The sequence below is a fragment of the Schistocerca gregaria genome, chromosome 4 (assembly GCF_023897955.1).
Source record: "Schistocerca gregaria isolate iqSchGreg1 chromosome 4, iqSchGreg1.2, whole genome shotgun sequence".
In the NCBI taxonomy this organism is placed as follows: domain Eukaryota; kingdom Metazoa; phylum Arthropoda; class Insecta; order Orthoptera; family Acrididae; genus Schistocerca; species Schistocerca gregaria.
In genome coordinates, this window is record NC_064923.1 from 605779164 (window position 1) to 606067521 (window position 288358).

The window sequence follows — 288358 nt, forward strand, 5'->3', positions numbered from 1 at the left end:
TATAAGGTCATTTACCGTCTGATACCTACTGGTGATCGTCTTTTTCGTATTGGCCTTCGTCCGACTGATCAGTGTGAGGAATGTCATCAAACTGACACCTTACTTCACAGGCTAGTTGCTTGCGGACGGGATCATTGGCTCTGGGTCCGCCGTCAATTAGCTTTTCTTACTAGAGGGCCTGAAACCGCATTCCCAGACGACATCTTCTTACATCCGGACATCTCTTATTTTCCTCAGACGAAAACGAACACGATTGTTTGGCTCTTGGGTTACTATGTCCATTACGTCATTGAAGGCGGTAATGACCCAGATCCCCGCGTTTTTCACCATTATTTGTCAACTGCGCATTGGAAATGGCAGCGGTTACCACAATACCGAACGCTTTTTGCGAATATGCTTTTTCTTGTGTTTAACCGTCAAGGGGTTGGTTAAGTTCCCCTGTGATTCCTGTTTCTTCCCTGAGCTCGAGTCCCCTCCCTTGTTGTATTTTTTCGTAATTTTTTTTTTCTCTCTCTCTTTTGCATGTATATATATACACCCAAAATTCATACGGGTGGGGTAACGGGTTGGTCTTCCCCTTCAGAAGAAATGTTTTATTTGTGTTTCACCTAATTTGTTGATTTTCTTTTTGCAGCTAATATTAAATGATGATTTGACTATGGTTGTCTGAATTCTCGTGAAATATACCAAGTCAATCTGATAATAAAAAAAAAAAGTTGGTAGAGCACTTGCCCTGCTTGGGTGGCTTAGACGGTAGAGAACTTCCCCGCGATAGGCAAACGTCCCGAGTTTGAGTCTCGGTCCTGCACACAGTTTTAATCTGCCAGGAAGTTTCAGTTCATATGTTGTTACTACAATATGGAATTAAGTGGTGTTCTAAAGTATAGATTGGACTCTGGAAGTATTCAAATATTTAAATTTATATGGGTATGTATATTTGTTCTTTTTGCCTGGATTAGCCTCACTTGAGGGCATTCCACAGCAACAAGTGATAATTCAGGGAGCGTACACATAGCCTGACTTTCAGAGTCATAGTCTCCTTATCTGAGCAATCAGTCATTTGGAAACTCTGTTGTAATTACTAGATAGTTTGACTGGCATTGGAATGCACAATACTGCTAGTTGTGTGCTCACAGTGTACCCACAAGATTAGCAGTTGGACCTATGCAAGAAACTGATAACTGAAGAAGCCGTTATTGTCAAAGCAATCAGCATAAATTAGTGGTGGTGCAACAGAGTGACGTATATGTGAAAGACAAAAATGGCAATAATTGAAAATTATGACTGTTACTATTGCAACCCCTTGAATGAACTAATAATTCCAATTCCAGACAATTGAATGACGTAGTTACAAAGTATGGTTGTTCCAACTATTTTATAAATGTATATGATTATGTTATATAGAAGCAAATATTAATCATGCAGGCTAATTAACCACTATAAAATCAATACACATATTTTGACACAGCTATAACTTCGTATATTAAAGCAGTTGCACATATTCATGCGTCTCTTTTGTGTTACTTTGTGTCATATGTAAAAGGCTAAGATGACGCAAAGTGGGGGTATGTACAGGTACAAGCAGTGGATCACATACATATAGACTATCCTTCGGAAGGGACAGTCAATCTGTATCATCATGATGGCCGATGTAACGAAGCGGTTGAAACAGATAAGGGAAACTCGGTAACGGGAGGGCTCCGCCAGACTGCGGAGAGCGCTCGGTCTGTAATTACCTCCGCCGTTAAGTATCGGGTCCGCGTGCCCACTCACAAGTGACACGAGAATTAGTTCCACACCAGCTACAACAATTGTGAATACATCGCTGCACTCATAATAAAAGGCTGGTCCCAACACATTTTTCACATCCCGTTTTTTTCTACCCAAAAAGTCACATGAAATGTTATGAATCTGACGTATTGATCTTGTACCATTTGCACGTAATGTGGTCTGTTTATGTTATAATGCTGGTACTATCTCAGCGTAATTCTTAGGTACCCCACACAAGAGCGACGGATGTCAGCAATCTGTCGCCAGGTCGCAAGTGTGTGGGCAAATCGCAGATCTCGGCCGTCCATCGCTGATAGCTCGGAATTCCAATGCACACTGATGAATCGCACACGGCGTGTGACAGTATGGTTACCTGGCTGCGATTAGTTTGTCTAGGTGTTAAAAGATTTGTGTAGTTTTATTTCATTTTGCTGTGCCCATGTAGAGTAAGAACTTCACGTTCCGGGGAGCACAGCCCATTCTGAAAAGTAAAGTTGAAGCCAGAGCTGCCACTTACATTAAGATGAAATATAAATGCAAAACACTGACGATTGTAGAAGTATTTGCAAAATACAGAGAGTTAAGACGTAGGCTACACAACATGAAATGAAAAAATAATATATTGTGTAAAATGTAAAAAATGTAATGTATTCACAAGAAAATTATTTCAAAACAAGTTTAATAAATTACAATATACCTTTTTAATTTTTATTGTTGCAAGTGTAAATGACAAACGGAGATCATTTGCCACTGTTGATAAACAAAGCAGTTTATTTCACATAGTAGACTTTCACGACAGCGGAGTTCGAAATGCTGGTTGAAACTGTTTGGTTAACCGCTTGCCGACTGCGGATTCGAAGTAAGTGACCAGTTGTAGCCGACATGGTCAGCGATCCGTCGCACGTCTGTGGGGCCCTTAACAGTTGCAGAGTGTAGATTGTTTCTTATTGCCTTGTTACGCAAATGCGTTGTTACTGCCAAGAATTAGCGCAGCAGTCACAGACTTATTTTGGTATGTGCACGCATATAGCTAAAGGCAGACTAAGCGATGTAGCGAGTGCTGAGTTTTACCTGCTCGCCGTGCTTAGTCTGACGCGTTTGCAATTGTAAAGCTCGAAATCTCAGGGAATTATAACCGTGGCTTTAAATCGTCTTCTCCTTTCCCCTTTCTCCTTTCCTCGTGGATCTCGGGACTAAACTTTAAATGCTGGATGGTTCAAATGGCTCTGAGCACTATGGGACTTAACATCTGTGGTCATCAGTCCCCTACAACTTAGAACTACTTAAACCTAACTAACCTAAGGACAGCACACACATCCATGCCCGAGGCAGGATTCGAACCTGCGACCGTAGCAGTCGCGCGGTTCCGGACTGCGCGCCTAGAACCGCCCAACCACCGCGGCCGGCTTTAAATGCTGGAGATTATTACAGTCAGTGTTATCGTTGTCGAGTAAGAATGTTAATACCATCAGCTCAGAACAACTTTATTCAGTCTACAATTCAACAATAACAACAAGGAATTTGCATGCATGTACTCTACCCTCTGACATTGCAAAACATTCTCTGTTTGCACGGTACAGTGCCGTGTAGGGTGCACGGAGGTAAAAAAGACAAGGGAGGCGTCATTACGTCACAAACTTGAAACCTATGTCCGCCACCTTAACTAGCCCAAAGCATTAGGTTCACCGCGTTGGTACCTCCACAGTTCACCGCTATAATACTTCACCGTGACGTCACTCTAACATGCCCATGCCCAGGTTCGACCGTGTTGGGTACATTGATTGTGTGAAGACGTAGTTGTTTCATCAAAAATGCCAGTTTTTATAGGTGTACTAATCGATCCGATCGTAATCTAAAGTTTAAAGGAATCACATTTCATTCGTTAGTGGAGCAATTCAAGAAATATTTTCTTTTGTATACATGTACTATTGTTGCACTGTTTACTTTTATTGTAATGGTTTTATTTCAGTCATTTAACTTTACATATGCCTTACTGTACTCAGCGTCCACACTTTCTCTTCTTTCCTGTATCTTTCATTGCCTTCCAAGTCGTAAACGCTACGACATCCGAGCCGCACTGTTATCAACTGTATCGTACCCGCACAACACACGTTTACCGCACTGGTTGTTGGGCGTCATGCCCTAAATTCCTCTCGCCGATTATTATCATTCATTGTTCACATTTCTTCCTCCTTTAAAAGGATTCTGGTTATAACAGCCGGAGACAGCGATCATTTATGCGTAAGTTTTGTCTGTGTGACTGTACGAACGTGTATGTGTGCTGCGCTTTCTTTCTGCAGCAGGCTTTGGCTGAAAATTGATGTGAACACTCTTTGCATTGTGCCTGCCTTGTGCTCGGAATGTGAGTAGCAATTCATCCGTTTCATAGTATAGCAATGAAGTTTGTTGTAATTAATCCACCACACATCAACGGGAACAATGATGTACTTAATTACAATAACAGAAGAAAAAAAGGATATTTATTGCGCCACATTAAGATTGTCTGTAGCACAAACAGGGATTCATAATGGTGCAGCCAAAAGTTTTGATCACGTACCCGTTGATATAAAATATCTGACACACAGCAAAATAAAATGGGTATCAATTACAGACTACCATCTGTCTGTCTTTAATTAAAAGACGTAAGAACTAATAAATGATCAGCATGATGGCATATTTACAAAAAAATGATGTAGGTACACAATGACTAGTTCCATATCATTAGATTTAAGTAAGTAACTAAATATTGGTATATCACAAAGCAAGGTATAGACTTCCATATTTTGCAAACCTCAAATGAAATTCAAAAGTAAAATGAAGCAGATGATCAAAGCAGACGTAAATTCCAATTGTGCTATCTTTGGTTATTCCTGGAAAGCTGACGAGACTGGCGAGAAATATTCCGGGAAAGGAAGCAAACAGGCTACAGTTGGAGACCTAGGCCTACATCTTACAGGCGTTAGGCTATCCTACATCTTACACGGTTTGGTCTATCATTACTGAAAAGTTACTCACTTACATACTAAAGCAAAATATCCATTTTAAGGAATCTAGCGTTTGAGACCATTCCCTTAATCACGTTCATAGCATTCCACAACGGTGGAAAATGTTTAAAAGTTATATCTTTTTTATCCCCTGTAAGTTGGTATTATTGGCCACACACTGAATAACGCATCGCAGGTAAGATTTCAAAGTGAGGAGAAGAATAAACTGCAGTGAGATAAATGCACTGACTACGTAATAAAACAAAAACTTTCTTCTGCATGGAGGTATACCTCTATGCACTTTTGTTTTTTGACATTTCAGTAATCATCCACTTCGTTGACAGGCGCAAGATACGACAGCATGCCTTGCATCTTTTCTTATTGCACACATTTATGAGCTGGCAAGGAACACGTAGGTAATTTTTTGTAAACTTGTACACTAATAATGTTGTGCATACGAACTGAAAACTGTAAATGTAACGAACAAGAGGCAGTACCGATACCAGTAAGAAAACATGCGTTGGTTTCGGAATTCCAGTTTCATTTGCTATCGATACAGTAAAAGTGGAATTAAATGGATTACGAAAGCATGCTTTTCACATCACTTCCTTCTGTTTTTGGTTATCCTAAATATAGCAGCAAAAAAGCAAGGTAGCTGGCCGTGGTGGCCGTGCGGTTCGAGGCGCTGCAGTCCGGAACCGCAGGACTGCTACGGTCGCAAGTTCGAATCCTGCCTCGGGCATGGATGTGTGTGATGTTCTTAGGTTAGTTAGGTTTAAGTAGGTCTAAGTTCTAGGGAACTGATGTTAAGTCCCATAGTGCTCAGAGCCATCTGAACGATTTTTTTGAAAAAGCAAGTTACGTTAACTAGGCCAAGTATGTCGTATTACTTGAGCAAAGGCGCACTCAAGAACAGCAAAACGTTAGAGATTGCCTTCCTTACATTATGTTGTTCATGTAAGCACTGTAATTTTAGTATTGAAAACAACTGTTGAGCGCACACGGCAGAAATAATGAACAAGAAGCAATCGTAAACAGTAGTCTACTAATGTTTTGGGCTGCTTAAAATGACGCCAGGCCCCGCACACCCTGGCTTCAAAACAACATACGGCGTAAGTCTCTTCTTTAAATATTTTAAGTCTTATTTTTTTACCTCCATGGTAGGGTACCACTCATCTCACAAGACTCTATGCAAACGTCATGTCATTTGGAAGTCACACGCAATATAGACAATCGATGCTGCAGACCTCATGTTCATTTTGGCACATTTTGATGTTTTGTATTATAGCTTCGCAGTACGTCTTTTCAAAGCAGTGACATTGAAAATTTATCACGAACACGTCACCATTATCATTGAATGTCAGTTAATAATGCATCATCGATGTAAGCCTTCAAGAGATACTATAATAACGAAGGCAGGAGAGTTAAATCGCATGACCAAGCGCTAGCATAATGGATAATGTCGTTGTTTACAGAGTCGAAGGATGTACGTCCACACCCCGTACTTGTTAATATTTTTTCATCTGGCGTGTTCACACATTCTGGGACTTTCTTATAAATGTGGCACAAGTATGTTCTGCAGTATTCGATGTTATTTAACTCCCGACTATTTAAGAAGGAAAGTTGAAAGAAATATTTGTCGATTTCCGAGTGCGTGATTTAATAGTAACCTAACAGCACAGCTTAAATTTCTGCGACTGTAACGAGAAGCAATAATGTCCATAATCTTCCTTCTCACAAACATTTGGCTGTTTATTTCTGAATATTTGGCGAACTCTGAGTGTGTGGTTAGGCAGGAACATAAAAGGCCAGATGTAATTAATGCGACTGAAATGAGCAGCAATAAAATTCATACTCTTCCTTCTCACAAATGCTTGCCTTTTTATTTCCGCATACGCAGCGATTTCAGAATGTGTGGTTAGGCAGGAACCTAAACGCAGCTTAAACTACTGAGGAGCAATAACAATCATATTTTACCTTGTCGCAAAGTAGAAAGCAATTGCTGTTGTCACTATTGCGTTATCCTGCAAAAATCGACCAGCTAATCGTAGATGATGTTGAGTACCCTTTCACATTTTCATCTAAAAGAAGCTTCTCAAAGGACGTTTGCATTATTAACAATGCAGTCACACATGATAGGCGACAGCTATCTGTCAAATGTAATCCGTAGAACGGTCACAGGCATAGCCTCAAAAGAAATGTTCACGGATACAGTTCTGAAATCCCTTAAAGTCAATACAGATGTAAGAAGATGATAGTTTATCTCTAGCCCTCTGTAACTGTGCATTAGAAACAAATAGTAAGAATTTCGAATGAAAAATTAAAAAAATGGTTCAAATGGCTCTGAGCACTATGGGACTCAACTGCTGTGGTCATTAGTCCCCTAGAACTTAGAACTACTTAAACCTAACTAACCTAAGGACATCACACACATCCATGCCCGAGGCAGGATTCGAACCTGCGACCGTAGGAGTCGCGCGGTTCCGGACTGCGCGCCTAGAACCGCTAGACCACCGCGGCCGGCCAATGAAAAATTACCTATAACACTGCGAAGAAAGAAACAGTTCACTGAGATAAAGCCTTGTGCTCTATTATGAAGTACACAAACTAGAACTGTTACGGATAAGACTCGTCAAGAAAAATTTCTGTCCATCAAGAAGCATTGATGAAATATATCAAAATCTTGAAAAAATAACCGACGCAATGATGAAAATAAGACTTACATTTTTTTGAACTTTTATACAGGATGAACAACAATAGACTGACAAAACTGATCTTCCAGGACCGCAAGTAACAGAAATTAACATCAAACTGGATCCGAAAAGTTAAAAAAATTACAAACACAAAACATTAAATCACAAGAAGCACCAGAAAGAGATATCTTTCAAAGAAAGTGATATATTTACAAAATTTTAGAGGCAGAACCAAAAAAGAGAACAGATGTGAAGTGGTCTCAAGAAAAAAAAGAGACATAGCGAAATACGAAAGAATATTGCAGGAAAAGGAAAGAGCGAATGAAAAGACAAAATCGTCCCGTGGTCGTAGACGAAGCAAAGTGGGGTGGCTCCACTTGCTGTAATCTCACTCCTTAAATAAGCATTTTTCCTTTCTTATACCATGTTTACATGTTGTTGTTGTTGTAGTCTTCAGTTTTGAGACTGGTTTGATGCAGCTCTCCATGTTAATCTATCCTGTGCAAGCTTCTTCATCTCCCAGTACCTACGGCAGCGCACATCCTTCTGAATCTGCTTACTGTATTCATTTCTTTGCCTCCCTCTACGATTTGTACCCTCCACGCTGCCCTCCAATACTAAATTGGTGATCCCTTGATGCCTCAGAACATGTCCTACCAACCGATCCCTGCTTCTGGTCAAGTTGTGCCACAAACTTCTCTTCTCTCCAATCCTATTCAACACTTCCTCATTAGTTATGTGATCTACCCATCTAATCTTCAACATTCTTCTGTAGCACCACATTTCGAAAGCTTCTATTCTCTTCCTGTCCAAACTATTTATAGTCCATGTTTCACTTCCATACATAGCTACACTCCATACAAATACTTTCAGAAACCACGTCCTGACACTTAAATTTATACTCGATGTTAACAAATTTCTCTTCTTGAGAAACGCTTTCCTTGCCATCATGTTTACACACGATTGCAAAATTCTTATTCACACTGTACTTTGCTGAATCTTATTATTCAACTAACATAGTTTTTTGTTCAGAATCACTAATGCTGTCACCATTCAAAGCATGTACCTTTCTTCCTGATTCAACCTGTAGTTGAAGTCTCAGAAAACTGACTATAAGGGATATGTATGATATACACAAACCCTCCTCATGAATTAGTCTGTCTATTAGTAAAAACCGTATCAAAATTCCCACAACAGTTCGTGAGATTAGCCAGAATATACACACATAAATTGTGGCAGAGAACTTTAATTTGTAATATCTTTCGTGTAGTTGCAAAAGAATATGTAGAATTTTCAAATGGCTCTGGGTACTATGGGACTTAACATCGGAGGTCATCAGTCCCCTAGAACTTAGAACTACTTAAACCTAACTAACCTAAGGACATCACACACATCCTTGACCGAGGCAGGATTCGAAGCTGCGACCTTAGAAGTCGCGTGGTTCCGGACTGAAGCTCCTAGAATCGCTCGACCATAGCGGCTGGCAGAATTTTCAAATCACTGGTGATAACAATATAATTAGTTTTTGAGAAAATATTCTATTTCAAGAAACAGTCAAGATTTAAGGGTAATATATAACATGAGCATTTCAAAAATTCCACCTCACTAATAATTATTTGTTTAGAAATGAGATACATTATTTGTAAGTCCACATTCTTTACTTTCAAACAAACATTTTCTTTTACAAAAACTTACTCTTTGAAAGTTATAGTGTTTCAAAATTATAATATTCTATAATGTTCAGAACTTAAAAAGTAACACTTTCAAAATTTCAGATTTATAGTTCTGAAGTCCTCATTTTACTGATTCCAAAAATGTATAACTTGCCTAGGATAACATGTTAATTTGTGAAATGATGAGCTTAAAAAATTTCACTTTCCAGGAAATTCTGGCAGGCTTTTGTAATTCAAGGTACGTGCCAAAAGCATTTCTATGTAATATCTTTAAGATTTGTTTAATAGTTTTTTGTTTTGTACTTTCTGTCCTTCGGGCGTCCCGCAAAAAACCACCGTCAGTCAGAGGAGAGCATTCAACCAGTGCAAGTGCTATGTTACACAATGCATTTAGTCTGTGGCCGGTGGTCGACGTGTAATCTTACGCGTTAGAATATTTATTCAGCTAACTCGCAACTACAGTCAGTTACGATGATTATTACAGTGAAAACGTGTTATCCAAACACTTGTCTTGTTGTGAATGGTCACTTATTAATTTTGCTAGGCTGCTTACTATTAGACCGCATATGTCTGCCGACCTGTTTGGTAGTGCCTAAGTTAATAACTGAGAGTTGATCATCCCGTGTTTCACAGCAATAAACGTAAATGAAGTGAAAAGTAAATTCGACTGTGTTGTGTTGAATCACTGTTAACTGTTTAAAGTAACCAAGAATTGTCGGAAGAAGGAGGTGAAAAACTACGAAACTTGTTGTTAGCGTGGACTTCAGTCCGAAAACTAGTTCCATGCAGCTCATCACGCTAGTCTATCATGTACAAGCCTCTACATCACCAAATAACTACTACAATTTTTTTTTAATCTTCAGCCTTGTAACTGGTTTGATGCGGTACGCCACGAATTCCTCTCCCGTGCCAACCTTGTCATCTTAGAGTAGCATTTGCAATCTAAGTCCTTAATTATTTGCTGGATCTACGAGGGTTTGAATTTCAATAATGGCAATTGTTTATTTACAGCTGCTACAAAATAAATACGTGTTTAAAAGTTTTACTGACCTTCAAAGTAGTCACCAGCATTGTGTATAGCCCGTTGCCAGCGATGTGAAGTCGTAGGATACTCTTAGCAGTGCCAGTTGTGTTGACAGTTCGAGCGGCGCGGTCTATTGCCGACGAATTTGTAGCAGTTCTGAGCGAATGCCGTGAAGTGTTTCCTTCAGTTTAGAAACAGAGTTGAACGCACTAGAGCTAAAGTCAGGGGAGTGCAGTAGGTAGTATAGCACTTAGCGGCACCATCAGTCAAACAAATCAGTAACAGCTTGCACTGTACGTGCTTGAGCATTGTCCTGCAAAATGATGGTCAGGTCCTGCGGAAAGTGTCATCACTTCTGTCTCTATGCTGTTCATTTTTGGAAAACAACCTACGACCAGCTTAGAGACAGAACTGATGACACTTTCTGCAGGACCTGACCATCATTTAGCAGGACAATGCTCAAGCACGTACAATGCAAGCTATTACTGGTTTGTTTGACTGATGGTGCCGCTAAGTGCTGTACCACCTACTGCACTCCCCTGATTAAAGCTCTCGTAAGTTCAACCCGGTCTCTAAGCTGGAGGAAACACTTCACGGCATTCTCTTCAGAACTCCTACAAATTCGTCGGGCAATAGACCGCACCGCTCGAACTGTCAACGCAACTGGCACTGCTATGAGTACCCTACGACTTCACATCCCTGGCAACGGGCTATACTCAATGCTGGTGACTACTTTGAAGGTCAGTAAACTTTTGAAACACGTGTCTATTTTGTACTAGCTGTAAATAAATAGTTGCCGCTTTCAAAGTTCCAACCCTCGTATTTCATTCTCTGTCTTCCTCTACAGTTTTTACCCTCTCCAACTCCCTTTAGTACCATGGGAGTTATTCCGTGATATCGTAACAGATATCCTACCATCCTGTTCCTTGTCAGTGTTTTCCATATATTCATCTCCCCGCCGATTCTGCAGAGAAACTCGTCACTGCATACCTTACCTGTCCACCAAATTTTCAACATTCTTGTGTAGCACCATTTCTGAAATGCCACTACCACTCATTGCTGTGCCAAACGTACATTGTTAGACGTTTCTTCCTCAAATTAAGGCCTATGTTTGATATTAGTAGTCTTCTTCTGGCCGGAATGTCCTTTTTACCAGTGCTAGTCTGCTTTTTATGCCCTCCTTACTCCGTCCATCATGGGTTATTTTGCTGCCTAGGAAACAGAATTCTTTAACTTCATCTATTTCGTGATCACCAATTCCTATGTTAAGTTTCTCGCTGTTCTCATTTCTGCTACTTTGGATTATTTTCGTCTTTCTTCGGTTTACTTGAGTTCATATTCTGTGCTCATTAGACTCTTCATCCCATTCGGCAGCACCGGTTTAAACTTGCTTACTGTGTTCATACCTTGGCCTCACTTTAGGATTTTGTCACCCCTCCTCTCACACACACACTTTCTCTCAGCATCAAACTGACGATTCCTTGATGTATCAGAATGGGTTCTGTTAACTGACATCTTTTATATTTTATTTGTTCTGTAAACTTCTTTTCTCCCCAGTTCGATTCAGTTCCTCCTCCTTAGTTACGCTATCTACCCAGCTAATCTTCACCATACTTCTATGATACCACATTTCAAAAGCTTCTGTTCTCTTCCTGACCGAACCGCTTTACGCCCACGTTTCACTTCCCCACATGGAAACACTCCAGACAGATACCTTCAGAAACGACTTCCTCAGATTTACATTTGTATTCATTGTCAACAGATTTTTCTTTTTCAGAAGTGCCTTCCTTGCTATAGTCAGTCTGCATTTTATATCCTCTCTACTATCATCAGTTAATTTGCTGCTCAAATAGCAAAACTGTCTACTACTCTCATTATCTCGTTTCCTTTCGTAATTACCTCAGCATTGCCTGATTTTACTGAACTACATTCCACTACCCTCGTTTTACTTCCGCTTACTTATACATCTCATAACCTCTTTTCAAGCCACTATCCATTTCTTTCATCTGTTGTTCCAAGTTATTTGCTGTCTCTGTCAGAATTACATTATCTTCGACAAACCTCAAAGTTTTTATTGCTTCTTCACGAACTTTAAATTTCTTCTTCAAATTTTTCATTAGTTTCCTTTACTGCCTGTACAGGGTAGGCTACAAGCTTGTATCACTTTCTCATGAGGCACAAAATAGGGCCGGTAGGCTTGCAGCCCCTAGTTAGCCAAAACGGAAGGAAAAAAGTCGACTGATGAGCATGATTAATCATCTGCACTGATATGCAGTCAGTACGCGAACGAAACCAATAAGACAGCAATCGTCCCTCGCTCGGCGCCTCGTTTGGCATCGGAGGCTACTATTGTCCGCGCGGCGTCGCAGTTGAAAGAGGCCGATTTTGCGACCGGCGCGAGCTGCAACGCCCGCGAGTGGGAAGGAGTGACTCCCGGCTTCCGAACCGAAATCTTGATTACGGCTGACACCTGAATGGGAGGCCACGCGCGGCGCTGGTTTTGGGCCACTACTCCTCTCGGCGATAAGCTGACAACGGTCCCGTTGTTTCCTGGCGATTTATGAAGGCGAGACAACTCTCCGCTCGCAGTCCCTGCACGGCACAATAAACTTACTTTCGAAGGAATTATTACCGCGATAGCAGAGAGGGAGGCCGCACTTTATGTGCGCCCGAATATTCCTCCCAACGTGAAAAAGCTATGCTCGGTGGGATTGTTTTTGGCTACCAGACTGTACTGAACTCGGCTTCCTCCTCCCTCCAATCTCACGCCACGCACACATGCACACACACACACACACACACACGCACACACACTCACTCACACACACACACGCACACACACACACACACACACACGGGACAATTCTCTTCGGGAGAAATGATGAGGATCAAGATATGCTGTACAGCCGATCTGTATCGTGAATACCAAGCTTCAAACCTTGTCTGAATCCCTGACGGCCATTGGAGCTGTATGCGCGTTACAGGCGCACAAGAAACAGTCCCGTGCAGCTGCTCCATCATACCAATCGGCCCTGTCCAGAACGGAATGCGTGGAATGACGTGGGCGTCTTCCCGCATCGTAACTCACCAGAAACTTTCGCACACTACCGTAGCTCATATACAGATATTGTGTGCACAAGAGCGATTAGATACAGTTACCGCAGATCATGTAAGTTGTATAGCATGTCTCAGGGAGACCATGCGACAGAAATGCCGGTGACCGACAGCAGAGAGAGAAAATATATTTTTTCATCTCAAATCAAAGACGTATGACAGAGACATGAACCTGAATTTCTATTCCTTATAGTTAGTTTTCCGACATTTCAACCATAGGGTGAATCGGGAGGAAAGGTACAGGCTTTGAAGGTTGACAGTATTTGTGATTCTGAACAGACAACTTCAATTCCGAATGGTTTCCGAGACAGAACACATTTAATATCACTTTTGTACGTTTTCCTCGAATAACTCGAAAACCGCAACCTCTGTCAAAAACGAGTCGCAGTACAAAACCATACTACATTCTAACTACCAAAAAAAATTATATATTCATTTTTCCTCTAGGATTAATAGTTTACACGAAGAGAGCGCAAGATTACTGAAAATTTCGCGCGACTCGCATACTCTGAAGCTTAGGTAGTTCTTGTAGGCCAGTTTGAGGCATTTCTCCATCTTGATAGACTACAAGTGTCCTGCACCAAATAGTTCGTGTCAGTGTACTGTACACTGTTGTGATACGATGTAAATAATGGCAATGTTTGAATAATGCAGAAAATAAATAACAATGCACATTAGATGTGTTTTACCTCAGAAACCATTCGGAACAGGACATACGTCCACATGACGTTTTTTGTTCAGATCACTAATACTATCACCCCTCAAAGCATGTACCTTTCCTCCTGACTGACCCTGTACGTTTCCTTCTGAGTCACCTTGTATACTATCGGTCCTTACACAAAGTTTTGTTTCGTTATCAACAATTTCCTACCTTCAAAGTCCGTTGTCTTGCCGCCACTGCTAGACGGAAGTCATGTGACAGGCTATGATAGGTACTTGTGCATATACCATACATATTTCCGAACGGATATCCATTTACATTTTCATTGTTGGAGCTGGTGGTCTAATGGCGCCGGAAAAAACCGTAATTTTTTCAGTCTGCCTTCACTTCTCATTGATGTGAAGACATGCCAGGCTCGACAAGTTGGTCGGAATGCACGTTCAGCTGTAAGTCCTCTTTTCCGGGTAGGATTATTTGGATAATTTAGTGGCGCGTAAATCAGCGAAGTGGCGCCCAATTGAAAGAACTTGCAAACAGGTTGCTTGACGTCACTTTTTAGGGACAGTGATGCCATACAAATTTACCATTTTTACATCCATACTCCGCGAGTTGCCATACGGTGACTGGTGGAGGGTACCTTGTACCACTGTTATTAATTCTCTTTCCTGTTCCACTCGCAAGTGGAATGAGGAAGGAAACAACTTTTTATATGCTTCCGTACGACCCTAGATTTCTGCTGTCTGCCCTGTCCTTACGAGATATTATGTCAGTAGGTTACAAGGATCATCTTGACAAAAAAAAATATTTTATCGAATTTTTCCAGCCTCACACAAATGGTGTCCTCAGCAGTTTTCACTTCTCAGCAAGCCATCATCAGATGAGCTGCTTAAAAGCACAGTAAAAAACGGAAGTGAAATAATACGAAACCAAATTGAGTCACAGCTTGAAAAATAGTGCCCCATTTGACTAAAGACAAATAAAGAGGCTCTGTAAATTGGAGTAGAAAGTAAGCACAGAGATAATGAATATTATGTTCAATACAACATTGTTTTGCAACAGGCGTCATACCTGACTAGGATGAAGCGAACATTAAGCAGCATTCGGCCTTTGCACATAGATTACTAACAAGGGAACCCCCCTCCCCCCATCGCACCCCCCTCAGATTTAGTTATAATTTGGCACAGTGGATAGGCCTTGAGAAACTGAACACAGATCAATTGAGAAAACAGGAAGATGTTGTGTGCAACTATGAACAAATAAGCAAAATATACACTGAGTAGTCCATGGGCAACATAGGCAACATCAAGGATAACATGAGCACCGTGGTCCCGTGGTTGGCGTGAGCAGCTGCGGAGCGAGGGGTCCTTTGTTCAAGTCTTCCCTCGAGCGAAAAGTTTACTTACTTTATTTTTGCAAAGTTATGATCTGTCCGTTCGTTCATTAACGTCTCTGTTCACTGTAATAAGTTTAGGTCTGTGTTTTGCGACCACACCGCAAAACCGTGCGATTAGTAGACGAAAGGACGTGCCTCTCCAATGGGAACCGAAAACATTTGATCCAGGAAAACACGTCTGATATATTCTACACGACACTGGTGACGGCATGTGCGTCACACGACAGAAATATGTTGTCGACCCACGTAACTTGCACACTTGGCGAATAGGTAAAAAAGATTCTTCTACCTTGCCCGATTTAGGTTTTCTTGTGGATGTGATAATCACTCCCAAAAAAGTGATGAAAACATAAGAGTGTGTCACATAAACTGCAACAAATGAATGCAACAGTTTCACAGTAGCACAGTTTTGTCAGTGCTCTGTCAAAACATATGTTTTTAACGTTTTCAAATTTTTCCGTGTGTAGACCGTCAAATACTGCTTAAGTCCAAGCAAATCTGGACAAGTCCTGGAATTCTGGAGAGCGAAGTTGATTATGTGTGAGTGCCTGAACTCTGATAATCATCTGAAAATAAAAAAAATAAACTTTTCACTCGAGGGAAGACTTGAACCATGGACCTCTCGTTCCTCAGTTGCTCACGCTAACGACGGGACAACGGCGCTCCCGATCTCACTGTCCTATATGTTGCCTATATTGCGCATGGACTACTCAGTTTGTATATTTTGCTTATATTTCATAGTTCCACACAACTTCTTCCTGTTTTCTCGATTGATCTGTGTTCAGTTTTTCAAGGCCTATCCACTGTGCCAACTTATAACTAAATGTCGGGGGGTGCGATGGGGAGGTTCCCTTGTAAGAAGAGAAGCTTTTGTATTACATTTTCAACTGAGAAACAAGCTTTCAGATTGTACGGTAAGAAGAGAAGAAAAGTTACAAACTGACCTAATTGAAATGGTAGATAGCTCCGAATTTCTTCTTAAGTAATTTGAAAGTAAATGGCCCAGAATGATGAACACTAAATTTCCTCGATATTGCTCTTAATTTTAAATACAGGAAGTGATAATCCTGTTCGACTAATTGTGAACAACGTGTTACCACCAAGCTATAGACTGAATAAGTTCCTTAACAAAAAACTTAAATCGGTTTATACTTATGAAAAAAATGGTCTTGGTGTGGGTAATAGCCTCTATGGTACTTTAGCAGATATTTTTATGAATGATTATGGACGTAATCCTGTGATTAAAGAGCGAAAGTATGAACTTCAAGGATCACTGTCCTTATTGACGAATATGTTGCAGCACATAAAGTCCCCTTTTTCTTTCTTTTAAAGGAAGTTTAGGGTTTAACGTCCTGTATACGACAAAATAATTATGGACGGAGTACAAATTTGGACTGGGAAAGGATACGTTAGAAAATCGACCATATCCTTTCAAAGGAAATGGGCCGGCATTCAATTAAACTGCATTAGGCACATCATGAGAAATCTAAATCTGGATGAACCACCTTCTACCCGAATACAAGTCCACGGTCTCGCCATTGCGCCATCTCGCTTGCCTTTCATTTTACGCATATCTTCTGATAAAGACTTCCTAAGATGCCGAAACAGATTATGATAACATGTGTGTGACGCGAGGCTGGAGAAATACTTTAAACCGTAGGACAGCTTCCTGTGTGTGTATAACAAGGGTTGGAATTAAGCCGACTTACTATAAATAGAGGTTCTTGTAACACTACAATCCAGTGCCTCACATTTTTTTATGTACTTGATTTCATGACTTTAACAACCATTTTATATAACTATATGTATTATGAATTTTGTCGGTAATTAGTGTTTATGAAAATATAATGTATGCTGAAAATAAGAAAGAAATACTTACGTCGAATGGATATAGTCAACACGCTGGCAAAGTCAGGGAATTTATATTACACGAAAAATAAAGAATATCCTTCATGTAACAATTTCATCGTTGGCGCGCGGTCGCGCAGGGACAAAGGTAACGCCAGCGACGAGTTGCGAAGCGTCCGTGGTCTGGTGCAGATAAGTGTATTGCAGGGCAAATGCTAAATGGAGATTGACCTGCTAATGGTGTTATAATATGTCGCAAGGAAAAATATAAGAGAACGAGGACGTGTATGGACACAGTACATGGCCACAAAAGGATTTTTAAAATAATGAAGAATAATGTGTGCTGCTTGCTAATTAAGAAGAGCCTATTGAAAATATCATCGCGAGGTAAGATATAGTTGGTATTTTTGTAGTTGTGCAATAGGCATGCCAGCGTAATAGTAACTATTTTGGAACATTAGAGTGCGTTTAGTCAAAGCATAAACTTTGCGAGTGAAAATCTATTGAACCAAGTCGCTAATTATCAACAGGGTCCTATCTTCGTCACTATAACTTCCGAGAAAATCATGAGTGAAAGAAATAGTTGAAAGAAAACAGATTCAGTTAAATTTACAAATGATTTTCAGTCACTTAATTATTGTAATAAAAAAGCAGTAGTAACTATAGTTAGTCTTGCGCTACTACTGCAGACAATCAATTCAGACTAAAAATGATTTTAATGCAGTTCATATTTCTATGAGCAACGTATGCTGGCTCCCTTATAGTCAAAATAATTTTAGGGCTTTATGTTGTGTTCTGTAAATGATAATATGCGCATATGCCTACGTAACATTAGTATTAAATAACAGTTGTTCCATGAATGGAAGTTTTTACGACATCACTCGAAAATTAATTAGTAAAGAACGTAATTAAATTTGATCACGATTATGCAAAAATCCAAACAAGACTGTATTGCCGTGATTTACGTAATACTATATAGTTTCTTTGAAGTGTTGGTAGCCGTTGTTATTGGTTGTCATAATTGTAATTAGCATCATTGTATGCCAAATTAACGTCCTTGGTGTTCACGTTACACGCGTTTTTTTGCGTCTAAACTCACCCGAGTGCACTTTGTTTGGTTGGCGCATCACCATTCTTGCCCAGTATGTGCATGGTTCCAGAGTCATTACAGTCATTTGCCAAATTTAGCTTTTGCTCGTTTTGGAGCTGGCGGCCGTTTTTATTCCACAGTCTCAATTCATTAGAACAACGTTTCACGAAATTACGGCTAACTAAAAAGACTCTTCAATTTATTACCTTTTTTTTCGTTTCGATTGTTGTTGTACACACTAAACAATCATGCGCTCAGGTTTTAACTATGTATATTCAACCGGTAAACATTGATCTTCGGATTCGGTGCCTCTTTTCTGTTAATTACGGACCATTAGGTACACATGTTTCACAAAATCTTTTTACTAAAAAAACATGGCTCTGAGCACTATGGGACTTACTTCTGAGGTCATCAGTCCCCTAGAACTTAGAACTACTTAAACCTAACTAGCCTAAGGACATCACACACATCCATGCCCGAGGCAGGATTCGAACCTGCGACCGTAGCAGTCGCACGGTTCCAGACTGCGCGCCTAGAACCGCGAGACCACCGCTGCCGGCCAATGAAAAATTAAGGGTATCGTGTATTACCTATAACACTGCGAAGAAAGAAACTGTTCACTGAGATAAAGCCTTGTGCTCTATTATGAAGTACACAAACTAGAACTGTTACGGATAAGACTCGTCAAGAAAAATTTCTGTCCATCAAGAAGCTATGATGAAATATATCAAAACCTTGAAAAAAATAACCGACGCAATGATAAAAATAAGACTTACATTTTTTTGGACGTTTATATAGAATGAACAACAATAGACTGACAAAACTGATCTTCCAGGACAGCAAGTAACAGAAATTAACATCAAACTGGATCCGAAAAGTTAAAAAAATTACAAACACAAAACATTAAATCACAAGAAGCACCAGAAAGAGATATCTTTCAAAGAAAGTGATATATTTACAAGATTTTAGAGGCAGAACCAACAAGAGAACAGATGTGAAGTGGTCTCAAGAAAAAAAAGAGACATAGCGAAATACGAAAGAATATTGCAAGAAAAGGAAAGAGCGAATGAAAAGACAAAATCGTCCCGTGGTCGTAGACGAAGCAAAGTGGAGTGGCTCCACTTGCTGTAATCTCACTCCTTAAATAAGCATTTTTCCTTTCTTATACCATGTTTACATGTTGTTGTTGTTGTGGTCTTCAGTTCTGAGACTGGTTTGATGCAGCTCTCCATGTTAATCTATCCTGTGCAAGCTTCTTCATCTCCCAGTACCTACGGCAGCGCACATCCTTCTGAATCTGCTTACTGTATTCATTTCTTTGTCTCCCTCTACGATTTGTACCCTCCACGCTGCCCTCCAATACTAAATTGGTGATCCCTTGATGCCTCAGAACATGTCCTACCAACCGATCCCTTCTTCTGGGACGAACACTGCACAGGACAAGACATAAGTAACCCACTTAAATGTGCATGTTGGTTGCTTTGGAGTGTTGTAGGCGGTGTAGAACTGGTACCAGGCAGCGATGTGATCGTTCACCATTTACGTCAAGACAGTAAAGTGGTGTGCATGTGCCAGTCAAATCAATGCAGTGGGATGCGTCGACGTGGAGGAACTATATGGTGTTTGGACATGTTCGTGACCACAACGTGAATGGAGCTGCTTGATTTATTGGAGTGTCAACGTGACCCAACGTGTCTACAAGGAATGGGGCAGCACTCTTAGCTATATAACACTTCATAGCAACAGTGGTCGCTAACAGATCCTTACCTACAGCGATCAGAAACAAATGTCACGTACGAGCCTGACGTAGGTCACAGGGCGTAGATACACAGATACGGCAAAACGTTATGACCACTGCCCACCGTGATATTTAATTCTCCCTGGCGGGGTCGAGGGCAAGTTAAGCTGTAAGCAAAAGCATGTTTACTTATATTAACGGAGGAGAGAATAATGGGGACTTAGTCTAGCAACGATGCGGATGGTAAATGGGTAAATCCTCTTACATGAGCAACTTTGTCTGGCGCCGCCTGCCTCCCTGGTAGCTCCAGAGGCCCAGCGTCCTTTTAGACTTATCAGAGTACCGGAGGAGCTGCACTCCTGCATTTGTTTTTACCTCCTTATTTTACGATATTTTAAACCAGCATCCCGACCATGTACCACTATTTACAGATGGCTTTAAACAGGGGGACTCTGTTGGTTGTGCTGTTGTTTTCCCTGATTGAGTCGTCAAGTTACGGCTTCCTGCGGCGTTTACCATTTTTGATGCCGAATTGTTTGCGATCTTGCGGGCATTGGAGCAGATGAGATGTGTTCCCAGTCTTAAGTTTCTCATCTGTTCTGACTCCCTGAATGCCCTCCAGACCATGCAACACTTGTACCCAGCGGATACGGTCGTCCAGAATATCCATGATGCCCCACTCCACCTGCAACGGCAGGGGAAGGAGGTTTCTTTCTGCTGGGTGCCGGGGCTCGTGGGTATTATGGGAAATGAACTGGCGGATGTGGCTGCCAAAGATGCATGTTCCCTCCCTCACGTTGTTGAATGTGCCGTCCCCCTCCATGCTGTTACCTCCCTTTTGTGTTTTCGTGTTATGCGTCAATGGGAAGAGGAGTGGCTGGCAGTCGGTGAAAATGAGCTGCGTCTGGTCAAGGCCACCACGCGGCCATGGCGTACGTCCTACCAGTAATGCACGCGGGATGAGGCTCTTCTCACTCGCCTCCGCATCGGGCACAGTCCCTTAACGCATGGTTATTTACTCTGGCGGGAGGACCCCCCAATCTGCAGTGCTTGTGGCTTCCAGATTACTGTCCGCCACATTTTACTTGACTGTTATTCTCTGACCTGAGGGCAGTGGTTTACTTGCCACCGGATTTGCCCTTTATTTTGCAAGACGACGCAACGACTGTGGTTAAGATCTTATGGTTTTTTGTCCTGTCCAATTTGTTGCCTCGGATTTTAGGGAGAGGATTTTAATGTGCTGCTGGGTGACTGGCTCACCCAGGTTTTAGATAAGAGGTCCGCCAGTCATGATTACCTACTTGTTTCACTTCGATTTCTGTTCTCTTTTCCTTGTGTTTCTTTTCCTTTTTTAGTGCGTTTCTTCTCCTCTTGTTTTGCCTCTGTATGAGGATTTGGAACTGCGCCACGTCTGTGTCTTTTAGCCGTTCTCCTTTTTCGCTGTCCGTCTTCGTCCCTTCACCGCATGTGTTCCTGTTTCTATGCATTTGGGCGCTGATGATGACCATGCTGTTTAGCGCCCGAAAACCTCAAACCACACACACACACCTGGGAACGAGCATCTCGGAAACGGTGAAGCTAGTCAACTAGTTGCTTGCTACTACCACGAGCATCTACGGAAACCGGTTGAAGGACACTGAAACCACGAGCTGACGACAGGAGGCTTGTCATATCCGTAAAGTATGATAGTCGTCAATGTGTGGTACATTGGTGACAGAGTAGAGACAGTCACTATGACATATGCGGACTATGGGAACATTATTACAGACCAATCAATCCCCTCGTGCCTGATGTCTTCCACAACGATAATGGCATCTTCCACTAGGATAAAAATCCGTGTCACAAGACCAAATTCGTTTTACAGTAGTGTGAGCAGATCATAGTAAAATCACGTTGATGCATTGATCACCAAATTCGCCTGATATGAGCTCTGTGGAACACATCTGGGCCACTGCCGGGCGCCAGCTCTGCACTCACATACCAACACTCTGTAATTTACAGGAATTGAGTGACCAGTTGCCAGGGTCCAAAATTACTGAGAGCAAATTTTACATTCGATTTTGTCGCCTCAACAGCATGGACAGCTAGCTGTGGGTAAAGCAGAGCGTAATAGTTGTGTTATCTCTAAAAACATACATTTTGTGACTTTGTAGGATGGCAAGAACTATGCCCCTTACATGAAGTCATTAAAGATCACCTAACTCACGTTGAGCGAACAGTAGGGCTGAACAAAAATGACTGACAAGGCACAATGCTTTTTGTAGAGGGTATAGTATGGACGTATTGGAATAATTAATGTCAGGTGATGGTTTTAAAGTAATTCACACGACATGAAAACTTTGTGGAAACGCGTCGATTTACTGGAGGCTAGTTTACCCCAGGGAAGTATTGGAGTTGACCTCGGCGTGCGGCTGGGGAGCAGCGAAGGGAAGCGACAATAGGAAGCTTAGGGCCGCTCAAACTCTTGAAAAGTGGTAACGAGGAGCGGCTTCCAGCTGCCTTAAGATTAGTGACAGTGAGGGAGGGTGGCTGACCCTATGCTGGTGTACCGGGAAGCAGACGGAGAACTTGTATGCCTGTTGATAAATGTCCGACGTCCCGTTTTCAGTGAAACATGCGAGAAAGCTGCGTAAAGCTACGGTGGAGCAGTCAACAGAGGTCAAAATATGTGTATTCATGACTATAGCAACTTCACGCTGAATTCACGGTCCACAGAGCCAGAAGTAAATCAGGTCAAGAGCGACAGAATGAAATACGCCAGCCACTGATGGGAACATAGGACCAAGGAATTTGAAGTACTCTCCTGGGACCCAGAATTCCAGAAAACTTGGTTGTTTGTGCAGACGCTAACCTTGATAGGTGGCCTGGGAGAAGCTAAATAGCAGAAGTTGTGAGGAACGGAAATTTTGTGGGAATTTGTTCACTTCCCAGAGCAGGCATTGGTCGGTGCTGGGAAGCAACGCATAATTAATGCGACTTGTGCTGCAATTGGCATAAGCGATTTTGCTGGAGGGGAAACCGAGGCGAAGAGCGGACTGGGAGAAGTCTCCGTAGGGACTTCCATTCCCAGCTTGCCTAGAGTGCGGACATGGCACTCTTTACTCAGCTTGCCTGGGAAGGAGTGAGCATCTCAGCAGTTTAGGACCTAGCAAATGGAACGATTGAGCTTGGAGATAGGAAGTTTTGGTTCAGCTATGTACTGAGCAAAATAGCTAGGAATGAATAGACGACCACAGCCTTGCAGCACCACGAGGTTGGCCGATGTCCACACAATGACGACGCTCTGCCATGCTGTATTCGGTGATATTGCGCCCTCTCCAGCCACTGATTAATTTGGTGGATCACGTCGGCAAAGTTTCCACGAGGGTTTCATGGGCCATGTATTGTAGAATTCTTCTCGCACTTCGCAATACGCCTACAGAAGAGCGAGCAAAGAAACGTGAAAGCTGTAACACCCCACCCGTCACTTATCTGGTTTTGGTGTGTGTTCACCCCAGGTAATTGACTAACAGATCAACAGAGAGTGCAAAACTGCCGCAATGTCGAATAATGCAAAGAAAGTAAAAAGGCCCTGTGACTCCTGATTGAACTGTGGTGGCAGTGTTGACATTAATTGATTCAGAATTGATCCATTTTAATTAAAAGAGATGCACATTGATGTTATATTCAGCTATTGAACATCAGATGCAAATGTTGAACATAAAATTAATTAAGAAAGTTACTTGGGATTTCAACTACTTGATTGAAAACAGATGCAGTCGATTAGCACCTAGCAAAATCGCTTATGCCAATTGCAGCACAAGTCGCATTAATTATGCGTTGCTTCCCAGCACCGACCAATGCCTGCTCTGGGAAGTGAACAAATTCCCACAAAATTTCCGTTCCTCACAACTTCTGCTATTTAGCTTCTCCCAGGCCACCTATCAAGGTTAGCGTCTGCACAAACAACCAAGTTTTCTGGAATTCTGACTCCCAGGAGAGTACTTCAAATTCCTTGGTCCTACGTTCCCATCAGTGGCTGGCGTATTTCATTCTGTCGCTCTTGACCTGATTTACTTCTGGCTCTGCGGACCGTGAATTCAGTGTGAAGTTGCTGTAGTCATGAACACGCATATTTTGACCTCTGTTGACTGCTCCACCGTAGCTTTACGCAGCTTTCTCGCATGTTTCACTGAAAACGGGACATCAGACATTTATCAACAGTCATACAAGTTCTCCGTCTGCTTCCCGGTACACGAGCATAGGGTCAGCCACCCTCCCTCACTGTCACTAATCTTAAGGCAGCTGGAAACCGCTCCTCGTTACCACTTTCTCAAGAGTTTGAGCCGCCCTAAGCTTCCTATTGTCGCTTCCCTTCGCCGCTCCCCAGCCGCACGCCGAGGTCAACTCGAATACTTCCCTGGGGTAAACTTAGTGGAGTAACACACTGGCGAGAAGGCGTTTTGCGGCAAAGCAGAATGCAGAACTGCACAGAGTCAACGAGAGTGCATCCGTCCATTCCAACACCAGCGGTCAGCAGCAAAGAGTAAAAACTTGCTTTTAAGGTCGAGAGGAATGTTGTTCATTTTCTTAGAACATTGTTCTGATTCAAATTAATCCGAAGCGCATAGTCAGTTTAGTTTTGAATCGAGCGAAGAGCAGTTCAGTTTTTACTCAAGCGAACAGCAATACATGTCTCACTTAGAGTCAAACGGTCGTAAGTACACTACTGGCCATTAAAATTGCTACACCACGAAGATGACGTGCTACAGACGCGAAATATAACCGACAGGAAGAAGATGCTGACATGAGGAAAGTTTCCAACCGATTGCTCACACACAAACAGTGGTTGACCGGCGTTACCTGGTGAAACGTTGTTGCGATGCCTGGTGTAAGGAGCAGAAATGCGTACCATCATGTTTCCGACTTTGATAAAGGTCAGATTGTAGCCTATCGCGATTGCGGTTTATCGTATAGCGACATTGCTGCTCGCGTTGGTCGAGATCCAATGACTGTTAGCAGAATATGGAATCGGTCGGTTCAGGAGGGTAATACGGAACGCCGTGCTGGATCCCAATGGCCTCGCACCACTAGCAGTCGAGATGACAGGCATCTTATCTGCATGCCTGTAACGGATCGTGCAGCCACGTCTCGATCCCTGAGTCAACTCTACGATCGTCTCCATGGGAGAATAGCAGCCTGCATTGCTGCGAAAGGTGGATATACACTGTACTAGTGCCGACATTGTGCATGCTCTGTTGCCTGTGGTTCTGTCAGTGTGATCATGTGATGTATCTGACCCCAGGAATGTGTCAATAAAGTTTCCCCTTCCTGGGACAATGAATTCACGGTGTTCTTATTTCAATTTCCAGGAGTGTATATTTCTCACCTTTGTAATGTAGTGAAAAAAACAGTACAACTGTATCTTTCTCAACAATGGAAGGTCTGGAAAAGGATTTATTATTTCTGCTTTTGTTTTACTATCCTCAATTCCTGTCCTGTTTGATGTAACATAACAACTCTAGGTTTTTGAATAGTGCCTGTGAATTTACACTTTTAATGAATAAAATGATAAAATGTAATTTTAACTTTTACCAATCTTTGTTAAACATTTGTAGCAAATATAATTGACAGTAAAAAATACTGTAATGAAATTTACAGCTAGGCCCTGTAAGATGACACTGTTCAGTGCTCAGATTCTGCACATATCTTCAACATCACTTTAAATGATGTTTTCTGTATAAAATGATAAATCTTTAACATTAGAGTCACAGGTATTGTGGAAAGCTTACATACGTAATTGTTGATCATTTTATGACATTTAGCATAGAAAACCTTTGAATTAAAAAAATATTTTAAATATGTTATGAGTTCCTGCTGAATATGTTGTCACATTTAAACGAATTTAAAAAACTAGTTTTCATTGCTTTTCAAATGAAACTTTAAGTACAATAATATTGTAAGAAGTGTCAATGGCCAATAACCTGCTGATGTTGGGCCAAAACAATTGTCACATAGCTGCTATGAGTTGTTAGTAGTCATTAATACTACTCCGAGAGATGGAAGTTGATGTGAGCTGAAGCTGTAACAGTTGTGAGATGTCTTGTCTTGAGTGAAGTCTCCATATATATATAAAGGCAATTCCCTGACTGACTGACTGATCATTGACCACCCAAAATTGCTAGGGACAAAACACTAAAAGTTGGAGAAGGTGTTGATCTTATACTGTGGATGTCATTTACAAAAGGATTTTTTGAAATTCCAACTCTAAGGGGGTGATATAGTGGATGAAGGCTTTTTAAATTTTGGAAATGTCGCTATTAAGGCAACTTTAAAGCTAGATCTATGAAAATTGGTATTTGGTTTCTTTGTCAGGACTAAAGAAATATCTGTTTCAGGATTTTTGGAAATTTAACCCTGTGGGGGTGCAATAGTAGTTGAAAGCTTTTTTTAAAGTATATCATTATTAAAGAACTTCAAAATTATTTTTGAAGCTGAAAATACATCTTCTCCATTACAAACAAAAAAATACTTGTTCAGCCTTTTTGGAAATTGAACCATTAAAGGAGTGAGGGATGAGATTTTTTCATGAAAATATTTAATTATGAAAGCATTTTTAAGGCTAAATGAATGAAAATTTAAATTTGGCTCCTCATGAACAAAACAGATGTGTTTCACTGAAATGACTACTAACGGACTTTTAATGCTACATGTATGACAGTTCGTATTTGACTTCTTGCTGTATTTCTGGGAATTCAATCCATAAGGGACTGCAATAGGAGACAAAAATTTTCAGCAAATATTGCATTAATATTAAAAAATTTTAAAGCTAAATTGATGAAAATTGGTATTTCACTTCTTTGTTAGATATAAAAAAATATTTGTGAGGGGATGAGAGTTGCTATGGACCTCTGCAAGTAAAGGCACAATTATAAGACCATGTGTTGGTTTTAACATATATGTTGTTGTGTACTGTTCTGTACATCAAATGGCATGCATTAAGTGTGTGTACTTGTGCTTTCATTAAACTGTATGATTTGTAGGCATGTACACTTCAAATGACACCACACACTAAAGTGACAACACACCTTATCACAGGCATATTACAGAGTCCTTTTTTTATGGAAATAATATTTGAAGGTTTAATTCCTGCAATATGAAACATGTAAAGAGTGGTGTGTGAAACACCATACTAGCTCATACATTAAAAATATCTTAGGTTCTTTTTGTGTTGCAATTTCATTGAAAGTAATACTGCTTTGATGTCATGGGTTCATGTAGAGAAATATTATTGAGTGGCATATTTATCAATAATAATTTCGGAGTAGGTTAATTTCTGTGAATTTATGTAGCTGAGATAAAAGATAGGTATTATGTGGCATCTACAAGAATTTAATGAAAATTGCTATTAATCTTTGGAAATAAATTAATATGACACTGAAGTGAAATAATACAATTAAAATGCAAACTTTGTAAGTTATTTTCGCAGCTCTGTGCCATTTTGTATTGGCAGTATTCAAATAAGATATTGAGGTTGTGCAAATGACTGACAATAATCAGTCATAGGCTTGTGCTGTATTGCATGTTCTGATACTGTGAAGAAATAATTCAGTAGTTTCTTAACATGGAGGGATGCTACAGATACATAAATAAAGGTTTTAAGAGCAAATAAACAAATTTAACGAAAATGCAAGTAAGTAAAGTTACAATGTATCTCACATCTGTCCTCTTCTAAGGTCAAGACCAGTGTAGATAATTACATAAAATCATTTGACCATTCACAATTATTAATATTTTTAACATAGAACAAAAAATTATATACATAATAAATCATTATTGTTTTTAAATACTGTTACATTGAATGATAAATTATTTTCAGTACATTTTTATGTGTGTCTTTCAAGAATCATAAAACTCTTAATTCATTGTACTATTCGTAAACCCATATCAATAAATGTTGTTCTCCAGAAGGCAACTACTGCAACAGCCTCCTGGGATTATTGTCCCAACAAATGCACATTGTTTTTGTGGACAGTAATTCCACTAGTACTGGTTCTGCACCGTCACAATCGATCACCTCATTCACTCTTGTGAAAGAAACACTATACATTACTTTGAGTTCATTATTACAGTTTGTATCATCTCCTTTTCACAACTCTTATGATTATTTATAATGATTACATTAATCAAGTATTTAAAAAGTTTTTAAAATTCAGATGACATTGGATATTATTGGTTAGGGTATTAGATTCTTGACTTTTGGCCCCCTTATACATTATCGAAAACAGTCTGGCAATTTTATGTTCCATCGGTAAGTTGTTGACTGATTCCGCCCTTTGGGTTACAGGCAATGGGAAAAACTGTGTACTACTAAAAAAACCTGCCCAAAGTCTTCGGACTGTGGATGACTGAACTTCACAGAATAATTACCAAATGCTTTACAGGTTACGTTATTTCAATTCTTGTAGTATTTGTACTGATTCAATCTGCAAAATACTGTCACATGCAGGGCAGCTCACTGCACGATGAGGGGGCTGGGTGCGAGTGCATCTCTAGCCAGGTCTGGGAGGGGCCTGTCAACTAGCAGTGAGCACCAGCTCTCAGTATTCACATCAGTATGTGTCTGATGATATTAGTAAACACATCCCTCATTTAGTTCTCATAATTTATATTTTTTCTTGCTTTGTAATTAACTGTTTATATGTTTTCACAGTTTCAACGCTAACTTGAAAACTATTACAGTTGTCATTATTCTGATTAGAGAAATGGAAAGAGGAGGAAAAATCCATCGAGAAAGTGGTTCTGTATCCATAATTATTGTAAAATTTGATGGCACTGACAGTGTGAACTGATTTTTAGCACTGCAACAGTTTTCTATTTTTTAAATTTTAGGCAAACAATTTCACATACATTTAAGTGTGAAGCATAGGTTTTTAGTGGAATTTTCATGTGCAGCTAGTGACACTATCAGATTTTGTATATCAGTTATGTATAAAAAGTTGTGTATCAGGCTGGTGAAGCTACAAGATCATTAAGTGAGAGAGGAGCAGGCTTTTCTGTGGAATGGAGGTGCCGAGCCTTAAAAAGGGCAGCGGCCATCTTGCAGGTGTCACTGTTAGGTACTGTTTCGTTGAGGCAACATCTGTGCTATCCTTAGTGGGGACAGAGATTTTCTGCATTATCAGGCATGATGACACTTAGATTTATTCTGCACTATTCATAATTCAGATTTATTTCTGCCAGCAATTCAACAGAAGTTTTATTCAGCATATAAAGTGGTTTGGGACTATGAATAGTTTTTGCTACTATTCAACACATGGATTATATCATTATGTGTCAGACTGATCAGCTTTGAGATAGTATGATATTTAGCTTCATTTAACTTTCAGCTCTGACCACAGTGTTTACCAGCTCTTTTTAATTTATTTATTTTTAAATAGCGAGTTCACAGAGCCACGTAGTCTCTTTCACCAGTCTCTGAAATTGATGTGTGATTTTATAAGGACAAAAAACTTCTATTATTTAAAATTTGAACATCGTAACTGCAGTTCATTGATTAATGTGAATTGCACCAATGTACTGCCTAGTAATTATTTATCTGTATGATTAATTTCATTAGAGGTGATTTTTTTTTATTTTTATTTTGAACAGCACACAGTAAGGAGGTGCAGATGAACTGTATCATCCCTAGGAGAGACAGCAAGAGTTGCTGGCATTTATTTTTAACCTCAGTCACAAACAGGATTGTTACACTGCACACTAACTTCAGTGCCATTAACAGTCTTTACACATGACCAGAACGTCTTTGGTTTTTGTGAAGAATCTTTTGATAAGATTCTGGTATGGTACTCATTGAATGTTTCACATTATTCTGCTTCCCTGCAGTGACTGTTTAACAAAGAGTGTCTCTCCTATCCTGAACTGTTCTACTAAATACATTTTTATGTCAATTATAGTCAAGTATTATTTTAAAGTATAAATGCAGTTCTTGCACACGCCTCTGTTCAGAGATATGACATGACTTTCTTGTTATCTAACTCATTGAGCATGTAAATCTTACTATTTCTTTTAGCTGATCTGTAATGGTCAGGTTAGCTTGTTACCTTTAGGCCTAATACACTTCCATCACAAATGGACACCAAAACTATCTTTTCTAGGTATATTTTAGAAAAGGAATTTTATAATATTTTACAGGTTGTCTTGTCATGCACATCACATTCAAAATTACAATTTCCCCAATTGTTTACTGCATGGCTAAAGTCTCCTCTGATGGTGGAAATATTGTCAAGGAACAATCATATTGTGAACTGAGGTTTTTCCTAAAGTTCTCAGTTATATCTTGCAGATGTTTGTGGTGACTGATACAAAGGTCAAATCAAAAGTTTTATCCACCCTTGATACTGTGTCTTGTCCAACCTCTCATGCAGCTTCAATTTATGTCTCAATGGATTTGTTTCTTATTTGCTGTAACCAAGATCTCCATTAGCATAAACTTAAATTTATTCCAAAAAATTTCATTTCCATCAGTTTCAAGTTTTAGCCAGATTTCTATACCTAGGTAGTATATCAGCTCCACTGCTCTTTAGAACTGTTTCAAACTCTGGTACTTTGTTGTTAATACTTTGGCAGGTATCATTACAATTTTATTCATTTCATTCGTGGGGGTCACAGATCTGTCCTAAACTTCGCTGTCTGCTATCATCTTTTAAAATCAACAGAGTATTCTAAGTTTAAAGAAAGACCTTGTGCGCACTTCACATACTATCAGCCATTTGGTACCTACCTCTGTGTAATGCTCTTAACTCAGCCACTGGTGAAAAGTCCATAAAGTCTAGCATAGTTTGTCACAGAAGCTTTCAAGTTTCTTGTTGAAATTTTCTACTCAACTCAGAATCAGATGATCCTGATCAGTTCTGAAGCCAGTGCTATAGATTACAAACTTTGTTGAATTTCTGTGAGCAGGAATGATCTTGTCAACCCCCTGTGTTATAGCAACCACTGTTTGTTGAGTGCCATCTGTTTTCTGGACTGGCTGCTTGAGAATGGAAGCAGAGGAGGCAGTGAACATGGATGGCTGCATGGCCTTCATCTGTTTGATTTCACCGTACAGAATATGCTCCGTTGTTTTCATCTCCTGAATCCTCTGTTCTTCAAGGAAGAACCTATTCCAGTCAGGGTGATCCTTGACACTTTGGAGGAGAGAAACAACCAAAGCCATTGGGGCAGCTTTACCACATTTGCCCCAAGAGGCTTCTATCTAACAACCAAGAGTAATGTGCCCAAAGTGCTGGCATTTAAAATAGCGCATTTTGTTTGGAGAAAAAGGCTACATGCTGACATGAAGGAAGCCATTCTTAATGTGCCCTGAAAGTTTTGTGCTGTTGAAAGTCAGTATAAATGAGTCCGATTTCACCAGATCGCCATCCACCCTTTTCATAATATTTCGCACATCAACAATGCCTCCTCCAGACCACTCAGATTTCAGTAGTTATTGATAAATGTTGAATATATCCCAGCAAGTCACAGCAGCTTTGCTGTAGTCCAAGATGATGTGCAGTTCATCTTCAGTTGCGTACTCCCCAAAGCACTGAGCTTTCTGGTGGTTCTTCGCTTGTTGGTGACTTGATGTTTCGACCAACAGGGTCCCATTTCACAAATGCTTGACAGATTTTAATGCTTAGGCAGAGCCCTCCAAACCTTTTCGTATGCAAAATGGATAAATTTTATCAAAACTGCCCTCTTTTCTGTTAACTATTATAAACACATTCTGAGAAACAGCATTGTTCTGTTACAGTTGACTAAGTCAGGAAGACTGGCTACACGAGACCTCTTGTTAGACTTGTTGTTTGTACTTTCCAATTGTCTACCCTGTCTACTGGTGGGAGGCAAAGAAAATTTCAAAGAAACCATACCGGGCTCACAAGCAGCTAGGAAAATAAAAGTCCACCTAGAGAGAGCCCCACGTGCCTAGGTAAGCCTTATGCAACTGAGGTGGAGCAGGTTTCCCAGAGATTTCCTGCTAACGAATGTTCCACTTCAACTGCCATGCATCTCATCAGCGTGCAGCACACCTGGAGATTGAGCATTTTTTTTATAGAGGTTTTTACTGTCCTCATGATTCTTGATCCCTGTGACACACAATGTTCCAGCAACCTGGTCAATGAAGCGAGCCCAGTGTTTACAGTGACAGAGGACTGGTTTTGCTCATCAGTCCCCAGTTCAGGAACCTTTGGATCACCATGCTTGTACCTAGGAAATGAATGCTGAGCCCCTGAGGCAATATAGTATGTGATACATTCCCAACATCGGAAGTGAGTCTGTTTTCTCCATTGCTGACATGAGGACCTCTTTGATCTTTTGTTTATAAATAGTCTTTACACTGTGATTGCACAATATATCACCAATTCTGTCTATTTATCTAAGAATGTATGGCAGGAAGTCCTTACCCGACATTTCTTTTTCTGGTATATCACATCCCCATGTGAATGATTCTGCGACGCTCCTTATGTAAGTGATGAGGTACCCATTGCTCCTCAGAATGCTTTATAGTTGTTGCATCTTGCATCTTAGGTGTCACAGCTTACATATTCATCTTGGTTGCATTATGAGCATATTAATCACACCTCTTTCCTGGCTTGAGTGTTGATTTAACAGTTTATGTAGGTCCATGTCTGTATTTTCGATATATGCCGTGTTCCAGGTTTTCACTATCCCTCATGACCAGCACGTCTAGAAAGGGTAGCTGTTGGTACTTTTCTACATCCCTGGTAAATTTTATGTTGGCATGGAGACTGTTCCGATGTCTAAGGAAGTCACTCAGCTGTTCCTCAGCAAGGCTCCACAAAACATAGGTCTAGTCGATGTGTGTATACCACACCTTAGGTTTACAATGTGCTAAGTCCAGTGCCTGTGCTTCAAAATGTTCCATGAAGTAGTTGTCCACCACAGGAGTAAATGGACTACCCATGGCAATGCCTTCCAGATAGCAGTACGAGATGTCATTCCACATGACATAGCTCATGATGAGACATGCATGAAATAGCTTTGTGATGTCTTATGGCAAAATGGAACCTATTATACACCATAGAATCACTCAGTGGACCTTTTGTAAACATAGAAACAACATCAGAGCTGATCAAAGTGTTGTCTGGTCCAAGTTTTAATGTTTTCACCATCTCACTGAAATGTCTGGGGTCCTTAATGTATGTGTCAGTCTTTCCCTCTTGCAGCTGGAGCAGAGAGGCCAAATGTTTCACCAATTTATACATTGGTGAGCCAAGAGCATTAACAGTCAGTCTTAATAGACCACTGTTCCTGTAAATCTTTGGTAATCCAGTCAGCTTAGGTGGTAGGGTTTCTGTGCTGTGCAGGTTCCTCTGTATGCCCGCTGAGAGAGAAGACACCTTGATTAGGTGTTTCGTATTCCATGTGATCTGCTGCGTTGGATATTTGCTTGGTTTTCAGTATGTTAGCAGATCTAGTAGGTCCCAGATGATCTGCTTATAATCTTTGGTCTTCATTATGATGGTATCATTTCCCTTATCAGCAGGCAGTACCAATATACTCTTGTAGGCATCAAGACTCTTGATAGCTTTTAACTCTCCTTTCATCAGGTTGCAAGGTGGTGGTTTTGCTTAGTACAGTATCGTAACATGACAATACCTTCAACAGGAGAGATGAAAGCCGTGAAGTGAATGGGTCCTTGTTTCCAGAGCTGCAGTGAACAACCAATACAATTAACAAGGGGAGAACTGCAGCAGCAATGACCACAGGAAAGCCCTTGGATGTTGGTGCACCAGGTACATATAATCTGTGGCCACGAGTTCGACTCCAGTTCACTACCAGCAATGGAGGATGATGCTTTGACAGTGCCAGCTACTCATGGTGGCAAAACATCAAAAAAATCATCAAATAAACATCAGCTGAAAAACCCCAGACAGAAGCCAACAGGCAGTTTGTCAACAAGCGGCAACAAAAGCCTTAATTTCATACTTACTGATATTGTTTTAATTTCAGAATATGTCATACAACAAGTACTGCATGTTCCTTTTAAGATCTGATGATACAACAACACAGAATGTGACTTGTATATATAGAGAAAGGAAAACCTGGGATAAAATTGCTTGAAGATAACTTTAAACTTTTTTCGGAGTTATGCTCACTAAGAAACTTGTGTAAGAATGCCAAAAACAGTGTTAATGGATGAAAAATATCAACAATATTAATTACTGGTAAATGAGAAACCAAATGGAACATGATGCAACAGTACAACATGTGTAAAACAAAATATTACACCAAAGTGGTTGTTCCTATTGTAAAAATTCAAACAGAGACTTAGAACAAAAAGCAGGTCAATTAGCAGAAAAAGTGCAAATATTGCAGTAATCACAAAAGTATCTGTACTGTAATAGGATGGAAATGATTTTCAAAGTGCACATTTTTTTGCCGAAGTTCACGGAAAAAACAACCATATCTCACAACTTACTAAAAAGTACATTATGCACAACACCAGAAAGTATTCAAAAATGGTCAAAAATAATTATTTTTCAATGTAAATGGCCAATGAAACCAGGGATTTTTTTGTTTTGAAAGAGGAGTACTGTTTCCAAAAGTAAAAATTGGTTTATAATTCATGATATAACTGAGTGTGAATTTTACACAGCCCTCACAAATGTTCCAAAATACACAATATGCCATACCATGACCGACACCAGCCTTGACACAATCAATGAAAGATTATGCAAAAACTGCAAGAACAGTAAAATATTATAATCTAGAATTTTGAATCTGACTTTATCTGGTACATTCAGTCTCAGGCAAAAGAATATCAGGAAGTCAAATTATACAATGGGAGTCATGCAAGAAGTAATATCCATTTTATTTCATAAACAGTTCCAGATATGGAAATGAGATTTTCAGCAAATGATAGTACATTAAGGGGCATGTACTTCGGTATGTGATAGTATCTCAACTCCTGCATTGATTAAGATATTGAAACAAGTATGATTTTTTAAGTAGAATAATTTTTTTAACAGCATTTGAAAGTGCCTGGAAAGACGAGTACTGTGATATGATGCTTGTTAATGTTGAGGTTGAAATTCTTTACACAAAAATACAAGAAATTCTCTAACATAGGAGTGTTTGAGAGCTAGACAAACAGATGAAAGAACATTAGATGATATGCTGTTCATTAGATGCTATGGTGATTCTACAACACATATTGTCTAGTGTACTTAGGGCTTCATAGGAGACTGCATCTTTCAGTGCTCCCCATAGAAAGAAATCAAGAGAGTCAAATCAAGAGACCTCGTCAACCCTGTATGTAGCATTCTGTTTTATCCAGTGGTCAGGAAACTTTTCATTCAGTATTTGTGACGCAACACAGGAAGAGTGAGCTGGGCAGCTGTCGTGCTGGAATCACATACACTGTCGTTTAACCAGTAGTACCTCTTCTAGAGCAACAGATGGAATGTTTGTATGAAAGTGTGGATACTTATTTCCAATTAGCATCCCTGGGATGAAATAAGGTCCCACAACAGATGCTTCACGGTCATTGTTGTTGTACCTAACAAAGCAAGCATGGATTTTCAGCTGCACATTTACATTATCATGGTTAGTGAATGTTGCTTTGTTGATCATGAGCACACACTGGAAAAATGCATCATCATCTCCCAAGCAATGCAAAACAAACCAATAAAATTCTATATGCCTTTTGAAATCACATTTTACAAGTGCCTGATGATGTAACAGATCATAAGGGTGGAATTCATGCTGATGCAAAATGCCAATGACAGTCCTCTGGCTGAGTCCACATTCTTTGGCATTATGCCTTGTGTCACCATTCGTCATATAAAAGTAGTTTAACTTTTCTCTTCGTCGGTGTACATCTCTGCATGCCACTAGTGTTGAAGCAGAGATGACTTGTCGATAGACGACACAGTTCCTGCTAGTCCTACGGTACAGACAAGTAAACATTCAAAAAGCTTGATATAACAATGTAGCCAGGCATGAGAATATTTACAATGCAATAGTTGATTCATACTGACTTGCATTTCTATTTTAGAATATTTTTTGAATTTTTTTGCCAAGTGTCTCAATTTCAACATTAACAAGAGTCACTGTACTCATATTTTCAAGAGCTTTCAGATGCCATTAAAAATGCCCCATTGTATTGCTTAAATATCTCAACTGATACAAGAGTTATGGCTCTTTCCCACATAACAAGTACATGCCCCCTTAGGATACTATTGTCTGCCAAAAACCTTGTTGCAGTACCAGGACCATTCATGAAATAAATGTGGTGTTACGTCTTACGAGATTCACCCTGAATATGTAAATCAACATGTGAAATGAAAATGCTACACTCGCATGCCAAAGATACTTCAGTCCCAGATTATCACAACAAAATATCAATCATCTGTTATCATAAATGGAGCAAGGCCCATTTGGGGCAGCTGACAATGCATCCTGTAGGTGAGAGACCTTTTGCTTCTTTGCTGATATTTCCATTTTACACAATGCTGGTGAGTTATTTTAGTTTGCAGTTATAACTCTGTACTTTTTCTGTTCCATTATGTAATTGAATAGTCATCTGCATACCATTTTGCTGCTTCTCTATAATGTCTAGGCATCTTAACATACTAAATCACTGTGTGTCACCATTAAACTTAGTAAATTAACAAATTTTAATTCAGATGTTGAATATAATCCTGAAACATGGTTATTTCTTTATTTGGGCGAGATATGAGACTGTCAAGCATTTATCAATAAACTTTCTATAATTTCGAGAGAGAGAGAGAGAGAGAGAGAGAGAGAGAGAGAGAGAGAGAGAGAGAGAGAGCGCTGGGAACATTTTTCATGGAATATGTATAAACAGAATGATCGAGAGTAAAGAACAACAATTTCAAGGTAGAGGCTTGCTAGAGATCTCTGATGATAAAAATGAACTTTTGCAGCTAGATGATACTCTTCAGCTGCTACAACAACAACAACAACAACAACAAATGCAGTAGCTAGGCACTGATGAGCTGATAGCCAGCAAACCATTAACCCATTAGTCACATAACAACCTTCATATAAGTTTAAAATTGATATGGATTTTTTAAACATTTTTTCTATGTATGCTGCAGCAAGTAGTGATGGCTCCAGTGTCAAATTCAGAATAGATGTAACACTGATATTAGAAAACAGCAGAGTTCAGATGTCATAAAACAAAGGATATTGTACTGTTGCATAAAAATTAATCACAGATGAAACAGAATGTGCATAACAATTTGTTTTATTAAAACTGCAAATACAGGTAAACAACAAGTCAGTCTACAGCAGAGCTGATCAATACTGAATTGGGCACCAACAGCTGAATTATAGATACTGTACAAAAATCACTTCTGGGCAGTACTTCTCAATGAGGCATCCATATAACACAAAAAATTCTTACATGAACGAGCAAATTAAAATTTGGAGGGTAGGGGTATAATATTTTATGCATGTTAACTATTACAGTTCTCCCTATATCTATATACGAGGGCACACTGTAAAGTAATGCCTCTGAATTTTTGTGAAAACTCAAAGCTTTTTAAATAAAATAAATGTTATCAACACACTAAATCTATTTTCCATGTCTCCATATTTTCAGCCCCCTGCAACAGGGCTTTGAATTGCAGTGTGTAACTTAACTATGTTAGTGCATGAGAAACAGCATGCTGTAAAAAAAAAGGAAGGAAGATTGAATTTAATGTTCAATCAGCACTGAGGTCATTAGAGAAGGAACACAAGCTTGGACTGTGTCAAGGATGGGGAGGGAAAAGGGCTGTGCCCTTCTGAAGGAACCATCCTGGCATTTGACTGGAATGATTTAAGGAAATCATTGAAAATTTACATCTGGGTGGCTTGACCTGGGTTTGAACTGCGCTCCTCCTGAATCTGAGTCCAGTGTGCTAACTACTGTCCCACCTCACTTGATAGCATGCTGTAATTAGTTTTCGAATTTGAAGACTTTTCCACACACAGAGTACCTCTGCTTCAGCATGACAATGCTAGATCTCACACAAGCACTGTGACACCAGCAACAATCTGACACTTGGGTTCACTTTCATTGATCATTCTCCATACAGTTCCACCTTGGCCCCATCCGATTTTCACATGTTTCCAAAACTTACAGAACACCTTCAAGGAGTTCACTTTGCTAGTGGAGAAGTGGTGCAAGTACAGGTGGGATTACTGCTCCATCATCTGACATTCTACAGTGACGCTGTCAACAAACTGATCTCATGTTGGAAGAAGTGTTAACTGCTAAGGTGAACATGTTGGGAAATAAATATGTAGACATGAAGAATAAAGATACAGCATGTTAATAAAATTTGTTTCATGTAAAAAGCTGTAATTTTCACAGGCGAAATTTTGAGGCATTACTTTTCAGCACTCCCTCTTAATTTTGTACTGTATAATGAACGAGGAATTAATAGTCATTCATAGAGGTTACGTATGTATCACAATTCATCTTCTAATGAAACATCAAACCTCTTTTTTTTCTTACGTACAGTAATAGGCTCATTAAACATTGGTACAAAAAGAACAACAACTTTTGACAATAATTCTTTGTTACTATTTCTAATATTGCTACTATCTTTACACACACACACTCGCACACGCGCGCACACGCACGCACACACAAGAATTTATATTTAAATAATGCTTTCAAAATTCATGTAATTCCAGTATCTAATTTAGATGTATATAAGTATGGCAAATAAATACTGAAAACAGTAATTACAACAGCAGTAACAACAGCACAATAAATAATAATAATAATAATAATAATGATATTGCAGTAAATACATTCCTGATTATGGCATTTAAATTGATTGTTGGAACAAAATCTGATCATTGTACATGCAAGTTTATACTTTCTCATCTTCTTTGACAAAATAAGAACCAATGGAGGAAACTAAGTCAAACTTCAGTTAACTGGACACAACACACCACACAACACCCTGTAATTGTATACAACATGGGGAACTTCAGAAGGCACTCTCACAGGATAATACAACACTACAAAGTTAATGTAGAAAATGTACAATACATGATTGGACAGTTTTGTAAAATATAATACTTCAAAATAAACAAGATTCCATTGCATAAAAAAGGTACAAATTCTCAGTTGTCAGTCAGTCTACAGTACCCATAAGAAGCTATGTGCAACCACTATCCACACATACTATAAATGAAGTTCATAAACCAGAAGAAATGAAATCAAGACACTTAAATGCAGACAAGAATAATGCCATGCAGAAAGAACATGGATGATGGTGCTTACAACTTTACTCCGTAAAGCCAAGTGACACAGCTAACAACAAAACCATTGTGAACAGGCAAATAGCAAGTAATAACTTCACAGAATAAATGACATAGATGAAGGAAAACCAATGATCTATGGATAGAACAAAGTTACAGCATACAAGGAGAAAAAACAGAAGAGGAAAAAATTTTAAAGACAGGTGAAAATTATTTTTTGTAATACTGCTAATACATTATCTGCACAGACATAATTTTAGAACACCAATTACTATCTCTCCGTTTGGCCTATATGTAGATTCACAATGAGTGAAACAATACATAATAAACTAAATGAGATATTCCTCAAAGAATACATCAGAGATAGGTGGTGACATGAGTTATGAGTTTGTAAAATTTGTGCCCATTGTGAATTGTGAAACTTAATTTCACAGGCATTAACTGGGTTGCCAATTCTTATCCTGCAGCCACAATACTGTAGTGAACTTTCACTCATCTTTAATGTATTTGATACAATACTGGCAGTAGGCTCTTAAACAGAACACTGAAATCAGTATAATAAAATAATGTAATAAATTATAGTAGTATCAGATAACTTCACAATTTTTGAGAAAGTAAGTTAATGAACACAAGAATGACCACATTAAGTTTTCTTAAATCATGAAAACTGGGTCGTAGATTCACCACAGTGCAAGGAGAATGAGAACTACTTTAAGTATATTACACAAAGTTCTTAATCTGAAATGCACTCCAGCTTTTTCTTGCCTATTAATTACTACACACTATTATTTGTGTGCATTACACTTAAAAGAACCTTGTAAGCATACTTGGGTCTTCACAGCATTCATAGGACATGCAGTTCTGTTCCTCTGACTAATATCCTGTAACAGTTAAGCAAGCATAATTAAAAATTACAACAAAAATGTTTAATGTTGGTACTTACATGGTATGATTTCAGTTAAAGAATCATTTTTTGTTTCATTCTGGCCTCTTAGGTATATCACTCAACCAGTACAGGGCAGAGCTCCAGAATGTAATGTACATTTTTAAACACCACTAACTCTATGTTTTTTTTTCTTTTTTTTCCTTTTCAGTGAAAGTTATAGCCATGGACACAACATAAATGAAGTACCTCCATATTAATTTTAGTACAACAGATAGGTTTTTTGGGGTGTGTGGAGGGGGGGGGGGGGGTGGAGACTGGGGTTGATAGAGGTAGAATATTAATATTTTCTTAGTATTAACCAAAAAAAGAATATTTTTACAGCACAATTATTATAACCAAGATGGTAGACTGCTTATAATTAATTATAAATCAAATATAGTGTCCTATATAAGGCACAGAAGATGGGAAGATGCCTTTTTATAATATCCAGGAGGCTATCATAAATTGCTGGGTCTTCATTGTAATTAATGTCTTTGAATAAAAGTTCATTTTTGTTTGTTTCATTGCTTACTACATTCAATAATTTTTTGTACTATAATGCAGCAATTCTTTTGAGGTGTGGTCCAAATTTAACTGAGATATGTTACTTGACAGTCACACATCTGCCGAAGTTGCTTTGCTCCTAATATTTTGCACAACAGTGTATTTTCCATTGAATTTAGCACTGGGCAAATGGACTTTGTACTTCTTGGAAATGTAACTTAACCTGATTAGGGCTTTGACACAAAATGATTACTATAGGACATTTCAGAGGTGGCGGTCAATATTCAGGGACATGCCACGAATACCATTTGGAGCAAAAAATTCAATGTGGGCTCTAAAATGCATCCTTACGAACTATGAGCAATTCTTGATCTTTAATACTGTGAAAAAATTTCTTCTACTGCAAGCTCTTTGCTTTCCATATTTTGGGAAGTGGAAGTATGGACCAAAACAAGCAGAAAATGCATAGTAACCATATGCTCTAAAATGTTTACTGGACTTTTTTTTCTTGTTTTGGTCCATACTACCACTTCCCAAAACATAAAGCAAAGAGCTTGCAGTAGAAGAAATTTGTTTCACAGAAATGAGGATCAATAATTGCTCTCTTAAGGTATGCACTTTTAGAGCCCATGTTTACATGAATTTTTTGTTTCGAATAATCATTCCTGTCATATTCCTAAATATTGACCATCATTTTCGAAACACCCTGTATACATATATATTTGCCATAGCTACTCTGGAATATTCTACTTCTCACCAAATCGCTGGATTTTTGTTTGGTTTCTTTTATATTTTCTCCAACGGGATTGTTTCAAGACCTACATCTATTTTAGTTTGATGAATACTTTATCAAACTAAAATAGATGCAGGTCTTGAAACAATCCCATTAGTTTGATGAATACTTTATCCTCCCCATGAACCACAGACCTTGCCGTTCGTGGGGAGGCTTGCGTGCCTCAACGATACAGATAGCCGTACCATAGGTGTAACCACAACGGAGGGGTATCTGTTGAGAGGCCTGACAAACGTGTGGTTCCTGAAGAGGGGCAACAGTCTGGATGATTGACTGATCTGGCCTTGTAACACTAACCAAAACGGCCTTGCTGTTGTGGTACTGCAAACGGTTGAAAGCAACGGGAAACTACAACCGTAATTTTTCCCGAGGGCATGCAGCTTTACTGTATGGTTAAATACTGATGGCGTCCTCTCAGGTAAAATATTCTGGAGGTAAAATAGTCCCCCATTCGGATCTCTGAGCAGGGACTACTCAACAGGACATCGTTATCAGGAGAAAGAAAGCTGGCATTCTACGGATCGGAGCATGGAATGTCAGATCCCTTAATCGGGCAGGTAGGTTAGAAAATTTAAAAAGGGAAATGGATAGGTTAAAGTTAGATATAGTGGGAATTAGTGAAGTTCGGTGGCAGGAGGAACAAGACTTCTGTTCAGGCGAACGCAGGGTTATAAATACAAAATCAAATAGTGGTAATGCAGGAGTAGGTTTAATAATGAATAAAAAAATAGGAGTGTGGGTAAGCTACTAAAAACAGCATAGTGAACGTATTATAGTGGCCAAGATAGACACGAAGCCCATGCCTACTACAGTATTACAAGTTTATATGCCAACTAGCTCTGCAGATGATGAAGAAATTGATGAAATGTATGATGAGATAAAAGAAATTATTCAGGTAGTGAAGGTAGATGAAAATTTAATAGTCATGGGTGACTGGAATTCGACAGTAGGAAAAGGGAGAGAAGGAAACATAGTAGGTCAATATGGATTGGGGCTAAGAAACGAAAGAAGCAGCCATCTGGTAGAATTTTGCACAGAGCACACTTGGTTCCAGAATCATAAAAGAAGGTTATATACATGGAAGAATCCTGGAGATACTAAAAGGTATCAGATAGATTATATAATGGTAAGACAGAGATTTAGGAACCAGGTTTTAAATTGCAGGACATTTCCAGGGGCAGATGTGGACTCTGGCCACAATCTGTTGGTTATGAACTGTAGATTAAAACTGAAGAAACTGCAAGAAGGTGGGAATTTAAGGAGATGGGACTTGTATAAATTGACTAAACCAGAGGTTGTACAGAGTTTCAGGGACAACATAATGGAACAATTGACAGGAATGGGGGAAAGAAATACAGTAGAACATGAATGGGTAGCTCTGAAGGATGAAGTAGTGAAGGCAGCAGAGGATCAAGTATGTAAAAAGACAAAGGCTAGTAGAAATCCTTCGGTAACAGAAGAAATACTGAATTTAATTGATGAAAGGAGAAAATATAAAAATGCAATAAATGAAGCAGGCAAAAAGGAATACAAACGTCTCAAAAATGAGATTGACAGGAAGTGCAAAACGGCTAAGCAGGCATGGCTAGAGGACAAATGTAAGAATGTAGGGGCTTATCTCACTAGGGGTAAGATAGATACAGCCTACAGTAAAATTAAAGAGACATTTGGAGAAAAGAGAGCCACTTGTATGAATATCAAGAGCTCAGATGGAAACACAGTTCTAAGCAAAGAAGGGAAAGCAGAAAGGTGCAAGGAGCACATAGAGGGTCTATACAAGGGCGATGTACTTGAGGACAATATTATGGAAATGGAAGAGGATGTAGATGAAGATGAAATGGGAGATATGATACCACGTGAAGAGTTTGACAGAGCACTGAAAGACCTGAGTCGAATTAAGGCCTTGGGAGTAGATAACATTCCATTAGAACTACTGACGGCCTTGGGAAAGCCAGTCCTGACAAAGCTCTACCATCTGGTGAGCAAGATGTATGAAACAGGTGAAATATCCTCAGACTTCAAGAAGAATATAATAATTCCAATCCTAAAGAAAGCAGGTGTTAACAGATGTGAAAATCACCGAACTATCAGTTTAATAAGTCACAGCTGCAAAATACTAATGCGAATTATTTACAGACGAATGGTAAAAGTCGACCTCGGGGAAGATCAGTTTGGATTCCGTAGGAATGTTGGAACACGTGAGGCAATACTGACCCAACGACTTATCTTAGAAGCTAGATTAAGGAAGGGCAAACCTACGTTTCTAGCATTTGTAGACTTAGAGAAAGCTTTTGACAATGTTGACTGGAATACTCTCTTTCAAATTCTGAAGGTGGCAGGGGTAAAATACAGGGAGCGAAAGCCTATTTACAATTTGTATAGAAACCAGATGGCAGTCATAAGAATCGAGGGACATGAAAGGGAAGCAGTGGTTGGGAAAGGAGTGAGAGAGGGTTGTAGCCTCTCCCCGATGTTATTCAATCTGTATATTGAGCAAAGCAGTAAAGGAAACAAAAGAAAAATTTGGAGTAGGAATTAAAATCCATGGAGAAGAAATGAAAACTTTGAGGTTCGCCGATGACATTGTAATTCTGTCAGAGACAGCAATGGACTTGGAAGAGCAGTTGAACGGAATGGATTGTGTCTTGAAAGGAGGATATAAGATGAACATCAACAAAAGCAAAACAAGGATAATGGAATGTAGTTGAATTAAGTCGGGTGATTCTGAGGGAATTACATTAGGAAATGAGACACTTGAAGTAGTAAAGGAGTTTTGCTATTTGAGGAGCAAAATAACTGATGATGGTCGAAGTAGATAGGATATAAAATGTAGACTGGCAATGGCAAGGAAAGCGCTTCTGAAGAAGAGAAATTTGTTAACATCGAGTATAGATTTAAGTGTCAGGAAGTCGTTTCTGAAAGTATTTGTATGGTGCGTAGCCATGTATAGAAGTGAAATGTGGACTATATATAGTTTGGACAAGAAGAGAATAGAAGCTTTTCAAATGTAATGCTACAGAATAATGTTGAAAATTAGGTGGGTAGATCACGTAACTAATGAGGAGGTATTGAATAGGATTGGGGAGAAGAGAAGTTTGTGGCACAACTTGACTAGAAGAAGGGATCAGTTGGTAGGACATGTTCTGAGACATCGAGGGATCACCAATTTAGTATTGGAGGGCAGCGTGGAGCGTAAAAATTGTAGAGGGAGACCACGAGATGAATACACTAAGCAGATTCAGAAGGATGTAGGTTGCAGTAGGTAATAGGAGATGAAGGAGCTTGCACAGGATAAATTAGCATGGAGAGCTGCATCAAACCAGTCTCAGGACTGAAGACCACAACAACAACAAATACTTTATAATCGCATTCCATATTGTGGCATGTTCGTAGGCTGCAAATTAGGTACTGAGCCCGTATCTCTTAGTCTTCCTGTTGTGCTTTGTTGTTCCCAGTTTTCCACTTATCTCCTCTTCACTGTCTGATGTAACAGTTATTCCTGGCTTAATATCAGTTAGGAGGTGATATGACCCAACTGTGTCACACTGATCTGTCCATTGGGCTAAAGTAGACAAATTCAGAGAGTATTTGGTGAGGTATACCACTGTTTTTCTTCTATATTGGGTATATACTATAGTAGGTAACAACATAAACAATCAATTGACACCTTTAAGCTCTCAGGTTTTCAAATCTAATCCGGTGCAGTCCCCAATAATTAGTCTTTCCTTTTCACCCCATACGGTAAGTCTCCCGTGATCTGCAGTTTTGGCTCACTTTCCCGAAATCTATCCCTTTTCCTAGGTCTCTCCAGTCCTTTTCCTTCACCCTTCTTCCTTCCCCTTCAGTATTTCTGCCTGAAGAATGAGCTCCAAAAGCTTGCCGATTACAATTGTCTCTCGTGTGTGTTCTGTCGCCGCTTGGCGAGTAGATTCATTATCTATCCAATTAAATAATTTTGTCAATAATTGTCTTCATTGTTGCATTATAATAAACTGTATTCTAGACTTGATAAAATTTGCTGTCTCAGTCACCATGTGGTGGTCTCTCATGGGAGAAGAAAACATTGGTAATGAGTAGGATTGTATCTTCATGTGAGTTTTCATTGTGCAGTTGCTTTTAGCATTTTGCTTGGCATGGAGTCTCTCATTCAAACACTGGTGCAGCAACAGAAAGAACTCTTCACAGTCATGCAATGAACGTTGCTGGCACTGCTCTCCAACAATTTATCTCCGGCTCCATTTCCTGCTCAAGTCCTGCTGTTCGAAAAGGCAGCAAAAGACCATGAGGTGTACGAACACTGTCCGCAGCAGCATTTTCACATCTTCCACATTATAGATAAGAATGTATGTCATGCACTGTTTTTGTCATGGATTTCTGCTGCCTAATATCAGGTGATGTGACAATTGGCTCAATTACAAGGACCTTTCTCATTGTCATTTGACACCTTATGTTCATTGTCTTCCTATTTATTGCTGCTACATGCAAGTTGTCCTATTGTGCTTGGGCTGCAACTGTCCACAGCCTTAGTCGCAAGTGCCATTTAGACATGGATAAGTCATAATAGTAACAGAATCCCTCCATTGAAGAGGTTGTGTCAACTGCCCAGTCGTACAAGGTCTGACAAGCTGCTGGTCAGCAACTGGAAGCATGGTGCAATGGCATAGCAGTGTAGGGTGGTCCAGCTGCATCCACTGCATCTGAGAAAGACCATGAAGGGACAAGCCAGCTGATCCAGCGGCTCCTACACAGGGCATATAAAATGTTTTGACCACCACTCTCTGTGGTCATGTGTACGGTATTATTCCAGGCATGACAGTGTCCCCAGCATTGGGATGTCTGTCGTATGTCAGAAAAAATGCCACACTGTGGAGTCTGCCACTGAACAGCACACAACACAGCATCTGAGACCATGGATATGGATATTTAGGTAGTGTCATTGTCAGGGCTGTTTCCCAGTGATGATTCCAACAAATTTTTTATCCAATTTTTTGTGCTCCCGCAACAGCTGTACCTGCAGGTAGACACTAGTATGGCAGTTTCCTTGATTAATGCCCAGTAATAGTCAGCCCTCGGCCCTCCACAGTTGTCACAGGTGCCTCAGAGGATATAGTAAATCAACTCGACCTATTATCTTTATTGTCATCCATGACACTAGTTGAGCAAACCTTTTTGGGTTTGATGCCTTTCAGTCTTTTGACTTTTCAGTCATGGACTCAATACAACTGGTATATGCTGAGGTCTCATATTAGTCTTGGCAATCTAGAATTTCACGATATTGTTGTGAAGACTAAGAGTGTGCCAATGACTTTCAAACCCACCTTATCTTGAAGTAGTCAGCTCGTCCTAGATTTTTTTGTGGTAGGCAGACTCCCCTTGTCCTCCACTCCCAAGTCAAGGTAGAGTTGGACCAGCTTGCCTCTCTCGGGTTGTGGTTACCATTTCCTCTAGAGAATGGCCCACAGCCCTTACCATTAAGAAACCCTCTGGTACATAGCACTTATGTGGCTATTTCAACACCACAGTGAATTCACAGTCTGTGATCGACACATACCCATTACCACATCCTGACAAACTGTTCACACACTTACTGAGTTCAATTCTTCTCCAGACTTGATCTTTCCAAGGCCTGTCATGACTTGCCCCTGGATGATGAGTTCAAATGTATCATGGTCATTAACATGCCATTCGGCCTTAATCAATACCAACATTTGATATTTGGGGTGACCTCACAGTTTTTTAACACTATCTGGGACAGGTCACATCCAATATCAGCACTACTTCAGGATGTACAATGACCAACCACATCCACAACCTCTAGGACCCCCTTTGAGAAACTCCAGGCCATGAATCTGCAGAAATCCAAATTTTTTCAACCATCTACTGAGTATCTGGGTCACGTTATCTATAGGCAGGATGTCTGACCCTTGGAAGTGCAGGTCTCTCTCTCTCTCTCTCTCTCTCTCTCTCTCTCTTCCGCCTCCTCCATCCCCCCCCCCCCCTTCCCCAGCCACCCCAGGTAAAATTTCATGTCACCAACAGTTCATTCCCGGGGCATATTCCACCATGCACCCAATGCACCACCTCCTATGCAAATGTGTCCACTTTGCCTGGTTTCCAGTGTGGAACCAGGTCTTCACCACACTGAAGGAATGCCTCTGGTCAGCACTGCGTTTAGCTAACTTTTATCCCAACAAACTACTGGTTTTAACTATGGATGCCTCAAAGAATGTCAACGGGGTGACCCTTGCCTATCAGAATGCAGATGGCTCAGAGCAGCCACTGATGTTCACATCCAGAACTTTCAGTCCAGCAAAGGTCCAGTATTCTCCAGGTTGAAAAGAGGCTCTGACCATTGTGTATGCATTCACCAAATTTCACCTTCTCTTGTATAGCACCGAATTCCAACTAATTACAAATGAGAAGCCCTTAATTTCAGTATTTAGTCCATCTGCTCACACTCCCAGTAAGGTGGCTCACACGTTGCAATTGTGCACCTTGTTTCTATTCAAATACAACTATGAAATTCACCCCAAAGGGTGCCAGGCCATTGCAGACACCTTATCCAGACTACCTGTTGGCCCAAGACTGAGTTTAAATGGGAAGAGCTCTTGTGTTTTCATTTGGATGCCTCCACCCACCAAGCAGTAGGCAGTTTTCTAATTACTAGTACGCGAGTAACCACGAAAACACCACCCAATCCTGTCCTCAGACAATTAATCTACCTTGTCCAGCAGGGTTGGTCTCGTCCTCCGAGCAGCTCGTCTGATCTGCTTCACAATTACTTTGTGCTATTGTCTCTCAGTCTTAGATGGGGTCCTCATCACGTATGACAACAGTTCCCCTTGTGTGTCCTTTTACATTGTTTTCCTGTGAATCATGAGACTGATAGAGTACTTTAGTCCCTTTAAACCCAGGATCATTATCACCCCACTGTGTCATTTAGCATTCAAAAATTCATAAAATAACAAATTAATAAATTGTTAAGTAAAGTTTGAAAAAAAAATTTGCAGCAATTGCAAATGTAAATCAGACATTCGAATGGTAAATGCACAACTGAGAAGAGTCGATTGTTCTCAGCTTGTTGAGGATTGTGGTGGGATGCCATACCATTCCCAGGTTTTCAAAGTTTGATGTAACAGTTTATATCTTAAGCCTGTACCCAGCTCTCACGTTCAAGTTTGTCTCCTGTGGTCACTTTTGCAACTAATTTGTCAACGAGTTCAATTCCAAGAATACCCTCATGGCTCAGAGTCCAGATGAATGTTATGAGCTATGGAGTTCAACTAATAGGTCTTGGATTATAGTGAGCAACAGGTTTCTGGGGTATCACCAAGGTATGTCTTTTAAGAAGCTCATCTAGTCTCTACAAATCAGGACAATAAATTTTATGTTGTGCAGAGACTATGACATGGTAACAAACAAACTGCATGCACTTGGCGAAGAATACTTCTCATTGCCCTTGCATGTGCAAAAGCAAAAGCAAAACCTGTAACAGACTTTCAATCCATTGTTGTTCCTGCACGTTGTATTTCAGCAGACATGGAGAACCGACAGAACAGACATATGAAAATGGTGGGGGTCAGCGTATTTCTTAGGTCACAAAAGAGGACCATCCGAATTGTAGGACTGGATACATATCATAGGAAGTGCCGAGAGGGAACTTTTGAAACACGGACGAGAGCACAGTTGAGGTCCTTGCCTGGAACTTCCAATCATATCCCAGCTGGTCTACCCATTTTTGGGTGATTCATTAACAGTCTGGTTGTGAAAGAGTTGAGTAACACAGAAGTGTAGGGACTAAATAGTTCGCTCGCCGAGAGTTTCTAGCGTCTGACCCTCAGTTGTGGGACACCAGCTTTGACCAGGAGACTGTCTACAGGGCTTGAACAGAAGGCTCCAGCTACCAACTGCACACACGTTTGGGGGACTAGGTCTAATAAGTTCAGCACTGATGGTGCTATTGACCTATAGGCAACACACCCATAGCCTGTTGGAATAAAATCAAAAATTCATAAAATCACAGAACTATGCCCTCCATGTGCCAGGAGGTGCTGCTGAGAAATCTGAAGGTATGAAGCTTCCTAACACAATTTGCCTTGAGCTGGCATACATGTTGTAGCTTAATGTCATGAAAGTTTCAAAGCTTCCGTGACTTCAAGAAACTGGTTATCAGGAAATTTCTGAACCAATATGTACAGTCCTGAGTTGAAAATAGTGCAAGATGTGAGATTTCGTGAGAGAAAATTGATATCCAGGATTCATGACCCAATTAGATTCTTTCTGTATGGCCTCCTGATGCTGGTACTTTGCAGTGCACAATGACAGAGCTGTAATACAGGCAAAGGTAACCCACACACAGTCACGATACCAATGACTGCAATGTCAAATAGGATTATGGTCAGAGATGATCCCAGACAAATCTCAGTTTCCTTTATGTATTGGCTGCTGAGGGTCAAACCTATCCAAACCTGAAATTGGAGGGATACAAAATTCTGGATAAAAATGGGCAAGTGCACCAGAAGCTCCTCTCATGTAGTGTGTGAATAATGTGATGTGCTAAGCAGTATTGTACAGCTTCTATAGGCCAAAAAATATAGCAGTCAGTTGCTGGTGATGTGTGAAAGCATGTGTACTTCATATTCCAAATGAAACAGTTGGTCTATGGTAGAGTGGAATGCTTGAAAGCTACTCTGAACCTGCAATATATGTCCTACTGCTTCCAGGCACCAAAACAGTTGTCTTTTGAATAATCTGCAGTCTATTCGTAAGCGAAACTGATCCATAATTAATCACAACTAACCATCTTCTCACAGTTTCAGGATAGGAATGGTAATATCTTTCGACTAGTGGGTCCGAAACTCCCCTTTCCTCCAAATATGATAGGAAAAACCTGAGGATGTGCATTATGCTGTTGTTGCTAAGGTGTATAAGCATTTCATTATGGATTTCAGGTCCAGGCACTGTCTCTTGACAATAGTAGGCAGGACAACTTTAACAGTAGGGACTTAGGTTTCTGAGCATGTGTCTGCTGAAATGCCACAACAACTGCAGAAGTAGACACTAATTGACGGATTTCAGTGGATGGTTATGGTAGCCATTTAATTTCCATTGAAGGAACATCAGATCGGGAACTGAGAAAGAAGTAAAGGAAAAACAAGAGTACAAATTACTTTCCTGCTCAATCAACCTAGGGTGTGGGAGGGGAGGGTTCGACCAGGGCAGAAGAGTTCAATTTATCCTCAACGTCTCTATGAGATTTCAGTTTCTGTGAAGATTTTCTTGGCTTGACTTCTGGGAAATATATGACCTACATCTTGTGGCTCTGTTGGCTACTGGATAGTGATAGACAGCTGGTCTGTTTTGTCCTGGCGGCCTTGGCACCTTGTCAAGTGCCCCCTTCCCTGATGATGCTGGAGGACGAGGCATCTCTGAGATGCCCTATGGAGTGGTTAACACTGTTGCTGTGGAGGGGGGCCGTTTGTTTTGTTTAAAGGCACAAATACAACTAGGGTCATACACACCCATGTCAAAAATGCAAAAATATGAAGGCAAAGAAGAGTAAAAATTATTACACATTAATTATAATCAACGAAAGATGAGACAGCTAAAAACAGGGACATGGTGAAAGGTCTGTAAAATACGCCATAGAGAAACAGGTCCCGAAATAAAAATTAAATGGCCTTTGCCATATTGCTATGCAAATAAAAAGAAAAACGCGGTCAACAGCCTGCGTGTTGTTCACTAATAAGGCCAATAAATCACACAGCAAACACAAATGGGAACATAAATGGATAAAAGAAGGGCATTTTGTCAGGAAGTTAGTGAGTAAATGGTGAGATTCAAGCCAGCACACCAGCCGGGCATGAATCATGCATTCCATCACCTTGCAAATGCAGCTGGTAAGAGAGATGGGGCAGTAGCCGGAAGGAGGGTTTTTATCCTTACTGCGCTTAGATATGGGTATGACTGTGGCTTCACACCAGTGTCCAGGAAATGTGCCCTCTGCCTAGACGCAGTTGTACGTCTTAAGCAGAAAGTGCTTGCCAGCAAGAGAAAGGTGCTGCAACATCTGAATGTGGATCGCGTCTCGCGCTGGGGTGGAGGATCGGTATGAACTGAGAGCATGATCAAGCTCCCTGATGATAAAGGCAGTTGCACTTTAGCACTCATAATTCGGAGAAGAGAAGGTTATTGCCCAAGCCTTCTCTGCTCATTTCCATTGGAGGAAGGCAGGTTGATAGTGGGAAGAACTCGTAAATTCCGCAAAATGGTGGCCCATGGGTTGGAAATAGCAATAGAGTCCATGATGACATCACCTGCTACTGTAAGACTGGAAATTGGGGGATGGATCTTGGTCCCAGAGAGCCATCGCACATTGGCCCACATGACGGAAGAGAGAATGGAACTGTTAAAAGAACTAGTAAATGAAGTACCACTAGCTCTTTTCTATTCCAAAGAACGCGACAGTACTGTGCGCACATTTGCTTATAATGAATGCACTTTGCCAAGGATGACAGTTAAAAAGGCGGAGAGCACGTCTCCACATGTGAATTGCATTGCAGCACACCTCGGTCTACCAAGGGACTGAGACAATGTGGTAAGGAGGAAGTGTAAGGAATGGAACATTCTACAGTGGTGAGGAGAATGTTTGTAAGATATTCCACTGATCATCACAACTGGGGAATCTTGTCTGTCGAAGGTCACCAGGGAGGAGTAAAGCCTCCAGTAGACATTAATAAGCTGCCATTTGGGTGTGTACGTAGGTGGGGTAGGAGTCAGCAAATGGATAACACAGGGGAAATGGTTGCTCGCCTATGTGTCAGAGAGTGTGGACCACTTGAAACAATGGGCAAGCTGGGCAGTGCAGAAGGATAGGTCAAAATGTGAATAGGAGTGCAAGGAGTCTGAAAGGAATGTGGGTGCTCCTGTGTTAAGGCAGATGAGGTTAGTTGATTAAGAAGTCAGCCAAGATGGCACCTTGCGGGCAGATTCTGGGAGAACCCCAAAGGGGATGGTGTGCACTGAAGTCACCGAGCAGCAGAATGGGCTGAGGTAGCTGCCCAATAAGGTGGTAGGGTAGCTGCCTAGTAAGCTGGAGGAAGTCTGCCCTGTTGACATCGAATGATGGCAGGATTTAAATGGTACAAAGGGAAAAGGTCAAATGTGGTAGAAAAAGGCAAACTGCAACAGCTTGGAGAGGGTATTCAGGGAGATGGATTGACTATGAATGTCATCCTGTATGAGCATCATGACTCTCCCATGATATGAAATGCCAACTTTGGGGGGAGGGGGGGAAATCAAAATGAACCGGGAAGGAATGCGAAAGCTCAAAGAGGTCATGAGGATGCAATTTTCTTTCTTGAAGTCATGGAACAAGTGGACGCTGTGAATTTAAAAGCAGCTGTAAATCCTCTTTGTTGGATCAAAGGCCATGAATGTTCCATTGGATGGAGAGTCATGATGAGGAAAAAATGAAGATGTGTCACCGTGGCAGCTGCTGACAAGGGAACCTCCCCATCGCACATCGCACCCCCCCCCCCCCCTGCCACCCCCCTAGATTTAGTTATAAGTTGGCACAGAGGATAGGCCTTGAAAAACCGAACACAGATCAATCAATTAAACAGGAAGAAGTTGTGTGGAACTATGAAAAAAATAAGCAATATATACAAACTGAGTAGTCTATGCCCAAGACAGACAACATCAAGGATACTGTGAGCGTAGAAGCGCCGTGGTCCTGTGGTTAGCGTGAGCAGCTGCGGAACAAGAGATCCTTGGTTCAAGTCTTCCATCAAGTGAAGAGTTTTATTTCTTTATTTTCGCAAAGTTATGATCTGTCCGTCCATTTATTGACATCTCTGTACACTGTAATAAGTTTAGTGTGCGTGTTTTGCGACCGCACCGCAAAACAGTGCGATTAGTAGACGAAAGAATGTGCCTCTCCAATGGGAACCGAAAACATTTGATCGCAAGGTCATAGGTCAACTGATTACTCCACAGGAAAACACGTCTGATATATTCTACACGACACTGGTGACGGCATGTGCGTCACATGACAGGAATATGTTGTCGACCCACCTAACTTGTACACTTAGCGAATGGGTAAAGAGATTCTTCTACCTTGCCCAATTTAGGTTTTCTTGTGGATGTGATAATCACTCCCAAAAAAGTGATGAAAACATAAGAGTTTGTCACATAAACTGCAACAAATGAATGCAACAGATTCACAGTCACACAGTTTTCCCTGTGCTCTGTCAAAACATATGTTTATAACATTTTCAAATTTTTCCGTGTGAAGACCGTCAAATGCCGCATATGTGCAAGCAAATCTGAACATGTCCTGGAATTTTGGAGAGCGAAGTTGATTATGTGTGAGTGCCTGAACTTTGACAATTGACACACTATCGCGTAAACAATACTGCTTTGTGTACCTGTGCAGCTTCGCAAAATCATAGGATCTTTTCACAAAGTATTTCATTTGCCGAAAACCAAACACATCTAACGGTTGCACAGGAGGTGTACAAACTGGAGGAATGGTAATCACGTCTACTCCAACACTAAAATTGTCTGAAAATAAAAAATTAAAATTTTCACCCCAGGGAAGACTTGAACCAGCGTCCTCTCGTTCCACAGCTGCTCACTCTAACCACGGGACTACTGCGCTCCTGAGCTCATGATCTCCTTGATGTTGCTTATCTTCCACATGGACTTCTCAGTTTGTATATTTTGCTTATTTTTTCATAGTTCCACCCAACTTCATCCTGTTTTCCTCGATTTATCTGTGTTCAGTTTTTCAAGGCCTATCCACTGCGCCAACTTGTAACTAAATCTGAGGGGGGTGCGATGGGGATGTTCCCTTGTGAGTGCCAGCCTGCGAAGACTCACTTCAACAGTGCATTGAGGCACAAGTATCCTGCTCTATGAGGTCCACAAAAGCACTGGCTTTCTTTTGCTGTCACTCTGTGGAGTTCAGCACAGAAAAATGTTTGGTGGTACACGGAAGCCGGATGGGCAAGGGTGTCACCATATCACGTGGTGACACAGTCGAATAGGATCTTTGTGCCAGCAAAGGAGAAGACTGTTTGCCTTTGTTTGACTTCCTCGGCCTTTCTGGTTAACAGAGGAAGACTCGGGTGTTGGTTGGCTGTAGAGATGTTGGAAGTCTCCATAGGAGTAATACTTCTGTTCTGTCCGGCCTGCCGGTTGTGTAGCTGGTGACTGCCCCATGAGGCGAGAGTTTGATGGCTTGTTGCACACCTGAACGAGGAGATGGCAATGCTTCCATGCCACTGGGCAATTTCACAACCTCGGAGCTGAATCTGAGGTCACATGTCTGCTTGGCCATGTCAGTCAGGGAGCGAGATGTAGCAAGAACAGTACTGTAAGTGCTAGTTGGTAGAACACAGTGTTTGTAACTAGCCAATAAGTTGTGAGCAACCGGGTAAGGTACTTTTCCCTTTACCCGGATCTCCTGGACAGCCCGCTCATCAAGATACATGGGACAATCTCGAGAGGAGGCAGCATGGTTGTCACTGCAGTTTAGACAGTGAGGAGGAGGAGGAGGAGGAGGAGGAGGAGGAGGCAGAAATCACCCTCATGCACGCATCCCTACCACAGGTTAGACATTTGGCCAGGTGTTGACAAGACATTCGAGTGTGGTTGGAATAATGACACTGGTAGCAGCGCATCATGTTCAGAATGTAGGGTCGTACTATGATAACTTCATAGGCTGCTCTGATCTCGGACTGAAGCACCACTCTATCAAAGGTAAGAGAAAGAGCGCTTGGGGTCACTCAGGAGGCATCTACCTTTTCCATCACCTGATGGATGGCAATGACGTCCTGATCAGAGAGATATATTTGTATTTCAGCCTTGGTCGGATCATTGAGCAGCTTAGTCTATGTAACATCCCGGGAATAATTCAGAGTGCTATGGGCCTTGACACGAACAGGATAGCAGTGGAGAAGCGAAACGGCAAACAGCTGTTGTGCTTGAGCAACAGAGGTAGTCTCCAAAAGGGAAGTGCCACTGCACAAACAAGAGCAGGATTTCACAGGGCCAGCAATTGAATCAGAAGCTTTCTGAATTATAAACGGATTTACTGTTGCAAAGGACTGACTGTCTTTAATACGTGAAAGCATGAGGAACTGAGGTGCAGTTGGGAGGGCCTTTGCATCTGAAGTTTCATTCTGGTTATGTTTGGTAGATGTGGAATGCAAAGATGATGACTGGTTCATTGTGAGAAAATCACCCATGATTGCCAGCATCTCCAATGGCGCACTCCTTCGAACTGGGGGCCCCCTTCACTGGGGGCACACCCACCGTAAGTGACTGTCCACACCTCTGTTCACACCTTCTGAACACCTGACAGAGGGACCAAATTGGGAAGATAGCAGGTCAGGCAGTCACCCCTACTTGGCCCTGGCCTGTACCAGATAGTACGTGCCAACCCTACCTGTCGACCCAGGGCTGGTAATTATGCATTACCCAGTCATTTGTTATGCATCAGAAGCATGGTCCAGCCTTCAGGAGCACACAGAGAGGAAGAAGAAAAAAGAGGAGCCTCAAACACTAAAGCAGAGGATGGATAGGAGAATGTGAACAAAGAACGGAAAAAGGAATGAAAAACGGTGAGACTGTTCTTATTTCAGCTACGAAAAATGCAGAACATTCCCGAAAGCACCGCAGACATGTTCCCCAAGGGAAGGGAAAAAGAACAGCAAGAGGACAGACATGCACAGAAGGGAAATGCAGAGAAGGGAAATATGCTGTTGAGGCTGGGCCCCCATGGTAGCCAAGCAGGAACCCGCCAAAGATCGGCAAGCCCCCTGGTGGAGGGAGGGAGGGCTGGACAGAACTTTGCACATAATCGATGCTTACCTGATAACGCCTATTTCTGACAAGTGGCGCTGTTAAAAGGGTACAGGCAGAGCCATGAACAACCCATCCCTGTGTCTTCAGGGCCCAAAACCCAAATAAAAGCCCATAGTTTCTTATTAGGTTATATCAGCTTGCAGGAGTGTAGATTGAGAGTAAACCCTGTAGTGAGGTGCACTAGCAATGAGATTAGCGTTACACTTGACATCAAAGTTTGTATTATGTACGAGCCGAAATGAAGGAATATTTTTATCTTTGCAGTAAATAATGCATGGTGTATGAAGAAAGAATAACACAGAAAGCTAATGAGCACAGGCAAAGACAGTATTTCTTGCTAAAAGAAGTTTAGTAGAACCAAATGTATGTCTTCATTTGATAAAGAAATTTCCAATATATCTTTGTAGCACTGCATTGTAGTGACTGGGGGCATATGGGAAAGAAAGGAATCCAAGCATTTGAGACATGGTGCTACAGTCAGACATTGCAAATTTAGTGGACTGATAAGGAATAAAGAAGTGAGGAAGATAGGGTTAGAACTGGCGTTACGTGTCCTTGTGTCTCGCCACTCGCCTGGCCTTAATTTATGTTAATTTCTTTGGTCTCAAAATTTCTTTTCAGTAACTACTCCTTTTTTCATTACCATTTAGTTTTCTAAATCTCTTATTTTTAAAATTGTCTATCCTCTCCTCCTCCCCATCTCTACTGCATATGATGCACTTTGCTTTCTGCTCTTATTAACTTGTCCACAATGTTCCGTTAGTGATCTCTGTGATCTCTGTCTTGTGTATTATCCTTTTTTCCACCTTCAAACTATCAAGATTTTTAATCTTGTCCAGTGCGGTCCTCAACAGTCAGTTTCTCCTTCTCATCCCATCAGGTAAGTCTCCCCTGATCTGGTTGACATTTCCAAACACTCCCCATTTCGCAAACCTTACCAGTCCTTTCCCTTCACTCCTCTTTCTCCCCTTTCAAACATTTAATCAGAGGAAGGAGCCACTGGCTCAAAAAGCTTGCATATCTGTTCTCCTGCCACTGCTTGGTGAGTAGTTCTTTATTTATCCAATTACTTGATTTTGCTGGAGAGACACACAACGTCATTGTACCAGTTCTACATTAATCAGTGTGTGCTCTTCAGGGGATTTCTCTTAAGGGGGTAATTAATATTTTGTATGGTAGGCTTAGTTATTACTGCAAGCAATTATGCTAATAGGAAAAGAAATTGGAGTTAAGACAATGACGACTACAAGTAACCATCAAAGGTTTCCAGGTCATACACAATACTTGAAGAAGAAAAAAACTACATTATTATGTCAAATGTTTAATACCTTCCTGAAGATGTGTGTCCATGTTGTTGTAGAAGCAAAACTTTTGTTCAGAGCTGGAGTTTGCAATTAAGCATTGCTCGTCTTCAGTTTCAACCATGGCCACAACAACAAAGTTCCACCCATGATGTACGTAGGTGTCGAACCAATACTCCAATACCCTAAATCAGATAAAAATAAATAAAAACCATGTTAACATAATAGAAACTGATTCTAAATTCAAGTAAACATAAGTTTAGTGCATGAAAATGCGTGTTAAATACAATTATTGTGTCTTAATGCTGCACAGATGCTAGGCAAAACAACTCTCAAGGAAACATTGTTCTTAATAAGAATACAAGGAACCTTTTCTTCAGGGAGAGTAGACTGCAAATATTTCAAACTGGAGGTATCTGCATAGTATATACTATACTTCACTATCATTGTTCTCTTTTAGACTGCTGTATTCCCTGTGCATTTGACATGTATGCTTCTACAGTACTGAAGTTAAATTGTTAACATTAACAGCGTGTATCTCTGGCTTTACATGCCAAATTTTCTAGCAGTAATACTTTACCTATTGATGCAATTATAGGTCCAACAGCTCTGGCTAACGCTCCTAATGATCTGAAGATGCCCATAACAGTCCCTTTCTGGTCATGAGACCCATATTTTGAGGCCAGTGTCATCATGCAAGGGACAACCATTGCTGTGGCTGAAATTAATACGAATGTGTAAACCAAACAGAAATGAAATGATTGATAGTTTAAAGTACTAGGTACATCAGCAGGGTGGTGAAAATTCACTTTTTCCATGTTATTTCTCGGCACTGTAAAACTCATCAATCCTTTGAATGTTTATAGTTTTATATACCAGCATAGAATTTCCTGGCACTTTAGGGAACAAAACTGGGGGGGGGGGGGGGGGGGAGGGGGGGAGACACGTTTCTTAAGACCTTTACATGTTTTTTAAGACCTTTGATGTGCAGCAGCATGTACACTACATATTTTTGTATTACGAATTGTATTTGAATTCCTCCAAAACAACGCATATCACTTTCCGAAGCATTGAAATTGAGTTTATGATGCGCTTTTGTAGACCAGTCATAGCTCATGTCATGTGATCTCACCAGCTGATGACAGCATAGGTCACGTGATATAGTCAGCCAATAGCAAGATTGAACAGTCGTCCTTCCGAATGCGAGTCCAGTGTGCTAACCACTGCGCCACCTCGCTAAGTCATAACTTTTGAGGATGCTTTCAATAATGTGAAATTGAATGAAATATTTTCCGTCCATCAGCAATGTAGCATTAGCTACAGGGAGGGTAATCCAATCTTCATGAGAAGCAAAAGGAAGTAATAGGCACTGACTGAATGGTACAAGAGGTCAAGGTGTAAGACACAGTTGCTTATTGTCACCACTAGTATTCAATTTGTCTATGGAGAGTTGTTTGTCAAAAACAAAAAATAACCACAGTACAACTCAAAGACGACACAGCAGTAGTCAACAAAATTAACAGAAAGTGAGGCAGAAATAGAGCATGTTTATTTATTTACTTTTGGCGAACTAGTCATATGTATCAGCTAGTGCAGTCAAGCTGCATCAGGGTACACTTATGTAAGGTGCAGTATTATGGGCAATGGGTTACAGCAAGCTGAGACATGCGATATTGTCTTGTAGGGTGACAAGTTTTCTTGTCTCCAACTGACAGATTAAGTAACTTGAGTTTACAACACATCACCATGTAAGGAAGATTAGTCCTTTCCTTGCTTCTGATTGGCTGTGGAAGAACGAATCCCCTATTAAAAATACTGACCAAACAGAGCACATATCAAGTTTCGCTGATATGCTAGGCATAGCTGTCCATCTCCAAACAGTGCAGAATAAAGCACATAAGAGGATTCATATTTTGTGTAACAGCACTGTTTAATTTTCTGTGAGTTTGTCAACTACTGATAATGTGAAGTCATTCATGACAATTGTGAATGGTTTTTAAGCATCTCAGATGTTAGGGTTGTTGAACTCAATTCAAAACTGCCAAGGTCCTAAATGGTCAGGCAAGAAATCACTGCCAACAGCCATGTAGCTCATTTCTTTGTAGCAATCAAATGTAGCAGCAAGCGAGTGATTAATGAACAAATATCCATATGCTGCTGCCTTCTGTGACAATGTGACAAAGGACATCATAAAGAACAATAGAATTTAGCAGCATGTGCCTGACTTAAATGTTCACCGGTGACATCCCATTACAACCAATCACACTGTCATGTCCTTCGCTGTAGTACCATATGGCGTTACTTGCGAGGATGTCTCACAGCTTCAAAATATACTTATAGATCTTTGTCAGAGAGAGAGAGAGAGAGAGAGAGAGAGAGAGAGAGAGAGAGAGAGAGAGAGAGAGAAGAAAATCAGCAATCCGAGCCTCCATTTAATATGAGGTGGTTGACGTATTGGATGAATATTGGATGACATCTAAAATACACAGGGAATGGGTGTAATCAGTTGCAAAGATGCACACACATGCATGGTTTACTAATCATGCTCACTTTAGTCACTATTATTATTATTACATCCACTGACAGTCAGCCAGCCAGTGTCTGTTCAGGCTCAGTGTAGTGTTTATTTGTTGTTGGTCATCTTTGTTCTGGGCATTTTTCAGCAATATGAGGTGCCAACAAAGTGTTAGTGATGGAACGGCAACATTAGAATTACCTCTGCACAACAAAGGGCAATTGAATGTTGCGACCTGAGCTGACTTTTTGCTTTTACAAAGATGGCAGGACTCTTCTACCACGAACAGACTTTCTTCACAAAAAAACAAACTACTGATGCTTTTTTCTAAGGATAAAATATGTACAGTAGTAAAAGTTTTGCAGTATTTTATGTAATATGTGTGTGTTTACAGTAAGTGTGAGTTTCTACTAGAACTACAGTAAGTGTGAGTTTCTACTAGAACATGATTTTTAAAAACAAACTACGTAATAGTTGACTCATTAAAGAACTTTCTTTACTGTAATAATACTGCTGACATTAAGCTCTGAATCTCTTTTTAAATGAATGTTCTCTGAAACTGTCATTCTTCTTGTAACTCAAGTTTTCCCAAATTCAAGCTCCAGTCAGTCTCAATTACCTTGTGTTACTGGGATTTTACTGTGTTATATGAAGATACTTGTGTATCTTTGATCACTTTGCATTGCTCATTTGACTACCACTGACAGACAGGAACATTACAGATAGGAAAGCCAATATGAGAAGGAACTTTGGTAAAGAAAACTTGTTAATGTTTAATAATAAACTAGGAGAGAAAATAATAGCCTTTATTATTGTATCTCGAGTAATAAAAAACTTGGAAAAATTCATAAATAATTTTTTAGCTGCAACATTTCCACCTGGAAACTGGGGCAATCAGTAAAAAGTTTATTAGAATGGATCACCAAGGACATAACTTCCAGTGTACGGAAATGGCAACTGCACAGTGAACTAAAAATTCCGATTTCACTGAGAATGTTAGACTTTAAAAAAATATATATTTCAAAAGAGTTTTTCAATGCAGCAAAACTGTTGGGAAATAATAGGATAATTTTAATCAATAAAATAAGACAAATTCTGTGCAGTCTAGTGTTGAAGCATGCAACCAAAGAATTTTGAAAGATTAACCTTGAAGCAAACAAAACCCACCTCAAACACCAATGAATTCTCTACAAATGAAACCAAGTCTGACACCAAATGTAATAGATTATCAGAATGAATTAAGATTCTTATGCCTTGATGAAAATTCTGAATGTGTTACAAAATTTTCAGAGGTTTCTGTGAAGGACATAGAAAATCAATATTGTTAAAAACAAATTCTGCGGGAAGGGCTGGGATCCACTGAAGTTATTAAAGCATAAAGTATGGGTAAGGCAACCACTCACCTACTGCTAACTTGTATGTGGAAACACTACTCACACTTGCTTATGAGCTCTTGCTCTTAAGCAGTAAACAATGTAATTGCATACCAACTAGCTAAAACAATTGATTAATTGTTTGAAGAGGGCTACTTCCCATAGGTACTGAAATATGCTGAAGCTAAACCACTTTTCAAAATGGGACCAAGGAAGGTCACAGTAAGTTATTGTCCTATCTCAGTTTCATTCTCCCCGTCATATCTAAAACGTCTGGAACAGCTGCTGTTAACCAAATCCACAACTTCATTGGAAAATATTCTATTACCTTAAACAATGTTTGGTTTTAAACAATGGAAAAAAGAAGCAGTGAACAGTTTTGTTAAGAAAATAAGCAAGAAGGTGGCAGGGATCTCCTAAAAAAACAATGACTTACTTACACATAAACTTTACTAGTATGGTGTTAGGGGCAGTGCCTTACATTGGCTTAAAACTACTTACAGAATGAAAGGCAAAAGGTTAAATTACCTTAAATTTAGCAAATTATTATTCGGACTGGAAGATAATAATTCAAGAGTGTCTCACAATGCTTCATACTAGTCACAGTCCTATTTCTGTTTTATGTGAATGATTCACCATTAAATGACAACTCTGCCTGAACAGGCTACGAAGGTCCAACAGTACCAGTTTTAAGGCATTGTAGCATTTATTAAATTCAACTTACTATGGTAAATAATACACCAAATGAAAGAGCAACTCAAACAGTTTTGTTTGTGTACCTGTTTGCAATGGGAAGAGTATGGAATGACAGAGAGCGACTGAAAAACATGTTGAATGAGTGCGAGTCCTTCACGCTTAGCTCCAAGAAATATCCCCGTGGAAAGTTTATGGGCCTTTCCTTTTTGGTGAATCAACTGCAACTGATGTTTCTTATCTTCATGTGCTACAGCTATGCCTGTGCCTCAATGGGTAGAAGCTGAACAACACATCTTTATTTGGGAGGAAGATGGTGCGCGCCTCACTGGCATAACTGAGTACGTGACTAGTTAAACTACGTTGTATCCGACTGGTGGATTGGGTGCAAGGGGCCAGTTGATACAGCATTATATGCATGACCTCCACATTCACACACAATCTGACATGATCATGTGTATGTACCTCTGATACCAGCTGATCTATCTGTCTTTAGAAACAGTGTAACAGCAACGGTTACTCCTGACACACTGATCAAGGTTTCGGAACAACTCACTTATTGACTCAATGTGTGATCAGTGTTCACATTGAATAACTGTAAAGAAAACTGTTTGTGTTGCTCTTTCATTTGGTGTATTATTTATAATTATAAAGTGAATTAACATGTTCTACAAAGCCTTAAAACCTGTATATTCATTTTGAAACACCCAGTATTACTGAAATGCACACAAAAAGTAGCATTTACTATTAGGTTGATATTGCTTTCTGGGGAAACTTGGCTAACATATTGGAGGTACTAGAGATATGGGAAAAAATAGTTTGGAATATGTACACTGTATAGCATGAACAACCACATCACCAAATATTTAGAAAACTTCAATTAGTAACTAAGTTTATATATTTAGGAGTTTATTATCTTTTTGCACATCAAACATAAATACAAGAAATAATGAAAACGTTATGCTTCCCACAAACCCATTCAAACGGTATGCCCATGCACCTCATTAAATGAAATGAAAATTTATAATAAACTGAATGAGAGCAAGTTAATGCAGATTTTTATTTTATTTTTCTTTTTTTTTAAAAAAAAAGAGGCAGAAGATGATGAAGAAGAAGAAGACACTATACGAGGCACTGATTCTGAAATGGTAGTACTTATATGACGAATTCATGCAGGATGACCTGTTAATTCAAGCTATAAATGACTTCTTGTGTATTGGTTGGTTGGTTTGGGGTATAAAGGGACCAAACTACAGGGTCATCAGTCCTTTTTTCCTGATGCAAACAAGTCTCAAGGTACAACATCCAACACCACACCTAAAAAAAAGGGGGGGGGGGGGGGGCAAACATACATCACAAGGAAAAGTAGAAGAAGGTATTAAAACCATAGAACAGATGGTCTGGACTGGCTGATCACAATAATAAATGAGGATGAGCCAGCCACTCTGCAACACTTTTGTTCACCCGAAAAAGACAAGGTGAGATGAATACATATAGGGAAAAGATGACCACCAAGATGAACAAATCCAAAGAAAGTGCAACAGAGTTAAAATGGTGACCTCAGAGAGAATGCTAAGCGCCCACCCTTAGATGGTATCATACACGCCCATCCTTAGATGGTATGATACCACCCACCTCTCCCCCCCCCCCCCCCCCCCCATGAATAAAACGTAGAACTAAATCTACTGTTGAGGCACTGTCGCCCAACACCAAAGGCAGGGTGCTGGGAAGGTTAAAATTCTGCCGCAGAGTGGCAAAAAGTGAGCAGTCCAGCAAGATGTGGATGACAGTCATATGTGAGCCATAGTGACACTGAGGTGGGTCATCGCGACAGAGAAGGTAGCCATGTGTTAGCGCTGTTTGGTCAATTGGGAGCCAGCAGAGAACCACAGAGTCCCTGCAAGAGGCCAGTATGGAGGTGTTCCACACATCCATACTTGCCTTATGGGCAAGCAGTTTGTAGTGTGTACTGTGATTACGCCATTCCATCTCCCAAAGCTGAAACACCTTGTGGTATAATAATGATTGCAGGTCAGTTACAGGGATGACGATCTACAGAAGTGGATTCCATGTAGCCTGTTTGGCCTGCCTGTTGGCAAGTTAATTTCCTGGGATTCTGACGTGGCCTGCAGTCCACACAAACACCATGGAATGACTGGACTGTTTCAGGACACAGATGGACCTTCGGATGGGCACTATCACAGGATGGCGGGGGGGTAGCACTGGTCGATAGCTTGTAGGCTGCTCAAGAAGTCAGTACAGAGAAGATGCGCTCAAGGGCACGAGAAACGGCCGCCAGCACTGCAGTGAGAACACTGCCGCCATCTGGCAAGAAGTGCTGTTCAATATGTCCTCCATGAAAATATGCAAAGCCAACGTGACCATCAGCCATCAAGCCATTAATGTAAACCACTCCATGGTCCTGGTACACATCAAGAATTGAGAGGAAGTGACAGCAAAGAGCCGTGGAGTTAACTGAGTCCTTAGGACCATGTGAAAGATCCGGGCGAAACTTCAGCCTAGGTGTACACCATGGAGGTGTACGTGAATGGAACTCAAGTATAGATGGTAAAGGCAAGGACTCCACTTCAGACAGAAGAGATCGGACGCGAACTGCGATCGTAAGCCCTGACCTGGGCCTCCGATGCAGGAGATGAACCACCATGGATGGGAAAAGGAGATGGTAATTTGGATGCTAAGTTGAACTATGAATGTGTCAAACGTAACTAGTGAGCAGTTGTGCACGCCTAACCTTAAATGGAGGGACTCCAGCCTCCATCAGGACACTGGTCACCAGACTCATCCTAAAAGCTCCTGTTGCCAGTCTAACGCCACAGTGGCGCACTGGGTCAAGTATACGCAATGCTGAGGGTGTCGCCAAACCATAAATCAGACTCCCATAGCCAAGGCGAGATTGAACAAGGGCTTGTAGAGCTGCTGCAGCGTAGAGCAATCTGCACCCTAGTTTGTGTTGCTCAGGCAGCGGAGGGCACTGAGTGCTGGAAGCACTTTCGCTTAAGCTGATAAAAGTGATGAAGCCACATCAGTCAGGCATCGAAAAACACTCCTAAGAATTGATATGTCTCCACCACAGTGAGTGGATCATCATTGAGATACAGTTCTTGTTCCAGATGAATGGTAAAATGCCGACATAAGAGCATGACACACGACTTAGCGGCTGACAACTGGAAGCCGTGGGCTAGAGCCCATGGCTGTGCCGTGTGGATGGATCCCAATAGGCACTGCTCAGCAACAGCAGTACTTGAGGAGCAGTACGAAATGCAGAAGTCACCTGCATACAGAGAAGGTGAGACCGAAGGCCTGACAGCTGCTACTAGACCTTAATGGCCACTAAAAATAGAGAGACACTCAATACAGAGCCCTGCGGAACCCCATTCTCCTGGGTATGAGGGAACAGTGGGAGACACTAACTTGGGCACGGAAAGTATGGAGCGATAGGAAATTGTGGATAAAAACTGAGAGTAGGCCCCAGAGACCCCACTCATATAATGTGCCAAGGGTATGATGTCGCTAGGTCGTGTTGTAAGCTTTTCATAAATCAAGAAAGACGGCAATCAGGTGTTGACGGCTGGAAAAGGCTGTTCAGATGGCAGACTCGAGGGAAACTAGATTATCAATGGTAGACTGACCCTGGCGGAAGCCGCCCCGGCATGGAGCCAGAATGTCATGTGCCCCTGCCAACTTGCCATACATTCTCACAGAGGTTACAAAGGGGTTCACTGTGATGTTCAGTAAATGAGAGGGATTTCCTTTCCATCCACTGTTTGAGGGTGCGAAAAGCTGAGGAATAATTCTCTGACATGGAAGCTCGAGACCAGTGCTCAGCAAAGTGCTTGGGCAATTGCGTTTTCATTGGTAGATAACATGCCATTGATGTTAATGCCAGTAACACCTGTCGGGGTCTGGTACCCAAAAACCGTCTGATCTTCGTCCAGACTTGGAAGGTGACGTATGGTGCCCAATGGTCGAGATATACCTCCCCCAACACTCCTGTGTCCGTCTTTTTATAAGATGTTGAATGTGAGATACTTACTTTCTCTGGGTGCACCCTATATAATAAGGGATCATGTTTGCCGCCACAGAAATAATTGCTCTAAGTGGTCACTGCCACACAAGTCATCATGGGCTCTCCAATGGACAGATTGGAGAAGTCCTGGGCTGCAGAGGGATAAATCAGTGGCTGATTAAGTGCCATGAGTCACACTGAAATGTGTGGGGGGGTCCCAGTATTTAAGAGGCAGAGGTCGAGTTGAGATAGTACATTTTCGACATCTCTACCTTGGGCAGTAAGCACAGTGCCACCCTACAAGGGGTTATGGGCATTAAAATCTCCCAAAAGTAGAAAAGGTTTAGGGAGTTGGTGAATCACTGCAGCCAATGCATTCAAGGGTACTGCACCATCTGGAGGAAGATATACATTGCAGACAGTTATTTCTTGTGCCGTCCTTATCCTGATAGCCACAGCTTCAAGAGGGGTTTGAAAGAGCACAGGTTCACTGCATACTGAGTTCAGGACATGGACGCAAACTCCATCTGACACACTATTATATTCGATACGGTTCTTGTAATATCCCCTATAGCCATGAAGGGCAAGGGTCCGCAATGCTGGGAATCAGATTTCCTGGAGGGCAATGCAGAAAGCATGTGTAAAGCTTAACAGTTGCTGTAGCTCAGCCAGATGGTGGAAAAAACCACACCAATTCCACTGGACGATGACATTATCATGAGGCTGGGAGGACATGAAGCATACAAGGAGGCAGGTTGCACCTCAAGGTCACCTGCTGCCACCGACTGAGTATTTATGGGTGAGGCATCAGTGAGATCCAGGTCCTCAGGGGACACAAAGATCTCCACTTCATCCGCAGGCACAGAATTGGTTGGAAGTGGTGGTGCTGGGGCCACCAAAGGGTCCTCCTCCTCCTCAGCAGACTTCTTTGTTTGCTTGCCACCTCGCTTCTCTTTAGGGGCTTGCTGGGAGGACTTCTCCAAAGTATCTTCAGGCACGGAGGAAGACCATGAAGCTCTTCGTCCAGCAGGTTTTGGCTCCTTTAGCCACTGGCAAGTGTCCACTTTGGCATTAGTGGAGACCTTGCGAGAGAGTGTCCCAAGGGACCTCTTCCACATGAGGAGCTGGAGGAGGCTGTTGCTTCTCTGGCTGGAGGGAGGGACCAATGTCTCCTGCATTTGGGGGGTTCTTGCTTCCTACCACCAAGGGGGCAGTTATATTCTGGAGGACCGGAGAGCCCACTGTTCATGGCATAGTGTGTGGTATGAGTGGTACTTGTGATGGCGATGGTAATGTAGCTGCAGCGTATGTGGACGTCAACTGATTGGAGTGTAATCAGTCGAATGTACGCTCAGCCTCTTGCTACTGGTCCAGGGTCTTGTACTCCATGATTTTATGCTCCTTTTGGAGTACTGTGCAGTCTGGTGAGCAAGGGGAGTGCTGCTCTCTGCAGTTGATAGAAGTGGGAGGAGGCGCACAGGGAGTTATCTGGATGCAGTGGATGTCCACAGTCTTGACAGGTTCTTTGGAAATGCAGTGGGTAGACGTGCCCGAATTTCCAGCACTTAAAGCATGCACCTGATGAAATGAACACCCTGACATTCTAAATCGGTGCAGAGTTAGTTGTCAGACTGCAAGGAGGAGGTCACGTTGGAAAATAATCCCCTGGACCATGTTGAGGCTTTTATGGGGAGTGACAGAAGCAGGAATATGACCCAGCCAGTCACAAGTGAGTAACGCCTGGGATTGGGCTGGGGATGCTGTGTGAATTGACTGCAATGCTTCTCATCTTGGACAGCACTGCCACTTCCCCAAACTTATCCTCAAGATGTTCAACAAAAAACTGAGGCTTCATAGGTACAAATGAGTCCCCCATCCATTCTGCTACAGACTAAATACTGAGGCAAATATGGCTCTCTTCTTTCTGTAGCCCTATGTTCCTCCCATGGTGTAGTGGGGGATGGAAATGATTTAGGGTCATATCTGTCAGCACTGTACTCGATCTTGCCCTTCTTAGAGACTGCTGGTGCCATACAGTCAACAGCAAGAGATGACTTAGTCCACTTCATTGCAGGTCATCCACCCTGATACCACCCACTCTGATCAGGGGCTCTACCCACAGTCGCCACCCAGCCACAGCAAAGGCCACCTGGCATGATGACCGTTGCCTGGTGTCCTGATGCCCCAGGAAGACAGGCATCTGCTACTTGGCATACACGGGTTTAAAGCTCAGACATCAGAAGTGCAATCCCTATGTTGTCAGGGGGCTACCCCCAAATGGGATACATGATGGCCCCACCACAACGGACTGGCTACCGTGCTGGATGTTGGACGCAGAGAAATCCAATACTATCATGGGGACGAAAGAGGACAGGGGCAACAGAAGAAGATGACATACCTGAAAAGTATCCTTGCCCAAATAGTTGAATTGCAGGTGGAGATGCAAAGCCATGACAAGAGGTTCATGAGATTGAATCTAAGGGCACTATGGATAACTCGTGTACCACGAAAGGTGTCCTTCCCCATAAAGCCTGCATTTCTGTAGAATTTGGAAAGTGGCAGGTCGAACCATAAAATGGGAACTGAACTTACAGGGCCAAAAAGTGAGACACTCCTTTTAGTCGCCTCTTATGACAGGCAGGGATACCTCGAGCCTATTCTAACCCCCAGACACACGGGGAGGGGATTCTTGTGTATGTATGTATGTATGTATGTGTATATAAAATGGAAAGAAACTTCCACATGGGAAAAATATATTAAAAACAAAGATTCCAAGACCTATCAAGCGGGAAAGCGCCGATAGACAGGCACAATAAAATAACACACAAACACACCCACACACAAAATTTCGAGCTTTCGCAACCGGCAGCTGCTTCATCAGGAAAGAGGGAAGGAAAAGGAAAGATGAAAGGATGTGGGTTTTAAGGGAGAGGGTAAGGAGTCATTCCAATCCCGGGAGTGGAAATACTTACCTTAGGGGGAAAAAAGGATAGGTACATACTCGCGCCCCCCCCCCCCCCCCACACACATATTGAGTTATGTCTGCTTGTGTCTGTGTATGTGCAGATGGATATGTGTGTGTGTGTGTGTGTGTGTGTGTGTGTGTGTGTGTGTGTGTGTGTGTGTGTGTGTGCGAGTGTACACCTGTCCTTTTTTTCCCCTAAGGGAAGTCTTTCCGCTCCCGGGATTGGAATGACTCCTTACCCTCTCCCTTAAAACCCACATCCTTTCATTTTTCCCTCTCCTTCCTTCCTTCCTGACGAAGCAACTGCCAGTTGCGAAAGCTCGTAATTCTGTGTGTGTGTTTGTGTGTTTTGTTCATGTGCCTGTCTGCCGGCGCTTTCCCGCTTGGTAAGTCTTGGAATCTTTGTTTTTAATATATTTTTCCCATGTGGAAGTTTCTTTCTGTTTTATATATATATATATATATATATATATATATATATATATATATATAGCCGTTTGTCAAAATATCATTTTATTGTTTTATTATTATGGATTGCAAATGTACATTGTGCGGTGAATAAACAGTTCACAAAGAGGGCTACCGTATGCACAAACTAAAGTAATGAACTTTGCACAAGCACGTCAGCTAAACGTATAACTTGGACTCCGAGGTGGGCAAATTTTGCTACTTTGGAGAAGAGCACACACAACAGAAAAGTTCACAAAGACAAAGTAGCAAGCAATGCACCAAGTAGAAGAGATTTCTATAAAAATAAACACCCAACATTTAAAAATATAAATCATTGAAAGTTATGTCTGACTGCAAAACATCAACAGTGCAGAAGGGAGAAATGAAACGATTATATGTCTCTGAAAAGTAGTCTTACAGGAGACTAAGATCAAACAGATGGACTGAGTAAGGAATCGAGATGGCCTGAAATCAGTCAAATACAAAATATTCTTAATAAAGAACAAAATGAATCAAAGAGGAGGGCCTACATGTGAGCATACAATATGTATCTTCTGATGCAGCAATTATGCTGAAATCAAGTGGGATAGCTAACAAGTGAGAGGATTAAAGAACCTTTGTGTCAATGAGAGGGGGAAAAAAAAAAAAAAAAAAAAAAAAAAAAAAAAAAAAAAAAAAAAAAAAAAAAAAAAAACAACTATCTTTTCCTGAACTATGAAGCACAGTCCTGTCATCATTTTCAGTCAATTAGCAGTAGAAGATGCTGTCATTAAGTTTCTAGATTGCCAACAGTTATCATCCTCACCTCAGAAAGTGACCTCCAACAACACACAATTTCATCTATACTTTTTATCAAACAAACTGGCTGATGTATAGTCTTTGCCATGACTAATTAGACCGATGCACCAACTCAACAACAGCTACTGCAATTATGAAGATCGGCAGGCTGCACCATTTCCCAACACAGTAGACGGCAGCCATACGTAATCAAGCCCTCTGGTATTCTGAAAGTGAGCTGCTGTAGCTGCTTGTCCATCCTCCTCTGGATTATGGTTGCACCGTGTGGGATTCTTACTGGGTAAAATTAACTGAGGACATTAAGAAAGCTCAAAGAAGGGCAGTTCATTTCGTATTTTGAAACAGAGGATATGGTAAGCAAGTTTGAATGCAATCATTAAATAACAATTTGTCCATTTTATTTGGACTGTTGAGCTCCGTGGCTGTGGATAATGATATTTCACTGAAAAAATACGGCAACCAGCCACTTTTTAATGCGTTTTTATTTATGCCAATATGCATTTTGGGTTTGCACCCGTCTTCAGCTGGCAAATTACAGAGATCTTCAGTTACTACAGTAGTACAATCTCGACAGCAGTTTGGATGCTGCAGCAGGCCTGTGCAAAAGCAACGATTCCAATCATTTACTTCAATTTCGCAAGTTTAAAGTCACACACTATCAGTTGTTCATTTTACTTACATTCTCCTCTCCTTGTTTTTTCTTGGCTTCTTTTTTGCAACAACACAAACACTTTTTATCGCGTATTTTACACAGGCGCACTGCGTTATCCACCATGTTGTCGACTGACTGTTTTTGTTCACATACAAATGGTTTATCTATGGACAGAGTTATATTTTTACAAAAGTTTTGAGGTTCTAAGATAAGCTACTGTTTTCTAAATATTGACTTGGCTGATAGAAGTATTCTAAGTACGATGTATACAATTTTTTTTTGTAGTATTGAAGATAATAAACTAACATAACACATTTATACAAAGCAGTAATTCATACATTTACAATATAACAAAGATAGAATTAAGATTTTATAATTAAGATTTTTATGTTTTATATTATTACATGCACTTGTTGGGTTTGTAATAGATTGTTATTTCTTGATTGTGCTTAGTAAGTGGTTTGATAAGTAGAGTGTGGAAGTTTTTTAGAAATATTTGGTTTGGCAGCTCTGTTTGGTCATTAAGTATGTCAGAAGGGGATGCATGTTTATGTGAATAAATTTCGATTTCTTCTAGGAGGTTCATTCTTTTTCCTTTGTTGGCTAAGTGGAGAACTTGTAGGTTATGGGATATGTCTGTTACTTGATGTTCTTCTTCTGCTACATGTTGGGTGAATGTAAATTTATTTAAGTTTTTTAAACGAAGAGCATCCATGTGTTCTCGAAACCGTATGCTGAAGTTTCTCCCTGTTTGGCCTATGTATGTTTTTGGACATGAGTTGCAGTTAAGATTGTATATTCCTGATTGATTGTACAGTTTGGTATTATTTTTAATGTTATGGATAGCTTTGTCCTTTATTTTGTTATTTGTATAGTAGCTGATTTTGATATCTGTTCCTCGGAACAAGTTTGCTATTTTATGACAGCTTTCCTACAAATGGCAAGCTTACATATTTTTCATTTGGCTATGTTGTGGTATTCTTTAATGTAGTTTTGTTATTGTATTTGTTTATGTGGGGATTTATCTTACAGTCTAGTTCATCTATTAATTTTGGATTGTAACCATTATTGTAAGCAATTGCTTTGATGGTGTTTAGTTCTTCTATTTGGTCAGCTGGTTCTAGTGGTATTTTGTGCATTCTGTTTAGCATTGCTCTGTATGAAGCCGTCTTATGTTTATCCTGGTGGCAGGATGACTTATTAATTGTGTTATCTGTGTATGTTGGTTTCCTGTATACTTGAAATTTGTGTTTGTTGTTGGAGCTACTTATCCAGAGATCCAGAAAATTTAAACCTACTTCTGTTTGGTGTTCTACAGTGAAGATGATGTTCTGATGCATTTTATTCATTTCTTTTGCAAGGTTATCAATTTCTTCTGCTGTGCCATCAAATACGACTATTATATCATCAACATACCTTTTGTAATAAATTATCTTGTTTACCATCTGGGGTTTTTCTTTTAAAAATTTATATTCTAAGTTGTTGATAAAATTATCTACAAGCAAACTGGCAAGGCAGCTACCCGTAGCCAGGCCCTCTTTCTGCTGGTACATTTTGTTATTAAAGGAAAAATAGTTGTGTGATAGTACTAGTGTTAATAGATCAATGAATTCATATATTTCTGGTAATGCAAAATTTTTATGTTTAAGTAAATTGTTTTTAATTATTTCTATTGTTTCTTTGACCGGTATGTTTGTGTAGAGGTTTGTGATGTCAAGTGATGCAAACTTAGCAGTATCAGGAATCTGAATTTCCTTTAGACAATTAATAAGTTCATAACTGTTCTTTACTGAGTATGTCTCTTCAAACTAGAATGTGTTGCTAAGGATCTCATTCAGTTTCTTGCTGATTTTATAAGTTGGGCTGCTCCGTGAATTAACAATTGGACGTATAGGACAGTTAACTTTATGGGTCTTAGATTGTGCTCATAGACGTGGTGCATAAGGGTTCATAACAGTGCATTCATGTATATCTTTTGCATTTAAGAGGAAATCACTTTTTTATCACATTTTTAAGTTTATTCTGTAACTTAAGAGTGGGATCAGACTGAATTTCTACTATATTATTGTTACTGAAAAATTCAATGGTTTTTCCTACATATTCACTTTCATAAATTACAACAATAGCATACTACAAAAAAAATTGTATACATCGTACTTAGAATACTTCTATCAGCCAAGTCAATATTTAGAAAACAGTAGCTTATCTTAGAACCTCAAAACTTTTGTAAAAATATAACTCTGTCCATAGATAAACCATTTGTATGTGAACAAAAACTGTCAGTCGACAACATGGTGGATAACGCAGTGCGCCTGTGTAAAATACGCGATAAAAAGTGTGTGTGTTGTTGCAAAAAAGAATCCAAGAAAAAACAAGGAGAGGAGAATGTAAGTAAAATGAACAACTGATAGTGTGTGACTTTAAACTTGCGAAATTGAAGTAAATGATTGGAATCGCTGCTTTTGCACAGGCCTGCTGCAGCATCCAAACTGCTGTCGAGATTGTACTACTGTAGTAACTGAAGATCCATGTAATTTGCCAGCTGAAGATGGGTGCAAACCCGAAATGCATATTGGCGTAAATAAAAACGCATTAAAAAGTGGCTGGTTGCCGTATTTTTTCAGTGAAATATCAGCAACCATTAAGTCCTCCCCATTGCAGAGAGATCTTTTCACGTAGTTACAATATCAACTTCCTCTTCCCCAAATGCTATTCAAGCATAGAACAGTAGAGAAATAGTCAATGTGATTCTATGACCCTTCTAAAAAATACTTGAGTGCAAATTGCAGAGTAATCATGTACAGATAGATTTAGTGCAATATTAAATGCACTACGTGAGTGTCTGAAACTAATCATCATCTAATATTTTCACAGCCTGCATTTCATTTGTTTGCTGAACTAAACACAGTTACAATTTCCTCCTCTTTCTGGCACAGCTGTTACAATGGTTCCATCCAAAAATATTCTGTAACAGGTGTATTTGCTGGTTATTCAGCTCTAAATACATTGTGTTCCACAACATCCATCAACAAGGGTGTTCTCTTCTGATCGTAACTACTGTGTCCGATTCGCAGTACCTGCTTCTGCTTCCCTCTGGTAAGTATAAAATGCTTTATGGTTGTGCAATTTTCCTTGAAATGTGTCTACTACAAATAGATTGAGTGTCGTGTGAAGCACATTTGATGCAAATAAAGAACCATCATTCACTTAGAAGTATGAATGGATAAACAAAGAACTTCAGCTGATAAAGTAAGCATTAATGTATAATTTACTCAGAACTGCCTTTTTTTTTTTTAAATAACCTAGTGCATGGTGATATGAAAATTTGAAGGCTGCTGATGCCAATTTCAGCAAATTTTGACATACATGTGGAAGCATTACTGCTACTACAATTTATCACAAGATGAGATGGGAGAAATTTTGGAGCATTCACTCAGCCCTCATGATTAGTGTTTCCTTTAAAATCCTAATGAATCACATATTCATCATTAGCTAATACTGGAAGTAGCTGAAAAAACACGTCACAAAATAGTATGGTGATGTGCACATTTGACCTGAGAACAGACTGCGTGAAGTGCAGTTTTGTCTCGTACATAAAGAGGAATTCAGAATAACTACAAAAATACAATTATGCTAACAAGAGAAAGCATACAAAGATACACAATTTTCTGATGACACATAGTACATAAACCAAAGTATTCACTTATAAAAAAAAAAACTGAAAATTTTACTAGCTGAGAGGTGTAAATTTTTAGTTGATTTACTGCAGGGAAATGACACAAATTACACTGTCCACTACATTTGCTTTTTTTCTTCTGTAACTGACACAAATCTAAAATTCCTGTCACTGTTAGCACAGTAAAGTCTTTTCATGCACTACTGCTTACCAAAGTGTCTTGGTGTTACTGAAGAAGATATCTATGACTATTCCTGCAAGGTAGTGAGCCAAGGTTGACAGAAGGCTTATGGACTGTATTGTAAATACAATGTCACAAGAGGAAACTACTTGGTATATCTTTTAACTGTTTTACTGATATCAACATGAAACTAATAACAGTTGTTTGTCCAAACCGTAACAGTGAAGAGTGTTGCACTTGTCAGAATTCAGTTTTAGCAATTCAACAACATTTAGTATAATCAATGACACAGTTAACATTCAGAGCAGAAACTCAGCCACAGTTGACACACTACTTGAGGAACCAGTATTCCCTAAAAATAAAGGCAAACTTGTTCTCACCTTAAAGGTTGGTTGGAAAATCTCAGTGCTGTGCTATTAGACATCATGTGTCCTTTCCTTCCTCAACATTACAAATTGACCGACCCAGTCTCTTATAGGGGGGGTTTCTGCATGGATGTCATACCACAGTGTGACATAGATTTTTCACATTAACAGTCCAATTCAAAATGTATAATACTATATGAATAATTTGGCAGAACAAAATGTGTTCATGCGAAACTATCAGTAGTTGAGTTAGGAACAAACTGCACTAACTGCTGTGAGGTACTGCATGGAAACCATATGCACAGCTCAACTTAGTAAACTACTTTCTCTTTTTTCATGGCATACATTTCCATCACTGTAGCTAAACATTATTCCAAACTGGAAAAGGCAAATTACTGCTGTGAATGGTTTGCACAACATGGCAAAATGTTCAGAATGAAACGTTTCCAGTTGCTTTATACTGGTGGAAAAAAGAAACAAACTGAAACTTTTGTACTTTCATGACAGCAAGATCAAATGAAAGAACATGTAACCAAACACACATTGCAGTGAGCTCAGCGATTCCACAGACAGCAACTAGCTTGACAATTCATTGTAAGTGAAACTGTGTCAGCAGTTTCAAATGTTCTCCTGGTCCATGACAATACACTCTCATTCAAGTAATGTAGATCAGCAGTCATTCTAAGGGGAAGAGATTTCAGAGCAAGTTGGAACCATCCACTTGTTCTTACTTCATTACTAACAGTCATTATATTTTTTATTATCTGATCTCATTTTATGATTGACATATGGCTTTTCAGCAAATTAGCTTCTTTTTTATGCAATCAGTCTGCAGCTTGTCATCTTGCGGTAGTGTTCTTGCTTCCCGAACATGGGGTCCCAGGTTAGATTCCCGGCGGGGTCAGGGATTTTCACTTGGCTCAATATGACTGGGTGGTGTTGTGTCATTGTCACCACCACCACCGCCACCACCGCACCCCATTACAGCCTGAGGAAGGCAACGGCAAACCACCTCCACTATGACCTGGCCTAGTATGGCGGTGCGGGTCTCCCGCATCGTTCCCTATGCTCTCTCAAGAAGCATTGGACTTCATTTCCATTTCCATTTCCATTATGCAGTCAGAGACACTCAAAATCTTATAGTTCAGTGTAATTTCCAGGTAACTAATACTTATAGCCTAACCGGTTTGTACAGAAACCATTTTTATGAACAAATATTCACAATTTAAGACTCAGAGGCAACATGTGGAAACAATACTTGGAGTGACCAGAAACATCCTATTTAAAAAATTATTTGCTATCAAAATTCTCATCTTTCAAAAGTTTCACATTAACTTGTAATTATTTTTAACATTGAACGCAATAGTTTTGTAGCCCTGATGTTTCCAATTTCAAAAACATCCACTTGCACTAGTAAACTAGTTAGTTCACTAATTATTCGAACTAGAAATTCCTAAATTTAGTCAGTTCTGGCAGAGATTGTGAATCCCCATGGTAGTATGCATAGTATTCACAATATAGTCCACATAACATTGTTAATTTTTCAGTTTTTCAACCCATGGTTAAACCACATTACTCTATGACTCTTGATTCCATTTCAGAGTTATTCTGATAGTTTTCCTATTATAAATAAATCATGCTATCAAATTTCAGTTATTAGTCATACATGTGTCTATAAATGCGCATAATGAACAATGCTTTTCTCAGTCCTTTGTAGGTTCTCAACAGGGGACATTTGTGTGGCGATGTTTTTGTGGAGCTGCTTCACGTTGGTGACGGTTAAGTAACAAACCAACATCTTATGATAACTCCAAAATTTTAGTGTATCATCAGTCAGCCAAACAATTCCAGTCAAATGTACTATTAAGATGGGACTCACTCTATTATAAATATTACTGTGCAAGCATTATGAATTGTGCATGTGTGAACATTCAGTACATGCAATGACTATGTGACCATGTTTAATGGTGAAATTGGATCACATTTTGCCACTGTTAATATGTGTGAACTCTAGGTGCCCGTGAAATATGAATTAGGCAAGCTTTCAGTGAGAGCTGCTGATCTGATGTGCCAACTATCAATAAAGTGAAAAGACTTCCAGGTAATATTCACAGTATTGTTACCATTTAACAATCACATTATTAAACCAATTAATTTCAGAAAGAGCAGCTATCAAGGTCAAATATATACAGGTCAGAATGCTTACAACTATTACACAAATTTGGCACCCAATTATTATTTTACTCAGTCAAAACTACAACATTTTAGGATCAATCTGTACGTCCCCTTCTAGTCCTAGTCTCTTTAATCACTGGGAATGAGGAATAATTTGGAAAATTATCTAACCTCAGGCCTGTTTTCCAGACATAATAAGCTAACTATTTAAACCCTTTGCAAATTCCTTTCTGCTGTTGCCCTGCCATGACTTGTCATTTCTAATGATTACAATCATCTAATCATCTTTATTTCCACATAAAACATTGTAACAGGGCATGAATAACCTCTACTTTGCAGAGTTATTATATTACCTCATTGATTATGGTAGCTAATGCACATTGACTTTAGTATTACGAACAAATTTAATTTGCTTCTCATAAGTTATTAATAGTACACAATTTATCAATTAGAAATGAAAAACTGGCTATAATCAAGACTTGGGATAATGTGTGTATTTATTACAATTTTACTTTGCATTTCCTTGTTTTGATTATGCCACAGAAGTCATGTTTTATCAGCTGTCTTGTATTCCATCAACAAAATGGCTACATTTGACAGTCTGCTTTCACCCATACTTTTATCTTAAGTATTTTTGCATTCAAAAGAGGCCACTAGCAGTGGCATTGGCTTAATTATCATCAAAGCTGTTTTAATGAATACCCATTAAATTATATTTTGAAAAAAAATCCAAATGGAAAGCTGTGCCAATGTCTGAAACTCTGACATAGTTATTTGCAACCTATATGAATACTTCTGCAATATATGGTACTAGAACTACCTGAACATTTCTCAAGATAGAGTAACGACCTTTCATTTACGATGTTCCTTGACAGGAAATTATTATAAGATGAAATAGTGTGCTGAAGACACCAGATACTTGAGTAAAGCAGCCAATGAACAGTAGAGCATAATTTGTTTACACAAGTGTTCAACTTAAGATTAACACATTACAGCTGTGAATAGGCACAATGACTAACAACTTTCATAATAATATTAATCACCCACAGAAGCAAGCTTTGGAGGTAGCAGCTGTGTGAACTGAGCGTAATGTTACCAAATCAGCTGTGTTACGTATGTCTGTTCAGTAGTAGCTCTCTTTTTATAATACTACTGTGATAACGTGGCACTATAGATATAAAGCTGACAACGTGTTGTTACAGATATGGGGAAAGGCTTCTTCTTATATGAAGAAGAAAGAAACACAAGGACTATGACAACTGAAGTACTTCACTGACTTCATTCTTAAACTGCCTTTCTTTCTTTCTTTCTTTCTGTTTTTGCACTCCATGTATGCCCATATTTTTGCCAGGAGTCTATCTCACCTCCCTATAACACAGTACGTCTAGGAAGTTTGATGCATTTACTTACAGACAGCAAACAGCAGGAGCCCAATGTACAAGCCTATGACAGATGTAGCTAATCCTGTGACGATGAATGCTGGCACAATTAGTAATAGGCCCTGTAAAGGAAACAAGTTACTATACTTCATTACACATCTGTCGAGTTTTACAAATAAAATCACTACAAATGCAACGAAATTAAATTATATGTACCACATGAAGTCAATGTCTTGCTGATGTAAATATGTTTAAATACAAGTTTCATTTTTCACAAAGTCCTTTGGGTGCTTTCATAGCTCACTAGTACTACAGTTTGGGAAGCTCTGGTGATATACTACTCCCAAATTGATTATGAAACCTTTGTCAGATTACAGAAGTTCTCTAGGAAGACATTACACACATAGGCCACAACTATGTTTTCTTTCTTCTTACTTTCCACATTGTTTTCCATCCACATGCATTTCCTCCCATTCTGTGCTAACATTCACTGCTTATTCAAACATCTCTCTACCCCTCCAATGCCCACACTTGCATCCTTTTTGTTGTTTTATTCATTACATCTCTCAGTCCTAGAACTTACATACATTTTCACATCTTACTTATATCATTGCCCAAAAGCATTGTTGGCATAAATTTTGCAACAATTTTAACAGTGGTACCTTGTTTCACCCCAAACTAAATATTTTCACACTTATTTACTCAGATAAAACAACACTATTAAATGCACCCTTTCTTTCTACTAATGATAATTTTTACAATAACAATGACTGCAAGTGCATATCTATGTTGCATGCAGAACTGGTATTCTTGAGACATTCACTATTATCTTTTGTCTTTCACCACTTGCGCTGACTATCATGTCAAGTTCCTCACAGATGGCACAGATTTTTATTTACCTCTTTTTCAAGTGACTCTTGTCACATTTCACTTTAGCTAAAATTTCTATTTCACTTTTTCCAAAATGAAAGGATCAGAGTTATAAATACAATGACAGTACAAAATTACAATACCTAGAAGGAGTTGTGTGTTTCTAAATCTGGAAGATGATGCCCATTCAAATTTAGTGCCAGTCACATAGGACTGACACCAATAGCAAAACTACGAGGATAGAAATAAGGTTTGCTTTACATAAACACTGAAAAGGTCATGAGCATTAAATACCTCTGGGATTGGACGTGGCGAGTTGATGATAGTCAAGAATGCTTTTAAGGTGGCAGATACCATTATCAATGAGTGAACGAGGTAATGTAACTGGGCTACGAGAGGCTGGATGTTCCTTCTGCAATATTGCAGAAAGATTTGATAGAACTGTTGCCAATGTACATGACTGCTGGCAGCAGTCATCACAAAAATACAGTCACAAGAAGACCATGCTCCGGACGGTCACGTGGCACTATTAAGAGGGAAGATCAGCATGTTCAATATGCGTATCAAGTGCACCGTACCACATCTGCAACAGCAATCTGAGCAGCAGTTGGCACCAGTCACACAACAAACTGCTACAAATTGGTTACTTCAAGGACAGATCTGAGCTGGTCGCTCTCTAGTGTGCAGTCCAATGACACAAAACCACTGCCATATGTGACTTCAGTGGTGTCAAACGAGGGCTCACTGGAGGGGAGGATGGAGGTCTGGACAATTTTTCTGATGAAATCTGGTTCTGCCTCTGTGCCAATGAAGGCTGTTTGGTTACAAGGAGGCTGCCTGAGGGCCTGCCACCAACCTGTCTGCATGCTAGACATGCTGAATCTATACCTTGAGTTACGTGTATGGGACGGTATTTTGTGTAAGGGCAGGAGCACTCGCATGGTTATCCCATGCACCCTGGCTGCAAATCTGTACATCAATCTGGTGATCTGACCTGTTGTGCTGCTATTCATGAACAGCATTTCAAGGGGTGTTTTCCAACATAACAACACACACACATACCACTGTAATAACCCAACATGCTCTTCAGTGTGTCGACATGTTGCTTTCGCCTGGTTAGTAACCAAATATGCCTCCAGTTAAGCATATTTACAGCATTAATCATCCCTGGATTGACTGACCAAGTACAACAGACATCAAGTTCCACACTACAAACTGACATCTGACACCTGTACAATACAATGCATGCGCATACTCATACTTGCATTCAACATTTGGCACTTACACTGGTTATTTATGTACCAGCATCTCACATTTGCAACAGCTTATCTCGCACTTACTTTAATCTGTGATCTTACTATGTTAATCACTTGTTACCTAGACAAATGTATTTCCTACATTTCAGTACACTACATTAATTATTTTTTGGTGTTGTGATTTTTTTCTCCATAGTATACATGAAGTTCAATATTCTTAACATACTTAAAATATTCCAAATCTCAAACGATAAAAGCTGAACCTTTACAGGATCCCTTTGTTGTCTGTCTGTCTGTCAGTCAGTCAGTTAAGACCCCTTAACTAAGAAACAGGTATCAAGCTGAAATTTATGTCAGGTACTAGGGCTATGGTTCCTCGGAAGTGTAAAAAATATAGGCTTGTAAATCAATGCAGCCGAAAGATGTGGCCAATTATGCCAAACTTCGATACTCACCAACACACTCATCAAACCCTATAATGAACTATCTACAGGATGAGAGGCATTTAAAACTGTTTGTCAGAATATTTGGTGAAATACACATCGGATTAAAAAAAAAAAAAGTGGTAATAAACATTGTTCACCTCGAAGAGGGACATCCAGTAACATAACGCTCAATCCCCTGCACAACCCCCTGGGGGTGGGAGGTGACTTTGAAATCTTAAGTAGGTACCCCTATTTTTTTTATTGCAGATTTGGATGCTCTATGGAAAAATATGCAACTTTAGTATGAAACATTTCTTTTGTTTCATGATAGATGGCACTGTAATCAGCAAACTTGGAAATGAGTTGACAACTGTCCTAGAACGGTATTACCTGAAGCAAATACACATCCGATTAAGACAATCTGAGTACTTTGATATTTTTGATAATGCTATCATGTGACACCTCCCACAAACACTGACTGTGATCATGCGCTCAGTCAACAGTCAGACTGAGCATCTGCCTTTAATGATTCGGACTGTACACATCTCATCGCAATTGTTCCTCTATGTTAATGACTGCAGAGACAGCCAATATCATTGTCGCATACTTTGAGGCTCACAGAAATGTTGACAAAGCTCATCAAAGGTATGCTACTCTGTTATCAGATAGGAATAGTCATCTGCAATGACATTTCACAGTGTTGTTTAACTGTTTGTTGAACTGGGAAGCATTTAACTTAGAGAAGAAGTGCAACCGTGGCCTATGGCAAATGAAAATAACACTGGTAATGCTTTAGCTGTGGTAGCTGCAAAATTCTCACATTAGTTCTCTGCAAATTGTGCAAGGTTCAAGAATTTCACAAAGAAGTGTTCTATGCACACTGCATGAATACAAATGGCATCCATTTCATTTATCGCTGCAAAAAGAACTGCAAGGTGATGATTTACACAATCACCTTCATTTCTGCAATTGGATACAGGAACAACTGGCAGTCAATGATAATTACATTGCACAGATATTTTTCTCTAATGAATCACATTTTACGAATTGTGAGCATGTGAATCGATATAATATGCATTATTGTTCAATGGAGAATCCCCACTGAGTAAAGCCAATTTAACATCAATGCCCATGGAGTGTCAACATTTGGTGCGGCATTTTAGGTATGCATGTAATTGCCCCATACTTCATAGAAGGCAATCCGACTGCTCAAATTTACAGAGCCATTGTGGATAATGTTTTACCCATACTAATGGATGATGTTCCGCTTCAAACAAGACTGGATATGTGGTTTTAACACGATGGAGCCCAGTGCATTATTCAGAGCCCAGTGCATTATTCATGACTAGCTCAAGAAGTTTTGAATCTAAGCTATCGAGATTGATGGATTGGATGAGGTGGTTCTCAAATATGGCCTGCTTGTTCATCTTATTTGACTTCTGCTGATTTTTTCCAGTGACTATGGCTAAAAGAGAGCATTTACATGGATGTACCAAAACCCCCCGAAGATACGTGGCAGAAAATTTGCAATGAATGTGCAAACATTAGCGCAGAGATACTAATACATGTCAGATTGTCATTCAGATACAGAGTTGCAATGTGCGTTAGAAACAATGGACAACATTTCATACATTTTCAACCTTGATACACTTGAGAGGCAAGGCTACTCACAGTAATCGAGCACCCCAAAATAATGAGAGGCAAGGGGGCTCACCAAAATCAAGCACCCAGAAGAGAACACATGACTACTATCTCCATGTCGTCATTCCTGGGTAATGCTAAATCTAGCCTAAGAATGCATCCTGGGAGGATAGACTGTGTCACATGATAGCATTATACTGACTGTTTTGCACCGATTGTCAACCCATATTCATGTGTGTCGATTTCAGCACCATTTATCATAGAACGAAGGAAGTGATTCATACAAAAGTTACATATTTTTACATGGAGAATCCCAATCTGCAATAAATAATAGGGGTTCCTATTTAAGATTTCAAAGTTGCCACTCCTCCCACCGAGTGTGGTGCAGAGGAGTTGAGTGTTATGTTAATGGATGTCCCGCTTCAAGGTGAACAACATTCATTGCCACTTTTTTAAATCTAATGTGTATTTTGCCACATGTTTTGGGCCTGGTGGTTTTGTGGTTCAACGCATGCCTGGAAACCAAGAGATCATGGTGTCTTATCTCTTTCGGACAACAGATTTTCCAATCTTCATTTTGATCTGTCAGCAACATCAAGAGTTGCCAGAAACAACACATGGTTCAGATTATACATTAAAATATAGGTTCCTTTTGCCAGTTGGATAACTGGCACAAGAGACATGTGAGTCACCAAAGTGGCATCCAACTGAACAATTGCACCAGGCCATTGAACCACACAAAAAGTCAGCATTATCAATAAACATGATTAAGTTTTTATGGAACCCTCAGAGCTCTAGTCCTACTTCCACTTGTCTGGTTTTTCTTCTTGACCTCACAACAGTCCTGCTATACAAAAATGACTGAAAAATGCAACTGGTCAAGTACCTGAGCACTTACTTTGAGGAGGAGGTGCAGGAAGAATTTAACACATGCAAATTCATACTTTTGTCCCATTTTAAAACAGCCTGTGCATTTCCTCCTCTGTCTTCTTCCCATCACCAATGGGAAGAGTAAACATGGTCATGTTTAGACTGTAACCAGTAAACTAATGTGTCCAATTGGTCATCGGGGTTTGGTAAATGACTTTCTTTTTTAAATAAACTCATTCAACCTTAGAGACACAATGTACACTGACAGTTGTTATATTAATGATAACTTACCAGCACTGCTGTTGGCTTGATTTTATGTTCAGGTAATTTGCGAACATAGCTTCCTTGCATGACAGCCATTGTCAAACCAATGACAAAAAACATCCAACCTTGCTGCATGGAGGTGTAGTTGAACTTGTGATGGGTCAAAAATGTCAGAGTAAACTCCAAACCAGAATACAAAAACAGATATACGAAGTAAATAAGACCCAAGGTTTGTAGCTTTCTTAAATCTGAAATGAAAATTAATCATCATATATTTCAAAACCAAAGCATTATTTTCACAGTGCATATTAACTAACAAAATAAATTTCAATATTATTTGTAATCAGACTAAATGGTATCTCCAAACACATAATAAAGCCAACTGTAAGTGATAACCTTGAAGGCCATCAGTGAGTATGAAATCCTGATTGAGTCAATTTTCCTTACCCCCTTCCTGCATGGGTGCTGTCCTCATCACCAGGAGAAATTTTAGTGTTTTAACACATTTCCCAATGCAACATATTTATGATTTAAAAAGTTTCTTCAAATTTTGGTTCCAGTACAATCAAGGGCATTAGTAGCTAGGTACAACCACAGCAGGAAGTAACATAAGGAGTTATCTTCCCCTATCCATAAGGAGCTACTGACACTTTCCTCAGTTTTGCTGATGTGTGAGCGAAACACAGACAAATGAAACAACTAATGTTAGCAGTTATGGTTTAAGAACACTTGTAATAGATATCAGTATTTATAGTGAAAAATATACTTTTTATTATTCCAGAATGCTTTATGTCCAAGAATGATTACCCTGTATGAAAAACATGAAGAATCTATCAATTGTAAAATGTCAACTTTCTCGGCCAGAAATGTCACAATAAAATTTACTGGGCTATTATGCAGTGACCGAATGGATTTCATATAAACTCAATGTTTCATCCCCATTTGCAGAAGACATTTTCAAGGGGGATTGTAGCTTCTTCGAGTGCCCAATCCACACCCTGGGTTAATACAGAGTCGGGTGTGAATCGGACACTCAAAGAAGATATGCTCCCCTTTGAAAATGTCTTTCACATATGGGGACAAAATATTGGATTTAAATGCGAAATACATTCAAAAATGGCATAACAGCCCAGAACATGTTAATAATTGTGAATCCATCAATTTTGGCAAAAATAGGCACTGGGTCTCCCAATGTATGACATACTGGCATCAGACAAAACATTTATTTCCTTCCAAGAAATCCTCTGGGAGACCACCCTTGTACACACCATAGTATTTGACATACCTCTACCAGTTCCTGAGAAAAAGGGGGCTTCAACAGATGGAAACCAAGTTATCATGTAAGGGTTTCGCTTTTACTGAAAGGCATGGAAGCCTAGACAAAGAGGACACAGTGCTGACAAACAAACACCTTGTAGAGTGAAGAATCAATAGCAGGAAAATTCCAGTTCACAGAGACAATTGCTCATATCAGGTCATTTGTTATCATTCTTCCTGAAGTATTTTTGTAACACCTTAACATCTTGTTATGATACTTTACAGAATAACACACAAAACATTATCCAAATTCAGCAGATCTGTCAAACGACAAATAAACCTGTTGTCAGAAATGAAGATCAGTATCCACATGACATTCAGTATTAATCCCAACCACTATTGCCATATTCCTCAAAATTGAACTGATCTCTAAGAGAGGTACCTACAGTAGGGCAAGTCTTATTGCATGCTGGTAGTGTCAAGCGTGACGTCATTAGGATGTGTACATGCTGTATCGAAGACGACAGAGACTATATATTGACTTTTGTGGTCATCTGAGGTGCTAAACTGCAGTTGCCATTTTTGCAAACAAATTAAAGGAGCAGCTGATTATATCATCAATTGGTATATTCACTGAAATTTTGGAAGCTATTTATGTCTCTATTTTCTTTGAAAATGTGAACCTGCAAGCTTTTGGCAAAAAATGAGTTCACAATATGCTTTGTAAATAGTGAAACCATCCTGGTAACCATTGATGCCACTTCCCTATACACAAATATCCCGCACGTCCAGGGCCTCGCTGCAATGGAGCACTTCCTTTCACGCCGATCACCTGCCACCCTACCTAAAACCTCTTTCCTCGTCACCTTAGCCAGCTTCATCCTGACCCACAACTTCTTCACTTTTGAAGGCCAGACATACCAACAATTAAAGGGAACAGCCATGGGTACCAGGATGGCCCCCTCGTATGCCAACCTATTTATGGGTCGCTTAGAGGGAGCCTTCTTGGTTACCCAAGCCTGCCAACCCAAAGTTTGGTACAGATTTATTGATGACATCTTCATGATCTGGACTCACAGTGAAGAACAACTCCAGAATTTCCTCTCCAACCTCAACTCCTTTGGTTCCATCAGATTCACCTGGTCCTACTCCAAATCCCATGCCACTTTCCTAGATGTTGACCTCCATCTGTCCAATGGCCAGCTGCACACATCCGTCCACATCAAACCCACCAACAAGCAACAGTACCTCCATTATGACAGCTGCCACCCATTCCATATCAAACGGTCCCTTCCCTACAGCCTAGGCCTTCGTGGCAAACGAATCTGCTCCAGTCCTGAATCCCTCGACCATTACACCAACAACCTGAAAACAGCTTTCGCATCCCGCAACTACCCTCCCAACCTGGTACAGAAGCAGATAACCAGAGCCACTTCCTCATCCCCTCAAACCCAGAACCTCTCACAGAAGAACCCCAAAAGTGCCCCACTTGTAACAGAATACTTCCCGGGACTGGATCAGACCTTGAATGTGGCTCTCCAGCAGGGATACGACTTCCTAAAATCCTGCCCCGAAATGAGATCCATCCTTCATGAAATCCTCCCCACTCCACCAAGAGTGTCTTTCCGCCGTCCACCTAACCTTCGTAACCTCTTGGTTCATCCCTATGAAATCCCCAAACCACCTCCCCTACCCTCTGGCTCCTACCCTTGCAACCGCCCCCGGTGTAAAACCTGTCCTATGCACCCTCCCACCACCACCTACTCCAGTCCTGTAACCCGGAAGGTGTACACAATCAAAGGGAGAGCCACATGTGAAAGCACCCATGTGATCTACCAACTGACCTGCCTGCACTGTGATGCTTTCTATGTGGGAATGACCAGCAACAAACTGTCCATTCGCATGAATGGACACAGGCAGACAGTGTTTGTTGGTAATGAGGATCACCCTGTGGCTAAACATGCCTTGATGCACGGCCAGCACATCTTGGCACAGTGTTACACCGTCCGAGTTATCTGGATACTTCCCACCAACACCAACCTATCCGAACTCCGGAGATGGGAACTCGCCCTTCAGTATATCCTCTCTTCTCGATATCCGCCAGGCCTCAACCTCCGCTAATTTCAAGTTGCCGCCGCTCATACCTCACCTGTCTTTCAACAACTTCTTTGCCTCTGTACTTCCGCCTCGACTGACATCTCTGCCCTTAACTCTTTGCCTTTAAATATGTCTGCTTGTGTCTGTGTATGTGCGGATGGATATGTGTGTGTGTGTGTGTGCGAGTGTACACCTGTCCTTTTTTTTTCCCCTAAGGGAAGTCTTTCCGCTCCCGGGATTGGAATGACTCCTTACCCTCTCCCTTAAAACCCACACCCTTTCATTTTTCCCTCTCCTTCCTTCCTTCCTGACGAAGCAACTGCCAGTTGCGAAAGCTCGTAATTTTGTGTGTGTGTTTGTGTGTTTTGTTCATGTGCCTGTCTGCCGGCGCTTTCCCGCTTGGTAAGTCTTGGAATCTTTATTTTTAATATATTTTCCCATGTGGAAGTTTCTTTCTGTTTTATTTACATCGTCATTAATTTGAACCCAACAATTACGTTTGTTATTGTCTCTGTTGCATTTCGAAATCTTCTCTATCGTCTTACTTTCTCTTTTCGTTTGTACAAGAAGTTCCACTTTGTATTCATCTTCCATTTTTCCGTAATCTACCATACATTTTATCCTGCCTAATTATACTCAATAATACGTAATTTACTTCCAAACCATAACCTAAAATTTTCAACGCTTTCAACATAACCGCTGCTATAAAATCCATTGTTCCAAGTTTACAAACATTTCGTGTAAACTCGTGAATACTATTTCACAGCTTCAGTTCCTTTCACCCATTACACAACCATCTCAGTTTTTTTCCAACAACTTTCGTTTTATTTCCATTCCCGTTTTTTCCCACAAAACCGATCATTTTCTAGCAGCTTCCCACAGGTTTACACGTTATTATTTCTTCATCAAACAATTGTTAGCCTCATTATCATAACCTGCCAGTACATAACCAGTCCTTTGAATACATTTACACACATATTCTTCGAGATTTTATTCAAAAAAAAAAAAAAAAAAAAAAATTCGAATTTTATTTTTTCGCAAATTATTTCTTCGAAACTTTTTTCGAAAAAATTTTTTTGTCGAAATTTTCTTGAATTTCTCGAAATTTTCTTGAATTTCCCCACCCTTTAACGTGATCTGGAGACAACATAACTACCCAACCTTTGCACCCATTGTTGTTCACCAACCTAAGTTCAGCACATGATCAACATAGCTCATCTCAAACCAACACTTTTTCGACTTTTTTCACACCTTTATCTCTCCCTATATAAATCTCTCTTTACTTTCACTTTAACCTCATATTACCCTTTCCACCTACCAATACCATGTCAACCTCACAACATCCCTACAACGACCCCATTAAATTTTATTTACATTCCCTCCGCAAACATGCCTTCACCCTAGCCAGATTACGCTCCCATATTTTATTTACTCAGGCTTGTCTGACATTTGGCATTACTCCCAAAGGCCTCACACTTAAAGTTCCCATCTCTGGCTGCAATCCTTCTTTCCATCAGTCCTTATACCAGTTCCAAACAGCACAATCCATAGCCCTCACCCGCCTAATCCTTCACCTATACATCGACTCGGCCAATGAACACACCCGTCAACTCCTATCCCAAATCAAAGTCCTCAATCTTTCCTCTCCCGCATCCACACCGGCTGTACATAGCATCCTCCTACAGGCCAACCGCAAATTAGAACAACATGCCACCCTCCACCTCAAAAAACTATCCAATCTCCTGGTTTCCCACCTCCGGAAAGGCAACTCACTCACCCTCCACAACCTTTCCAACAAACCTCAACCTCCTCTCATTGCACACAGACCCAGTCTCTCCCATCTACTCAATCTCCCACTTCCAGCTCCACTCCCCCCAACACCTCAAAATTCTAGTCAACACAATCTGGAACCACAACACCCCAATTCAGTAGTCAACCTTTCCTCCAAACCCCTCTCCCAATCCGAAACCTCTGTCCTATCCAAAGGCCTCACCTTCAGCCCCACTCCCAGGTTCAACCAAACTGCACTTGTCAAGGATTTACTGTCCTACACTCGTAGTCTCTGCTGGAAATATCACTTTGCCACGAAGAAAAACAATCCTGATCCCACTCCTAATGATCCAACTCCCCAAGACACTATCCAAATTGAACCCTGCCTGCAACAGTTCCGTCCTCCATCACAGCGGGACCCACCTCCTCTTCCCCAAAATCACCCTCTCCAAACCTTCCAGGAGTTTCTCACTTCCAGCCTTGCCTCTCAATCTTTCTTGAAAAACCTTAATCCTACTCCCAACATCACCACAGCCGAATCCCAGGCTATCCGTGATCTGAAAGCTGACCGATCCATCATCATTCTTCCGGCTGACAAGGGTTCCACGACTGTGGTACTTGATCGTCGGGAGTATGTGGCTGAGGGACTGCGTCAGCTTTCAGACAACTCTACGTACAAAGTTTGCCGAAGTAATCCCATTCCTGATGTCCAGGCGGAGCTTCAAGGAATCCTCAGAACCTTAGGCCCCCTACAAAACCTTTCACCTGACTCCATCAAACTCCTCACCCCACCGTCACCTCGCACTCCTACCTTCTACCTACTTCCTAAAATTCACAAACCCAAACATCCTGGCCGCCCCATTGTAGCTGGTTACCAAGCCCCCACAGAACGTATCTCTGCCTACGTAGATCAACACCTTCAACCCATTACATGCAGTCTCCCATCCTTCATCAAAGACACCAACCACTTTCTCGAACGCCTGGAATCCGTACCCAGTCTGTACCCCCAGAAACCATCCTGGTAACCATTGATGCCACTTCCCTATACACAAATATCCCGCACGTCCAGGGCCTCGCTGCAATGGAGCACTTCCTTTCACGCCGATCACCTGCCACCCTACCTAAAACCTCTTTCCTCGTCACCTTAGCCAGCTTCATCCTGACCCACAACTTCTTCACTTTTGAAGGCCAGACATACCAACAATTAAAGGGAACAGCCATGGGTACCAGGATGGCCCCCTCGTATGCCAACCTATTTATGGGTCGCTTAGAGGAAGCCTTCTTGGTTACCCAAGCCTGCCAACCCAAAGTTTGGTACAGATTTATTGATGACATCTTCATGAACTGGACTCACAGTGAAGAACAACTCCAGAATTTCCTCTCCAACCTCAACTCCTTTGGTTCCATCAGATTCACCTGGTCCTACTCCAAATCCCATGCCACTTTCCTAGATGTTGACCTCCATCTGTCCAATGGCCAGCTGCACACATCCGTCCACATCAAACCCACCAACAAGCAACAGTACCTCCATTATGACAGCTGCCACCCATTCCATATCAAACGGTCCCTTCCCTACAGCCTAGGCCTTCGTGGCAAACGAATCTGCTCCAGTCCTGAATCCCTCGACCATTACACCAACAACCTGAAAACAGCTTTCGCATCCCGCAACTACCCTCCCAACCTGGTACAGAAGCAGATAACCAGAGCCACTTCCTCATCCCCTCAAACCCAGAACCTCTCACAGAAGAACCCCAAAAGTGCCCCACTTGTAACAGAATACTTCCCGGGACTGGATCAGACCTTGAATGTGGCTCTCCAGCAGGGATACGACTTCCTAAAATCCTGCCCCGAAATGAGATCCATCCTTCATGAAATCCTCCCCACTCCACCAAGAGTGTCTTTCCGCCGTCCACCTAACCTTCGTAACCTCTTGGTTCATCCCTATGAAATCCCCAAACCACCTCCCCTACCCTCTGGCTCCTACCCTTGCAACCGCCCCCGGTGTAAAACCTGTCCTATGCACCCTCCCACCACCACCTACTCCAGTCCTGTAACCCGGAAGGTGTACACAATCAAAGGGAGAGCCACATGTGAAAGCACCCATGTGATCTACCAACTGACCTGCCTGCACTGTGATGCTTTCTATGTGGGAATGACCAGCAACAAACTGTCCATTCGCATGAATGGACACAGGCAGACAGTGTTTGTTGGTAATGAGGATCACCCTGTGGCTAAACATGCCTTGATGCACGGCCAGCACATCTTGGCACAGTGTTACACCGTCCGAGTTATCTGGATACTTCCCACCAACACCAACCTATCCGAACTCCGGAGATGGGAACTCGCCCTTCAGTATATCCTCTCTTCTCGATATCCGCCAGGCCTCAACCTCCGCTAATTTCAAGTTGCCGCCGCTCATACCTCACCTGTCTTTCAACAACTTCTTTGCCTCTGTACTTCCGCCTCGACTGACATCTCTGCCCTTAACTCTTTGCCTTTAAATATGTCTGCTTGTGTCTGTGTATGTGCGGATGGATATGTGTGTGTGTGTGTGTGCGAGTGTACACCTGTCCTTTTTTTTTCCCCTAAGGGAAGTCTTTCCGCTCCCGGGATTGGAATGACTCCTTACCCTCTCCCTTAAAACCCACACCCTTTCATTTTTCCCTCTCCTTCCTTCCTTCCTGACGAAGCAACTGCCAGTTGCGAAAGCTCGTAATTTTGTGTGTGTGTTTGTGTGTTTTGTTCATGTGCCTGTCTGCCGGCGCTTTCCCGCTTGGTAAGTCTTGGAATCTTTATTTTTAATATATTTTCCCATGTGGAAGTTTCTTTCTGTTTTATTTACATCGTCATTAATTTGAACCCAACAATTACGTTTGTTATTGTCTCTGTTGCATTTCGAAATCTTCTCTATCGTCTTACTTTCTCTTTTCGTTTGTACAAGAAGTTCCACTTTGTATTCATCTTCCATTTTTCCGTAATCTACCATACATTTTATCCTGCCTAATTATACTCAATAATACGTAATTTACTTCCAAACCATAACCTAAAATTTTCAACGCTTTCAACATAACCGCTGCTATAAAATCCATTGTTCCAAGTTTACAAACATTTCGTGTAAACTCGTGAATACTATTTCACAGCTTCAGTTCCTTTCACCCATTACACAACCATCTCAGTTTTTTTCCAACAACTTTCGTTTTATTTCCATTCCCGTTTTTTCCCACAAAACCGATCATTTTCTAGCAGCTTCCCACAGGTTTACACGTTATTATTTCTTCATCAAACAATTGTTAGCCTCATTATCATAACCTGCCAGTACATAACCAGTCCTTTGAATACATTTACACACATATTCTTCGAGATTTTATTCAAAAAAAAAAAAAAAAAAAAAAATTCGAATTTTATTTTTTCGCAAATTATTTCTTCGAAACTTTTTTCGAAAAAATTTTTTTGTCGAAATTTTCTTGAATTTCTCGAAATTTTCTTGAATTTCCCCACCCTTTAACGTGATCTGGAGACAACATAACTACCCAACCTTTGCACCCATTGTTGTTCACCAACCTAAGTTCAGCACATGATCAACATAGCTCATCTCAAACCAACACTTTTTCGACTTTTTTCACACCTTTATCTCTCCCTATATAAATCTCTCTTTACTTTCACTTTAACCTCATATTACCCTTTCCACCTACCAATACCATGTCAACCTCACAACATCCCTACAACGACCCCATTAAATTTTATTTACATTCCCTCCGCAAACATGCCTTCACCCTAGCCAGATTACGCTCCCATATTTTATTTACTCAGGCTTGTCTGACATTTGGCATTACTCCCAAAGGCCTCACACTTAAAGTTCCCATCTCTGGCTGCAATCCTTCTTTCCATCAGTCCTTATACCAGTTCCAAACAGCACAATCCATAGCCCTCACCCGCCTAATCCTTCACCTATACATCGACTCGGCCAATGAACACACCCGTCAACTCCTATCCCAAATCAAAGTCCTCAATCTTTCCTCTCCCGCATCCACACCGGCTGTACATAGCATCCTCCTACAGGCCAACCGCAAATTAGAACAACATGCCACCCTCCACCTCAAAAAACTATCCAATCTCCTGGTTTCCCACCTCCGGAAAGGCAACTCACTCACCCTCCACAACCTTTCCAACAAACCTCAACCTCCTCTCATTGCACACAGACCCAGTCTCTCCCATCTACTCAATCTCCCACTTCCAGCTCCACTCCCCCCAACACCTCAAAATTCTAGTCAACACAATCTGGAACCACAACACCCCAATTCAGTAGTCAACCTTTCCTCCAAACCCCTCTCCCAATCCGAAACCTCTGTCCTATCCAAAGGCCTCACCTTCAGCCCCACTCCCAGGTTCAACCAAACTGCACTTGTCAAGGATTTACTGTCCTACACTCGTAGTCTCTGCTGGAAATATCACTTTGCCACGAAGAAAAACAATCCTGATCCCACTCCTAATGATCCAACTCCCCAAGACACTATCCAAATTGAACCCTGCCTGCAACAGTTCCGTCCTCCATCACAGCGGGACCCACCTCCTCTTCCCCAAAATCACCCTCTCCAAACCTTCCAGGAGTTTCTCACTTCCAGCCTTGCCTCTCAATCTTTCTTGAAAAACCTTAATCCTACTCCCAACATCACCACAGCCGAATCCCAGGCTATCCGTGATCTGAAAGCTGACCGATCCATCATCATTCTTCCGGCTGACAAGGGTTCCACGACTGTGGTACTTGATCGTCGGGAGTATGTGGCTGAGGGACTGCGTCAGCTTTCAGACAACTCTACGTACAAAGTTTGCCGAAGTAATCCCATTCCTGATGTCCAGGCGGAGCTTCAAGGAATCCTCAGAACCTTAGGCCCCCTACAAAACCTTTCACCTGACTCCATCAAACTCCTCACCCCACCGTCACCTCGCACTCCTACCTTCTACCTACTTCCTAAAATTCACAAACCCAAACATCCTGGCCGCCCCATTGTAGCTGGTTACCAAGCCCCCACAGAACGTATCTCTGCCTACGTAGATCAACACCTTCAACCCATTACATGCAGTCTCCCATCCTTCATCAAAGACACCAACCACTTTCTCGAACGCCTGGAATCCGTACCCAGTCTGTACCCCCAGAAACCATCCTGGTAACCATTGATGCCACTTCCCTATACACAAATATCCCGCACGTCCAGGGCCTCGCTGCAATGGAGCACTTCCTTTCACGCCGATCACCTGCCACCCTACCTAAAACCTCTTTCCTCGTCACCTTAGCCAGCTTCATCCTGACCCACAACTTCTTCACTTTTGAAGGCCAGACATACCAACAATTAAAGGGAACAGCCATGGGTACCAGGATGGCCCCCTCGTATGCCAACCTATTTATGGGTCGCTTAGAGGAAGCCTTCTTGGTTACCCAAGCCTGCCAACCCAAAGTTTGGTACAGATTTATTGATGACATCTTCATGAACTGGACTCACAGTGAAGAACAACTCCAGAATTTCCTCTCCAACCTCAACTCCTTTGGTTCCATCAGATTCACCTGGTCCTACTCCAAATCCCATGCCACTTTCCTAGATGTTGACCTCCATCTGTCCAATGGCCAGCTGCACACATCCGTCCACATCAAACCCACCAACAAGCAACAGTACCTCCATTATGACAGCTGCCACCCATTCCATATCAAACGGTCCCTTCCCTACAGCCTAGGCCTTCGTGGCAAACGAATCTGCTCCAGTCCTGAATCCCTCGACCATTACACCAACAACCTGAAAACAGCTTTCGCATCCCGCAACTACCCTCCCAACCTGGTACAGAAGCAGATAACCAGAGCCACTTCCTCATCCCCTCAAACCCAGAACCTCTCACAGAAGAACCCCAAAAGTGCCCCACTTGTAACAGAATACTTCCCGGGACTGGATCAGACCTTGAATGTGGCTCTCCAGCAGGGATACGACTTCCTAAAATCCTGCCCCGAAATGAGATCCATCCTTCATGAAATCCTCCCCACTCCACCAAGAGTGTCTTTCCGCCGTCCACCTAACCTTCGTAACCTCTTGGTTCATCCCTATGAAATCCCCAAACCACCTCCCCTACCCTCTGGCTCCTACCCTTGCAACCGCCCCCGGTGTAAAACCTGTCCTATGCACCCTCCCACCACCACCTACTCCAGTCCTGTAACCCGGAAGGTGTACACAATCAAAGGGAGAGCCACATGTGAAAGCACCCATGTGATCTACCAACTGACCTGCCTGCACTGTGATGCTTTCTATGTGGGAATGACCAGCAACAAACTGTCCATTCGCATGAATGGACACAGGCAGACAGTGTTTGTTGGTAATGAGGATCACCCTGTGGCTAAACATGCCTTGATGCACGGCCAGCACATCTTGGCACAGTGTTACACCGTCCGAGTTATCTGGATACTTCCCACCAACACCAACCTATCCGAACTCCGGAGATGGGAACTCGCCCTTCAGTATATCCTCTCTTCTCGATATCCGCCAGGCCTCAACCTCCGCTAATTTCAAGTTGCCGCCGCTCATACCTCACCTGTCTTTCAACAACTTCTTTGCCTCTGTACTTCCGCCTCGACTGACATCTCTGCCCTTAACTCTTTGCCTTTAAATATGTCTGCTTGTGTCTGTGTATGTGCGGATGGATATGTGTGTGTGTGTGTGTGCGAGTGTACACCTGTCCTTTTTTTTTTTTCCCCTAAGGGAAGTCTTTCCGCTCCCGGGATTGGAATGACTCCTTACTCTCTCCCTTAAAACCCACACCCTTTCATTTTTCCCTCTCCTTCCTTCCTTCCTGACGAAGCAACTGCCAGTTGCGAAAGCTCGTAATTTTGTGTGTGTGTTTGTGTGTTTTGTTCATGTGCCTGTCTGCCGGCGCTTTCCCGCTTGGTAAGTCTTGGAATCTTTATTTTTAATATATTTTCCCATGTGGAAGTTTCTCTCTGTTTTATTTACTTTGTAAATAGTAAATTTGATAGTCCATGTATCAGCATCTCAGTGGCCAGTCTGTCAAGTGAAGGTATATGGTGAAACAAGTCCCATGTTTGGAAATACTGAGGTTTTTTTTCTTGTTTTAATGCAAAAAATTGCTGCCAAGTAGCAGTGTGGAATGGAGTCTACATTAAATTCAACACAAGCAGGGAACTGCCTTTAGAAATGAATCAGTTGTTAAAATTAAAGACAAATGTTTAACACCAAGTTATATATTCTCCCAATTGTTAACCAGTTACGCACATCACATACGTAAATACAAAGTTTTGTTAACATTACCTATCACAATCCTAAAAGCTTACAGCATGACTAATGACAATGTGTTTGAGAAAATTAGTCTGCCCTGACACTAGAAACATGGATGCAGAAGGGCACAACATGCCACAGATTATTTTTCCAGGTAGTTTAATATCTTTACCCAATCTTCCTCAGAAACAGAATAGTTCAATCCAGTACTCATCATCATTTGGCAACTGCAATTAAAGTACTCCTGCAAATTTTAAAATGTGTTTAATGTTAAATGAGTAATCTTAAAAAACTTTGCATTTTACTGACATAAGAATATTGTCAGCTCAGTGATCACTTCAAGCTGGTATTTGAGAAAAAAGAAAAAAAGCTTTTGTCACCTATTTTCTGCAAAAATGCCTACATAGGAACTAAATAAGATGTTACATTTAGCATTAGATTAGACTAATGACTTCTCTGATGTCTCACAGCAAGTAAGTCGGACTAGCATCAGTCTCTCTCCACAGTGAGACTGGAAATCTTTGAAGTGTGAAGTGTGTTTGGAGATCAGATGCAATACCTCTTACTAATAAACTAACAGTACTGGGACAACTTCAGACACACTGAAGCAGTTCTTTAAAGATATTTGTACTTGGTTGACAATATGGAGAATATACTTTGGTGTTAGACATTTCAATCTTTAATTTTGACAACTGAATCTTTTCTCAAAGTAATTCCCTACTTGTGATGAGGTAAGAAAAATCATGGTTTCCATTCCATGCTGCACACTACTACTTGGAGACAAGTTTCGCATTTAAAAGAATTTGACACTCAGTAGCTTTGAACAGAGAACTATCATTGCACAATTGATTTGAGGAACTGCGAAGTACATTGAATTAGCTCTCAAATTTACAAAGTGTATTGTGAGCTCTTTTTTCCAAATGTTGGCAGGTTCATAGTCTCAAAAGGAAATAAAGACATCAATAGCTTCCAAAATTGCAGTGAATATACCAACTGAGGATATAATCAGTTGCTCGTTTAATTGGTCTGCAAAAAATGGCTACCGCAGTTTAGCATCTCCAACAATCATGAAAGTCGATACATGGTCTCCGTCATTCTCGATACAGCGTGTACACATAATGACATCATGGCATGGATCTGCCAATGTGCAGTAAGATTCACCAACCAGAAGTATCACAAAAATTTAAAAACATAGACTCGGGTAGCAGTAGTAAGTGCTGAATGTCTCACTTGCTAGGTTGTCACCAAAGCTGTAAACTATCTTGTGAAAGGCATAACTCATGTAAAGCAACAAATATAATTATTTCTATTGAAACTTCAAATAAAGACTATTGTTAGGGATAGAATAATGTTGCATTTCCCACTTTCCAAGATCTTGACTATAGAAGTACATGGATAAGATGACCTGGGCCTCTTCAAGCCAGGAGCCTACAACATCCTCTGCCAAGAAGGTGTATAGGCACAATATCCATGACTGAGGAGAGGTGCCTTAAAAATTACACAGAACTCTGCAATGATGACTTGGATGAACTGGCAGAGTATTGCTTAAAAACTGACCATATTGTGGACTATGAAAAGCCAAAGATACTTCAACAATCCTCCTCTTTCTGAGACTACGTGTGCCTAAAGAAGCAGAAGAAATTAATCTTGTGCAGTATCAAAAAAAGACAGTCTTCACAAGGCATGATAATCTGTGCTTGAGGGCACAATGTGAAGTGGCATGAGAGAACACGGCGCCATTTTCCCCAGTGCAGCTCATGCCACCTGCTGATATGCACCTTATCTCCACATTTGCTGATGAAAGTGCATAAAAAAATATTTCCCAACACATACCTATCATGAGCAAAATATTTTGCTCAGCAGTAAACATCTGAGGGTGTACGATACATTTGTGGTACTTACATCATTTAGTGGTCGGGGTCAACTGTTGAAATACAATATGGGTGAGGAAGAGAACATTTTGCCAACTGTGGTGAAGAATAGCAAAGTGAGCACCAGGTTCTGGGTGCTGAATTAGGAATGCCCCAAAGACGATAGTACAAATACTGCAAACTACCAGCAGAGCTTTTACTTCTGCAGCTACACTGTATGTCATGAGAAGCAAGGCCATCATTTTTGAACTACAAGAACTAATGGAGTTTGGGGGATACAGAACATTCTCACAATACATACATGTGGTCAGAAGGAAACTCTCACAGCACAAAAGTACAGAAGCACGAACAGAAGTATGGTGTCGGCATCATCGTTCGATACGGCCACATGTGCTACCACCAAGATTGGATAAGTTAGTTTGGCCTAATTTGTGTCGTTCTTGGACAAGAAAGCTTCTGTCCCCTTCTATGGGTCAAGACAGTGCCAACTGAACAAGTCCTTTCCTTTAAAGTGGGGAGGACCTTATGGCATGCCAAAGTACCTGAATTCATTTATTTTCTATAGGGATATTCGAAAAGCCTAATTTATGAACATTACTGACATTGACAGTGTGGGAGTGAGGGGCTGAGGGAGGGGAGGGGCTGAGGGAGGGGAGGGGGGGTTGGCATTATCTGTTGATTATCATAACATGAGGGGAAAAAAAACTAGTACACGAGTTGTGCTTGTAACTGCATCTGTGACACTAGGCATTAAATGTTTCTCCTTAGGACAATAATCACTTCAAGTATCCAGTGGAGAGTGACCTTAGAGATGTAGAAAGATGTCAGACGTATATTACATTTAATTATCTGTTGTATACTACATTTAATTTAACACAATCCGGGATTACTGTACTACAATTCTAATTCAAAATAACCTGAGACACATTTGAAAGTTTCTGTGTAGATATTTTGCAGTATAGTAGAAATTACCAAACAAGAAGTCATTTAATTCAGTTAAAACTTCAATAAATTTCTTACATGACATTTTATATCCTCTGATAAGTTGTTGGTGTTTAATTCACCGTATCATCTTCCTTCATACACAGCTCTTATCTACTATCTAGAATATTACCATACAGTATATCATTCTGAACTTATTGAGTTCTTTACCTTCTTTTGAGATGTTTTTAACAGCTCTGAAGAGAAATAACTCCGGAATGCTGATGTATGCAGCTGCCTGGCTTAAGCTTCCAGCCACAGAACTTGCCCTTTTGTTCTGATGAAAAAATAAAAAATAAAAACACACAATCCTAATGAATTCTCAAATAAGAAAGTAGAATATCTGCAATGCCCTATTTTTTGAAATGAAGACTGATCATTAGTTATCTCATCACTTATCAGTAGTAGCAGCTGATGAAGTAGCATAATCAATACGTATTATAAAAATATACATATACTATGTGATCAAAAGAATCCAACATTTGGCTGAAAAGGACTTAAGTGTTAGTGGCACCCTCCATCAGTAATGCCAGAATTCAATATGGTGTTGGCCCACACTTAGCCTTGATGGCATCTTTCACTCTCATAGGCATGCACTCAATCAGGTACTGTAAGGTTTCTTGGGGAATGGCAGCCCATTCTTCACAGATTGCTCCACTGAGGAGAGGTACCAATGTCTGTCAGTGAGGCCTGACACGAAGTTGGCATTCTGAAACATTCCCGAAGTGTTCTATAGGATTCATGTCAGGACTCTGTGCAGGCCAGTCCATTACAGGGATGTTACTGTTGTATAACCACTCCACCATAGGCCGTGCGTTATGAACAGCTGTTCGATCATGTTGAAAGATGCAATCACCACCCCCGAATTGCTCTTCAACAGTGGGAAGCAAGAAGGTGCTTAAAACATCAATGTAGGCCTGTGCTGTGGTAGTGTCACACAAAACAAGGGGTTCAAGCCCCCTCCATGAAAAACATTACCACACCATAACACCACCACCTCTGAATTCTACTGTCTGCACTACACAAGCTGGCAGATGATGTTCACTGGGCATTCACCATACCTACAGCCTGCCATCGGATCACCACATTGTGATTCGTCACTCCACACAATGTTTTTCCACTATCCAATCGTCCAATGTTTACGCTCCTTACACCAAGTGAGGAGTTGTTTGACATTTACCGGCGTGATGTGTGGTTTATGGGCACCGCTCAACTGCGAAACCCAAGTTTTCTCAACTCCCGCCTAACTGTCATAGTACTTGCAGTGGATTCTGATGCAGTTTGGAATTTCGGGTGTGAATCTGGATAGGCGTCTCCTATTACACATTACGACCCTCTTCAACTTTTGGCGGTCTCTGTCAGTCAACAGATGAGGTCGTCCTGTCCGCTTTTGTGCTGTATGTGTCCCTTCACGTTTCCACTTCACTATCACATCAGAAGCTGTGGACTTAGGGATGTTTATGAGTGTGGAAATCTCACATACAGACATATGATGCAAGCGATACCAAATCATGTGACATGTTCGAAGTCCATGAGTTCTGCAGAGTGCCCCAATCTGCTCTCTCACGATGTCTAATGAGTAATGAGGTTGCTGATATGGAGGGATGCTGGCAGCACAGTGCACCTAATATGAAAAAACATATGTTTTGGGGGGTGTCCAGATACTTCTTATCACATAGTGTGTGTGTGTATGTATGTATGTATGTATGTATGTATGTATGTACTCCTAAACCACTGGACTGATTTGAACCAGACTTTGTACAAGTATCACTTACTGTCCGGAAAGAAATGCTGTGGGGGAAGAACCACCTACTTATCAAAGGGGTGGGTGTGGAAAAGATACTCGCTGATGCCCCCTCCCCCACAACAAAAGGAAAAAGGTTAATAGCCTACTACATTATCACCACAATGCAGTACAAATGCCACATCAGGCATAGTATTGTAATTTATTGCTTCTTTACTACTAACTCTACTCATGACACCTTTTGCATACAGTATTCACATACACCATTGAATGTACATGCAGAATCATAGGATTGAAGACACACAGCTCAGGAGATAAGACATCAAGCATTGAGCTATGTGAAAACTAAACTACACCCCCATCCCGATCCACACACTCTTCTGAAGAAAAACTGACATTTCCAAATAATAGGATTTTTTTTCTACCAGCACTACTTTGAATACCTACACCTCCTGAAATTAAGTACTGGCCAACCATTGCCTCTCTTTGTAATGTTACAGTTTTCTCAAGTGATTGTTTTTGTTTGATACAAATAGCACAACCAACAGAGACATATACATACCAAGACAAACCTCTCAATAGGATGAAGTGACAATTAAAAACTTAGTGGAAACAGAGCATTCAAGCTCAGAATGAGAGAGGAAATTAGCTGCGACATTTTCAGAGGAATCATTCTGAGTTTTGCCTTAAGTCATTCAGAAGAATCTTTAATCTGGATGGCCAGTTAAGGATTTGAAATGTATTCTTCACAAATGTGTCTGATTTTCAGATGTCACAACCACAGTACCGCCTAGCTGTCACAATAGAATAACTATTCGATACAATTTACTTGAGACAATTCTAACAGGCAATAAAGAACTGAAGTATCTACTAATAACTAAAGCTAATTATTTAGGTACAAGGCAAGCAACTTAGCATTCCTGATGTGATTCTTCATGCTTTCCCGGCGATCCAATGTCAACTTAGCACTCTTTTACAAATCAAAAGACTAATACAGAAACAGGGTTGTACCAGATAGAATGTACGTCAATGATAAAATCAACACATTATGGACTACTGAAATGATATGGCATTTTAGAATCCAGTTTATCTAGTTTTAAAATAATAGTAAACATATGGAAAAATAGGAAGCACATTCCATACGCTAAGGCTTACATGGAAACTTCAAGACGAAGTACGAACGCTGAAATGATACAAGCCATACTAGCATATTTATTTACTAAACTGTAGGTTTCATAATGAAATAAATGGAACTGTGGCTGAGCAGTTTTAAATCCATTCTAAGCTCTCCAACACTTACAATGGCTGTCAATCTTCACACCCATCTGAATTCTCTACTCTGTATGATGTCAGTAAATTTAAGACTAATGCCACAAAGACAGTGATACTGGCATCAATATTAATGGTAACGTATTATTGTGATTTACACAAGAATGTGACTCTTTTCACTGCACTATTGGCTGGAGAATAATTTGTATTTACCTTATTCCATGTGATAAAACACAAACACTAGTGTGCTAAGGGCACCAAAATAGATTGCCTTCAGAATCAAGAAGGCTTAACTTCGAAACACTACATTTGAAATAAATGAAAGTAACAAAATTTCTATAGGCTGGCAACAACACATCAAAATATGAAATGAAACAATAAGATTCAACCACAAGTGAAAATAGTAGATAGAACGTGAAATATTTGTGCGATTCATAGTTGAAGTGTCATAACAGAAAAAATAAGGTCATAAGGAGGATGCAGCCACCTTGCATTGTAGCTTGTCAGCAAAGAAGGTGTAGATGTAACATACAACATTAAATTTACTGATGAAGCAGCACCAGGTTAAAAAAATGAAAGGTGTGAAAATGCATCAGCTTTTGAGCCCAGTGGCTCCTCCTCTTGGCAGAAGGGTTGACGGGAATGGAAAAGGAATGAAGGAAAAGGACTGGTGAAGTTTATGAAGAAGCAAAAGTCATGGAAAAATCACCAATAAATCTGGGTCAAGGGTGACTTGCTCAACGAGTGGTCTCCCCTAATCCAGTGTCCTGGGAAACTTTTCTGCAACTGGCCCACTTTCCTAAATCTCACTAGTCCTTTTCCTTCCCTTCAATCCTTCTGCCATAAGGAGAGGTGGTGAAAGTCTGCACCAATGATAGAGGAATAGTTATGTGTATATGTGTATCGTACTGTGATGTTGTTAGTGCTCACTGCCAAGTATGATGGGAAGGGAAGAGGGTACGTCAACTGTTGGCTCCATGCAGCCAATGAAGGAGCAGTTGACAGAGAGAACTGTCACATTTTCACATCAATGTATCACAATCTCCTAAATTGTAACATTCTGAAGAAATGGGCAAATATTTTGACAACCAAGATTACCAATTTAATTTAAGCTTTGTACTAACCTAGATAAAAACCACATAATTTGTGACATTCAGAAGATACAAAAATATGCAACAACAAAGTTCATTAATTTAATTTTTGTGAGTAACACTATCTTATTCAAACTTAGCCTAAAACTTGGGATAAGCTACAAATCAGTCTCAGCACAACCAAGTTTTTTTAGCTTTCACATTCATTGGCTTCACCAACACTCCAATCCTTTTATCACTCCATATTATGATGCAGACATTGATTATTTTTGTTCATAAACAAAATAATTATTTTTTCCACAAGATGATTTTATGTTTAGTCACAATCAAAAACAACTTTTACTGATATTGCTGACTGCAATATACAGGGTGTCCCAGCTATCTTGTCCACCCAAAGTATCTCTGGAACAGTAACAGCTATTGGAAAACGACTTCCACTGGTATCAATGTAGGGCTGGGGCCCCATGAATGTACATATTTGGAAACATTCTAAAATGAAAGCATGTGTGTTTTTTAACACAAACTTACGTTTTTTTTTTTTTTAATGGACCTCCTATATTTTTTCTTCAGCAATCCATAGCATGACAAAGCACATACACAATGGCGTTGATTGCATCGCAATATTCCCATTACATCCCGAGATATTGAGATGCGAAGTTGACGCTTGAAACACCCGACATGTGCTGCTAGCACACGTCCTGAGGCTCAGGCGTGAACCCCATGCTGCCCGTAATCGCAATGTGATTGACATGTGTAATCACACTTCCATACTTATCAAAAGGTCCGAAACGAATAATACGGTCTGCTGCCATCAACTCTCATAAGCACATAATGGTTTCCCTCTTGCATGTTTTACGTATCTACCTACACAATATGAACCAGTACCGATCGGTGTACACCCATCAGATTGTCTTATTTATCCTGCACACCCAAAATAAGGTTTATCTAATGCGTTATATGACCCATTGTACCTGTCGCACAGGGCCTGGCTCTACCTAGTCAAGTGTCCAACGTAGTTCCCACTACTGCCACAGTTACCACTTCGCCTTGTTTATGATTTGTGACCCACACAAACTCCTGTACTCCACCACCCTCTGAGCATCCCATTTGTTGTTGCTTTGGCGTGCAGTACACCGCTTGCCAGTGTAGTCGTGCATCAGAGTAATATAGTGACGGCACGGAGGTAGTACACATTGTGAATAAACGTTGTGTTGTGGAACTTATACTGTGCAGTATAATGTACACACATGAAGATATGGTTGAAATGCTGCTGATCTATGGAGAATGTATGTTGACAGGAAATACGTTATGAGATTGCTTGTTTGTTGACAGTATTGTTAGCAAACATTATGATTATTAAGTTAATATGTCTGTTTTCTACCGTACTCTACATACCTATACTGTACCCTGTTGTAAGTGGACGAAATGCTGTTCAGGCTGAATGACTGTACAGAAGATGATTCCCTGACAAGGCATCGCCTTCGCGCTGGATGTTTGGTCGTCTCACATCTCGTCTACATGGAACGGAAAGCTTAAATCCAAGACCTCGACATCGTCCTAGCACACGCACAGATGAACATGCTGAAGTTGCTGTGCTCGCTACCATAGTTGTGAATTCTCAAATCAGCACATGTCAAATTGAACATGAAGTTGGTGTGTCGAAAACAAGTGCACAGCGTATTCTTAAACGTCATAAAATTCATCCTTACCATGTTCATTTACACCAGGATCTTCATGGAAATGACTTCCGCAATAGGGTAACATTTTGTCGGTGGGCTCAGCAAAAACTTTTGACTAACCCACAATTTTTTGCAGATGTTCTCTTTACCAACGAGGCATCATTCTCCAACAAAGGAATTGTCAATATGAGGAATATGCATTATTGGTCCGCAGACAATCCAAAATGGCTTCGTCAGGTACAGCATCAACGTCTGTGGAGAGTTAATGCTTGGTGTGGGATTACTGGAGATACCATTATCAGACCTTTCTTTATAAATGGCATCCAAATGGCAGACAATACTCCAGATTTATACGACACAATCTTCCTGTTCTCTTGGACACTGTACCTCTGAACTGGAGAATTGTCATGTGGTATCAGCATGACAGATGCCCTGCACATAATGCCTTATGAGCACGACGACTTTTGAACCGTAAGTTCCCTGGTAGGTGGATTGGACGAGGTGGTCCAGTTAGGTGGCCTGCCCTATCTCCAAACCTTACACCGTTGCATTATTTTCTTTGGGGAGCAGTGAAGGATGCTGTTTACCAACATGAACCAACAACACCAGACGACATGAAGCAACACATTATTGATGCTTGTACAGCCATCAAAGAGGAGACAGTAGCACGAAGTAGGGCATCCTTCATTCGCAGCGCGACCCTATGTATGCAAGCCAATGGGCATCACTGAGCACGAGACGTGAATGCTATGTTTAGTATGTAGTGCTGGTATAACAGTGGAAGTTTCTACAAAGGGCCATTTTACCCAGTGATGTTAAGAAACATTTGTTTGCAACAATTTGTCATTTAATGCATTAAATAAACATAACATTGATAATTATATGATAATAAAACTAATTGGTTGTACTTGTTTACATTCAATGTCCTACCTTAACTTCCCAAATCACAACATTTTTACCTAAACAACGGTAAAACTTTTAGTCCAGTTGCTCATTTCACTAAAACCATCAACACGAATTTTACTATTACGAGTGAATGATTAACTGTCACTTGCGCTAGATCTACAGTAACGTAAAGTTTTAACATTGAACGACATTACCTTTTTAGTAACGGATTAACGATAAGCGAAGTTAACTTTGTGACTAACGTTGCGGTACACAGATATGTTACAGAACCGCATCACCCCTAGCCTATGGGATAAATACCTTCTGGAATGTACGATGTTAATGCAGGATGGCAACAGACCATATTATTTGTTTCAGACCTCTTGATGAGTACAGAAGTGTGATTACGCATGTCAATCACCTCATGATTACGGGCAGCATGGGGTTCACGCCTGAGCCTCAGGACGTGCGCTAGCAGCGCATGTCGGGTGTTTCAAGTGTCAACTTCGCGTCTTAATATCTCGGGATGTAATGGGAATATTGCAATGCAATCAACGCCATTGTGTATGTGCTTTGTTACGCTATGGATTGCTGAAGAAAAAATATAGGAGGTCCATTTAAAAAACGTAAGTTTGTGTTAAAAAACACACATGCTTTCGTTTTAGAATGTTTCCAAATATGTACATTCAAGGGCTCCAGCCCTACATTGATACCAGTGGAAGTCGTTTTCCAATAGCTGTTATTGTTCCAGAGATATTTTGGGTGGACAAGTAGCTGGGACACCCTGTATATACTGCCACTCTCTAACAATCTGGGGTGTCTCCTTTAGTACTCTTCCGAAACCTCTGGTCACCTGACCAGCGACTGAAATTTAACTGCAGCAGGCTACCAAAGTAAACGTCCCCAAGCATATAAAGAGCCACAATAGGGCTGATTATCTAATGATGACACGAACTTCAAAACCAGTTAACAGTTGAACAAGTTTATAGTGATTGTGACTAGATATAAAAAGATTTTGTAAAAACTGACAATCACTGACCCCACAGTCATTTGGCTACCTTACAAAAATTGTTTTTCTTTTCTCAGACATAAGTGCCTTACAATTTATTCATATTCAGAGTCACACCACTACTGTATTTGCTCAGAAAAATGAACCCAAGAACCAAAACTCCAATACTAGGCAATTTTACACATAGTTGACTACAAATTTTTGGTATACACTGCCAAACTACATTTATTTTGTAGTTTCAACTTTTTCGTCAAGTGTTTATCATGCAGTATCTCTGTAATCATAACGGCTCTTTTAAAAAGTATTTAATATCTTTAACTAATAAGAGTCACTAAACCTGAAATGGGAACAGAACATGCAAGTACCATTCTCTTTCTACAACCACACTGATTTCTAGGAAGATACTTCAACAGCTTAGTTGCAACATCCAAGCCCCAAAAGTAACAATTCTTACTCTTCACTGGTATCAATGAGCTCCAGTTTGAAGAATTCACTGTAATGCATTGCAGATTCCTACCTCTCATCGAAAAACAATACAAAAAGTACACTGTTTCACAACTTCTAAGGAACAGAAATGATGTTTGACAGGAATAATCACAGGTAATGATGGCTGACATGAAACACAGTAAATATGTAAGAGAGATGTGATGGTATATTTATAACAAAAAATGGTACAGTTTCACTATGAGGGCAAGCAGGATAACAGACGTAAATAACCTTGATATTCGTCACAGGTAAAACCCCTAATGTTAATGACATTTTCAGACTGTGAGGAATGTGTGCTCCTTTGGCACTAATGCACATTTTGCACCTGTTTTTCATACTGGCCACCAAACCATTAACAGGGGGATATTGCCCCACTCTTCAGTTTTCAGTTCCTGCATGGTTCAGGGAGTGGGTGTTCATTGAAAACCATGTCTACCAAGAGCATCCCAGGCATGCTTTATAGGACTTAATTCCGGACAGTATACAGGGCATTTCACACTTTCAATATCTGCACTTTCCTCTGCAACCGACATCAGTGGTCCTGTTGTGGCAAAGCAAGCTAGGATAATTTTACTTCCCCCTTGTTTTGCCATCTGCCTCCTTAAACTCGTTTTTGCAGTTTTAACTAATTTACATTAACATATTTGAGAATAATCTGCATTTTCACAAAAGAGAAAGGTTGGCCCACAGTTTTAAAGAATATAGCGTGAGATCTAATTTTGTACTTAGTTTGTAAATAAAATAGAAAGAAACTTCCACATGGGAAAAATATATTAAAAACAAAGATTCCAAGACTTACCAAGCGGGAAAGCGCTGGTAGATAGGCACAATGAATAAAACACACAAACACACACACAGAACTTGAGCTTTCGCAACCGGCGGCTGCTTCGTCAGGAAAGAGGGAAGGAAAAGGAAAGATGGAAAGATGAAAGGATTTGGGTTTTAAGGGAGAGGGTAAGGAGTCTGTTGTGATAGTGCCACGACATTTAACAGTGCCGCCACGACAGTACACACAAACGGCGATAGAGGCGCTCCGCAAATTGGCTGAGCGCGGGAGCGACACCTAGCTACGAACGGCGCCGGCCGCATGTCACGGCACGGCAGTTGAATACGAAAGACTGAGTTGGAATCATGTGATCAGCTATTGTTTCTAAGACAGATTGTGAATATCCACTCAATTATTGTGATTAAAGGTTATAACACTTTTTGGCGACGAGGTCGGGATATTTTCACTGCGTTGTAGATTTGCGTGTTCGTGACAGGGCAGACATTGAACAGCTTATGCAAGCGCTCATTGAACAACGAACACAGCTGACGGCTACTATTCAGGCTCAACAAACACAGCTGACGGCAGCGATTCAGGCGTTGTCGACGTCGCTTACTCATCGTTTGTCTTCCTCTTCTCCGCCTCCATTCCCTCCTTAATACGAGGCCGCTGAAGACTGGGAGGATTATGAGAAGCGTTTGTGGCAACACTTCTTGGCTTTCGGCGTTGTCAACGCTCCTATGTGTAAGTCATTATTTCTATCTTGGATTTCCCCTCGAGTCTATCAGCTGCTACCTCAGTTAGCCCCTCTGCGGGAACCTGCCTCCCTGTCCTTCCAAGAAATCTGTGACTTATTGTCTGACTATTATCAAAAAAACACCCACGTCGTTGCCGCCCGCGTGGCGTTCTACCGGTGTCGTAAACAGCCCCATCAATCTTACCGGGCTTGGGCGGCGGAACTACACAGTCTGAGTAGGAAATGTCAGTTTGTCACGGACACACATCACGAGTCTTATGCTGACTCAATGGTTAGGGATGCTATTCTACGGCTTGCTCCTGATAAAGAAGTTCGGCAACGTGCCCTCCAACTGCCAAACCCATAGTTGTCGGAAGTTCTAAGCATCGCTCAATCCTTTGAAGTGTCTCATGCTGCTGGCGCGCAAATCGACGCGTGGTGTGATGTAGGGGCTGTACAGTCAACTCTCGACACGGGCAATTTGCCTGTTTCACAGGAGTACGACGATGTGGCGGCGGTTCACTCACATCAACAACGTCACGTTGGGCCGCAACGCTCGCAGCGAAACCAGCAACCACAGAAGCCGGTTCGTTCCGCACTTCCTTCTTGCCCCCGTTGTTTCGTACAGCACGACAGGGCAGCGTGTCCAAAACGTTGGGCCACGTGTAATTCATGTAGGAAAAAAGGCCACATTGCTTCTGTGTGTCAGTCCCATAAAGTTCCTGTCTACGAGGCGTCGGACATGGATGTTAACTGTGTTGTTTGTTACTGTTCGTGTTCTGAATAAAGACATCCTCATGCAAGTGGACACTGGCTCTGCAGTAACTCTCATTAATTCTCGCATGTATTTGGCGTTGGGCTCCCCTCCTTTGTCTCCAGTTACGCGAAATCTGAGGACTTACAATAAACAGAAAATTCCTATCATGGGCCAGTTTGATGCTTCCACTGCCTACAAGTCTGTTGTTTGGCCCCTCATGTTTTATGTGGTGGATCATGCGGGCACTGAAAACCTGTTCGGTTATGATGCTTTCCAGTTGTTCGGGTTCTCCATTGATGATGATGTGCACCTCATATCTGAGGATATTCCGTATCAACAGCTGGATGGATTGTGTTCTGAATTTTTGTCCGTGCTCTCTGCTGGTCTGGGTTGTGCCAAGGATTTTGAAGCCCACATTACTCTTAAACCTACGGCTCGCCCTAAGTTTTTCCGGGCACACCCTATTCCGGTGGCGTTACGTACACCTGTCAAGGCTGAGCTAGACAGGTTAACAGCTTCAGGGATTCTCCTTCCGGTTACCTCCAGCGAATGGGCATCGCCGATCGTGGTGGTTTCTAAACCAAACGGGAGTCTGCGATTGTGTGGTGACTTTAAAGCCACCGTCAACGCTCAGAGCCTCATTGACACTTATCCTCTTCCCCGTCCTGAGGAATTGTTTACCAAGCTCGCTGGGGGCCAGTTCTTTTCCAAACTTGATTTATCGGAGGCGTACCATCAGTTGCAGTTGGACGCTACTTCCAAGGAATTTCTAGTTATCAACACTCCTTGTGGGTTGTATCAGTACCAGCGATTACCATTTGGTGTCACTAGCGCACCGGCCATTTTTCAGTGGTTTTTGGAACAGCTCACGGCTTCCGTTCCCAGCTGCATAAACTATCTGGATGACATAGTTGTCACGGGAGCCTCCACTGAGGAGCACCTACGTCATTTATGTTCACTGTTTCGGGTTTTGCATTCAGTTGGGTTGAGGTGCAATCTGGACAAGTCACAGTTCTTCTAACCCTCCATTGAGTATCTTGGTTTCCACTTGTCCCATGAGGGTATACGTCCTCTCAGTCAGCACGTTGCGGCCATTAACGCTCTACCCCGGCCGTCTACGGTCAAAGAACTTCAGGCGTTTCTAGGCAAGATTGCTTATTATCACAAATTCATTCCATCCGCAGCGGCGGTAGCTTATCCTCTGCATCAGCTGTTACGCAAAAACGTCCCCTTCTGTTGGTCCGACGGGTGTGAGCAGGCTTTTGTTCGCCTGAAGGCTCATTTGCAGTCGGCGCCTTGTCTTGCCACATTCCGTCCGGGTCAGCACTTGGTTCTGGCGACTGATGTTTCACAGTATGGCCTAGGGGCTGTTCTCACCCATCGGTATGAGGATGGGTCGGAACGACCCATCGCCTATGCTTCCAAGACCCTCAACGAGGCGCAACGGCGTTACTCTCAAATCGAAAAGGAGGCGCTCGCTATCATTTATGCTCTAAAAAAGTTCAGCGTTTTTTTGTATGGTTCTAAGTTTCACCTCATCACCGACCACAAACCGCTGGTCTCTCTGTTCAGCCCATTGGTGTCACTTCCGGATAAGGCAGCTCACCGCCTGCAACATTGGGCCATATACTTGTCTCGTTTTCATTATGAGATTCACTATCGCCCCACGGCCCAGCACGCCAACGCTGATGCATTGTCGCGATTGCCGATGGGCCCCGACCCTGTTTTCGATCGTGATGAACTCCTCTGTTTCTACATTGATGAGGAAGAACGTCGTGCGGTCGACGGCTTTCCACTTACAGGTTCGCAAGTCGCGTCGGCTACTGCTCGGGACCCGGTCCTGCGTCGGGTGATGGGTTTTGTTCAACGAGGTTGGCTGGACAGGACCAAGGGCCGGGCATCGTATCCCCTTCGCAACTACCATGCCTTGCGCCTTCGTCTTTCTGTTCATGATGGTGTTGTTCTTCTGACCATCTCCACGGGTCGTGGTGCAAGCCTCTCTTCGCAAAGATGTTCTCAAACTGTTGCACGAAGGCCATTGGGATATTTCTCGGACTAAATCTCTGGCCCGCAGGCACGTTTATTGGCCCGGTATTGATTCGGACATCGCCCATATGGTTGCTGCGTGTGGCCAGTGTGCTCAACAACTGGCGGCACCTCGTACAATGCCCTCTCCGTGGCCTGATCCAGCTCAGCCATGGGAACGGGTGCATGCTGACTTTGCTGGCCCCTTCCTCGGTACTTATTGGCTACTGTTGATTGACGCCTTCTCAAAGTTTCCGTTTGTTGTTAGATGTCCGTCACCCACCACTGCGGCAACGATGCTGGCTTTGTCCAAAATCTTTGCGCTAGAAGGTCTTCCATCCACGATCGTCACGGACAATGGCCCTCAGTTCTCTTCGCAGGCCTTCCATGATTTTTGTACTGGACAAGGGATTCATCATGTTACAGCACCTCCCTTCCATCCGCAATCGAATGGGGAGGTGGAGCGCCTTGTCCGCACTTTCAAATGCCAGATGAAAAAATTCCTTAGTGATTTTTCCACAGATGACGCCCTGCTGCAATTTCTGAGTTCTTATCGCTTCACGCCTCTGGGTGATCGCAGCCCTGCTGAACTCTTGCATGGCTGCCAACCGCGCACTCTACTGCACCTGCTTCACCCTGTCAGGCCTTGTACTGTGTCCCCTAGTGCGGGAAAATACTCGGTGGGCGCCGACGTGTGGGCACGAGGGTATGGATCTTGTCGTAAATGGATTCCAGGGGTGGTCAAGGCTCTTCGCGGCCGCCGGCTTTGTGAAATCCGTACGGGCGATGGCACGGTTGTTCGCCATTACCACCAGATGCGCCCACGAGTGGTGGCCATGCTGGTGCCACTGCCCCATCCTTCACCTCCACCAGCCCTAGATGCCAGTCCTGTCGCTGCTGTCTATCTACCGTCCGTGTTGATGCAGCCGACGTCGCTGCCGCTTCCGAGTATGCCGGAACCGGCCCCAGTCGCGTTGCCGCCTTCTCCGGGACCCATCTTGCTGGAGCACACTCCCAGGTCCATGACCCCTATGGATGCTGCTCCGGAGTTTTCACCCATCATCTCATCCAGGAGGCATGTTCCACGCACGAGCTTCCTTCCTGGACATTTTCGACCATACTCTCGTGTCTCTGCACGGGATCTCCTCGGGGCCTCACAAGAGGCCATGGATGTCTCCGCGCTGTCCATGTCTCCAAGGAAGTGTGTGTTTTTTTTCAAGGGGGGAAAAGTGTTGTGATAGTGCCACAACATTTAACAGTGCCGCCACGACAGTACGCACAAACGGCGATAGAGGCGCTCCGCAAATCGGCTGAGCGCGGGAGCGCCACCTAGCTACAAACGGCCCCGGCCGCATGTCACGGCACGGCAGTCGAATACGAGAGACTGAGTTGGAATCATGTGATCAGCTATTGTTTCTAAGAGAGAGTGTGAATATCCATGCAATTATTGTGATTAAAGGTTATAACAGTCATTCCAATCCCGGGAGCGGAAAGACTTACCTTAGGGGGAAAAAAAGGATAGGTATATAATCGAACACACACACACACACACACACACACACACGCATATCCATACATACATACACAGACACAAGCAGAAATATGTCTGCTTGTGTGTGTGTGTGTGTGTGTGTGTGTGTGTGTGTGTGTGTGTGTGTGTGTGCGCGCGCGCGCGAGTATATACCTAACCTTTTTTCCCCCTAAGGTAAGTCTTTCCGCTCCCGGGATTGGAATGACTCCTTACCCTCTCCCTTAAAACCCACATCCTTTCATCTTTCCTTTTCCTTCCCTCTTTCCTGACGAAGCAGCCGCCGGTTGCGAAAGCTCAAATTCTGTGTGTGTGTTTGTGTGTTTTATTCATTGTGCCTATCTACCGGCACTTTCCCGCTTGGTAAGTCTTGGAATCTTTGTTTTTAATATATTTGTACTTAGTTTGATGTATGTAATTGATTTTCTCATTTATTTTGGTTATGCCTAGTTAATACTTTTGTTATAGAGTGAAATTAGTAATTGTTTCATACCTTAAATTCTATTTTGGGTTACAAACAAATATAAATTCCGTACTGATTATAAACATTTGGAGGAACAACTAATTGTATTGTTAAAGGATCTATTTGGCTCTATTCAAAAACATGTTAGTAAAGCCAGCCCTTAATTAATTCCAAAGTAATTAACAGTTTTGTCAAAAGTATTGTTTGCATAATGATATTTGTTAATTTCATGATTTAAACAAATAATCTGGCCTAAGTCTTGTAGTAGGACAAACTGTTAAAAAGAACCAATTTTTTTATGTGCTCAGTTAATTTAATAAGTTGAGTTTTAATTGTAATTTCAGTTAACTTCAAACATTGTGTAGTTTCAGTACCTTTGATTGTGAGGATATATAAGGGCCTGATTTTTAGTCCTGAGACAGTCAGTCCACAGTCGAGTTTCTGGTGAAAAAACTGTTTTGGTTATAACAACAACAATCCATCAACTTAGCTGTGAAACAAGTTTAACACAATTAGTCCGTGTCTTAAAACAATAACAGTGTCTGTTCCATACATATCCAATTATTCCGAAAGAAGTGTGAATTATGTGCTTATGTTTTTTACTGTTCACAGATATACAACAGTAAACTATTGTATCAGTATGTGGATGTTTGCCTACAACCTATTAATGAGGCTTATCGAAAGTTAAATAGTGCACTGGCCATATAACTGTGTATTATTGGGGGGTTTTGAACTGCGAAAGTAAAGAACTGCGAAAGTAAAGAACTGCGAAAGTAAAGAACTGCGAAAGTAAAGAACTGCGAAAGTAAAGAACTGCGAAAGTAAAGAACTGCGAAAGTAAAGAACTGCGAAAGTAAAGAACTGCGAAAGTAAAGAACTGCGAAAGTAAAGAACTGCGAAAGTAAAGAACTGCGAAAGTAAAGAACTGCGAAAGTAAAGAACTGCGAAAGTAAAGAACTGCGAAAGTAAAGAACTGCGAAAGTAAAGAACTGCGAAAGTAAAGAACTGCGAAAGTAAAGAACTGCGAAAGTAAAGAACTGCGAAAGTAAAGAACTGCGAAAGTAAAGAACTGCGAAAGTAAAGAACTGCGAAAGTAAAGAACTGCGAAATGCAACTGTGCACTTGTCAGCTACATTATTTACAGTAGTGAGTGTCAAAATTACAAACCCCATTTATCAGTCAGTGTAGCATTGCAGTACGTTGACACCGAGGGCAATCAACGAAGAAATAAAGAAGGCAAATGTCACACTGTGTGGTAGGACACTGTCATCCATCAACAAAAGGTCAGGTCCTATTGTACATACAGATAGACAGATATGATCCAGAATAATTTCCCAGCCTTACCGCTATGCTGTAATGATATCTTGCTCAAAGATATGTGATAGTGTTTGCCCACTGTACATATTGCCTGCCCACATCATAACACCTAGACCATACCAACAATGTTCATGAACATTCTATGGTATGGTATGGTATGGTATGGTATGGTATGGTATGGAATGGAATGGAATGTCTCTCTACCCACAGTAACTGGTGACCAGAAACACTTGCAACAGCGAGGCGCGATTCATTGGAGAGCACAACTCTGTACCATTGTCGCTGACCCAAACCAACAAGCTCCCTACACTAACTAACTCTTTCTTGGTGATGGAGTGGTTGAAGTGGGATTCATTTAACAGGCTTCCAAGCAAACAACCAGCCTGATTTAAATGCTGCTAAAAGGTTGTGGCAAATAAGTGTGAACCAGTTGGGGTTGCAAGATCTGCAGCAATTTGCCTATGAGTGAGATGTCTGTTCCTTATTGTGACTAGAACTATGTAATCAATTCTCTTGGGATGTGATGGACAGTTTATAACCATATGCATGTATTTGCATAGCATAGCCATGCATATCCAACTTGAGCACCTTTTTCAATTTCAGGATGACACTTCTTGACACACCCACTACTGTGACCACAGTAGCAGCACTGACTAGCTTCGAGCTGCCCAGCTGCTTGGCCTCAATCATAAGCACTCAAATGATGCCTTGCAGTCGTTTTATCATACCACATGAAATGTTGCAATAATTGGATCCAGAACAAGCACTATCAAACACTATACTGCATGAACTGACTAGTGCATACACAATGTTCATGCACAGGCTTCAGGCATCACTGCAGGTAACACATCCCACTATCTGCATTTCCTTTTACTATCACTGGCCGGGTGGTCTGTAGCAATTATAGGTTGTTCCGTAGCAACTGAGAGTCATTCCTTAGTAACTGGCAAGCAGCATAATAATGTGTGACAAAAAGTCTGCTATATTAGTGCTACCAACTACTACCTTTCCTCTCACCAGACTATTAAGGAATCGCATATCCCAACCACCATTATGCAATCACATAGCATTCAGTATATAAATTTTATAAGGGCAGTAGAAACAAAAGTTTAATCTCTCTCTCTCTCTCTCTCTCTCTCTCTCACACACACACACACACACACACACACACACTCACTCACTCACTGCAATGATGTTTCTTCATTTCAGAAATGGATCACTAGCAGGAAGAAATGTTACACATTTTGAAAGCTATTTTGCAACAGGAAGTTACAAGAAAAATTCAATATGTATACCTTTGGAAGAGTCTCCTTAAAAAACAGTGTAACAAATAACACATCAAGCAGCGATAATCCAAAAGCAAACAGTGCTGGAGTGACAAACCAGTCACCAGACTGGCCTTGTGCCCACCTTGCAAACATGGCTCCAATCACAGGACCAACTATGAAGCCAACAGAAAACGCAATACCAACAAGGGCCTTGAACAGGAAAAATAAGAAAAAAAATCACATACAGATGTCATGAAACATTCTACAATTAAGACAAAGCAATAAAAATTCAATTACCATCCCGCGTCCTCTAGTAGCAGATGATGATATGTCAGTAATGATTGCCATAGACAGACTAACATTTCCCTTGCTTATTCCTCCGATAATTCTTGCAAAAACAAAAAGCAAAAATGAGCTGGATAAGGCCCACAGCACGTAAGAAAATGAAATTCCAATCTAAAACAAAAATTACAGAAGTTGAAAAAGAACACTTGCAGTACCTGAACATTAAGCATTTAAATTTGTTTCTACATCTAATTAAGCAGCATTAATTTCCTGCTCTTCATAATACTTACAATGTCTTGACCACTCTAAATAACTGTTTGTCCAGATGCAAATTACAAAATGTTTCCAGCAAATGTTATTTAGCCGTCAGGGGGACATCAATTGCCTTCATTGTAGCATTGTTTTTTTTACGAAGATATGAACAGCGGTATGACTTTTTTAAATGGCACCCTGTATTTTTTATTTGGTAATTCATTTCCTCTCCTAAAGAGCTATTCAAAAATGTATCACAGTGTACCATTTACTGAAACATCACATTATTAATTAAACAACACAACATTGACGTTCCCAGGGTTTAGTGCAGATACTCAGGGTAATGGAACACATCCACCTGCTGATGACAGAGGACAAATGTAAACATAAGTCGAATGCACACCCACCATTCCATCAATTGTTGTCAGTTCAAGAGTTGTGCGAGTAGAATGTACACCAATGAAGGGAAGACTCATCTACGGGGAATGTAAGTTAGCAGAACAGTAATTGCAATACTGTTTTCTTATGTACAGGTACATTTAGTTCAGTAGTTAGCCCTTTTAAATACTGTTGTGTAGAGTAGGCATACAGTAAAGGCTGTCATTCTTACAAACTGCATCAACATAACATTTCTTTTATTGTTGTTGTTGTTGAAGGCAGGCGAAATGCTACACAGGAAGTGGGACTGCACAGAGAGCGATATCCTGACAAGAACCCACCTCCCTGGTGGATGTTTTCTCTGCTTGTTGCAACGCTTCAGGAAATCTGAAGTTTCAATCCACAACAATGCAATCGTCGTAGCACTCGCACATACAAAGCTGCTGAAGTTACTGTTCTCGCTTCCATTGCTACGAATCCACATGTGAGCACACAGCAGCTTGAACACGAGATTGCCATTCCTAAAATCAGTGTACATCGTATTATTAGATGCCACCAGTTCCATCCTTGCCATGTACATCTACATCAAGAATTGCATGGGAATGGTTTCCAGAATCGTGTACAGTTCTGTCAGTGGGCACAGCAGAAAATACTTGCCAACCTCAGGTTCTTTTCCAATGTTTTATTTACTGATGAAGGTTCCTTCTCAAACAATGGACAGGTAAATACAAGGAACATGTATTAATGGTCCAGTGACAACCCACAATGGCTTAGACAGGTGGAACGTCAGCGCCAATGGAGAGTTAACGTCTGGTGTGGATTGCTTGGTTCTACAATTATTGGCCCTTATTTCATCAACCGTAGTCTAAACGGCACAGTGTATGCCAACTCCATCAGATGAATTCTTCTGCTTCTCGATGAAGTGCCGCTAAGAACCAGAATGCCTATGTGGTATCAACATGATGGATGTCCAGAACATAATGCCTCATGTGTATGTTGTGTTCTGAACCAATGGTATCGTGCCAGATGGATTGGTCTAGGAGGAACAGTTACTTGGCCTGCTAGGTCTCCTGATTTAAATCTTCTGGATTTTTTTTCTTTGGGGAGGCATTAAAGATGTTGTCTATTGCCACATTCCAACAACTCCAGAGGACATGCAGGAATTTATAGTGCCTGCTCGTAAATTTTCTTCAGTAGGCAACACTGGAAACAGTAAATAATTTTTTCAGTCAACAAGTGCACCAGGGTCACCACTCTGAAGGAGTGGTACAGGAGAGTCAAAATCAATTTTGTGTTATGTTTTGACTTGGTTTTCATTTGTTTTCTGACACCTTCAGCAAATGGACGTTTGTGATCCTGGGCTCAAAGTTAGTGCTGTGTTATGTAATTAATAATGTTGTATTTCAGTTAATGGTACCTGTGTTACATTTTTGAATAGGCCTTTAGGAGAGGAAATAAATTACCTAATAAAAATACAGGGTGCCATTTAAAAAAGACATACCGCTGTTCATATCTTTGTAAAACACAAAGCTACAATGAAGGCAATCCTACTGACTGACATCCCTGACGGCTAAAGAACATTTGCTTGAAAACTTCTGTAATTTGCATCTGGACAAACAGTTATTTAGGGTGGTCAACATAAATGGGACACCCTCTATAGCCAAGACGATGAGTTGCAGATAGGCACAACAAAAAGACTGTCACAAATTAGGTTTCAGCCAGTAAGGCCTTCACTAAAACACACACACACACACACACACACACACACACACACACACACACACACACACACACACACACACACACACACGACTGCTGTCTCTTGCAACTGCATCCACACTGTGACCAATAGCACAAGTGCATGATGAGAGAGGCAACTGGATTTTGGGGAGGAGGGGGGGGGGTTATTAGTAGGTGGCTGGGGCAGGGAGAGGGAGGAATGGTATGTTAAGGGTGGGGGACAGTGAAGTGCTGTTGGTGAGCAAGCAGGGACGAGGTGGAGAGAGGGTAGTACAGCTAACTGCAGTCAGGAGCTTAGTCGGAGGGCAGGGGAGAGGTGGGGGTGGGGGGTGATGGGTGAAAAAAGAAGAGAAAAGAAAAGGCTGGGTGCAATAGTGGAATGGGGCCGTGTAGTGCTGGAATGAGAAAAGGGCAGGGGCAGGATGGGTGATGACAATGACTAACAAAGGTTGAGGCCAGAAGGCTTACGGGAACATAGGATATATCGCAGGGAAAGCTCCCACATGTGCAATTCAGTTACCGTAACCCTCCTGGCCTCAATCTTCAGTAGTCATTGTCCTCTCTCATCCAGCCCCTGCCCTATTCTCATTCCAGCACTACACCACCCTCATTCCACTGTCACACTCAGTCTTTTTACTTCTCTCCTTTTCTGTTCCTTCTCCCCCACCTCTCCCCTGCCCCCGTCTAACCTCTCGACTGCACATAGTTGCCCTACCCTCTCTCCACCCCATACCTGGGCACTCCACAGCAGCACTTCACTGTCCCCCACCCCTAACCTACTATTCTCCCCCCTCCCTCCCCCAGCGTCCACCTTACCCCCACCCAGTCACCACTCCCATCACACAGTGGTGCTGCTGCTCGCAGTGTGGCTTCAATTGCCAGAGACTGCAGTTAGGTGTGTGTGTGTGTGTGTGTGTTTTTATGAAGGCCTTACTGGCAAAAGTTAATTTGTGACAGTCTTTGTTGTGCCTGTCTGCAACTCAGCATCTCCACTATATGGTGAGTGGCAACTTTCCTTTTCATAATATTGTTACATTTGATCCTGGAATTTCCATTGTTTGACCATAACACTTTCTACTGTTTAAGAAAACAAATGATGATTAATATGAGTATTTACAGTGATTATTATTAAAGAAATCTATTAACTTTAATGGTAAGAAATATATTTTAGTTTTTAAGCCTCTAAAATAATTTGTCATTTTCTGTTTCAAATGGTAGAAATTTTTTTCGGCAAATCTAATATGAAATATTTTTATTCTATTTTTCAAAATTGTATGTGCAGTCAGGAAATATACACAACTTCTGATGTGTTTTTATTTTGCATTTCCCAAAACTTTAGACAATGAAGGGTGTGGATTACACTCTCCTGTTGCAGAAACTTTGGTCATTTGGTTGGGACCTTCATCACAGCAACTAGCTGTGTTTTTAATCTGTGAGTTAGTGTTTTGAGTCATGAGTTCTGTTTGTGCCCGATTCAGGATTCAGTGTCATTTTTCTTGTCACTTTTAGAGATTATGATGGTGTCTTTATTTATTTTACCATTTGTTTATTACCATTGTGCATCTAATATGGAAGATTAAGGTACAAATGGAGGCATGGAGACTGCAACTGCTATAAAATTTTTTAACAAATCAGGACAGGAATGGAGAGCATTTTAAACCAAATTCCTTAGGGATGGTGACTCCAAGGCTTACAGAAGTGTGATACAATTCATATCATATGTCAATAAGACAATATCTACACTAGAATGTATCTGTCACATTCAATAAAGAATGAGAACCTGTCTAAGGAAACTGAAGCAGAGCTCAAAGGATAAAATTTTGTCAGCTAGTAAAAACATCAGAGGTCACTTGTTAGACTAAACTGTAAGTGAAAATCCAGCAGTACTACAGTATGGCAATAACAGAGTAAATAATCACAGGAAATAAGGAATGCCCTATGGGTAACATATTACATTAATCATTTACTGACAATAACTCTTCATTTTACTTGTCAGTCCTTGGTCATTGCACACATACAGAACAACTCAAGTTACTGGAGTTTCTTATCACAAAAAATCCACCCCAGTGGCTGTTATGGAAGCAATTAACCAATTATACAGGGACTTCGGGCATCGTGACTTTCACAGAAAATATCTTCATGGTTGTAAATACCACAAGTCTTGGATCGCCCATATTTGTTTATTCAGTTACCTGTTTCAGTCATTCTGATCATCTTCAAACGAACAACTTGGTGGTAGTAACTTGTTTGCAGTGAGCGAAGGTTGGCTATCAAACTGGAAAAAACAAAATGGTATTCGGCAGCTGACAGTCACCGGGAAAAGTCCCTCAGCTAATAAGGATCCTGATGAGTTTGTAAGCAAGATATGGAAGATAACAGAAGAAGAAGATTTAACTGCTGATGTCTTGTATAATGCTGATGAAACAGGACTCTTTTACAAGATGCTTCCTTCAAAAACATTAGCTGCCAAGAACAAGAAGGAAGCTTGTGGTTACGGACAATAGAAACATTGTGTAACATTAATGGCATGTTGTAATGCAAATGGGAGTCATAAACTACCACTTATGGTGATTGGAAAATCCCAACATCCACATTGTTTTCAACACACTGACATAAATACTGTATCAGTGCAGTATTGCACGCAGAAGAAAGTGTGGATGGACAGACAAATATTCTCGTGGTGATTCCATGAAATGTTTGTACCAGCAGTGAAGAAAGAGCTATAGAAGAAAAAGCTTCAACTGAAAGCTATCCTTATAACTGACAATGCTCCCAGTCATCCTCCAGTTGTTTCTCTAAAGTCAGATGATATACATGGACCAGGGAAGTTTGGAATCAATCAACTGTCATTATCGACAGTCACTTCTCATCTCCTTGCTGAATGAAAGTGAAAATGACAATTGAGACTATGCTGAAGGCGTGGAAAACAATTAACATACATGATGTTATTTTCCAAGCAACCGAAGCGTGGGATGAAGTGGAGAGTGCTAACATAATGAAGAGCTGGAGACAATTGTGGCCATCCATTGATGTCGAGTTGGATCCAATAGTGAGTGACAGTGATGAGCCAGTCAATTCGGAATTATCAATTACTTTCTACACTGCCATGTCCCACAACCTTCCGGGAGGAGAAGAAATTGCTGATGAAGATGTTACTGAGTGGCTGAATGAGGGAAAACTGTGATATGGACCAAGCTTTAACAGATGAAGAAATAATCAAAAGTGTACAAAAAGTAGTGATGAAGAAGAGGATACAGGAGGAGAGAGCATGAAGATTTCTCACACTGCTGGTGCTGAAGTGGGCGAGGTCTTCCTGGAGTACATTATGGAACAACTAGATACATGCGGTACCGATGTAATACTTGCAAAGCGGTTGTGTGATAAAGCAGGCCACCATCGCGTATCATCACTGTGACAGTTAAAAATTAGGGACATGTTTCACAGTGAGCCATACAACTGTTTAATTGTGTACAGTATACACTCAGGACTAGTTTTCTTTGAAAATTAATGTATTTTTGGATAATAAAGTATATCCCCTATGTTTTAAAATTGATCCCTTCAGTCTAAAAAACTCCAGTACACTATATCCACTATGTTTTCAAAATAAATTAATAAAATAAATTTCAGGCACTCAATAATCTGGCACCCATATGTGCCAGGAATGGCCAGATTAGTGAGAGTCTCTCTCACCAATCACTACACATGACATTCAAATTTTCAGAAATGCTAAAAAAACAGGTAGAGGACACCACTGAACTACAGTAATGGCAAAAACCGGGGAGATTTATATGAAATTTTATCCTAGTAAAAATGGCTTAGTGGTAAAAAAAATTCCTAGATATTATACTGAGAAGAAAGAAACATTGATACTACTTTATAAAGCTAACAATACATTCTGAAAGCAGCTACCAAAATTTCAAAGTTCAGTTCCCGAGAAGACGATACACAAAGTTTGCAAATTTAACACTGGCAAGATGGGCAATCTCACGCCCCTTAATAGCCTAAATAGTGGTGTCAACATTGACCCCAAACACTAATTTGATGTTTATTCCTAGCTTCCCCCCCCCCCCCCCCCCCCCCCCCCTGTGTGGCCTGCAGTCAAAATTAATACTGACATCAAAGTGTATATTGCACAGTGAAATGTAGTTGGTATTAACTTCTTCACCAACTGAAAATTAAACGACTATACGTCAGTCCCAATTGACAAAGAGAAGATAGCTAAAAACAGGCACGTGGAAAAAGGGCTAAAAAAGACACAATACAGAAACGGATGTGCAAAACTAAAAATTAAATGGCCTTCACCATATTGCTTTGGCAGATAAGAAGTAAAATGCGATTGACAGCCCGTGCATCATTCGCTAAAACAGCTGATAAATCAAACGGCAAACCCAAGCTGGAATGCAAATGGCTAAAACAAAAAAAAAGGGAGGGGGGGCAGTCCATCAGGAAGTGGCGGACAGTCAAAATTTGGGTTCAATATGTACAAAGTGGTGGGGTAGTGCCACTTAGCCAACGACAATGGCTAAAAAGGCAGTGCCCAATACGCAGCAGAGTTAAAACAATCTCCTCCCAGCAGAAGGGCCGACAGGAGGTCATCCAAGGTGCTGGAAAGGCTTAATAAGCCGAAGCTTATTCCCGTGAAGGGAGGACCATTGGCATTGCCAAAAGGACACCAGCTCCAGACAGACAGCAACGCAGAGATCATTGGAGGGAATATAGGTACTCGCGGGCTGAAGTACGAGGACTGCAAACTTGGCAGCAGAATCAGTAGCCTCGTTTTCTGGCAGCCCGACATGACCAGGAACCCACAGAAACACATCACTGGCTCTACCAAGAGTGAACAAGTGATACTTTTCCTGGACCCGCTGTATTAAGGAACTGGCAGTGTATAGCACACAGTCTTTGAAGGGCACTGAGCAAGTCTGAGCAGAGGACACAATTGAAAAGCCTCTGTCTCTGGATGTACTCCGTGGCCTGATACACAGCGAAGAGCTCAGTTGTAAATACTGAGGAATGTGCTGGAAGCCAGTATCGAAAGACATGGGTTCCAATGAGGAATGCACACCCGACCCCACAGTCAGTCCGAAAGCTATCAGTGTATACACAGGTAGTATTGTGAAGTTCCATGTGAAGGTCGTGAAACAAAAGGGAATAGACTGAGGCTGGAAGCGAATGAAGGCCTAGGTTAACATGGCCCGCTTCACGAAGATAAGGTGGTGACGGGGTTCACACCCACCAGGGAGGTCACAGGTAGTGTGAAGTTAAGCTGCCGTAAGAAGTGCTGAAAGCAGACTCCAGAGGTAATAGTGAAGAGGGACGAGCCCCATACTCACGATCAAAGGAGGAGGCATAGGATGGGTGGCCAAGTATGGCAGACAAATGGCATGCATAGCTTCTGAAGAGAAAGTCACGGAGGTAGGGCAGTTGTAGTTCAGCAGCTTCAGCATACAGACTCAACCAGGCTAGAGTAAAAGGCACCCATGGCCAAATATACACCATGATGGTGGATAGTGTTGAGACGGCATAAGAGGGATGGGCGTGCAGATGCATAAACAAAGCAACCATGATCAAGTTTCGAATGGTCAAGGGACCAGTGCAAACTGAGGAAGGTGGTTCGATCGGCACCCCAGGGAGTACCATTGAGGACACGTAGGATGTTGAGGGACCGCATATAGCAGACTGCCGGGTAAGATACATGGGAGGACCAAGAGAACTTCCTCTCATGAATTTTATAGTTTCAACGAATGGAAGGGGAACAAGCCTAAGATGGAGAGATGGTGGGAGAAACCATCTGCATCACCAGGAATTCATACACATGGTTTTGTCAGTGAAAAAGCAAAAGCCATTGTCGATGCTCTAGGAGTAAAGACAATCAAGACAGCACCGAAGACATTACTTAGTGAGACATGTCTGTGGAGAACTGCAACAGATGGGAAAATCATCAACAGAAAGGGAGCCGGAGATACCTGGTGCGAGACAGGCCATTATAGGGTTAATGGCGATAGCAAAGAGGATGACAATCAGGATGGAACCCTGAGGCACACCATTTTCCTTGATGAAGATGTCCGACAAGGCAGAACCCACACACACCTTGAAAACTCGAACTTGTAAAAATGCCCAAACAAAACAGGGCAGGCGCCCACGGAAGCCCCACGTATAAAGAGTATGAGGATACCAGTTGTCCAGCAGGTGTCGTAGGCCTTCTCCAAATCAAAAAACATTGCCACAGTCTGGGATTTCCACAGAAAACCATTCATGACATAGGTGGACAAAGTAACGAGATGGTCAACTGCAGAACGCCACGCTCGAAATCCACATAGTGCATTCACACCAGCTGGGCATGAATCATACATTCCATCACCTTGCAGATGCAGCTGGTAAGAGAGATGGGGCAGTAGCTAGAAAAAAGGTTATCGTCTTTAACGGATTAGGTATGGTTATGATGGTGGATCCATGTCAGCGTCCAGGAAATGTGCCCTCTGCCCAGATGTGGTTGTACCTGTTAAGCAGAAAGTGTGCTTGCCCACAAGAGAAAGATGCTGCAGCACCTGAATGTTGATGGCATCTGGGCCTGGGGCAGAGGATTGGGATGAACTGAGAGCACTCACAATTTGGAGAAGAGAAGGGGATTGTCTGAGCCGCCTCCGCTTGTTTCCGATGGAGGAAGGCAGGGTGAGAGTGGGAAGAGCTCGAAACTTCCACAAAATGGCAGCCCAATGTGTTGGAGATTGGAATACGGTCCACGATGGTATCGTCAGGTACTGTCAGGCCAGAAATTTGGGCATGCATCTTTGTTCCAGAGAGGCATTGGAAGTTGGTCAACATGACTGAGGAAGTTGCGGAACTGTTAAAAGAACTAGCGAATGAAATCTGTCTAGCTCTTTTGCTATCCTGAAGAGTGCAACAACACTTTGCAAGCATCTGTTTATAATGAATGCAGTTTGCCTGCGTAGGGTGGCAGTTAAAAACACGGAGAGCAAGTATCTGTGCGCAAACTGCGCCGTGGCATGCCTCGGTCCAACAATGAACTGGGACACAACATGCTGAAGAGGAAGTGCGGGGATGGAACATTCTTCAGCAGTAAGGATAATGTTTTTGAGATATTCTACTTGGTCATCGCAACTGGGGAAATCTCGTTCTTCGAAGGTCACCAGGGAGAAGCGAAGCTGCCAGTCAGCCTTCAGAAGCTGCCACTTAGGTGTTCACGAGGATGCGGTAGGAGTCAGCAAACTGATAGCACATGGGAAATGGTCACTGGAGTAGGTGTCAGGAAGAATGGACCACTCAAGATGAGGGGCAAGCTGGCCAGTGCACAAGGAGAGGTCCAAATGGGAATAGGTGTGCGAGGAGTTGGAAAGGAAAGTGGGTGCTCCAGTGTTAAGGCAGAAGAGGGTAAGTTGGTTAAGGTCAGCCAAGAGGGCACCTCTCTGGCAGGTCCTGGGAGATTTCCAAAGGGGATGATGTGCATTAAAGTCACCGAGTAGCAAAAAGGGTGGAGGTAACTGCCCAATAAATTGAAGGAATCTACCCTGGTGACAGCAAATGATGGAGGGACATATACGGTAGAGAGGGAAAAAGTCAGGTGGGGAAGCAAAAGGCGAACTACAACAGCCTGAAGATTGGTAGTCATCCCGTACGAGCACCATGACACTCCCATGAGATGCAATCCCAACCTCAGGAAGAAGATCAAAACGGATCAGTAAGAAATGTGAAATCTCTAAGCAGTCGTAAGGGCGCTATTTCATTTCCTGAAGGCAGAGTACAAAGAGACACTACGACACTAAAAGCAACAGTAAATCCTCTTTATGAGACCGAAGGTCGCGAATGTTCCACTGAAATGATGATGAAGAGATGTAGGGGTGTCACCTCGGATGCTGCCAAGTGACAGCTGGGGAAGAGGCACTGCTACAGGACACGGGAGCATGAGGTTCCTGCTCCATGGGGTCCATAGAAGCATCAGCTTGCTTGTGCAGTCGGTCTGTGGAGTCCAACACTGAAAAATAGTTGCTGGTGCGCTCCAGTCACATGGAGGCTGGTCAGGCTAAGGTACCACATAGCGACACCATCGAAGAGGATCTTTGAGGTGGCAAAGGAGAAAGCCTTTGGTGGACTTCTTCGAGCCTTTCCGGTTAGATGGAGACTGGGGTGTTATTTGCCTGGAGGGACAGAGGAAATCTTCACAGAAATACTCTTTTTGTTCTTTCCGGCCTACAGGTTGTGCAGCTGGTGGCTTCGTCCCTCGAGGCGAGTGTTTGATGGCTTCTTGCACAGCTGGATGGGGGGATGGCGACACTACCTCGACACTAGGCGATTTCACAACCTCAAAGCTGAATTTGAGGTCACATGTCTGCGTGGCCATGTCCTTCATGGAGCGAGGGGTAACAAGAACTGAACTATAGGTACCAGACGGGAGAACCCGGGGTTTGCAACCAGCCAGTAACTTTTGAGCAACTGGAAAAGGCACCTTTTCCTTTATCCTGACCTCTTTAACAGCTCACTGATCAAGATACACTGGACAAATCCAAGAGGCGGCGGCACGGCCGCTATTGCAACTGATACAGTGGGGAAAAGGAGGTGGACAATCACCCTCATGCACATCCCTACCACAGGAAGACATGTAGCTGGGCGTTGACAAAACATTCTAGTGTGATTGAAATGATGACACTGGTGGCATCGTATCGGGTTCGGAATGTACGGCTGTACAGTGTTAATTTTATAGCCTAATCTGAGCTTAGACGGTAGCACCACTCTATCAAAAGTGAGAAAGAACGAATGGGTGGACACTAAGGAGGAATCTACCTTTTTCATTACACGATGGACGGCAATGACACACTGATCAGAGAGGTAAGATTGTATTTCTGTCTCAGATTGTTGAGAAGCCTGGTGTAAATTACACCACAGGAAGAAGGTTCTATGGGCCTCAACATGAACAGAGTAACTGCGGAGAAGTGAGGCAGCAAGCAGTAGTTGTGCTTGAGAATCGGAAGTGGTCTCCAACAGGAAAGTGCCAATCCTCAAACGAGAGCTGGATTTCACAGGGCCACCAATTGCATCTACACCTTTGTGAATAATAAATGGATTTACCATGGCGAAGGACTGACCATCTGCAGTACACGAGACCATGAGGAACTGTGGTGCAGCAGGAAGGGTCTCTGAATCATTAGCCTCATTATGTTTGCATTTTGTAGATGCTGAGTGGGAGGAAATCCCCATACGATTGCCAGCTTCTCCGATGGCACGCTCCTTCCAACGGGGGGGTTCCCTTCACAAGGGACGCACCCGCCTTAAGTGATTGTTAACACCTCCCAAACACCTGACAGAGGGACCAATTGGCAGTTTGGGAAGGTTACAGCTCAGGCAATCACCTTTCCCTGGGCCTGGCCTGTATCAGGGGGCATGTCCGAACCCTATCTCTCGACTGGGGCTGGGAATTACGCGTTACCCTGTCACGCATCATACATGTGGGCCGGCCTTCAGGAGTGCACAGGGAGGAAGAAGAAAGAAAAAGAGGATCCTCAAATGCCGAAATGGAGGGAGAGGAGAAGGGAAAAAAGAAAGGAAATGGGAGTGAAAAACAAAGGTGTGACTGCTCGTCAGCGACAGAATGCAGAACATTCCCCAAGCGAGGGTAAAAAGAATAACAAGAGTATAGACATGCAGCACAGAAAGGAAAAAATGCTGCAAAGTCTGGGTCGCCATGGTAGCCACCAAAGAGTGGTGAGCTCCCAGGGGGGATGTGTATCTTTGTTAAATGTTTTTGTATAGCCATTTTAGGATGAAGACAAGATTTATGCCTCAAAACAATGTTGCTTCAGTCAATATACATGCCATTTGCATATTTTTTGAAACAAGCATGGTCAATAAACAGCCAATGTTGCTTTAAATTGAGTATGAAGCAATTCCAAAGAATCTGTGTGTGATTATACAACTAACTTAGGATGTTCAACATACCATTACAATTAAGTGAAAAGTAGTTATGAGTGCTTTATAATACAAACATTTCATATTTGATAGCAAGCCCAAAAATAATAAAAGGGAACAAAACAGTTACGTTGACTAATAGTGTAATTTTTTCGTTTCTTAAAAAATTGAAGTTTTAATGAAATTGTGATTACTTACAAGGCAGACAAGCATTACTGGCTTACGGCCATAAACATCAGATACTCCACCAACAAGTGGAGATGCTAGGAACTGGAGGAATGAATACATTGAACCTAAAAATCCTGGAACACATATAAAATAAAATATTGTAGATAATATTTGTTTGCAGCATTAACATATTTACAACACTCAATAACTCTTTTCTTTTTAAGTTTTCAGCTAACTCTGCTGGAGAAATTATTTTCTGTGGGCTAATTTGAATGTGAAAGCAAAGTAAAGCTAAGGGGCTATCACAACAATATGTTAGCGCAATCAATCGCTGTGTTTTGCTGACGGAGAAGAGGTAGCCTACCTGAATGAGTCTCAGGCCAGCCAAATGTGCAATTACTTCATGGTGGTGTGGTGTGTCTGTCATGTCATGTTTGCAGACAATGTGACTCATTACTTTGTGACATTCTTATGTTGGATATTTATCTTTCAACACTATTTTTTGCTCTGTTAGTGAGTCATCTGATGTTGTTTCGGAGTTTTTCTTGTTAGTGTTTGGTAACTGTGTTTAACTGTGGCTGGCAAGAATTGGTGATATTGGTTTTCTTTTGCTGGTTAGGTTACACTTTTGACAGTAGTTATGTGACTAAATTTTGGTTTGTTGTACTGTGGACTTTGTTTAAACTGATACAGTAAGTAAAGGTTTGGATAATAAAAAGCAAAGTTGCTACTTGTCATATAGCAGAGATGCTGAGTCGCAGATAGGCACAAGAAAAAGACTGTCACAAATAAAGCTTTTGGCCAAAAAGACCATCAAAAATAAACACACACACACACACACACACACACACACACACACACACACACACACACACACACACAGACACAGAGAGAGAGAGAGAGAGAGAGAGAGAGAGAGAGAGAGAGAGATAAACACTGTAAGAAAACAACCAAGTAACTGTAGCAATCCACAGCTATCTACCTGGGTAATACACATTCACATGCTAATCATATCATCTAATGGTGGATGGAAGATGGTAGACTAGCAAGAAGAACCATTCAGTACTGACAGTTACTAGTGATCACTAGTGATCAGTAAATGATTCTTGTTAACAAAGCTAGATCAGAGGTATTCTTTATAACAGTTGCCTCCCTATGTTATTCTCTTCTTCATTTTGCCCACAACCCTCAAAGAGTTTCCTTTAGTGCGAGAACTACAGAACTGAATACCAGCTAGAGTTACTCACAGTTCTACGAATTACGTAATCTGAGTCGGATAGGGAGAGAAAAATGCTTCTTCTTCTATTAAATAACTTTGTGACTGCTATTTGAATGAGTCAAGTGGCAGTTGTCACCCCATATGTTGCTTTTTTGTAAGCTACTGTACATGCAAAACTTTAAGGGTGACCAGCTGCATGCTGGCAACAATGCTCCCATCTACTGCAGCTCGTTAGTCACAGTATTCTTTTATTTGAGTTATAATACATAAAATAATTTCACATCATGAGATCCAATGTGTATATATAACTTCTGTTAGTGGTACAAATGACATAAAATATGTGGGGTATAATGTGCTGCCATTAGTACGCATATTTGATTTGCACTCACTGTCTTGTAACATTCGAGTTGAATATTCAATTCTATAGATGCACTAATGACTCTGTTCTGTCCATGGTATCCACAGCTCAAAATTCCTTAAACATAGCGAGTGCTTTCCTCATACCATTGCTGACATAGCATTTCGTAGGCCAGTATTTTTTAATCCATTTTCAATCAATGAAATAGGGTAATACTTTAAATAAAATCTAAAAACTGCATATCTTTACTTTCCTCTAACAAAACTTACAGTACAGATATTCTATTCTGGGTGAAATAATCCAAGTTAACTGCAACAGTGTTTGTGTACATGCAAAATTATTGACTTTCTTGGAGGCTGTGTGCTTCAAAACATTCAAATATATTAGACTGATGATTCTAATATCTGCCGTGTATGGTCGTAAGTACATTGAGCTTAATTCAAAGAACAGAGTTGACACAAGAACATATAGTTGACACAAGGCTTTTAGTGCAACACAGTGAGCATATTTTAATGACCAAAACATATCCATACATATTAGAATCATATGGTATGTTACAGGTACTATTATTGTAAAACAAGAAAGGGTAGAGTACTTACCACCAAATAAGACAGAGTTAAATCTGTCTGGAGCACCCACAATCTGTTGAAAATAACGTATTTTGCTGAGTAGCCAAGGATACAACCCATCAGGCTTGTCATTTTGTCGATAATGATCAAGTAGTGATGGTAACAGTGGGAGTATCATTGTAAAAGCTAATAAATCAAGAAGCAGAGACACAAAAATAATGTAAACGGATGGGTGGGATTTTAAACTGGTGGCAGCCAATGAAGTACTTTTAACTTCTTCAGAGTTTACAGATTTTTCATGTTTTGTCCTTTCCCTTGTCTCCATCGTGAGGCAGGTGAGAAAGCAGTTTTCTGCGCCTCTTTAACGAAACCTGGAACAATTTCAATGTTGATTAGCCCTGTTTTGTGATTAACTATGCTGAACTTCAGTTAGTTATGCCTCTCTCCTTGTAACGTGCACCATATTTGTGTGAGTAGGCTATACATTTGCAGTAATTTATAACTGAGTAATGAAATTAAACTATACTAAGACATGGCTGTACTAACAGTAGACCTGCACTCTAATAACAAAAGTGTATCTAATAGCATACCAATACAACTCGTACAGAGTCTGAACATGAACAGATACGTGAAAATATTCACAATATACTGAAACATTTGAAGGTCCACTGAAACACACTTGCTTTCTGGGGTCGTTAAGTAATTTTTCCGAGGAGTGTAAGACGCAAGCAAAAAATGTATAAATTTATATATTCGATCAGTCACCACCGTCTTTTCATGAATAAAAGAAGAACTGTAATATAGCTGGATCTGTCTGAATGTTCAAGTCAGGTGGAATACGAAACTTAACACGTCTATGTGTGCGGATCGCTGCAAGAGGAATAAATCACTTCAGTGCTATACTTACAAACGTGAATGTTTAAGAGGAAGCGCCGTGGGTTCCACAAAACTACTGCCGAAAATTAAAACCGGTTTCTGCACCTATGGCTCACTGAAACATTTCTCCGGATTCACTACTTGTTGAAAAAGATATCTATAACGCCGATGGTGCAAGAATACAATTCAGGCACTTCGCTCACTGTCACGTTAAAACATTTTTTGAACTACCACACAAACCATCACCATACTGTCTTGACACGATGAGACACGCACTGAACATGAATATAGGACACCCCCACTCTCCATCTGACAATCATTTTCTCCGCTATCACTTGCATTCACTTTTCCACTTTCTACACCACGCCCACCACCTACCTTTCCCCTGCGCTTTCTTAAAATGCCGCTAACCATAGATATACATACTCTATACCCGTATCAACAAATCATATTAATTCCAAAGATGTACCAAATCCAGAAAACAAATTATGCTCCGCAGACTATACTCGGCACCAATGATCTCAATTCTTGGTACTGAGCTGCATATCCGTAAAGGGAAAGGCGGGAAGCGTATACAACTTACACCCGCGGCTTTAGGAAAAACTGTTTTTGAAGCAAAACCAGGTTACCGAAGGAACATAACAAACGTCAGTTCTCTAGAGAGAAACATAATTAAAATAGACCTATATTCCTCACAAGTTGCAAACATTTTAATAGAATCGTCGCTGCTTCGTAGTAAACAGTTACTAGTGTACATTACAGATCACCGGTTAAACCGGCGCGGTGTAATCCTTAATGTCGATCTAAATATTACGGACGAAGAACTATTTCAAACCATAGAATCACCAACAAAAGTTCTCAGCATCAGAAGGATGACTAACTGTGTTTTAAACGGGAATTATTTGTCATCTTTCTCGTACAAAACGTGTTTTGAGTGTTTGGTATCCAACTCAGTGCACGGCTTCTATCTCACGCATCCGGATAAATGTTCAATAAGAGTCGTAATCTATGAACTTGTTTCATCATCTACTTTAATGCATCTGTCACTGAGTGTGCATCTACACATATGAATGCCTATTTACAGCATTCCTATTAGTGTCAGTTACAAACAGAGTGGTGGCTAATAGTCATTATTTTTCCGCTAGTGTTACGTTTACCACCTTCACTTTTTTGTGACAATAGGTATTAGTGACAGTGACTAGTGTGCTCCACCTTCGTTGTCCTGATAACATAGTTTTCTTCTAGTGCACATAAACTTATGCAACCAAAGATATGTTCAGATATAGTAAGTTTGAAGGGAGTTTTGAAAAATATACAGCAAGTTAAAACCAATATAAAAACTGATGACATCAGAATTGATCAGTTGAAATAATTTTGTTATGTCAGAAGTATAATCACAGCTGATACTAAATGCTTAGTGGTAGTGAAGAGAAGCACTGCTTGGCAAGTACACTGTTCTATCAAAGTGGAAGATAGACTCAGGGTAAACTGAAAAGGAATCGACTTGAAGTTGCTGAAATGTGGATATGACACAAAATGAGAAGAACAAGCTGGAAAGACAGAAAAAACAAACTTGGAAGACAGTGAAGAGAGAACATTAATAAAAGGACTTGAAATGAAAAAAAAAAAAATAGCGCTTGTACTTTCATCATTAAAATTCAAGGAGGAAAGTGCTGAGAAAGGAAGGTACAGGACAGCCTAGGAGGCAGTAACTGGAAAACCCATTGTGAAGATCATAGGCTGAGACAGTTACTTGACTCTTGAGATAAACAGTCAATGGCAGAAGAGAGTGCTTGCATCAGCAAAGAAACCGGTAAAGTCATGCGTATTCAAATACAGAGAGATGTAAACAGGCAGAATATGGCGTTGCATTTGGCAACACTTATATAAGATAAGTATCTGGCACAGTTGTCAGATCGGTTACTGCTGCTAAAATGACAGGTTATCAAGATTTATGTGAGTTTGAACGTGGCGTTATAGTTGGCACATGAGCGATAGGACACAATATCTCCAAGGTAGTGATGAAGTGAGGATTTCCCCATATGACCATTCCATGAGTGTACTGTGAATATCAGGAATCCAGTAAAACATCAAATCTCCAACATTGCTGTGGCCAGAAAAAGATCCTGCAAAAATGGGACCAACGACGACTGAAGAGAATCATTCATCATGACAGATGTGCAAGCAAATTGCTGCAGGTTTCAATGATGGGCCATCAAGTGTCAATGTGTGAACCATACAACGAAACATCATCAATATGGACTTTTGGAGCCCAAGGCCCTCTTGTGTACCCTTGATGATTGCATGACACAAAGCCTTACACCCTGCCTGGGCCGTCAACATCAACATTGGACTGTTGATGACTGGAAACATGTTACCTGGTCAGACGAATCTCGTTTTAAATTGTATCGAGCGGATGGGTGTGTAAGTGTGTGGAGACAACCCCATGAATCCATGGATCCTGCATGTCAAGAGGCAACTGTTCAAGCTGGTCTAGGCTCTAAAATGGTGTAGGGCACGTGCAGTTGGAATGATATGGGAACCCTCATACATCTAGATACGATCTGGCAGGTAAATAAGCATCCTGTCTGATCACCTGCATCCTTTCATGTCCATTGTGCATTCCAGGGGACTTGGCCAATTCCAGCAGTACAATGCAACACCCCACACATGCAGAACTGCTGCAGAGTGGCTCCAGAACACTCTTATGAGTTTAAACACTTCCAATGGCCACCAAACTCACCAGACATGAATGTTATTGGGTATACCTGGGATGCCTTGCAATGTGCTATTCAGAAGAGAGCTCCAGCTTCTCCTACTCTCACTGATTAATGGACAGCTCTGCAGAATTCATGGTGTCTGTTCCCTCCAGCACTACTTCAGATTTTAAGTGAGTAAATGCCGCGTCATGCTGCAGCACTTCTGCATGATTGCGGGGACCCTGCATGACATTAGGCAGGTGTACCAGTTTCTTTGCCTCTTCACTGTATATGTGTTCACACTAGGCACAAGTCAACACAACACCACTTTTCTTAGTGAAGTAAGGTTATAAAATACCATCCATGACAAAAAGTCAGAATATAGTGTCAGAAGTAAGGAACCCACAATGATAAAATTTATTAAAGGCTAAAGAAAATGTGTAACACATATTCTCGTTGAAGATTGTGTTGTAAATTTTTCGTAGTGCTGAGAATAGAAAGAAAAAATAAATAAAGAAAGAAAGTGTCATACAAACGTTTCAGATCGCCAGCATTCATTTTCTTGAGAAAATATATATGTTCGAAGACGTCAAACAATATTTAAGAGGCAACAGAAAGATCCTTTTTATCTGATCCATTGTGTTTTGTTTTCTTTCTAAATACCAAATAACGTTAAAACTGATAGTATTTTTCTACTTCCCCACTTCTAAAAAGAGGTAAATTAACGAAAATTATCTCATCTATCTAAGATCTTATTTGTGCACAGATAGACTTTTCATTGTCTGGGTATAGTAAAAGTTAAATACTAATTCTCTTTCAGATATTTGGTCTAATCTGAGGATGAACACTTATTATAAGATCATCCAAGTCACCCTGAAACAATTGCAATGTACTCGTATCAGCAAAAAATGCAAACAATAAAGTAAAAGCTGAGAAGATATACAACAATCTACTTCAATTACATGAGTGTACATCATGAGAGTTGGTTAATTTTTGATGTCAACAGATAACACCACTGCAGTGGCAAGTGTTTGATAAATAACAAGAGACTGCGACAGTGAAGTGTGATGTACCTTTTATACAGTTTCTTTTTATTGTTTTTTAGAGAATTTTGCACTATGTAGTGACTTGTCTTGTAAGCAAAGTCTCTTGTCAAGCTGGGCAACAAAGGAGGGGGCCACACTAGAAGCCAGTCGTGAAGGCAGGAACCCACAAAGTGCTATAAGGGTCAACCAAGCCCCAAACTCAGGAGGGGAGGATTTTGGTGATATCACATTGTACATGTTTGTGATTATAAAGTGAGTGGGTATTATAATTGCTTGTGTCTCCCTATTGAATCTACTTTTCCAAGGAGCAATCCTACAATGGTGATGCAGCTTTGAACAGAAAAAGATGATTCCACACAGCAACAGTGAGGTAAAACAGGAGAAAAATGGCAATACTCAGCTGCTGCTCCAAGCTACCGGATCGGGTACTTCCTATGCCCTACAACCACAACTGCAACAATCTACATCACACCAAACTGCCAGTATACTAGGCATCCAGACAAAATTTTGGTTGGTGCTTCCAGAGAGCATTTTTTGCCAGCGCAACATTCTGATTACACAATTCAGTTCCATTGCATCATAGCACACTTCACTTCAGTGAATCACAAACAATTTTAGCAGAGGATGTTTTACATTCTTGTAGTTATGTAGTGCTTAAGAGCTGCTTAATTAAATATTTCAACTCAACACCAGAAAACAAGCTGAAGAGGTTAAAGGCTGATGAAGACGCTCCCCCCCCCCTCCCCCTGCCCTCCCTCTCTACTCTTCAAGTGCTGCCAGAAAAGGCTAAGGCTATGGGGCTATGGCAGCATTCTTAGAATTGAAAGTAGGCAGCATTTATGATGAAGCAAGCTGGGATAATTTTACTTCCTCTCTTGTTTTGCCATCTGCCTCCTTAAAATTAATTTTTTCAATATTAACTAATTACAATTAACATACATGAATTTAATCTGGATTTTCATAAAATAGAAAGATTGGCCCTTGGTTTTAAAGAATGTAACACCAGATTTAATTTTGTACTTCGTTTTATGTATGTAATTGATCATCTAATTTATTTTGACTATTACTCATTAGTATGTTTTTTTATAGAGTGATTTCAGTAAATGTTTCGTAACTTAAATCCTATAGTTTACGTATAAATTAATATAAATTCTGTAGTAATTATAAACATCTGGAAGATGAAATACTAGTAATCACAAAGTATCTATTTGGCTCTATTCGAAAACATGTTAGCAAAACCAGCCCTGAATTAATTCCAAAGTAATTAACAGTTTTGTCAAAAGTATTGTTTGAATAATGATATTTGTTAATTTCATGATTTAAGAAATAATTTGGCTTAACTCTTGCAGTAGAAGAAACTGCATGATTTAAGACATAATTTGGCTTAACTCTTGCAGTAGAAGAAACTGTTAAAAAGAACTAATTTATCGATGTATTCAGTTAAACGTATGAAGTAAGTTTTAATTGTAATTTCTGTAAATTTAACTTTAAACAATGTGTCGTTTCAGCACCTATTATTGTGATGGTATATAAGGGCATGAGACAGTCAGTCCACGGCAGAGTTTCAGATGAGGAACCTGTGTTGGTTAGAATGACAGCAATGCTTCCAATTGACTGTGGAATAAGTGTTAAATAGGCTTTGTGTAAAAGCAATGACAGTGTCTGCTCCATAAGTACCTGTTTATTGTTCAAGAACTGAATTATGTGGTTATGTTTTTACTGCTCATAGATGTTCAACAGCAAACTATTGTAGCAGTATATGCAGGGTTGCCTGCAAACTATTAATGAGGCTTATGGAAAGTTTAAATAATAGTGCACTGGCCATACATATATAACTGTATTATTGGGGGATCGTGAACAGTTTAAGTAAAAGTCAGTGAAATGTAACTGTGTATATGTCGGCTACATTATTTACTGTAATCTGCATCCAAATTACAAACCCAATTTTCTAGCCAGTGTAGCAATGCAATATGTTGACACCGAGAGCAACGAACAAAGAAATAAAATGCAGGTGGAACTGCTACACATTGTTGACCTCATTACTTCACCTGAAAGCTCCAATCCAAGGATTATGGAGTCGGGCAAGCGCAGTGGCCACAGGGCAAGCATCAACTGGGAAGCAGCTGTTTCCACCACCAGATGGCTAGCAGAGAGCGTTCAGGTTCTGGCCACGCAAGTGGCAACCCTGCAAACCAAGCAGCATGCGTGAGATAGACAATTCAGTGGTTGACAATTGGAACACATCAGATAGTATAACAGGCTACAAAAAGATAAGAATCACTGGTGCTGGTTCCATTTGAGGTACAGAGCTATGGCTTACAACTGCACAGCTGCTTGTTGGTACCCAGACTCATTCAGCAACCTGTAAAGGTCACAGCATTTCATCACACAAGATTTCTCAGTCTTTCTCTCCTACCCCCTTTGCTGCAGCTACCAAGCCATGTTTGTAGGGATCATTTGCAAACGATATTTTCTGTGGTAGGCGTCTGGACGTGTAATACAAGTAGCTGCCTGTGCAGGAGATGTCACTCTTCATTCACGCAGATTTTTTATAGTGGCTATAAGTCCCTAAAGTCAGACAGTGAATATCATGATACAAGAAGTAAAAATGATCTTCACAAAGATAAAACAGGTCTCAGAATGGTGCAGAAAGGAGTGCATTATTCAAGCATAAAAGTATACAATAAACTTCCGTTTCATGTTAAATCAGTTCTTGGGGAGATGACCAAATTCAAAAAACAGCTGAAATTTTATCTTTTGAATAGTTGATTCTATTCTTTACAGGAAGTTTTTGACAGTGTCTAACAATTAGTACAATGTGTTTAATTTTAATCATTCCTTAAGAGGTATGTAGCACTGGCATATCAAATGATGACAGAAAGCTTTTTATACGTATTACAATATAAGACTTATAATTTGTTTGTGTAATCATTATTAATACTATAAACTGTATTGTTATTTAAACACTTGAATCTATGTTGTTTATATATGATTTAGTTTCTAAGCCTCATGACTATGTAGATATGGCTATTACTGTTATAATCTGACATGTTCTACATCCTAGTGATACACTCACATCAAGGAGCTATGGAACACAATAATAAATAAATAAACAGCAGGAGCAGAGAACCATACCTGACATAGGAATATTTTAACACGCAGGAAACAACACACAGGCTGCACCATAAGTTCAAGCCTATCCTGGGCTGGGAGTTAATGAATACAAGGTGATATTATATTGAAGTCCCACCTAGATGCGAGAAATGTAAGCTATAAGAGCTTCAATTCAATGGTCACAACCCAAAAATAAGTAACTTCAAGCAAGAGGGGCAACATCTGAGAGTCAGATTTACAAACATTACAGACCCTTCCAAATGACTATTCAAGATGAATAGACAGTCATGGAAGGACTTTTTGTCAATGCAGGGGGTATGATTAGTGTGTTGCCGATAGACTTGTTTCATCCAGACAGCACATGAGTACCTCTACTTTTAATCACCATGAATAATTCAACAATAGAAGTGTGTTGAAAAAAAAGATGGTGTTATATCTCAGTTTACAAAAACCTAACAAGGAATGCTTTGGTTGCTAACCTCACTGAGCCCATACTGGGAGTACATTTTTTAACTATTTCAACCCCATCATGGACACCAGGAAAGGACTACTACAAAACTCAATGGCAACAATTGCTAGTCACGATGAAGAAAGGCACCACACTCTCAACAAATTCCCAGACATTGCTTCTGTGGCAGAGACTAAAGCGAAAGTTGGGTGTAACACATAATATTTCATATGCACCACAGCAGAAAAACTTAACTCCACAGAAGTTTGCAGCAGCAAAAAAAGACAAACATAGACAGACAGGGAGTGATGGAGTGACTGGGCTTTCAGAAAATCTGCATATGGTACAGAAGCACTTGGAGGTTTTGTGGTCATTAACTGGTATTAAATTCAAGGATGGTCCAAGACTAGTATCCTATACCACATGTTATGGATGCAAACAATTCAATGGCAGGTGCTACATTCTTCTCTGTTATTTATTGCGCGTGCGTGCACGCATGCACACACACACACACACACACACACACACACACACACACACACACACACACACACACACACACACACACACACATGTTCTCAAATTTTGGTGGCACCATGTGATGTAGATAAGATGGAAATTCATTGATGGTGCCTGGCAATCTTTGGCCTACTGCTCCCACCTACTCCCAGATGCACAGAGGTCTTGGGGCACTATTGACAGGAAACTGTACACATTATTCTGACACTTCAGCAATTTGCTCAAAGGAAGAGTCTTTGTGACTTATGTGCTGATTGTGACTATTCAAGGTAGGATCACCTAATGACTTAACCCAGCTTGATTAGATATGTGGATTTGTGTGTCAGTTCACAACAGACATACACCAGATAAGTGATGTCTGTCAAGATGTTGCACAAGTGAGAAGACTGTACAGTGGGACAACATTGCACATGAACAACTTCTCAACCCAGAGACATGAGCTCTGCAGGAGTAGGGTCAATCCGGTTTTAACCTGAAGCAAGTGGAGACACCATCAGGTAATTCAACCTTGTAGAGTGATCGCACACATAGCATGACACTAGTTTTCATACACTGTCCTCTCAGTGCAGCATTTTTGAAGCATTCTATGGCCTGGTGCACCCAGTGGTATGGACTGCTTTACAGCTGCTGACTAAAAATATGGTGTGGCCTGGAATCAATAAAGACTACTGTAAGTTGGTGGGCACAGCAGTGCGATGACTGCCAGAATGTCTGGACTGATAGGATCCATTGTAACACCTACAGCGTGGCTTGGAGACATTCTTGTGGATCTGGTGAGCCGATATTATACACCAATAGCTGCTGTCATGTGGTTACCATTGTAGATTGCTTCAGAAGATGGTCCAAGGCTTCCCCATTCACTGGCATCACCACAGAAACATTGTTGAGAACGCTACTCAGTGGCTAGATTGCAAGATTCAGCATGCTCAAATTGTGACTACTGACAGGGACCAACAATTCGATGCCACATTATTCCAAGAGTTGCTTTGCCTGTGCAGCTGCAACCACAATCAGATAATGAGTTACCACCTGCCCAGCAATGGGATGATGGAACGATTCCCCCAGACCCTGAAGGCAGTGCTGATATGTAACAAAGTTACATGGACTTGGTTTTGTCAGAATTTTGGTCAGCTTTCAAGGAAGATATGGCACATGCTCTGGCACAGTTGGTTTGTGGTGAAGCATTACAGAGTTATGCAGATAGCCTCATGAAACAATGGGCGTCCTTTGACCAAATGCTACCAAGCCCCATGGAGGCAAGCCTATCTTGATTCACAGGGACTTGGTCAGCTCATAACGTGTGGCTTCGGCATGACTCAGTTCACCTCATAACTTCCCACTGCTATTGCTTTCCTGCACAGCAACAATTGGAAATGGTGCGATGGGGACCACATACAATTAAGATTCACTGGAATCGACTGAGTGTCTATCAAATAACTTAAACCAGCTCAAATGGACATAGAGAGAGAGGACACAGCAGGTGCCACCACCACACCTCAACTCAGGCACGAGTTCTTCTGGCAATCTGCACACTGCTAAAAATTGACAAAGTATCTGTAGCTGAAACGAACATGAATCTCCACTGACAAAGATGTGAACTAGATGCATGATCAAACACCAGTATTCAGACAATCCTGTAGCTGCAGGGTTTCTTGTTCTTCAAAAATAAAAGGGGTCTGGTGTAGCAGCTTGCATTCAGCAAATAACAAGTGACTGAACAGTGAAATTTGGTACACCTTTTATATATTTTCTTTGTATTATTTTTAAGGCATATTTCATACTTAGCGGTAAAATTGTATTGTACATGGAATCTTTTATCATTGCCTTTGCATTTCATGGCATCTAGAGTGAATCATCCATTAGAGTTATTTAATACCATCAGTGATACATAAAGTTAGAACATCAGAATTAAGGAACTAGGAATGATAAAGTTTATTAATGGGCAAAGAACACTTTTTAATGGATATTCTTGATAAGGTTTGCATGGTAAACTGCTGAGGATAAAAAATGTGTTGTCCACAAATTTCAAAATACAATATTTATTTAATAGTGAAAATACATATGTACAAATGTTTCAACTAGTATAAGAATTAAGGAACTAGAAGGCAACACTTAGGGTCTTTCTGTTGTACCCATTGCATTTTTTCCTTACTGAGTACCAAATAACTTAAGAAAGAATTGGAACTTCTTGCTCTGACAGTGTCAACTTTTCACTGTTAAAAAAATATTATAAAGAAAAAGTGACTCATCAAGCCAAATTCTTGATTATGCATAGTGCAAGAGACAGGTACCCTGAAACGTAGATTGTTTTTATGATTTGAGATATATAGGCTCTTTTTGGGGGAACACTTATGGCAAAAGTATCCAAGTTGTTATGGAAACAAAGCAAACAAATAAAGACTAGGAAGAAGACATAAAAAGCACTACTATATAAAAACTGATTGCAGGTGGAAGAAGCTAATTTTGTGTGTGTGTGTGTGTTTGTGTGTGTGTGTGTGTGTGTGGCCAAAAGCTAACTTTCTGAGAGCCTTTCTGCTTTGCCTTTCTGTGACTCAGTGTCGACAGTTTGAAATCTTAAATAGTACAATCCTACTTTTTATTGTGTTTTCGGATTCTATGGGGAAAAATACACAAGTTCTGTATGTAACCCTGTTGTTGCATGATACATGGTGCTGTAATCAATGAATAACACAATTAAGTTCTGAAAAGGTATTAGTTGAGAAAAATGAATTGGATCAAAAGAAGAAAACAGAGATGTTCAATAACTGGGGAAAACTTGTTTAATGTGTGTCCTGTCACCAACAGGGTGCATGTTTGAGGGGAGTCTTCTTACCTCACACCAATAGGGTGATTGTTTATAAGGATTATTTCACAGTAAGTGCTCAAAAATGTCACAGTCCACTTCGATACACTTATTTATCTCCATTCAGAATGAGTTGACACAACTGAGAGCTGTTTCCAGTGTAAGCCATTGACATGCATTGGTAATTTGGTGAATTATGTTACTGTGTGTTGTTGACTTTTGATTATAAATGTCATTTTTCAAGTCAAACAAAAGTCAGGCAATGTAATATCTGGCACACTTGTAGGCCAATACACTGGACTGCCTCTTCCGATCAATCAACCACTGTACATATTATCTAATACTTCCCACACAGCTACAGAATAATGTGCTGGACAACCATACTGTTGAAACCACATTGTTTGTCACAAGTCTATGGGAAGGTATGCAAGAAGTTCTGGAATCCTGTTGTCTAAGAATGTTTGATATTTAACACAATTTCAAATGCCATCAAATACCAAAGAGTTTGTCACCAAGTGTTCCACATCAATTATTCACATTATATCGGCACCAATGTTCAACTTGATGTAATTAGTGTGCATTTTCCACTTTCCAATAATGCCTGTTGTATTGATTAATACTACCATAGTTTGTGAAGATTGCTCATCACAGTACAATACTCAAGCAAAGAAACTGGGCTCTCTGTATTTACTGCAGTGACCACTGGCAAAATATTTGATTCCGGAAATAATTGCCAAGAAGTTTTCATCAAAAGAAATAGGGAACAGATGACATTTTCTATGTTTCAAAATTTGGCAAAGTAGACCACCTAATTCCTGACTCATGACTTAATTTCTGAGTGCTAATGTGAGCATTACAATCCACTACAGGTAATATCTCAGTTTCATTATTCCATCCAGCAACTGTTATTTGGCTATTCCTTTTTCATGGCTGTACAAGTCCTTTGGTGGAGAACTGTTGCATAAACTGACAAAATGAAGAACACAGTTACATTACATTAATACTTGTTCCACAGATCGTGAATACGGCACTTCATTGTGATGTAGAACATGTCAGTTTTCTTTACACATTATAATATATTGGCTATCTTTCATACTTTTAATGCTATTGGGCAAATGACCAAAGATTTATGTAGCAGCATAATTCACCCCTTTCTGTGCCAAAGTCAGATTTTACCTAAAGCAGTGAAGATCATCCTTTCTTCTAGCGTTGTAGCTCAGCACTTCGATATTATTTTGAACTGGGATGGGTTATTAGTAACAAATTCCATAATTGAATGTATGTATTATGAAGGTACTGTGAATATCCCAAGTTCTTTAAATAAATGTCTGCTAGGTGGTCTTGGGTGGGCTGCAATTATTATTCTGATTACACACTTTAGTACAATGAATACTTTTTCTCTGAATAACGAATTATCCCAAAATATGATGCCATATGAAAGCAGTGAATGAAAATAGGCATAGTAGGGTAATTTACTGATATGTTTATCATCAAAATTTGCAATAATGCTTATAGCATAAGTAGTTCAACCTAACAATTTCAGCAGATCATCAATGTGTTTCTTGCAATTCAATTTCTAATCAATGCACACAGCCAGAAATTTTGAATATTTTGCCTTATCAACAGACTTCTGTTCAAAGTCTGTATGTATCAGTGGTGTTATGCCATTTACTATAAAGGATTTTATGTACTGTGTTGTCTCTAAATTTAGTGAGAGCCCATTTACAAGGAACAACTTTATAATTTTCTGAAGGACATTATTTACAAGTTCTTTAGCTGATTCTTGTTTGTTGGGTGTGATTATTATATTTGCATCACCAGCAAAAAGAACTAGCTTTGCATATTCATGAATATAGAGTGGCAAGTCATTTAATATACGGTATATTAAGAATAATAAGGGACCCAAGACTGAACCCTATGGGACACCATTCTCGATACCTCCCCAGAAATGACTCTGACTTTTGCAGACTATGTGTACCGTTAATTTCAACCTTCTGCATTCTTCCAGTTAAGTATGAATTGAACCACTTATGCATGGTCCCACTCATACCACAATGCATAAGCTTATATAGAAGAATTTCATGATTCATGCAGTCAAAACCCTTCAAGAGATCACAACATATTCCAATGGGTGATGTTCAGTTATTCACAGCATTTAATATTTGATAAGTAACAGCATATATAGCATTTTCTGTGGAAAATGCCTTTCTGAAAACTAAACTGACATTTTCTTAGTACTTCATTTTTACAAATATGTGATCCTACTCTTGAATACATTACTTTTTCTAGAATTTTGGATAAAAATGTCAGAATTGAGGTTGGATGGTAGTTGTTAGTAACTGACCTACCCCCTTTTTTATGCCAATTTTTAACAATAGCATATTTAAGTCTATCTGAAAAAATGCCATGTTTCAGAGAGCTACTACAAACTTGGCTAAGAACCCTACTTATCTGTTGGGAACAAGCTTCAAGTACTCTGTTGGAAATGCCATCAATTCCATGCAAGCTTTTACTATTCAGTGAATTTATTATTATCCTAATTTCAATAGCAGAGGTGGGTCGAATTTCAAGTTGATCTAATTACATAGGTATTGCCTCTTCCAAATACTGCCTTACATTTTCTAACGAATAGCTGGATCCTATTTTCTCTACAACACTTAAAAATGATTATTAATAATGTTTCTGCTTCTGACTTTTTGTTAACAAACTTTTCATTGAGTTTCATTTTAAAAAACGTCTTCCTGTGCTCTCAGTTGCCTGTTTCCATTTTAACAGTATTACAAATTGTTTTACTTTTATTATTAGAAGTGCTAATCTCAGACATAATGCATGTACTTTGGAACTTTTTAATGACTTTCCTCAATACAGTGCAGTACTTTTTATAATCTTCTACCGTTTCTGGATCATTACTCCTTCTAGCTAAAAGATTCATTTCCCTTTTCTGTTTACAATATATTTTTATCCCTTTAGTAAGCCACGACTTTTTAGATGGTTTCTTACAATTATAGTTCACTGTTTTCTTAGGGAAACTGTTTTCAGCATACTCATAAAGGCATCAAGAAATAGGTTTAATTTTAAATTAGCATCAGGTTCCCTGTATACCTCATCTGGCCTAACTGCTACAAGCTTTCCCTGGATTTGTAATTGTTAAACCATTCACAGAAAGCACTATTTTGGAGAAGTGTTTTGCATCACACCCTGTTGGGAAAATGTTTAGCATAAAGGGTTACAGCATATTTGCCACTTTCTCCATAAATGTAAACCATTTTTGCTTTTCTTTTATTGTAATATGCCGCATTCTAACTGATAATACAGTCAGGTTAAGAAGAAATGCAATGGATATTTAAGAAATGAAGACTGACATACACAATGAGATCAAGTCAAATAATGGATGTGTGAATGTTTGAGAATCATTTCATAGACAAAACTGCAAAACACTGAGTCATTTGCATGTGCGTATGTTTTACGCTTTTGGTCCAATGCATTTTTCTTGAGATAATACTGTTTTCAAACTCAGTCATGTTATTTGTCATTAATAGTGCCTCCTATCAGTCAACAACAAAAGTATTGCATACAAAAGTCACATATTTTTTCCTGCAGACTCCGATTCTACAAGAAAAGGGATGTTCCTATTTAAGATTTCAAACTCACCCTGTGGCTGGGGCAGGGAGTCAACACTGGTATCACCAAATAACATTTTAAAAAATACTGAACACATTTTTTTGTATTAATCCAATGAGTAGTTTTTCAGATATTTCATTGTCTCTAGATAAAAGGATCATCCTGTGTATGGTAATGGGTATTGGACCGTATGTGTCTCTTAACTCATCTCCAATGCTTTCCGTAATCATTCCCCTACATTTTGGCATGTTACAGATAATCAACACTGCTGGAAGAGTAACTAAAAGTATCAATAATTGATTATGTGGCAGTAAATACAGGCAGGGAAGAAAGTGGTATGTTTGTAAAATATCTTGTATAATAAAATAAAATATGATGTTGTCCACTATTGTACAAAGCCAGGAAAAAACACAAAATTGAATAATCAGCAGGTTTAAATGTAGTGAAAGCCTGTTCACTATGAGAGTGAACAGACAGTATACAATCTGTCTTAATTGGCCCCAGAAATGAGTGTGTGGGAACATCAGCATGCTGGCCAGAGAAAACGACTTGCAGTTTTATCTCTGATGGCTGAGAGTAGCAGCTCAGTTCAACTGTGACTCTAGTGTGTTGTGTCGTGTATTCTTGTATGTATCGAGTTTCTATAAAATAAAGTGTGTTGTGTACTCTGTTCCACTGTTGTCTATCATTCACTGTCATTACATACCAGAGTTCCAAATTGGTGACCCCAAATTTCAAGTGATCACTAATACAATGCAAATTTGTGTCATTACAATGTGGGCATTATGGCCACATTGTGTTATCATGACGTGAATTTCATTGACCTCTTGCATCCCTCCCTATCAACGGACATGAATAGTGCTTATATATTGCCCACGTGATTAAAAGTGACTGTGGCACTTCCCAAACTGCAGCCTCACTGCAAATCACAGGGGCTCAACAATGCAATGCAAATGACAACCTGGTTATTGATTTTCTTATGGACTCTACTAGTTTAATGTTTACCCTTGGATTCTGTCAACATTTTGATGACCTGGACTACCAATCTATACTGACCGTTTCATGCCAATTATTGTACACAATGGAAACTTGTCTGTCTGACAGACATGCTGTCTCGTCTGCCCAGTGAGACGGGCCATCCATCCTCCAGTCTGTGCAGCTGACTGTATTACCAGCTACCACCCACCTGCAGTTCTACCCATGCTGCGTGGCCATATTCAAACCACGTTACCCAAGCTAACAGTTGACTGCTTTATGGCTCACACTACTGCCATTCCATACAGACAGCCCATGCCTGTTGTTTTCAGTTGTTGAAAGCTTGCTTGCCTCAAATGCCAATAATGGAAGACAATAAATATATCACTCTACTCAGCCACCATGGCACCCACACTGACATTATCTACACTGCCACCCTGGCACTGCAATCTATGGAAAAGTATGGGACTGCCAAAGCAATGCTCTTATGGTACCTCTCCTGCACTCCCAAGGAACAACTACACCAGGTACTATACAACAATCATTTATAGGATGGGATCCCTTCTGAACTGTGGCAGCAACTTCATAGCAAAAAACACCTGCACATCATGCATGATGAAGTGCTATGGACAATTTGGATCATCAAGCTCCCATCCCAGATGCAAATGACTTTACTTACCACTACTAACTGGTCCCTCATTGCCCTGTGCCCCTGGCCAACCACATTTTCACTGATTCTCAACACAGGCATAGCACCAACAAAGCTTCCAACAATGTAATGGATAAGCATGCTGCACTGCCAAACATGCAACTTGCTGCAGCCACTGATAGTCACCAAGCACTCCCGGCCCCACCCGACACTGATATCATAGTGCCCCCTCTCCCCCCCTCTGTTTACAAAACAAAATCGGCTCCAGCTGTCATTCCCAATACATTGGCAGCTGTGCACTTGTGGTCTCGCCTCTGTTGGTACCATGCCCACTTCAGCAACACCATGCAATTTTGTCATCAATCTTGTGGTCAACTTGTAAACCTCGATACGTACAAAGTTGCTGCCTGCCCGCTGTCTCCCACTGTCACTCCAAACAGTAGTCTGTAAGTCTTTGACCACATCAGCAGACTAAATTTCCTGGTCAACATTGGCACAGCACGGCACCTCACATACCTGCCTTGCCTGCATCTGAAGACTCACACCTTCACTTGACAGTTGCTAATGGCTCCTCTATCACCATTAGTGGTATCTAGGAATAACCAGACATGGACTCTATACCTCAGCTTCACTACACCTTTCACATGGTCATTCATCATTGCTGATGTTATACAGCTACTCCTGAGTGCTGGTTTCTAATGGGCCTTTTACATTGTGTCCTTACTGATGCAAAAGAACTCACCCATATGCCTCCTGACCACGCTGATGTTAGTACACATGTCCTGACCACTTCACCACCCCAGTGCAATAATGCTAATGCTCTTTTGCCCTCTGCCATACACATGAAATGGTAAATAAAATAGTATGTGGATTGTGCTACATAATTTAACAAGCAGTCAGGTCTCTTGTGTCATGCTGCGGAGCACGTGCAATTAGTTAGCGGGTGTTCATAAGGTGGACAATTTTTCTATGCCCATTCACCTATAGACAACAGTATGCAGTGGAGACTAGTTAGTTGAGGAAAACATGCATAGTTTTGTAAGTTACTTCCTCTTTGATGCTGTAATAAATACCAGTGCTGAAGCACCACATAGTGGTGGTGGATGGGTGGAGGGGTGAGGTTTTACAGTGGGGACAAATGTGTGGGTCAAAAATTTCAGGTGGGGATAACAGTTTGGGTTGTTACGACGTTTAACTAGGATGTTATGGAAGTTAGGAGGGCAATGGAAGGTGACACTGGGTTGTGTGGTGGGATATCAGGGAGAAAGGACCTCTTTTCAGGCCTTGACTTAAGAAAGTCATAGCCTTGGTGGGTGATACTGGGCAACAAGGAGGGTTGTGCTGTAATATTTGGCGAAGATTTCAACTTATCAACTATAGACTGGGAAACTCAAGCGATTAGCATGGCTAGTAGGGATAGGGAATTTGTGGAATTGTTTTAAATGCCTTATCCAAAAATTTCCTTGAGTTTTTAATCAAAGAACTGATTCATGAAGAATGCATCTCAGATCTGATGGTGAAAAATAGACAGATCCATTTCAGCATATTTAGCAAAGAACAGGGAATGGGTAACCATAACACAGTTACAGCATCACTGAAAATGGCAGGAAATGGGAATATAAGGAAACAGATTTCAGGTTATCTGAGCAGTCAGAGAAAAAATTTCATCTCTGGCACTAACAAGACTGAATATCAACAGCTGAGGTTCAAGAGCACTGTGCAATACACTTTAGACAGGTATTTGCTGAACGAAGGTTAAAGGGATAGAAAAGACCTGCTGTAGTTGACAACCATGTCAGAGAGCTGGTTTGAAAACAAAGAGACCCTCACTGCAGATTTAAACATAGTGAAAGCCTCACACACTAACAAATACTAAATGAAGCCAAAATTAGTGCCGGACACTGTGGCCAAACGGTTCTAGGCACTTCAGTCCGGAACTGCGCTGCTGCTATGGTTGCAGGTTTGAATCCTGCCTTGGGCATGGATGTGTGTGATGTTCTTAGGTTAGTTAGATTTAAGTAGTTCTAAGTCTAGGGGACTGATGACCTCAGATGTTAAGTCTCATAGTGCTTAGAGCCATTTGCATTTGCACCAAAATTAGTATAAGGCGACATGCTGAAGCATTCAACAAATTTAAAAGTAAAATTTTGTCTACCGACTGGCAGAAAATCCTAAGCAGTTTTGGTCTTGTGGTAAATCAGGAGAAGAATAGAAGCCACCTCATAATGACACCGAAATACTAAACACAGAAAAAGCTGAAGTACTAAACATCTTTTTCCAAACTGGTTCCCAGAGGAATATCACATTTTAGTGCCTCCTTTAAATTGTCACATGAATGACAAAATGGGTGATATCAAACTATTGGTGACCATGGGATGGAAAAGCAACGGAAATCACTCAGCAGAGCAAAGGGGACTGGAACTGACAGGATACCAATATGATTATTCTTGTAGTATGTGAAGTACTTGTCCATCTTCTAGCAGCAGTGCACTGTACATCTTTAGAGGCGAGAAGTGTTCCTGATAATTGCAGAAAGCACAGATGATTCCCATTTTCAAGAAGCCTTGAAGAACAGGAGCACAAAAATATAGCCTTATATATTTGATGTTACTCAGTTGTAGAGTTTTGGAACTTGTTTATGACATTTCTGGAGACCAAAGATTTGGTCTGTAAGAATCAACAGGGGTTCTGAAAACAATGATTGTGTGGAACACAGCTCATTCTGTTCATCCACGAGATTCAGAAGGTGGTAGATACCAGTGCCCAGATAGATGCTGTGTTTCTTGACTTCTAGAAGGCATTCTATTGAGTTCCACACTGTTGCCTACTGAACAAAATATGAGGGTGCAAAATATGAGATGAACTGTGTGAGTGGATTGATGTGTTTCTAGCAAAAAAAGAATAGCATGTCATTCTCGATGGAAAGAAGTATTCACACAAAATTTCTGTTAGGCTCTTAGCAGATGATGTTGTTGTAAACAGGGAAGTCTTAACGCTAGAAAATTGTAGCGAAAATTGCTTCCAAACAGGAGATGTAGTGTGTGCATACAATCTGCACAAATGGGGTAAGCAGCCCACCTCAAGCTGTGACTGTGGAGCAGCGAACCAGACCATCCAGCACATTGAGGAGTGTAAACTGAGAGCTTACCTGGGTGCCCCAAATGGCATCGAGACCTGACTGGATAAGGAGACTGGACGTTATAATATAACACCAGTTTTTAATCTTTTACCTGTATTTAGGTGGTTTTATGTATTTTTTGTGTATTATTGACTGTATTTTATGTATAATACTATATGCTAAATAAATAAAATATTGAGTAAGGAAAGATTACGCAGTGGATTTCTCGTTCAGAAATCTCATTGGAGCAATGGTCGGTTATGAGAAAATCATGTGTGTTGCATATGAAGGAGAAACTTCTACCAGAGTATGTTGGAGACCCATAGTGGCAGGATCATGGCCTATAGAAACTGCTGTTTATCGCTCCATGATAGTGCTGCTCGTGTTTGTCAGGATGCCACAACAGTCATGAGTATATGGAATCTACGGTTTCTGGATGGTCATAAAAGGCCTTGAAGGAACACAATGGCCGAATGCATATAACATCGAGAGAAAACACATTGTTTGCTATGCCGTGTAAGATATCACATACATTGAGTCAGGATTAGGGCAGCACGGATAATGTGACAGGACTGTCGGCACGGCGATCATTGTTACGGTGCCCTGTGACGTGGCAGCAGAGAGTTGCTTGTCAGAAGTGGTGTGCCAGTGGCAATGCTGGACACAGGAATGCCACTGCATCCTTTCTGATGAATTTCGGTCCTGCTTGCAGCATAATGGTGGACTTAACCATTGAGGGAGACTTCACGGAGAACGAAAATTGTCAGACAGCATTAGAAAGCGATGCCAATGAGTACGCAAAAACTGTCACCCCTGGTTAGCACCCGTTACATTACTGACTTTTAAGGGTATAATTCGAGGTGTACGTATCGTTATTTTTCAAGAAGATAACACAAGACCGCGTGTTTCCCATGCTGTTCTGATCTACCTCAATACAGAAGCTGTTCAGTTGTTGTAAGTTGCTCAGACGTCTTAACCGTTAAAAAAAGAACATTCGTCCTAGGAATTCCAAGACTTTCGATAATGTTTTAATTTCAAGTGTGAAGTTGCAGAGCAAAGACCTTAGTAAGTCACATAAATTTAATGCAATAGGTCTATCCTTTCTTGACAAAAAGGCATGTTAACAGATGGACTGACGGACAGAAGGACAGTCGGATAACAAATGAAAGATAAAACATTTCTCGGCTGATGTAATTACAAATTAACAATTTTCGGATTTTCTCCTTTGATTGTACTGCGAAACCTTGCTGCTTGTCAAATTTCATGATAGCAGGTCAATGGGGAGTAGCCTACAGGTTTTGATGAGTAAGATAATATGTGACATAAATGGCCACCTCTTTTGATTGTGTTGACATAGAATCTTCAACTTTTTACACCGCCAAGGGACGGCAGACGTTAGTATGTGACACAAATTTCAGCTTGATAGCTCTGTTCGTTGTTGAGAGGAGGGGTTTTTAACAGTCGAACTGTCAAACAGACAGACAGATGTACAATAAAGTGATCGTATAAGAGATCCGGTTTTAACCTGAAAACATCTCGTCAGTCACCAGTGTTAATAAAGTCTGGGATAGAGATGAGGCTGTGTAGAATAATGTACCTTTGTCATTCAATCTGAGTTCGACTCTATGCACATTCAATGTAGACTCCACTAGATTAGAGATTAGATTAGAGAGTAGATTAGTACTTGTTCCATAGATCATGAATACAACACTTCGTATTGATGTGGAACGTGTCAGGTTAATAAAAGGAAAGGTGTCAGTACAAGCTATTACATTAGGCAAAATATGACATAACATTATATATATATATATATATATATATATATATATATATATATATATATATATATATATATATATATATATTGAGGTTCGGAAATTACCCACTTCCTATATCCAAAAATTCATCTAATGAGTAGAAGGAGTTGCCATTAAGAAATTCTTTTAATTTCTTTTTAAATGCTATATGGCTATCTGTCAGACTTTTGATGCTGTTAGGTTGTTGGTCGAAGTAGCTCCTCCTATCTAGTAAATTTCGCACCCCAAATCACCAACATATTTGATCACGGTTTATTGAGATTATATTGTGTACATATAAAATGTAAAATATAGTTACTACCAATACACCCTGATGTTGCAGTTTTAATGGTTACGAGCGTGCATCGAGGTTGAAGCCAGCGTTACCAGGAATGCTGTGGGTGGCGCTTTCATTTCAAAATGAAGCTGAGAAAAGCCCACTGGGTAACATTTCGTGAACCTGTCAATGCATTTCACTTACACATAGAACACAGAGTATAACTTGCAATTTTTCAAAGGCTTTTGGAGATGCGCTGCAGTGTCTACTGCACTTAATTTCTGTTCGATAAGAGTAATATTCTAATATCCACCCTGCCTTTGCGATTTGGATCTTTTAGTAAGACCTCTGTTCAGTCCGTATTCACACTGTGTGTTCGTTCCTAGTATTTCTCAGCTGAACTCCAGAGGGGCAAACTGTAGACGGAAATAATTCAATCAAATCTTTGTTCCTTCTTCATCCAAAGAAGAAACCGCGAAGCAGTTCTCTGTAGTTGTGCTGTCTCTGTACTATTCCACGTGTTCCGTGGTGGGTTTACGTTTCAGCGCTCAGGTACACTAATTAAGAAGGTAATTTTTCCGTGGTATGGGCTAAGAAATGTTCAAATGTGTGTGAAATCTTATGGGACTTAACTGCTAAGGTCATCAGTCCCTAAGCTTACACACTACTTAACCTAAATTATCCTAAGGACAAACACACACACCCATGCCCAAGAGAGGACTCGAACCTCCGCCGGGACCAGCCGCACAGTCCATGACTGCAGCGCCTACACCGCTCGGCTAATCCACCGCGGCTAAGGGGCTAAGAGAGTGAGTAAAGTATACAGTAGTGAACCATACAGAGAATTATGTAATGAATGATGTACAACGTCACCAGGAGTATTCGGGCAATATTTGCTGTTTTTTCGGGGTCAGACATGTTACTAATATAGTCCAGAACCTATATACTCTATTACTTCAGCATTTATTACGATGAATTAAAAAATGACTTGGCGGAATAGCTGTAAGTTATTTTATTAAAACTAGCAATTTAGGTCGAACAAGAAATCATTGTCAGGCATAAAATACGATATCGATTACAGGACATGCTTTCCGATTATGATCATTTGACTCTAGATCAACATTATTCATTAACTGCATCAAAATTATAGAATGCAGGAAAGTTAAGATGTAAACTCCGTCGTTCTGGCGCTGACTGGCCTGTTGGGACCGACTGATCGCCGTGTCATCCTCAGCGAATGATGTCACTGGACACTGTATGGAGGGACGTGGGGTCAGCAAACCGCTGTACCGGCCGTTGTCGGTGTTGAAGACCTTGGAGCCGCTACTTCCCACTCAAGTAACTCTTCAACTCACTTCAAGAGACTGAGTAGACCTAATTCCAGTCTTCCCAACTACGAAAAATCTCTGACAGTTCCGGGAATTGAAACGGGACTCTCCACGTGAAAGTTACGGAAGCAGGCGAAATTGAACGTAATGCCTGGCTAATAAACTGTTTATTATCCAGTTTCCGGTGATTTTAATGTAGTTAATATATCCAGACGCCAACGACCTTGGCGCGGTGGTAACACTGGTTCCCGTCAGATCACCGAAGTTGAGGGGTGGCCGTCCGGTCTGCCGAGCGCTGTTGGCAAGCGGGTTCCACTCAGCCCTTGTGAGGCAAACTGAGGAGCTACTTGATTGAGAAGTAGTGGCTCCTGTCTCGTGAACTGACATACGGCAGGGAGAGCGGTGTGCTGACGACATGCCACTCCGTATCTGCATCCGGTGACGCCTGTGGGCTGAGGAGGACACGGCGGCCAGGTACTACCTTTGGTCAAATGTTCAAATGTGTGTGAAATCTTATGGGACTTACCTGTTAAGGTCATCAGTCCCTAAGCTTAATCTAAATTATCTTAAGGACAAACACACACACCCATGCCCGAGGGAGGACTCGAACCTCCGCCGGGACCAGCCGCACAGTCCATGACTGCAGCACCTTTAACTGCTCGACTAATCCCGCGCGGCTACCTTTGGTCCTTCAAGGCCTGTCCGGACGGAGTTTAGTTGTAATATATCTAGATGACAATGATTATTAGTGCACGTATGTTCTGTTATTTGGCCGAAACTGGTAGTTTTGACAAACTGACATACCATTACAGCTACTGTGCTAAACCATGATTTTTCAAAAACATTTAAAGACTGTAAATCAGCACCTCCTTAATACAATATCAAAGGTCGACAGCACCATTTTCGAGAAAAAGTGTCACTTCGGTAGGTCTGAAGTACGTTGTAAGGCAGATGAAATGTATGAATGGTCTATGATCCTACTTCAGTTTTGTTTCTCACAAAATAGGTTTTACAGCTATGATGGCAAAATATGCATCAAAATGAAACACTTTCAGCAACTGTATGAATTTAGTTTCCTCTATAAAGTGTTCCGTAACCAAAGGAACTTTTATATGAGGCTGTGAGCTAATGCAAGAACTCAAATACTGCCAGTGGCTGCCACGTGACCGTTTCCGTTGCGCTGCTCAATCGCCTACGTGCTCTGGTAGTGAGTCGTTCACAGCGTCACACAGAAGCTCACATATCCCCTTATGCAAATGGAAGCATGTTGATGCGGCACGTACCTCGCGTCAGCCGGAGAAAGTAGTGGCGCTTGCACGACCGTCGCAAAAACACTGCCGTTGGTCGCAGCGGCTGCCCAGATGTGTGGTCACGTAACATCGGCTCCTGCCACATACTGACACCACTCTCTTACAGACAGCGGCGCCGCCAACGGCCACCTCCAGCAGTCCGTGTCCTTCCCACTTGAACCTGGCCGTTACAAACGACCGCGTATAATTTTTTATTCAGTCCGACTCCGAGGTAGGAAAAGTAACTAATAAGGGTACTAAAAGCGTACACTTAGCAACTGTTGTTTGTCGTTTTTGCTGGGTTTGCTAATACAACGAGATAAAAAATTTAGTTGAGAAGAGCTTACCACAGAAGTGCTGCTACGCCTAAACAAATCTCTGTTTGCAGTGTGTAATTTGCCACATGTATGTTGTTGGTTCAAATGATTCAAATGGCTCTAAGCACTATGGGACTTTTAACATCTGAGGTCATCAGTCCCCTAGACTTAGAACTACTTAAACCTAACTAACCTAAGGACATCACACACATCCATGCCCGAGGCAGGATTCGAACCTGCGACCGCAGCAGGAGCGCGGTTCTGGACTGAAGTTCCTAGAACTGCTCGGTCACAGCGGACGGCTGTATGTTGTTGCTGTAGTTATAGTTGTGGTCTTCAGTCTGAAGACTGGTTTGATACGACTCTCAAAGTCAGTCTACCCTGTGGGAGCTTCTTCACCTCAGAATAAATACGGCAACCTACGTCAGTTTGAATCTGCTTCCTGTACTCGTGCTTTGCTCTCCCTCTACAGTTTTTACCCACGACAAGCCCCTTCATTACCAAACTAACGATTCCTTGGTGCCTCAGGAAGTGCCCTATCAGCTGATTCCTTCGTTTAGTCAAATCGTGACATAAATTTCTCTTTTTTCCGCAGTTCGACACAAAGAACGTAAAAAATAAAACAAAGCTGACATAACTGGATTCTTAAGAATTTTTTGTGCTGCGGATTTAAGAGCCTGTTACAGAAGCATTTTGAAATACAGGGTAACTACTACTTTCAGAATATTTATTCATTAGTGAAATTTATCGTAAGTAATATAAATCGCTTTCAAACCAACATCACCAGGAACAAGAACAATCTTGAAGACTTAAAGTCACTCACTTTGTATAACTGTGTAGGCTTCCTCTGCCAGAGTCAGTTGGCCGAAACGTTGGTTTCTCCCAGCAAAGAATTTTTACATTATTACGAGGTGCGATACTCAGAAAACTATTATTTCGACTCACTGATTATATTCATAAACGTATCTGTCATTCATGAACACATTTTTAGTAGCTTGCCAGCAACCATAAAAGTTTAAGTATTTGTAAAGTACATTTCCAAAGCTGTGCAGAAGATTAGTTGGCGAACAAGTTCTTCTACCATATACGGTATCAACCCCAAACCCACAGACAAAATTTCTGACCTTGTTCGGGGATATTTTCAGAGTATTTGTTACAAGGGAAGGATATGTGTTCTCTGGTGGCTCGTTTTAGAATAACAATGTCATTGTGATTCATCCACTAGTGGCACAAATGTCATCAGTCGCGTGTAGCACATTCTCATCCAGACAAGGAACTCTGGCATACTTTGCACGGTCAGTATCTTCCATTCTAACACGAAAAGATCCGATTCATCATAGGCGATTGCGTACTGATGGAGAAGCACTATAACATGACACTCAATATTTTTTTTTCCGGAGGTTGGGAAATTACCCTCTTACTCTATTCAAGCCGCGTGGGATTAGCCGAGTAATTTACCCTGGAAGGAACACACATCAAGGATTTACTGAATGATTACTTTGGTTCAGGGGAATGATGATGAGGAATCGGCCGCAGAACAAGAAAATGTGCTGCTGGACTGCCACCAGTTGAAGGTGACAGTGAAGGTGACAAATTGTGCTACTGCTAAAGACTTATTTTTTGAATGCTGTAATTTATGACTGCAATTATCTGTCATTTCATTGTAGCCATTTTTGTTACTGTTTTTGGTGAGTCTAAAGCGCTGCAGTCAAGGACTGTGCGCCTGGTCCCGGCGGAGGTTCGAGTCCTCCCTCGGGCATGGGTGTGTGTGTTTCTCTGTAGGATAATTTAGGTTAAATAGTGTGTAAGTTTAGGGACTGATGACCTTGGCAGTTGAGTCCCATAAGGTTTCACACACACACACACACTATATCCAAAAATTCATCTAATGAGTAGAAGGAGTTGCCATTAAGAAATTCTTTTAATTTCCTTTTAAATGCTATATGGCTATCTGTCAGACTTTTGATGCTATTAGGTAAGTGACCAAAGACTTTTGTTGCAGCATAATTTATCCCCTTCTGAGCCAAAGTTATATTTAACCTTGAGTAGTGAAGATCATCCTTTCTCCTAGTGTTGTAGCCATGTACACTGCTATTGCTTTTGAATTCGTTCGGATTGTTAATAACAAATTTCATAAGTGAATATATATATATATATATATATATATATATATATATATATATATATATATATATATATATATATATATATATTGTGAGGCTACGGTGAAGATCTCTAACTCTTTAAAGAAATGTCTGCAGGATGATCTTGGATGAGCTCCAGCAATTATTCTGATTACACGCTTTTGTGCAAATGAACACTCTTTTACTCAATGATGAGTTACCCAAGAATATGAAGCCATAGAAAAGCAGAGAATGAAAATAGGCATGGTAAGCTGATTTACTCAGATGTATATCGTCAAAATTTGCAATGACCCTAATAGCATAAGTACCTGAACTCAAACTTTTCAGCAGATCATCAGTGTGTTTTTTTCCAGTTCAGCCCCTCATCAATGCATACACCTAGACATTTTGAGTATTCTACCTTAGCTACCGATTTCTGATCGAAGTCTATATTCATCAATGGTGTTATTCCATTTACTGTGTGGAACTGTATATACTGTGTTTTGTCAAAATTTAATGAGAGCCTATTTGCAGAGAACCACTTAATGATTTTCTGAAAAACATCGTTTACAATTTCGCCAGTTAATTCTTGTCTGTTGGGTGTGATAGCTATACTTGTATCATCGGCAGAAAGTACCAGTTTTGCATCTTCGTGAATACAGAATGGCAGGTCATTAATATATATTAAGAACAGCAGAGTACCCAAGACCAAACCTTGCGGCATCACATTCTTGATTGTTCCCCAGTTTGAGAAATCACCAGTTTTTTTGCATATTATGTGAACTGTTTATTTCAACTTTCTGCACTCTTCCAGTTAGGTGTGATTTAAACCATTTGAGCATTGTCCCATTCGTACCACAGTACTTGAGCTTATCCAGATGTATTCCATGATTCACACAATCAAAAGTCTTTGATAGATCACAAAAAAATCCCAACGGGTGACTTCCGGTTACTCAGAGCATTTAATATTTCATTTGTGAAAGTATATGTAGCATTTTCTGTTGAAAAACCCTTCTGGAAACCAAACTGGCATTTTGTTAAAACTTTATTTTTAGAAAGGTGTGAAGCTACTCTACAATACATTAATTTTTCAAGAATTTTGGATGAGGCAGTCACAAGAGAGACTGGGCGGTAGTTGTTGACATCAGACGTATCCCCTTTTCTATGCAGTGGTATAACAATGGCATACTTCAGTCTATCTGGGAAAACACTCTGCTTCAGAGAGCTATTACATATGTGGCTAAGAATCCCACTTATTTCTTGGGAACAAGCTTTTATTATCCTGCTGGAAATGCCATCAATCCCATGTGAGCTTTTATTCTTGAGAGAGTTTATTATCTTCCTAATTTCAGGAGAGGTGGGTGGAATTTCAATTGTCGTTGCTGTGCTGCTCTTCCATTGCATTAAGTGAACCCGTGCACAAGGAGGACATCGGCCCATTATACGTTAGTAAACCTATTCATACTGTTGTGTATCACAGAACTAACCAGAGACATAAACGAGAAGTACTGAATGAAGGCACGAGCACAAACAGTAAAGTGGGCAATACTGTCGTCAATGGCAAGCACCGTGAGTGGAACAGCAAGACAAAGAGCACATACCGTTGACATCTCCACTATTGTACAAATATTTCAGGGCAGAAACAAAGATAAATGGGAGTAAGAAATCAAACCAGATGTAATGAATACTGTGTAATAGCCTCACTGCAGTAATACCGCTTATGTAAATGAAACATTGTAATTTGTTTTGTTTTGACAGTACTTCCCTGAAATAGTCTAGAAACTATATAGCGCATGCGATTATATAATTTAAATGCGCGTGGTAAGCTTTTTAACTAACATGTAAACTTAAAAAAAAAGATGCAGAAATTATTAGCATTTTTCGCGTATTCATTATATGTCCTTTTATAAAAATGTGTTATGTATTTATGTTGTTCTGCCATGTTCCACATCCTCAAGTATCTCCTCACTTTGGGTAGGTATATGGGACGGACATTATGTCTACACTGATGTAATCTCTCAGCACTCCACGTGGTGGTCTTTGGCGCTCAATAGCAAAAGAAATTAAAGCAGAAGTATTAAAGAATTAAATTTCTTAAAATGATGTAACGAACATAAAAGAGTTACAACGTAGTTAAAGCACAATCAGAGAATAAAACATGATATATTCTTCTTTCAGTGTTCGTAAATGATTATTTGAGATCGCATTTTCTGTGGGGTCAGAGATGGAGCGTCATATAGTCTCACCAATTGGCAGTCCGCCACTGGTAGCTGAGTGGGAGCCGGCACGGTAGCTCAGCGTGTTCGGTCAGAGGGTTAGCTACACTCTGTAAATAATATAAAAAAAAGAAAAAGAAAAAAAACTGAGTTAATCGATCAACAACGAACGTAAACGGATCTCTTACGACGTCCGCCCAGAGCAGATGCAACGACCAAAAGCGCCCAAAATGAGATTTAAAAACATGGTCAGCGCGACGGAATGTCATACTTAACGGCCCGGGTTCGATTCCCGGCTGGTCGGAGAATTTCTCCGCTCAGGAGCTGGGTGTTGTGTTGTCCTTATCATCATCATTTCATCCGCATCGACATGCAAGTCGCCGAAGTGGCGTCATCTCGAAAGACTTGCACCAGGCGAACGGTCTACGCGACCGGAGGCCTAGCCACACGGCATTTTCGTTACCAATTGACAATGTTTCGCAGCAAAGACTCTCTCTTTTGATGCTGTTTCTCCTCTACCTTTAATTTGGTTTCCAATTATCAGTTGCATGAAGTGGTACCTCTCGTTTGCATATGTTCTTTAGTAGAGCGTCTTTCTGTTCATAACTGAACTGAACAGTTCTTGCTATTTGCTGATACACTAGAGGGCGAATTTATTCCCGGCGTCTACAGTGCTCTGTGGTATATCCATACCTCGATAGCTTCTATTTGCTTGATTGTGTTTACCTTTGACGTCCAAGAGACATGATTAGAAGTAGCTGAATCAAATTGCTGAAAACCAAAATAAATGAAAAATTCGATGTAAGCACTTCTAAAAACACCCATTGTGGTAAGTACTATGGGACCAAACTGCTGAGGTCGTCGGTCACTAAGCTTACTCACTACTTAACGTAACATAAACTGACGCTAAGGACAACACACACAGCCGTGCCCGAGGGAAGACTCAAACCTCCGACGGGGGAGCCGCGCGAACCGTGCAAAGCGCCTAAGACCGCGCGGCTACCCCGCGCGGCCAAGAACACCTATCTATTTTTTTTTTCAATACGACACGTCACGTCTTTGTCAAATGTCCAGAGTACAGAAAGCCATGTGGACTGCTTTAAACGTTATGTTAGACTTTTGAAACTTCAAATTGCTTGAGATAATAATGAATTTTGTCTTTTTGGTGTTGATGTTTAGGTTCATTCATCTGATGTGTTCTGCTGTTACGCTGGCTACTTTTTTTCAATCGGAGGTCATCTATATCATCAGCGATTTGGACCACAGAATAGCGAGTATTGTCAGTAACACAAGAGAACCAAAACAAAAATAGTATATACTTACCTAAAGGACAAATAACTTGTTTAAGTACCCATTTAAAACAGCATAAAAAGGCATGACATCTCCATTCTTAATATTTTAGGAACAAGATATAGTGTCTGATAGGAGCTTAAAATACGAGTACGTCTGCGGTCAAGACAGTTAGTATCCTCTTGTCAGCATGCAGGAGACATACAGCTTAAGTACTGCACACTGCTGTTGTAATGACACGTACGCTGAAGAAAAAATTGCAGCAGCATGGAGTAGTTTTACGATATAAACGAAAGCTGGTAGGAGCGTTTCTACATCTGAAAGATGATGACAGTTCAAATTTCGCACCTGCTGCATAAGAGGGGCGTTACTTTGCTTTAAACACACACTGTAACAGTCGTGAGCGGTTAGTTACCTTTGAGACTCGACGTTTTGAACTGATGTTAGCCAAGAATGCCTTTAAGACGACAAAGACTCCATCATCAAGATATCACTGAGTTTGAACGAGGTCGTGGAACTAGGCTACGAGAGGCTGGACGTTCCTTCTGAAATACTGCAGTAAACTTGGCAGGTCTGTATCCACTGTACATAACTGCTGGCAACGGTGGTCTACGAGAATGTACAGTCACAAGAAGACCGTGCTTCGCATGGTCACGTGGCACTACCGAGAGGGAAGATCAGCATGTTCGGTGCGTGGCTCCTGCGCATCGTACTGCGTCTGCACCAGCAATCTGAGCAGCAGTTGGCACCACAGGGACGCAACGAAGTGTTGCAAATTGACTACTTCAAGGACATCTGTTAGCCAGACGCCCTGTAGAGTGCATTCCACTGACCATAACCACCGCCATTTGCGACATAAGTGGTGTCAAACGTGAGTTCATTAGAGGACAGGGTGGAAGTTTGTGTGTTTTCTGATGAAATTTGGTTCTGTCTAGGTGCAAGTGATAGCCGTGTGTTGGTTAGAAGAAGTGTGGCTGAGAGCCTGCAACCAACCAGTCTGCGTGCTAGAGTACTGGACCTGCATCTGGAGATGTGTGGGGTGCGATTTTATATAACAGCAGGGGCAATCTCATGGTTACCCCATGCACCCTGGCAGCAAATCTGTACGTCAATCTGCTGATTCTACCTATAGTTCTGCCATTCATGAACAACATTCCAGGGGTGTTTTCCAACAGGATAATTCTCGTCCACATACTTCTTTTGTAACCCAACATGCTCTGCAGAGTGTCGACATGTTGCCTTGGCCTGCTCGATCACCAGATAAGTCTCTAACCAAGCACATACGGGTCATCATCAGACGACAACTCGAGCGTCTTCTTCAAACAACATTAACCATCCATGTATTGACGACCAAGGGCAAGAGGCATCAAACGCCAACTACAAACTGACACCCGGCACCTGCACAATACAATGGATGCATGTTTTCCTGTTTGCATTTAACATACTAACAGTTACGTCGGTTATTAATGTACCAGCATCTCACATTTGCAATAGTTGACCTCACACGGTCATTAATCAGTGATCTTGTAATGTTAATCACTTAAATATGTTACCTAGACAAATGTATTCTCAAATTTTCAATATTCTACATTAATTATTTTTTGATGTTGCGGTTTTTTCCTTCAGTGTATATTTCAAAGAAAACAGTGATATACGACTTCAAAGAGACATGTTTAAAATACACTATCACTTGTCGTGCAGCTTTAAAGCAAACACTGTTGCTTGGCAAATAGTTGACAGGAATTTTCAATCATTAAATCTGCCTAATCAGACAATTATTCGAAGGAATGGCTAAAGATATGTGAAGTTTCGCGTATTTTGCTTAGTAGTTTCTTTATATGTTTGTGTGAGAGTACAAACTCAACTCTCAGTCTTAGAAAAGGAGGTCAAAACTACATGAAAATGATTTTTGTGTTTTTTTGTGACTGTGTACAACACAGTTCGGTTGCACCCGATTTTATCATTAGCAACAAAAACATGTAGTAGTAAATGTATTGTAAGTGAGTGCAGTAATTTCCAGAATTCGTGATAGGCCTCTGCATGATGTATTATTGTGTACCTTTACACAATATCCCTAATGTACCCTTCTGTTCAACAAAGACTTTATTTACTATAGGTAGATTGCATTGGATGGGCTGTGGTGATATAGTGGATCCAGCACTAGAGACCGGCCCTGGAGTTCGTGGGTTCTTTTCTGGAGATGGGTGGGAATTTTTACTCGTTCCAGTTACTCCAGGGTGTCCCGAGGTCTACTCATGCCGTTATCAGATGAGTAGTGGCGATGTTTCCCGGGGTAAAAGGCCCAGGGTGACTGGTCTGCCACACTTCTCCTCTTAGTGCCGCGGAAAAAAAGGCTCGGTCGCAGGTTCGAATCCTGCCTCGGGCATGGATGTGTGTGATGTCCTTAGGTTAGTTAGGTTTAACTAGTTCTAAGTTCTAGGTGACTGATGACCTAAGATGTTAAGTCCCATAGTGCTCAGAGCCATTTGAACCATTTGAAAAAAAAAGGCTACACTCTACCTGCATTCAGGGCAACAGCCTGGTGTTGGCCATTCACCACATACTTCACCTTTTACATTGCCCTATAACATACTTCCATAAAACAATACGAATAGAAAATGTGACAGTTAATCTGGCACTTCTGTCTTTAGGTCAACTCAGTGAGGGATACTTCTAAGACTGTTAAGAACTAAACTTGATGACATGAACGACTGACATATCATACAGTGCAGCAGGTGCTCCCTTTAATCTACAAACCAACTAACCAACAGCGTTAAACATACTAAAATACAATTCTGAATGAAAAGTCCAATAGCCCGCTGTAGCTGCATGTTATGGTGTATATTTGAAAAGAAGATTTTATAAATTAACGCTTTGATAATGGGGAAATGAAGTTGTCTGAAATATCTTAAAGTACTGAGTGAAGAGACTTAAATACTGAAGAAAATATTACGCATCTAGTTAGGAAACTAAGTAAGTTCAAAAATGGTTCAAATGGCTCTGAGCACTATGGGACTTAACTTCTGAGGTCATCAATCCCCTAGAACTTAGAACTACTTAAACCTAACAAACCCAAGAACATTACACACATCCATGCCCGAGGCAGGATTCGAACCTGTGACCGTAGCGGTCCTGCGGTTCCAGACTGAAGCGCCTAAAACCTCTCGACCATTCCGGCCGGCAACTAAGAAGTAAGGCCTGTACATATTTAATAAATAAAATTTGTTATTTCGTACAAAGAGAAGGTTACTAACGAATGTTATATCATGTGGTAAAGGGAGTTATAGTTACAGAATGCCTCAGAGTAATGGTTGCCCTGGTTAGGCAAAGTTCTCAGTCCTCCTTAGTTGATAGAAACCATAACTAATGACGAAATTCAACAAAATACGAAGGAAATGAACTAGGAATCAAAAACTGATCCTTGATTAAAAAAGCAGTGAAGCAGTAACTAAAATGAAGAGGACAGTTCACATGTAACGTGGAACAACTGCACAAAACGGGACTGACCAGTGTTAAAATCACGAACTTTCATCACTTTGATTAAAATATGTTACTGTCGGTCTACATCAAACAACAGAAAATGACCCACGCAAACATTATCCAGGAAAGTATAGGGTCCAGGAGTTGCTTGATTGGTTGGTTTGGGGGAAGGGATCAAACAGCGAGGTCATCGAAATAGCGAAGGATGGGGAACGAAGTCGGCCATGCTCTTTGAAAGGAACCATCACGGCATTCGCCTGAAGTGAAATCACGTGCAGTGATTACAGAATAAAATAAAAATTGGTGATGAAAAGTAATACAATTTATGTTTTGAGAGACACCGAAAAATTATTTTTATCGCATTTTGGGGGCCGCCAGAGATCGAAGGAAGGAGCTTGTGCTCAGGTCAGATTTACCGGAAGTAACACGCTTATGTGTGTTTGTTACAAACATATTAATAATCGTAGTAGCTGTCAACACAAGTTACGAGGCGTGTGCGGTGGCTGCCGTCCACGTACTGAGACGGTTAAGGAAAGAAGCTGACACCGACAGCACGGTAGATAGAATATGAGTGCTGCTAGTGCTGTGCTGAGGAACTGTGGTCGCCAAACCTACTGTTAGGCTCAGCCCTCTGTATTACATACAAATTAAATCTAGGTGATTCTAATGTAATAATGTTACTAAGATGGACAATTAAAAATTGCTACTTATTTGTCATTTGTAAGCAACCTTCTTTTGGTATGGAATTAGTGGTGGTGGTGGTGTTAAGTTCCTATGGGACCCAACTGCTGGGGGTCATCGGTCTCTAGGCTTACAAACTAATTAATGTGATTTTAGCTTACTTGCGCTAAGGACAACACACACACACACCCATGCCCGAGGGAGGACTCGAACCTCCTTCGGGGAGAGCCACGCGAACCGTTGGTACACGCCCTACATCCCCCGGGTTAGTTTCCTAATTAGATGCATAGTATTTTCTTCCTTATTTAAGTCTATTCACTTTAAGATATTTCAGATAACGTCATTTCCCCATTATCTGCACACATATACACCAGAAGATGCAACTCAAGAGTTGGAAAGCCGATTTTCTGAATCTCTAATCGACTTAAGCAGATACAGCTAAAGCGGGCTGTCGGACTTGTCATTCAGTTTTACATTTTAATGGTTTTAATACCTGTAGTTAAACACCAATATTTAAATACCTATTGTACTGTATGAATTGTCAGTCAATTATGTATAGCTATTTTAGTTGCGGTTGCCTCTGTTTTAAATTTGTCTGTAAACTTGATGAACAGAGCTTGTTCGTTAATTTATCTATGTGCTGACCTCGTTCTAATTTGTTACCAACTTGGTCTCCACGAAATTTTACACCCAGAATTTCGTTTAGTGTATGATCATTAATGTCTACTTCTGCTGCTATTAAGACACTTATGCTTATTTTAAATTGAAGAACTCAAGTCTTTATGAGATTAACACTTAACTTGTTTCCTGGGAATCAGCTTTAGGCATGTCGAGTTATCATCTGTGCGGTGTCTGGTAAAACTGAGTTTGGCTGTTTGATTAGTTAGCTTGTGTTAAAGGTACATCGAAGTATCTGGAATGTTATTCATGACGATTAAGAAGAAGAGTGTATCCAGTATCGATCCTTGTGGAACCACACATGTATTCCGCCTCCTGAAGTCAATTTCATGCCTGTGAGACCGAGCGAGGCGACACCGTGGTTGGGACACCGGACTCGCATTCGGGAAGACGACGATTCAAACACGCGTCCGGCCACCCTGATTTAGGTTTTCGCTGATTTTCCTAAATCGATTCTGGCAAATACCAGGATGGCACCTTTGAAAGGGCACGGCCGACTTCCTCCCCCATCCCTTCCTCATACTTTTGTGTGCCTCACTCTAAAAGCGTTTGGAAAGGTCATGGAATATACTTAACTGCATACAGATTTTTATTTTTATCTCTGCCAGGACATCATTTGTAAGGCCTTGTATGGCTTTCCTTGTCGAGAATCTCTTATGAAAGCCACACAGAGAGGCAGGTAAGTTCTGCAAAGAAAAACGAATACACTGTCTTAATGGTGTGCCTTAGGGCGACAGTGGAGTTGTTGATTTCATTTTGTATTGCGCATAAAATAGAATCGACAACTTGGCTGTACACCGGAAAACACGCCATTAATAATTCGCGTCGAGAAAACTTGAGAGATCACTCCAAAATCTTTTGAAAAGTCTTCATTTTAATTGCTGTTTCTATGCCACGTGTGCAATGTAACGACATATTAAGTACTGAGACAAGATCTACTGATCAGTACGTGTCTCGTAACGACAACAAGGAGGCTAGCCTTGGGTGACAGCCAGACAGCACGCAAACAGTGACGGAACTACTGTGACGTAATGGGGAAAAGACACGCGCAGCGTCCGTAAGCAAACAACTGTCAAGTCGACGGTGTCCTGCGCTGCTAGCGTTATCTCCGCCTTGTATCCTTCGTTAGCACCAACTCGAAATATTTTTCCCTGCAAAAATGTTTCAGTTGTTTTGACAGTACAACAATCGTTCAAAATCAGAGACGCAGAGGCAAAGACGGCATTCAATGAAAGCCAGTAACACTATTACAACATCGTAGGTTTATTAGGAGAAGGTGAACATTTCTCGGCTTGGTACACCGATGACGTAGATATAGATCAAATTTTTCTTTTACTGTATGTTTAGGAATAACATAAGTCAAGTGTCAATTTGATCTGCGGAACTGCTTTGTCGAACTGTGTACGTAAAGTATTCGTACTATCAAGTATGGCTCTGAGCACTATGGGACGTAACATCTGAAGTCATCAATCCCATAGAACTTAGACTTACTTAAACCTAACTAACCTAAGGACATCACAAACATCCATGATCGAGGCAGGATTCAAACCTGCGACCGTAGCGGTTGCGCGGTTCCAGACTGATTCGTACTACCAGTATTTAATATAAGTAGATGAGCTCTAATCTCGGATCGTTACAAAATTCTTTGCAATTAGCTCTCTATCGTCGATGGACGTTTAGTCAATGTTGCTGAATGTTATTAAGTGTGTTCGTTTATTGTTAGTAGCTAAGACAATGGATGGAGACTGAATTTCAGAGGCTACCCACGCGAAGGCATCCCCAGACTAGTGCTGAAACGGAGGACATCATGGAAGCGTACATGGTGGTACTGAACGATCGACAACTGACAGTGTATGTAATATAGTGTATGAAGTGCACAATGCAGTGTGTATGAAGAATTAATCAGAAAGAACTGTTCCGCTAATCACAAGGAAATATGATAACGAAGTCTGCAATGAAGTTCGAAGTGTTTTAAAAAGTATCAAGGTGATTTTATGCACCATTTTATTTCTGTAAACGAGTAACGAGAAACAAACAGAAATGAAAGAAGTTGGCGGCTGCTATTGGTCCTGAACCAGAATAGGCGAAGTCAGCTTTGTATTGCACAAAGATTATACGTAGATAAATAAGTAGATTAAGATTTAACGTCCAGTCTCTGAAGAGGTCATCAGAGACGGAGCACAAGGTCGGATAGGGCGAGGACACAGAAAGAAACTGTTCATGAGCTCTCCAAGGGAAACATTCCGGTATTTGTTTTAAATCTGGAGGACGGATGTTTGAACCACCGCCGTCCCGAATTCGAGTGTAGTGTGCTACCCATTTCGCCACTTGCTATTATGTTCAGCTTATTATCGGATGCAAAAATGATTCGCCGTATCAATTGTCTTGCAAAGAGCAAAACAATAACTGGTGAATATTACTCAAGTCTTCTGCACCGAATGCGTAAAGAAATGCTTGAAAGGGCGCCTGGATTACAAAAAAGGGAATGGACCACTTTTCAGCAGGATAATGTTCTTGCCCAGAAAGGTGTCTTAACTTGGGAAACACAGCCCGAATTAATCATACAATGTAGGCTTTCACGGCCGGTATTTGCGATATTGCTGATTTTTGGTATAAGGACATAGCGCCTTGGTCCAAGACGTAATTCTCCGCCTAACGTTTCGTCTTCCACTGCTTTCTATGTCGTTAATGTGTCTGAGAAGCTTCCAACAGTGGAAGACGAAAAGCTAGTCAGGCCTTATGGCCATAAATCAAATACCAGCAATATCACGACTTGCATTATTCGTGTATTACATCTTGCAAATAGTAAACGCAGATGAATACGTAGATTTCTCCTTAAATTTCCAAAAGGGGTTGGACACTGTAACACTTCGTCCACCAGTAACCAAGAACGGTCTCTCGTACGATCTTCGCAGATACGCGAATAATTCAGTGGATGTTTGGCTAATAGGAACCATTACGTTATAAGACGTTCTGCAGGTAAGAAAGTAACATCGAGTGTTCCCAAAGGGAGCATAATAGGAGGGGTACTGCCCTCATTATGCGCAAACTATTTATCAGATAGGATCAGCAGCACTATAAGAGCGTTCAGTGACGGTCGTGTTGTCTACAGAAACGTATCACCATTGGAGAATCATTAAGAAGGGCAAGGAGACTTGTACAAACGTCTCATCTGCAGTAATGAGTGGCAGCTCTCTTTAAATGTGGATAAATGCACGAAAATGCTCCAAACAGAGGAAGAAACCCGATTGTATTCGGTTACAAAATTAGCAGCGAACAACTGAGCTCATCATATCGTATAAGCATTTAGGGGCAACAATAAAAGCTGTATGAAATTGAACGATCACATACGAGAACAGGTGAAAAGTGATGCCTCCGAATTTTCAATGTGAAAACGCTTAAATCTTTTTAAATTTAACCAAGTTGTTGACATCCTGCATCTTTGTTCTTCATGTCCACATATTTATTTCCCCAACATATTCATCCCGGTGACGAACTAATTTCTCCAACGAGAGACCAGTTTGTTGATACCGTCACCGCAGAATGTAACTCTGTAGACGGAACCGCAATCCCACTTCTGCTTGTAACGCTTTATTACTATCAAAGTGAAGTACGCCAGGATATCCTTTAAGTTTTGGAAACAAATGAAATGGCATGGGACCAAGTCGGGACTGTACGGAGGATGACGGACGATAGTGAACCCCAGGTGTCGAATTGTTGCAGATGTTGCAGGGCTCGTGTGTGGACAGGTATTGCCATGATGAAAGAAAGGGTGCTCCATGTGTGGACTAACTCTCCGAATTCGAAATTAGATTACAGCGTTCTGTTTCTCAAGTATCGACGTAGTTGCTTTATACATCGGCGTGTTACGCTCTACCATTCGGAGTGCTCTAGCGGTAGAGCGGTGCAAATATGTGAACATGAAGAATAAATGTGGAGAATGGTAATAAACATTTGTTTTATTTTAAAAAGTTTGAAGACTTTTCACATAAAAAATTCGGAAGCATTACTTTCCTGAACGCCGTCGTAAAATCAGTATTAGGGAAGTGTTCTGAGAAAGTGCGTTGCTTCTCTAAAGCAAAGTCCTTACAAGATGGCGCGACCAATTCTAGAATACTGTTCCAGCGTTTGGAGTCCTTATAAGGGAGACATTCTGAAATAGACATGGAAATATACAATGAACGAATTGACGTACGCTCTTCTAGAATCATAAAAGAGTAACAGAAATGCTCGGGGAACTTAAATGTCCTTGAAAAACAACGACCTAGTTTTCGCGAAACCCTTTTGAATGACTTTAAAGAACCTTTGTTGAAAGGAAATTGTGCGAAAATGATAGTGCCACCTCCGCATATTACGAGAATAAGCTAATACTGGAATAACACCAACCATACCTCATGTTTCTAGGAGAAAAATACAGTTGCAAATATCAGTCCCAGCAATCGATTCCGCGTGAAAATTTGGGCCGTAATTCTGACAGTACGCAGTGATGAGCTTCTGGTTGTGCTGCTTTTAAACTTCGCACGCACCGGTTGCCTGTCACTCGCTCCGCCCCTACGCAACTGCCTAATGCCCGAGCACCACGTACTGTGTAGTGGAGTGAGTAAGAGGTTTGTGTTCATAGTGTCGGTGAACCAACAAGCGATAGTGCAGCACCTCCAGGTATGGTACGGAATAACAGTCAAATTGCAATGTTTCACTATCGAAGAACGAGAGCTACTGAAAGTTTTGACTGGTAAGCATCGTTATATGTGGCTCTTCGACTAAATTTTATACAATGCAAACGATAGCGTATGGGACTTTCCTTGCGGTATTATTGATACCTTTCAGTTTCGTTGCAGAAAACGTAGACAACTTCACGAATGAGGACGTGCTAGATATAGAGCAAAATAGCGACGTTCGGTGGTTCTTTGTATGAGGATGATAATGAACAGCAACATTCGTCGAACAGCTTCGTTGGTACAGCGGAAGTAAGTGATGGTGAAGCTTGCTGAGAAGATCTAATTTTGTCAATACCACTCTGACTCTGTCAACAAGCAATGAGTACATGAAAGGAGCTGACGTCATTTGCAGAAGCAGAAAGGAGGCAAATCTGTCTTAAATTATTAAAACAAAAAGGACTTGTATATATGGAGGGAAGACGCTGAAAAGCGACGTGTGCACCAACAAAACACTATCTAGATCAATTGAATTACGCACAGTGAAAAAAAAAAAGATGACGTTTTGTGGGGTGTTCAAGCAGCAATGGAGGTGGCACTAACAATTTTTAAAGCATGTTCTGGGTTTGTTATGCTTTCAAACAGAAATATGGCATTGTATCACGAGAAATAACCCATGTTACTACAAATAAACGAGACAGCCATACTTCCGTGTGTGAAGAGTTTATTAGTGAACCATAGCTATTATGGAAGCGGTCAGTAGACAAAATGTGTTCAATATGGATCAGAGCGGGATTAACTTAGAAACTACGTCCGATCGATGTCTGGCCTAGGAAGGGACGAAAGAGGTCGACAGTAACACGACGCTCGGCTAAACAATAAGGCCAATGGTGTCAGGAGATGGACACTCGCTGTCACCTCTGTCTGTGCTTTTAAAAGAGCCGAACTCAAGCAAAGTTTGCTTCGTGCGGACAACATTTTCTCTTCTAGAGATGTCAGCAAGGAACATTTGCGGATGCGGCGACAGAGATTCGCGCCTGCACTTTAGGTGGCTGCAGTGGGATGGAGTGAGTGACGCAGAACCTGTGCGGCTGCATATTTAAAAGTTGTACTCACAGCGTCATAACTGCGTACTATCAAAATTATGGCCCAAATTTTCATGTGTGATCTATTGTTGGGACAGATATGTTGCAAATGTGGTTTTCCTTCTTAAAATATGAGGTCAGCTTGGTGATGTTCACTCGTAAGAGAGATTAGGGCACGTACAGTGATACCTATCATTTCCTCTCGTTCAATACGTTAATGGAATAGGACAGATAATCTTTTATTTTGTGCGAAGTAGATATTCACCCAGTTCAACAGACACAAAAAAAAAGGAGGAGGAGGAAAAAGACCGTTTTATTGACTTTCCAGATTGAGTGTTACGGATCAAATCTTCTCATTTCAAAGAGATTGGTCAAAATACATCGACGTAAAAGAGGACTATTACTGGATATGCCATCTAAGTATGTCTCACTGTCCAAGCAACACTGACTGCTTGCAGGATTGCAGTGCGAGTGGACGGAAAAGTACTTGGTTCACCATCGTTAAGGAAGTAAGGCAAGACGACGCCGTTTGTGTAATTATATTTAATCTGACCTTCGAAGCAGCTCTTCCGAAGCTCAAAATATCTGGTTATATACGCATAAAGCTTTCTCAGGTATATGCGTATGCCGATGATGTAGTAATTATTAGCCGAGAGGAGCCTCATTACAGAGAACAGTGAAGGAGCTGAACGAAGCCAGTGAATTGGAGAGCAAGAACATATTGCTCACTCAATAAAAAATCCGGAAAGATTATTAGTAGCAAATTTCAATTTCTGAACACACGTAGAATTTGAATAAATGAGATCTAACATTAATAGCACAAATTTCATGCCAGCTGAAATAAAATCACGCATCTAAAGCGGATGTTGCCACAGGCCTCGTAAATATTATACAGGTTAAACTTTTAAACTGTAAAAATACAAGACCACTATCAGTGCAGCTGTAACCTATGGATATGAAACCTGGACGTTAACGACTACTGATGAGCAGATGCAGATAATATTTGAACGCAAAGTGCCGTGCATGATAATATGGGGCAGTTCAGGATAGTAATGGCTCTTGGAGATCTAAAACTCATGCTGAGTTGGACAATATTGTTCAAGGACCTATATTTTCACATCCATAAAAGATAAGAGAATTTTCTGGCTTGAACTCGTTCTTAGGATCGACTCTGGGAGACAAAAAGGTTTATGAATATAGGAAAAATTGAACAGGACAGTTAAGAATACTAATAAAGCAGTGAATATACAATGTGGAAGAGAATATGAAGAAGCGGAGACAAAAAATAATTAAAAAAAATTGGGAAACTTGCAGAAGAGGACAAGACTCACACAACGAGAACAACTGGTCTACATTAGGACAGCAACCAGCCACAAATTTACTTTCAGTTCCTTTATTCAAAGGGTACCGTTACCGGTTTCGAATCGTTATGATTCATCCTCAGACGGTTTACACGCTTTCATTATGACATGTGGTGTGTTTTTTACAGATTAATTGTCGTGAAACGTCGGTTTGGAGTGTCTGTTTCCATAACATTCGTCCAACAGATGTATATGCATTCCCACTGCATTCTTATTGTTGCACACGTAAATTGTTCTCACTAAACACTTAAGATTTGTCACTGAGAAGATTTCTACTACGCACCACATGTTTTGATACATACGTACAATAGCCACGGTCTCCATCATGACAAAATTGCATGGTCTGCATTAGCTTCTTTCTTTAGAGATCTGTTCAGATTCACTACGATATGTTTTACGTAATGTTAATTCTATTTTTTCGTAGTGCGTGCTGAGAAATGCACTTACCACTGCCCTTGTGGATATCCAGCGCCTCAATGAAGGAGTGTGCGAATTGCACTGTCAGTCGTAGCTGGCAACGCAGCCACAGTCCTACACAACCTGGTTATTCAAGCACTCGCTCTCGTGTGACCGAAGGTAAGCATTGTCGACCTCGATTCTTATGCAGGAAAACATTGTGCTTTCACGGGAACTTGTTCTACAGCCTAGTGACCGCTCAAGGACGTACACTCACGTCAGTCGTGGGTTCCCTGTGGCTGCATTGCTTCCAATCTCTCAGTATCTCTTTGCTGTAATTTACCAGACAACTAATTGATAGCTAGTTATTATCAGTCGCTGTTGTCGTCCACACAGGGCACAATCGTCAAAATACTCACTGCCACACGGGCACAGACGTGGCAACTGCTTTACAACACTCGGAATACATCCGTGATTTCATAGTTTAATGGACTGGTCTACATTAGCTTCTTTCTTTACAGACCTGTTCAGATTCACTACGAAATGATTTATTTAGGGCACGTACTTACAAACACATAGCATTTGATGGTTTGGAAAAAAACCAACAGTAATACAGTCTTTACATTCATGGAGCCAAAAGTTAGCTATAACTTGTACAAAAACGAGCTGCAGTTCTAGTAGACAAATGACATGAAAGGGAGCAGTAGTTGAGAAGAGAGTGAGACAGATTTGTAGCTTATCCCCGCCTTTATTCAATCTTTACATTCGGAAAGCAGGAAAGGGAATAACTGACCATGTGCGAGTAGGACTCTCACACTGAGGGTTCCGTACAAACTTAATGTATACAGACAGTTTATCCATTCAGAGAATGGAGGATATTATAACAAATGACAAAATAAATTTTTTTGTTTGACAAAAATACAAATTAACAATTTCTGATTTTTGCCTTTGCTTGCACTGTGAAACCCTGTTTCTTCTCAAACTTCATGATTCTAGGTCAACGAGGCGTCTCCCAAGGGTTTTGATGAGTGAGTTTGCCAGTATCAAAGTAAGTGACAAATGGTCCTATCTTTTGACTATATTGACGTATAAGCTTAACATTTTTTATACTACCAGGGGACCATCGACTACAGTATATGAGATGGATTTCAGCTTGATATGTATATCAATTTCGGAGAAAACGGGGACTTAATAGACGGACGGACGGACAGACAGTTGGATAACAAATGACGAAAACACTTTTTTTCGTATGATATAATTACAAATTAATTTCGTTTTTTTCCTTCGATTTTACTGTGCAAATGGGTTTCTTGGCAAATCTCGTGGTTCTGGCACAACGGGAAATAACCCACAGATTTTGATGAATGAGTTTCCGTGTATCAAAATATGTGACATAAATAGCCGTATCTTCTGACTGCATTGACTTAGAAGCTTTAATTTTTTACACCTCAAAGGGACGTAGATCTTAGTATTTGTTAAACTTCAACATGATATGTCTACCCGTTCTAGAGAAAAAGGGTTTTTAATAGTCGGGCAGATGGACAGACTAACAAACAAATAACAGCGTGACCCTATAAGCGTTCCGTTTTTAAGGTGGAAATACGGAACCCAAGAAAGGGGAATTCTGGAAAGGGAATGAAAGTTTAGGAACGAGCCTGAAAAATCAGTTGAACTGTATGGATAGTGTCTTGAAAAGAAATTATAAAATGAATATCACTGAAAGCAAAAGAAGGGTAACAGACTGCAGTCAAAGAAAATCGTGTTATACTGGGGAAATTAGATTAGGAAACAAGTTACTAAAGACGGGAGACTGATTTTGCTATTTGGGAAGCAAAATAACTAACTTCAGCAGAATTAAAGGGGACAAAAAGGCAGAGTTGTAAATAGTTTTTCTACAAGACAATTGTAATGATAATGTAACGGCGGAGGGTTCACTAAGTGTCAATATCGATGCTAGTGTCACTTTTAAGGAAAGACCTAACTGCTTTGAGGTTTGATATTGTGTATGAAAATTTTGCAATATATCATGTTTAAAAATAAGTTATGTATTCACACATCTGTTTAAATTAATTAGTTATTTACTTGTTCTGTGGATCATATTTCCAATAAGAGTCATGATTAAAAATTACCTGGTATTTATATTCAAGAATTCCTGGTTTGTGTAGGAGTCGTCAAAGAGAAACTTCTTTACTCTACATTTAGAAACATTTCTGTTGCTCAACAGTAACTTTTTCCCGAGAATAAATTGTCAAAGAGATTTATCGCTGCATATTTCACCTCTTTCTTCGTCAAAGCTACATTTATTAAATGCTAATGCAAATCGCTGTTTCCTTCTAATGTTTTTCTCGTGAATATACCTGTTACTCTCAAGCTCATATCGACTGTTGATAATATATTTCACAGGTGAATAAATGTACTGTGAGAGTGTGGTTGATATTCACACCTGCTTAAACAGACGACTGCAACATGATGTGTATCAATCCCACACACAAATGTAATTGCTTTCTTTTGTGGAATTAATACTTTCGTTTAAGTGAGGAGTTAACCCAGAATATTATACCGTAAGACATCAATGAATGAAAATATATAACATTTATTAACTCACTGACTTCTGTATCCTCTAAGTTGGCAATACCAAGAGTATTCGAACCTTGACGCTTCAGCAGGTTTCCTATGTAGTTTTCCACTTAATGTTTTCATTAATATGCTAACAAGGTAGAACTCTTTAACCTGTTTAATATTTCTTGCTGGTATACTAGGTTAGTAGCAGGTGGGATATTTCCGATAGTATAAAGTTAGACAAGCTGCAACTTTTCAATGTTTAACAATAACTGATGTGTGTAAAACCATCCAGTAATTTTCAGAAAAATATCATTTACTATTTTCTGTGTTTATGTTTCTTTGTTCGACTTGGCAACACAACATGTGTTATGTGCAAATAGAACTAATTCTGTCTTCTGATTAGATAAACTTGTAATAATAACGTAAAGCAAATGTAGTGGGCCAATAATTGAGCCCTTGGGGCATCAATTATAATTTCTTCTTATGCTGATGATGTGGGGGTCTCCCTTTGTGTTACTCAAACTCTAGGGTAATTTCCTGCACACTATTACTTAAATAAGATTTAAACTGTGCATTTGCTGAACTGTGTATTCCACGAAAACTTTTTATCTCTAATACACTCCTGGAAATGGAAAAAAGAACACATTGACACCGGTGTGTCAGACCCACCATACTTGCTCCGGACACTGCGAGAGGGCTGTACAAGCAATGATCACACGCACGGCACAGCGGACACACCAGGAACCGCGGTGTTGGCCGTCGAATGGCGCTAGCTGCGCAGCATTTGTGCACCGCCGCCGCCAGTGTCAGCCAGTTTGCCGTGGCATACGGAGCTCCATCGCAGTCTTTAACACTGGTAGCACGCCGCGACAGCGTGGACGTGAACCGTATGTGCAGTTGACGGACTTTGAGCGAGGGCGTATAGTGGGCATGCGGGAGGCCGGGTGGACGTACCGCCGAATTGCTCAACACGTGGGGCGTGAGGTCACCACAGTACATCGATGTTGTCGCCAGTAGTCGGCGGAAGGTGCACGTGCCCCTCGACCTGGGACCGGACCGCAATGGCGCACGGATGCACGCCAAGACCGTAGGATCCTACGCAGTGCTGTAGGGGACCGCACCGCCACTTCCCAGCAAATTAGGGACACTGTTGCTCCTGGGGTATCGGCGAGGACCATTCGCAACCGTCTCCATGAAGCTCGGCTACGGTCCCGCACACCGTTAGGCCGTCTTCCGCTCACGCCCCAACATCGTGCAGCCCGCCTCCAGTGGTGTCGCGACAGGCATGAATGGAGGGACGAATGGAGACGTGTCGTCTTCAGCGATGAGAGTCGCTTCTGCCTTGGTGCCAATGATGGTCGTATGCGTGTTTGGCGCCGTGCAGGTGAGCGCCACAATCAGGACTGCATACGACCGAGGCACACAGGGCCAACACCCGGCATCATGGTGTGGGGAGCGATCTCCTACACTGGCCGTACACCTCTGGTGATCGTCGAGGGGACACTGAATAGTGCACGGTACATCCAAACCGACTTCGAACCCATCGTTCTACCATTCCTAGACCGGCAAGGGATCTTGCTGTTCCAACAGGTCAATGCACGTCCGCATGTATCCCGTGCCACCCAACGTGCTCTAGAAGGTGTAAGTCAACTACCCTGGCCAGCAAGATCTCCGGATCTGTCCCCCATTGAGCATGTTTGGGACTGGATGAAGCGTCGTCTCACGCGGTCTGCACGTCCAGTACGAACGCTGGTCCAACTGAGGCGCCAGGTGGAAATGGCATGGCAAGCCGTCCCACAGGACTACATCCAGCATCTCTACGATCGTCTCCATGGGAGAATAGCAGCCTGCATTGCTGCGAAAGGTGGATATACACTGTACTAGTGCCGACATTGTGCATGCTCTGTTGCCTGTGTCTATGTGCCTGTGGTTCTGTCAGTGTGGTCATGTGATGTATCCGACCCCAGGAATGTGTGAATAAAGTTTCCCCTTCCTGGGACAATGAATTCACGGTGTTCTTATTTCAATTTCCAGGAGTGTAGAATATTGTGACTGAGATAATAAAATACCTTCGATAAGTCACAGACGAGCTCAACTGGTGACATTTCATGATTTACCGATTTGTGAAACTTGAACTTCCCCCGGCGTTTAAAATTTGCGAACAGCTTAAGGAATGAAGCCGACTGACGTCTTCCACTACCGCCGATGTGTCAAGTGCACGGCCTCTCATTTTCAAGGCACAAATGAAAGAGAGAGTGCTGTGCAAGGAAATTTAACACTTAGTTTTGCGGGGCTATGCCGACGAAGAACAACAATAGAGCATATATGGAAAGACACACCGTAAACAATTAGAGCCACCAAACAACCAAAGATAACCAACGTCAGATGTTGTTGATAGTGACCATTAATTACCAACGGGTGAACAGGTGTAATTAAATCTGTCACTCTGTTATTGACCGGGGAGGGCGCAGGATTCCACGTAGAATTCAAGCAAAAACCTCTGGCTCTGTTAATAAGTTAATTTGCTAATTTAATCTCAACTGTTTTCCTGAGACTGCCTTGGCACCAATTATTCCCTGGAATACAACACAGAGGTTACGTCGTACACTTCTGACTGTTGGGGTAGCCAAGGCCGATTTCTTTTCCCCTTATTGTCCTGTCCGAGCTTGTTCTCCATAGCTAACGATGTCGTGGTCTGCAGGTCGTTAATCCACAGCCTTCGTCCTTTCTTTTCCAAATTCGTACCCGTTCACCCTGGAATAGGTATCACCTGGGCCACATTTCAAAGAGTTCCGGAATTGTTCCTTCTTCAACATCAAATTTTTGGATCTCTTTTAGGATGACACTCCTCTTGTTACCTAAGGTAGGGTGTTCAAAGAGTTCAGTTGCCACCACAGACTGATTCATAGGGTCTGTATTGTAGCACGCGGCATCCCTTTACAAGTTCGCGGATAATATACGTCTCTGACTGTGTGTTACGTGCTGTATCACACACCTGTGGGTCTTGGAGCGTTTCATAGTGTTTCTCTTACTGTCATGTACCTATTTCATTCTGCCGTTCATCAACACTTTATAATTGCCTGCATAACAAAAAGGGAGGTTTATGTACTGGTGTCTGATAGGTCCTGCACGCTTTCTTATATGAATGATGCTATTCACATTGTACGCTTTTTTTACACGATGCATTTAGTCTACTCACACTGTAGCCAGAACTGGCAGGTCTACACATTCATTGTCTCTAAACGTTACCGTAGCAGTAACGCAACAACTACAAATGTAAATTAATTTCTTTTCTTATTAATCTTGTAATACCCGTAGTGTTCCACACTTCTCGCACTTCCTGATTTTTAGTAAGAACTTGTAATTAAGTAGACATTTTTGGAAGATAAACTGATTCTTTTGCTCTTATTAACATTAACAGTGTGAAGCATAATTAGATTGAAAAAATTCTGTCTGACCGTATAATATCTGTAAAAAGCTGTAAAGTACTGTCGCGGCGCTCGTGGCCAAAAAGGTTTCGTGACTGCCCTCGTCAACTTGACGTATACCGAATTCTGCTTTGGGAACATCAAACTGGCCATTGGTCTTAAAAAGGAATCAGTATGTATGTAGACATCCTCTGAATAGTGAAGCGTTTAAAGCACTTAATAAAAGCAGGACCTCCGGTCCAGATTGATTACCAAAAGGTTCCTTTCAGAACATGGTGATGCAATAGCATTCAACAATCATATAAAACCGCTCGCTCCACAAAAGATGCGTACCCAAAGTCGGGAAAGTTGCACACGCTACTCCTATATTCAAGAAAGGAAATAGGAGTAATCCACTAAATTACAGGTCTCATGTCATTAACGTCGATATGCAGCGGGACTTTGGAACATATATTGTGTTCGAACATTATGAATTATCTCGAAGACAACGGTTTATTGACACACTGTCAACGCGGATTTAGAAAAACAACTAGCTCTTTATTCACACCAAGCGTTGAGAGCAATTGGCATGGAATTTCAAATTGATACCGTATTTCTAGATTTCCAGAAGGTTTTTGACACCATACCTCACAAGCGGCTTGTACTCAAACTCCGTGTTATGGAATATCGTTATGCGACTGGATTCGTGATTTCCTGTCAGAGAGATCACAATTCGTAAAGTCATCGAGTAAAACAGGAGCGATTTCTTGTGTTTCCCAAGGTAGTGTTATGAGCCCTCTGCTATTTCTCATTTTTATAGACGATTAAGGAGACAATCTGAACAGCCGTTTTAAGTTACATGCTTTCGCTTATCGTCGAGTAAAGTCATCAGAAGATCAAAACCAATAGCATAACGATTTAGATAAGATACCTGTGTGGTGCGAAAATTAGCAGTTAACCCTCAACGATGAAAAGTATGTCATCCACATGAGTGCTAAAAGGAACTTCGGTTACACGATAAATCAATCAGATCTAGAGTCGGTAAGTTCAACTAAATATCTAGTAATTACAATTACGAACAAGTTAAATTGGAAAGAGCATACAGAAAATGTTGTGGGGAAGGTGAACCAAAGACTATGTTTTATTGGAAGAACACTAAAAGATGCAACAGGTTAACTAAAGAGACTGCCTACACTACTTTTGGAGTATTGCTGCGCGGTATGGGATCTTCACCATAGAGGCTTAACAGAGTAGATCGAAGAAGTTCAAAGAAGAGCAGACGTTTCGTATTATCGAGAAATAGGGAGAGAGTGTCATGGACATGATACAGGATTCGGGGTGGAAATCATTAAAACAAAGTTTTTTTTATTGTGAACGGCTCTTTTCACGAAATTTCAATCACCAACTTTCCCCCCCGAATGCGAAAACATTTTGTTGACGCTGACCTACGTAAGGAGAAACGATCATCACTGTAAAATAAAGGAAATAAGAGCTTGCATGGAGAGATATAGATGTTCTTTTTTTCCACGTGCTATTTGAGAGTGGAATAATAGGGAGTTAGTGTGAAGGTGAAACTTCCTGAGTGTGAAGGTGGTTCGATGAAACCACAGTCAGGCACGTAAGTGTGGCTTGCAGAGTAGCCATATAGATGTAGATTTTACAATCAAATTACATTTTCGTATCTAAATATGACTAAACACCCATCATATACAATTTTTTAAGTATTGTTGTGATTTAATGATTCCTACCCTTCATATTTCATACGTTACAAAATTAGAAATTCGCCTACGGGATAGAAGGAGTTGTCAAGTAGAAATTTTTTTCAGTTTTTATTGAAATTAAACTGTCTGTCAGACATTTTATATCGCTGGATAATTGATCAAAAATTTTGGTCACAGCACTGTGCACCCCTTCTTGCGCTAAACACAACCTTAATGAGGAGTAATGACTGTCATTTTTTCTTCTTCTGGTATTGTAATTATGTACATCGTTGTTCCTTTCAAAATACAGGGGATAATTTACAACAAACTTTATCAGGGAATGAAGATATTGTAAAGCAGTATCAGAATGCCTAACTCCTTGAACTGATGTCTACAGGATGATAGTGGGTGATCATCACATACTATTCTTACAGCTCTTCAACCACGGGAAAATAGGGGTTTTGGACGGGAAGAAACTATCTTCCAACATAACAACCGGAAAATCACATTAACAGGAAAATATACAAAATGAAAAAGAAAGAAAATATAAAGCGAAAACCACGAAAACTGACAACAAGCGAAAACCACGAAAACTGACAACAAGCGGTGTCGAAAACTTGAGTTGAGCTATATAGCTCACCTTGAAAAACTGATACAGAAATCCTAAAGAAGAGAACTACCGGAACCGAAAAATCACCAAAAGTACCGAAACACGTTGTTGACAACCTTAGTTGACCTCTGTAGCTCAACATGACAAATTGACGCCAAAATAAAAATTATGAAAAAATCACACTACACACCTAACGCAACTTAACGAAAACTAACTAAACGCGGTATTGATATCCAGAGGTGACCCACTTAGCACATCTTGACATTCCTGTACCAAAAGATAAATTCTAAAAGAAATTCTATTACACACCTAACGAAAAATCACGAAAACTAACAAAATTTAGTATTGACAAAATGAGTTCAGCTAAACTACATAAAACACCGACACTGAAAATGAAAAATGACTTATACATAAAAAATTAAAAAAATGAAATTCACCTGACACGAAATTCCAAGCAAGTGAGAGATCGAGACTCATACACATTAGCAGACGAAAAACAAGAAACAAAGAATAAACAAAACAAAAATTAAACATTTCATAAACCATTTTACAAACACCCAAACAATAACAACACGCCAAATTAATAGAACACATTAGCCTACATGAAACACCCCCATACGAACCCCAATTCCCCCTTCCAACGCAACAAGAACAGAAAACTGGTACGGTCGCAGGTTCGAATCCTGCCTCGGGCATGGATGTGTGTGATGTCCTTAGGTTAATTAGGTTTAAGTAGTTCTAAGTTCTAGGGGACTGATGAGCTCAGATGGTAAGTCCCATAGTGCTCAGAGCCATTTGAGAGATTTTTGAACTCACTGCACCATCCCAATGAAATCCCGTCCCCCCGCCAAAATCCAAACCAACCCCAAGCCTCTCTTCCCCCATCACAACTCAACCAAAATGTCCTGCCCTACCAACCCTTCCTAACCAGAACCACGCCCTCCAACCAAACAAATAAAAATAATAATAAAAAATGGGCAACTCACTGTCAGTTAACTAACAGGCTGAGCGGCACGTATGTTTTCCCAACTAACTCCATGAAAACCTGAAACACATAAAGTCCTTGCGTACTGTTTTCATCACTAAGTGAGACTGCAGAGTGGTGTACGGCCTTTTAATCGTCCCAACAACAGCTTTTACACAACAGATTTTACAGCCCCCCAGTCTCTTAATTCTTAAGTAATTCAACATTATGATTAATAACTAACTTATTATACCTCCTTGCGTCCAACCCCTTATAAAAGGCAAACCTGTTAGATGTAATGGTACATCCCTCTACTACATACTTCTCTATTAACGACGTCAAAACCCACCTGGTACGATTCTCTACCACCCGGAAAACTATATCTGCCCCCCCCCCCCCCACCCAGAAACAACTACCCCAAAAATACAAAGACCCACCACCTCATGGCCCCTATCACTCTTCAGCTTCCCAAAAGATGTTTAGTTACACTATGACCCCCGCCCGCCAAATGACAATATAAAGTTTCCACCACACACCTAGGTGCAAAACGAAAACCAGTTATTGACAGTAGTTTCAAAAACCACGTTTGATACATGGCTTTCTTCACAGACGACTGATAACAAAAGTACTATGTCAACATAACAATCAGATCCAGATAGTGTCTCAATCTCTCAAACCACGATCCTTTCGGCGTCGCCTCATATATATGTCAGAAGATCGTAAGAAGGACACTTTCGTCAATTTCATGTTACGTAGCATTTACAATATTCCGCAAGAACATCCAAATTTTGTAAAGCTTTACGGTAGATTCCAAATCCCACATCTAGTTCCACAAAATACGACTGTTCAGAACAACTGTCAGATCCATTATATACACAGACACAAAGCTCAATCGGAAACCACAAGGACCTGCTAATGAAACACCACTTATACCAAAAATGATATACAATAAAAAACAAACGATTGTATCACAGAAATGAAAGATATAATGTAATGTAAAATGGAATCATAGCCTATGCCATTTAGCAAGACAACCACAGATAACATTTACGAACCAGCAGCTTACATACCTCACACTGTAAACTCGTGGTGTCACACATGACATCATTGCTCAAAGCTGAGTTGAAAGCACACATTAGAACTGACCCGAAATTTTGTATGACAGGAGTACTGCTTCGTAGCAGTTTGTTCTAAACAATATCTGTAGGATACATGGATGGGATCCAGTGAGTAATTTAGTAAAAACACGCAGTTATTATTTGCAACAATAGATACTCACACTTTTATTTATTTTAGTTGACAGAACGTCAATTTATTCAAAACTTTCCGCTTGCAAAATAATGTTTGCTATGCCCTTACAAAATTAATTCTGATTTAATTGCCCAGGTTCTATTTTCTTTGCTTGATTCTAAAATTCACATTACAATAATCAGGTTCACTCGTGTGCAACAGCCCATCTACGCTTCTGTTCGTTCTGTCGAATAAACAACTAGTAACTTCTTCACTCATCGTTGTCTCTCCGATTACAGTGTCCAGCCAAACTTCTTCATGGTGCAGGCAGGATTTACCCATTACGTCCAATGCTAGGGTGCTATTCCAGTACCAGAGAGCCTCGGCACTAGTGACGATGTAAGAAGGGGAAAAAAGCTGAAAATGTGAACTGATGTGTTGGAGAGGACATTGGACTAGGGTAGTCTGTGCAGCTGCCTTAGCTGTACTACTGGGGTGGTGTAATGGTTAGAACACCTGTGTAGTACGCAAGGAAATCTGGATTTAAGTCCCGGGAGAGGCACAAATTTCTTCAGCTTCTATCATTATCGTAGATAAAGTTGAGACTCCAATGACTAAAGGAAAATTTAATTATATCAGAAAGTCTAAACGATTCTTGCTGCTGCGATGTTTTGATCCCTTCCTTGGAGGTGATTTTCTGCATCAGTTTTAGCTTTTTTTCTTTCTTCCTTTCTTCTTCTCTTCTCCTCATCAGGCCCTCTTCAGAGTTTAAAACCGCAGTGTTTCATCGTGAAATTTCAATGACAACATCTCGGTTCTGCTCACTGCTAGTCTTCAAGGAACTGCTTCATTTTATCCATTCCTCGTGACAATATTCCTGCAGCACTCTTCTCCGCACTTTACCATCCATTTACTGTTGCAAAATACATCTTCCCTACCACAAATACAAATTGATGTCTCACTAACAAACTTCCATGCTCTGTCCACTTACGATTGTCTCCGTTCTCGACGCTAATTACAGAAATGATTTTTACCTTACTGGACCGCAGAACTTAGTTCTGTATCAGTATTAATTAAAATTAAGACTTTACCTAAAACACAACATGATATACATTTATATATACCATTATATTCCTTTAATTACATACTTTGCCTTAGTATTTGTAGAAAATCAATAAAACATGTATTTCATTAAATCAGCAGTAAAATCACGAAGCATAGATGAAACAATGTACTCCACATCTGCGTCTAAACTCTGAAAACCAATGTGAAGCGAATGGTACAGGTTACGTCCGGTAGTGTTAATTGCTACCGTTTTCTCCCGTTCCATTCACACATTGCTCGTGGGAAGAATGATCTATTAAGTCGTGTGACTAGCGCCTCCGGTCGGGAAGACCGTTTGTCGGGTGAAAGTCTTTCGATTTGACGCCACTTATGCAACTTGCGCGTCGATGTGAGTGAAATGATGATGATTAGGACAACACAACATCCAGTCCCTGAGCGGAGAAAATCTCCAACCCGTCTGGGAAACGAACCCGGGCCCTCAGGATTGGCATTCTGTCGCACTGATCACTCAGAGCTGCCGGGAGCGGACATTGCTTAAGTGCCAAACGTGCATACTGCTGTTAGTCTAATCCTGTCTTTACGATCCCTGGGATTACAATACGTAGGACTTTGTGATATATTCCCAGATTCACCACTCAAAGTTGGTTCTAGAAACTTTCTAAGAAGGTTTTGTCTATCTCCAAGCGTCTGTAAGTTCAGTTATATCAGTGTCTCCACGACACTATCTCGTTGGTAAAAAAAAAGCAACTGTGACCGTTCGCACTGCCCTTCTTTGAATCCGTTTAATATCCCCTGTTAGTGCTATCTAAATTTGAATAATATTCTAGGTTGGGTCGCACGAGTGTTATGTATGCGGTGTTCTTTATTGAATGTGTGCATTTCCCTAGCATTCTAAAACTGAACCGCAGTCTGCCACCTGCTTTACCTAGACCTGAGATTATGTGATCGTTCTACTTGATAACACCACAAACTGTCATTCGAACATACAATGAAGAAAACGCTCCATCGCAAAATCTGGCGTTCGCGGAATACGGTCTCAATTCCATTAATTTTGATGTGAGGACTGTTCTATCATAACAAAATCCATGTATGTTGAACGGCTTAAGATCTATAGACGCCAATGAAGCACTGAAGTATCTTCTACACTCATTGGCTTCCTTAGACACTTTTGAGGAAGCGCCTCCCCAAACTGCTTCTATTGGTCTTCATCCCGTGATAACAATACTTGTGGAACCCTCTCCATACATTCTCAGTTTATTTTGCTATCGTCTTTGATGTCTCTTCCTCTTATATTTCTAGTGAGTGGCGGAGGGTAATTTTTTTAACCATAGTCACATCCTCCCTTTCGCGTTTCAGTCACTAATGTTTCGGGGAAGGAACGATTGATGGAAGCCTCTCTGTGAGCTCCAATCTTTCCAGTTTTATCTTCATGGTCCTTGCAAGAAATATAGGTAGGAGGAAACAATATATTGATTGACTGTTCTAGGAACGTACGCTCTTGGAATTTAACCGGTAATTCACACCGAGATACACAACGTCTGTCGTGTAGCGTCTGCCGTTGGAGGAGCATTTCGGTAACCCTTTCAGGATTACAACATAAATCTGTGACGAAACGCGCGATCTTCTATGGATCTTCTCCATTTTCTCTATCAGTCCTACCTGGTACGAATCCCAGACCGACGAGCTATGTTCGTCGAGGGTTTTGTAAGCTAGTTCCTTTGTGGATCGACTACACTTGCTCATTAGCAAGAAGAACTGGAAATAAATAGATGATGTTAATAGGACTATTGGTTGGACTATGCACTGTACAGTGGGTTGTAATGTATATGGAGATGTAAGTAAGCAATGGAAAGTATATGTCTGGTCTCAAATTGATATTGACTGGGTAGTACCTAATCAGATACATCGTTCCGCGAGGTACTTAATAACCAGCAGTATTCACAGTCTCATCAAATGATACACAGCTTATATGTCTCTGCACTGGCCCTAAATGTTGTAGGCTCATTATCGCTACGTGAGATTTGGTGTGGAGCCATCATAAAGGTCGCACAGTTTTCTTCGAATAGAGGTTTCATAAGTTTACTCGTATTAGACAGGCGAAATACCCTCAGACTTCAAGAATATAATAATTTCAATCCCAAAGAAAGCAGGTGTTGACAGGTGTGAAAATTACCGAACTATCAGTTTAATAAGTCACGGCTGCAAAATACTAACACGAATTCCTTACAGACGAATTGAAAAACTGGTAGAAGCCGACCACGCGGAAGATCAGTTTGGATTCCGTAGAAATACTGGAACACGTGAGGGAATACTGACCTTACGACTTATCTTAGAAGAAAGATTAAGAAAAAGCAAACCTACGTTTCTAGCATTTGTAGACTTAGAGAAAGCTTTTGACAATGTTGACTGGAATACTCTCTTTCAAATTCTAAAGGTGGCAGGGGTAAAATACAGGGAGCGAAAGGCTATTTACAATTTGTACAGAAACCAGATGGCAGTTATAAGAGTCGAGGGGCATGAAAGGGAAGCAGTGGTTGGGAAGGGAGTGAGACAGGGTTGTAGTCTCTCCCCGATGTTATTCAATCTGTATACTGAGCAAGCAGTAAGGGAAACAAAAGAAAAATTCGGAGTAGGTATTAAAATTCATGGAGAAGAAATAAAAACTTTGCGATTTACCGATGACACTGTAATTCTGTCAGAGACAGCAAAGGACCTGGAAGAGCAGTTGAACGCAATGGACAGTGTCTTAAAAGGGGGATATAACATGAACACCAACAAAAGCAAAACGAGGATAATGGAATGTAGTCGAATTAAATCGAGTGATTCTGAGTGAATTAGATTAAGAAATGAGACACTTGAAGTAGTAGATGAGTTTTGCTATTTGGAGAGCAAAATAACTGATGCTGGTCGAGGTAGGGAGGATATAAAATGTAGACAGGCAATGGCAAGAAAAGTGTTCCTGAAGAAAAGAAGTTTTTTAACATCGAGTATAGGTTTAAGTGTCAGGAAGTCGTTTCTGAAAGTATTTGTATGGAGTGTACCCATGTATGGAAGCGAAACATGTAAGATAAGTAGTTTAGACAAGAAGAGAATAGAAGCTTTCGAAATGAGGTGCTACAGAACAATGCTGAAGATTAGATGCGTAGAGCACATAACTAATGAGGAGGTATTGAACAGAATTGGGGAGAAGAGAAGTTTGTGGCACAACTTGACCAGGAGAAGGGATCGGTTGGTAGGACATGTGCTGAGGCATCAAGAGATCACCATTTTAGTATTGGAGGGCAGCGTGGAGGGTAAAAATCGTAGAGCGAGACCAAGAGATGAATACACTGAGCAGATTCAGAATAATGTAGGTCGCATTAGATGTCTTGGGAAATGAAGAAGCTTGCACAGGATAGAGTAGCATGGAGAGCTGCATCAAAGCAGTCCCTGGACTGAAGTCCACAACAACAAGTTTACTCGACGGGGTTTTAAGAGAATATGTCATCTATCTTCCAAAGACTCACATTTAAGTTCTTCAGTCTTTTCTGTCACTCTTCACACTGTGGAGCTAGTGGTTACTGCTCTTTTCTTTGTTGAATATGTAGAGAGGACTTTATTTTCTATCCTAAGGACAGATGCAATCCAGCAGTTTGTTTTGACGAGACTAAAAAGTTGTGTAAACAGGTGGTAGCCAACGAAGGTGAGGTTTTCTGTCTATTAACAGCTTTATAAACAGAGTCGCCTCACGGTTTATGCAAAAGTAGTGCGACAAGGCGTTCCACCTAGCCTGTTGTGTAGATAAATAACTGCGATAGAGCGGTATCTCCGCATTCTTCCTGTAGCTGTAAGTGTATATCTCGAGGTTTTCGCATATTCCAACACCAATGTATTGTACAGAGAGATACACATGTGACAAGAGTTTTTCTGGCTGCAGAATCGTATTAAAATGTTTTGACGGAATTATAACGACAAAGGTCGTAGAACGTTGTTGATATGACATTCTCCCGCCTTCTCTAACTCGCCGTTGAGAAAAACAAGGATCATAACATAGGACTGGTTAGGCGCTCTGCATAATATCGCTACGTAAAGCTATGGTTGCTCACAGTCTATAGAATGATAAATGGAGCCTACGCACTACTTACCCTCCAGTGTATGCTTCACGCGGAACTGCAGCGCACAGTCAGAAGCAAACGATAAAGGGGACGCCCGCAACCCATTCACATGTGACGGAAACCTAATACAATTAGTCCACGGAAGGCCCCACACGAAACAGGATCTCTCTTCTCGGCTAACGAAAGCTTGTCCGCGCCGGCCTGTGTAGCTCCTATCCCTGTCCATAGTGTCTTCGGTTCGATCCGCTCCTGGTACGGAAATAACTATTCCATACGGGCATTTACAGTTACGCAAGTTACCATACTACCAAACGAGTGTTAGGCACTCACATGCTTACTATACACACCACACTAGTTACAGTCAAAACATGATAACTGATGTCAGCGTAAAACGGTAATTCACAGCTTATCCGTGTCTACATGCCCAATAAAGACAGCAGTAACCTGGAGAATTAAGTATGTGAGATGTTATTCATCTCATTTTGTCCATTACTAATAGTTTTGTGAAAACCTGCTACTGTGAAAACAATGAGTTTGATTATAACTTTTCTGCTACCAGTCAAGATTTTATTTTACTCATATGTTTACATGACACGTCTCAGGAAATGATTCCTATCTGCAAGTGCGTTTTCTCTGTGCACAGTGCCATTTTTACACAATGTTTTTGGTCTGTTTTGTTGACTATAGTGAAACACATAAAAACGCCCAACTTTAAGTTAGCTACCGATTTTTATATGTAGTTAGTGACGAAATTTGGAAGGATTTGTACTTACAGTTTTATAATGAACCGTTTGTGCAGAGTTTCACACATGTTAAACATCAGACACAGTTTTCTATGCACAGTAACAGTTGCAAAGATGTTTTTAGATGTAATCGATAGAGGTAATATTACAGGTCTATGCTTTACTACAATCTGAATCATAATTTGCTTATGTCTCAAATATACCCATGCTAGAAGCTATGACAGTAATTCAAAAGAACCTTATGAGACACAATAAATTTGAACACACAGAAAGTAGTTAGTCCTAAGTCACCTCTAATGGCAACATTTATAAGCAACCAGATGGCCTAGCTATGGGGTCTTGTATGTCAGGTACAACGGCTGACATGTACATAAATCACTCGGAATAAAAATTATTTGGAAACCAAGAACACTGCTTGAAGAACATTGAATTTTATTGGAGATATCTAGATGACACACTAATGTTAGTGACTGGGGATGCCAAAGACATAACAGGAATTCTAAATTGCTTCAATAATCTGCATGATAAAACTGCATTTACAGTGGAACACGAACAAGACAAAAGCATTAATTACGTAGACCTAAATACCACAAGACACAACAAGACATGCAAATTAAAAAAATTATAGGAAAAGTACAGTGACTGATACCACAATCCCTGCAACCTCATGTCACCCAAACATTCGTAAACAGGCGGCATACAGGTCAGTGCTAAAAAGGGCGACTAAAATACCTTTGAAACAAGAAAACATGTAACAAGAAATAAATATACTGAAACACATTGCAGTTGCCAATAATTATACTGCTTTCATCGTTGACACAGTCCTAGACAACCCGAAGAAAGAGTCAAACACAAAGTGACCACAGAAGAAACAGACAAAACAAATGGATATCTAGCATCCCATACATTGGCAATTTATTACAGAAAATTGTAAATATTTTCAAAAACCTCAAAGTAAAAGTTGTATTATCCACATTTAATAAGCTACAACAAAAACTAATACACAATATAAAGTGTAATCCTGACTCACACTCAGACTCTGGAACTCTGGAATATACAAAGTAACAAGCCAGGAATGTTACATGTCCGAGCTAGGACAAACAGCCCGAAATTTCAACGCCAGGTACATAGAGCACATTAAAGCCTAAACGCACAAAAGACACACAACATCAGCAATAGCTATACACACAAATAACACAGGACATCTATTGGAAAAATAGAGCAAAAAGTCGAAGCCTTCCACCGACTAAATGAAGGGCCAAAGTGTATCTGTTAGAAGAACCGGAGATATATTCACATTGTAGAAAATATGAAGATAAAATGTTAAACGAAAAACATGAAAGTGAATCAGTAAGTTTCTTCAGATGCTTTGACAGTATACTTACATGAAAATAGTAAAATCCAGAAATAAGCGAATCATGATCCAAATTGTTGAGATAAAAGCCATCTGTACAAAAGCATATCATACTCTGTGGAAGATCTGTAACATTATCTCTGCCGACTGTATCTAAAACATCTTTCTAACTCTTTGTTGTTGTATAAGTTATTCTCGATGTATACTGTGCACAGAAAATTGTGTATGATGTTTAACATGTGTGAGTCTTTGGACAAAGGGACCATAAGAAAACAGTAATTACAAGTTCTTCCAAATTTCGCCACTAACTACATGTAGGAATCGATAACCAACAAAAATTTTAAAATTTGGGCCTTTTTTATGTATTGCAGTAAAGTCAGCAAACCGAAGCAGGACCTCACACATCAAAGACATTACGAAAAAATAGTATAGTACAGAGAGAAAACGCACTTGAAAGTGGGAATCATTTCTGGAATGCGTCATGCGAAATATGAATACGGTAAAATCATGACTGGCACCAGTCCCCGGTAGCTGAGTGGCGCCAGCACGGTCAGAGAGCTGGTTGGCCTCTGTAATAAAAAAAACGGAGTGAAAAGATCAACAACGAAATTGAACAGACTGCCAATCCTAAGGGCCCGGGTTCGATTCCCGGCTGGGTCGGAGATTTTCTCCGCTCAGGGACTGGGTGTTGTGTTGTCCTGATCATCATCATTTCATCCCCATCCACGCGCAAGTCGCCGAAGTGAAGTCAAATCGAAATACTTGCACCAGGCGAACGGTCTACCTGACGGGAGGCCCTAGTCACACGACCTTTTTTTTTTTTTTTTTTTTTTTACTGGCACCAGAAAAGTTATTTGTAAACAAACCCAGATGTCACTGAATACAAATATCTACACTTCTACGAAGTTTGTACAAACGGACCTGAGCTCTTGTAGGAATTAGGGTGCACCATTTTCTATCGAAATACTGGGAACCTTTCAGAACCTCGCTTCTCTAAAGAAAAGTTCATACTCTAAGAAGAAGCACGAGCCATTCGAGAAGCAGGTTTGTACGATTTAATAATCGTATGTAAGGAACTTGTAATTACGAAATATAGTAAGCTTGTCCGTCAAGTTTTTCTGTCACCCAATATGACATAGACACGAAGTCAACATCTTCCGTAAGTTATATAAGAAGTGGAAATAAACGTATACCTGGTCAACAGGTTCAGTTCGCACTGGTGAACCAAAACACTATCTTGGTTAACAGCGTTCGCTTCACTTTTGTATACCGATACAGTAGCGAGACTCAGTGCGTCGATTCCAAAAGTTCGTAGTAGGTTTCTGGAGGTATGACCTACGCATAGGTCATGAAATTCCCATAAATTACGAGCCATCGATTTGTGGGAGCGGAGAAGACGTCCGATAGTGTCCCAGATGTAAATCAATGTGCGTATGACGTGTTTGGCCGTGAGTCCCTTACCTGAGAGTTAGACCGCCCTGTGCAAATCTTTTTATATCACGCCACTGCTTTGACAAGCGCCATGATAATGGCAACACGTACATCCAGTCCCGAGCGGAGAAAATCGCCGATCCGACTGAGAATCGAACCCGGGAGCCCCGTGATTGAGAGTCAGGAACACTAAATTTAAGATCACGACCTGCTGACATCTCAGATACATTTCAGATCAGGCGACTTTGGTGGCCAAGCCGTGAACTTGAGTTCGCTTCATGCTCCTCAAAACAATGTAGCACAATTCTGGCCTTGAGAAAGGGACAGTTTTTCAGCTCGACGATTCCATAGCCGATGGGAAGATATCAAGCATGGAAGTCTGGAATAATGTGCACGTGGTCCACAGCTATCAGGATGGATTTTACCGGGTTACTTCTACAGGTTCATGTCGAAAGCGTCCGATGACTTCAGCAGTTTGGTCCCTTAGGAATCCACACACATTTGAAAGTCGAAAACAGTGAAAGTGTGACCCCACCAGCCTGTGTTCATATTTCGAAAAACCGTTCGCCTAGATCACGGAGTATTCGGACACGACCATTGACCTGGTGTAACAAGAAACGTGATTCATGCCACCAAGTTACATGTTTCTAATAATCTATGGTACAATTTCAATGATCTCGTGCCCACTGAAATTTAAATTGTCTGTGTCACTCGGCAGATAGACCGTCTGCGGTTGACAGTGGACGTAAGACCGAAGAAAACTCAAGACAAGTTCGTAGGATTTGTCGACTGGGAAAAGACGATCGACGGTGAAAAGTTGTGCAAGAGTTTTGAAATTCTGGAAAAAATAGGAGTAGCTACAAGGAAAGACGGATGTATACAACATATACAACAACCAAGGGGGAACAATAAGATTAGGAGGCCAGGAACTAAGTGTTCAGATCAACAAGGGTGTAAGACAGGGATGTAGTCTCATGTCTCTTTTGTTCTATCCGTACATCAATGAAGCAATGACGGAAAAAGGAAAGAATCAAGTACGGGATTAAAATTAAGGATGAAAGGAGATCAGTGATAAGATTCGCTGATGACATAACTATCCCTAGTGAAAGTGAGAAAGAATTACTGAATATGTAATTCTCCTGAATTGAGAGAACAGTCTGATGGTGCAGAATATGGACTGAGAGTAAATCGAAGGAAGACGAAAGTAATGATAAGTTGCAGAAATGAGGATCGCAAAGCACACGAAGTCAAGGAATTCTGCTATCTAGGCACCAAAGTCACCCATGACGGATGGAGCAAGGAAGACATAAAAAGCAGACAAACAATGTCAAAAAGGGCATTCCTGGCGAAGAGAAGTCTGCTAGTATCAGATACAGACCTTAATTTGGGGCAAAATTTCTGAGAAAGTACGTCTGGTGCACAGCATTGTATGCTAGAGAAACATGGATTGTGGGAAGACCGTAACAGAAGAGAATGGAAGAATTTGAGATGTGGTGCTACAGAAGAATGTTGAAAATTAGGTGACTCACACGGTAAGGAATGAAGAGGTTCTCTGCATAATCGGCGAGGGAAAAAATATATGGAAAACATTGACAAGAATTTGGGGCGGGAGGATAGGACACCTGTTAAGATATCAGGGAATAACTTCGATGTTACTAGAGGGAGCTATAGAGGGTAAAAACTGTAGGGAAGACAGAGATTGGAATACAGTCAGCAAATATGATGTTAGGAAGAACTTCACTTACAACTGGTAAAACTTTTGTTTATTAAAGCAAAACCGATTTCGCGGCTTCAAGCTGCATCTACAGGTGAACCTACACGGTAAAAAGCAAAGTACAGTGTCACCACATGTTGCGGATATTAAAATTATTAAAGGAATGTCTAAATTATGGTCACAACGTTAAAAGATGATAGGGATACCCATCGCTCCTAACAAAATTTACCATTCAGAGAATATCGTCCATACTACGACGAACGAAAGGCAAAGAAAACGTGCTCCCTGCTTTAAAATTTGCTGCATCTAAAAATTAAAAAAAAAATTATAGTGAGTGGAAACTTTTTTTTAAAAAAGGGGACCTATTGGAGATCAAAGAGTGTTACTCCTAACATGATTAGTTCGGCACATGCAAATTTCTATGTGGAAAGGATCAGGTGGCAGTGCCTTTACAGTGTGACAGCAGGACAGCTCAGTGCAGGGCAAGATAAAAGCGGCCCGCACAAGCGACAAAGAGAGACTAGCTAGCTGGCGGAACGGAAGCTATCCATGTGGACAATGTGCCGTCATATACTCATGACTAGGAGCGCTGGGTCGCTACCTTTACAAGGGAACAATACAGAATTTTATTACACACGAACACCTAATCATACAATCAAAATTAGCCAGGATGCTATGGTGATTTAAATCCAGTTGGTTACTTAACGTGAACTGTGCGTTTCCTTTTGTATGTCTAAAAATTTCCACTTCCTCTAATATATTCAAAATATGGCTTTTTGCTTTGTTGTGAAGGGTCTGTGATGCTGTTCATCGTGTAAGTGCGCTCTTAATTCACTTTATTTAATTTAATGTGTTCCTAAAATCTTATTCGAAATGACCTACCGGTTTGTCCCATGTATTTTTTAGAGCAATCATTGCATGTAATGCGTTATACACCTTCTTCATTACATTTATTTACTGCAGCTTTCTCCTTGTGTCTGAGCTTTTTGCCTGGATCTGAAAATGTAAAATACGCTGGGATAATGTTTTTGGATCTCACATGACTGCCAATTTTTTTTGGATATTGGACCCAGTAATAACAAGATCTGTCGTGATTGGCGTCCGGTAAATATCGAAGCCTATGTTTCCAATTTTTACAGTCGCTTGAAGGCCCAAAAACGGTAAAGTGTACTTTTCAGCGCCCTGCCCAGTGAACTATATCTTTTGGTTCAATCTATTTAGATCCCGAAGAAACTCGTCAGTTTCAACATTATTACCATCATATAATATGAAAACATCGTCAAAATATCTGTTCCATGAAATTACTCTTCTAGCACTTTGAGGGAACTTTGTCATAAATTCTTGCTCAGAGTTGGTGATAGAAATGTTTGTTATGGAACAGGCATGTAGAGAGTCAATGGCTAAGCCTTCTTGTTGTGAATAAAAATTATCCTTAAATTTAAAATTTGGGGATGATACCTTTCAGCAGCTGCAGTTGCCCAGATAATAAAACAGTTTGTGATCCAGTGTGTGATTGAGGATGTAGGTTGCAAGTGCGGCTCTGAGATGAAAAAGTTGGCACGGGAGAGGAATTGGTGGAGAGCTGCGTCAACTTAGTCGAAAGACTGAAGAATAAAAAAAAGTCTTCGGGCAAAGGTGGAAACACATAGGTGGCTCATCTTCAACAACGTGCATTGAACAGTGTGCTGCGAAACACTTGTGCCCGCACCAATATTGTACTCTGTCGGCAGATCTGCCACATATCGCCACCTATTCTGCTTTACATAGTGGGCAAGGCTCCTACTCCCGGATTCTGTGATCAGACGTGGTCGTACAGCACCTTGTCGCCTACTCGCGCTTTTACCACTTTCCGCAGATACTCACGACTGCAGCTCGCGAACAGTGTGCCATTTTCTTCGTTAGCGAGATGCTCGTTTTCAGGCGCCGTATTGTCATAAGGTCTGCGCTGTGTCAAAGTCGTTCATGACAACGGATTTCCCTATTTAAAAATCGTTTCGTCGCTGTAATGATTCACTATTCGTTTCTGCTTCATTTACTTTACCGCAGAATGTGCCCTTTACGCCAGCAGGCGGCATTCAATCTCTTGGTCTGCAATGATCATTCACAGAAACACGCAATGAGACAATCGCCACAAGGATTTTCATTCCTTCTGATGGTGTTGGCATAGAGGCACTAGCGGCAATAGCAAGCGTTAGACCAATATGCAGTAGCCTGATATTTAGCAAACTATGTGAAAATGTTCATAATGTAGCGGGTACTAAACGGTTCACCATTCATTCTGCTCGAATCTGACGCCCATCACCGACGTCACTATGATCTGTTGCACACCCATAGACACGAATACATCTTTCTATTTGTTGCGACATGTAAGCCAACAGCTTCTGATTGTCATCTTAAGGAATTTATTGTCATGCCCGAGACACAATCTGTACAGTTAATCAATACTGCAAACGGAAGGCTGGTTTGAAAACATACATCTTCCCATCGAATTCCAGAAATTCTATATTACTCATGGATCTGTACAATCATCAAGGGTTCTGAAAATTTATGAAAAGTTGTCCCATCGATTCTAATTCTCGTTTTTTCCACTGTTGTCCGATGTAGCGTATTGTTCTATTTCCAGATGATACCGTAGTTGCTGAAATTTTATACGTTTTGTGCGACTGCCGAAGAAACATTCCACAAGCGTTTTCGGTGTGAGTTGCAGTGTAGAGTCTTGTAGCTTAGGATTTGGGTGGAGTTGGGTACGGACTTGGTGTTGTGCACACGTGGGGGCTCAATTGAATTATTATTTTATTTAATATCAACATAGTACAGGTATAGCTCCAATAAAACAAAATATACTGTAGCTCGAAAAGATCCGCAAAAGGAGTCACACAATCAATACAACAAAAGTCTTCCATAAATTGGAGAATTAAAATCCAACCTTTCGCGTAACATACGCAACCAGGCAACAGTATTAACAGTTTACAGTAATAATATCTGAGATAACGTCAACAGTAGAAAATGAGATGGAAAAACATCTCTTAGACTTAAATAGGATCATAACACACATCTATGCATAGTGAAGTGATTATAAACATTTTGATCTTTTAAATAATTTTAGTCTCGCCATTATAAATGCTCAAGCCACCATCCTGCCAATCCCCAAAGTCCTTCGATCTGATACATAATCTTGTCGGGTTTGAATTTGCAAGGCGTTGCGTCTTATCGGTCAAAATGGCACATGGTTAAATTATGTCCAATCTGGAGACAGCACTACGTGTTCTCACATTTCTGCAATGGATTGCACAGGATATCTAAAGGAAAGAAAATCAAGCAATATGATGTATTATCCAGAGAATGACGTCCCATGTGAAAGCTTACATCTCACAGTGGAACCTCAGGTAAGGACAGTTGCTCTCTGACGTAGCAACGAATGACACACTTTGGTGTATACATGCCCTCAAGAGATCGCATGCGCCACCGCTGCCGGAAGATTTCTAACACCATACCGCAGTGGAACTCAGCCCACTCTCTAATCATCACCTTGGACGACATCATAATCTTCGTTACAGCCAGCAGGGTGAGTCATATTAGACTTTAGAGCTGTATCGAAGTTCATAGTCAACTGTACAATGAATCGAGACTGTCATTCTGTACTATATCAAGTGATAAGTTACGGAGTATAGGGACAGTAATAAATATTTAACCGAAATACCTGTGGACGTGGGTTGTTTCCAAGTTAAGTATTTCAGATCGTTCAAACTGCAATGACGTGATCTAATGTTGTGAGTGTGTTGTGGAATCCTCTCGACCTCTCAAAAGTAAATCTAGGCTTTCTATGACCCACAACAGTGTCGCTGCGAATGTCTCAAATGGTTTTTTTCGTCCAACGCAACAAAACAGATTTTGCAAACTAAAAATTCCAAAATATCCGAAAAATGCAAACATGTCAACTAAAGCACAAAGGGAAAACAGAGTGTTATGGTTAAGAACGGCATCATTCCATTGTACAAGCTAAGGTAGACGAAGGATGGAGAAGGGAGTCAACAATAATTTATCTCTGAAAGGAACCACCCCACCATCTGCTTTATGAGATTTGAAACAATCACCGAAGTACTTATATGTGAATGGCCAGAGAGACATTTCTTTCTTTTCCGGAAAATGTTCCCTGTGTCTTAATCACTGCGACGTCCCTTTCGGTGAACGCTCTAGAATTATTGATATAACATCAATGTAAAGGTTGATAACAAGGCAGTTGTTCCTTTCAAAAATGAGAAGGTATATGAGAAGATGTAAGGCCTAAAACTGAAAAAGCCTCTAAAGGAACACGTAGCAAAGTGACGCGGTGGATAGCACAATGGACATCCGAAAGGCAACGTTTTAAGCCCCAGGCCGGCCATCAAGATGTAGGTTTTCCATGATTTCCCTAAATCGCTTCAGGTAAATACCGCGATGGTTCCTTTTATAAGGCACTACCGACATTCTTTCCCACTATTCCCTAATTCGAATGTTTACTGAGTGTCTAATCAGGGCTGTACCGAGGCCAAGGCGAGATGGCACCGCTAATGGCACAGCCACAAAGGTAGCACAAAACTGGCCGAAGAAAAAGTTAGAGAGAGAGAGAGATTGTTCAATAATTAACCGGGAGAGGTACTTGAGTTCACTTGCCCCACGTGTTCCTATATTCTGCCTGCGAGTGGCCTTTACCTCAGCCCGCGACTGTAAACGAAGGCCTTTGTCACAGTATCATTTCGCCCAAGCAGCATCATAAAGAAATTACTCTCGGACAGGCATCGTATGGATGATGTGTCAACAATGCGCTTGGGACAAAACACTCGTTCGACCTATACTTGAGTACTGCTCACCAGTATGGGATCCGTACCAGATCGGGTTGACGGAGGAGATAGAGAAGATCCGAAAAAGAGCGGCGCGTTTTGTCACAGGGTTATTTGGTAACCGTAATAGCGTTACGGAGATGTTTAGCAAACTCAAGTGGCAGACTCTGCAAGAGAGGCGCTCTGCATCGCGGTGTAGCTTGCTCGCCAAGTTTCGAGAGGGTGCGTTTCTGGACGAGGCATCGAATATATTGTTTCCCCCTACTTATACCTCCCGAGGAGATCACGAATGTAAAATTAGAGAGATTCGAGCGCGCACGGAGACTTTCCGGCAGCCGTTGTACCCGCGAACCATACGCGACTGGAACAGAAAAGGGAGGTAATGACAGTGGCACGTAAAGTGCCCTCCGCCACACACCGTTGGGTGGCTTGCGGAGTAAAAATGTAGATGTAGATGTAGATGTAGGTTCATACGGTTGCCTCCTACACGGGTAGCCATTTTTCAGCAATAGAGGTTATGCTGCAACTTCGCTACAGTATTGTAGTATCTCATAGGTTGGTGAACGATTGCTGGCGTAAATAAACTATTTGATCGATGTCTGCCGATTTGTGCCACCTGAGGACTGAAGTAAAACTGCTTAAACTAGAGTGCTTATAATTGTTTGATGGAATAATAAGTGAAATGAGAAAGAGCTCTCTAATATAACATAAAACTTCATCTCACTTTAATTTCCCGTCGGGACCGCCTTAAATGAGAGCTTCGGATCTTATTTTTAAAAACATGCAACATAAAAAATATGCACCACATTTTTGCGCTAAGTATAGAAGCAATACCGATACATCTGAGCAACTTAATGAAATAGCGGTTTACAAATTCCAGTAGAAAGAGATGATGAACAGCACTCGCTCAGCTTTCCATTTGAATATTTTGAAGTTTTTTTTTTAATTTTTTTTTTACCAAAGTATGACTTACAAGATGGTTACCCAGACATCGAAATAGCTTTAAGGATATCTATGGCAACTGTAGTGCCTGCAGCATTGTGTCACCACTGTTTTAGCAAATTAAAAATTATAAAAAACTATTTAAAGTCGATAGAATACGACATTGCTACGAATTTGCCCTCAGTGATATGACCAGTGAGTTTTCCTCGCTCAAAGCAATTAATAATATATGCTCTACTAATAATTTATGAGAAATAAATCTATTCTTTATTATACAGCATACTAAAATAAATGTACAGTAGCTGATATAAGAAAGAAGACCTATATTTTTATTTATTTTCAGTTGTTTTAGAAAGTATACACAGTTTGTAATTTATTTACTACAACATTACATTTAACTTTTAATGCGCAATATTTTTCATCTGTTGTTGTTCTTGTTGATGTGGTTTCCCTTCTGAAGACTGGTTTGGTCTCCATATTACCCTATTCTATGCAAGCTTCCTCAACTACGCATAGATACTGAAACGCACATCCACATGAATCTTCATACTGTAATAAGGCCTTGGCCTCCCTCTACAGTTTATACATTCACCCACACTTACTTCCATACTAAACTGACGATACATGATACTTCAGGATGGGTCCCGTCAGCCGATATCGCCTTTTAGTGAAGTTCTGTCAAATTTTTCCCCCAATTCGATTCCGGACATCTTAGTTTGTCATTCCATCTTTCCATCTAATGTTCAGCATTTTCTATAGCACGATATTTCAAAAGCTTCTATTTCCTTCTTGTCTAAATTGCGTATCGACCGTGTTTGATTACCGTACAACTCTATACTCCAGGCAGTCATCTTCAGAAAAGGCTTCCTTATGTTTAAATCTAAATTAGATGTCAACAAATTCCTCTTTTTCTGAAGCGATTTTCTTTGCATTGCTGATGTGAATTCTACACCCTCTCTACTCTGGCCACTATAAGGTATTTTGCTGCCCAAATAGCAAAACTCACATTCTACTTTTGAAGTCTCATTTTGTAATCTAATTCTGTCAGCATCGCCTGATTCACTTCCACTACATTCCATTACTCTTGTTTTACTTTTATTGATTTTTCATTTTATACACAATTTTCAAGACACTGTACATAACGTTCAAATGCTCTTCCAAGCCTATAGACGTCTCTGACACAATTACGGTGTAGCCAGAAAGTTGCTAACTTCTTATTTCTTCTTCCTGAACTTTAATTTCTTTTCCAAACTTCTCCTTGGTTTCCTTCACAGCTTACTCAATGTAGAGATTGAATAACTTAGGGCTAGTCTACAACCCTGTCTCATTCCCTTCTTAACTTCCGCTTTCCTTCGATAGAAGTGCAGTCTGTTTTCTTTTCAGCTTGTAAATAGTCTTTCGGTCCCTGTATTTTATACCTGCTACCTTAAAAATTTCAAAGAGTAATAGTCCATTCCACACTTTCAAAAGCTTTCTCTAAACCGACAAATTCTAGAGGGGTAGATTTGCGTTTCTTCAACCTATCTTCTAGGACAAGTCATAGTGTCAGTATTGACTCGCACGTTTTTACATTTCTCCGAAACCCGAACTGATCTTCCCCAAGGTCTACTTCTACCAGCTTTCTATTCTCTAAATAATTCACGTCAGTATTTTGCAACCATGATTTTCGGATCGGTAGTATTCACACCTTATTCCTGAAGTCTGAGGATATTTTGCTTGTGTCATATATCCTGTACACCAGGTAGAATAACTTTGTTGTGTCTGCTCTCCGAAGAATGTCAGTATTTCTGAAGGAATTTCATCTGCTGCAGGGGCCTTGTTTTCACTTAACTCATTCAATGCTCTGTAAAATTCTTCTCCCATTTCACATTCATTGGCTTCCTCTTCCCTTTCCAAAATATTGTCTTCAAGTTCATTTCTCTCACAGAGCTCCATATACAGTGTGTCACAAAAACAGCAGCGACAAACTTGTTGTATAAAGTGTCTTGAGGAACAAATTGAGGGTAGGATCATGTGTTCGTAAAAGTCATCCAACGACGCTAAACGGCGTCGAAGTTATAGGTACCGGCGCCTGTTGCTAGGCCGCCCCTTTGGCAATAAATGTGATTTTGTACACTAATGGACAGTAGGGGAAACGTCTCGCAATGTTGTTTGTTACTCAGTGATCGGGAGTGATTGCCACGATCGCTAGCAGAGAAGATGGAACTAGCTGCTTCGTAGACAGGCCTTGTCTCATATGAATCCAATGCCCTTTGGCTTTGATGGATAACGGTTTTGGACACGGGTTTCCACCCACAATTTATTTTTGTTCTTTATAACGAAAAAGATTGGAGATTTTAGATGGGTCCAAAGGTGCAGGAACACGATTGTACAGCTCTGCCTGTAATGACCTCGTTGTGAAAGACACGCTAAATGCAAATTTTCATTTCTCCAGGTTCTAGAGAAACATTTTGCCAGAATGATATAAAACGACGGAAATGGGACGTGTTACGCCACGGACACGTGGCCCGAACGTTGACAAACTGTTACTCCTGTATTTACATACCTGTGGGAGACGTTCGATTAAAATTTCATCTTTATGCGAGCTTATTTTCAGCAGTAGAAGAAAAATGGAAAGGAGCGAATGGCATCGTTGGTCGGAAGGCCCCTTCCGGTGAAGTTCGGCCGCCAAGCGCAAGTCTTATTTCAGTCGACGCCACAATGGGTGACTATTTTGTGAGATATTTGGCCCGGTCACGATCAATCGACCACCCTGTATAGATACCAAACTCCAGCTAGCAATCTTTATGAACTGACACAGCAAGTGTTTTAAGCATGGCAATATATTCGTCAAGAAGATATTCTGAGGTTATTTGATGCTTATTTCGTGAGATATCTGGCCTGGTCACTATGAAATAATGATGAGGACAACACTCGGCCGGGTATCGAACCCGGGCCCGCTTGTATGGTAGGCGAGCACGTTACCACCCAGCTAAGCAAGCGGACAGCAATACAAAAATACAGTCCTATAGATGAAAAACGGTATGACCACATAATGGATGTTGATAGTGTCTAACATTATTGAAATAAAACATCATATAGATACCACAACATTGCAGGCCGACGTCACTTACACATGCCGCTTATCGCATCCTTTCTCAGTTTGTGAAAGGCTGTACCGTTGGTGTGAGGTCATATGTTGCTGTTGTTGTGGTCTTCATTCCGAAGATTGGTTTGAGGCAGCTCTTCACGCTACTCTATTCCGCGCAAGCCTCTTCATCTCCGAGTAACTACTGCAACCTACATATTTCTGATTCTGCTTAGTGTATTCATCTCTTGGTCTCCCTCTACGATTCCCCCCCCCCCCCCCCTCTTCCGGATCCCACGCTTCCCTCCAGTACTACTAAACTGGTGATCCCTTGATGTCTCAGAATGTGGCCTACCAACGATCCCTTCTTCTAGACAGGTTGTGCCACAAATTTCTTTTTTCCCAATTCTATTCAGTACCTCCTCATTAGTTACGTGATCTGATCTTCAACATTCTTCTGCACCACCACATTTCAAAAGACTCCATTCTCTGGTTGTGTAAAATGTATACCGTCCGAGTTTCACTTCCATACAAGGCTAAACTCCAAACATATACTTTCAAAAAAGACTTCCTGACACTTAAAGCTATGATCATCACCATCCTCATTGACCACAGACAAAAATAATCTAACTAATATAAAGATCAACATCATCATCATTTAAGACTGATTATGCCTTTCAGCGTACAGTCTGGAGCATAGTCCTCCTTATAAAATTCCTCCATGATCCCCTATTCAGTGCTAACATTGGTGCCTCTTCTGATGTTAAGCCTATTACTTCAAAATCATTCTTAACCGAATCCAGGTACCTTCTCCTTGGTCTGCCCCGACTCCTCCCACCCTCTCCTGCTGAACCCATGAGTCTCTTGGGTAACCTTGCTTATCCCATGCGTGTAACATGACCCCACCATGTAAGCCTGTTCGCCCTGACTTCTGCATCTATAGAGTTCATTCCCAGTTTTTCTTTGATTTCCTCATTGTGGACACCCTCCTGCCATTGTTCCCATCTACTAGTACCTGCAATCATCCTAGCTACTTTCATATCCGTAACCTCAACATTATTGATAAGGTAACCTGAATCCACCCAGCTTTCGCTCCCATACAACAAAGTTGGTCGAAAGATTGAACGGCGCACAGATAACTTAGTCTTTGTACTGACTCCCTAATTGCAGAAGACAGTAGATCGTAGCTGAGCACTATGCATTAGCTTTGCTACACCTCACTTCCAGTTCTTTCACTATGTTGTCATCCTATGAGAATATGCATCCTAAGTACTTCAAACTATCCACCTGTTCTAACTTTGTTCCTCCTATTTGGCACTCAATCCGTTTATATCTCTCTCCCAATGACATTACTTTCGTTTTGAAAATTATAATCTTCATACCATAGTCCTTACATTTCTGATATAGCTCTGAAATATTACTTTGCAAACTTTCAATCGAATCTGCCATCACAACTAAGTCATGCGCATATGCAAGACTGCTTATTTTGTGTTCACATACCTTAATCTCACCCAGATAGTCTATTGTTTTCAACATATGAACAACAGTGGAGACAGGTTGCAGCCTTGTCTTACCCCTGAAACTACTCTGAACCATGAACTCAATTTACCGTCAACTCTAACTGCTGTCTGACTATCCATGTGAAGACCTTTAATTGCTTGCAAAAGTTTACCTCCTATTCCATAATCTCGTAGAACAGACAATAGCTTCCTCCTAGGAACCCGGTCATATGCATTTTCTAGATCTATAAAGCATAGATACAATTCCCTTTTCCACTCATAACACTTCTCCATTATTTGCCGTAAGCTAAAGATCTGGTCCTGACAACCCCTAAGAGGCCTAAACCCTCACTGATTTTCATCCAACTGGTCCTCAACTAATACTCACACTTTCCTTTCAACAATACCTGAGAAGATTTTGCCCACAACGCTGATTAAAGAGAGACCTCTGGAGTTGTTACAATCTTTTCTGTTTCCATGTTTAAAGATTGGTGTGATTACTACTTTTGTCCAGTCTGATGGAACCTGTCCCGACTCCCAGGCCATTTCAGTTATCCTGTGTAGCCATTTAAGACCCGTCATTCCACTGTATTTGATGAGTTCCGACTTAATTTCATCCACCCCAGCTGCTTTATTGCACTGCAATCTATTGACCATTTTCTCCACTTCCTCAAATGTGATCCTATTTCCATCATCATTCCTATCCCATTGTACCTCGAAATATGAAACATTGCTGGTTGTATTTTCACCTACATTGAGCAACTCTTCAAAATATTCCCTCTATCTGGCCAAGGAATCCACAGAATTCACCAGTAGTTTTCCTGACCTGTCCAAAATACTTGTCATTTCCTTCTTACCTCTCTTTCGAAGACTGCTAATTACACTCCAGAATGGTTTTCCAGCAGCTTCACCCAAAGCCCCCAACCTGTTTCCAAAGTCCTCCCAAGATTTCTTCTTGTATGCTGCAACTAACTGTTTGGCTATGTTTCTTTCTTCAACATAACTTTCTCTGTCTACCCGAGTTCTAGTATGTAGCCATTTTTGATACGCCTTCTTTTTCCTTTTACGGGCTGCCTTGACTGTGTCATTCCACCAAGCTGTTTGCTTCATCCAACCTTTACACACTACTGTTCCAAGACATTCTTTAGCTACTTCTAGTACTGTGTCCCTATACCTTGTCCATTCCTTTTCCAATGACTGTAATTGACTACATTCAACTAACTGGTACCTTTCTGAGATCACTGTTATGTACTTGTGCCTGATTTCCTCATCCTGAAGTTTCTCCACTCTTATCCTCCTACATATGGACCTGACCTCCTGCACTTTCGGCCTCACAATTCCAATTTCACTGCAGATTAAATAATGATCAGTGTCATCAAAGAATCCCCTGAAAACACGTGTGTCCCTCACAGCCTTCCTGAACTCCTGATCTGGTATTATATAGTCAATGACAGATCTGGTTCCCCTGCCTTCCCAAGTATACCGGTGAATGTTCTTATGTTTAAAAAAGGAGTTTGTGATTACTAAGCCCATACTGGCACAGAAATACAAAAGTTGTTTCTCGTTCCTGTTGGCCTCCATATCCTCTCCAAATTTACCCATAACCTTTTCATAGCCTTCTGTTTGATTTCCAATCCTGGCATTAAAATCACCCATGAGCAGAACACTGTCCTTGTCCTTTACTCTAACAACTACATCACTGAGTGCCTCATAAAAACTATCCATCTTATCTTGCTTGATCTGTCCCTTCACAATGCGAATATACTGACACAGTCCTAATTTTCTTGCTAGACACTGTCAAATCTATCCACATCAGTCGTTCCTTTACATACCTTATTGCAACTACGCTGGGTTCCATTTCTTTCCTGATGTGAAGACCTACACCCCATTGTGCTATTCCTGCTTTGACTCCTGACAGGAAGACCTTGTATTCTCCCACTTCCTCTTCTTTCTTACCTCTTACTCCAATGTCACTAATTGCTAAAACGTCCAGCCCCATCTTACTTGCAGCCTCTGCCAGCTGTACCTTCTTCCCAGAGTAGTCGCCATTGATATTAATAGCTCCCCATCTCATTACCATTTGTTTGCCAAGTCGTATCTTAGGAGTCCCTGGTTTGTCAGTTAGCGGTGGGACTCCGTCACCTCCAAAGGTCCGAGGCATTTTGCTCTGATTGTTGCCAGCATCATATTTAAAGTACCAAGGAAGCAGGTTGCTAGCCTTACTTGCCCCGAGTCCCATTGAGTTGTACCCCTAACGGTTGAGGGACTTACCGTTGGATTTGGTAGTCTTTGCCGTATGAGCACAAAAGTAACCACGACTCAGAATATGTCCGAGATGCCCAGCCTTATTCCAAAGTAACTGGTATCCCGACTGTCGGGACCACTTACTTGGCCAGTCATACGTTGCCGGTGGTTCATGAACTAGGACATGACTACAGAAACCCACACCATGAACCACCATGAAGCTATGATCGATGATAACCAATTTCTCTTTCCAGAAACACTTTTCTTGCGATTGCCGTTTAAATTTTGTAGCTATATCTATATTTTATATCCTCTCTCCTTCGACCATCATCAGTTATTTTGTTGCCCGAATCGCAAAACTCATATACTATTTTAAGTGTCTCATTTTCTAATCTAATTTCCTCGGTAGGTCATAGAAACATCATGTCGCACAAACAGCTGCAGTCCAGTGACAGCAGAACGAGTAACGACGAGTTGGACTCAGGACAATGCTGAGGCAAGAAAAGTGCTTTCAGAAGGACTGCATCGCCGCAAGGTCGTAGAATTGATCATCTGCCTCTGACGGACAGACGACTGAAAACAACTAATATTTGGGCGGAGGGCATAGGCAGAGCGGCATCGACAACCAATGGGGAACAGATTTGCCTGCTGAGAGCTGCGAGATCTCAAACGGTCATGTGTCGTTTACCACAGACAAGAGAGTCTTGCGTGGTATAGAGCAAGAGTGAACTGGGACAATGAGTGGCGCTCTGTGGTATTCAACGAAGAGCCTTGCTTCTGTTTGTGGCGGTCAGGTCGGCGCCAACATGTCCGTAGAATGTTACAGAAAGCAGTGATTTTAGAGACTTCCCACTCAACAACTCATGATTTTTGTATCTCCGGGATATGACAACAGAACTGGCTTGGTTTTTGTTGAAGGGAGGCTGAATGCTCGACAGTATGTGGCAAAAGTGGTACCCATGTGGGCATGAATTTCTTTATCAGGGTACAAAATGAAATATTCTAGTATCATTAGGCAAACCCTATACCGCAGCTCACATCACAAACGCAGTGAAGACTATGCCGATCGTTGAGTGGCGTGCTTATTTCCATTATGCGCCACCGATGGAGCGTGTCCGGTATACGTTGGGGAAAAGTTTATACAATCTGATCAAAGTAGTGAACATTTATATTAGTGTGTCCATCCTCCACCTTTATGATGGCTTTATCGGAATGTCTGTGGCGGAATGGCAGTGCTTGATGTTCAACTCTGGGGTTTGAGCCGAAATCGAGGTTCTGTTTCATTGCAAATATGTTCCATTTGGTTCAGGTCGTAGCGCTGGGAGGCTAGTCTATTTCAAGAATGTTATTGCCTACAAACCACTGCCTGACTGATGCTGCTTTAAGACAGGGTGCATAGCCATGCTGATACAATCATCTTCTTCGAACTGTTGCTCTACTGTACACAGTGCATAATGCAATGCAAATGTGTTCATGTCCTTCCGCAGTTTGCTTTTCCTTAAACGCAATAATTGGACCATACAATGACGACGAAAAACACCCTCACACCCTAACACCACCTCCAACATACTTCACTACCGGCACTACACATGATGGCAGGTACCGTTCTGCAGGCATCCGCCAAACGCAACCCCATCCATCGGACTGTCATAGGGTATAGCCCGATTCATCGCTTCAAATAGCTCGTTTCCAGTTTTTCACCGACCTGGGCGTCGCTTTCTGCCCCACCGCAAGCGTCGCTTTTGCTTCACTACATAAAATAGTGGTTTATGAGGAGCTGCTCGATCAATGTAGCCCATTGCTTTTAGCTTCCAATGCACGGTCATTGTGCTTGTTGGATTGCTTGAAGCACTTTAAAACTCACAAGTGAATACTTTCCCTGGTTTCGTGTGATTTTTTAAAACCATCATTAGCAATGCACGACTTTTCCTACCCGTCAGTACATTAGGCCTTCCTGGTCTTTGTTTATCTGTGGTTCTTCATTCGCGTTTTTACTTCACAATCAGATCACCAAATCGTCTTAGTCTGCTCTGGAAGCGTTGGCAAGTCCATGATGGATTTGTTACTCGGTGTCGTCCAATGACTAGTCCACGTCCGAATTCACTGAGCTCTTCTGATTGATCCATTCTGCTGTTACTGCTTCTCTACTGATAACAGAATGCTCCCTACCTCCTCTTATACTGGCGGGGCTATTTCTTGTCATATCTAGCGGTCAGTTCCACATTACATATTACTGTCCGGTTACTTTTGATTAGATACTGTATACAGGGTAATCCATTGATAGTGATCGGGCCAAATATCTCACGAAATAAGCATCAAATGAAGAAACTACAAAGAACGAAAGTCGTCTAGCTTGAAGGGGGAAACCAGATGGCGCCATGGTTGGCCCGCTAGATGGCGCTGCCATAGGTTCAAATGGTTCAAATGGCTCTGATCACTATGGAACTTAACATCTGAGGTCATCAGTCCCCTAGAACTTCGACCTACTTAAACCTAACTAACCTAAGGACATAACACACATCCATGCCCGAGGCAGGATTCGAACCGGCGAACGTAGCGGTCGCGCGGTTCCAGACTGAAGCGCCTAGAACCGCTCGGTCAAACTGGCCAGCTTCTGCCATAGGTCAAACGGATATCAACTGCGTCTTTTTAAATAGGAACCCCAAGTTTTTATTACATATTCGTGTAGTACGTAAAGAAATATGAATGTTTTAGTTGGACCACATCTGAAACGTCAACCACGACTTGCAACAAATGATGATGCCCAAGCAGTTGTTTTAGCTGCTGTCGCGGCTAACCCGCACATCACTAGCACACAAATTGCTCAAGAATCGGGACTCTCAAAAACGTCGGTGTTGAGAATGCGACATCAACATCGATTGCACCCGTACCATATTTCTGTGCACCAGGAAGTGCATGGTCACGACTTTGAACGTCATCTACAGTTCTGCCACTGGGCACAAGAGAAGTTACGGGAGGATGACAGTTTTTTTGCACGCGTTCTGTTTAGCAATGTAGCGTCATTCACCAATAGCGGTAACGTAAACCGGCATAATATGCACTATTGGGCAACGGAAAATCCACGATGGCTGCGAGAAGTGGAACATAAGCGACCTTGGCGGGTTAATGTATGGTGCGGCGTTATGGGAGGAAGGATAATTGGGCCCCATTTTATCGATGGCATTCTAAGTGGTGCAATGTATGCTGATTTCCTACGTAATATTCTACCGATGTTACTACAAGATGTTTCACTGCGTGACAGAATGGCGATGTACTTCCAACATGATGGATGTCCGGCACATAGCTCGCATGCGGTTGAAACAGTATTGAATAGCAAATTTCATGACACGTGGGTTGGCCGTCGAAGCACCATACTATGGCCCGCACTTTCACCGGATCTGACATCCCCGGATTTCTTTCAGTTGGGAAAGTTGGAGGATATTTGCTATCTTGATCCACCAACAACGCTTGACAACATGCGTGAGCGCATTGTCAATGCATGTGCGAACATTACGGAAGGCGTACTACTCGTTATTGAGAGGAATGTCCTTATTCCCAAATGCATTGAAGTTGACGGACATCATTTTGAGCATTTATTGCATTAATGTGGTATTTACAGGTAATCACGCTGTAACAGCATGCGTTCTCAGAAATGATAAGTTCACAAAGGTACATGTTCACATTGGAACAACCGAAACAAAATGTTCAAACGTACCTACGTTCTGTATTTTAATTTAAAAAACCTACCTGTTACCAACAGTTCGTCTAAAATTGTGAGCCATATGTTTGTGACTATCACAAGTCGAAAAAGTGGCCCAACTAAAACATTCATATTTCTTTAGTACTACACGAATATGTAATAAAAATGAGGGTTTCTATTTAAAAGAACGCAGTTGATATCCGTTTGACCTATGGCAGCGCCATCTAGCGGGCCAACAATAGCGCCATCTGGTTTTCCCCTTCAAGCTAGACAAGTTTCATCTTTTTAGTTTTTTCTTTGACGCTTATTTCAGGAGATATTTGGCCCGGTCACGATCAATGGACCACCCTGTATAGATTCCAAACTCCAACTAGCAATCTTCATGAACTGACACAGCAAGTGTTTTAAGCGTGGCAATATATTCGTCAAGAAGATATTCTGAGGCTATGTGATTGAATGCCACAACGGATACAATAGTGTAGTCATGCTTCTTAGGGTCGCACCTCGTACTGAAGTTGATGACTGAAGTCAGTTTGTAATAGAATATATGTTTAATCATTTAATACTCGTCATGTGATGAATATATCCACAAAATTTTACAGATACCGGTTTGATGCTTCGTGGTGCAATATTTACCATTTCCGTCAATGTACTTGAACAACTGTTGCATAAAAAAACTTTCATCTAAAGAAGCAAAACACAAAGGTAGACTATGTGCTCGCCAATTATTGTGAGTATGGTGCTGAAGGCACAGAAGAGTCAACTTCCACATACTTTCAACCGTAGCTGTCAAGATCATATATTGCATTCTGATGAGATAACTTGACTGGCGTTGCAACTGACACGTAGATACTTATTAGTTCTGACGTTATGCTCGATTAGCACTACGTTTTTCTTCGAATGAGTAATTAATCGTCTCGATAAGAAGTATCAGGTGACCTACCGAGTTATCAGAAAGCTTATTGCATTTCAGCGATCGTCAGCTTCTTGACAGCCGACGTCACAACTTGCGCTTTAATGGCTGATTACAATTGTGTCGTAAGCAACTAATATCGATTCTGTGTTTGGCAGGCTGTTCCGCCCAGATTGCAAAATAATTCGTGGCAGTTAAACCTCTTCACAGTGCAACATTTTCCATTTCAGTCAGTTTATTCAAGCTATTAGTGCATGAGTAAAGATTTCGTCTAAACAAACAAAACACAAAGACAGTCTATGTGCACGCCTATTGTTGTGATGCTGTGTTGGAGAAATGTCAAAATAAACAGGGGAGTCAAAATCAGAAAGAAATATCACATACTTTCAAGAGAAATTTGCAAAAATATACTATATTTCTGAATAATGTATGTTGATCAGACAACTTTACTGACATTGTTTAGTGTGTGCTGTGTGGCCAACACACATGACTTCCATTATTTTTCAGATCGAGTACAATTGTCTGTAACAATCTTCTCACTAGTTTTCGGTGGTAGTTCAGTACACCGCACTAATTGTAGTATTCACTAAAGCATACAAAGTAGCGGATAATTTCTGAAAATACGCGAGAATGCTTTGGAATAGATGTTAAAGCAGTTGAAAATCTCTAAGCCATAATAAAACAATTTGACGATTGAGAAGGAATTCACTCGTGCGCACAAGTTACATTGCCTGTGATTAAGATATCGTCTTGCCACTGACTTAAGAAACAACCCCTACAGAACAGCAAGTAAAGCTTCGCATCTTTTAGCGTCTCGTGGTCAGCGAGATAGTACCGCCTGGATGAAATACAATGACCGACCATACATACGAATAAAGTTTGTAGATTACTGGTAAGATTGTTACTGGGCTGATTACCACGGTAGCTTTTTATTTGCGTTTTACTATCAATATGCTTCTTCACGGCAATTACTGGTCATCAAACACGACACTGTAGCAATCTCTTCATTAATCACGCGCGCCTTTCGGCGAAATAACTGAATTACTAAAATACTTTCTTCGACAAACCAATATAACACTTCCAGCTATTAATTACACTTACTACCAAATTTTTCCTACAACTTATCCTCGATGCAGGTGCTATGATAGGTCCATGCGGGAGCGGATAGTCGGCGCGTAACTTCATGTTCGCAAACAACGATAGAATTTTTATGGATGATAATACGCCATATCACTGGGTGACAATTGTTCGCTATTAGTTTGAAGAACATTCTGGGGAGCTGGAGTGAATTATTTGGCCATCCAGGTCACCCGACATGAATCCTATCAAACATTTATGGGGCATAATCGACAAGTCAATTCATGCACAAATTCCTGTACTGGCAACACTTTGGCAATTATGGATGGCTATAGAGGGAGCATGGCTGAATATTTCTGCAGCGCACTTCCAACGACTTACTGAGTCCAAGACAAGTAGAGTTGCTGCACTACTGCGGGCAAAGGGAGGTCCGACACGATACTGGGAGGCATCCAGTGACTTTTGTCACTTCAGTGTAAGGCTGTACTGCTGATATACAGGGTGAACCAGAACTCCACAGAGAAGCTTAAAGAGATAGTATTATGGCTCAAGACATGGACTCTAAAATGCATACTTAAAGAGCTATGAGCACTTGTTCGGTAGAAGAGACGCGTTTCACAATAGTGAACATGAAAAAGTGCTCCCAGCTTTTAAGGCAAGCGTTTTACAGCCCACGTTTACTAGACTTTTTTTTCTTGTTTTGATCCTTTGTAACACCTTTGAAAGTTTGCCGACGGAGTTCTGTTAAACCGGAAAAAACTCTAAATTAAATAACTATCAAGTAATGCTCTCAAGCATACGAAAAGATCTAATGTAGGTTTGAATTATGATTGAGCATATTTCGTCGATGAGGGTCAGAGAAATGGTGGTGTACATTTCCTCAACACTAAATTGTCCGGCAATGTCACAGACTAAATGCTGAAGGAAGTGCAGATCGTTTCAGAAACTCACAGATTTCACTACATATTTTGCATGAATGAGGATCGGAATTTGGCGCGAATTATAATTTAGATGCCTAACTATATATTTTTCTTTAGTTTTGAAAAGACTAATTCGATTCAAGTAATATCTTTTACGTGCATGTTTTCATTCACTTTTCACAAACATTCAATGCATCCTGCACCGGTCGCTTGACAGGAATATAAACCCTGACCACTGTTTTGCGATCATTCACTACATCACTACGTTCAGTGGTGGTCCTAGGTGGCAATGTAGGTCACCGAAAATTTTTGAAAGGGACACCACATGGAATCTTTCACCAAAAAAAACTACGTCGAGGTCGGGTGACCCTCTTGGCCAGTGGTGCAGTGTGAGATCCGTACGACTCTCTCCCTACATCCCTTTGTAGGAAGTGCCGGGCTGTGCTCTCGTGGAAAATCACACTGTGTAGTTGCAAGGGAACTGCATCTCTTGAAACGGAGATCGCAAAACGCCATTTGTTCCCCTGATATCTACAGCTAGACCCAACGCAACAGGAATCTCTACTATCAATGAAAGCAGGCAAATCTAAACCAGTTTCCGAGTGGATATAGTGCATAGAAATGCCTTCAACGAAGATGTGCTGCCACAAAGCTGCACGTCTTTAGTAAGCCAAACAACGTAGAAACTATACCAACTGACTGGAGGCGTATAAGTTGATCAGAAGAGCCACAACTTCACCTCTTTTGAAGAGATGGAAGGCGTCGAATTTACAGATAACCCAGTGAGATCTTTGCTCTGCAGTGCGTAGAGGGCGCATTTCAGACCGGAGGTTCTGTGTTGTTTTCAAGGTGCGTTTCACACCATGGCATGGGGCTACTTTAGCTCACGTGAAAATGAACCAGATTGTTTTTTGACATTATCGGTGACCCTCCTTGGTTTTCTGTCAGGACTACAGACACGTTCGTCGTTTGTCAAACGCTCATGCACCCAATAGAATCTCGGCTAGCCGGCTGAACATGGGTTCTTAATTCAGTGGAAATGATATGTACGAAAACAGCAGCGGGGTTCTCAAACTACCGTGGATAAAATAATGTAGACTGAAATCTTGTGAGAGTATTGAACAGAGAGTGAAAGATAACAATAAATACCGTCGCACCTTGGGTTCTAATCTCTACTACTAATAAATCTGTAAAACAGTTGTCTCTGTCTGTTTGAACACACTAATCTCCAAAACTACTAGACGAATTTTCACGGGGTTTTCACTGGTCGCTTACGCACAGCTTTGGGCACCGTGTTAGCTTTATTTCATCAAAATCGCGTCAGGAAGAAAGAGATATCGTGATCTGAAGTTTTATCTAAATCCGCCGTATATGTCTATTTCTCTGGACTAATTTTCATGGGAGTTTTCGGAGGTAACTGGAGCATACTTTGTGCCAAGATATAGGCTTCATTTCATCAAAATCGGATCACAAAAAAAAACTTGATTTAAAGTTTTATTTAAAACCGTCGAATCTGTCTTCTGAACCACTCTAATCTCTTTCATGCGCTCTTCACAGGTAACTTGGGCGTAGTTTGGAACACCGTACAGGCTCTGTTTCATCAATATCTGATCACAGAAAGAAAATTTATGGCAGTATGATAATACTATAAATGCCGAATTAACTCTGCTGTCTCTGTCTGCCTAATCCGCTGAACCGATTTCGAAGAAATTTGGTATGGAGAGAGTTTGAACCCTAAGGAAAAACATAGGCTACTTTAGAAAGTGTGATGTACAAGATACTTATTGGTTTGAAGAATAGTACGTGGATTAGAGAAAAATACTTACTCACAGAAAAACTATTTATTCTATGACATTTGCTCTTTATCATATTTGTTAAAATGCTTTCGTTGATTGATATGTGCTACGGATACGATTCAAAGTCACGAATACAACGCTTATACAATCTTTATTGTGTTTAAACCCTACGTCCACACTATTTGTTGCATCTTGGACACATTGTATAAGGTATAGCACGTCTAAATGAAGGATTATCAAGGACAGAGGCGCTTAACACAGTATTAGAGTGACGTCGCCTAGGAATGATTAATTTTTTGTCCCATATACCTGTGTGCGATTTGTACTCTTCACTGGAGATGTTAGTTACCAAAAAATAACATAAATAAGTTCCTTTTCTTTGAACTACCATCTGTACATATACGGTGTAGCTTGAAGTAAATGGGTTTAATTCTCCAATTGCTTACAGAAAATCAAAATTCTGATAACGAGTATATACCCGTACAGTCTTTTCCATTCGTCATAAACGATCAGCTATCCAAAAAGAAAGTTACTGGACCAACCTGATGAACACTATGAATCTAAATTGTGTGGATGTACAGGGAAATGTTTGTAGTTTTGTCTATGAACACATTCACTTGTATTTATGGTATGTGTATAAATAATAACTGAGATTATCTGATTCGATTTTGCGACTCCTTGTAAGATTCATCAGTTAAGCATTTCTGTAATCAGTGAAACATCAGGGTAGACGTTCTTGACAGTTGTGTAATTAGCAATAAGTAATATGTTTGTTCTCGCCAAGAGACTTCTCCTGTGTCGATCATGAATGCTGGGTGTTATCAACATAAGCCGACTTTCGGTATTTTCTTCATGTACTAGTAAAAGTGTACGAATCACAAAAACTCGCTTTGAAAATCTCCATCCTAACACTCTACGTAAAATTTAAGTGTGATTTAAAGTTGACTCTATTAAAATTAGTGTATGTATCGTTAAATATTTTACATTTTTAATGGTGAGTTCCACGAAAAAGTATTTCATACTAAGGGGTAAGTTGTTATTTATGTTTGTGCTTAATACAATTTTTGCAGTGGTATCCTCATGTGGATCATCGTTCTCCATAATTTAATTGTATATACACGTGGGTCTTGGTATATTTTTGTGGAATTTGGGAAGTATTTCGCAATTTATCGACGTTTACGAGTTACAGCTACGCATTCTACAAATAAGAGCATCAAAAAAATGTTATAAAAATCTTTTCACTCAATGATAGTGTAGGTATTTACGTAATTATTGCAATACTTACACTTTTTTCCTCTCGTTGAGCAGTGTTTTCTAAGGTAATGTTTGAAAAGTTACAATTACTACATATATAACTCATACGATGCCAACTGATGTGGCGGAATGGTGAGTTCCACGCATATAATAGCCGTCAACGTCTTTTGTGTAGTTTCCCATTTCAAAAGAGTGTATTTTGGCTCCATTTGTCATAATTTTCTGCTGTTTTCGAGTTTGTTGCTAAACGTAACCTCGACATAATGAGAAGTTTGAGTATCAAAGTTCCAAAATTTCTGGAAATTAATGCTTTTTACATTGCAATTACGCACATTTCAACAGTACACTAATAAAATACAGCCCAAAGTTTTGTAAAAATTCTTCTATTTCGCCAGCCGGGTTGGCCGTGCGGTTCTAGGAGCTACAGTCTGGAACCGCACGTTCGAATCCTGCCTCGGGCGTAGATGTGTGTGATGTCCTTAGGTTAGTTAGGTTTAAGTAGTTCTAAGTTCTAGGGGACTGCTGACCCCAGCAGTTAAGTCCCATAATGCTCAGAGCCATTTGAACCACTTCTATTTCTTTTCTTCATGTTTTACTAGTAAATTATATTTCTGCTTGTGGGCAGCAACCAATTGTTCAGTTGTATTGACTATGACCTACAGTTTACGCAACACAATCATGGATATCAGGCTGGATCACTGGCTGAGATTAGTAGCACATTATGGACGAAACAATATTATCAAAATCTCGGATTAAATTGACAATACGAAAAGAATTAAAGGTGAGGCTTATAAAATATACCGTTGTCAATAGGACACAAAAAGCACCTCTAAGAGACGGATTAGAGCAGAATTTCCTGCGTGTCTATGCGAAGGTAATGTAGATAAGCAACTGGAGACACAATTCAAGTGACACACGACAGTTGATTAGATACGGAGAAAAATGAAGACATTTAATACGGTACTTAACTGTAAAGAATGACACGCAATGTACGAGAAGTTTCAAACAATAGAATGTCTACGGGGAACCTTAAAAAAAATGTTGCACAAGGCACATCTGAAATCACTGTTTTTTAATATTTATTTTACTTATTTTGAGTCATGAGACTGCTGATTGGTTTGATGCGGCCCGCCATGAATTACTGTCCTGTGTCAACCTCTTCACCTCAGAATGGCCCTTGCAGTCTACGTCCTCAATTATGTGCTGGAGGTATTCCAGTCTCTGTCTTCTTCTACAGAATTTACCTTCTGCAGGTCCCTCTAGTACCATAGAAGTTATTCCGTGATCTCTTAACAGGTGTCCTATCATCCTGCCCCTTCTTTTCATCGGTGTTTTCCATGAGTATCTCTTCATTCCTTCTCTTATCAATCCACCTAATTACAAACATTCTTCTGTAGCAACATATCTCAAATGTTTCGATTATCTTCTTTTTATGTTTTCCCACAGGCATGTCTCACTATCATACAATGCTGTGGATACCGGTCCCGCAAAACTGATAGTGGTATTAAAATATGTATTCTTTCCTAAATTTTATAGCGTTTTTCCTGAAGTCAGTTTGGCGACTAACGAAGGTGCGCCCACCCCCAACAATGGCCGTCTGCTCCAGTTATTTTCAATAGTGTTTTTTCTAGTGATCAATTTTAATTTCTATTTACAGTCAAACTCTCATTAATTTTAGTAATCTTACGCGAGCAGACGCGACAGGTTTATTAGGGAAGCTAGACTGAAGAAAAATCAAGATACGGCCATAAGATTTGTCGACATGGAAAAAGTGTTCGACACTGTCAAATGGCGCAAGATGTTCGAAAGTCTGAGAAAAATAGGGGTGAGCTATTGGGACAAAAGGGTAATATACAGTATGTACAAGAGCCAAGAGGGAATAATAAGAGTGGAAGTCCAAGAACGAATTGCTCAGATCAAAAAGGGTGTAAGACGGGGGTGTAGTCTTCAGCCACTATTGCTCACTCTATAAATCGAAAAAGCAATTATGGAAATAAAAGAAAGATTCGAGAGTGGAATCATAATTCAACTATTGTGAGATTCACTGATGACATTACTATCCTCAGTGAACGTGAAGAAGAATCACAGGATGTGTTGAATGAAATGAAAGACTTCTTTTTAGGTTTTCCCACAGGCATGTCTTACAATCATACAATGCTGTGCTCCAAACGTACATTATCAGAAACTTCTTCCTCAAATTAAGGCCTATATTTGATACTTGTAGCCTTCTGTTGGCTAGGAATACCCTTTTTAACAGTGCTAGTCTGCTTTTTACGTTCTATTTATTTGCTGTTTACGTAGCAGAATTCCTTAACTTCATCTACTTCGTGATCACCAGTTCTGAGGTTAAGTTCACTGTTCCCATTTCTGCTACTTCTCATTACTTTCGTCTTTCTTCGATTTACTCATATTCTGTATTCACAAGACTGTTCATTTCATTCAACACATCCTGTGATTCTTCTTCACGTTCACTGAGGATAGTAATGTCATCAGTGAATCTCACAATAGCTGAATTATGATTCCACTCTCGAATCTTTCTTTTATTTCCATAATTGCTTTTTCGATTTATAGAGTGAGCAATAGTGGCTGAAGACTACACCCCCGTCTTACACCCTTTTTGATCTGAGCAATTCGTTCTTGGACTTCCACTCTTATTATTCCCTCTTGGCTCTTGTACATACTGTATATTACCCTTTTGTCCCAATAGCTCACCCCTATTTTTCTCAGACTTTCGAACATCTTGCGCCATTTGACAGTGTCGAACACTTTTTCCATGTCGACAAATCTTATGGCCGTATCTTGATTTTTCTTCAGTCTAGCTTCCCTAATAAACCTGTCGCGTCTGCTCGCGTAGGTTTACTAAAATTAATGAGAGTTTGACTGTAAATAGAAATTAAAATTGATCACTGGAAAGAACACTATTGAAATTAACTGGAGCAGACGGCCATTGTTGGGGGTGGGCGCACCTTCGTAGGTCGCCAAACTGACTTCAGGAAAAACGCTGCAAAATTTAGAAAAGAATACATATTTTAATACCACTATCAGTTTTGCGGGACCGGTATCTGTTACTAACGAGCGAAACAGAATCGTAGCTGGAAGATCATTTAAAGTTCCGCGCTGGCATTCAAATTTGCAAAACGCTTCGTGACGATCAGCAGTTAATCTCAGGGACAATGTAGCAACTTGCAAATGAATAAATGGCAGAATATTAATTGTGTACGGCCATTGCGTCTCCACGCCACGACCCATTAAGATTGTATTGGTCGTTGGCTGTAACAAGAAAGCGTTAAAACAATACGTGTATCATATAACTGTTTAGAGAACTGTTAAAAAGAGAACTCATAAGACTTAAGCAATTTAACATTAATTTAATTGCAAATGGCCCTAAAGCTAATACATGACGCTTACATTCTTCTACACAAAAGAAAGATTAATTAATGACAGGTAAGGAACGCAGCTATAGTGCGTCCTATAAGTATAAAAGCTATCAGCCACAGGCTGACTGCCGCAAATCTTTGAAATATTATTTATGAAATAATAATTATGTCTCACAAAATAAATTTACATACGTTATTTAGATTCGGAGTTACTTACAGTAAATAAATAGATGTAGTTATGTGCACATTTTTGTGCTTTCCGTTGTTTCTGCGAAGTTAAATTTACATGAAGTTACATGGTTCTGTCCATGTAATGCTACGCAGCGCCAACGTCATAATTGCCTCTCTGGTGCCTTTTCCTTTCCTAAAGGCAAACTGATGTCACCTAACATATCCTCTATTTTCTTTTCCCTTCTTCTGTATATCATTCATGTCAGCAGCTTGTATGCATGAGCTGTTAAGCTGATTGTGCGATAATTATCACACATGTCGGCTCTTGCGATCTTGGAAATTGTGTGGATAATATTTTCCCGAAAGTCTGATGGCTAATCGCCAGTCTCATAGATTCTACACACCAAAGTGAATAGTCGTTTTGTTATCACTTCCCCTAATTGTTTTGGAAATTCTGGTGGAATGCTATTTATCTCTTCTGCATTATACGGTTTCAAGTCTTCCAAAGCTGTTGTGAATTCTGTTTCCCGTACTGGATCCCCTATATCTTCCCTGTCAACTTCTGTTTCTTCTTCTAACGCGTCACCAGTTTAGTCTTTCCGTCGTGGAGGCCTTCAATGTGCCCTTTCTGCCTATCCGCTCTCTGCTCTGCATTTAACAGTGGATTTCCCATGTTACTCTCAGTGTTACCGTCCTTGCTTATAATTTCAGCAACGATTGTTTTGACTTTTCTATATTCTGAGTCAGTCCTTCTTCACATTATCATACAGCCTTTTCGTCTTAGCTCCCGTGCACTTTCTGTTTATTTCATTACTATGTAACTTGTATTTCTGTATTGCTGAATTTCGCTGAACATTTTTTCTGTTAGCCATGCTTTCTTCGCAGTTACCTTCTTTACACTTGAAATCCCTGAACACAAGGCTGGATAGGACAAGGAAAGCATAGAGGGGCGAACCCAGAATAGCAGCACCACTTGTCGATAGAATGGTTACATTTATTTAACCATCACATAATAGCATCGATAAATATGTACAATAATCACAGATAATTATGAGCGACAGGTTAAGGCTAATTATTTCTTATGGCAATAATCGACTTTAACAAATGATTTTACCTCAACAAGCAACGTAATTCAGTACCAGAATATATACAAAACATTTTTTAAAAATAAAAACAGATTATTTTCTTGTACAACAGAAGCTGGTCAAAGGGCAACAGCAATGATACCGTTAAGACAATTTAAGGAAAGGTCACTTAAAGCCTCCAAAGGATTTTCAGAAAGTTAATTAAATTGTTTTAAAGTCAAACAGCCCCTTATCACACAAGAGGAAAAACACTCGTCCAAAATCAACATTAAATCTATTAAAAATTTATCAAATGCCAGAGCAGTGAAATAGATTAAGGTTGTCCAGACTTGAGGCAAGTACAATATCAGTTTAGGGTCAGAACAGTAATTACGGCTACATGATATGGGATTACTTTTGTAAGATAGTAATCAAGACAGTACCTTGTGTTTAAGCAAGTTTGAAAAAAAAACTTGGCTACCCGAAATTCATTATATGGACGACACAAACATATTACAAAGGAGATGGACAAGGTTAAGTAAAACTTTAAATAAGATTCCATAGCTCAGAACATTAAGTAATACAGCCGCTGCTTACAACAGCAACAAGCCCCCCACGGCCACCAGCCACTGAAAAACCGGCCGCGAAGCTCAGGAGACTAAGTAGAGCTCTTAACAAACACCACTTGGGTGAAACATAGGCTAAAAATACAAGTTAATCAAATATTAATGGTCAGCGTCTCAAGAAATGGTCAGCAAAATATCTTTTCACATGTCACCAAATTTCAAAAATTTATCTTTAGCAAAATTTACAAAATATCCAGAACGCATAATAGTGGTGAAGGTAATGCCTCTTAAACCATTTATCTGAATAAAATTTGATACAGGAAAGCTTAATAAATGCACGGGGAATAAGATCTGACAGTAATTTAGCCGAAGCACATAGCAAGGAACCTTGCGTGAACCAAACACATATGTAAGGAGAATGAAAAGTTACCTTTACGAGGCAGTGGTTAGTAACTACATTTCACAGGATACTTTTTATTCCGTGGTACTTAGACATAAAACTCTACAACACAGTTTTAACACATATATTAACTGTAGGAAATTGTTGTTAAAACAAATAAAATATAAAATAAAAGATTAAATGCAAAATCCCTAAAAACACTTAAGACCACAATCTAACCTTCAAAATTTCTGCCACGGCTTATTGCCGAAACACTTTCCCAGAAAACAACGGCACAAGAAAGCCAAAAGCCATATCAGTGGGAAAATCTAACACTAAGATTAACCTCTGAATTTAGTCTTTCGCGTTGCGTATAGCCAACACAAATAAACTACAATGAAGCTCTCAGTGGTACACAGAAATTCCCAATACAGCCACAAATACATGTACAGCCAAATAAGCGACTGATCAGAAATATAAATAGTAAACTACAGAGCCTTGGCACGTATAATTACACTCAAACAGATATTTCAGTAAGCCTCCAAGCTTAGGGAATAGAGGTGGGCGTATCATGGTATGAGGAATACTGGCGATAAACGCATGATGTGGCAGATATATGACAATCCTGGAAATATCCAGTAAGGCTCCCAGCAGCCAGTCCCACACAGCATGGAATATGAATGTCGAACAAATGAACGGGCGAAAACAGGACGCCATACTCAGATCAGTGTCGTAGCCCCAACTTCACCGGTTACACCCAATCTTGACATGAACAGAACTAACGTCCACTTGGCCCACTACGTCCGGAACTCGGCTCGTAATGGCCTCTAGTCCACTGTCACTCGTTGCCTAACTCTTACTGCCCCCACCGCACTCCCTTCCGTCCCCCAACCGCAAGTGTGCTCAAGGCCTACTTCAGGACCCGCTTTGCCAAAGATAGTGAAACGTCCCCTTAGAAAAATTATACATGACTGTGCTTAAACTGACACACAATATTTTTTAGCGCAACGCAATCTGACTTTCAATAATTCCTACAAAAGAATGGCCCTGACTAACATTAACCTATACCTTTCACAAATCACTTACCTCACAAAAATCTTCGTTACTCGAACTACTGCAATACAGCGAGCGCCACTACTGCCAGCTAAATAATGTATATAGCAGTTCATGACATCCAGTCTTACAAATTTCAAAACTCCACCATCTCTCTCCCCACATCCACCACTGCTGGCGGCTCACCTCCAACTGCGCAACGCTACGCGCTGTTAACATCCAGCTGCCCAACACTACAATGGCAGACAACAATGCAAACTAGTCACAGACTGCACACAGCACAGCCAGTGATTTTTATACAGAGCGCTACGTGGCGTTACCAATAAGAAAACATAAACCGCCTACTTACAACAGTCAGCGAGAAGCTACAATCGATTCGCGCTGCCAGTAGTAGCGCCACTGAATAACGCCCAAAATCAAGGCACGCAAAATGAATTGCGAGCACCCTTCAGCTCAGTATCTATATTTTTTTGCAGCTTCTGTGATTGCTGTTTTTGGAGACGTCCATTCCTCTTCAACTGAACTGCCTACTGACCCATTCCATATCGCTGTCTCTATAGCCTCAGACAACTTCAAGCGTATATCTTCATTATTTAGTACAGCTGCATCCCATTTCTTTCCGCATGTAATCAAACTGAAATATTCACGGATCTCCAGGCCTTTTCCAAGTATGTTTCCTCCTCTTGTGATTCTTGAAGAGTATATTCGCTGCTGCTAACTGAGATTTATTGCAGGAATTAGTCTTTCTGCTCTCACATTCGTAGCACCAAGCCCATATTGTCCCATAACCTTTCCTTCTGCTCCTTCCCCTACAACCGCATTCCAATCTCCCGTGACAATTAAATTTTCATCTCTCATTGCGTGCTATATTACCCATTCAGCATCTTCATATACTTCCTCTATTCTTCATCTTCTGCTTTCGACGTTCAAAGCACTAAAAGGAATCATCTAAATTTCAGTTACACGATAAATCACGCAAATCTAAATACTACCAAACTAAAGGCAGTAAACTCAACTATACAGGGTGAGTCACCTAACATTACCGCTGGATATATTTCGTAAACCACATCAAATACTGACAAATCGATTCCACAGACCGAACGTGAGGAGAGGGGCTAGTGTAATTGGTTAATACAAACCATAAAAAAATGCACGGAAGTATGTTTTTTACCACAAACCTACATTTCTTTAAATGGAACCCCGTTAGTTTTGTTAGCACATCTGAACATATAAACAAATACGTAATCAGTGCCGTTTGTTGCATTGAAAAATGTTAATTACATCCGGAGATATTGTAACCTAAAGTTGGCGCTTGAGTACCATTCCTCCGCTGTTTGATCGTGTGTATCGGAGAACACCGAATTACGTAGGGATCCAAAGGGAACGGTGATGGACCTTAGGTACAGAAGAGGCTGGAACAGCACATTACGTCCACATGCTAACACCTTTTTATTGGTCTTTTTCACTGACGCACATGTACATTACCATGAGGCGTGAGGTACACGTACACACGTGGTTTCTGTTTTCAATTACGGAGTGGAATAGAGTGTGTCCCGACCTGTCAGGCCAATAGATGTTCAATGTGGTGGCCATCATTTGCTGCACACAATTGCGATCTCTGACGCAATGAAAATCGTACAAGCCGCAGTACATCTGGCGTAATGTCGCCGCAGGCTGCCACAATACGTTGTTTAATATCCTCTGGGGTTGTAGGCACATCACGGTACACAATCTCCTTTAACGTACCCCACAGAAAGAAGTCCAGAGGTGTATGATCAGGAGAACGGGCTGGCCAATTTATGCGTCCTCCACGTCCTATGAAACGCCCGTCGAACATCCTGTCAAGGGTTAGCCTAGTGTTAATTGCGGAATGTGCAGGTGCACCATCATGCTGATACCACATACGTCGACGCGTTTCCAGTGGGACATTTTCGAGCAACGTTGGCAGATGATTCTGTAGAAACGCGATGTATGTTGCAGCTGTTTGGGCCCCTGCAATGAAGTGAGGACCAATGAGGTGGTCGCCAACGATTCCACACCATACATTTACAGTCCACGGTCGCTGTCGCTCTACCTGTATGAGCCAGCGAGGACTGTCCACAGACCAGTGATGCATGTTCTGTAGATTCACTGCCCCATGGTTTGTGTAACCCGCTTCATCCGTAAAGAGGTAGAACTGCAACGCATTCTCTGTTAATGCCCATTGACAGAACTGCACTCGATGATTAAAGTCATCACGATGTAATTGCTGATGTAGCGACACATGAAAATGGTGAAAGCGGTGACGATGCAGTATGCGCATGATACTACTTTGACTCAGCCCACCTGCTCTCGCAACGTCCCGTGTACTCATGTGTGGGTTCATGGCAACAGCAGCTAACACACCAACTGCACCCGCTTCTCCTGTGACGGGCCTGTTACGGACCCGTTTCCGTGCTACGACATACCTGTTGCATACAGTTGGAGGTAGATGTTTTGCAATGTGCGGCACATTGGATGCTCTCTGTCCGGGTACCGTTCTGCATACACCCTGCAGGCTTCAGCTGCATTTCGTCCTCACTCGCCATAGGTGAGTATCATCTCCTCCTTTTCAGAGTTGGAATACGCCATGGTCACAGTTCCTACAACACTACACTGTCACAGACGTCTGGTAACACGGTGTACTACAGTTGGTCTGCGTGCGGAGACGAATGCACGAAGCGCTACATGCGGACACTGCGACAGCTAGACCAAATCACAACAGTGCACTACAGCCACACTCGTAAACACGGTCGTCATCGTAAACATGTCCCTACAGATGCTGCTCGCCGACCGTGGCCCGTGATTGTTACAACACGCAACTGAACGTCGGAGGTTTCAAGCGTCAACTTTAGGTTACAATATCTCCGGATGTAATTAACATTTTACAATGCAACAAACGGCAATGATTACGTATTTGTTTGTATGTTCAGATGTGCTAACAAAACTAACTTGGTTCCTTTAAAAAAACGTAGGTTTGTGTTAAAAACCATACCTCCGTGCATTTTTGCATGGTTTGTTTTAACCAATTACAGTAGCCCCTCTCCTCACATTCGGTCTGTGGAATCGGTTCGTCAGTATTTGATGTGGTTTACGAAATATATCCAGCGGTAACGTTAGATGACTCACCCTGTATACTTAGGGATTACTAAAATCTGAAACTGGAACGACCCCATAGATACTGGTATGGGCAAAGCAAAGACTGCGATTAATTGACAGAACATATAGAAAATATAACGGATCTACTAAAGAGACGACTAACACTAGGCTTGTCCGCCCCTTCTATAGAGTTCTGCTGTGCTGGGTCGTGTGGGATGTGCATCAGACTGCATTGGTGGAGGACGTCGAAAAAGTTAAAAGAAGGGAAGCTCGTTTTGTGTTAGCGGGAAAGAAGGGTGATATTTGCACTGATGTGATACACGAATTGGGGTAGCAATCGTTGAAACAAAAGCGATTTTCGCTGCGGCATTACCTTCTCATGAAATTTCGATCATCAACTTTCTCCTCAGAGTGTGAAAATATTTTGCTAACGCGCACATACATAAGGAGAGATGATCATCATAATAAAATAAGAGAAATATTTAAGTGTCCGTTTTTCACGCACGCGGTTACAGAGTGGAACGGTGGAGGAGAGCTATGCCAGAGGCGAATGAATTCGAAAGTAAAGTTCTATGTACTGACTTGGCAGAAAATCCTAAAAAATTTTGGTCCTATGTCAAACCGGTAGGTGGATCAAAACAAAATGTCCAGAAACTCTGTGACCAAAATGGTACTGAAACAGAGGATGACAGACTAAAGGCCGAAATACTAAATGTCTTCTTCCAAAGCTGTTTCACAGACGAAGACTGCACTGTAGTTCCTTCTCTAGATTGTCGCACAGATGACAAAATGGTAGATATCGAAACAGACGACAGAGGGACAGAAAAACAATTAAAATCGCTCAAAAGAGGAAAGGCCCCTGGACCTGATGGGATACCAGTTCGATTTTACACAGATTACGCGAAGGAACTTGCCCCCCTTCTTGCAGCGGTGTACGGTAGGTCTCTAGAAGAGCGTAGCGTTCCAAAGGATTGGAAAAGGGCACAGGTCATCTTCGTTTGCAAGGAGGGACGTCGAACAGATGTGCAGAACTATAGACCTATATCTCTAACGTCGATCAGTTGTAGAATTTTGGAACACGTATTATGTTCGAGTATAATGACTTGTCTGGAGACTATAAATCTACTCTGTAGGAATCAGCATGGGTTTCGAAAAAGACGGTCGCGTGAAACCCAGCTCGCGCTATTCGTCCACGAGACTCAGAAGGCCATAGACACGGGTTCACAGGTAGATGCCGTGTTTCTTGACTTCCGCAAGGCGTTTGACACAGTTCCCCACAGTCGTTTAATGAACAAAGTAAGAGCATACGGACTATCAGACCAATTGTGTGATTGGATTGAGGAGTTCCTAGATAACAGAACGCAGCAAGTCATTCTCAATGAAGAGAAGTCTTCCGAAGTAAGAGTGATTTCAGGTGTGCCGCAGGGGAGTGTCATAGGACCGTTGCTATTCACAAAATACATAAATGACCTGGTGGATGACATCGGAAGTTCACTGAGGCTTTTTGCAGATGATGCTGTGGTGTATCGAGAGGTTGTAACAATGGAAAATTGTACTGAAATGCAGAAGGATCTGCAGCGAATCGACGCATGGTGCAGGGAATGGCAATTGAATCTCAATGTAGACAAGTGTAATGTGCTGCGAATACATAGAAAGATAGATTCCTTACATTTAGCTACAAAATACCAGGTCAGTAACTGGAAGCAGTTAATTCCATAAATTATCTGGGAGTACGTACTAGGAGTGATTTAAAATGGAATGATCATATAAAGTTGATCGTCGGTAAAGCAGATGCCAGACTGAGATTCATTGGAAGAATCCTAAGGAAATGCAAGTAGGTTACAGTACGCTTGTTCGCCCACTGCTTGAGTAGTGCTCAGCAGTGTGGGATCCGTACCAGATAGGGTTGATAGAAGAGATAGAGAAGATCCAACGGAGAGCAGCGCGCTTCGTTACAGGATCTTTTAGTAATCGCGAAAGCATTACGGAGATGATAGATAAACTCCAGTGGAAGACTGTGCAGGAGAGACGCTCAGTAGCTCGGTACGGGCTTTTGTTAAAGTTTCGAGAACATACCTTCACCGAAGAGTCAAGCAGTATATTGCTCCCTCCTACGTATATCTCGCGAAGAGACCATGAGGATAAAATGAGAGAGATTAGAGCCCACACAGAAGCATACCGACAATCCTTCTTTCCATGAACAATACGAGACTGGAATACAAAGGAGAACCGATAGAGGTACTCATGGTACCCTCCGCCACACACCGTCAGGTGGCTTCCGGAGTATGGATGTAGATGTAGATGTAGATGTACAGGTGGTTCGATGAACGCCCTGCCAGACTCTTTAACTGTGAACTGCAAAGTAATCATGTAGAAGTAGAAATAGGTTTAGTCAGAACTCAGCAGTAAGCCACTATTTGTAGAACGTAGTTACAGTGATCGCTTTATTCTGTCTGTTCTGCTTAGCAATTAATTGTCTTTCATCAGCGACAGCTTTATTAATTATAATTTACGTGTATTATTTTTGTATGTGGTTTTTTTATTATATCGTTCATGTCACGTGTAATGGTTGATTATTTCCTTCTGTGTTTGCTTCAGGATCATAGAGATTTTAGTGAGTCAACGGCCTTTAGTAGTTGGCGAAAGATGGACCGCGCAAATAGGGCTCGATTTCGGGAAGCGAGAAATATGGTGTGAGACGAGACTCCGTTAGAATCCGAATCCATTCCCACAAAACCTCCAACGGAAGAAGTAGCAGAAGAGCAATAGAGCATGAAACGTTATGGGGAGGCAAGCTATTACTGACTAACAGTCAAACAGGAATGGAAAGTATAAAGCTGCCAGTAAATCTATGCATGAAAGTGCGTGGGACATTCCCCCATGGGTCAAAGAATCGATGGAAGCCGATAGAAAGAAAGCAGAAGCAGGTATAAATTAAGCAAATGTAGACAGACAAAAAGCAGGAGCTGTTCCGAATTTAATGTTCGAAAAAGCAAAAGCTAACAGGAAAAAGGAAGATGCAGACAGGGTTGAAATGAAAGAGTGTAAAAAGAAATTTCTGAAGAAATTGGAGAAGATAGAGTTTACATAAGAAATGGATAAACGTATAGATGAGGTTGAAAAAACGGTTCTGAGTGCAGTAGAAACACTTTGCCAGGCAGAAGACAAAGTAAAGAAAGTAGAGTAAGCTTGTCAGAATCATAAGATTTCGCCTCACTCAAACAAGACGCTGACGCCTTAAAGAATGAAGTGAGGCGTCCGCGAGTGTCGCACCCGCTCACACCATTAGCAGAGAGTAGGAACATAAATGTTCGTAAGTCCAGTGTGGCACGCGGTACCCCAGATTGAACTGGAACAGCACCGTCTAGTATAAGCAGAGAAGACTCGGTAGCCTCCGTACAAGCACCCAGAGCAGAACGAACTTTCGATGAGAAACACTTGTATTAACATATTCTTAACGCTTAATCGGAACGGGCAAGTCCTTGTGAAAACACGTTTATCTCAAATTCAAAACAGTTTGCCGTATCACTGACCCGTTCTCCGGTAAATTGATCCACTGCAAGTACTGTGACAGTTATGCGGGAGGTCAGAAAACATGCATTTCATGGCCAAGAAGTTGCTCATAAGTCACACATCACGCCACTAAATGCCAAACGACGCCTCGCTTGGTGTAAGGAGCGAGAACATTGGACGACTGAACAGTGGAAAAATGTTCTGTTGAATAATAAATCACGGTACACAATGTGGCGGTCCGATGTCAGGGTGTGGGTATGGCGAATGGCCGGTGAACGTCATCTGCAGTGTGTGTAGTGCCAACAATAAAATTCGGAGGCTGTGGTGTTACGGTATGATCAATTTTTTTTTCATGGAGGCTTGCACACGTTGTTGTTTTGCGTCGCACTACCACAACACAGGCCCACATTGGTGTTATAAGCACGTTCTTGCTTCCCACTGTTGAAGAGCAATTTGAGGATGGCGACTGCGTCTTTCAATACGATCGAACACCTGTTCATAACGCACGGCCTGGGGAGGAGTGGTTACATGACTATAACATCCCTGTAATGGAGTGGTCTGCACAGAGTCCTGACCTCAATCCTATAGAACACCTTTGGGATGTTTTGGAACGCCGACTTCATGCCAGGGATCACTCACCGACATCGATACCTCTCCTCAGCGAAGGACTCTGTGAAGATTGTGCAGTCATCTGAGTGATTAAGCATTTTCCAATGTTGCACCAGCCGTGCCCACATGGAATTCTATTCGGGAATTCGAAGGGGGAATTAATGAAAGTTAGTTGGTCAGCGGCAGAGCTTAACAGCGTGCGTGTAAGCATAATTAAAGCTCCACTCCTGGCGGAGACACATTTCACATCCTATGCTACTATTTTGATGAGATAATAAAGATAAACCACCATCTCAATAGACCCATTCACTAGTGGGGAATTGATACAATTGTATTCATTATTTCGATGCCCGCATACAACATGTGGTCACTAATTGGTGTAGAGAAGTCAGATGTAGAGGCGTTTACGCTGATTTTGATTGCTCTCGACGAATATGAGCGAGAAAAACGTAATTCCAGGGAGGAATGTGAAATGAAACAGTATAATAAGTATCATAACGGCGAGCACGTTAACATGAAACCAAGAAAGTGTGGTAACGGCAATAAGAACCATAAACTGAAATCCAACAGGCAGAGTGACACTGCGCGTTCGTTCAATGCGAATTTGAGTGTACAGAATATAATGCCGCACAACTAATGGAGCGCGGAGACGATTCGCGTGAATTAGTTAACACTTGCCAACCCGTTAACAGGGAGAAGTCACCAGGCCTAACTAAATATCGGACAGCAAGCAGGTGTAGATGAGGGCCAGGTCTGCTGTTCTACATCTACATCTAGATGGATACTTTGCAAATCACATTTAAGCGCCTGGCAGAGGGTTCATCGAACCACCTTCACAATTCTCTATTAAAAATGGCTCTGAGCACTATGGGACTTAACATCTGTGGTCATCAGTCCCCTAGAACATAGAACTACTTAAACCTAACTAACCTAAGGACATCAGACATATCCATGCCCGAGGCAGGATTCGAACCTGCGACCGTAGCAGTCGCGCGGTTCCGGATTGAACGCCTAGAACCGCTAGACCACCGCGGCCGGAAATTCTCTACTATTCCAATCTCGTATAGCGCGCGGAAAGCTCTGATTTCCCTTATTTTATCGTGGTGATCGTTCCGCCCTATGTAGGTCGGTGTCAACAAAATATTTTCACATTTGGAGGAGAAAGTAGGTGATTGGAATTTCGTGAGACGATTCTGTCGCAACGAAAAACGCCTTTCCAGCCCAAATCCTGTATCATTTCTGTGATACTCTCGCCCATATTTCGCGACAATACAAAACGTGCTGCCTTTCTTTGAATTTTTTCGATGTATTCCGTCAGTCCTACCTGGTAAGGATCCCAAACCGCGCAGCAGTATTCTAAAAGAGGACGGACAAGCGTAGTGTAGGCAGTCTCCTTAGTGGGTGTGTTAAATTTTCCAAGAGTCCTGCCAATAAAACGCAGCCTTTGGTTAGCCTTCCCCACAACATTTTGTATGTGCTCTTCCAATTTAAGTTGTTCGTAATTGTAAAACCTAGGTATTTAGTTTACGGCTTCTAGATTAGACTGATTTATCGTGTAACCGAAGTTTAACGAGTTCCTTTTCGCACTCATGTGAATGACCTCGCACTTTTCGTTATTTTGGGTCAACTGCCACTTTTCGCACCATTCAGATATTTTTTTCTAAATCGTTTTGCAGTTTGTTTTGATCTTCTGATGACTATATTAGTCGATAAACGACAGCGTCATCTGCAAACAACCGAAGACGGTTGTTCAGATTGTCTCTCAAATCGTTAATATAGATAATGAACAGCAAAGGGCCTTTAACACTACCTTGGGGAACATTTAAAATCACTTCTGTTTTACTCGATGCCTTTCCATCGATTACTACGAACTGTGACCTCTCTGACAGGAAATCGCAAACCCAGTCACAGAACTGAGACGATATTCCAAAAGCACGTAGTTGTACTAGGAGACGCTTGTGTGGTACAGTGTCAAAAGCCTTCCGGAAATAGAAATACAGAATCGATCTGAAATCCCTTGTCAATAGCACTCAGCACTTCATGTGAACAAAGAGCTAATTGTGTTTCACAGGAACGATGTTTTCTAAACGCATCTTGACTGTGTGTCAATAGACCGTTTCCTTCGAGATAATTCATAATGTTCGAACACAATATACACTCCTGGAAATTGAAATAAGAACACCGTGAATTCATTGTCCCAGGAAGGGGAAACTTTATTGACACATTCCTGGGGTCAGATACATCACATGATCACACTGACAGAACCACAGGCACATAGACACAGGCAACAGAGCATGCACAATGTCGGCACTAGTACAGTGTATATCCACCTTTCGCAGCAATGCAGGCTGCTATTCTCCCATGGAGACGATCGTAGAGATGCTGGATGTAGTCCTGTGGAACGGCTTGCCATGCCATTTCCACCTGGCGCCTCAGTTGGACCAGCGTTCGTGCTGGACGTGCAGACCGCGTGAGACGACGCTTCATCCAGTCCCAAGCATGCTCAATGGGGGACAGATCCGGAGATCTTGCTGGCCATGGTAGTTGACTTACACCTTCTAGAGCACGTTGGGTGGCACGGGATACATGCGGACGTGCATTGTCCTGTTGGAACAGCAAGTTCCGTTGCCGGTCTAGGAATGGTAGAACGATGGGTTCGATGACGGTTTGGATGTACCGTGCACTATTCAGTGTCCCCTCGACGATCACCAGAGGTGTACGGCCAGTGTAGGAGATCGCTCCCCACACCATGATGCCGGGTGTTGGCCCTGTGTGCCTCGGTCGTATGCAGTCCTGACTGTGGCGCTCACCTGCACGGCGCCAAACACGCATACGACCATCATTGGCACCAAGGCAGAAGCGACTCTCATCGCTGAAGACGACACGTCTCCATTAGTCCCTCCATTCACGCCTGTCGCAACACCACTGGAGGCGGGCTGCACGATGTTGGGGTATGAGCGGAAGACGGCCTAACAGTGTGCGGGACCGTAGCCCAGCTTCATGGATACGGTTGCGAATGGTCCTCGCCGATACCCCAGGAGCAACAGTGTCCCTAATTTGCTGGGAAGTGGCGGTGCGGCCCCCTACGGCACTGCGTAGGATCCTACGGTCTTGGCGTGCATCCGTGCGTCGCTGCGATCCGGTCCCAGGTCGACGGGCACGTGCACCTTCCGCCGACCACTGGCGACAACATCGATGTACTGTGGAGACCTCACGCCCCACGTGTTGAGCAATTCGGCGGTACGTCCACCCGGCCTCCCGCATGCCCACTATACGCCCTCGCTCAAAGTCCGTCAACTGCACATACGGTTCACGTCCACGCTGTTGCGGCATGCTACCAGTGTTAAAGACTGCGATGGAGCTCCGTATGCCACGGCAAACTGGCTGACACTGACGGCGGCGGTGCACAAATGCTGCGCAGCTATCGCCATTTGACGGCCAACACCGCGGTTCCTGGTGTGTCCGCTGTGCCGTGCGTGTGATCATTGCATGCTCGGTTTGCTAGACAAAAAATCAAATAGCTCATATTAATGAGTTTTATTACAAAAGATAAGGAGGGAGGTCGGTTAACGTTCGATTGGCTGACCTCTTCCCGCAGCCGTCTCTTCTCTTTCCTTTCCGACTGGCATGCCGGCGCTGACTTTATGCTGTGACACTTTGGATCTTCTATTCAGATATGAACTTGACTTTGAGGAGAGTTCCTCCTTGCTTATCTTGCCACTAAGGCTTGGCGATTGAAAACAGATTACAAGGAAGGTTCATTTTTTAGAATTTCAGGAAACCAGGGGTTGTCGTGACGATGATGATTAGTGACATGTCTCTGTGCGACCTTTAATAATTGCTTTGTGTGTTGTATTGACCGGAACTTTGTGGGAGGAGGACAGGGCAGGCGTGGGCGAAATTCTGTATTCGCTAAGATTCCCCGCTGATGGAACGTGAGGCATGTGGCCACCCATATGCTTGAGGCTTCCTGTGGTTGATTAGCGAGATGTTCCCAGAAATTTTCGCGGGGGCAGGCTAATCCACATGAGGCAGAGGGCTCAGGGGACTGTTCTCGGACGATGGTACCGCTAGCCACCATTCTGCTCCTTGTGTGAGAGCAGAAGAAAGTGAGTTCTAAAGGAGTCGGGAAGCAGACCGGTTGCTGGGCGATTCTATCAGGCACGCCAAGCGAAGTCTTTTCCGAGAGCTTATGTGCGGTGTCTGGTCCACACTGGCTCTTCTTGTTGCTGTTACGAGTTAAGTTTTGCGAACAGCGTCTGCGCTAATTGTTGTCTGTATGGATCTCAACTTGCGAGTGCTTTCCACAACATGTGTTGTTGCTGTTTGGTTCAGAGTTTGTATTACGATGATGGTTTTCTGAGCGTCGCCGGTATTGCTGCATTTGGCTTTGCTAAGTACACGATCTACCAAAGTTTTGTCGAATCCATGTCAGGAAGAATAGCTTCTATATTGCATTCCAAAGATGGACCAAGAGACTGCTAAGCATGCGATCATAATGTTTTCGCACATTAATTTATATGGTTTGCATGAGCCCTGCCTGTCTTTGTATTTAATAGATTACTGATAAATTTCTGTATTCCCTAGTTGGCAATTAGTTTGTCTCAGCCGGGACACTGCAGAATGGAATAGTACAAGCCGGTGAGATCCACTGATGAAGGACAGAGCTCATGAAGGGCGTATAGGGCAGTTATCATGAATGAATTTGATGAAGTCGGAAGCAAAGGACACTTTGAACATGTGTTCTCACTTTGAACTTAAGAAATGTTCTTTCATTAGTACGTCAGAAACATAATTTAATCATTTATATGGTGATATATCGTTTATTTTTATGAAGAATTTGCCCACAAAGTTTTTTAAAGCGTTTGAAATTGAACGCATTGTAAATATCGGTCTTATTATGACAAGTAGCAGTAAACTTCGAAAGAGAGAAAGGAAGCTAACGGTCATGCAAGTTAGGGACGGGATTATCAGTTGCGATTTTATGCTTCGAAACAAGACAAGCCTCGGGAAACGTAGTATCTGGGAGATAGCACTTATGCTTAACTTGTTTCTGGCGCAATATATCTTCGATAAAAGTTCGAAGGCTTAGCGTGTGTGTATGTATGTTTGTCATTGTGTGTAACTGACATATAATAAAGTGTACTTTCTTGATTAAGAAAGGTAGGTTTATTAATCTGTATCGTATCAGCTGCAGGGCGCGGAAGAAGTAGGAACAAGGATGCCTTAAAGATAACACATGATGTTATCTCATTTAAATGTTTCGTGTACCACGATATTGCGCTAATATCTCCCTCATGCCAGGTGTGCACAGGACACCACAAATACTCCATCAGATTTTCCGAAAACGTCGCGTTTCATTGCGAACAAGCTACTTGTTTTAAACTCAAGTAGCTAGAGTACGCATTTTATCTTACACCAAGAAAATATCACCAACAATTTGCTTTTGTTGTTGTTGTGGCCTTGCGTGCAACTGCTTACAATTTTCATGTGATGTAGACGACTAGTTTCCCTGAAATCACAAATAACGTCACTGGATTTCAGTCTTAGGAACAGACTGATAGGGAATGAATGCTTCCTTCAAGGAATCATGTGCAGAATTAAGCCTTGTGGTATATCGTGAAATACACATTATCAGAATATTCTTAGAAGATCGCTAATGTCTGATTTCATTACCGTTCCCAGAATGAATTTTTCACTTAGCAGCGGGGTGTATGCCTATATGAAACTTCCTGTTAGGTTAAAGCTGTGTGCTAGACCGTGACTCGAACTTGGGCCTTTGCCTTCTTTACCAAAAGAGTACGTGTCTGCGAAATGCAAAGGTCCCAAGTTCGAGGCTCTGTCGGGCACACAGTTTCAATAAGTCAGGAAGTATCATAACAGTTTTTTGAAAGAATGAAACAAACAAACAAACACCGCCCGAACAGGCCGTAGAGGCCCAACGGTACCGACCGGCCGTCGTGTCATCATCACCCCTTAGGCGTCTCTGGATGCAGATGGGCATATGGTCAGTAAACGCTCTCCCAGCCGTTGTCGTGTTTCGTGACCAGCCCCGCTACTTCTCAGTCAAGTAGCTCCTTAACTAACCTCACAAGGACTGAGTGCATCATGCTTGTCAACAGCACTCGGCACACCTGGATGGTGACCCAGCCAAGCGTTAGCCAAGCACCACAGCGCTAAACTCCTGTTATCTGTCGGGAACTGGTATTACCACTGCGTCAAGGCCATTGGCTTATTGAAAGAATGGGGTAAGATACGTCACTTTCTGGAGTTAGAGGTCTGTCTCAGTGTGATCCAGTCCTTTCAGTGAGACACTATTATACCAGTACAAGCTTTATTGCTGGAAAGGGAGTCAAATGTTCAAGGTAGCGATGACAGATGATAACTTCCTCAGACCATTATTTTGCGCTTTTTCGTTGTTCGCGGATTTTTTTCGCAGGTTTCTCTTATTTCGCGTTTCTGTAGTGGTACTTCGTATCACTACAGTGAAGAGAAGCCGAAGTTAATATTATTCTTTCTGCTTCCTTCTACACTTGACGTACGCTGTACACTACTACAGGAATAACTTCTGCTATGCTCTTTTGCGTTCCCTAATCACTCTTCTTTTATCAGTTCTCGTTGAACGTTATGCGTACAGGAAAATGTTGCTTGCTCTTAGAATTACAAGTGAAGACAGTTCTTAGAAAGTCGAGAACGAAGCCTCACATTTTACAGAATATTAGAAGTAATTCTTCACTTGGAGTATGACGCTCTCCTGTTTGAACCCGTCATTTTAATCTGACGAGAATCTTCGTGGAACAATCGTGTTGAGAAGATAAAAAAAATTTCAGTATACTTTACCCGTAACGATATTGTACGGATTCCAGATGAAGTAATGGGCTACGAATTTTTTACTTATACATAATTCTTCCTCAGAAGCACAGCCTGAGCTTTGGTTTTGAGCCGTAAACGGTGATATGACTGACTGTACTGACCTGACGTTAATATTATACTAACGTTGTGGCGTAATAGTTCTTAGATGGTTGTGACAAGTGTCCACTACAATTTGGGCTCACTGTCCCGGGTGTTGGCAGTTCACAATCCACCGTAGCCGCTTTGAAAGTCAATTGCTGATGCTGAAATTTAATACAAGAAAATTAAAGTTTGAACAGAGCTTCGCCACTAGACTGTTTAATCTACAAAAGAATGAAAGAAAATTCGGGTTACCTTCATGTCTATGTCAGAACAACGAAGCTGCACATCCATTGATGTGTTGCTATGATGGTTGTACCATGAGGCACGGTAAAACATTTGTTACCAGTGAAAAAATTGCTTTTGTTGCAAAGAGCATGTAATACCAGCGAAAGTTCCACCTACGATTATTACAAGTCGTTCACATATTAAAATGCTAATTATCCATATCTGCAAAACATCCCATAAATAATTCATATGCAAACAGAAGTCAATCCTCGCTCTTAACGGAACAAAATCGAAAGATGTAAAGGCAATTTCGGGAGTACCCCAAGGATGTGTGACAGGACCGTTACTATTTACAGTGTATAAATGATCTAGTAGAATGCGTTGGAAGCTCTTTAAGCCTGTTCGCAGATGATGTGGTTGTCTTTAAGTCGGTAGCAGCACCGGAAGACAATGAAGATTTGCAGAAGGACGTACAGAAGATTGACGAATGGTGCTGTTGGCCCTGGACGTATGTAAATGTAACATATTGCGTAAACACAGGAAAAGATATCCACTATTTATAACTACAAGGTTGATAACAAATTGCCAGAAATAGTAACATCAGGAAAGTATCTACAGGTATCAATCCGAAACAGCCTTAAGTGGAGCGACCACACAAATGTTTCATATGGCTCTAAGCACCATGGGACTTAACAGCTGAGGTCATCAGTCGCCTAGAACTTAGAACAACTTAAACCTAACTAACCTAAGGACACCACACACATCCATGCCCGAGTCAGGATTCGAACCTGCGACCGTAGCGGTCGCACGATTACAGACTGGACCACTCAAAACAAATAGTAGGAGAAGCAGATGCCGGACTGAGATTCATCGGAAGAATCTTGAGGAAATAAAATTCATCCACTGAGGAAGTGGTTAACAAGGCGCTTTTCTCGAGTACTGTTCATCAGTCTGGGCTCATTACCAAGTAAGGCTGATAGAAGAGGTAGAGGAAATCCACCTAAGAGTGTCGCGTTACGTCTACATCTACATCTACATCCATACTCCGCAAGCCACCTGACGGTGTGTGGCGGAGGGTACCTTGAATGCCTCTATCGTTTCTCGCTTCTATTCCAGTCTCGTATTGTTCATGGAAAGAAGGATTGTCGGTATGCTTCTGTGTGGGCTCTAATCTCTCTCATTTTATCCTCATGGTCTCTTCACGAGATATACGTGAGAGGAAGCAATATACTGCTTGACTCTTCAGTGAAGGTATGTTCTCGAAACTTTAACAAAAGCCCGTACCGAGCTACTGAGCGTCTCTCCTGCAGAGTCTTCCACTGGAGTTTATCTGGCATCTCCGTAACGCTTTCGCGATTACTAAATGATCCTGTAACGAAGCGTGCTGCTCTCCGTTGGATCTTCTCTATCTCTTCTATCAACCCTATTTGGTACGGATCCCACACTGGTGAGCAGTATTCAAGCAGTGGACGAACAAGCGTACTGTAACCTACTTCCTTTGTTTTCGGATTGCATTTCCTTAGGATTCTTCCAATGAATCTCAGTCTGGCATCTGCTTTGCCAACGATCAACTTTATATGATCATTCCATTTTAAATCACTCCTAATGCGTACTCTCAGATAATTTATGGAATTAACTGCTTCCAGTTGCTGACCTGCTATCTATCTTTCTATGTATTCGCAGTACATCACACTTGTCTACATTGAGATTCAATTGCCATTCCCTGCACCATGCGTCGATTCGCTGCAGATCCTCCTGCATTTCAGTACAATTTTCCATTGTTACAACCTCTCGATACACCACAGCATCATCCGCAAAAAGCCTCAGTGAACTTCCGATGTCATCCACAAGGTCATTTATGTATATTGTGAATAGCAACGGTCCTATGACACTCCCCTGCGGCACACCTGAAATCACTCTTACTTCGGAAGACTTCTCTCCATTGAGAAGGACATGCTGCGTTATGTTATTTAGGAACTCTTCAATCCAATCACACAATTGGTCTGACAGTCCATATGCTCTTACTTTGTTCATTAAATGACTGTGTGGAACTGTATGGAACGCCTTGCGGAAGTCAAGAAACACGGCATCTACCTGGAAACCCGTGTCTATGGCCCTCTGAGTATCGTCACGGGATTGTCTGGCCGGGTCGAGAGAGTTACCGACGTGCTCAACAAAATCCAGTGGTAGACGCTACAAGAGAGGTGTTGTGCATCACAGAGAGGTTTACTATTGAAATTTCGAGAGAGTACTTTCCGGGAGGAGTCGGGAACATATTACTTCCTCCTACATACGTCGCCACAAACGTAAACGACAAGAAATTAGAGCTAATTCAGAGGCTTACCGACAATCATTCTTCCCAAGCGCCATTCCTGAATGGAACAGGGACGGGGAGATCAATTGCTGGTATCATAAGTGCACTCCGCCACGCACCGTTAGGTGGTTTGCGGAGTATTGATGTAGAATACATAGAAAAATGTAATTTTCTCATAGAATTACAGGTGAAGATATTTCTTAGAAATTCGTGAATGATGCACCACATTTTATGAGCTATTAAAAGTAATCCTTCAGGCATGGTACCTATTTGAACCTGCTATTTAAGTCTGCCGAGAATCTTCGTGGAGCAATCGTGCTGCTTAAAGAAATTATGTATGTAATTGCACGTTATACAATTGACGGACAGTGTGCGAGGGAATAAAGGAGCTAAAATTGTGGAAGAGAATACGTGTTACAACATCTAGGAAGAGCTACTAACCCCATAACTTCAGTATAGTATTAGCGTCAGATAAGTACAGACAGTCGTATCTTGATGTGACGCAGAGATTGATACAGGGTTGAGTGCTCAAAATCAAAGGCCAGGTATTGCTTCTGAGGAAGAGTCATGTGTAAGTAAAAGATTCGTAGTCCATTTTGAAGCACCAGAATTTCGTCTGCGATCCCTACAACGTCGTACGTTGAAAAATAATTTCTTTAAACTTCTCACCACGATTGCTTCACGAAGATTCTCGGCAGACTTAAATGGCAGATTCAAATACGAGAGCGTCGTGCTATGCCTGAAGGATTACTTTTAATATCCCATAAAATGTGATGCATCATTCGCGAATGAAAAGTGCATGTGAAAGGCGCATTACTTTAGTACTGCGTGGTGTCAGTCCTTTATCTTGAAAAATCTCTTCGTGGATTTGTTTGCTCTCTCCACGAGTCAATTAGTAGGCCTCACCACATCAGTAAAACAGTTTTGTTTAAGGTTGTTGTATGTTTCCCAGATTAAATGAAGTAATGACGCGTACCCATCCACCAAATTTTTCTTTGCCTTTCATGAAAATATTAATAAATGCAATATACTGAACATAAGTTTATTTGCAGTATAAGTAATGTCAATTTTGAAAATTAAAAAAAAAATTGAAAAAATGTCCTCAGCATGAATCGAGGCCACGACCCTTGAATTACCGTTCCGTAGTACGCTAGTCGTCACCTGTAAGCTGCGATAAGGTAAAAGACGCAGCATGCCGCTCGCGTGCCGAAAGTGCAATTTTTCCAAACGCTTGGCTATCCGCACCTCCAACTTCTGTCACTTTTATTTCTGGCTAAAACTTGCATTTTTTACAAATATGGACGAAGTCGGTGGTGATGAGTAGGTGCGGTCCTCTAGTGAGCCATAAAAGTAAATAAGATTTCTTAGAAAGCGAAATTAATGCGGTTTAACGGCGTTCGAGAGGCCTTAATAACAATGTCGTCACTTTGCTTATAGCACTGCGAAACTATCGTTCTCGACCGCGCAATGTGTGGCAATCAACGGTCCAATGGAAGGGGTGGTTCCTTTGGCGCCCTTTATGCCAACTACTGAGGTATTTTCTCGTCGATTCTGAGCGGTGGTGTGTCTGAAATGTTTTTCTCGTCCCCCACAAGAAAACTTCGTGAGTACCACGGCAGAGGCGTCGAAAGAAGGGGTGAAGTGTGGGTAAGAGATGGTGCAACGACCTTCCAATTATGTGAAACGTCGATTATGGTGTTCGGCAGAATTGTGGTGAAATTTTGTGCCAATGTGACATTAATCACCTTAGAGCTCACTTGAAATTCCGAGCCGTTGCCTTTCTTTCGCATGTGTCGACATCATGCTGTTTGAGACGTGGCCGAACCCGAGGGTGGCGTTGCAGGGTACCATGCTTTTGCATCATTACAGAGGAAGGCTGTACGCGTCTTTGCGCCACATTCCAAACTTGTGCATCGAAATGGGAGGCAGTTATGGGATTTCGAAAAAGTGATCGTTGAATTTTGTTGCGCAGAATCTATACATACATACATTCTCCTTCTACACGTGTTATAAATTAAAGTCCCTCTCCACCGTTTTCGGCCTATATATGAAAGCTAATCTCAGGAACTGCTTTAGTATCTTGAAAACGTTTTCAGTAATAGATAGCCTAAATTGATTCACGAGGGAGCTTCGTGTATATGATTTATAAATATTAAATATTTTGTGCAAATTGACTGAACTATGGTGAACTATAGTGCCGCACAGCGTTTCTTCTGTCTCTGTGTGAAAACTATCTCAGAAACTATGGTAGGGATTATGGTACTTGTGGCGCACTGGTGCGACCCCCCCCCCTCTCCCTCCCCCGAATAATGAGCGACCAATTACGGCATCTCTACGCAGTGCCCCGTAAACAAAATCACCGCTACGCCAGACAATTCCTCGGGCTTTAGGTACTTAGCACTACTTATGCTAAGCTGGGGCGAGTCGCTAGTTATTTACTATGACTTTTACTGTTGATCTGTTTATCATTGCCTCCTTGTTGTTAATTCCTGAAGCGTGTGAACTACAGAATGAATGCTCCGCGATCACTTGTTGTTGTGTCCATAGTTTTCTGGTCGTAATTTTATGTCTTCCTATACGGTTTCGAGGTTGGCTGTAGCTATTTCTCGGCATGTCTTTCGTGGCATCTGGTAAGTTTATGAATAACTTCCCCGAGTTCTTTCACTTTTATTATCAGTGATATTGTAACTTCGCTCGTCTGAATTATCAAATCGAGAGTTTACTGTAAAAAAAAGAAGTTCATTAGTTCCACAGGAATTTTGGAAAATCTTGTCGCGGAATTTAAATACTCCTCAATAGTGTGTCCTGAACTTGTGCAGTGAGTTGCAGATAGAGAGGAGGGGACTCACATTAGTTCCGTGGTGAATGGTGATATAGTTTTGAGGATTCATGATAAATGACTTTGTGTCAAATAGGACATGATTATAAAAAATATATGCTCATACTCGGATGTATGCGCTAATAACCGATACTGTCATGTACGTTTTGACATCATACGTTGCACTGAGTCTTTAAATTATTGGTATGACGATCCAGTTTGTTGAAAACCATAATTAGAAGAAATAAAGTGTATCCTTGACAGAAGAAATTTTGTGTATAAATTGTTTTTTTCAATTTATAATGGCTCACAGGTAATTCCCCCCCCCCCCCCCCCCCCAGAATGAATGGCCCTTTCAGTGCCAGGATCATGACAGCGCTGGGTCGTAGTGTGAACTCCATGTGCCACATGGGAAAAATCCAATGGCTTGTACGCAAATTCATCTCCATTCGCTGTTGTGCAACGGCCGGCACTCTCGCCAACAGAGGCATGAAACTGTGAACCACTAAATATCTGAACCTCTTGAGAAGAGTTGCATTTGTTACATCTAAAGGCCCCGCCCCAGCAGGCCTGTCAGTTATACACTCCTGGAAATGGAAAAAAGAACACATTGACACTGGTGTGTCAGACCCACCATACTTGCTCCGGACACTGCGAGAGGGCTGTACAAGCAATGATCACATGCACGGCACAGCGGACACACCAGGAACTGCGGTGTTGGCCGTCGAATGGCGCTAGCTGCGCAGCATTTGTGCACCGCCGCCGTCAGTGTCAGCCAGTTTGCCGTGGCATACGGAGCTCCATCGCAGTCTTTAACACTGGTAGCATGGCGCGACAGTGAGGACGTGAACCGTATGTGCAGTTGACGGACTTTGAGCGAGGGCGTATAGTGGGCATGCGGGAGGCCGGGTGGACGTACCGCCGAATTTCTCAACACGTGGGGCGTGAGGTCTCCACAGTACATCGATGTTGTCGCCAGTGGTCGGCGGAAGGTGCACGTGCCCGTCGACCTGGGACCGGACCGCAGCGACGCACGGATGCACGCCAAGACCGTAGGATCCTACGCAGTGCCGTAGGGGACCACACCGCCACTTCCCAGCAAATTAGGGACCCTGTTGCTCCTGGGGTATCGGCGAGGACCATTCGCAACCGTCTCCATGAAGCTGGGCTACGGTCCCGCACTCCGTTAGGCCGTCTTCCGCTCACGCCCCAACATCGTGCAGCCCGCCTCCAGTGGTGTCGCGACAGGCGTGAATGGAGGGACGAATGGAGACGTGTCGTCTTCAGCGATGAGAGTCGCTTCTGCCTTGGTGCCAATGATGGTCGTATGCGTGTTTGGCGCCGTGCAGGTGAGCGCCACAATCAGGACTGCATACGACCGAGGCACACAGGGCCAACACCCGGCATCATGGTGTGGGGAGCCATTTCCTACACTGGCCGTACACCTCTGGTGATCGTCGAGGGGACACTGAATAGTGCACGGTACATCCAAACCGTCATCGAACCCATCGTTCTACCATTCCTAGACCGGCAACGGAACTTGCTGTTCCAACAGGACAATGCACGTCCGCATGTATCCCGTGCCACCTAACGTGCTCTAGAAGGTGTAAGTCAACTACCCTGGCCAGCAAGATCTCCGGATCTGTCCCCCATTGAGCATGTTTGGGACTGGATGAAGCGTCGTCTCACGCGGTCTGCACGTCCAGCACGAACGCTGGTCCAACTGAGGCGCCAGGTGGAAATGGCATGGCAAGCCGTTCCACAGGACTACATCCAGCATCTCTACGATCGTCTCCATGGGAGAATAGCAGCCTGCATTGCTGCGAAAGGTGGATATACACTGTACTAGTGCCGACATTGTGCATGCTCTGTTGCCTGTGTCTATGTGCCTGTGGTTCTGTCAGTGTGATCATGTGATGTATCTGACCCCAGGAATGTGTCAATAAAGTTTCCCCTTCCTGGGGCAATGAATTCACGGTGTTCTTATTTCAATTTCCAGGAGTGTATTTGAACAGTCCACCTGAGTACTGGTAGCCGGAATTGACGGAATGGTGAATACACCTTCAGATGCAACTAGGCCTGGAAGCAGGCGACGTCGAATGTCATGGTGTCCTCCATCAATAAAGAAGATGGGCTTGCAATTCTTGCTGAAATTATGTTATCAGAGAATAAGGGTGAAAAGGGGGAAAACGTCGCGTGCGTTGTAAAGAATTATTGCTGACGAGACAAAAGCGTACGGTGTTGAGAAATGTGATGTCTCCTCGAGAATGACTTACAGCAACACTGACGTTCCTAATTACAGAGTGACGTCTAGCGGACCTAAAACTTTTCATTGTCGTATCACCTGAGGCACCTGAAATGTGCAAGGAAATGTGAAGGTGCATGGGAGACTTAGATTTGTTGGAAGACTTCTGGAAAAGTGCACTGTCTCTGTAGAGGAGACTACATACACGTTGCTAGTCAAACAGATGTGGAGCATTATTACGGCCTTTGTTCTTATCAAGTAAGTATTGCGGTCGCCCGGTGTAATGTTAAGCGTTTTCGTGGACTTACTTGTTGAAGAATGCTGGTTCTGCTTTCTTGCAGCGCCGATGTCTTCTGCTAGCACCGGACGCTTCTCCAAAGATTTCACTGCTAGGAAGGGGAAATTATCGCTCTCTCTCTCTCTTCTTATTAAAAAAAAATATATGCTACTCTTGGAATATCATTCAATGCACTAGAACATAGTTATTTCCACTTTGCACAAAAAGAAACAACTAAACTTTACGACGTAAGCCCACACATTACCGGGCACCCAGAATCAATTAATTATACATTTTGAACACAATTAATACATAAGCTTTTATCGTGGCTGACTATCCACGTCCAGTCCACGTACTCTCAACAACTGTTGAACGTCTAAAAAACAGTCACTATTTCGAGTCTCTCCATTTGTTTTTCATTAATACAAAGCTACATTATTCTTTGCAACCGGCCACGGAGCTTCCGCGCCGTATTTGATTATTCTTGGCAGGTCGCGCTGAACACTTGCCAGAGCCGACGAATTATCTCCCTTCCAGTTTCGCCTGCACAACCAATAAATGGGTGCAGTATCCCATACTCATCCTTACGCCTTGCTTTGAAATAAAGCGTGTTACAAACGCCTGGAACACAAGTGTCTCAATACAGGGGAAGAAAATCAATGTGCACTCCGTGTGCATACCGGGGGGAGTCATTCCAGATGTGGAAAGGGTCCTTCCGGATGCCATGAAGGGTACAGGGTGCACCCATCTGCAGGTGGTCGCTCATGTCGACACCAATGATGTGTGTCGCTATGGATCGGAGGAAATCCTCTCTGGCTTCCGGCGGCTATCTGATTTGGTGAAGACTGCCAGTCTCGCTAGCGGGATGAAAGCAGAGCTCACTATCTGCAGCATCGTCGACAGGTCTGACTGCGGACCTTTGGTACAGAGCCGAGTGGAGGGTCTGAATCAGAGGCTGAGACGGTTCTGCGACCATGTGGGCTGCAGATTCCTCGACTTGCGCCATAGGGTGGTGGGGTTTCGGGTTCCGCTGGATAGGTCAGGAGTCCACTAAACGCAACAAGCGGCTACACGGGTAGCAGGGGTTGTGTGGCGTGGGCTTGGCGGTTTTTTTAGGTTAGATGGCATCGGACAAGTACAGAAAGGGCAACAGCCTCAATGGGTGCGGGGAAAGTCAGGACATGCGGGGACCAAGCAGCAGTCGGTATTGTAATTGTAAACTGTCGAAGCTGCATTGGTAAAGTACCGGAACTTCAAGCGCAGACAGAAAGCACCGAAGCAGAAATCGTTATAGGTACAGAAAGCTGGCTGAAGCCAGAGATAAATTCTGCAGAAATTTTTACAAAGGTACAGAAGGTGTTTAGAAATGATAGATTGCATGCAACCGGTGGTGGAGTGTTCGTCGCTGTTAGTAGTAGTTTATCCTGTAGTGAAGTAGAAGTGGATAGTTCTTGTGAATTATTATGGGTGGAGGTTACACTCAACAGCCGAACTAGGTTAATAATTGGCTCCTTTTACCGACCTCCCGACTCAGAAGCATTAGTGTCAGAACAACTGAGAGAAAATTTGGCAGAAATTTCACATAAACTTTCTCAGCATGTTATAGTCTTAGGTGGAGATTTCAATTTACCAGATATAGACTGGGACACTCAGATGTTTAAGACGGGTGGTAGGGACAGAGCATCGAGTGATATTATACTGAGTGCACTATCCGAAAATTACCTCGACAAATGAAACAGAGAACCGACTCGTGGAGATAACATCTTGGACCTACTGATAACAAACAGACCCGAACTTTTCGACTCTGTATGTGCAGAACAGGGAATCAGTGATCATAAGGCCGTTGCAGTATCCCTGAATATGGAAGTTAATAGGAATATAAAAAAAAGGGAGGAAGGTTTATCTGTTTAGCAAGAGTAATAGAAGGCAGACTTCAGACTACCTAACAGATCAAAACGAAAATTTCTGTTCCGACACTGACAATGTTGAGTGTTTATGGAAAAAGTTCAAGGCAACCGTAAAATGCGTTTTAGACAGGTACGTACCGAGTAAAACTATGAGGGACGGGAAAAACCCACCGTGGTACAACAACAAAGTTAGGAAACTACTGCGAAAGCAAAGAGAGCTTCACTCCAAGTTTAAACGCTGCCAAAACCTTTCAGACAAACAGAAGCTAAACGATGCAAAAGTTAGCGTAAGGATGGCTATGCGTGAAGCGTTCAGTGAATTCGAAAGTAAAATTCTATGTACCGACTTCACAGAAAATCCTAGGAAGTTCTGGTCTTACGTTAAATCAGTAAGTGGCTCGAAACAGCATCTCCAGACACTCCGGGATGATGATGGCATTGAAACAGAGGATGACACACGTAAAGCTGAAATACTTAATTCCTTTTTCCAAAGCTGTTTCACAGAGGAAGACCGCACTGCAGTTCCTTCTCTAAATCCTCGCACAAACGAAAAAATGGCTGACATCGAAAGAAGTGTCCAAGGAATAGAAAAGCAACTGGAATCACTCAACAGAGGAAAGTCCACTGGACCTGACGGAATACCAATTCGATTCTACACACAGTACGCGAAAGAACTTGCCCCCCTTCTAACAGCTGTGTACCCTAAGTCTCTAGAGGAACGGAATGTTCCAAATGATTGGGAAAGAGCACAGGTAGTCCCAGTCTTCAAGAAGGGTCGTCGAGCAGATGCGCAAAACTATAGACCTATATCTCTGACGTCGATCTGTTGTAGAATTTTAGAACATGTTTTTTGCTCGAGTATCATGTCGTTTTTGGAAACCCAGAATCTACTCTGTAGGAATCAACTTGGATTCCGGAAAGAGCGATCGTGTGGGACCCAACTCGCTTTATTTGTGCATGAGACCCAGAAAATATTAGATACAGGTTCCCAGGTAGATGCTATTTTTCTGGATTTCCGGAAGGCGTTCAATACAGTTCCGCAATGTCGCCTGATAAATAAAGTAAGAGCCTACGGAATATCAGACCAGCTGTGTGGCTGGATTGAAGAGTTTTTAGCAAACAGAACACAGCATGTTGTTATCAATGGAGAGACGTCTACAGACGTTAAAGTAACCTCTGGTGTGTCACAGGGGAGTGTTATGGGACCATTGCTTCTCACAATATGTATAAATGACCTAGTAGATAGTGTCGGAAGTTCCATGCGGCTTTTCGCGGATGATGCTGTAGTATACAGAGAAGTTGCAGCATTAGAAAATTGTAGCGAAATGCAGGAAGATCTGCAGCGGATAGGCACTTGGTGCAAGGAGTGGCAACTGACCCGTAACATAGACAAATGTAATGTATTGCGAATACATAGAAAGAAGGATCCTTTATTTTTTGATTATATGATAGCGGAACAAACACTGGTAGCAGTTACTTCTGTAAAATATCTGGGAGTATGCGTGCGGAACGATTTGAAGTGGAATGATCATATAAAATTAATTGTTGGTAACGTGGGTACCAAGTTGAGATTCATTGGGAGAGCCCTTAGAAAATGTATTCCATCAACAAAGGAGGTGGCTTACAAAACACTCGTTCGACCTATACTCGAGTATTGCTCATCAGTGTGGGATCCGTACCAGATCGGGTTGACGGAGGAGATAGAGAAGATGCAAAGAAGAGCGGCGCGTTTCGCTACAGGTTTATTTGGTAACCGTGATAGCGTTACGGAGATGTATAGCAAACTCGAGTGGCAGACTCTGCAAGAGAGGCGCTCTGCATCGCGGTGTAGCTTGCTGTCCAGGTTTCGAGAGGGTGCGTTTCTGGATGAGGTATCGAATATATTGCTTCCCCCTACTTATACCTCCCGAAGAGATCACGAATGGAAAATTAGAGAGATTAGAGCGCGCACGGAGGCTTTCAGACAGTCGTTCTTCCCGCGAACCATTCGAGACTGGAACAGGAAAGAGAGGTAATGACAGTGGCACGTAAAGTGCCCTCCGCCACACACGTTGGGTGACTTGCGGAATATAAATGTAGATATAGATGTCTCCAGACTTTCGTAAAATTCTGGGGGCACTACAGTATGGCAATAGACATTAAACTGGGATCGCGAGCCATGTTATGGCAGAAATGCTACAACACTCGGCATCGGTGCACATTTACCGCACCGTCATGCCACCCTGTCTGAATGCGAAGAGGGGGAATAGGAAAAAGCCTGTGAACGCGCCACATTTAAATGGGAGTGCTGTAGCACTATATATACGACCTGGTTTTATATTTCACACTTAGCAGCAACATAGATCACAAACAAAACAAATTTCCTGCGTTATTTAATTATTTTTGGCACATTAAAAAGTAGTATAATTCTTATCTCATACAAGTTATCGGCATTCTGACAGACGCCGACAATTTCACAGATTCCCGCGCTCAGACTGCCACGTAATTGTGACGTACTTAAGTTATAATCAAAAACGATCCTTGAGCAGTGTCGGCTCGTATCGATTGCGATCTATAGATCGTATCTCTGGATATTTTACCCTCTGGTAACCGGGCGGCGCTCATGAGGGTTTGAAATGTTTGGGAGGTGAGCAGCTGTGGAACGGACAGTCACCGGTGGGCGAGGAGGAAGGAAGTCGGTGGGAGCGAAGGTGTGTTGTAACGCGACAGAGGTCGGTGCCTTGACCAACTCCCTCGGAGGGAACCGTCGCAACGGGAACGATTACGATTAGCTGATTCCGCGCGCTGAAAGGGCATATCTTTCCTGTTCTCGAGCGCTTTTGTGTGTTGTAGTTTGGCGGCGTTAGCGGGCTGTGTTGTTACGGCGCTGCCCTATGTGATTCTTCCTTGCGTTGTAAATTTGCGCTTTCCGGGAAGTTTGGATCCGCCGTTAGAGTGGCCTGTATCGCTTATACAAACTGTTTCAGCCTGCCCACCTCAGTTTTTTGCGTATTGCTTTTCGCGAACGGCGCATAATGTCAAGGTAATACTCCTTATTGACCATACGACCTTGAGGCAAAAATTCATGATGCACTACGCCACGGTAATTGAAAAAAAAAGTGAGCAAAACTTTGACATTTTATTGAACTTGGGGTGGTTTTTTCGGTATTGGCTCTCTGGGATGCTTCCATTGGGACGATTGGGGTTTGGTTTCGACGACATAACCGTAAACCCATGTTTCGTCACCAGTTGTGACCTTTTTGACCAGATCAGAATCATCACCGACGTCATTCAAGAGCTCCTGACCGATGCTCGTGCGATGGTTCTTCTGACCAAAATTGAGAAGTTTTATAACAAACTTCGCTGACACACGTCTCATGCCCAAAACATCCGAAAAAATTGAGTGACACGAACCGATCGATATGCCACCATCCTCAACAACTTCTCTTACTGTAATTCGACTATTTTCTGAAACAATTTTCTTCATAACTTCGACGTTATCGTCTGTTGTTGATGTGCCAGGGTGTCCAGAGCGAGGTTCGTCGTTGATACCTTCTCGAGCATTTTGAAAGAGCTTGTACCACTTGTAAACATTTTTTACTTAGAGGAGACTCACCGTATGGCACTGTCAACATTCCAAGTGTTTCAGAGCAAATTCTTTGCTCCATTTTTTTTATAATAATCTAAAATCGCCGAGCACACTAGAACACGTCTAATCTTTCTGTCAGAGACAAACGAAGTAAGCTGTACACTTGAAACTGTGAACATAAGCTTGGAGCATGTGTATCAACATAACAAAAAAAAAGATCGATGGTCGAATATACGCTACTGGCCATTAAAATTGCTACACTAAGAAGAAATGCAGATGATAAACGGGTATTCATTGGACAAATATATTATACTAGAACTGACATGTGATTACATTTTCACGCAATTTGGGTACATAGATCCTGAGAAATGAGTACCGAGAACAACCGCCTCTGGCCGTAATAACGGACTTGATATGCCTGGGCATTAGGTCAAACAGCGCTTGATGGCGTGTACAGGTACAGCTGCCTGTGCAGCTTCAACACGATACCACACTTCATCAAGAGTAGTGACTGGCGTATTGTGACGAGCCAGTTGCTCGGCCACCATTGATCAGACGTTTTCAATTGGTGAGAGATCTGGAGAATGTGCTGGCCAGGGCAGCAGTCGAACATTTTGTGTATCCAGAAAGGCCCGTACTTGACCTGCAACATGCGGTCGTGCATTATCCTGCTGAAATGAAGGGTTTCGCAGGGATCGAATGGAGGGTAGAGCCACTGGTCGTAACACATCAGAAATGTAACGTGCACTGTTCAGAGTGCCGTCAATGCGAACAAGAGGTGACCGAGACGTGTAACCAATGGCATCCCATACCATCACTTCAGGTGATACACCAGTATGGCGATGACGAATACACGCTTCCAATGTGCGTTCTCCACAATGTCGCCAAACACGGATGCGACCATCATGATGCTGTAAACAGAACCTGGATTCACTAAAAAAAAATGACTTTTTGCCATTCGTGCACCCAGGTTCGTCGTTGAGTACACCGTCGCAGGCGTTCCTGTCTGTGATGCAGCGTCAAGGGTAACCGCAGCCATGGTTCCGAGCTGATAGTCCGTGCTGCCGCAAACGTCGTCCAACTGTTCGTGCAGATGGTTGTTGCCTTGCAAACGTCCCCATCTGTTGACTCAGGGATCGAGGCTTGGCTGCACGATCCGTTACAGCCATGCGGATAAGATGCTTGTCATCTCGACTGATAGTGATACGAGGCCGTTGGGATCCAGCATGGCGTTCCGTATTACCCTGCTGAACCCACCGATTCCATATTCTGCTAACAGTCATCGACCAACGCGAGCAGCAATGTCGCGATACGATAAACCGGAATCGCGATAGGCTACAATCCTACCTTTATCAAAGTCGGAAACATGAAGGTACGCATTTCGCCTCCTTACACGAGGCATCACAACAACGTTTCATCAGGCAATGCCGGTCAACTGCTGTTTGTGTATGAGAAATCGGTTGGAAACTTTCCTCATGTCAGCACGTTGTAGGTGTCGCCACCGTTGCCTACCTGGTGTGAATGTTCTGCGAAGCTAATCATTTGCATATCACAGCATCTTCTTCCAGTCGGTTAAATTTCGCGTCTGTAGCACGTCATCTTCGTTGTGTAGCAATTTTAATGGCCAGTAGTGTATGTTCGGGACATGTGTATCAACCTAACAAAAAAGAAAAGTCACCTTACTCTTTGAACAGGCCTCGTATATTAACCAGTGTACTCGCATGTGCCTCGCTATCAGAGTGGCGCAGCCGCCATCTGTTGCAAGCAGCAGTTGTAGCGACAGGCTGACGACAGCGGACGCGCGCGGGCGGTGTCCATCCCCGCTGCCAGCAGGGGTAATAGATGGCGGCGGCGTGTGGCCGTCTGGCCATGTGGCCGCTGTCAGCCGCGGCGGCGCTAAATGGACGCTGCCACTCAGGCGGCGCGCCGTGCAAAGTGCTCCCCGCCTCCGCCTCCGCCTGTGCCCGCCCCACACTTCCCAGCCGTATCGCCATCCGATGTGTCCGACATGTCTCCCGGGAACATCGTTCAGCAGCATTACAGCTTTTGTTTTGTTAGCCACTACGTCACAAGTGGAGAGGCAGGTAATGGGGAATCGTACAGCGCAAAACCCGGAGATAAAGTATACATTTTTAGTGCGGAAGCCACTTCAAAGTGCATAGCGAATGCTATGTCGTGGCAATCTCATCAGTTTTCCGTTCTATTCCCTTCGTATACTGAGCGAGGGAAAATTCCAGAACATATTCGTCTGTGGATGCTCTGATGTCACTTATCTTATTCCCCTGGTGTCACGGAGATATGTGCAATGATGACAGCACCTACATCTACGTCATGCCCCGGAAGCCATGTACTGATGTGTGGCGGAGGGTACGTTAGGTACCACTATGTGATCCCTTCAAGAATGGGGAGAATGATTGCCGGTAAGCCTCTGTATTGGCTCTAATTTCTCAAATTTTCGCCTCGTAGTCAATACGCGAATTGTATGGGGGGAAGTAATATGCTGTTCGACTCCTCCTGGAAAGTGCTGCCCTGAAATTTCAATAGTAAATCTCTTGGTGATGCACACTGCTTCTCTTGTAACGTCTCCTAGTGGAATTTGTTTAGCATCTCCTTAACGCTCTCTCGCCAGCTAAACGATCCCGTGAGGAAACGCACCGCTCTTAGATGGATCTTCTCTATCTCCTATTTCAGTCCTACCAGACAGGGATCCCCGATAGATGAACAATACACAAGAATCGGACGAACAAGCCACTTCTCTCTTGGATGAGTTACACTTCCTGTAGATTCTTCCGATGAATCTGAGTCTGGTGTCTGCTTTTCCCTCTATCTGTTTTATGTGGTCATTCCACTTAAGGTCGCTCTGGATACTTTTGCCTAGGTATTTTACGGCAGTTGCTGTCTCCAGCTGCTTGTCAACAATGGTGTAGCTGTACAGTAGTGGGTTTCTTTTCAGATGTATGCGCAATATGTAACATTTATTTACGTTCAGGGTCAACTCTCAGGGCCTGCACCATTGATCAATCCTCTGGAGGTCGTTCTGCAAATTCTTACTTTCTTCTGGCGTTGCTACATAACAGTTTCTCAGTCTTCTTCGAATACAGGTTCCGTAAATGTATCCAACGGAGTTTCCCGACAACTGATTTGTTTTTCTGCAAGGATTCACGTTTAAATTAGCTGGAAATTTCTGGTACGCTTCCGTGTCAGCTGCACCTACCTATTACGAGTCTCTAAATTCGTTTCTACAGGGATCGGACAGAATTACGGAAACACCAAAAACACAACAGAATAAAACGCCTAATACGGTGTGGGAAACCAATTGTCACCTAAAACACTTTCTGACCCAGAATTGGATAAATACAGGCCCTGTATGGTTTTCAAGGGAATCTTATGCCATTCTTTCTGCGAAATAGGGACAAATTCAGGAATCGATAACGGAGATCGCTAGCAAACACGGGCCCTTCTCTCCAAAGTAGACCACAAAGACTGAATAGTACTGAGATCTGATGACTGTGGTGGCCAGGGAAGATGCGACAGTTCATCTTCGTGCTCACAGAACTAGTCCTGGGCGATACGAACGTGTGATAAGGGCCTCTTTCGTCTTGGCGTACAGCACCACAATTATGGAACAAACTTTGTACCATGAGGTGGACCTCATTATCCAAATTGCTCATATCGTACGTGGAAGTAGAGTAATCATGGGGCGCATGAAATATCACGATTTGCCTACAAAAATCACAGAACCTTTGCCATGTTTCACTCTCAGGACGTAAGCTTGGTAAGAAGCTACAAAAAGGTGTGGAACGAGACTTATTCGACACAATGAATTTCTTCCATTGCTCCATAGTCCGGATTTCACGCCTTCGGCACAGCGTTTTCTTGTGACAGACATTTTCATCACTGTTGATTAGTTTTGGAACACCAGATCGCCTTATAATGCCATGCTTGTGGTACACTCTTCGTGTTGTTTTGATATCGACAGGGTTCGCGAGTGCGACATTAAGTTCTACAGTGACTCTGACAGCTGTCGTACTATTATTTTTCGTTGTATTCCTCTGAAATTATAGTCTGTCACGCTTAGTCATCACACACTATCAGCCAAACAATACTCGTTAGGAAAAGATATGATAAAGCTGTCGAGTTCGATAGATTGCGCGCTTTCAAAATGCTACGCACCCTCCAAGTCAACGTTGCAATATTAAAAGTTTTGGCTGATTTCGTTGTCTAGGGGCTGGGATACGTAGTTACCGCATTACAAGCCAAATACTGCTGAGTCTACAGTATACAATATGAATATACACACGAATCGAATGGTCAAAGGTTCTTATCACTCGGCAATTGCGAATTAATATAGAAATTTATAAATGGAAGATTGCAATTAAATAAAATCTGCAGGTGCTACTTTAACGACTTTAAATGATGAGTACGATAGCGGAAGTACTTTTCAAAATGCCGTACATTTCAGCAAACACTTATTGGTGTCGATGGTCCAGCAATTAAATAAAATATAAGTTGAATTACAGGGAAATAATAGATTCCCACTGCATGTAATTAGTTATGAACGGCAACATAGCTCGCGAAATATTCACTTCTAAACGCACACTACGTCTTCACTGTAGGAGCCACGGAAATCTCTCAATTGCACAAGTCGGCACTCCGAAGTATTTCAATCTCTCGCGACCACTCGCAAACCGCTCCACACTCCAAGTCTCTCTCGCGACCGTGCGACCCTCGCACCGTACTCTCCCGGCACTTCCCGTGGCCTGTGCCGTACTCCCCGCGCCGCACTCTCCCGAACTACCTCCTGCTCAGAACTGCCACGTGTCCTCTCCGGAAACTCGCTTCCATCCACTCTCCCCATTCACGAGCGCTGTGATTGGCTAGAGCGCTCGAGCCATGTCTTCAAACCAACGCACAGTCACAAAATGAAACATATTCGAAATACTGGATTTACATTTAAATACTTGAAATTAAGTAAATATTCCTACGGCTGGACCATAAACACGCTGTAACTCACATTATTAAAGACATAAACAAATTAAACAGACATATATCAAAGGAATAGCAAGCACAAGAAGGCCAGTAGCCTAAAGTCTCTGTGATTTCTAAAACACAGTAAATAATTGACCAATTTCTTCATAATTAGTATATACCGGATATAAACAAAGACACAGATGAATAAATATATTTATAAGCATGCTGCTACCACTTTTTCGTGTAACTGTGGATTACTTATGGCCTGACACAATCGATAGTGATCGGTCACTTTGATCTCCAATAACTCATGTACTATTCAAGTTCCATGCCTGTAATTGATACCAACTTAGGTTTACACTAATAGCTTTCTAAAGACATGTAGATCGACGAAATCGGATGAACCATTTAAATTTTGTAAATCGTTGCTGGGTGTTACTTGTATAATTTATCGTCGGATACTAAACTTTAAACTAATAAATATATTGAAAATCTGATTACACTATGTGAATCGTCGTGCAAACATGTTTGTTTTTGAGGTATCATGATTCATCTGGCTACTATTAATTTCTACACGAACTGTGAAAAGTGTGGTATTACGGTTCACAAAGTCCGCCATCTTTTCCACTCCCGGCATAGACATCTCCTTCGACACAAAGCAACGTCCTCGTCACATTGTCAACATGGAATTCCCAGCCACGCAGCTGATGGACCACCCCTCTTGCTCAGCTAACGTTCGACACCACGTGTTTGCTGCCGGGCCGCGGCTTTGACGAGCGTCCTGTGCGGCCACACCAACTTAGAATATTTTCTGGGCCACAATTCGTCCGTTACCTCACACACCTCCACTTATTAATATTCTACTAGTACATATAAACAAATTTCAAAGAACAGAATTTTATGATTAAACGCCAGGCCAACAGTGGTGTGGGAGCAGCGTGAATTTCGAAATAATTTAAACTAACACAAATTATGAACGAAACGGCATATTAAATAAATGCCTGCATGCAATTTCTTTTTGGACAAGATATACAATTTTTTTAAAATGCCCTTTCACCTATGTTCGACTTTGTGTGCACTTCTTGTGCCACTCACTCAGTTCTAAGGCGCCTTCTTGCACTGATTTTTCTTTCATTGCGCTACACACGCTCACGAGGATTTTCGCACGAAGTATTGATCATATCACATCAGTCTTTTGACCAAGTGAATAGCAGAAACCGTGTCTGCCTCTGAATTCCGTGTTCCACCATTTATCGTGACAAATCTGTCTACAACGAAAACCAAAAGCAGAAACCCCTCAACAAACCACTTCCGAAAACCAACCAAGATCCTTGCTAAAGATTACCTCCAGCGAAAAACGAGACTTTAGGAAAGAAGTCACAAGGCAAACTACTGAATCACTGTAAGCTCAACTTCCCATAAGTTCAATGTAATTGACTTTAATCAATCCTTCCTACCTCCATGCACCAAAATTGTGTGCAAATACAATTACAATTTTTATACCCTTCAAATTGACCACTAAATTCTTTACCACACTCTTATACAAAGCATAAATCAATGCATGTTTTACTGAAATCCACGAGGTGACGGACCTCCACGCACCCTCAGTACCTAAACTTCTACCTTTTGAACACGTTCAGTGCCACAATAAACTAACAAATTACTAATGAATCCGCAAATAAACATGTAAATTATCCCTCTAAAATTACTGCCACTAATTACAGATAAGAACAGCTTTTCACTTCCGCCCTTTCTCTATATAACCTTAACAATTTTAACCTTGTCTTGTTTCCACATATGCGGCAGCAGCGACCGTAACGGTCTACCGTTCAATCAGTCTCAGTAGAATCACACTCCGCCTTCATGAAGCAATTTGTATGAACTTCATTACACAAACCATACCCATCAACACTATTTACTTCAGCCCTCTCTAAATTTTCTGTTAGTTCTTCCACACATTTGACCGATTCACTTCCCACAGCATGCACAGCTCTACTGTTTTTCCCCTCCAAAACATCGACACTTGTAGCTTCAACAAAATTACATGTCAATTCACTGTTAAACGCTTTATCTTCCCGAAATAATACACCGATGCCAAAGCCATCATCACCATAAATATTCATCTCAGCAACCTAATCTGCTGATACAACATTTAAACCACTACAAAAATTCACATCAGAAACCTTACTTTCCTCCGTCGACAAATTAACTTTACGTGTATTGTACACAACTTTATCCTCTGGCGCTACATTACACAAATTGCTGCTACCTTGTGATCGGACAAAGATCAGCACACACTGCCATTTCTACACACGTTTCATACAGTTTAACGCCGATTCCTACTTTACATACATTCTCACATTCATTCTCTGACAAACCTTTTAGATCCACACATTCATCAGTAAGTTTCGTTTCGCCTTCATTCGTGACTAGAAACGCGTAAATTCCTTCCTTCGAGGTCTCACCTTTAAACAGAAATCATCTACCTCGACCCATACGTCTTTAACTTCAACTGATGGCGAGACCAGTGCTAAGCCTCTCTTAGTAACATCAACACTTTCGCCGAAACACCCTCACTTGCAGCTGGCGAAACCAAAGCTACGCCACCTTCAATGACATCGACGCTTTTCGCCGATTCAAAAGCACGTGGCCGGCCGCGGTGGTCTCGCGGTTCTAGGCGCGCAGTCCGGAACCGTGCGACTGCTACGGTCGCAGGTTCGAATCCTGCCTCGGGCATGGATGTGTGTGATGTCCTTAGGTTAGTTAGGTTTAAGTAGTTCTAAGTTCTAGGGGACTGATAACCACAGCAGTTGAGTCCCATAGTGCTCAGAGCCATTTGAACCATTTTTTTTTTTCAATAGCTCTTACAACACTTCCCTTACTGCAATTGCTTCTGTTTGCTAATACCTCTTCAGAACTCTCCAAACAATTTGCTTTCACAAAATTCATCTCCTGTTTAACTTCTTTTTGAACCACTAAATCTTTCCATTCGTCACCATTCACACTCTCATTCATTATACATCCAGAACTTGCATCGTTCCCCGCAAATTTATTCCCATTACTTTTACTTAAATCTCTCACAAATCTGTGCTTCCGCCTTTCGCGCCTGCTTTAATTAAAAGAGCCACCTATACAGCCTTCCTCTTTAGCATACTCCATATTACATATTTGTTGCCTTTCTCTAAACCTGTCAACATTTCTACTGTTACCATTATCTCCAGTCCTTTTCATCGCCTGTTTAGGTCGCCATATCCGAACCTGGGATGAGGCGAACATCAGTTTCCCGACCGGTTGCTACGCGATTACACATCGCGCGAATTTCTCCTATCAGATCTGCGTTCTTCACTCGGATCCCGGTCACGGAAGTTATCGCTCCTGTTTGTTCTCCGACCATTCTGCTCATTCCAGCTACTATCTTCCTGAGAATTCCTTTGATTTATCTCACGATTATTATTTTGGTGGTGATTATTTGGATTCCCATTTTGATAACTACCACCCAGTTTGCTCTGAGGTTTGAACTTCAAAGCCCTCTCTAATTTTTCTAAAAATTCTAGAAAATCGTCCACGGAATCACATGGGCTATGGACAAGATCCCACTGCAAGTCTTCGGGTAATGGCCTTTTTAACGTGGTGATATCCGTTAAAACCGCCAATGGATTTTTCACATGCATAAGTTTACCAAGTTCGACCTTGCAAAAATCTATTATCGCCCCATTACCTTACCTGTAACTCGGCCCGTTTAAAAATTCATTTTCGATCGGCGTCTGATTGCAATGCAGAGTGCAATGCAGAGTGCAGGCCGTGATCAGCGATATCCCCGCATCACCAGAGAGCACACCTGCCCTAAGTTAAATAATATTGGAAATTCGAAAATCCAAGCCCAACTCTGCTACAGAGACCCCCACCCTTTCCTTTGATGTCACAGTGGAAGCAGGCCGTTTTTACTATGTGTAAAATGGCACGAAATGCTAATGGCAATTGTGAATACACTCCTGGAAATGGAAAAAAGAACACATTGACACCGGTTTGTCAGTCCCACCATACTTGCTCCGGACACTGCGAGAGGGCTGTACAAGCAATGATCACACGCACGGCACAGCGGACACACCAGGAACCGCGGTGTTGGCCGTCGAATGGCGCTAGCTGCGCAGCATATGTGCACCGCAGCCGTCAGTGTCAGCCAGTTTGCCGTGGCATACGGAGCTCCATCGCAGTCTTTAACACTGGTAGCATGCCGCGACAGCGTGGACGTGAACCGTATGTGCAGTTGACGGACTTTGAGCGAGGGCGTATAGTGGGCATGCGGGAGGCCGGGTGGACGTACCGCCGAATTGCTCAACACGTGGGGCGTGAGGTCTCCACAGTACATCGATGTTGTCGCCAGTGGTCGGCGGAAGGTGCACGTGCCCGTCGACCTGGGACCGGACCGCAGCGACGAACGGATGCACGCCAAGACCGTAGGATCCTACGCAGTGCCGTAGGGGACCGCACCGCCACTTCCCAGCAAATTACGGACACTGTTGCTCCTGGGGTATCGGCGAGGACCATTCGCAACTGTCTCCATGAAGCTGGGCTACGGTCCCGCACACCGTTAGGCCGTCTTCCGCTCACGCCCCAACATCGTGCAGCCCGCCTCCAGTGGTGTCCCGACAGGCGTGAATGGAGGGACGAATGGAGACGTGTCGTCTTCAGCGATGAGAGTCGCTTCTGCCTTGGTCAATGATGGTCGTATGCGTGTTTGGCGCCGTGCAGGTGAGCGCCACAATCAGGACTGCATACGACCGAGGCACACAGGGCCAACACCCGGCATCATGGTGTGGGGAGCGATCTCCTACACTGGCCGTACACCTCTGGTGATCGTCGAGGGGACACTGAATAGTGCACGGTACATCCAAACCGTCATCGAACCCATCGTTCTACCATTCCTAGACCGGCAAGGGAACTTGCTGTTCCAACAGGACAATGCACGTCCGCATGTATCCGGTGCCACCCAACGTGCTCTAGAAGGTGTAAGTCAACTACCCTGGCCAGCAAGATCTCCGGATCTGTCCCCCATTGAGCATGTTTGGGACTGGATGAAGCGTCGTCTCACGCAGTCTGCACGTCCAGCACGAACGCTGGTCCAGCTGAGGCGCCAGGTGGAAATGGCATGGTAAGCCGTTCCACAGGACTACATCCAGCACCTCTACGATCGTCTCCATGGGAGAATAGCAGCCTGCATTGCTGTGAAAGGTGGATATACACTGTACTAGTGCCGACATTGTGCATGCTCTGTTGCCTGTGTCTATGTGCCTGTGGTTCTGTCAGTGTGATCATGTGATGTATCTGACCCCAGGAATGTGTCAATAAAGTTTCCCCTTCCTGGGACAATGAATTCACGGTGTTCTTATTTCAATTTCCAGGAGTGTATGTACACATGTACACAGTCTTATGACTTTAGAATCCAAAATTTTCACCGTTGTTTCTGGTGGAACTGCAGTCACCCCCACAAACCAAATGACATAACAATTTCTGTGACCTAAGTTAAAAATGTTTGGTAAATTGGAAAAGTGGAAGAAGCACACTTATGCTTTCATCCATATTGATAAATGGTGGGAAACTCAAAATTGTATTGCAGATTGGTGGGAAATTCAAATTTGTCCTAAGTTTAAAATGTCGATTTATAGTGGCCCACTTACACGTTTTACAGGGAAATTCAGTGAATCAGGAAATGCACACTTTTCATGCAGAAGAACCTGTTCTACAGAATGGTCTATTTGTTTTCAATTCGCCCCCCAAAACATTAATTTGCTATTAAGCAAGCCAGCTGTGATCACAGCTTAGCCCCAGTTCTATCCAATTATCTTTTTTCCTTTATTGTAATTTTAATACCTGTACATCAGGTTGGCTAGCAGAAGCATCCTACGCTGCTCTTCAGCCTTAGAGTCGACAATGAGAAAAAATAAAGAAGATACATAATAGACATATTGACGGGCAAAAAACAGTAGAGACAGAATACAAAACCATGGAGACGTTCACACTCGACGGAAAATACACTGAAACACGTTGGCACAGCGCACAAAAACTGATGATTTCGACGGCACAGGTGAATGTTAGAGCGTGACGGCGAACACAAAACACAAACACGATGGCACACACACGAGAAATGGATGGCGATGATCTCTGGCGTGCGAATGTCCACATAATTTGTGCGTGTCTGGGGACCTGCCAAGAGGGGGAGAAGGGGAGGGGGAGGGAGAAGGGAGAGCAAAGACGCCCATGGCAGAGGAGGAATGGAGGTATGGGGGTAGGGGTAGCCCAGGAGAGTAGTGGGGAGAAAGGGAGGAGGGAGGGAAAGGGGAGAGAAGGGAGAGAGGGTGCCCAAAGGAACAAACACAGGAAGAAGGAAAAGTTGGTGAGAGGGGTAGATGGAGGGGAGGAGGGCGTCATCAGAGAGTGGGAGCTGGCGGAAGCCAACTTAGGAGAGGGTGTGGAGAGTGGAGAGATGGAGTGCAGTTGGGATGTGGAAGTGCAGGCGCGGCAGCGGATGGGGGCGGGAGAGGATGGGGAAGACCAGCGGGTGAGGAGGTTCGAGTTTACAGGAGGTGTAGAGGATCTGTATCCGTTCGAGGAAAAGGAGGAGGTGGGGAAAGGGAATAAGGTCGTACAGGATCCGCATGGGGGAGGGGAGACAGTGCGACAGGCGAGGCGAAGAGCATGACGTTCTAGGATTTGTAAAAGGTAGGGGGAGCGGAGATCCAGGCAGGGTGGGCGTAACAAAGGATAGCGCGAACGAGGGATTTATAGGTATGCAGGATGGTGAAGGGGTCCAGACCCCAAGTACGGCCATAAAGGAGCTTGAGGAGACAGAGTCGGGAGCGTGCCTTGGCTTGGATCGTCCGGAGGTGGGGGTCCAGGGGAGGCGACGGTCAAGGGTGACACGAAGGTACTTAAGGGTGGGGGTGAGGGCGACAGGATGGCCATAGATGGTGAAGTAGAAATCGAGGAGGCGGAAGGAAGGGATGGTAAAGACATCGGAGAGGTAGGAGGCAAAGTGATTGGCCTAACTAATGTTGTCAGGGAAGGGTTGGTTGTCATGAAGGAGAGGATAGTAGGGAGGGGGTGGGGGTTTGATCCAGTAAGGCGGCAGAAAGCTGACCAGAACTTGGACGAGTTGATAGGTAGGGTAGCAGTTAAACGGATGCATGTCTGTCGCCAGTCCCGGCGTTTCTTCGCCGCCAGCAAATGACGGATGTGTCTCTGGAGTTGCCGGTGGCGTCGTGGTGTATCCGCGTCACGCATGTGGAGGAATGCATGGTAGAGATGGCGGGATTCACAGAGGAGGGGGACAGCCTGTGGGGGTAAGGTAGGATGGTGGGGGCGGATTGCGACAGAAGGGACATGGGCCTCCACTGCCTCAGACAAGGTCTGCTGGAGAAAGGAGGCGGCATGGGTAATATCATCAGGGTGGCGGTAGGTGAAGGGGTGGCCATCGACCTGGGTGGATAGGGTATCCTGGTAGGCATTCCAGTCAGCATGGGAATAATCATGGACGTACTTTGGGGGAGGGCCATGACGGGGGTTGGGGCAGGGACGACGACTGTCTGAAATGGTGAGAAGGACGATGAGATGGTCAATACCAATGGGGTCCAGGACATCCACCATTATGCGGCCAAGGAGGTTAGGGGAGGAGAGGAAGACATTAGGGGTGGAGTTGGATTCGAGGTGGGTGTGCTGGGGAATGGGGATGAGGTGAAGGAGGTAGGGTGAAGTGTGAATGGTGTGGTGGGAATGAAGAAAGGTTTCATTGAGGAGGAAGGCATCCATGCAGTGGGAGGCGAGGGTGTGCAAGAAGAGGTTTTCGTTGGCGGGAAGGAACGGATGTTGTTGAACAGGATACGGTGCTGTCGCGCCATGACAGGGATTTAGATGAGGTTGTCGAGGCGGGAGAAGGTGAAATGGGCCTGGTTGTGGGAGTAGGTGGCATACATTTTAAGGTGGAAGACAGAATGTGCAGCAAGGGATATCTGCTGGAGGGTGTGAGGGCGCTGGAAAGGGTGGACATTCTGTAGAATGATGGTGAGCAACCTGATGATGTCCTCAGCGGTGGGGGGGGGGGGGGTACGAAGGGAATTGCCAGGAGGGGTGGGGGCGTCCAGAGGGTGGACAGGGACGGTGAGTTCAGGAGTGGTCGGAGGGGGTCAGCCTTTACATTTTTGGGAGTATGTCGGATGCGGGGGATTACAGGTATTACAGGAGGGAGGGGACTCAAGGTTAGGGCACTGCCAGAGGAAATTCCTTGCTTACAGTGCGGGCAGGTGGGGGCCTCGCAGCACTCAAATGTTGTGTGTGCGTTGTAGCACAGAGACCTCTGGCAACGGAGGGATTGAGGAGGGGAATGGGAGGGGTTGACTTTGTATCTTTGGTTGAACAGGAGGGCACTCTCCTTCAGGAGGCGGTCAATGGAGGGGCCGTCTTCCACAAAAAACCGCATAAGGTGGGTGGGGCCAACAGAGTTAAAAATGCAGTGGACTGCCCGGACTGCCAACGAGGGATGCACCTTGAGCTCCGCCAACACCTCCTCCTCCGTGATCGTAAGACTAAGCCGAGTGATCATGGCAGTGAGGGTCAGCGGGCGACGCAGGGGTTGGGGTTGGCGGGTAGGAGGAGCAGGGGAGAGGGAGGCGTTGGGGCCAAACAGGGTGATGGGGATGCAGGAAAGGATGTCAGTATGAAGGGTGGGTCTTGGGGAGGAGATGAGAACAGAGTCTAGTCGGGGAGTGAGGAGGGAGATGGGGGCTCCAGCAAAGTGTTGGCGGAGGAGCAGGGAGGGGTTCCGGGCCTCAAGGAGGGAAGGATCAGGATGAGAGAGGAGGTATCTGTAGGAAGAGGGGGGCAGGAGGAGGAGGAGGAGGAGGCGGAGGGAGTAGGGCTAGGCGGGGAGACATCCATGGCATCCTGGGGGGAGGGGGGAAGGAGGATGGAGTGGGGCCTTTTTGGGAGCTGTGGAGGTGGTTTTGCCACTAGGGCGTTTGAGGGCAGCGGAAGGGTGAGTGGTGACATGCGGGACAGAAGCAACAGGGAGGTTGCAGGAAGTGGCAGGGCCCGGCGTGGACGCAGGAGCCAGCGCCGGAGATGGCTATGGTGAAGGCGATGTGGACGGCGATGATGGAGATGACGGTGATGGCGAAGGCGAGGGAGAGAGCTGGGTATGGGCAGTGGCTTGTCGGGCCACCATCCTAGCGGGAGCTGCAGTGATAGGCTGGGGGAGCGGGGGGGGAAGGATCAGAGGTGGAGGTGCGAGAGGAAGAAGCTGGGGAGGGGGCGACAAAGAGCAAGGGGGAAAGGAGAGTGAGAAGAGGGATGGAAAGATGTGGGGGGCAACTGGGCACACCATGTAATGGTGGTGGTGGTGGCGGCGGAGGGGGTAGTATTAACTATTGCGGTGGTGGTGGTAGTGGTAGTGGTGGGGGGGGGGGGTTCACATGATGACATGTAGGAACTAAGACAGTACAGAACGAAAATGAGAGAGGGAAACCGGGGACGGGCGAAGACGGTCGACAACTGGGGCCAAAGTCTCACGCTGCTGGCAGGAACGCTGCCTGACAGGAACGCCGCAGCTGCTGCTACCACGGACGGGACCTGCTGCTGCTGCCGCTGTTGGCTGGACCGCTGCTGCTGGCAGGCTGGACCGCTGCTGCTGGCTGGCTGGACCGCTGCTGCTGGCTGGCTGGCTGGCTGGCTGGCTGGCTGGCACCTGCAAACCTAACGCTTCGATTAGTGACAGAAATCACGAATCGAAGGGCGGTACTCACTACGAGGTACCGCCAAAGATATTCTATCCAAAAATCGTTTATCTTTTATACTGCCACCATGCATCAACCATAGTTGAGAGCTAAACACATTTAAAGAATATTAAGTGACAAATTAAACGAGGAGCGTCACAAACATTCCAGATGTAAATGACGAAAGATGAGTGTCATATTATGAGAGTAGCGGTCTGTAACCTAATTGCGCTCAGCACTCACTGCCAGGAGAGTGACTGACAGGCTAACAATCACACGAGACGTATTTAGATGGCTGACTACGCAACTTATCGTAGTAAACACCTGTCAGTGACTCTCCTGGCAGTGGCTGCAGATTCTGGTCGCTAGCGCACCTGAGTGTGCAGCCAAGCACCTGTTCATGTATATCCCCCCTCATCCCCCCTCATCCCCCCTCCTCCCTCCCCCCCCCCCAAAAAAAAACAAACATGCAGACGTCCTACGCATCATTATACTTTAACGCAACTAGCTCTACTGTAACAAGCCCTTTATTTTACATGATGCAGTCACATTAATGTGAGCACCACGTCAGCAGGGTTTATGTATAAGGCGCGCCAACACCCGAGGACTTTTCTGTGGCCATTACCACTAATGTTCTCCGCTTACAATGGTCCTCTCATTGCTACGTGCGATGGTCGTTCGCTGCAACGTGGGAATCTACGAACCTTTCACCTTGAGGCTTTCCTCTTTATTGTTGAAGCTACTGTCTGGATTTCTGTGGCTTCCCTGAATGAACGGGTGTGGTAGCTCTTCTACAAATTCGTGTCGACGAACTTGATTATGTGGTAGGTCTCACAAGGCGTTTGCTCCGCCATGGCTGATTTTTCCAGCTGATTCTGGTATTGAAGGACCGCCCAGTCATTCAAACACAGACTTTTCTACGTGTGCAACGGTTTATAAATCGTTTTTACGCTATAGTTTGCGCAATATATGGCTGACTCTCTCCTTGAACCTGTGAATGTATGGCAGAAAGTCCGTACCTGAAATTTCTTATTCAGGCGTTTCACTTTTCCGAGTGTTAGATTTCATGATACTTTTTATGTAAGCCGGGGGCTACCCATTGCTCCTCAGAACGGTTTCCAGGTTTTGCAACCCGCGTCTGAGGTGCTGCTGCTCACATACTCGTATTGTGCTTGTTACAAGTGTGTTAATTACCGCTGGCCAGAGTGGCCGAGCGGTTCTAGGCGCTACAGTCCGGAACCGCGCGGCCCTACGGTCGCAGGTTCGAATCCTGCCTCGGGCATGGATGTGTGTGATGTCCTTAGGTTAGTTAGGTTTAACTAGTTCTAAGTTCTAGGGGACTAATGACCACAGCAGTTAAGTCCCATAGTGCTCAGAGCCATTTGAACCATTTTTTTTGTTAATTACTCCTATTTTGTGGCTCAGGTGTTGATATGGCAGTTTGTTCAGGTATCGGTACGTGCATGTCGGTTTTCGATGCACGCTGTGTCCCAAGTTCTTAGAATTCCTTGCAGCCAGCAAAAGAAGAAAGGATAATTATTAATTCTTTTCTATCTCCGTTGTAAATTTTATATTAGCATGGATACTGTTCTGATGTCTCAGAAAAACACCGAGCTGTTTCTCACCGTGGTTCCAAGCAACGAGTGTTTCGTCGACTTGCGTGTACCACGTCTTGGTTTTAAGTAATGAAGTCTGGCGACTGTGTTTTGAAATGTTCCATAAAGAAGTTGGTCACCACTGGGCTAAGTGGTCTACCCATGGCTGTTCGCAGAAGTTGTTCCACAAGAAATACCTCGTGGTGAGACAAGCACGAAAGACCTCGGCTAGTCCGCAGCTCGTGGTCGTCCGGTAGCGTTCTCGTTTCCCACGCCCGGGTTCCCGGGTTCGGTTCCCGACGGGGTCAGGGATTTTCTCTGCCTCGTGATGACTGGGTGTTGTGTGATGTCCTTAGGTCAGTTAGGTTTAAGTAGTTCTAAGTTCTAGGGGACTGATGACCATAGCTGTTAAGTCCCATAGTGCTCAGAGCCATTTGAACCAGACCTCGGCTATGCCATGTGGGAAAATGGATCCAATGTACCCAAGAGATAACTATGTGGGACTCCGTTAAACTAAGCTACCACACCCGTATGTCTAGGGAAGCCATAGAAATTGTTAAACATGACAACAGCTTCAAGAAGAAAGAGGAAGCCTGAAGGTGAACGGATCCTGGCTTCCTCTGCTGCTGTGAACGACCGTTGCAAGTCGCAGGGAGAGAACCACAGCAGTAATGACCACAGAAAAGGCCTCAGACGCTGGCGCGCGGGTTACGTTCGATTCCAATTGGCCACCAGCAATTGACGGTGAATTTTGAACAATGTCAGCTGCCCGTGCTGGCGAAACGTCAGAAAAATCGTCAAACAAATGTCGTTCGAAGAACTCGAGACAGAAGCCAACAGGCAATTTGTCAACAAGTCGCCACGAAAACCTTAATAATTCTGCACGGTGTATTCTATGTCTAAATCAGTCAAATTTCAAATACCGCTTTTTTGGGTGGAAATCAGCGAATTTTGGAAGAAATTAGTTGATTTTGTGCTGAAATTGGAGATTTTCGTCATAATCACTGGTAGCAGTTACTTCTGTAAAATATCTGGGAGTATGCGTGCGGAGCGATTTGAAGTGGAATGATCATATAAAATTAATTGTTGGTAAGGCGGGTACCAGGTTGAGATTCATTGGGAGAGTGCTTAGAATATGTAGTCCATCAACAAAGGAGGTAGCTTACAAAACACTCGTTCGACCTATACTAGAGTATTGCTCATCAGCGTGGGTTCCTTACCAGATCTGTTTGACGGAGGAGATAGAAAAGATCCAAAGAAGAGCGGCGCGTTTCGTCACAAGGTTATTTGGTAAGCGTGATAGCGTTACCGAGATGTTTAGCAAACTCAAGTGGCAGACTCTGCAAGAGAGGCGCTCTGCATCGCGGTGTAGCTAGTTGTCCAGGTTTCGAGAGGGTGCGTTTCTGGGTGAGGTATCTAATATATAGCTTCCGCCTACTTATACCTCCCGAGGAGATCACGAATGTAAAATTAGACAGATTTGAGCGAGCATGGAGGCCTTCCTGCAGCCGTTCTTCCCGCGAACCATACGCGACTGGAACAGGAAAGGAAGGTAATGACAGTGGCACGTAAAGTGCCCTTTGCCACACACCGTTGGGTGGCTTTCGGAGTATAAATGTAGATGTAGATGTAGATCGCTCAGACAGAACGCACAGTGAACTCAATAATTTGAGGAATAAACGTTAGTGAAACGTGTTTCTTGGAGAGAAATACAGGTAGCAGGAGGAAAATAGTAGTTGTAGTTCTGACAGCTGTCGGTACTATTCACTGAATGATCACGTTAAGGGTACCCACGTTTGGTGTGAAGCTGCCTACAGGATAGAACACACCGCCCAAGATGACTGTCGCTGGTGAAAGTACAGCAGTTCCAATTTGGGATGTGAGCTAAAAGGTTGTTTGATAGCAGCATTGAGCTCGTGTCAGAACTCACGACACGATTGTTATGGCTATGTAACGCCATGCTACAGTACTTACGTCCATATTTTGAAGTAAAATAAGCAAAACGTTACTGCACTGGCGTGCTGGTGGCGGACACATCAGCACCGTAAAGACAGGCTGACAGTCCCTTCACAATACAGAAGGAGCTACTTGACAGAGAACACTCTATGAAAGTCCGCTGCGCTCTGCAGTGTACATTATTCCATCATTTGCACGCAACACAGTGTCGATTCTGTGTTACATGTATAGGAAAAGCTCTTGATATATTGAAAGTTACGGAAATGCGTGATTTTTTAAATGATGGCCAAGTCTTTACCTTTATTGAGTGAAATCTGTTTCAAAGAAAACATTTTTGTTGAGTCTGATGGATGCACACAAGAATGCTGCATTCAAGTCACCAGCAACAACATTGCTATGCCTCGGACTTGTCATAAAATATAGAGTCACTACTGAAACTGCGAAGGGCTTTCATGGTTGTGGTGGATTAGTGGGGAGTGGGACTTGTATTTACTATTGAAAGGTATGTTTTTGTTAGCTTACACGTTTCTACAGGAAATCTAGATCATTTATGATAAATGCCAGTGCGGTGTGAAATGTGAAATGGTGTAGTTCACATCTCTCTTTTGCTTCTTCCAACTGACAAACTGTAACGTCAAGAGGGAATGCAATTTGATTTTTCAGTTTTATCATGAAAGCATATTCCTCTGAAACCACCCAGTTTTCTGCCAAAATCAGCGAATATTTACTCTAATAAAGTTTTGTATCTAAACCATAAAATCCGGTGTCAAACCTACTCCCATACAATTGAACCTGTACATCAAACAACAAATCTAACGACTCCTGACAACAACCACATCACTGAATATGTACATATAAGGGTTGTTGCCTCACTGTGTGTTTTAGGTTGTACACATGACGTCACACATTTCCATAGGATTCCTGATGAACGAAACTTCAATTTAAGAAGGACCGGTTGCATTAGTCTGCTCGAAATGCATCTATAAGCATAGTATACACAATGGAAATTTGTATAGGATTTCTAAATAATTTCTGATGAAAGCAGGCGTGCTTCCTTCAACAAGGACTCTTGTGCAGCATGCCTTTCGCTAGTCATGTTATCAGTTGTTGGGAGGTGATGAACGGAACGGCCATGTGTCTGGTTTAGGGAACTTTTACAAGTCCGCTTTGTTCGGCTGTAGTTAGAATTTGAAATATTTCTGTCCATCGAGGAACTTAGATTTATTCAAACTCGTGAGGAACTGATTTTATATAGGCTACTCCGAAATTCTTCTGATATAGTTGGGACTTCATTACATTACTTCAATATTTGATTTACTCGAAGCGGGAATGTGGGGGAAACTGAAAAATTCTTGTTATTCAGTGACCATTTAAACAATGTAACTCGGTTTGGGTGACTGTGTTGAGGAACTAATAAGTGCGGTGGAATGATACTCCATGGACTTCTCCCTCACTTACATGTTACAGCAAAATTATAACAAATTGACCAATATGTCTTCATATTAAAGCAAGACGCTAGCAAAAAGGCCCTGTTTCAACAAAACTGTAATAAAATGGCCCTGTTACAGTAAAACTGCAACAAAATGCTTCATGTTACACTAAAATTGTAGAAAATTGTTTAAATATGGATTAACAACTGACTCTACTGCACTAAAATATTAATTTACAATGGTTACAAGTTACAGTCAAGACTGTTTTGAATCTACTTTTAAAGTATTTCAGACAGACCACTGTTTATCTCCACGAGATATATTCTGAAAAATTACTGGTAAGAAATTCTCCCTGTTACAGCAAAACTGTAATACGCTGCTCCATGTTGCAGCTAAATTATAAGAACTTATCCCTTACATCGTCACGTTATAGCAAAAATTGTAACAAATTACTCAAAACACCGCCATGTTCCAGGAAAAATTCGCTAAATGCCGGAGAACTACAGAGTATTGTGAGATGCGGGGAAGGCCACAGACACAATGTGAAAGGTGAGTATAAGTTCTGCAGCACTCACATGCTGATATGGAGTTATCAATAGATGTAATGTCATATAGCCTTCACAAGGTTTCAGTGCATACCTTCTAGCTCCAACGAAGTTACATTCTGCTGGGTTTTCCCCAATGTCATGCCATGTCATGTCATGTAACTATTAATACCCTACAAACATTCTTTAGCTGATGCAGCCTGTAGGGTTGTCACGTTTCACTTGTCCTATTAGGTTTATCAGTGATTTCGTAGTGGAAGCTGGTCACGTGAGCTGAGTATAGAACCAAAGATGAACACTTGTAATATCCAAGATGGTCACTTGTACTACATATAATAATCCAAGATGGGCACATGCCCTACAGGGTTTTCACAGAATGTAATGTGATGTGAGAGCAGTTCATAGCTGACTTATTTTCTGAGTACATTTTGCCAGCCTAAATTCGTTGTTCCAATTTCCACAGCACGCAGTGTAAGTACTAACTCATTTCAGTGTTTATTATTGTTCTTTGCACACACAAAGAGTTTTCCTTTATGTCTCCCTCAGCCCAACAACTCCGTGATGCATTGTAGCAGACATAAACTGAGTACACAGACAGAAACCCCGCTGCATTACCTGATACAATGAACGAGAACGCAGAATTGTTTCCAGACTTCGGGTTTCCACTATATCCAACGTCTGTATGGATTATCGAGCCACCAGAATAACATAACGCACTTGAGACATCGAAGCAGAAGTCAAGTCAGCATGCAGAATTGTTTCCAGACTCTTAGCTTCAACTATCACCAATATCCACACCAATTGTCGAACAGCTAACATGCATAGTACACCTATGAATGTTGTACTAAACTCTGCAAGCTGAATGTGAGTTACAATAAGCACATCACTGTAGGCTTATCCTCAGACCATGAGTTCAATACTGTTGATATTTTTGAAAATCCACAATTTAGTGACATGAAAGTAGTGCTGTCAGACTGTGAATGATATCCTGATTGGTATGCATGGCATGCATATAGCATTAACGCGTTTTTTATATGACTTGGTCTTGACTGTGAACAAAGCTCCCTTGTTTAATAGCTGTCACCCATCCAACAAATTAACATTTTGGTGGTGAATTTTAAGGACATAGTAACTGAACATTCCATAGTGCATATTCTCACATTCTGCGATTTTTGAACTTCCCAGCAGAATGAATGTGTGGGCCATTGTACAACTAATGAGATTATAAATTTAGGACTGTTTTGAATTTCCATCAGTTTTCAGTATGGATGAAAGCATAATGCGCTTCTTCCTTTCCTAAAAATTCTCAGCCATTTTTAGCATAGATCACATGAGCTGTGATGTCCTAGGGGTTGTAGGAATGACTCCAGTGCCACCAGAAACGATATGTTAATGGTATAAATCGGAATTACGGTCTTGGATTTTCTACAAATTTTAACTTAGGGCAGGTGTGCTTCTCGGTGTTGTGGGCGACTGGCCATCGCCATTTGCATCAAACAATATGCTGAGCTTTCAGTGTTAGCGTGACGTCCTGGTGTGGTGCAGCAGTGGTAGCTGTTTGCACAGGACCCAGCCCTTCAGAGGCAGCACAGCAGTCTGCACGGATTTGTGCAGCATGAACAAACAAGCAAACGCTGTTCAAACTGGGTGTGAACGCTACCGACCAGTCGCCATGTCACCCTACGCCCTTTGGTGTCACTGGATGCGGATACGGAGGGGCATGTGGTCAGCACACCTCTCTCCCGCCCATTGTCAAATTTAATGGCCAGTGCCGCAACCTCTCAACAAGTAGCTCGTCAACTGGCCTCACAAGGGTTGAGTGCATCCTGCTTGCCAACAACAACCGACAGTCCCAGACGATGACACATCCAAGTGCTAACAAATCCTTACAGTGCTTAATTTCCGTGATCTGACGAAAGCCTGTATTACAACTGCAGCAAGGCCATTGGCTTTTTACAGCATGGCGCTCACAGACCTTTCGAGAGTGGAAGGGGCCTCGTCAATTTCTTTTAAATAAAGACTTAAATGCTACCACCTTAGTCTTCTACACACACAGTTGTAACTGTCTGTATGGTGCATTAAATATGACCATGCAACATGGATTTCAGTTTGAGACATGTAAGTTTTTGTATTTCCCATCATTGTAAGGATTCTAGTCTTAGAATGCAAGGAATCTGCCAACTGCGCAGCCTAGGAAGTTTTACAATCAGGGAGACTGCACCTATATCTTCAGGTCTGCCAAATCGGATCGCCATCTTAGGCGTTGACGTCATATGGCTGTGCTTGTACTCCCAAGCCCGCCATCTTGCATCGCCATCTTGGAACCTGACAGCATAGAGCTGTGTCTGTATTCCAAGTTATGCCATCCGTCATCCCCAACTTTGATTCTGAAGTCATACGGCTTTACCCATGTTAACAGGTCCGCCATGTTGGATTTTTTAAATTCAATTCCAACGGGCCAGCACCTATCTCGAATTTTTTAATTCCCGATGAGTTTATACTTAGATGAAATGGCCTACTTCCTGTGTCACATGTGAGGGGTGGGGAAAGCCCTTTAGCACAGTTGCAATATTTTGAATTTCCCGCACTGTGTTCAATTTCCTGCTATTGTATACATGGGGAATATGGGCTATGATGTCGAGGGGTAGAGAAGGGAATTATGACGATGTTGCATGGTGTTATCAATGATTTGATAGGGAAAGCAAGGGGAAAACCTTGCAACTATGCAGACCGCACGCAAACACCCACAGCCCCACTAGTTTTTCTGTTTCACATCTGATAATTCATCCATTCCTCTCATTTCACTTGGTAATAATTCTTGTATATACGTTCATTCGTCTTTCTTCTTTAATAAATTTGGTGATTTTTGTAGACTGTTGTGGTATATGTGACCCGGTCGAATTATACTAGCGGTCATTTTCAATATAAGAAAGAGTTGTGTGAACAATCTGGCGGTGTTGCTAAGGGCTCATCTTGTCACCTAAGGCTGGTAACACAATTATAAAAAATTTAGAACAAAACGCACTAACTAATGCGGAAATAAAACCATCTTGCCGGCTCTGCTTTGTGGAAGACATGTTTGTTGCATAGCATACAATAAGGAACAGGTATATAAATTTCACAATTGTGTGATCAACATTCATCCTAAAAAAAGCTTTGCCATTGAGCTGGAAAATGACATCGGCCTCTCGTTTTTAGGTGTACTGATCTACAGAACAACTTACAATGCTCTGTGATAACAGAGCTTGTGGGAAACCTACCTACATATACAGGTATCTAGATGCCGTTTCACGCCACTATCCAGTCCTGAAGCAAGGTGCTATGAATACACTGTCTTTGCATGCATGCAACATCTGTGATAGAGCTTTCGACCAGAATTAGATTTCCTTAGGGAAACGATAATGGGCAACGATTATGACATTTGCATATTTAGGGACATCAAGCGAATCGGTAACAATCCTAATGCAAACAAACATATCGAAGAACCTCCTGAAGGTAACAGTTTGTGTCCAATGTAGCCGACCACATAGTCGGAACCCTCGGGAAGAATGGTTTAAGCACTACGTTTTTTACTCATCACAAGATAAAGGGATCCTTCCTACCTACATCGGACATACCTGACCGTCTCTGCGCAGCGAGAGAGTATGAAGTGCCGTGTTGTTGAGGCGAGCATTCCGTTTTGTCCAGAGGCCAGGAAACTTTTTATTCAGTATTTGTGTATATCCGAGTACCTGATATAGTCGTAGATAAGGGTGGAATTTATGTCGATGTGTGATGCGAATGACACTCCTCTGACTGATCCCACACACCTTGGGTATAAGTCTTGTGCCACCATTCGTCATATCAAAGCAGCATGTTTAACTTCACATCATTGGTGTACACGTCTGCATACAAGGAGTTTTGAAGCAGAAATGACCTCGTGCTAGTTGTGCAGTGCAGACAAGTAAGCAGTCGAAAGGCTTTTTCTTCTGCTTATTGGCTGTCGGTTCGTGCCCTCACAGTCATCTCAATGGAAAGACGATACGACAGAGTAACGGAGTCGGTTCTCTTGCCAGTTAAGATACGAACGCAAGGACAACACAACATCCAGTGCCCTAGCGGAGAAAATCTTCGACTCCTCTAGGAATCGAACCCACGCCCCTTTGGTTAGCAAGCTGCAGGGCTGATCCCGCAGCTACCGAGGCGAACAGTCCAGAGACTTGATACAACGAGATAGGTTGGTTGAACATGTTTACAACACAGTAGCTGATTCTGGCCGACTGCCTTTCAATTTTAGAATATTTCTCGGATTATTTTGTCAAGAATTTCAGTTTCAACATTAACAAGCATTATATCACTCTACTCGACTCTTCAAGTTCTCCCGGAAGCTTTTAAATGAGGCATGGTATTCAAATTAAAAAATAATACTTGCTTAAATATCTAGATCGATGTAAGACTTAAGACTCTTTATCACACAACCAAATACATGCCCCTTAGCCTACTATCGTCAGATGGAAACCTTTTTTCGATATCTGGAACAGTTTATGAAATAAAAGGGGTGTTACGTCTTATGTAACTGACCATGTGTATCGATGAGACGCATTAGAACACGAACTCCGCAAGCATGCAAAAGCGAAAGATAAGATCAGTGGTAGTGGAGCACCAAGAAAAATGTGACCTGGTTGCGGATTTTGAAAACATGTACGTGTTCGCCAGACAAAGTAATGCTTACAGAAATAAAATTGTTGAAGCAGTCGACATAGCGAATAAGTAGGTGTAAGATGTAAGGGACGAGAGCTGCAGGGCTCCGCTTCCGTGGCTGCCCGTCATTACGGAAGTAAACACCTAGCCACGGCGAGTAAAAACATTTACCAGAGAATAACATAGGCGAAACAACAACAGTAGTATTTTGGACCCTCTTTCTTAGTTAGTATCTGCTTTCAGTATTTACCAAATGGCGAAAGTCCACCAATAACACCGGACGATTTTACGCAGCCTTTTATAAGAGAACGCATCGACTTTCGACAATCTTCAGACATCCATGGACACCAGTGGTAACCTGAAGGATATCCCAGCAGAAGGATAGAAACGCTGAGCAATGAAGAAGTTTAAAGAAAATGTGCCGCGGATTGACGACTCAGGATTGACCATGAATGACAACGTCGACGGAAGCCTAAAAACATACGAGGGGGGACCCAAAAGAAACCGGATAGCTGTCATAAAAAAATTTATTGATGAACATTTTTACAAAATTACTTCAGTCACCTTCAAAATACTCTCCATTACATGCGATGCACTTGTCAAGACTCTTTTCCCACTGTTGGGAGCATGTTTGGAACTCTTCAAGTTTGATGTTGTCCAGTGCCCTTTGCGAAGCTGTTTTTACCACCTCCACATCGTCATAACGCTACCATTTTAGCGTTTTTTTTTTCATTCGTGGAAATAGGAAAAAGTCGCACGGCGCTAGGTCCGGCGAATATGGAGCGTGGGGAACGACAGACCACTTCTGATATGCCAAACAGTGGGTCACTCGTAAGGCCGTGTGTGCTGGAGCATTGTCGTGATGCAGAAACCAGTCCCCTGATCGCCGAAGTTACGGGCATTTCTTCCTCACATCCTCTCACAGACGCCTTAAAACATCCAAGTAAAAGTGCTGGTTAACAGTCTGGCCAGGGGGTACGAATTCCCGATGCACAATTCCACGAACATCAAAAAAGACAATGATCATCGTATTCACATTTGACCTCACTTGCCTTGCTTTTTGTTGTCTGGCAGAGTTGGGAGTCCTCCACTGGCTTGACGCTTGCTTGGTTTCTGGGTCTTACCCGTAACGCCAACTCTCATCCCCTGTAATGACTTTGTTCAAGAAGTGCCATCTCTGTTTTAAAGTCCTGACACACATTCATGCGGATGGTTTTTTGCCCCTGTGTGAGAAGGCGGGGAACAAATTTAGCAGCAACACGTCTCATGTGCAAATCCTCACTCAAAATCCGCTGGGACGAGCTCCAACTGATTCCTGTCTCTGCTGGAATTTGCTCGATGGTTTGGAGACGGTCCTCGTTGATCTTTTGGCGGACCTTTTCAATATTCTCCTCATTTCGCGATGTTGAAGGGCGTCCAGAACGAGCTTGGTCTTCAACACACATCTCTCCACGTTTAAAGCGCCCAAACCACTCGAAAACCTCTGTGCGGTTCATAGCGTCCTCCTAGAAATCTTTCTGAAGCATTTGGCGTGTCTCCGTTGCAATTTTTTTAAGCACGAAACAAAATTTCGCACAAACTCTTTGTTCTTTTAAAGTTGCCATAACGACTTCGCAGAGGTAATCCGCCAACAGTCAGAGAAACACAATACCACACTTGCACGTTCAGCTCTACACTGACGCCGTCTTCACAGCTGTTTCATGAAGGTCTCTACTAACACCATCTAGCGTGAGAACCCTGCACTACGTCTACGAGTGGCAGCGCCCTCGGAGTCCGGTTTTGCTGGGTTCCCCCTCGTACATAAAGGTGTACCTTTTTCGCCTGTCAGTTCTGCCTCTACACCACTGTTAACTATACATGAATTTCTCACGTTCTTCAAAGATATCGCTGGAAACTTTGTGGGTAAATCTATCTACTAAACTGAAATACAGAAGTGGATTCGTATACTTCCATTGTTATTTAATATTTGTCATACAGTACTATTCTGAGATAAAGTCTTGCACACTTGTTATTCTTTATTAAATAATGTAGCAATCTGTGAGCCAATCAGAAACCGTTATTTTTCCACCCATGCAAGACTTCTTAATCAATGAGGTTTCTTTTGTTGAGAGTGATGCTCTCCAAAGGAATATAGCTTACTATCACACCTGGTAACCAATATGGTTCGGTTGAAAGTTGTTCGTTACAATGCCAATCTCCAGATTATTCATTCTTCCGCGAGTTCTGAATGGCAAACATGTTGCAAAGACGTTCCATACCAGCTGACTCATTACTTGGGTGTCGGTCTTTGATTATTTTTAACTAGGTGAGTGAAGGTATGTCTACTAGGATGTGCTTTGAAGGTAGGAAATGGTGTTTGACCATTGCTTCCACTTTTTCGCTACGGACGACTGCTAAGGTAACTTACTTTGAGTTTACGTATTGGTGATCATTTTCATTCAATGAGCTACAAGAAGAATAGTGATTTAGCGGCAGGCATTTTGCAGTTAGCGTAAATTTTTCGGCGATGTTTTCAGGTCATGTTTAAATTTTTCTTTACTCGTGTCCAGACTTAACGTCAGAGAGTTACATAACTGCCTATGCACATGGGATGTACTGGCGTACTGACCACATCACACTCTCGTTAATTTAAATGTGTTTTGGATTTTTCTGGTGTAACTACAATCTTTCCTTGCTCAGTTCTTTAATGTATGATGGCCGTAGTACGCCACGTGGTCAAAGTCTGATGTATTACAGCTTTTGAAATGAGTCCTAATTATCATAAACTTAATTAAAGCGTCTACTATTTATCATCACTCCCGTGTCACTTAGCGAAATTCATGCCCAAAATGCTGTCACGCACGTCCCTTGGTATTCGTTTTCCAAACTGCTCTTAATTTCGATCAAGAACTTTACTATGTACTCTGCCTTCAGCAAGAACGTTGAACAATGCGAAGCAAAACTGCAATCAGCAGAAGTGTGTTCAAAACACTGATATCAGCAGAAACCAATCCATATTCCTTGCATACTTCACTCCATTGAAGGCAAGTGTTGCTACAGTGACTCCGAGACTGCTTGCTGCTTATCAGATCATATCTGACGTGGTCGTCACATACATTTGTATTTCAGGTTTTATGTGGACAGGTGTTAGGCTATCAGACTTAGCTACGCATGCTCACGCACGTATCTACCTATGAGGGAAATCAGTCGCACGATAATCGAACAGATCACGCAGTTTCTAGAAGTAATTTGGTCTTAAAATTTCACTCAAATTTTGATTTGCGCACCATTTCTTTCCTTTCAGCAACGTAAGCATTCTCTGCTAACTATTATGTTTATGAAATTTTGTCAGATTTCATCATAATTTCTGGTGACAAACTATCATGTCCTCTGATCATTAAAAAAAAGAAGACGTACACAACAGTACAACTTTTATGACAGGATGAATTTTCACTCGGAAAGTGGAAATACTTCTTTCTAATCGAAAGTTTAAGTTAAGATTGCAACGTTAGCTCTTCACTGATCAGTCTATTCCGCGAACACGTTAAGTACAGTTCCAGAATGGCTGAAAAGTTCATCTGTACCTTTCCGCTCTAAAACGGGCTGCTAACATGTCCGTGAAGCTAAATCATTGACAAACGTAAAGTCAGTCATCTATGGCTAGGCGCTTTTTAACCACACATAATTTAACCCACATCATGCTGAAATATAAAATTCTCTTCCAATTCCACCATCAAAATGTTGACGTCAAGGTCTACCCACAGACTGTTTTCTGATGCACGCCAAAAAAGCTCTTATGACGCCTACTGACTGTACAGAATTGACTAGTTCGATAGGCCATTCACAGGCCTGTCCACTTTCCTCAAGTGAACCAATTCTGTTCGGCAGTATTTAAATGTCATCGGCTTCCTGAAGGAAACAATTAATGGCTTCCACTTTTAGGAATGTAGCAACCCGTAATATTTTTTATGTAGACAGATATTGAAGGTATCTGTCAACAGTAGAAATTCCATCCCTTCAAATATGAAGGCACAGAAGACTCAATTTGAAGCGATTTTGGCTATTTTTCGACCGTGACTGTCTCAAGAAATATGTAGACTTTTTTTTAAATTACCGCTACCAGTCACAAACTTTACATCAACTATTGTATTACTTATTTATTTAGTGACTAGTTTCGAGGTTCAAACCTTATATTCTGGCTAAATGGCATTACAAAAACAAAGGCTCTGTAACATAAGTATGACCTTATTGTAAAGCTGTTTTTGTAATGGCATTTAGCCTGAAGATGAGGTTTAACCCTCGAAACAAGTCGCTAAATAAATAATACAATAGTTGATAAAGTTAGTGACAGGTAGCGGTAATTAAAAAGAAGTCTAACAGAAGACTTGACTTAGTTTTTTAGATCATGACTCATACTTTTCTGATCTGCTTCTGCTGATATAAAAAATTCCTACAGCTATAGTTTTTTAATTGTCGCCGTTAATGTTGTCACATATTCCTGAATAATGCAGTGTGTCCACTGCCCTCTTTGAAATTACCGTGGTTTCCTTCAAAATGATACAAGAGCTTCGCAGAAGGTAAGCTCCTTCAAAGCAAACATCTATAATCCCTGCCGATACAAAGACTCAAGAAGCCAACGTATAACTAAGGTGAAATCAGCAGGTGGGCAGTGTCAGCTATCGGGAGGTGGAAGACAGCTTACAGAGAGAAGATGAGAGGGAAGAACCGATTCATGTCGGATGTCAGCCTTTAATAGAGATCCTGCTGGAATACATCGATAATAACTGCGGGGAGAGCACGAGGAAGCGTGAAGTAGTGTTAGTTGATATGGCCGCCGGAGGGGCGTGGCTGTTTGGCTGCGAGCAACGCAGTAAGCGTGCTAAGACAAGCGACTCATGAAAACAAAAGCAGTCAACATTAACAGAGGTCGGCTGAGAGCTGTCAAAGGGACGATAACTGAAGAGCGAAAATAAATTTTGAGACCTGGAGAGTTGTTGTTCGGATGAGAGTTAACTAACTTTTCCTGTCGCGATTATTTATATATTTTCTTTCTTTTTATTTGACTTATATCATCTATGTTACATAAAATATGTAAATTTGTGTGTGTAAGTGTTGTACTTGTATATGAATATTTTCTGTTTTATGAGTGCTGTGCCCAAAGAGATTAATATCTGTCAATAATCAGAGGATAGAGAAGTTCTTAGGGAGAGAGAGAGAGAGAGAGACAGAGAGAGAGAGAGAGAGAGAGAGAGAGAGGGGTAATGGCCTGAGGTTTTTTTGGACACTTTTGCGACAAACTGAGTATTTGAAGGATTTAAGTACTAACCGTTAGCGAAAGAGGTATATACAGGTGGATTAAAAAACGAGTAATTTCAAGTGATTAAAGTTGTTGAGATCTGCAAGCGATTTATGAACTGACATGTGAGCTATAAACGACGAAAGAATGTTGTCGCCATTTACTGAATTACAGTGAAATGTGATTGATTACTTAATAAGGTTTTGTGAAGGCTTTGCACATCTAACTGCTTCATGCGTTTTTTCTGTTTAATAAAAGTTAGCGCCTTTACGCTTATACATCGGTCTTACGATGAAATATGAGTGAAATTCGGTGACTGTGAATAGATTGAAAATATTAGTCCCACCTGGACATTTCTTCGTACACTGCGCCGAGTTCATTCGTTGTTGTTGTCTTCAGTACTGAGACTAGTTTGATGCAGCTCTCCATGCTACTCTATCCTGTGCAAGCTTCTTCATCTCCCAGTACTTACTGCAACCTACATCCTTCTGAATCTGCTTAGTGTATTCATCTCTTGGTCTCCCTCTACGATTTTTACCCTCCACGCTGCCCTCCAGTACTAAATTGGTGATCCCTTGATGCCTCAGAACATGTCCTGCCAACCGAACCCTTCTTCTAGTCAAGTTGTGCCACAAACTCTTCTTTTCCTCAGTTCTATTCAATACCTCTCATTAATTATGTGATCTACCCCTCTAATCTTCAGCATTCTTCTGTATCACCAAATTTCGAAAGCTTCTATTCTCTTCTTGTCCAAACTATTTATCATCATGTTTCACTTCCATGCAAATAGTTTCAGGAACGACTTCCTGACACTCAAATCTATACTCGATGTTAACAAATTTCTCTTCTTCAGAAAAGCTTTCCTTGCCATTGCAAGTCTACATTTTATGTCCTCTCTACTTCGACCATCATCAGTTATTTTGCTCCCCAAATAGCAAAACTCCTTTACTACTTTAAGTGTCTCATTTCCTAATCTAATTCTCTCAGCATCATCCGATTTAATTCGACTACATTCCATTATCCTCGTTTTGTTTTTATTGATGTTCATCTTATACCCTCCTTTCAAGACAGTGTCCTCTCCGTTCAACTGCTCTTCCAAGTCCTTTGATGTCTCTGACAGGATTACAATGTCATCGAAGAACCTCAATGTTTCTATTTCTTCTCCATGAACTTTAATATCTACTCCGAATTTTTCTTTTGTTTCCTTTACTGCTTGCTCAATACACAGATTGAATAACATCGGGGAGAGGCTACAACCCTGTCTCACTCCCTTCCCAACCGCTGCTTCCCTTTCATGCCCCTCGACTCTTATAACTGCCATCTGGTTTCTGTACAAATTGTAAATAGCCTTTGCTCCGTGTTTTTTACTCCTACCACCTTCAGAATTTGAAAGAGAGTATTCCAGTCAACATTGTCAAAAGCTTTCCCTAAGTCTACAAATGCTAGAAACGTAGGTTTGTCCTTCCTTAATCTAGCTTCTAAGATAAGTCGTAGGGTCAGTATTGCCTCACGTGTTCCAACATTTCTGCGGAATCCAAACTGATCTTCGCCGAGGTCGGCTTCTACCAGTTTTTCCGTTCGTCTGTAAAGAATTCGCGTTAGTATTTTGCAGCTGTGACTTATTAAACTGACTTTTCGGTAATTTTCACATCTGTCAACACCTGCTTTCTTTGGGATTGGAATTATTATATTCTTCTTGAAGTCTGAGGGTATTTCGCCTGTCTCATACATCTTGCTCATCAGATGGTAGAGTTTTGTCAGCACTGGCTCTCCCAAGGCCGTCAGTAGTTCCAATAGAATGTTGTCTACTGCCAGACCATGTTTCGACTCAGGTCTTTCAGTGCTCTGCCAAACTCTTCACGCAGTATCGTATCCCCCATTTCATCTTCATCTACATCCTCTTCCATTTCCATAATATTGTCTTCAAGTACATCGCCCTTGTATAGACCCTCTATATACTCCTTCCACCTTTCTGCTTTTCCTTCTTTGCTTAAAACTAGGTTTCCATCTGATCTCTTGATATTCATGCAAGTGGTTCTCATTTCTCCAAAGGTCTCTTTAATTTTCCTGTAGGCAGTATCTATCTTACCCAAAGTGAGATAAGCCTCTAGATCCTTACATTTGTCCTCTAGCCATCCCTGCTTAGCCATTTTGCACTTCCTGTCGATCTCATTTTTGAGGCGCTTGTATTCCTTTTTGCCTGCTTCATTTACTGCGTTTTTATATTTTCTCCTTTCATGAATTAAATTCAATATTTCTTCTGTTACCCAAGGATTTCCATTACCCCTCGTCTTCTTACCTGCTTGATCCTCTGGTGCCTTCACTACTTCATCCCTCAGAGCTACCCTTTCTTCTTCTACTGTATTTCTTTCCCCCATTCCTGTCAATTGTTCCCTTATGCTCTCCCTGAAACTCTGTACAACCTCTAGTTTAGTCAGTTTATCCAGGTCCCATCTCCTTGAATTCCCAACTTTATGCAATTTCTTCAGTTTTAATCTACAGTTCATAACCAATAGATTGTGATCAAAGTCCACATCCGCCCCTGGAAATGTCTTACAATTTAAAACCTGGTTCATAAATCTCTGTCTTACCATTATATAATCTATCTGAAACATTCCAATATCTCCAGGCTTCTTCCATGTATAAAACCTTCTTTTATGATTCTTGAAGCAAGTGTTAGCTATGATTAAGTTATGCTCTGTGCAAAATTCTACCAGACGGCTTCCTCTTTCATTTCTCTCCCCCAATCAATATTCACGCACTATATTTCCTTTTCTCCCTTTTCCTATCATTTCTCTCCCCCAATCAATATTCACGCACTATATTTCCTTCTCTCCCTTTTCCTACTCTCGAATTCCAATCACCCATGACTAAAATTTTCGTCTCCCTTCACTACCTGAATAATTTCTTTTATCTCATCATACATTTCATCAATTTCTTCATCTGCAGAGATAGTTGGCATATAAACTTTTGTACAACTGTAGTAGATATGGGCTTTGTGTCTATCTTGGCCACAATAATGCGTTCACTATGCTGTTTGTAGTAGCTTACCCGCACTCTTATTTTTTATTCATTATTAAACCAACTCCTGCATTACCCCTATTTGAATTTGTATTTATAACCCTGTATTCACCAGACCAAAAGTCTTGTTCCTCCTGCCACCGAACTTCACTAATTCCCACTATATCTAACTTTAACCTATCCAATTCCCTTTTTAAATTTTCTAACCTACCTGCCCAATTAAGATATCTGACATTCCACGCTCCGATCCGTAGAACGCCAGTTTTCTTTCTCCTGATAACGACATCCTCCTGAGTAGACCCCGCCCAGAGATCCGAATGGGGGATTATTTTACCTCCGGAATATTTTACCCTAGAGGACGCCATCATCATTTAACCATACAGTAAAGCTGCATTCCCTCGGGAAAAAATTCGGCTGTAGTTTCCCCCTGCTTTCAGCCGTTCGCAGTACCAGCACAGCAAGGCCGTTTTGGTTAGTGTTGCAAGGCCAGATCAGCAATCACCTTGACTGTTGCCCCTGCAACTGCTGAAAAGGCTGCTGCCCCTCTTCAGGAACCATACGTTTGTCTGGCCTCTCAACAGATACCCCTCCGTTGTGGTTGCACCTACGGTACGGCCACGTGTATCGCTGAGGCACGCAAGCCTCCCCACCAAAGGCATGGTCCACGGTTCATGGGGGTACTCTTAGGAAAACCCGTTTGATTCAAGCCATTTTGTCACCCAATAGTGTCAGTAATTATTTCGGTATACATTCGTGTTAAATGAAGAAAACTTCCATGACATCTTAATCAAATGAGCGAACGCAACGATTGGAGCGTCGCTAGTCGTCTTCATTCGTCACGATGTAACAGAAACTTTTTGGCTTACGTCTTCTGGCATCGAAAACATTGACAACGGAAGTGAGAAAAGTGAAGCCACGTGTAGCCTACGTAACAGGGGCCAGTACGCAGTTTAAAATCTTCCTTCTCTTGTGTAGGAAAATAAAATTATTTATTTAGATGCAAACGCTCAATAGATATATTTATTAGGCTACGCTGGAGCACTGGCATTTAAAAACTAACAATTATGTTTCGTAGTATGTGTGAAACTTGGTAGCTAGCGGTATGTAAAAACTTTTAGAGCCACTACTAAACCAACTGAAAGTAGGCACTATTACAGTTTCAGTTAGTAGAACATATCATATTTTGGAGAGTATAAAGGTGAAGAATATTATGTGTGGGCATGAGCGTTATGTGTACACTGTGAATGCCATTTTGACAACGAGGTAAAAGCGAGTGGCGGGAGAACATTAGCAAGGACTTGAAAAAATAACGAAATACTGATACAGTTATGCATCGATCATTATATTTTGATTCATGTTCTCTTAGCTGTGTCATTCTGTGTTAGGTTATCGGGGGTTTCTAATCGCCCATCTGAGGTTTTGTTCAAATTTGATATTCAGATCTGCTACACGACCATAGGGAGATTTACAGATTTGTAAATCCCAGATTTTAACACAATGTGAGCAGTGGCCTGTTAAGTGAAGGGCGTGGAAATGTCACGATTACCTATAAATAGTCTTAGCTTTGTTAGAATGCATAATTGTACTAAAGTTCTGACACTCGATAAGATAGTTGAACATATTTCACTGTGCACATTCTGTAGTTTTATGTCATTTGGCTTGCAAATTTTGCTCCTAGTGGCACCCAAAGCTCTCTACAAATTTTCTCACGACAAAATTTTTCCGAAATTGAAATAGCTTGATCGCCCTACGTAGTTGGTTAAAAAGAAACACTTTTGTTATGTAACCTTATTGCCGAGTAACTTATTTGTAAATCTTGTAAGATTATCATTTTTGGATCCACAGTTTCTGAGGTAGAATGGAGTGAATTTGTACGAAAAGAAATTCGCAGCAAAGGAAATGATTTTTGAAAGCTTGTATCGCAGAAAAAAATAAAATGGTTGTATGGCATTGTCGGCCGGCAGCCTGGTGCAAGTCATTGTACACTACTGGCCATTAAAATTGCTGCACCAAGAAGAAATGCAGATGATAAACGGGTATTCATTGGACAAATATATTATACTAGAACTGACATGTGATTACATTTTCAAGCAATTTGGGTACATAGATCCTGAGAAATTAGTACCCAGAGCAACCACCTCCGACCGTAATAACTGCCTTGATACGCCTGGGCATTGTGTCAAACAGAGCTTGGAAGGCGTGTACAGGTATAGCTGCCCGTGCAGCTTCAACACGATACCACAGTTCATCAAGAGCAGTGTCTGGCGTATTGTGACGAGCCAGTTGCTCGGCCACCATTGACCAGACGTTTTCAATTGGTGAGAGATCTGGAGAATGTGCTGGCCAGGGCAGCAGTCGAACATTTTGTGTATCCAGAAAGGCCCATACAGGAGCTGCAACATGCGGTCGTGCATTATCCTGCTGAAATGAAGGGTTTCGCAGGGATCGAATGGAGGGTAGAGCCACTGGTCGTAACACATCAGAAATGTAACGTGCACTGTTCAGAGTGCCGTCAATGCGAACAAGAGGTGACCGAGACGTGTAACCAATGGCGTCCCATACCATCACTTTGGGTGATACGCCAGTATGGCGATGACGAATACACGCTTCCAATGTGCGTTCACCGCGATGTCGACAAACACGGATGCGAGCATCGTGATGCTTTAAACAGAACCTGGATTTATCCGGAAAAATGACGTTTTCCCATTCGTGTACTCAGGTTCGTCGTTGAGTACACCATCGCAGGCGCTCCTGTCTGTGATGCAGCGTCAAGGGTAACCGCAGCTATGGTCTCCGAGCTGATAGTCCGTGCTGCTGCAAACGGCGTCGAACTGTTCGTGCAGATGGTTTCGTCTTGCAAACGTCCCCATCTGTTGACTCAGGGATCGAGACGTGGCTGCACGATCCGCTACAGCCATGCGGATAAGATGCCTGTCATCTTGACTTCTAGTGATACGAAGCCGTTGGGATCCAGCACGGCGTCCGTATTACCCTCCTGATTCCACTGGTTCCATATTCTACTAACAGTCATTGGATCACGGCCAACGCGAGCAGCAATGTCGCGATACGATAAACCGCAATCGTGATAGGCTACAGTCCGACATTTGTCAAAGTCCGAAACGTGATGGTACGCATTTCTCCTCCTTACACGAGGCATCACAACAACGTTTCACCAGGCAACGCCGGTCAACTGCTGTTTGTGTATGAGAAATCGATTGGAAACTTTCCTCGCGTCAGCACGTTGTAGATGTCGCCACCGGCGCCAACCTTGTGTGAATACTCTGAAAAGCTAATCATTTGCATATCACAGCATCTCCCTCCTGTCGGTTAAATTTCGCGTCTGTAGCAGGTCATCTTGGTGGTGTAGCAATTTTAATGGCCAGTAGTGTATTTGACGTCAGTTCGGCGACCTTTGCTTCAATGAAAATGGAATGAAATGATTAAGCGAACAACACAAAGTACCAGTTCGTCAGAAGGGACACTTGATCCACAACTGCGTTAACTGCCCTTAAAAAGAGAAACTTTTTGTCTACTATAAACCTTGAAGGTTTATAGTAAACCAGTTAATTCTCATGCAAAGGGCTATTGAGTCATTCCAGAGAAACATGAACATAAAGATTAAAAACTTT

General features: G+C 41.7%; 1 protein-coding gene across 5 annotated transcripts; it reads right to left on the reverse strand.

The window, feature by feature from the left end:
* Positions 1-37483: 37483 nt before the first annotated feature.
* On the reverse strand, positions 37484-174381 carry LOC126266877 (major facilitator superfamily domain-containing protein 10). Of its 5 annotated transcripts, none has more exons than XM_049971531.1 (12): positions 174281-174381; positions 138059-138195; positions 131420-131760; positions 129274-129377; positions 116797-116955; positions 116527-116709; positions 99648-99753; positions 84257-84477; positions 78935-79025; positions 58235-58372; positions 57682-57839; positions 37484-40141 (listed from the first exon to the last, which is right to left on the reverse strand). In XM_049971531.1, the coding sequence occupies exons 3-11, from the start codon at positions 131712-131714 to the stop codon at positions 57748-57750; spliced, it is 1389 nt and encodes a 462-aa protein (XP_049827488.1). In that variant the 5' UTR covers positions 131715-131760; positions 138059-138195; positions 174281-174381; the 3' UTR covers positions 37484-40141; positions 57682-57747. The 5 variants fall into 5 exon arrangements, with proteins under 5 accessions (XP_049827488.1, XP_049827487.1, XP_049827489.1 ...); XM_049971530.1 differs by lacking the exon at positions 174281-174381 and adding an exon at positions 155942-156128; XM_049971532.1 differs by lacking the exon at positions 138059-138195.
* Positions 174382-288358: the final 113977 nt, after the last annotated feature.

What these genes read in the sequence shown, in the direction of transcription:
- LOC126266877 (XM_049971532.1), bottom strand. Translation starts at nt 131,714, where the DNA reads ATGGAGACAAGGGAAAGGACAAAACATGAAAAATCTGTAAACTCTGAA. An exon ending in TTAAGGAGACTCTTCCAAAG is followed by an intron (nt 99,754 to 116,526) that starts GTATACATATTG and finishes TTTTTTCATCAG; the next exon opens with AACAAAAGGGCAAGTTCTGT. An exon ending in TAAAAACATCTCAAAAGAAG is followed by an intron (nt 84,478 to 99,647) that starts GTAAAGAACTCA and finishes TTTTCATTTCAG; the next exon opens with ATTTAAGAAAGCTACAAACC.